This window comes from Desmodus rotundus, chromosome 7 (genome assembly GCF_022682495.2).
Source record: "Desmodus rotundus isolate HL8 chromosome 7, HLdesRot8A.1, whole genome shotgun sequence".
In the NCBI taxonomy this organism is placed as follows: Eukaryota; Metazoa; Chordata; class Mammalia; order Chiroptera; family Phyllostomidae; genus Desmodus; species Desmodus rotundus.
Genome location: NC_071393.1, coordinates 19,759,911 through 20,023,692, shown reverse-complemented (window position 1 = coordinate 20,023,692; position 263,782 = coordinate 19,759,911). Strand labels below are relative to the sequence as shown.

General features: G+C 54.5%; 15 protein-coding genes, 1 long non-coding RNA gene and 1 other non-coding gene across 34 annotated transcripts; 8 read left to right on the top strand and 9 right to left on the bottom strand.

The window, feature by feature from the left end:
- Positions 1 to 377: 377 nt before the first annotated feature.
- Positions 378 to 2,152, bottom strand: LOC123479438 (protein FAM246C). The gene has a single exon (XM_045192850.3). The coding sequence runs from the start codon at positions 2,006 to 2,008 to the stop codon at positions 1,301 to 1,303; it is 708 nt and encodes a 235-aa protein (XP_045048785.2). The 5' UTR covers positions 2,009 to 2,152; the 3' UTR covers positions 378 to 1,300.
- A 2,471-nt stretch (positions 2,153 to 4,623) lies between these two features.
- LOC123479447 (uncharacterized) lies at positions 4,624 to 6,255 on the top strand. The gene is made up of 3 exons (XR_006655062.2): positions 4,624 to 4,808; positions 5,428 to 5,502; positions 5,647 to 6,255. It is a non-coding gene; the product is annotated as an uncharacterized lncRNA (long non-coding RNA).
- Positions 6,256 to 7,459: 1,204 nt separating this feature from the next.
- Positions 7,460 to 23,286, top strand: ZNF74 (zinc finger protein 74). 2 transcript variants are annotated; one of them, XM_053928791.1, is made up of 5 exons: positions 7,460 to 7,976; positions 8,376 to 8,461; positions 16,246 to 16,372; positions 16,840 to 16,938; positions 18,122 to 23,286. In XM_053928791.1, exons 1-5 carry the CDS (start codon positions 7,943 to 7,945, stop codon positions 19,795 to 19,797), a joined length of 2,022 nt encoding a protein of 673 aa, XP_053784766.1. In that variant the 5' UTR covers positions 7,460 to 7,942; the 3' UTR covers positions 19,798 to 23,286. The 2 variants fall into 2 exon arrangements, with proteins under 2 accessions (XP_053784766.1, XP_024413131.2); XM_024557363.4 differs by having other exon boundaries at positions 16,843 to 16,938; positions 18,122 to 23,285.
- A 9,732-nt stretch (positions 23,287 to 33,018) lies between these two features.
- On the bottom strand, positions 33,019 to 44,295 carry SCARF2 (scavenger receptor class F member 2). The gene is made up of 11 exons (XM_053928855.2): positions 44,032 to 44,295; positions 39,784 to 39,842; positions 39,578 to 39,679; positions 38,824 to 39,343; positions 38,496 to 38,714; positions 38,229 to 38,357; positions 37,634 to 37,737; positions 37,437 to 37,554; positions 37,057 to 37,172; positions 35,648 to 35,800; positions 33,019 to 34,711 (listed from the first exon to the last, which is right to left on the bottom strand). Exons 1-11 carry the CDS (start codon positions 44,199 to 44,201, stop codon positions 33,813 to 33,815), a joined length of 2,589 nt encoding a protein of 862 aa, XP_053784830.1. The 5' UTR covers positions 44,202 to 44,295; the 3' UTR covers positions 33,019 to 33,812.
- A 3,789-nt stretch (positions 44,296 to 48,084) lies between these two features.
- KLHL22 (kelch like family member 22) lies at positions 48,085 to 75,025 on the bottom strand. Of its 2 annotated transcripts, none has more exons than XM_053928746.1 (7): positions 74,959 to 75,025; positions 70,237 to 70,502; positions 66,864 to 67,029; positions 62,990 to 63,708; positions 57,245 to 57,437; positions 51,583 to 51,816; positions 48,085 to 49,058 (listed from the first exon to the last, which is right to left on the bottom strand). In XM_053928746.1, the coding sequence occupies exons 2-7, from the start codon at positions 70,461 to 70,463 to the stop codon at positions 48,696 to 48,698; spliced, it is 1,902 nt and encodes a 633-aa protein (XP_053784721.1). In that variant the 5' UTR covers positions 70,464 to 70,502; positions 74,959 to 75,025; the 3' UTR covers positions 48,085 to 48,695. The 2 variants fall into 2 exon arrangements, with proteins under 2 accessions (XP_053784721.1, XP_053784722.1); XM_053928747.1 differs by lacking the exon at positions 74,959 to 75,025 and adding an exon at positions 74,891 to 74,926.
- A 9,934-nt stretch (positions 75,026 to 84,959) lies between these two features.
- Positions 84,960 to 137,266, top strand: MED15 (mediator complex subunit 15). Of its 3 annotated transcripts, XM_024557235.3 has the most exons (18): positions 84,960 to 85,120; positions 105,029 to 105,116; positions 111,507 to 111,558; positions 113,272 to 113,301; positions 114,801 to 115,013; positions 118,951 to 119,195; positions 120,244 to 120,570; positions 121,745 to 121,852; positions 127,128 to 127,247; positions 132,484 to 132,620; positions 132,719 to 132,846; positions 133,073 to 133,207; positions 133,289 to 133,352; positions 134,203 to 134,269; positions 134,755 to 134,915; positions 135,014 to 135,180; positions 135,596 to 135,694; positions 136,249 to 137,266. In XM_024557235.3, the coding sequence occupies exons 1-18, from the start codon at positions 85,053 to 85,055 to the stop codon at positions 136,383 to 136,385; spliced, it is 2,346 nt and encodes a 781-aa protein (XP_024413003.1). In that variant the 5' UTR covers positions 84,960 to 85,052; the 3' UTR covers positions 136,386 to 137,266. The 3 variants fall into 3 exon arrangements, with proteins under 3 accessions (XP_024413003.1, XP_024413004.1, XP_045048660.1); XM_024557236.3 differs by lacking the exon at positions 127,128 to 127,247; XM_045192725.3 differs by lacking the exons at positions 84,960 to 85,120; positions 105,029 to 105,116 and adding an exon at positions 111,115 to 111,290.
- A 632-nt stretch (positions 137,267 to 137,898) lies between these two features.
- Positions 137,899 to 143,300, bottom strand: CCDC74B (coiled-coil domain containing 74B). 2 transcript variants are annotated; one of them, XM_045192728.3, is made up of 8 exons: positions 142,986 to 143,300; positions 141,770 to 141,814; positions 140,659 to 140,718; positions 139,582 to 139,741; positions 138,784 to 138,925; positions 138,588 to 138,667; positions 138,450 to 138,506; positions 137,899 to 138,331 (listed from the first exon to the last, which is right to left on the bottom strand). In XM_045192728.3, the coding sequence occupies exons 1-8, from the start codon at positions 143,242 to 143,244 to the stop codon at positions 138,193 to 138,195; spliced, it is 942 nt and encodes a 313-aa protein (XP_045048663.2). In that variant the 5' UTR covers positions 143,245 to 143,300; the 3' UTR covers positions 137,899 to 138,192. The 2 variants fall into 2 exon arrangements, with proteins under 2 accessions (XP_045048663.2, XP_045048662.2); XM_045192727.3 differs by having other exon boundaries at positions 137,901 to 138,331; positions 138,736 to 138,925.
- A 5,066-nt stretch (positions 143,301 to 148,366) lies between these two features.
- On the bottom strand, positions 148,367 to 170,663 carry SMPD4 (sphingomyelin phosphodiesterase 4). 5 transcript variants are annotated; one of them, XM_045192822.3, is made up of 20 exons: positions 170,464 to 170,550; positions 168,124 to 168,207; positions 166,673 to 166,759; positions 165,649 to 165,791; positions 165,424 to 165,499; positions 165,026 to 165,134; positions 164,867 to 164,919; positions 164,209 to 164,360; positions 161,338 to 161,470; positions 159,294 to 159,365; positions 156,193 to 156,279; positions 153,292 to 153,437; positions 152,778 to 152,868; positions 152,399 to 152,499; positions 151,742 to 151,905; positions 151,043 to 151,248; positions 150,449 to 150,682; positions 150,073 to 150,204; positions 149,747 to 149,875; positions 148,369 to 149,616 (listed from the first exon to the last, which is right to left on the bottom strand). In XM_045192822.3, exons 2-20 carry the CDS (start codon positions 168,160 to 168,162, stop codon positions 149,287 to 149,289), a joined length of 2,484 nt encoding a protein of 827 aa, XP_045048757.2. In that variant the 5' UTR covers positions 168,163 to 168,207; positions 170,464 to 170,550; the 3' UTR covers positions 148,369 to 149,286. The 5 variants fall into 5 exon arrangements, with proteins under 5 accessions (XP_053784448.1, XP_071078009.1, XP_053784449.1 ...); XM_053928472.2 differs by lacking the exon at positions 156,193 to 156,279; XM_053928473.2 differs by lacking the exons at positions 164,867 to 164,919; positions 165,026 to 165,134 and having other exon boundaries at positions 148,367 to 149,616; positions 170,464 to 170,663.
- LOC112301967 (U6 spliceosomal RNA) lies at positions 162,884 to 162,990 on the top strand. The gene has a single exon (XR_002974521.2). It is a non-coding gene; the product is annotated as a U6 spliceosomal RNA (small nuclear RNA).
- Positions 170,664 to 170,730: 67 nt separating the features above from the next.
- On the top strand, positions 170,731 to 177,036 carry LOC112301937 (mitotic-spindle organizing protein 2B). Of its 2 annotated transcripts, XM_024557514.4 has the most exons (4): positions 170,731 to 171,347; positions 171,604 to 171,752; positions 172,598 to 172,777; positions 176,777 to 177,036. In XM_024557514.4, exons 1-4 carry the CDS (start codon positions 171,190 to 171,192, stop codon positions 176,929 to 176,931), a joined length of 642 nt encoding a protein of 213 aa, XP_024413282.2. In that variant the 5' UTR covers positions 170,731 to 171,189; the 3' UTR covers positions 176,932 to 177,036. The 2 variants fall into 2 exon arrangements, with proteins under 2 accessions (XP_024413282.2, XP_024413281.2); XM_024557513.4 differs by lacking the exon at positions 172,598 to 172,777 and having other exon boundaries at positions 171,072 to 171,347.
- Positions 177,037 to 177,848: 812 nt separating this feature from the next.
- On the bottom strand, positions 177,849 to 182,540 carry LOC112301806 (tubulin alpha-3 chain). The gene is given in 5 exon segments (XM_024557322.4): positions 177,849 to 178,243; positions 180,083 to 180,763; positions 181,036 to 181,184; positions 182,244 to 182,483; positions 182,486 to 182,540. Coding segments are annotated over 5 exon segments (1,422 nt in total). The 3' UTR covers positions 177,849 to 177,946.
- Positions 182,541 to 188,227: 5,687 nt separating this feature from the next.
- P2RX6 (purinergic receptor P2X 6) lies at positions 188,228 to 198,137 on the bottom strand. Its single transcript, XM_045192658.3, is given in 13 exon segments — positions 188,228 to 189,750; positions 189,752 to 189,805; positions 189,892 to 189,969; positions 190,138 to 190,203; positions 190,291 to 190,384; positions 191,713 to 191,822; positions 191,904 to 192,045; positions 192,129 to 192,209; positions 192,283 to 192,430; positions 192,555 to 192,630; positions 195,727 to 195,798; positions 197,136 to 197,286; positions 197,953 to 198,137. Coding segments are annotated over 13 exon segments (1,344 nt in total). The 5' UTR covers positions 198,087 to 198,137; the 3' UTR covers positions 188,228 to 189,612.
- An 894-nt stretch (positions 198,138 to 199,031) lies between these two features.
- LRRC74B (leucine rich repeat containing 74B) lies at positions 199,032 to 211,536 on the top strand. Of its 3 annotated transcripts, none has more exons than XM_045192682.2 (9): positions 199,032 to 199,223; positions 199,516 to 199,658; positions 200,097 to 200,220; positions 201,119 to 201,325; positions 204,332 to 204,441; positions 205,409 to 205,524; positions 206,597 to 206,675; positions 208,353 to 208,448; positions 209,908 to 211,536. In XM_045192682.2, the coding sequence occupies exons 1-9, from the start codon at positions 199,070 to 199,072 to the stop codon at positions 210,052 to 210,054; spliced, it is 1,176 nt and encodes a 391-aa protein (XP_045048617.1). In that variant the 5' UTR covers positions 199,032 to 199,069; the 3' UTR covers positions 210,055 to 211,536. The 3 variants fall into 3 exon arrangements, with proteins under 3 accessions (XP_045048617.1, XP_045048618.1, XP_045048616.1); XM_045192683.3 differs by having other exon boundaries at positions 200,136 to 200,220; positions 209,908 to 211,535; XM_045192681.2 differs by having other exon boundaries at positions 200,088 to 200,220; positions 209,908 to 211,535.
- A 990-nt stretch (positions 211,537 to 212,526) lies between these two features.
- On the top strand, positions 212,527 to 221,033 carry LOC112301743 (tubulin alpha-3 chain). 2 transcript variants are annotated; one of them, XM_053927683.1, is made up of 5 exons: positions 212,527 to 212,622; positions 214,703 to 214,925; positions 215,771 to 215,919; positions 216,192 to 216,872; positions 220,687 to 221,033. In XM_053927683.1, the coding sequence occupies exons 2-5, from the start codon at positions 214,805 to 214,807 to the stop codon at positions 220,981 to 220,983; spliced, it is 1,248 nt and encodes a 415-aa protein (XP_053783658.1). In that variant the 5' UTR covers positions 212,527 to 212,622; positions 214,703 to 214,804; the 3' UTR covers positions 220,984 to 221,033. The 2 variants fall into 2 exon arrangements, with proteins under 2 accessions (XP_053783658.1, XP_053783657.1); XM_053927682.1 differs by lacking the exon at positions 212,527 to 212,622 and having other exon boundaries at positions 214,640 to 214,925.
- A 1,091-nt stretch (positions 221,034 to 222,124) lies between these two features.
- On the top strand, positions 222,125 to 225,262 carry THAP7 (THAP domain containing 7). Of its 2 annotated transcripts, none has more exons than XM_024557221.3 (5): positions 222,125 to 222,199; positions 222,371 to 222,450; positions 222,851 to 223,006; positions 223,499 to 223,639; positions 223,830 to 225,262. In XM_024557221.3, the coding sequence occupies exons 2-5, from the start codon at positions 222,371 to 222,373 to the stop codon at positions 224,407 to 224,409; spliced, it is 957 nt and encodes a 318-aa protein (XP_024412989.1). In that variant the 5' UTR covers positions 222,125 to 222,199; the 3' UTR covers positions 224,410 to 225,262. The 2 variants fall into 2 exon arrangements, with proteins under 2 accessions (XP_024412989.1, XP_045048623.1); XM_045192688.3 differs by having other exon boundaries at positions 222,178 to 222,248.
- A 142-nt stretch (positions 225,263 to 225,404) lies between these two features.
- LZTR1 (leucine zipper like post translational regulator 1) lies at positions 225,405 to 241,657 on the bottom strand. 2 transcript variants are annotated; one of them, XM_053927678.2, is made up of 21 exons: positions 241,347 to 241,657; positions 240,641 to 240,703; positions 237,458 to 237,514; positions 236,030 to 236,109; positions 235,553 to 235,661; positions 235,011 to 235,094; positions 234,121 to 234,178; positions 233,372 to 233,511; positions 231,873 to 232,074; positions 231,311 to 231,466; positions 230,780 to 230,890; positions 230,263 to 230,355; positions 230,022 to 230,117; positions 229,760 to 229,922; positions 229,457 to 229,626; positions 229,193 to 229,349; positions 228,239 to 228,365; positions 228,001 to 228,150; positions 227,250 to 227,355; positions 227,082 to 227,162; positions 225,405 to 226,840 (listed from the first exon to the last, which is right to left on the bottom strand). In XM_053927678.2, the coding sequence occupies exons 1-21, from the start codon at positions 241,544 to 241,546 to the stop codon at positions 226,724 to 226,726; spliced, it is 2,520 nt and encodes an 839-aa protein (XP_053783653.1). In that variant the 5' UTR covers positions 241,547 to 241,657; the 3' UTR covers positions 225,405 to 226,723. The 2 variants fall into 2 exon arrangements, with proteins under 2 accessions (XP_053783653.1, XP_024412988.1); XM_024557220.4 differs by having other exon boundaries at positions 229,760 to 229,925; positions 241,347 to 241,652.
- Positions 241,658 to 242,445: 788 nt separating this feature from the next.
- Positions 242,446 to 257,080, bottom strand: AIFM3 (AIF family member 3). 3 transcript variants are annotated; one of them, XM_053927679.1, is made up of 21 exons: positions 257,030 to 257,080; positions 254,328 to 254,498; positions 249,828 to 250,041; positions 249,482 to 249,591; positions 249,124 to 249,233; positions 248,984 to 249,028; positions 248,667 to 248,763; positions 248,479 to 248,591; positions 248,159 to 248,245; positions 247,625 to 247,716; positions 247,385 to 247,515; positions 247,168 to 247,283; positions 247,007 to 247,078; positions 246,850 to 246,913; positions 246,206 to 246,282; positions 245,987 to 246,104; positions 244,671 to 244,769; positions 244,317 to 244,392; positions 243,682 to 243,786; positions 243,036 to 243,056; positions 242,446 to 242,813 (listed from the first exon to the last, which is right to left on the bottom strand). In XM_053927679.1, exons 2-21 carry the CDS (start codon positions 254,356 to 254,358, stop codon positions 242,774 to 242,776), a joined length of 1,818 nt encoding a protein of 605 aa, XP_053783654.1. In that variant the 5' UTR covers positions 254,359 to 254,498; positions 257,030 to 257,080; the 3' UTR covers positions 242,446 to 242,773. The 3 variants fall into 3 exon arrangements, with proteins under 3 accessions (XP_053783654.1, XP_024413078.1, XP_053783656.1); XM_024557310.3 differs by lacking the exon at positions 257,030 to 257,080 and adding an exon at positions 254,995 to 255,042; XM_053927681.1 differs by lacking the exon at positions 243,036 to 243,056.
- Positions 257,081 to 263,782: the final 6,702 nt, after the last annotated feature.

Below are 263,782 nucleotides of genomic sequence, written 5' to 3'. Positions count from 1 at the left end.
GCTCTCCTGGGCCTGGGACTCCACCCGTGGCTCTGGCAGGGACCCTAGAATTCAGACTGGACCTTGTTCCTGCAATAAACAATACACATAGTGACCTTGGCTTCGTGTGGCTGGAGACAGGAGTGTGGGGGTGGGGGTGAGAACACACTGCCTCTCCCACAGAACTGGGGTTCTTCAACCCACTGAGGCCTTAGTGTGCCTATTCGTACAAGGGGGAGACCCCTGAGTGACCCTCCACCGCTACCCCGCCACAGCCGGTCTCAGAGCCCCCAGATCTGTCTCAGAGGAAGAAGTTGCCCCCACTCCCAACCTTCACGTTCTGTCTGAATCCTCTGGGCAGATGAAGGAAAAAAGTACCACCTGCTAAAGCCTAAGGTCACACATTTTATTTCAAAAACGAGCTGGCGCCCACCTGAGGTCACTGTGAGTGGTTAAATGAAGACTCCGGGTAGTTTCCCGAAGGCCAGGAAGTCGGAAGCGGTGGCTCCAGGACCCACTGCAGGCTGCCCTGAGGGGTGGGCCCTGGGACAGACACAGCTGGTGAGACGTACCCGGTGACGCCCTGGGAGGTTAGGCTGTGGAGTCTTGAGTGTACATGACACTTTCTGAAGAGACACTGGTGCCCAGGCGACTCTGTGGCGAAACTAAGTGAAGGGCTGAGTGTCCTAGGTGTCACTGTCCAAAGCACAGCCAAGGGTGAAAGTGGAGCTGCCGGCCAGATGTGGCCATGCCAGGCCGCGCTGTCCTGTGGGAGGCTGGGTCTGGCCAGAGTCGGGCTGCTGTGCAGCTGGCCTGTGGACTGTGGCTGTACAGGGTGACACTGATCTGAGTGTACTGTGTTCTGGTGACAATGTCCCAGAAGCCCGCCTGTCCCAGGTGTCTGCTGCTTGCTGTGTGGGTCATTACTTTTTATCTCAGTGCATGGAGGGTCCCCAAGACTCTGAAAGAAAAATAAACCTGCAACCCCTCCTCCTAGCCCAGGAGTCCCACCTGCTACAAGGCCTCGGCTCTCCGCGGAAGCCGACATACTCGTGTTGACCAGATCTCGGGAAGACCAGATCTTCCCCACGCTCTAAGGCCGAAAGCGGCTCCACGTCCCCTCCAGGCCGAACTCTGTCTCCACAGGTGATCGCTGCGCTGAGCCATCCACACTCCCCCGGCGCCGTCCGACCGCCACACCCGGTTCCGGAGCGCCGGCACGCAGCGTCGGAGGACCCTTCCTCTCCGAGCTAGTTCCGCGAGGGGGCAGATCGGTGCATTCGCCCCTCTGGCCAGTGGCGCCTCCTCCGGGCGGCCGCCCTCAATCGCCGCCGCCCTGCGAGGCCCCGGGGGGCACCGGCGTCTTCTTGAGGTTCTTGCGGGCCGGGGCCCGGTTCGCGCCACCATTGGCGGGGCCGTCCGAGGGGTCGTCAGTGGGCCTGGTGACCGCAGCCAGGGCGTTCACGGTGCCGAGCGCCCGCAGCAGGCTCAGGCCGCGGGGCGCGGCGCGGGGCTCGCGGCGCGCAGGCGGCGGCTGGGGCGGGGCGGGCAGCAGCGCGCGCAGGGCCTCCAGCTCAGCCCGCAGCTCCCTGCGCAGCGCTTCTAGCCCCGCGCCCAGCTCTGCGCGCACCGCCGCCAGGCCCTCCTGCAGCCGCCGCTCGCTCACCTCCAAGACGCCCGCAGGGTAGGTGGCCCCGATGCGTGGCTCCCCGCACACTGAGCACACAGAGCCTCGGCTGCGCGTGTCCTCCTGCTCCCCGGGGCCCGCCTCTCTGGCCCCTGCCCCAGCCGCCGCTCCCGCGCGCTCCACCAGCCGCAGCAGCCGGGGAGCGTCGGCCCGCGCCTCTGCCTCAGCCCGGAGCTGGCCCCGCAGGCGAGCCAGGCGGCCCGGGGCGCGGGCTTCTTCAGGGACCGGCCCATTGGGCTGAGGCCCCGGGTCCCGTCGGCGGCCCACGCCGCGCCGCATTGCCGTGCTCGCGCCGTACGCGCTGCGAGCCTGGGCCCACGAGCGCCCGGGCTCCGCCGCCATGCATGCGTGCTGCTGCCGCCGCCACTGGCTCCACCAGAGCCCGGCTTGGCCGGGAGCCCCAGTCCGCAGCCTAGCGACCGCTGGGGCCCAGGCAACACGCGGTGGAGAGGACCCTCGGGAAGGCTGTGGGAACAACCGAGGCCTCGAGGGATCCTGCCTGGGGCCGGGAGAACCCCGGCAAGGCCCAGACGCCAGGGGACACGGGGAGGGGCAGCAGCGCAGGCGACAGTGTGTTGAACTTGCCCGCGGGGACGACCTGCCGGTGGGTCCCAACAAAGGGCCTGGACCAGCTTCTGGGCAGAGGTGACAGGAACCGGGCTCACACCCTCTACATCACAGTCGGGGGAAAGCAAGTGTGGTCATGCACCCAGCAGCCCTCCTTACTGGCTAGAGCCACCTCCTTCCATATCATAGTCCAGGCCACCGTTACCTCCCTGCTCCGTCCCCCACAGATCCACACAGCGCAGGAATCCTCCTTGTCAGGGCACTTCCACTCAACTCAAGCTGGTGGGGTGGGGTGGGGGGGCTCTCCGTTGCTCTCCGTGGTGCCTCGTGCTCAGGAGGCGCTGGAGGCCGCAGCCCATCCCCCACTGTGGGGCCCCACCTGCTTTAACCTCCTCCAACCCAACAACCTTCCCCGCCCCTCTGGGTCTTTGCTGAGGCTGGCTCTCCTGCCTGGAACGTCCCCCGACCCCCACTCGCCTGGCCAACCTCATTCATCCCACTTCTGCATGCCAGCCTTCCTTCTTAGACCACCCCACGCCGGCCAGGTAATCAGGCCCCTTGCCCCAGCACCCATCACAGTGGGTTTAAGTGGTTTTCTGTTCTCTGTCCACCTGGATCCACGGAAGAGCCCCTGAGCACGGGGCTGGACCACGTGATACTCCGTGGCGCTAATCATGCTGAATGTTGGATGAAGGGGTAGATGGGTGAAGGAGTCTAGGGTGAGGGTCCTCTGTGGGGCGGGCCTCCTCACCCCCTTTCCCACCCACCCAGGCCAGCCTGTGTACCTGCTCCACCTGGCCTTTGAGGCCCTTGTAGCTACCCGTGCTGCCTTTTCTGTCCCTGCCACCTTCTATGGGAGCCCCTCCCCGCTGCGCCCTGTCCTTTCTCACCCCTGCGCCTGGCGCCTTCCCGCGGGCAGTGCCGTCCGTCGCAGAACCGGGGCAGTGCGCCCGTGGGCGCCTCTGGAGGGCCGTATTCCCACCCAGCATGTTGTTCTAACTGCGCCCGAGAGGCTCGTTAAGGCTCTGGGTGCTGTGAGGCCTCCCCAGCAATTGTGGAGAGGGAGGGCCTGGCACAGCTCCAGGCTGGGCTGGGATCCCAGGGCCCACAGGGGCCTAGCCTTATTCAGCTCTGGCCCCGGTAGGGGGTGGGGGGTGTGGCGCAGAGGGATGTTGGGACCCAGTTCTCCGGCAGACCTGGCCCCAGCCCCCGTGAAGAGGCCTATGCCCCCTCTTTTTGTTAGTTGACTCACTCACTCATTTGTTTGCTGCAGCCTGTCTCTCTGGGAGGTGCAGGGGAGGTGAGAACTTGGCCCTCGGTCAACCCCTCAGACAGCCCCTTACTGCTGAGTCACCTGACCTGCTGAGACTTCCAGCGTCTGGTTCCTTGGATCCCTGGAGCCTCATTAACGATCCCCTACTCCTCCCCCAGTAATTAAAATACTGCTGGCAAAAGAGCCCTAGACTGCTCCCCAGACTGTGGAGCCAGGCTGTGTGACCTGTGCGCTCTGCCCTCTCTGAGCTCAAATGGAGTCCTCATCCGGGAAATGAAGGAGTCCCCTAAGATTCCCAGGAGGGGTCGACCAGGAAGCTGGGAGTGTGGGACAGGACCCAGGTTGGGGGGGAGACTCCAGATGTGCTGACCAGCAGATGTGGCTGTGGGAGACCAGCAAATGCAGCTGAGAGTCGGCTGGGGAGGCTCTGACGGGTCTGGACCATGACTCGCTAACCTGCCCCAGACGGGCACCAGGCCTTCCAGCCTCCGTGTGTGCCCTCAGGGCCCGGATTCGGCTTCCGGGGGACAGCCCTGAGTTCTGACTGTCTCCCTGCAGCTGGGAGCTAGCCCTCTGACCAGTCTCTGCCTCACACTCTCACTCACAGAGGGGGCAAAGGAGCGTCTGTGTGGGGAGGGCTGCCTTAGAGGGACATCCCCAACCCACACAGGGGTCCCCGGGGCTCCCCTTCTCCAGCCATCTGGACTGGTCTCATGTCAAGGCCGTCCTCGTGACCACTGGCGCCTGGGTTGACCGCATCCCCAGAGCCCGGGCCAGGTAACTCAGGTGGTTAAGCATCACCCTGATGCGCCAGGATTGTGAGTTTGATTCCCAGTTAGGGCACATATAAGAATCAACTAATGAATTCATAAATAAGTCGAACAACAAAGTCGTGTCTCTCTCTCTCTCTCCCCCTCCCTCCCTTCTTCTTCTTCTCTCTCTCTGAAAAGCTGACAACGCTTATTAAACTTACATTACAATTACTTTATACTTCAGTTTCCCCCACTGAAATTTCTTTCATTACAGAGATTTAGAATCTTTATTTCAGCCTAAGAAATAAGAAATGGAACCAAAGACTCAAATCTGAAGCAAATTATTTCTGCAGAATTTTCCCACAGAACAGTAGAAGAAGTCAAATCAGATGACATTTTGTGTCGCCCAGCTGACGTCTCAGATGTTAACGACGACAGGGAATCGTTGGCGAGTCCACCAGTTCAAGTGGAATCACGTGCCGTGTGGTCTCTTGTGACTGGCTGCCTCCACTCAGCATAATGTTTCCAAGGTCCATTCATGTAGTAGCAGGTGCCAGTACTTTATTTCTCTTTATTGGTGGATAACATTCCGTTTCATATTCCACGTTTTATTTACACATTAAGCATCTGATGGACGTTTGGGTCGTTTCCACTTTTTGGCTGTTGTGAATGATGCGGCTGTGAACGTTCGTGTACAAGTTTCTGGGGGGGGGGGGCACGTATTTCCATTTATCTAAGATATTTTCCTAGGAGTGGAACGAGGGTCATATGATAACTATTTTTAACCTTTTGAGGGACTGCCAGACTGTTTTCCAAAGCATTTGAATTATTTTATATTCCCACCAGCGGTGGATGAGGATATTTCCACGTCCTCGCCAACACTTGCTGTTATCTCTCTTTTTGATTGCAGGCATTTTACAGGATGTGAGGTGGTATCTCACTGTAGTTTTGTGCATTCCCCTGATAGCTAATGATGTTGAATTTCTTTTCATGCAAATTCATCTTCGCACCATTTTTCCTGACTGTGCCCTAGGTTTAATCCTTGCCTACAGGTCATTTCTTCATTTTAGCATCCTTTGGTATCTGGGAAGGCTGGGGATTTTCAAACCTAGCAGTTCCTGGCTTGTTTTTATTTAAAAGCAGAGTTATCTCCTCTCCTATTTTACTAGGAACAGCAAGAAGCCAGGAGGCACCTTTCACGCTATGGCAGGAACTTTTCTCAGCTACATCACCTACTTCTTTAGGTACATTTTTTACTTTCCATGTTACTGTGGGCGGCCATGTTGCTAAACCTTCTGCCACAATTTACAAGGATTTCCTTTTCTTTTGTTTCTTAAAACATCTTTCTCCCTTTCCTTTATATATTTTTAGATTTTGTTTATTTTTAGAGAGAGGGGAAGGAAGAAAGAGAGAGAGAGAGGGAGAGAAACACCAATTCGAGAGAGAAACATCAATCGGTTGCCTCTTGTACACTCCCCAACCAGAGATGGAACCCAAAACCCAGGAATCGAAATGGTGACCCTTCGCTTTGTGGGATGACACCCAACCAACTGAGTGACATCTGTCAGGGCTCCCTTTCCTTTGAGCTCTTATTCAAAGCCTCCTCAAAGACCATTAAACTTCTAACAGATCCTTCAAAGGGATTTATGCTTTCACTACCACTTTTCTCTATCTCTCTTTTTTAAAGGTTTTATTTATTTTTAGAGAGAGGGGAAGGGAGGGAGAAAGAAAGGGAGCGAAACATCAGTGTGTGGTTGCCCCTCACATGCCCCCTACTGGGGACCTGGCCCACAACCCAGGCATGTGCCCTGATTGGAACTGAACCAGCAACCCTTTGGTTTGAAGGCCGGCACTCAATCCACTGAGCCACACCAGCCAGGGCTTGCTACCACTTTTCTCAAAGTCCTTCTTGCTTCTGATCTTTTCTAGTTCCAAAGCTTCTCCCACATTTGACTTTTCATTTTCATAGCATCTTATTTCCAAGGACTGGAATTAGTTATCTGCATTAATTATATATACTACTTTTATCTGTATTTGTTCTCTATTGCTGTACAACAAATCACCACTAAATTAGGGACTTAGAACAATAAACTTCGTTATTGTACACCACGTCCGAGTATCCTGTGTTGTTCTGGCTCAACGTACCTCATAAGGTTGCAGTCGAGATGTCACTGGGGACTGAAGTATCCACTTCCAAGATCATTGTGGGTGGCAAATCATTGCAGTTTCTTGCCAGGTGGACCTCTCCCCAGACTGCTGGAGTGTCCTTAGGGTGTGGTGTTGGCTTCCCCAAGAGTAAGTGATCCGAGAGAGCAAGGCTGAAGCTGCAATCAATGTCTTTATGACCTAGCTTCATGATTCACATACCAGCATTTCCACAGTATTCTCTTTGTTACACAAGTCAGTCATATTCATTGTGGGAGATGCGACACATGGGTGTCCTATACGGGAAGACGAGATTTACAGGGGTTAGTACTGGAGGCCATACACCACAGCAGGGGGAGCCTGGGCACAGCTGTGGAGTGCTGACGCTGGCTGCGCAGAGCTTGTGGCCGAAACTGAGCCTGGGGTCCTGGTGGCAGTGTTAGAGCACTGTGTCAGGTTGGGCCACTACCCAGACCCTGAGGGTGGACGGAGATCAGGGTCACACCTGGTCTGAGAGCAGAGCTGGAGCTTTACCTTCTCCTCCCCCTACCCTCACCGGGGTCCCCAAGTGCCTCTCGCCAGAAGAGGCAGGGTCCCTGGGCAGGCCTCTGGAAAACCCTCTGACTGCCTACCCACCACTTCTAGCATCCCTAGAGGCGGGGACCTCTGCCTTTCTGCAAAAATGGAAGTGGGCCAGAGCCAACCTCACACCCACACACTGATAGGATAATTCCACGTTCTTGGGCACACTCCTCTGGACCCCTCCAATTAGACAAGCAGCGGCCAAGCACACACTCACAGACTGACAACCCCTACCCTAGCCCCCAAGATACTGCCACAGAGCCTGGAGGGGGATCGGCAGGTGGGGCGGGGCCAGAGTGCACGGTTTCTGGCCCCCGGAACTACATTTCCCAGAAGGGTGTGCCACACGCTCATCGGCGTCGGGACCTCAGAGCAGCCCTGGTGCCCTGATGCTCTCTGGGAAATGGAGTACGCTGCCTGCGCGGCGCAAAGGCTCACGGGAGTAGTAGTTTGCGTCTGGCCAGCGCAGGCGCACTTTCCCCATGGTGGCCGCTGGGCTGCTCCTTTGTTGTGGCCGTTGTCCTTTTGTGGGAGGCCGGTCGGCTCGCTAGCGTATCCGTCCGTCCGTCTTTCGGTCTGTCTGTCCGCCCCGGAGCCTGTCTGCTGGCCGCGCTCCGCGCCCACTGGCTGCGGGTGCTTTGGGTGGCCGAGCCCCAGGCCTGCCTGGCCCCGCGAGCGGTCCCCGGGAGGAGTGTGACAGGCTGCGTGGGGCGCGGCGATGGGGCGTGCGCGCAGCCTGGGGTGCAGAGCTCCTGCTGGGCTTGCCTGGCCCCGACCTCGGCGGGGCGCAGGACCACTGTGACCGTGCAGCCGGGAGTGCACGCGCAACCCCACGGGGCTCCCCTACTGGCCGTTGTCCCTGAGCCCCAGGAGCAGGACCCGCTTTCTGGGCCTGGCCTGGGGCCCAGGAGGCTGCAGAGCTGCCCACGCCTCCGAGGGACGCTGCCAAGGGCCGCCATGGAGACCCCTGCCCCGAAGCCCCAGGAGACAGGTACAGACTTTTAGTCGGTGGGTCAGTGGGTTTGTAATTGAGATTGAGCCTCAAGAGCGTTCGGGCTAGTTTCCCAGAGGCACCAGCAGAATCAGGCCTCCTGCCTCTTCGCTGCACAACCATTTATTTGTTCCCACTGTCTTGAACATGCTTTGAGAGGACGGGAATGGCAGTGTTTTTCCTTATTAATTGGAGGTCTGACACTGAGTGGCAGAATTAGCCCCTGATGCTGTGTAAGATTGTGCCAGGTATTGGGGCTCGCTCCCCACTCCATACGAGGGGGCAGTTCCTGACCCCTCTGATTCTCCCGGGTGCCAGGGGTGGGGTGGTTTTCAGCTCCATCAATGCGCCTGAAGGTTATAGCTGAACAGCCCGCCCTTACTCATGTCTCCTTCCCAGCTCTGTCCTCGCAGGACCCTGCTGCTCCTCTCAGAGGGAATCCAGAGAATACATTGGGCCAGGGTCTCCTGGATGCCAAATCTGAGGTGAGTGGTGTCTTTTCTTCCTTCTAAATATCTTGTTCTTTATGAAGAGTGTTGGCAGCTTCCTTCCCCTGCCCAGGATCTTCAGTCATTGAAGCCACCCCCCCATGCCCCCGAAACTAATCTGGGAGCCTGCTCTCCTGCTCTCAGAAAGCCCAGTTGAAGAGGGTCCAGGTGATGCCCCAGGGGTGGCCTGAAGATAACTGTCCCTTCCAGCCCCCTTCACTTCAATGGGTGGGTCAGGTGTCCAGCACTGCGCTGTGCCAGGAGCTCCAAAGAGTGATTTTAGTGGAACTCCTGCAAGTAGGTCTCCCAAGATTACTTCGTTTGTCTCTACTTAAAGACCCAGGCGCTGTTTGTGGCAGCTGGTGCTGGTTTGGGGGAGGTTTCTGGCATGGAAGCCGGTATGGAACAGCTAAAGGAGGGGCTGTGTTGCAGCACTGGGGTAAGAGTGGCGGTAGGGGTCGCCCCTTTGTGCTGTTCCTCTGTACTGGGCCCCTGGCCTGGGGCCTGCACAGAAAGCCTGGAGTTGTAGAGGATGGGGGCTCAGCAAGGAATTGACCCTGGGGCCACGTCTTCAGCGAAGCAGGGCCCGGGTCCCTCCTTTCGCAGACAGGGTTTGTTCTACTGAGAGACTGCCCCTGCCCATCACGGTGTTTAGGGGGGGCACGGCTGGTAAGGGGAGTGTGGGGTAGCCCCCTCAGCTTTCTTTTGATTAGTGTTTATAGGGCATGTATTTCCCCACTCTTTCACTTTCTAAATCTCTGTCTGTGTATTTGAAGTGGGTTTCTGTAGCTGGCATCTAGTTGGGTCTTACTTTTTAAATTCAATTGGACCATCTCTAATTTTTAATTGGAGTTTGAACATTCATATTTCATTTTATTATGGGTATGGCTGGATTGATTCACATCTACCATTTTGCTGTTTGTTTTCTATATGTTTTGTAAGTCTTTTTAATTACTGAGTTTTTTTATTTTCTTAAATGTTTTCTCAAAAATTTTTTTTCAGCTACAGTTGACACTCAGTATTATTGTCTATGAGGTTCAGAGGTACAGCATAGTGATTTGACATTCATATAATTTAGGAAGTGTGCCCCCCAAAGGTCCAGTACCCACCTGGCACCATACCTAGTTATTATAATATTATTGGCTTTATTCCTTATGCTGTGGTTGACATTCTGTGACTGTTTTGTAACTACCAATTGTATTTCTCACTCCCTTTTCCACCCAGCCCTCCCACCTCTCCCATCTGGCAAACCTCAGTCTGTTCCCTGTTCCCATGAGGCTGCATCTGAAACTAATACAGAAGAATATTGAATGTAAAAATATTGTTTAAGTGAAATCGTGGTATTTATCTTTCTCTGACTTATTTCACTTAGCATAATACCCTCTAGGTCCACGCAGTTTGGTGCGGATGGTAAGATTTCATTTGTTCTTGCGGCCGAGTGACATCCCCTTGCAGACACGCACCGCTTCCTTTATCCACTTGTCTGCCGATGGGCACTTGGGCTGCTTCCATAGCTTGGCCGTTGTAAATAGCGCCGCAGTGAACATAGGGTGCATGTATCCTTTCAAATTAGTGTTTTGGATTTCTTCAGATAAATACCCAAAAGTAGAATTGCTGGGTCATAAGGTAGTTCTAGTTTTAATTTATTGAGGAACCTCCATACTGATTTCCCCAGTGGCTGCACCAATCTATAACCCCACCAACAATGCATGAGAGCTCCCTTTTCTCATACCCTCATCAACACTTTTTGTTGATTTATTGGTGACAGCCATTCTGACAGGTGTGAGGTGGTATCTTGTTTCAGTTTTAATTTGCATTTCCCTGAAGATGAGTCATGCTCAGCATCTTTTCGTGTGTCTGTTGGCCAACTGTACGTCCTCTTTGGAGAAATGTCCGTTCAGGTCCTCTGCCCATTTTTTAATTGGATTGTTTGGGGGGTTTTTTGGTGTTAAGTTCTGTATAAGTTTTGGATATTAACCCCTTATTGGCTGTATCACTGACAAGTATCTTCTCCCAAAAGCTTTGCTGTGCAAAAGCTTTTTAGTTTGATGTAGTCCCATCTGTTTATGTTCCCCTGCCCGAGGAGATATATTCAAAAAATATACATTACTAAGAGCAGTTTCGGAGAGTTTACAGCCTATATTTTCTTCTAGGAGTTTTATGGCTTCAGGTGTTACAGTTCAGTCTGTACTCCATTTTGACTTAGTCCTGTATATGGTGTAAGAAGGTTGTCTAGCTTGATTTTTTTGCATGTATCTTTCCAGTTTTCCCAAACCCATTTATTGAATAGACTGTCTGTACCCCATCGTATGTCCTTGCCTCCTCTGTCACAGACTAATTACCGTACAGGCGTGGGCTTGTTTCCAGCCTCTCTATTGCGTCCCGTTGGTCTGTGTGTTGGTTTTTGTGCCAGTGCCGTGCTGTTTTGATTACTATAGCTTTGTAGTGTAGACTGATGTCAGGTAGTGTGATACCTCCAAGTTTCTTCTTTTTTTTTTAAGGATAGGGCATTTTGCATATTATCTTATTTATTTGTTTGTTTGTTTAGAGGGGAAGGGTGGGAGAAAGACAGGGAAAGGAACATCCATGGGGAGATAAACATTGATTGCTTGCCTCTCACACCCTGACCGGGGACCGAACCTGCAACCCAGGCTGTGCCCTGATGGGACCAGTGATCTTTTGCTTTTCAGGACAACGTCCAACTGAGTCACACCAGTTAGGGCCAAAGTTATTCTTTCTCAAGATTGCTGTGGCTATTTGGGGGTTGTTTTGTGTCTGTTTTTATTGTTTCTCCCTTAATGCCGCCTTTTGGGGGTAAACAAATACTCTTTTAATAGACTCTTACTTCATCTGACTTTATTAACTTGTTTTTCCTGTTAGTTACTTGATTGGATGCTAGACATTGTGAATTTTACTTTGTTGAGTGTTGGGTTTTTTTGGATTTCCTTTCTTTCTTTTTAAGAGTGAGGGGAAGGGAGGAGGGGGTGGAGAAACATGGATGTGAAAGAGAAACACGCATCGGCTGCCTCTCCTATGCACTCCAGCCGGGGACCGAACCTGCAGCCCAGGCAGGTGCCCTGACCGGGAGTCGAACTGACGACCTTTCTTTTTGCTTTGTGGGATCATACCCAACCACACCAGTGAGGGCTTGGAGTTTCTTAAATATTTCTGGGATTTGTCTTGGGATGCAATGTAATTACTTAGGATCAGTTTGATCCTTTAAGGCCTGCTTTTAGGGTTTGTGAAGGTGGGTGCGGAGAAGCGTAGTCTCCGGCCCATCTGGCCTTACCTCTGAGGCAGCGCCCGCCCTTCCTGTGCCTGTGCAACCGGAGGGTGTTGCACACTGGCTGCCTGGCACGTAGCTATTCCCAGCCCCGCGTGAGTGCAGATAATTGTTCTGCCTGCTTCCTTTGGTGTCTCTTTCCCGTTTGGGTGGTTTGCTGAAGGCACAGGCCCACCAGCCCTGTCAGTCTCAAGCGCAGCCGCAGTTCCGAGTCTATAGGCTCCCTCCGCGCTGGCATTTCGCCTGCAGGATTCAGTCTCCCGGTCTCTGCAAACTCTGTGCTCCGTCTCCTCACCTCCAAAGGCCACAGGCTCTGGGCTCCCACCCTGGACACTGCTGCCTGGAAGCGGGGTGCAGGCAGGAAGGCAGGGCGGTTGGGGGCTCACTTTGTGTCCCCTCTCTCAGGAGTCTGTTCTGAGCTGCCCCTTGTTCAGGGTCTGGAAGCCACCCACTGTTTCGTCTGTTTTGCCCAGTTTATTGTGTGTTTGAAGGAAGGGGGCACATCTGGTTTCTGTTAGCCCTCTGCGACTGAAGCAGAACACGAAACCCAGTTTTTACCGAGCTGTTGCTCCACTCGTCCTGCCTTTCTCGTCCTGCCTCTTGCAGAATACAAATACTGTCAACTGGGGCTAGATGTCTTCTTACTCTGGTCACAGCGCCGCCTCCCACTGCCCTGATGCCCCTCGTGCACTGTGCGGGAGCTCCCCTCCCCTCCCACTCCTCTCCAAACTCAGTTCACTTCACGGCCGAGGCCCTGTGGGCCCCACCTCTTTGCCCCCATCCCACCTCCCACTGCCGTCTGTCCCTCTTCTAATGCCTGAGACAGCAGGCGTCCCTGTCACTACTCTGGAGGCAGCACAAACTGCTGTTTCTTCTCTTCTTGTAGCGGCAGGAGCAGGGTCCCCAACCTCCTGGCGTGCCCTGCCAGGGGGGTGCGAGGTGGCCGCCTGGGGGCGCTCAAGACTCGCATGCTCTTACCTGGTTTCACTATTCATCCTCAACCACTGGAGGCCGCTCCATTCCCTAGTTGAGAAACTGACGCTCAAGGACGCTGCTTGGCCAGACCAGCATGGCGACATCGGTTCCTGCTCTGCTCTGATTTACCTTCTTCATTGGAAAATAATTTAATTTACAGAAACAGTGTTTGCTGTGTAATGAGTTAGCAATCTGTCGATAACCTTTCCCCTGCACACAGGCGCGTTTTCCTGAGACAGCTGGTGTCCTCAGCTTTGGCGCTGGCTCTTCCAATCTCCTTGTTCACATAAACAAGCCCAGCCACACACAGACACAGAATTAAACGTGTCGTTTCAAAAGTGCAATCGTATTGGACACGTTCCAGTGCCTCTCTTTGTCTTTACTGAGATATAATTCACACTCCAGTAAATCCACACTTTCCAAGTACACAATTCAGTGGTTTTTAGTATATTCACAAAGTAGTCCAGCCATTATCACCACCAATTTTAGAACATTTTCATCACCCCCCAAAGACTCTTAATACCCATTAGCAGTCACTCCCCATCCCCGCCCCGCCCAGACGTACTTGGCGTCTCTATTTGCTTATGCTGGGCATTTCCTACCAGCCGGGCACACAGCCTGTGCCTTCCTGGTCTGGCTTCCTCCACTCCGCACGCGGTGAGCCGCACTCCTTCGGATGGCTGCGCTAGTTATTTCCTGTGTTCTGCCCGCGTGCCCGCACCCGGACTCAGTAGGCCGTCCCAATGCCCGTGGCTGGTTGGTTTGGTAAGCGGGGCAGTGCGACGGCCACCCTTGCATTTGCCTCCCTCTGGGCAGGAACTCTTGTTCTGTGGTGCAAACGCCCACAAGGGTGCAAGTTCCCACTCCTGCCGAAAGTGCGTTGTGTTGCCAGTCACCAGGTTATTAGTGCTGCTGTGAAAGGTGAAAAGCGCTATCTTATTTTTGTTTGGATTTGCATTTTCCTGACAGAAATCACTAATCTTTTTATAAGTCCGTTGGAAATTTACATCTCTTCCTTGAATGGCTTTTTTTTGTTTTTAAATTTTTGAAACATTTAGGACAGAGAAATAATATCTTATGTATCTACTTTGCAAATTGAACAAATGTCTAAATTTTGTCATATTTGCTTCCGGTCACTTAAAAAATAAACTATTGCCCCTAAAGACAAAGTGCTTTCACGCCCTCCCTGGTCCCCTTGCCTCCGGCTTTTGCCTGCCCAGGACAGTGTCGGGGGGTGATGACCAACAACAGACACCAGAGGGCGCCCTGACGGGAGCCTCACCACAGTGCAAGGACTTAGGCACTGTCAGCGTCTCGTCCTACCAGCAGGCGGCTGAGGCGTCCCTCCACTCACATAGCTAGTAAGAGCAAGAGTGGGGAGCCGGCGCCCTTATCTGCCGGGTGGTGGAGCTAGATGCACACCTGGGCATTTGTATACGCCGGGCGGTACTGTGTGCAGTTCTAGATGGTTCTGCGAGGGCCATCACACTGGTGTGTTTCCCTCAGGCTGCTTTTGTGCCCAGTGCTGCGCTCTTAAGAGACCCCCACCGGGTCGGGTCTGTCCGTCTATCCCGTCCTTTCCACTGCTGCCCGGTGTTCTTTCTGCCCCTCCGCGCCCACCAGTGGGCAATCAGTTTGTCTCCTGGGTCTTCCCGGGCACTCTAGGCTGGGTAGGAGTTTCAAAGTGGACTTTCGAGGCCCAGGTAACACACCCTCTCAGCCTTACTAGGAACAGTTAAATGGAATGTTTCTCCACCACACACCAGCCCAAAGGTGTCTCTTGTTTTTATTTTTCTTAATGATTTGTCAGCATTCCATACAGAAAATGTAAATTTTCATGGAGCAAATAGAAATGTCTTCATGGCATCTGGGTTTCCCATTGCACCACCCAGGGACTCACAGAACTGCCCCCAGATGTCTCATGTTTAGGTCCTTGCTCCACCTGGAGCTGCACCGTGTGTGGTGTGAAGAGTGGTTTAATCTTTCTTACTTTTTGTGTTGACATTTGTCTTAGCTTGGGCTGCCGTAACAAAATGCCACAGACTGGGTGGCTGACGCAGCAGAAACTTCTCACGGTTCGGGGAGGCTGGAAGTCCGATGGGGGGGCCTCATCCCCAGGTCCTCGCATGGCCTTCCCTCCCTGCACGTGTGTGGAGGGGTCGCTGTGGCCCTGTTCTCACAGGGCACGTCCCATTGGATTAGGGCCCATGTAACCTCAGTTCCCTCCTAAGGACCCGTCTTCTGGGGGTTAGGACAAATTTACAGGTACAAAGTTCAGGGAGACGGCTCAGTCCACAGCGATATTGGTAACTATCTGAAAGTATAAGCCACCTTTAGACCTAAAGGTCAAAACTCCTGTGGCCCAGGGTCCCCACTTGCGCTGACTGCCCAGTAAGCCTCCGGTAGGCATGTGGCGTCTTCTCAAGGCTTGCCAGCCTGTGTCCCTCACCTAACTGGGCGCTTGTGTGGATCCAGAGCTCCTCAGGGAATCTGGTGGCCCTGGGAGCTTGGCCCCACACCAGACCCTTCCCAGCAAATACTTACAAGGTGGGAACCAGGCCTCCCTCCCTTGGTTTCTTCTTTGTCTTTATGTCCAGCGTAACTACACCCTCACTACTCAGTTCAGCCAGGCTTCAGAGCACCGCGTCTTTGAGGAGAGAGCAGTTAGTCGGTGGCTGCTTAGGAAGCAGCCCACTGCCCATGCTGCTTGGGGCAGAGCCCTGGCAGGCCCTGAGAGCTTACTCGCCGACTGGGTGGGATCCAGAGCAGGCTTGCAGCGTGCTGGGTATGGAGACAGTCGAGGCGACAGCCTGGAGGCTCCGGAGTGGGTGAGGCACCCCAGGCAGCAGAAGAGCCTAGGAATCGAGGGCAGAAGTACAAAGGTCGTCATTTGGGGCATTTGTGATGCTTGGATCCAGAGTGACCACATGGGAGGAGGGGTCACCCTGCAATCAGTGGCCAGCACTGGAGGAAGGTGGGATGGGCTGGGACTCAGGCCTGGGGAGGGCGGAGGAGCGGGAGCTCTGGTGAGAAGGAGGGGCGGGCAGGCAGGAAGGATGCGGAGTGGCTCCACTGGTCTCTTAGGCACAGAACTTGCTGGTGAGTACAGGGTTTCCCTCCTTAGGGTTGGTAATGGCTTTCTGTCTAGGGTCAAGTCCTTCTGCAGTGGTGAGATTCGAACAGGGTTTCTGGGTTCTTTCAGGTTCTCTAAGTCTGACGTCCTTGACCCTGGTAAGCACAGCATCTCACCCAGAACTTACCACAGCAGCTTTCCATCCCCCACGGCCTGTGCACACGGGCTGCTCAGTTATCCGGGCCCTCCCGGTTCAGAAGGCCAGGTCCAAATGGTGGTTCCTGGCCCAGCCGTGGTGTGTACATCAGGGCTGTATGACAGATGGCCTCTCCCACCACCTTCCATGCTTGGGAGAAGGTCACCAGGGTCAACCCTTAACTCCCTTGGAAGCATGAACGCCATCGGAGTCACTGCAGTCCCGGGTGACTGAGGACATGCATGTCATCCCAGGAGTCGGTGACTTTCAAGGATGTGGCCGTAGACTTCACCCAGGAGGAGTGGGGCCAGCTGGACTCTCCGCAGAGGGCCCTGTACCGCGACGTGATGCTGGAGAACTACCAGAACATTCTCGCCCTGGGTAAGATGGCTCCCTGAGGCTTGGAGTCTACGGTCGGGCACCCCGCCACACGTAGGTATTACTGAGTCTCCCTTCAGCACCCGCACTGACCGGTGCCGGGCTCTGCAGGGTGTGGGGGCGCGGTCTCTGTGCCCCAGGCCCTCTGGCAGGGCTCTGCGGTGCCACTGGCATCCTTGCCTGAAGGTGTGGCTGGTCACAAGGCAAACCAGAACGGGAGGGTGGATGGGGTCCTGGAAGCCCAGCTCCCCTGGAGCTTTCCAAGGGAGAGGAAGGCGGGGGTGTGTCCATATCTGTGGGTTCCTCAGAGGGCCTGCCTCAGTTTGGGTCCCCATTCTGAGACCCGCATCCTCGGGGATGGCACACACCTCTCAGTGCCAGCCCGCACTGTTCCCGGGGCTGTCTGTCTGTCCTATCTGCTGGTTCTGGAGAGCCTCGGCCACAGAGCCATGCCACCTCCTCCCCGCAAGCAGGGCCTCCGGTCTGCAAGCCGGACGTGATCTCCCATCTGGAACGAGGCGAAGAGCCGTGGCAGGTGCCCAGGGAAGTGCCCGGAGGGGCTCATCCAGGTGAGAGGGGGTGCAGTGGAAGTGCACGGAGCCCCCACCCCAGCGCCCCTTTCACAACCCCATGTGGGCCTCCCACCACAGCCTGTTTTCATTTCACAGCCCCTGCCCCAGCTCCGTCTGCGCCTGTTCAGTGCCCCTCTAGACACCCCCCTCCTGCCTCCCTCCTTCAGCACACCATGGAGCACTGGCCATGTGCCAGAGCTGTGCTGGGAACGCAGCTGGAGAACAGGCAAAGACATCTGCCTTCTGTTGGCGGAGACAGAAGTAACTTCTACGTGTATAGGGATGTTTAGCAAGCGGCGGCTTCCAGATGGCACCAAGGAAAATGAAGCAGGACAGGGGCAGGCGTGAGTGTGGTACTGGGGTCAGTTTGCTCATCGAGGAAAGGGCAGAGGCAGCCTGAGGGTGGGGAGAGACGGGGAGACAGTTCACAGAGGTGGCTCCAAAGAAGACGTCCCTTCCAGGATGCGAAGCTGGCAGAGGCTTATTTAGATTTCAAAGAGAGGTGTGTACATCTCAAGGGCAGAGAATGCATTTACAGTGTCAAGTGTTCTAAAGGAAATGTTGCAGAGAGGTGGGCTGGGGGAGTTCCTTTTCCCCTTCGAACAGGGACACTTTAAATGTAATTATCGTTTTGGACTTCTGTTTATCTGGGCCAGCACTGACCCGGCTTTGACACACAACAGGCTCTTGGTTGGTGTTTCAGCGAGTGCATCATATCCACGAGCGCTTCTCATTTCCTACCCCCTGCTCTTTTCAGAATTCCCTTCAGGGGTTCCTTTCCCTGTTTTTCTCGTCTTCCCTTATTGCTAGCTTGTTTGCCTGTTTCTCTGCTTCCCAGCTCCCTTGCTCTGTTAGTCACTGCTCTCTCTCTTTTTTAAAGAGTTTATTTTTTTAGAGTGGAAAGGAGGGAGAAAGAGAGGGCAAGAAACATCAGTGTGTGGTCGCCTCTTGTGTGCCCTCTATTGGGGACCTGGCCCACAACCTAGGCATATGCCCTGACTGGGAATCGAACCAGCGGCCCTTTGGTTCACAGGCTGGCACTCAATCCACTGAGCCACTCCAGCCATGGTTGCCGCGCTCTTTTCTATGCTTATCTACCCCTCCGAGTCAGATCTCAAGTCTGCGTTCCAGGGCCTCGCCTCCACCTGCTCACAGAAAGTTGTATTTCCACTTCTTACAGAATGGGAGCCCAGGCCTGCGGTGAAGGGGGAGCTGTGTCAGCAGCAGAGCCTCTACAAAGAAGAGCCATCCCAGGAGTCGGTTGCGGAGGGGCTGGCGAGGTCCAGTCTCCACATCCCCGGCCCAGGCTCCAGGTGGGCCTGGGAGGGCCCTGTGGCTGCTCTGTCACGAGGCGAAGCTGTGCTCTGGAGGTGCACGCCCAGCCGCTGCGGGGAGGTTCCTGCGCAGGAGCGCTGGCAGGGGCATGAGGCTTCGGAGGAGGCTTTCCCCCTCAGGTGCACCCACTTGGCCCAGCAGAGCAAAGGAGCTCTCATTCCTGCGGACGGGGAGCTGCCTGACAGACACGCCGAGAATTTCCAGGGCAGCGAGGCTGTGACCCAGCACCAGAGAACGTGCTCAGAGAGAAACGATCGCAAGTCCAGTGAACAGGGAGAACCCCCGCCCGTGGACAGGCGTCAGGGTGCCCGCCCCACGGAGGGCCTGTTTGCGTGCGGCCAGTGTGGCAAAGCCTTCCACCAGAGCTCGTCCCTCACCCTGCACCAGCGGTGGCACGCCCGGGAGAAGGCCTACCGGTGCAACGAGTGCGGCAAGGCCTTCACCTGGAGGACCAACCTCATCGAGCACCAGAGGATCCATACAGGGGAGAAGCCCTTCCTCTGCGGCGAGTGCGGGAAGGCCTTCAGCTGTCACTCGTCCCTGAACGTGCATCACAGGATTCACACAGGCGAGCGGCCCTACAAGTGTAACGCCTGCGAGAAGGCCTTCAGCTGCAGCTCGCTGCTAAACATGCACCTCCGGGTCCACACCGGGGAGAAGCCCTACAAGTGCAGCGAGTGTGGGAAGGCCTTCAACCAGAGGACGCACCTGACGCGGCACCACAGGATCCACACCGGGGAGAAGCCATATAAGTGTGACGAGTGCGGGAAGGCCTTCACCTGCCACTCGTCCCTGACCGTGCATGAGAAGATCCACAATGGAGACAAGCCATTCAAATGCAACGACTGTGCAAAGGCCTTCAATAACCGCTCACGCCTCACCCTCCACCAGAGGATTCACACCGGAGAGAAGCCCTTCAAGTGCGGCGACTGTGGGAAGGGCTTCAGCTGCCACTCCTACCTGGTCGTGCACCAGCGGATCCACAGCGGGGAGAAGCCCTTCAAGTGCAATGAGTGTGGGAAAGCCTTCAGCTCCCACTCCTACCTCATCGTGCACCAGAGGATCCACACGGGGGAGAAGCCCTTCGACTGCAGTCGGTGCTGGAAGGCCTTCAGCTGCCACTCATCCCTGATCGTGCACCAGCGGATCCACACCGGAGAGAAGCCCTATAAATGCAGCCAGTGCGGCAAAGCGTTCAGCCAGAATCACTGTCTCATCAAACATCAGAAAATCCACTCCGGGGAGAAGTCATTTAAATGTAACGAATGTGGCGAAATGTTCAGCTGGAGTGCCCACCTCACCGAACACCAGAGGATACACAGAGAGGAGAAGCCCTTTGCCATCCAGTTCAACAAGCATTTGCTGGGCACGTACTATGTTCCCAGCAGCCTGCTGGACGCGAGTGGCATGGGCGTGAGCGGCATGGACCCCATAAACTCGCTGGACGTGGCTGAGCTCCTCTGTGTGGTTCAGCCCTCGGCCAGCAAGAACTTCCCCCTGGGCAGCAAACCTGGAGATTAACCCAGTGTGCTTGTCATCTGGCTTCTCCAGGGTGACCCGGGAAAGCCCGCTGGCTCATGGGTACATGCTGCGACAGACACCCTCTTAGTAGTGGTCGTCCTCTCCCCGGGAGGGGCCACACTGCAGGGGAGCAGAGTCGAGGGCTGGCTGAGGACGTCCCGTGGTCCTGTTTCCATTGATGGGTTGAAGTCACTGGCCAGGGGGCTAGATCTGTCCTGCAGGTAAAGAGGTGTGTCAGTCATCGCGTCCTCAGACAGGTTCCTGACATGACCTCGGCCAGGAATTCCATCTGGGAACTGGTATGTTGAGAATAATACGAAGAAGTATTAAAAACCAGAGTTCTGAACGGCATTACCTCCAAATGAACGTTACTGCATTCCTGGAGGGGAGGATAACCTTGGGTGACTGGAGTTTGGGAAAGAGTGGATTTCCTGGACTCACCCCACTTAAGTGGCTCTACTACAGGGTCCTTTGTTAGAGGTGGCACCGATGTCACAGAAGCACAGACTGGCATCCGAGTAGCCAGGCCCTGATACGCAGGCATCACGCCTGGCCACCAGGTCCGTGGTGGAAGGTTGTGATTGCAGAGGCAGGGCCTGGCACGCGCGGGGAAGGTGGGCGCAGTGTCGGGAGAGGTGTGTCTAGAAGCATAGCTTCACCCCAAGCTGAGGCTGCCTGGAGGGTCTCCCCATGTACCATGTAGCTCAGCTCATCTGTGCCCCCCGAAGGGCGAAGTGCCTCCACAGAGACCTGTGGGGCAGGAGGATGGCGTTCCTCTGGAATTCTTGTTATTTCTACTCAGTTTTAAGCAAGTACAAGATGCCTTCTCAGTAATAATACTTTGCATTTGTATAGAGCACTATAGTTTATGAAATGCTTTTTAGTATACTTTTTAAATTATGGAGGCAAAATAACCACATTTCAGAAAATGTGGAATAAAGGAGAGAAAACATCCAATATTCTTAATAAAACTGCATTTTGCACTTTGATACTTTACTTCTGCTTTTTTTCATGTTGCATTTTTACTTCACTTTAAACATAGTAGATAATACCACTTTAATCTTTTTTCTCCCACTTAGCAGCATAGAAGGACTTTTCCCCACGTGACTGCCTTTGGAGGTGTGACTCTACGTGGGAGCAAAGTCTTCTATCAGTAGATACTCCTGTTGGATGTTGAGGTTATTTCCATGTTTTCTACTAGTATAAACCATTCTTCATGGAGCGTCTTTTGCATTATACTTTGTTAGCATTTTCTTAGAGTCGGTTCCTAGAAGTGGAAATTTTGCGATAAAGAAATGAATCGTGTAAGGAATCGTCTCAGGACGTTTTGGCTGCATGTTTGCAGAGTGATGCCGTTCCATTGTGAGGACACTGATCCGCGGCACTGGCGAGGTGGGGCCCCTGCTCATTCCCCACACGCCGGCACAGGAGCTGGTCAAAGCTGGGTGTCCAGGTGGCCTTTGCTCAGGGCGTGCTGACAACACAGCAGTGATCCTGGGCCTCTGCCGCTCTGTCACCTTCCAGAGTGTGAGCTGGCCTGGTGTCATGCGGTCCCCGGGGCCACATCGCGTCAGTCATGGGCCCTCCCACACACGTGTCTGGGCGTGGCACGCACATTTTCTATCTTTGTGACTGCATTTTTTTTATGTACAAAGGTCTTCAAACTCTGTTTAATAAGACCAATTTGATTTTTTTCCCTTATATTTTTCTTCGGCTCTTAGAAAGCCTCTTCCTTAAGTCCTTTTTCGTTTCCAAATTTTATATTTAACTCTTAAACCCTCCATCTATTTGGCGTGTGAAATTGAAGGTCCCGCATCATTCCTGAATTACTTCCCTCACCATTTACAGACCTGTCTTTTCTGTTACTGAAGCTCCGCTATTCACTGTCATGTACGGTAGGCCCAGGGCCACTTTCTTAGTAGATTTTTAAAAGCTGTTTTACCTATTCTTCCAGGTGAACCAGGAGTCACTTTCTCAGAACGTCTTCATTCCCCGTACATCTCACTGGGATTTTGATTAGAATTGACTAGTTCGTGAAAACTTAGGTTCCTTATAATCTTGTCTTCACATCAAAAAATGTGGTAGATAGCTGTTCATTCACATCTACCTCTAACCATCAGAGAAAAATTGTACAGCTTTCTTCATAAATGTTCTTACATTCATTCTTGAGTTCATTCTTATTTTGTGGGGTTTGAAAGTTGGGTCTTTCTGTTATAAGATATATAGGACCACTGTTAATTGTATGTCTTCTTGCATTTTTATTTTGTACCTAGTAACTTCACTGAGTTATTCTAACATCTCTAACAGCTTCTCAGTTTATTGGGTTTTCTAGGTAAACAGTCATATCAGCTGGAAATAAAAAACCTCTCCTTTCCATACAGATACCTTTTATTTCATTTTTTGTGGGGTGGGTCAAACCATTTTATTGGGGGCCTTCAGGGGAGGGTCGAAGGCCTGGGAGGACGGATCTGATGTCCTCTGCCCAGCTGGGATCTCACCTCCCCAGTTTCAAAGCCGCTGAAAAAGCTATTTCATTTGATTTTTTTTTAAGATTTTATTTTATTTATTTTTAGACAGAGGGGGAGGGAGGGAGAGAGAGAGGGAAAGAAACATCAATGTGTGGTTGCCTTTCATGCTCCCCCAGCTGAGGACCTGGCCTGCAACCCAGTCACATGCCCTGACTGGGAATCGAACCAGTGACCCTTTGGTTCTCAGGCCAGCACTCAATCCACTGAGCCACACCAGCCAGGGCCGCTATTTCATTTCTTGTCAAAACCCACATTGGTCAGCACTTACAGAGCACCACTCACTGTTGGTGGCAGTGTCATCTGTGGCAGACATGTGTCCATCTCAAAACACTTTGGCCTCTAAGGCTCAGTTGTAGCTGGGCGGCCACACGGTCCAGTTCTGACCCGTGAAGCTCCAGTGGAGACCCGTCATAAATTTGAAAAAGTCTTTGCTTTCCTGATGTGAAAATTGTTCCTCTTCCCCTTCTGCCTGGAACTTGGATGCAATGCCTGGAGGTGTAGTAGCCATCTTGCAACCATGAGACAACTGAGGACAAAAGCCACACATAGTGAAATGGAAAAACAAGGATCCTAAGTCTTGGGTGAAATTTTTGAGCAGCTGTAATAGACACCAGCATTCAACTCCCAGAGTTCCTGCTGTGTGAGGAAAATAAACAGCCTACATCCATTCGGCACTCAGAGTTGTTGTACTCCTCACAGCTCCAGCCTCGGGGACTTCATTCCGACTGCAAGGGAGACGGAGCTAGTGATTTGCTATTAGGAAAATGCCGGCCGTCACCATAACTGATTGTTTATCACATTAATAAACTATCTTTAGAGGCCTAGTTTGCTAAGGCTTTAAAAAGTCAGGATTTGATGCTGAATTTGACCAAACACCTTCCTGGCATAGCTCAGAAATGATTATGTGGGCTTCCTTCCTTGGTATGGAAACAGTTGATTGTGTAAAGGGATTTTCTAACGTATCATCTTTGTGTTATTGGAATAAACCCCATTTAGCAACAGTGCACTAATGTTTACTACATGTTGACTGGCTTTCCTAGAGCCAGGGTGTCACAGCAGAATTGCCCGACAGAGGGAGCCCGAGATTTCACTCTGGTTCAGCCTGGAAATAAACCACCTGTGACTGTACCCAGGAAGAAGGGTATGCCCCCCACCCTCCGCCCCTTCAGTGGCTGGGCTTCATCGATAGGATTGTCCTTCCCATTTGCTCCCGTTTACTAAATAAACAAAAAACAGGTGGGGGTAGGGGCCTCCCCCTGAGCATGGCACAGGGGGCTGGAAGATCCCCTCACATCCGGGGCACAGAGATGCGCCAGAGGCAGCCACTTCCTGGACGACGGGTCAGGATGGGCTTTTATCCGAATCCCTGTATCTGACAGACATGTTACTTTGCAGTCAGGCAATTAGTCCATCACTCTTCCTATGCTGCTGCTCCGGAATGGCGCTGTCGTTCCTGTCCTGACTGGGGCTGTGACTGGCAGAAGCAGGAGGGAGAAGCCAGGCCCACTACCAGGGTTCTGGGGTGCAGCAGCAAACCCCATTTCTTGCCAGTTTGCCTCCAGGAAGGTCGTGCCAGAGGGAGCCACAGGCAGAGACTAGAAGGTGTGAGGGGGGCAGCGAGCCTGCCTCTCGCTCCCCTTCGCCCTGAGCAGCAGAGGGCACAATTGGGCTTCCTGGAATCAGCGGCACTTTGCCTCGTCCAGAGGTCGAAGCGTCTGTGCTGGTTAGGGGTGAGGGGTGAGGTTTGGGTTAGGTTGGGGAGGTTAGGAAAGATGGCGAGGGCTGGGATTAGGGTGGGCTATTTTTCGAGCCGTGAGCACCTGCTGGCGTGAGAAAATGCAGTGGCCGTCATGCCTGTGAGTGCTGGGCGGGTGGAAACGGCGTGTCCCCCTCCGCAGCCCAGTGGGCTCTGGACTGCTGATTTGAGGACCACACAGCAGCAGGCTAGTCGGTACTTCTCAGCAGAAAGGTAACTCAGAGCTTGGGTCATTCAGGCACCAAGCCACCTGGCGCCATTTCATATTCTAATTACATCGGCCTTCCAATAAAACTTTGCATTTCCAGTTGAGTCCAGTGGGAGATGTCTGTTTCTGGTTCAGTTTCCTCCCCTTGTAGAATGGTTCCGGGGGTGAGTGTGTCGGGGGTCCTCTCCCACTGCTCAGGGTAGGCGCCTCTTCCTGCGGGGAGTCCAGTCAGTGGGGTCAGGGTGAGGTCATGCACGCCTCATGGCCATTACTTCTGACGGCGGGAGCAGAGACTCCCTGGAGCATGTGTATGCGCAGCAGCACCAAGAGGACCCATAGTCACTGTCCGTCCATTTCGCTGTGATCCCCAGCAGCTTTCAGCGTATCGGGGTCCCCAAACCATCTCAGGCTTGATGATTCACTGGAAGGATTCACAGGACTCAGAAACAGTTACAGCTGATTACCATCCAAGGATACAGATTCCCGTGTGCAAAGGACGAAGGAACAGCAGGCCACATCCAGGAGAGACCAGGCAGGCGCTCTCAGGTGTCCCCTCCCTGTGGAGGTGCATGGGGTCACGTTAACTCCCCGTGTGTGATGCGAGCACCGAGCCGGGACCAGAGGAGCTCACCACCCTCAGTGGCCAGGGTTTTCACTGGGGGCTCACCCCAGTGGTTGCAGCCCCCCTGTGATGGGCCCCAGCCTCGCAGACTCCAGCCCTCACTCCCCCTCCCACCCCAGAGCAAAAAGAGGTGTTGACAATAAACGAGGCTCAGCTGGTCAAACTGGTCCACGGAGCCCTAGGCCTCAGGCACTCTTACCCGAAGAACAGCCCAGAGGCTCAGAGGCGAGCGGAAACGGGCCTGTCTTCGAATGTGTGTGGTTTGAGTACCCAGGCCTGAGGAGCCCATCACTTCCTGCCCCTGTGACCTCTGCCCTTGAGGTGGGCCCAAAGCAAACATTTGGGGCCATTTTTCCTAAGTGTTGGTGCCCCTGAACATCTTGCTCATTTTCACTTACTCTGTGAATCAGAATCTCAATACAGCAGAGATCGGGGCGGTGGCGGCGGCAGTGGCTGTGAAGGCATTTAGGCCAGGGAGGGTCCACATGAGCCATCTGTTCTTGAGTATGGACCTCATGTCGCCTGGTTCCTGGTGGTCTTCACACAACCACCACCCAAGGGTTCCGTGTCGCGTAGGGTACCTGTTTTCCCCTGAATGTCCTATGCAATGGGGGTCACTTCTGGTTGAAACACGCAACCAACATGCAGAGTAGAAGACCTTCCTCTCACCCCTTATGCTGATAAGGAGGACCCCAATCTTGTACTCTTCTCCCCAAAGTGACTCAGGTTATAAATCCATAACAAAGGCTCAGTAGGGATCAGTGAGGGGAACAGAGCTCAGCACCGCTCACAGGCAAAGCTGTCCGGGAAGTGGGAACTGATTCACTCACCACAGGCCGAAGCTTGTACTCTGTGACTGTTAGTGAGCAAGAGAAGGATCTCAGAAGATGACAGTCCCTCCCTGGCTAGGTAGCTTAGTTGGTTGGAGCATCGTCCCAATATGCCAAGGTTGAGGGTTCGATCCCCTGTAAGGGCACACTCAAGAATCAACCAATGAATGCATGAATAAGTGGAACAATATAAGTCAATGTTTCCTTCTCTCTCTCTCTCTCTCTCTCTCTCTCTATATATATATATATATATATAAATCAATATATATTTATATATATATAAATCAATAAATAAAAATAAAAAAACTTTCCCCGTTATTATTGGCATGGCCAAATTGGATGCTGAGGACTTGCGCAAGTCATTAAAAATATTCATATGGCTCAATCAATGTGTGTTAAAACAGGGATTTGGAGGGTGGGACCCATTACTCACACGGCATTAAGAGAAGGGTGCTTATCCCCACTCTGTCTCCACTTAACAGCTCAGTTTGGCCTGTTTTTCAGTCCAGAAAGGACAAGTGGCACCTCATGGTGAATTCCTGCAACTTTAACCAGTGGTCCACGAAGGCCCCACCCCTAACAAACTGAAATGATGAAGGCCATTCAATCTCCCACGGGCCAATATTCTGTTGTTATAACTTGGCTAATATATGCAGCCCTCATTGCAACAGTCTCTCAGTCTCTACTCACATTCACTTTTCTTTTTCAGTTTTTTTTTTTTTAAGATTTTATTTATTTATGTTTAGACAGAGGGGAAGGGAGGGAGAGAGGGAGAGAAGCATCAATGTGTGGTTGCCTCTTGCATGCCCCCTACTGGGGACTGGCCATAACGCAGACATGTGCCCTGACTGGGAATTGAACCAGCACCCATTTGTTTCACAGGTCAGTGCTCAATCCACTGAGCCACACCAGCCAGGGCTCAGGGTTTTTTTTTTTTTCTTTAGCTCATATTATGTATTTTCATTGTGATAAAATATGGATAACATAAAATTTATATTTTAACCATTTAAAAATATACATCTGGTCAGAATTAAATACGTTCACATTGTTATGCAGCCATCAGCACTATGGTTCTGAGACTTTCTCATCTTGCAAAACGGAAGCTCTGTGCCCAGGAAGCACTCACTCCCCATTTCGCCCACTCCCGGCCCTTCCGTCTCCATTCTACTTCCTATGTCTAGGAATTTGTGCCCGGCTTCTTTCACTCAGCATAATGCTCTTTCGGTTCATCCATGTTGTAGCCTGTGTCAGAATTCCCTTCCTCCCTGTGGCCTGTCACATTCGCTCTTTAAACATTTTTTTCCAATCCTCAACTGAGATGTGTTTATTGGTTTGAGAGAGAGAAAAAGGGAGAGGCAGAGAGAGAGAAACATTGACGTGAGAAACATCAATTGGTCGCCTTCCGTACACACTCTAACCAGGGATCGAACTCGCAGCCTAGGTGTGTGCTCTGACCAGGAATTGAGTTCACAGTCTTTGGTGTACGGGTTGGCTCTCCATCCAGCTGAGCCACCCAGCCATGGCCGCATTCACTCCTGAAGGAGCACTGTACTCCATTACTTGATTGCCCATGGGTAGCACACCCCTGTGCCCACAGAATCTTGAGGGGAGATTCAGCGGTCACTTCTGCCCAGAGCACAGAGAGGGGATGGGCTGTGGTCCCACACAAGGTGGAAAGCTCTGTGCCTCAGTGAAGTTCCCACACAGCAACTGGTCCACATACACCTGTGTGGACCAGGGTCCACCTGGTGTCTCAGGTTGTATAGCACCCACATCGGGCAGATGTTATCAATCAGCCTTCTGGCTTTTCTCACCTGCGTATGTCTGCTTTGGGAAATAATCTAGGTCTTGGGCATCGCATCCCCCGGAGTGGGGGTGGGGGCCCATATGGCAACAGGAGTGCGGTATCAGCTGTGCTGTCGCCCACGCTTACTCAGGCTCTTCACTATGCTGCCACATCCAGCCACTAGATGGCACCATTGTTCCATTCCTACCCGGTTGGCTACCTGTTTTGTGTGTTGAAGGCAGTACTATTTGGCTCTTGTTCTAAATACACCGAGTTCACCACAGGAGGCGCACGTGCACTCACAATGCCCACTGTTAGGTCTCTTGACTTTATGCTAACATCTCGCTTCTCAACGTGCCTGTCAGACCATTGATAAAAAGCCACTGGAAGCAACCAAATTGCCCTTCAGTAGGTGAATGGACAGTAAACTGTGGCACATCAAGACAAGAAAATGATGCCCTGGCTGGTGTGGCTCAGTGGATTGTGTACAGGCCTGTGAAGCAAGGAGTCCCCGGTTCAATTCCCTGTCATGGCACATGTGTGAGTTCCGGGCCTGGCCCCTGGTGGGGGGGCACATGAGAGGCAACCACACACTGATGTTTCTCTCCCTCTCTTCCTCCCCACTTCCCCTCTGTCTAAAAATAAATAAGTAAAATCTTCTTTAAAAAAGAGTGGGCCCTAATGTAAACTACGGACTTTAAGTGATCATCATGTGTCACTGTAGGTTCCTGGGCTGTAACAAACGTCCCACTTGCTGGGGGACGTCAATAGTGGGGGAGGCTGGCGGGCAGGGAGTATATGGGGGCTCTGTACCTTCTGCTCAATTTTGCTATGAACCTAAAACTGTTCTATAAAAATAAAGTTGATTTTTCTAAAATAAAGTAAACCAAGGTGGGAAGGAAAAGACTCTGAAAAAAATTGACCAGGAAAATATGAACTTTGGTCGCCTATGGTATAATGAAAACTGAAGGGCTAAAGTTCGTGCTTCGTCTTCCTATTAAACCACATTCTACCACTTAGCTTTGGCCTTGGTCTCGGAAGGCCAAAAAGCTGAACACCTAATTCAACATAATTGCAGGTGTCCTTGCCTTCCTGACCAAAAGTTCCATATTGCAAGAGAGTGCCATTGACTTGATTGGGTGAGCCTATCGATGACACTCTCAGACGTATCAATGGGCGTTTTTATTAATATTGAATATTCCCTTTCACAAATAAGTGAACATTACAATTTAATTTGAAGTGGAAAAACAAGCCACTGGAAGGTCTCACGTGAAGATGTATACAACGGCCAACTTCAGGACCATCGAAGCCCCAACAGCAGCCTCCTCCATTGCCCCCTGCGCCCCCCACTGTCGCTACACAACTACACACGTACATTTCCGTGACTTGGATGGACAGCTGCCTCCAGGTCCAGAGGTCGGCCCAAGGTCATCACAGACCTAATGTGGCTATTGATCTCCCTCTAACCAACTTCTTTTTGTCATTGTGGTTGTGTTAAAATACACACAACAGTCCTGGCAGGGTAGGTCAGTGGGTTAGAGCATCATCCCAATTTGCCAAGGTTGCGGGTTCGATCCTTGGTCAGGGCACATACAGGACTCGACCCATGGTCCTGGCTGGGTGACTCAGTTGGTTGGAGCATTGTCCATACATCTAAAGGCTACATGCTCAGCCCTGGCTGGTGTGGCTCAGTGGATTGAACGCTGGCCTGAAAATCAAAAAGTTGCCGGTTCAATTCCCATTCAGGGCACATGCCTCAGTTGCAGGCCAGGTCCCCTGTTAGGGGCGTGTGAGAGGCAACCAGTCCATGTATTTCTCACACATTGATGTTTCTTGTCCTCCCTTCCCCTCTCTCTAAAAGTAAATTTTTTAAAAAGGTTGCAGGTTCAATTTTTAGGGCACATACATAGGTTGTGGGTTCACGTATGGGAGGCAACCGATCGATATTTCTCTCTCACATCAACTTTATCTCTCTCTCTTCCTCTCTCTCAAATCAATAAAAATATATCCTCAGGTGATGATAAAGAAAAAAAGAATCAACCAACGAATGTATAAGTAAGTGGAACAACAGATTGATGTTTCTCTCTCTCCCTCTCTCTAAAACCAATAAGTAAAATACGTTAAAAATACACATAACATAAAATTCACCACCTCAAAGAGCATCAAAATCACGTGTTTACCATGTAACTAACTGTGGACAAGAGCCCAGTGCACAGGACAGAGCGGGGCTGCCTGCGGGGCCCAGGATGGGAAGCCCACTGCCTGGAGGGAAGGGCCGAGGACCCAGAGGCACAGCCCAATCCATGCCCAGTTGGGGCCCCAGAACCGCGGGGCAAATGCAGCAGACCCTTACAGAGATGATTTTATCCAGGGCAGAGTAAGGGGAAGAAACTTGACTGATGAGGAATGTCTGCAAGGAAAGGAGGGGCTTGGGTTATTCTAGCGTCAGGCAAGCAAGGGAGCCCTGGGAGGGTGAGGACGAAGGGATCCCTCAGGATCAGCCATTTCTCAGAGCACAGAGGGCCAGGGGCACCTCTCGCCCATCGCTGCTTTCCCGGAGCACAGGGCTCCGGAAAAATCTCAGTGTCGTCAGCTTCTACGCGCATAGTGGGCCGCGTGCGTTTCCACTGCGTGTGCTCTGCGTGTCTGGAGGTGGGCTTGCACATGCACAGGGTGCGTGCAGAACTCGTGTCTGGGTTTCTAGTGGAGAGAGAGAGAGTGTGTGTGTGTGTGTGTGTGTGCGCGCGTTTCAAGGCACAGACCCATCTCAGCACTCAGCTGGGCCGGCTGGGCTGTACGAGGCTGTTGCGGGCTGGCTATTTGTCCCCGTGTTTCCGTGTGTTGTTGGATGTGTGTGTTGTCCAGTGTGTCTGTCTCTGTCTGTCTGTGTCTGGTGACATGTGTGTTATGTATACATGTCTCAGTGTTTCTATGGACCTGGTGGAGTGTGTGTGTGTCGCACCGAGTTGCTGTTTGTCTGGTGGGATGTGGTTGTGTCTCAGCGTATGTCTGTCGAGGTGTCTCTGCCGGGCAGGGGACGGGGTGCTGTGATTGCAGAGTGAGACCCCTGAGACCGTGTGTGCGTGTGCATGTGTGCGTGTGTGTGTTGCAGGTTGTGTCCGAACTGTGTGCCCCTGTGGCCCCTGCTGTGTGTGTGCGCTGCAGCCAGCACGGCTCGGTGTTTCTGTTTCTGTGGTACCTAGTGTTCCTGGCGGAGTGAGCCCTCCCTTCTGTTCTCTGCGTCGTCTGGATCGTGTGGGTGTCGCAGAGCAAGAGTGCCTCTTGTGTTCCTGGGGGCTGACTGTGCGTTTAGGTTCGGGGCAGGGCTCTCCTGGTGTTCAGTTCTTTTGGTGCATGTGTGCGGAGTCACAGGATGTGTTTCTGCCTGTGTTTCTGTGTGGTGGATGGTGTTTGTGTTGGAGAGGGGGTGTTCCTTTGGGTCTGGTTGTGTGTGGGGGTTATGTAGCCGTGGGCGTGCCGGTCTTGGTGTTTTGTGTTGTGGGTTAGCATCTCTCAGTGTGTCTGTGAGTCTGGCCATGCGTGTGTGGCTGTGTCTGTGTGTGTGAGTTGCGTTCCTGTTTGCAGCCTGGCCGGGCTCAGCCCTTCTCCGGTCCCACATTCCTCCCGCTCCTTTGTGCTCTGTGCTACAAAAAATATTTGCGTTTTCCACGACTCATAATTTTTCCTCCTCAATCGCTACCAGATGTGGGTCCTGTGGTCCCCGTCCCCATGGCAACAGAGGTTCCAGCAGCCGCGGTTCCTTTTTGTGGCGCCTGCCCCGGGAGCTGGCACTGCTGCAGGCCGGAGGGGGTGGGGAGAGAATGCGTGCCAGATAGGGGGGTTGTGAGGGGTCCCAGCAGCTCCCTCCCCAAACAGCTACCCACATCATCCTTGGAGGGGGGTGTGCTTCTCTGTCCAGCCCCCAGGCCACAGCCTCTGACCCACAAGGAGTGGCGGGGATTGGCAGCCAAAAATCCAGGAGGTGCCCCTCCTCTTGTGGGAGGTACCCACACAGAGTGGTTCCTGGAGGTTGGGATCTGGGAAACCCGGTAGCCTCCCAGGGCAGGGGGAAGAGAGACCCCTGGAAAGGCCTGGTTAATGTGACCACTGCTGGTCCAGGCTGGGGGAGAAGGAGACATGGAGCTACTAGGGGTGAGGGGTCAGGAGCCAGTGTGACGAGTGGTGGTGCAGGAGGAGAAGGGGTACAGCAAGAGTGTGGCCTGAGCTGCTGCCCTGCCCCGCAGTCACTGCCCTGCGCTTGCTTCGCCTGCCTGGGCACCTGGCCCTCCGGAAGGACTCTGAGCCTGTGTTCTCAACTCCAGCAGCCGGCATGGCCTGGTGCCTGAAAGGATCAGAGGCCAGCCAGCCGCAGGGCCACAGCTGGGAGGGTGGCCAGCTGGCCCGAGGGAAGCGGCGTGTCCTGGAGATGTGGAGCCCGTGTGCTGCCTCATCAGACCAGATGCAGGGACTGTGCTCATGCAAGCCCGGCCAGATGTCCCATCCCTGGCGTAAGGCCATCCCCATTCAGGTGGCTGAGTCCCGGTATGGGTCACTGAAGTTGACCTCAATGTGGCATCCAGCCAGAGGAACAGAGCATTGCCAGGTGAGATCCTGGAGGTGCCAACATTGGTCAGACTTGTGTGGTACCACGGTCTGTAGAGCGGGATGGGAGGTGATTGGTGGATCCTGGCAGAAACTCCTGATCAAAACTGCTGGGCATCAAAAGATGGGGAAGAGGCCCAATAGGCAGAGGCAGGAAGACAGGAGGAGACCAGATGGATGGAGGATGGTGGGAGCCACAGAAAAATAAGGCTCTATAGCTCAGGAAAGTCACCTGGGAGGCCTGCCCGAGCCAGAAGCAGTGGAGACTCTGAGAGACAAATGGTGGGATAGAAGGCTGGGCCAGAGTAGGGGGCTGTCTTTGAGGCCAACAAGGGCTCTGGGCCAGGCCAGCTGCCCTCCCTCTCCCTCCACCACCCGTGGACCAGCGGGGTAGGTGTTTCCGGCTGAGGACAAGGAGCCTATTGAATCGGGCAGCAGGGCTGTATGCAGTGCCAGACCGTCTTGTTTGTGCCAGATGAGGCCCAGCTGGAGGTTGTGCCCGTGGCCCACTGCCCCCTGGCCCCAGCCTCTGACCTGACCTAGCCACACCAAACAGCTCGGAGCCCCTGAGTGTAACAACAGTGTGCAGTGGGTAAAGTACAGGTCAGATGCAGCCCCACACACCCGCTCCTCATAGTCAAGGGGCTCCACCTGATTCATTCTGACCCAGAGACGTGGTGGGCCAAGGTGGGAGGGATATTAACTTGATAAATAATGGGCAGGTGGACACAACCCTCTTCCAAAGTGGCCCCAGGAGACCCACATCTGGACTCCTGGGCTCCTTGGGTTGAGGGATCCTGGGAGTGTGAGTCCTGCCTGGCAGAGGTCACATGCAATTTGAGAGGGACGTCCTTGTCCGAGGCTCCGCAGACAGGAAGTAGTCAGAGCACAGAGGGAAAAGGCACTTTATTAAGAAAGCTTTGGCCAAGCCCCTGCCAGGAGGAGCCCATCCTGGGGCACCCAGATGAGGTGGGAGCAGCCCTGCCGGGGGCCTATAAATATGTCTGTCTCCTCAGGATACTGGAGTGCCCCTGGGATTCCCACCAGTGTGTGGCATGGTGGGAGGCCATCAAAACCAGCTGACAGCTGAGGGGCCAGGGCTGGGAAGGCTGGGGCAGGGGTGGCAGGGAGGGGGAGGGGGCAAAGACTGAACCCAGGGTGCTGAGATCTCTGAGGAGCAGAGACCAGCCCTCCTCCCCCTGCTCAGGTAAACCAGATGCCCCGAAGCCCCACCAGTGGAAGTAGCCTGGGGATGAGGTCAAGGAAAGGGGACTCCAGCCATAGGCACCAGGCCCTGGCAATGAGCGGCAGACGGGACAGAAGTGCTTCTGGCCTCAGCCAATGAGAAGGCAGGCCCAGACAAGTGCACGCTTGTAAGAGGTGGTCTCTAGGTAGAACCGCCTAGTCCTGGCCTTTGAGACCCAGGCTGGCCGGAGCCCTAGAGAACTTGGCCAATGCAAAGGGAGTCGCCAGCTAAGCGCCAGTCAGGCCTTGACCAATGGGAGCCGCCGCTGGGGCCCGAGCTAATGAGATGCAGCCTCCCTCCGTACCCGTCTGGCCTCGGCTCCTGCGAGGCCGTCGCGCCCAGGCCTCCGCGGGGACGCCGGGAGGGCGCGGAACGAGAGGTGGCAAGCAGCGCAGCGAAGCCGGGTGAGGCCGTGGGCGTGGCCGGGCCGCCGCCTGCTACAGGGTGGGCGCGCCCGCCCTGCCCAGCTCGCCCGCCGCTTCCCGGCTCTTCTTGCGCGGTGGCTTCTGGATGGGGGTCTTCTTCCGGGGGGTGTCCAGCACGGGTGCGCCGTCTGCCGCCTTTTCGGGCCCTGGGGCCTCAGGCGCGGGGCCCGGCGAGGCGGACAGCACAGAGCGCTTGGCCTTCTGCGGCGGCGCCGGCTTCTCCCGGGGGCCCTGTGCGCCCAGGATTCCCTCCGCGCGGCCCAGGCTGCGAGTCTTGTCGCGCAGCTCCGCGGCCAGCATGGAGGCGGCCTCGGGCGCGCTGCGCGGGGGACCGTTAACGTCCATGGGCTCCGAGAGGCCAGAGCCGCGGCCCCGAGCCCGAGCCCGGGGTGGCGAGGGCACGACGAGGGCTGGATCCTCTTCGGCCAGCCCTGGGGGCCGTAGAGTCGGGTTGCGGGTCCGAGGGCTGCCGGGCTCGTCTGGCCGTGCAGATGTGTCGCTGGGTGTCCGTTTCCTCTTGCTGGGGCTGGGCGCCACCTCGAGGCCCAGAGGTGGTGGTGAAGGCGCACGGACAGCGCCAGCGGCGCCGTGCTTGCCGTGTATCCAAGACACCTTGGGCTTGGTGGCGGGGTCCGGTGGTGGTGGTTTCCTGCGCTCGGGAGACGGCGAGAGCGACAGGCCGCCAGCCTCTCCCCGGACCCGGGCCGGCCGGGCCTCGCGCCGGGCCACGCGTGCGTACAGAGCCCCACCAGGCCCCTCCACACTCGATGCCGACCTCTCGCTGTCAGAGGACGCAGGGAGGGGCGTCGCCTCCTCGGAGGAAGCTGGCGTGGCCATCGGCGCAGGGGACAGCCCTTGCGCCTCGGCAGGGGGGCTGGCGACATCCCGGTCTCGGCTCTCCGTTGCCGCTTCTGACAAAGGAAGATTGGAGGTGGTCACCGCCACCAGAAAGAGCCTGAGGCGTCCAGCCTCCAGGCGCAAATCTCCTTCCCTCCTCCTCCCTCTCCACCCTCACTGGTGCTTAGTCGCCCTGGCATCCAAACATGCCTGGCGCATTCATAGCACTAACCACAAATCTGGTTCTTAGCCCTAGAGCTGTGGCTGAGCGCTGGGGGGTGAAAGCAGTTCCCAGCTAAAGCTGCAACTTCAGCCTGGTCTCGAACCCCTCCCCCACCACACTCCCAGCCTGGAGGCCACTATCATCAAATGCAACCCTTCAACACCTGCAAGGGGTTCATTATCTATCCTTCTGGGGATCAGTTCCCACTCAGGGCATGTGCCTGGGTTGTGGGCCGGTCTCCCTTTGGTGGTGTGTGGGAGGCAACCCACTGATGTTTCTCTCCCTGTCTATCTCCCTTCCCCTTTTTCTCTAAAATAAATAAATAAAATCTTTTTTTTTTTAAAGGCTCCCAAGATCACCCAGGCGGATGGTCAAGGGAGGAAAGAAGCCAGAATCTAAGCCGATCAGGCTCCCTTCCTGCTGCTGGTGAGCTAGGGCTTCAGGCAAAGATGTTTGCCCATATCCTGTAGCCCTCGTCTTCTGCCAGCTCTGCCAACCTCTGCTACCTCCTCCTCAGACTCAGAACCTCCTCCCTGCCTGGTCTCCCCCAGAAATGAACCTGGGCTGTGGTTAGAGAAAGGAGAGTCCATCCATCTCCCCAGACCCCACCTCAGTCCAGCGCTGCGCAGCACAGAGCCCTGCTCTGCAGCCTCAGCTGTGAGTCCAACCCCCCAGTTAAGAGCATCACCACCACACCCTTCCTCTCCATGCTGCCTCCACCCCAGAGATCTTTCAAGCTGGAACATTTCACTGGCCTGGAGCAAGGCTTAAGCAGAGTGGTACTCACCTTCGTGGGGTACGCAGTACACTGGACCTTCATCGGTGGTGTCGAAGGAGGAGAAGGAGGCCCGGGAGGACCATGATGGTGATGGCTGCTCCAGCCCTGATGGGGGCTCCAGGAAGCTGCAGTTGAGTGTGTTATCCAGGTCGTGATGAGCCACTGGGGAAGAGGGGAGGCCCAGTTGCCAGGGGCCCTGCTCTGCCCCGGGCTGTGCCCTCCACAGTCCTTCTGCCACAAATGATGGAGCACCAGCCCTACCCTAAGACTGTGCCAGGCACAGGCAATTCAACAGGCAGAGTGACACCAGGCCAGGATCGGAGAATGGGTAGCGATGACCCAGGGAAAGTGAACACACTCAAAGGTGCAAAACTAGTGTGTGCAGCTGGGGAGATGAAAAGGGCTGGGCTGAAGTGCTGGGAAGAGACGAGGCTGGAGAGAACAGCTGACTGACACAGGCTGCCAGAGGCTCCAAGCCATGCTTCGGCCCGTGCCTCAGTGGGCCCAGGGAGCTCGGGAGCATTTCTGAGCGCGAACACGCAAGGCCAGCTTTGGCTCAGCCCATCTCAGTAGGCTGTACCCCCAGGCTTGGCCCCCAGAGTCTGCACAGACGCAGACCCCACCATGGGGAAATCCCACAGGCTGGGTGACCTTTTTCCTATTTTACAGATGGGATGTGGAGTCCAGCCCCTACACCTGTGGCCAAAGATCCCTCTCTGCTGGGTGGGCCACCAGGCTTCTCATTGTCTCCATCTTTACCTTCCAGAAGACTAAGTCTCCCTCTTCCCCTCATCTTTAAAAACGATGGGATGAACAATTAAAAAAAAAAAGTGGGGGGAAAAGGCAGAAAGCTACTTGAACAACAATTTTTAAAAAATGGGAGAGTGTCTACCCTGGTGTGTGTCAGTGCAGATGGCGAGAAGCAGCACCTCCACCCGCCCCCAGGGTCCTTGGATAGGGTGAGGGCTCCAGGGGCCCACCTGCCCACTTTCCAGGAAGGACCCAGGGCACTGCAGGGGGTCCAGGCTGGGGGGCGGATCTTCTCCTGGTGCCAACAGTTCACCTGCTACTCCAGGCGAAGGCACTAGGCCTCAGCCTATACACCTACAGACTATCCGGGGCCTGCCCGACCCAGATGTCTACACCCCCTGCACTGCACCCCAGATGCAATCACTCACACTCACAGAATCAGGGCCCAAGGCCTCCCACACACGCCCCCACATCTAGGCCTCCTACCTTCTTCCCCGGGTTCTCGCGAGTCAGCATCCCCTTTTTCCTTCTCTCCCCATGCTCCCCCCACCCTACATCAACATCCATTAAAGGGCCCCGCATTTCCTCACACGGGCACCTTCACACCCGCTTCCCAGCAGCCTCATGCTTGAGGTGTTCTCCCAGAGAACCTGTGTGGGCATCTTTACCTACGACCTTGGGTAGCTTCTGCCTGCGGAGCGGGATCCGGGGCAACTTCATGCTGATGCGGCTGAAGCGCCCGCAGAGTCGCTGCGGAGCCTTCTTCCTCCCAAGAGAGAGCTCCCTGGAGGGGGGCGGAGCCTGAGTAAAGGGGCGGGTCTGGGGCGGGGCCTGGAGTAGTAGTTTCGATCTCTCGGTGGGAGCCGAAACAGAGAGGAGACTGAGCTAAAGAGAGGGCAGACTTACGCTCCAAGGGCGGGGCCGGGGAGGGAGGGAGGTGGGGATCAGGGCCCCAGCCAGAGGGTGGGGCGGGTGGAGAAAGGTTCCCCAGCACCAGTACAGGGTGTGTCCTGAGCCCAGGAGACAGCCGGATCGCGTCGAGCCTCACCTGCGCGCGGGGTCCTTGCCGCGGCAGGCGCAGCAACAGCCGAGCAGCGAGAGCAGCAGACCCAGGAGCAGGGCGAGCAGCGCGCCCGCGCCCATCACGCCCTTACGCTGATTGGTCTCTGTAGGGTATTCGGATCAGCAAGGGTGCCAGCACCCTGCCCCGCCCCCTCACAACCAGAGCCCCGCTCACCAACTCACCCAGGCGGCAGGCACCGGTGACCGGGTCACACGAGTCCTCGTGGCAGCTGCAGGCCTGGGCGCAGTCCACGCCATGAAGCCCTGGCGGGCACGTCAGGTTACAGCTGCAGAGACATAGTTTCAGGGAGGGCCACAGCGACCCTCCGTGATGCCTCCTGCCCTTGCCCCGGTGGCCAGCCAACCTGGGTCCTGGAGCCCATTCTCGAGGAATTGATAGCCACCACCACCTCCGGGCACTCACTCGGCCACCGGTATTTTATAAATGAATGTGCGCGCACGCCAGTGGGAGGGGGCCTGGGGTGGCCAGTGGTCACCTGGCTGTAGCGCCCATTTGTGGGGCTGACTCGTGTGGGCACGAAGAGGGGCTGCCAGATCAGACTCTTGGCTGTAAGTAGAGGTCCCTGCTCGATCTACAGTAGCTCGGGGTCACCGACTGCTCCACACCAGGAGCCTGTGGTCACCCCCTAGCTAAGGTAAGGGAACCAAAACTGATGGGTCAGGCCTCGGTCCAAACAACACAGAAGCACCTGGGCTCTGGCTGGAGCCCTGTGTCGGGCTCATACCCCTCAACACCCCTTAGGTCCCAAGCACTCACTGAGGCCCGTGGACGCCAGGGCTGCACAGGCAACGCCCCGACTGGAAGTCACAGTGGCCGCTGCCGCAGTCGGCGCACACGAAGGCGCAGTCCTCTCCGTAAGTGCCATTGCTGCACTTGGTCTCACACCTCGAATCGCGGGGAGGAGGCGTCAGTGGAAATGGAGGCGAACCAGCCCAAGCCCACAGTGCCCTCCGAAGAGGGCATCGGGGGAGGCGGGGCCGTGGGGCTGAGGGACTGGGACGGATTCCGGCAGAGGCTGCTCACCTGTCGCCGATCCAGCCCGCGTTGCAGCGCGTGCACTTGCCAGTGACGTGGTTGCAGGCGTGCCCGTCGCGACATGGCGGGCAGCGGTGGCTGCAGCCTTCGCCGTAGAAACCGGTGGTGCACAGCTGGTCGCACTTGGTGCCATTCCAGCCAGGTTCACAGGTCACGCAGCGGCCATCCGCCACTTTGCATGGCTGCAGGCCCTTGCACTGACCGCACCTACAGAAAGGGCGGGAGGCTAGGCGGAGCCCGGAGCCACCTAACCCCCTTCCGCTTTGGCGGCCCGCCCTTCCTCCTCCCACCTCCCGGGCCGGGGGTCTGCACTTACCGGCGGCGACAGCCCAGGCCGTAGAAGCCGGCAGGGCACGGCTCCCGGCAGTACTTGCCGCGGAAGCCCGGCTCGCAGGCGCACGTGCCGTCCACGGGGTGGCAGCGGCCGTGTAAGCACTGACAGTAGCGCTCGCAGCGCGCGCCGAACGTTGGCTCGCGGCACTGGCAGCGGCCGCTCTGCTGCTCGCACGGCGACCCGTTGCAGGCACACTGATTGTTGCAACTACGGCCCCACCAGCCCGAGTGGCACAGGCACGCGCCAGTCTGCGGGTCGCAGCGGGACGTGGCGCTGCAGTAGCACGCGCTGGAGCACTGAGCGCCCCACCAGCCAGGCTCGCAGCGACACGCGCCGCTCCGCGGGTGGCATATTCCGTGCTGGCACTGGCACGCATGCTCGCAGCGTGCTCCCCAGCGCCGCGCGTGACACGTACACTGGCCGGTCACGTCCTCGCACTGCCCGTGTGGGTGGCAGACACACAGCTCCTTGCAGTCGGGTCCCCAGAACTGGCGCGGGCACTCTACGGGGGGGGTGGGGGGGGCGGGGAACCATTCTGAACCCGTCCGCGCCCTCCCTCCACACCCGCCCCCAACCGCCCATTCTCCCACGCTCCGCACCGCTCTGCAGCTTCTGGGAACCCCCTCTTAAGCTGGATAGTGTTCCCGGATCAGGCCCCGCCCCACTCACAGGCCCCGCCCATCTCCCCAGTATCCAGCCCCACTGCCCAGCGCCCGCCGCTGAGATCAGCGCTCACTGGTGTCGCAGTTGGCCCCGAAGTAGCCATGGCGGCAGCGGCACTCGCCAGGCCTCACGCACACCTCGTTCTCCGAGCACGTGGAGTTGCCTTCGCACACCGCTGCGGACAAGAGGGGCCCGAGCTGCCGCGCGTCCAGCCCCCACACTACCCCCGCTTCTCCGTACCCCCACCCACTGCCCAGGTCCCCAGAATGTCCCACTCACCGATCCCACACTCATCCCCCTTCTGCCTCCAGCCCGTGCAGCACGTGAGTTCCTGGGAGCTGCAGGCAGAGAGAGGAGACTAAGCCCCAACCCTTGTCCTCCATGGGGCGTCCCGGCAACCTCCATTCTGCTGTGGGGAGGTGGTTATCGGGGCCCTGCGGTGTATGGGAGCCAGGTACTGTTGTAGGTTTGGGAGAATCCCAGCGAATAACATACAAATTCCAGCCCTCCACCACCTACCACTGGAAGGTGACAGAGGGCATACCACCAAAAGACCTAAAAAGAACTTCCCAGTCCTCTCTACAAGGAGCCTCCCCATTCTCCCCATCTCGTCTAACTCTGTACCTCCTTCCCCGTCCACCAGGCCTGAGAAAAAGGGAACCCAGGTGTCTCAGGAGGGGCAGCAGTGAGGTAGGGGCTGCGGAGAGCTCCCTGAGTGTCTGGGACCTGCTCGAGCATGGCTTCCTGGCCAAGCAGCTGAGGTTAAGTGCCAAGGCAGATGGGTGCAGCCTTTGGGTGAGGTGGGTGTAGACACAGGGAGGTGTCCTCTCAGGGGAGGGGACTTCTAGAGGGACAGGGCACACCTGGGAGTCCTCCACAAGAGTAAGGAAGGTAAAACGGAGGTCTCCAGAGCACCAGGGCAAGACTTGACCTGAAGGAAGGAGATATTAAAGCATCTACTTAATATGTTTTTTAAAAATCTTAATTTTATTTGGCTTTACAAGGTACATATCACCTCAGTAGGGGGAAAATAACTTGTAACTGTCACACTTGGGGGTAGCACAGCATCCCAAACCCTGGGCTCATGGGGTGTGTGGGCACAGAGGTTTGGAGGCCCTGCGCAGTGAAGCCTGACGCTGGAGAGGGTGCACAAGGGCTCCGATGGGGCGTGCCCACATTTGGGGGCAAAGGAGGCTGAGAAGGAAGAGACGCTGAAGCACAGTTCGTAGGGTCCCATCAAACTTGGAAGAACTTCAGCCAAACCCTAAAAGCACATAGCAGCCGCTCACATTTTAGAGAAGGAGTGTGCTGCTTCCAAAGGATCTGAACCTGGATGTGGTGGTGGGAGGGCGATGGGAGGAGCCTAAAGACCCTGTGGGAGGGGCCAGGCTGGGCAGGAAAGGCTGCAGCTGTTCCACATCATGCCCCTCAGAAGGTGCCCCCAGCCATTGCCCAGCTTGAGGACTTCAGCACACCCCACCAAACAGGCTCGATTCTCCCTCAGGCCAAAGATGTGGGAACTCGCGAACAGGACCCATAAAAATCTCAAAGTGGAGGAACGAGGCCCGGCTTATTTTCCACAAATAGAACTAGAAACCTGCCACAGGGAACACGAAGAGGGCCGGGCCCTTCCCGCCCTTCTGTAGCCCGCCCTGGCTCCCCCTTGCCCGCCCTGCCCCTTCCCACCCCTGCCTGCCCCAGGGATCCTGGTGCCCATCTGAAGGTAGATCCAGGTTTGGAGGCCCATCACCCTCCGCCTCTTCTGCCAGTTCTGAACCCACCACTCCGGGAGGAGAGCCTCTGCAGGCATCCTCTTGCAGGCAGCCTTTCCAGAGAGCTTGCTGGGATGGTCACTGACCACCTTCTGCCTGGCCACGTGATCCCGTGGTTAGGAGCCTGGTTTAGGGCCCCAGTAAGGTGGATCTGATGCCTGCATCTGCCACTTGCTGTGACCTTGGGCGCACAACTTCATCTTTCCGAGCTCTGGGCTCCTTATCTGTAGAATGGAGCCCCTGAGTTTGGCAGGAGATAAACCAGGCTGTCTCAAGCATTTGGCACAAACTAAGAGCTCAGCCAAGACTATAGTCCACTCTCCAGCCCATACAGAGCAGGCTCCAGGCTCCCACACCGGCCAACTCTCTCCTGCCCCACTGGACATCCCTTCTCCAGTTTCTGCCCGGCCCCCTCCCAGGCTCTCTCCTCTCCTGGTGGATCAAGATGCTGACAATGCCTCCCAGCCCTCCAGGGGTCCCTCCTCCCAACACCGGACTCTTAGCCTCCCCCCATCTCAGGGAAGCCCAGTCATTCCAGGCTGGGGGGCTGAGTCCCCAGAGGTGTCCCTGACTCTGCACTCTCACAGCACCTGACTCTCCCAGATTTCTCCTGACTCCCTAACTGATCCCACCTCCTGCCCTTCTGCCCCCAGTTCCCATGCCATGGGATAGCCAACCCTTGTCAGTCCCCACCCCTCCTCTGTGCAAAGCCCCTTTGAGTTCCCATGGCCCTCAGACAAAAAGCCCAAGTCCTCAGAGCATTGGGCAGACCTCCCTGTGGTCAGCCCTTCTCACTCTGGCCTCTCCTCCACCATCACCGCACCCCCACCCCGGCTCCGCCCAGCCCCCATGGTCCTTAGAGAAGGCCTCTGCCCACTCATCACTTCTCAGGGGATCTTCCAGATCATCCTAAGGGAAAAAGCGTTCCCCAGCTGAACACCTCCTCCCTAGCACTTTCGAGGTGTCAAATGACTTGCTGTAACCCTCTCCACCACTGGGAAGGATGTGTTCATCGTCCCGTTGTACCCCTGCACCAACTATAGGCCTGACACAAAGATGCACGGGATTTTACTGGCTGAGTGTTTGCTCGCCTCCCCTGGTGCTCCTGCCTCTGGGAAAAGGGAACTGCTGGTGGGAGTCTTGGGAGGATAATAAAAGAGAGAACCCAGGCCCCCGGTGGGCAGTGGCCAAAGTGGCTGTCATTCCCATTAACCAGCTCCACATATCATCAGTCACCCCCCTCCACTCCATGAGGTGGGGACCATCACCAATCCCGTTTGACAGAGATGGAGATGGGCCCAGAGAGGTTAAGCGATTTGATCAGGGCCACACAGGTAAAGAGAGGTACTAACTGCTTCTGAAACCCAGACCCGGGCTCTTGGCTTCTAGAGAAGGCCGCCTCTCGGGGAGGTCTCGGGCAACGGGGAGTGGGATCGAAAGGCTCAAGCTTCCAACTCCAGCCTGCCACCGGACCCCCCAGCACCGACCCCAAGGGGGAGAACGGCTGAGGCGGATAGGCAGGGCCCACGGCGATCGCGCCCTCCCCCTCTTCAGGCAGGGCCCCGCCCGCCACCGCCGCTACATTCCTGGGGCCGGGGAGGCCCGGGAGGCTGTGTCGGCGTCGATGCGAAGCAGATGGCGGGCCAGGCCGGCCCCCGCCCCGGAGGCGGGGCTCGCAGCGGGGAGGGGTCTCCGCGCCTCGGGATCCAAGCTCGGAAACCCCGCGCGGCCCCCTCACAGCCCCTTGTCTGGGGCGATGGCCGAGCCCCCGGACGCGGCCTCCCAGGGCCCTGCAGCCGAGGGCGCCGGGACGCGACCCAGCCCCGAGCCCCGCGGCCGCCGCTCCAGCTTCTCGCCCTCTCGGCGCCTCCCAACACGCGTCAAGGCACCCACACATGCCAGCTCCTCGCCCCAGCGCGGAGATGTCCTTGACCTCGCCGTGGCCTCTGACTGGCGGACCAGGTCCTGCGACCCCAGCGCCGAATCCTAGCATCCTGTCCTTTGATCTTCGCCTCCGTGCACGGTCCTGGACCTGCCGCCCTCCGGCGGGCCTGTCCCCTGCCGGTCCCACACTGGCTTCGCCAGCCGGCTCCTTGTGACATCCCAGTATCCCTGCCCGGGGGTTCCACATCCTCCCGACCCCAGTGCTCGTCGTTGTCCTTTCAATTCCCGCTTCTAGTCCACTCTGAGCGCAGGCTCCTCGGTGCCCACTTTTATCGCCACCCTTCTCAAAACCTCGCCCGCTCTTTCTAAGAAACAAATCTGTGCTTCTGTCTCGACTGCCCTAAGTCCTCTCCGGCTCCCACCTCTCCACAGCGCAGCTCCATCTCTCCCCAACCCTCATCCTTCCTCTTAACTGGAGTCACACTCTTGCCCCGGGCCTTTGCACATACCATTCCATCCGCGTGGAATGCCTTCCCCAACTTCTCCCTACGCCCTTCACAGCCCGCCCTAAGGGTCTCTTTTTCTAGGCCCGAAATCTCAGACACTGTGTGTGATCCCTCCCGGCGCCCACTGCACTCCGTGCTTTTCTCTGAACTTCTGGTCCGGGGTATCCTCGGATGCTCCGTCGTGGCCCGGCGCCCAGTCTCGGCCTGGAGCGGAGCCGGCGTCGGCGACGGTGGCTGAAGGGGCCTGCGCTTTTGGCACAGGGAGGTCCCGGGTGTCCACCCCCCCTCCCAAGGCGGGGCAGTCCCTCTCCCCTGGCCCCGAGCGTCCTCTTCGGCCCCCTCCCCCAGCCAGGCCGGGCTCCTACCCAGGCGCACGGCACACGTTGCGGCCGCGCGGGTTCAGCTCCTCAGGCGCCGCTGGGTCGGGCAGCAGCCAGAGCAGCAGCAGCAGCGGCGACAGCAGCAGCGGCGGCGGCAGTCCCCTGGCTCCCCGGCGCCGCGCCGGCCCGGCCCCCCGGGGCCCTGCGCCCTCCATGCGGGCGCGGGCGCGGGTGCGGCCGCAGCGAGAGCGGCCGGAAGCGGAGTGCGCGGCCGGGCGGGGGGCGGCAGGAGGGGCGCCGGGCCGGGCAGGAAATTCCACATCGGCTCCCTGATCCGGGGCCAGCCGCGGCCGGCCAGGCGGCAGCGCCCGCCCCGCGCGCCAGACCCCACCCTCCGGCCGCGCCGCCGCCCCTCTGCGCGGCCCCCGCCCCCACGCGGCCGCTCTCAAACTTGGGGAGAACTTGGAGAGGACCCGCAGAGCGTCGGGGAAGGGCGGGGCCGCGGGGGCTTTCCGGAGGAACCCCAGTCCCAGTGTATTTTCCTTCCCTCCCCAGACGCCCATCTGCTGGAGAAGCCGCCCGTGGGGACTCTGTGCGGCCAGGGCCCCGGGCAGGAAGGCGGCTGGGGGAACAAGGGCGCGACGCACCAAAGCCCCCTCTTTACCCCCAGGGCCTCGGAAGCGGCCAGGGGAGGGCGTCCCGTAGACTATCCTAGTCAAGGCCGCAATCCTGCCTCTGCTACACTCCATCCCCCGCCCCCGCTCCCTGAACCCCTGTAGTGCCGAGCTGGGTGGTCAGCTGCTTCTGAGCACTCAGTGCAAAGCCTTCAGTGAACGGAACAGGAACAGGATGCTCGATGCCTGTGGGCACACTCGGTCCAGCCCAGAGGCCTGGGCAGATCTTCTAGGTAGGGATGGATTGGAGAGATGCCAGGGAGGTAGAATGGCTCAGCCATGAGCTCCCATAGAATGTGGGGGTAAAAGCAAAGGAGGCGGGTGGGAGAGCTCCAGTCCAGAGACCCTCCAATTCTTGTCGGGTTGAAAACATTCTGGGGAGCCTGGGAGAGTGATTCTGCTTGAGAAGGCTGCTGGGTTACCAAAAGGAAAAGTCCAGAGTGTGATCTCAGGACTGGAGACTTGAGAACGCCTGCATCAAGAGGGCAGGGGGTGACAGCAGAGCAGATTAGGGGCAGCAGGGAAGGAGGAACAGGGGCCCAGGGGGACCAGGAGGAAGAGTAGCTCTGGGACTGGAAAGTAGAGGGGTGCCTGGTGACTCAGGGGACAGCAGATTCAACCCCAGGGCCCATGGGGCAGGGTAGGTGGGCAGGCCTGCGGATGGAATAAGGGAAGCGGCAGCAGCTAGGTCTCTGTAAAGACCAGCACGTGTTTTGAGGATTTTAAGACCTGGCAAGAGGCCCTGAGCAAGGAGAGGGGTACCTGTCTTCTCTTGGGAAGCAGGCTGCAAGCAGATACTGAGGAGGGAGGAAGTGGTGTCTTTCTTTAGTTACGTGCAGGCCTATCAGCAAGGAAGGTGGGACTGGAGGAGGCTTGGAACGAGGGCCACCAAAAGGCCCAAGGCTAAGGACATCGCCAGGCTGACTGAGCCAGAGGCCTGTCCAGGACAGGCTGACGGAGGGTGGAATGGGGAGAAGGGTAGGGGGCTTCTGAAGTTAGGGTCCCTCACGGAGTCATGCTAGTGCAGGAGGGAGGCCCAGAGGCAGGTAACAGTTGGGTAGACTGGAAGAATTCACACCCATGGGATCCAAATGCAAACACTTCTTGGAGACAAGTAAACAGGCCAAACCACTTCTGGGAAGTTCCTCCTGGGCATGGCCCTGACCTCAGCAGTGCCCTCCCAATGCCAGAGAGTAGGGGGGTGGGGGGTGGGGGGAGTGGGGCAGGGCCCTGCCAAGGAGGCCCCACCATTGGCTACCACCAACAGAGGCCAGCAGTGGCTCATGTGGCTGCAGTGACTACCCAGCAGTTTGTGGCAGCCCCGCTCCGGGCCTTTAGAGGCACAGATCCCAAGGCTGGAAGCACTTACCCTAGCTGGATGGAGTTCATGAACAGGCACCTTAAGCTCTTATCACCTTCTTTCCCCTCCCTTCACAACTGCTCCTGGCCCCCAAATTCCTGTGAAGACCACCACTGGACAATGCCTCCACTCCTGAATGATTCAGATCTCTACCCACCCCCATCTGTATACCACCCAAAATAGTCTGATTTCATATATCACTGTCCCCGTGCCGGCAGGACAAGGACTGTCCCAGCCTCATGTCACTCAGAACCAGTCCCCAGCACGTGCACCAAAGCAGCCATCTCACCGTTGACGGCAAGACCTGGTATCAAAGGCAGGACTCATACCTGTTCCAGACACCACCACACTGCAATCTGGGGACTGTGAAGTATGGGTGGAGTGAATGTCCACATGCCTCGCCTGGTGCCAGGTGAATACCAGGGTAAGGAAGCTGCAGGTTCCCCGACACCCACAGACCACCCCACAGGCAAACTGTGGGAGCCTAGAACCCAAGCTGATCAGTTCCGGCCAGGATGGCTTCCCAGTGGTCAACTTCAAAGGGTGAGGGTTTTGCAGGCAGAAAGGGACGAGCAACAAGCCAAATGAAAGCATGGATGCAGGGCCTGCCAGCCTGGGCTGCCAAGGCCCAGGAGGAGGAGGTGGTGGGAAGTGTGGCCACAAATGCCAGGCTGGGCCCCAAGGCTGCAGTGGCAGGGCCAGGTAGCTACTCAGCTTTCAGGACCCCTTCCATGGCTAGCATCTACCCCACCCCGTGCTCTGCAGAGCACCAGACTTCCCTCCTCCCCTGTGGACCAGAGGCCTCCTGTACGGCTACGGCTCTGGGTGGGGAGATAGCACCAGCAAGCTTGGGACATACTGAAGATGTAGGGCCGGGTGAGCATTTCTGGTGCTCTCTCCCCCAGAAACATCTAGCCTGCAGGAACTGCTAGACTGGTCTGAAAAGTAGTGGCAGAGAAGGAAGTGACGGGCCCAGAGTGTTCTCACACCTGGCTCTCAGGAGCAGGGAAGAAGACATCGGAGGACTGTAGTCACCCTGTCCCACTGGAAGTGACCCACGAGGGTCAACAATGGGCTTTGCAACCCTGCAGTGCAAGTGCATGATGTCGCATTGGGGTTAGGGAGTGGGGGCATTTTCTCAGGAGTACCCAGGCCCCAAGAGACAGTGAGGAAGGTCACACGCATGGCCCTGAGGAGCAGGCAGCAACTCCCACTGGTCTCACCCCACATCCCAAAGTCCTAAAGGTATCAGGATGGAGAACCCAAAGCAACTGATTTCCTGCCCCTCTCCCCACCCCTTCCTCCCATCCATGACAGGGTGCCAGTCACAGCAGGCTCTGGGCAAGGCACCGAGGAACAGAGAGAAGACCCAGTTGTCTCCATGATCTGCCCAGCGGGCTGGGGGAGGACAGAACCAGAGGAAGTCGCAGATGGGCTGCAGGGCAGTGCTGCCAGGGAGGCCTGTGGCAGGAGTTTGCTGGTGTAGAACCTGCGGCAGGCAGGAGAGGAGCGTGTTCAGGTGGAAGCTGTGATGTGTGGAGGAAAAGCTGGTGGCCTGGAGAGGTCCTATCCACCACACCAGGGTGCTGATGCGCTGAGAACTGAACTCATCTGGCAAACCTGTAGGAAGTGCAGCTTCCTCCTGCCACACACGTAGACCCAGGAGATGGGGAAGAGCCCATCCTGACAGGGCCTCCCTCTCCAGGCGCTGGGGCCAACTTCCTGAACCTCACAATGAGCTTTACTTGGGGCTGAAGTACTGCCAACTGTTCAAAAAGGAGCTCCTCACCAGAGAAGGTACTCTAGCAGGCCGGTGACCACCTGTCACCAGGTTGGGGTGTGTTTCCAGGTGATATCCCTCTAGCCTGGGGAGTGTACTGTGTGCTCTTGCCCCTGAGACAGGCTTTTGGCCTTCTACTTTCACTCAGCAGCTCTGACCTTGGCTCCCACACCAGAGCTGCGCCCCCAGCAACTCTCTCCCCGGAAGGGACCCAGTACTTCCCGGTGCTGCAGCCTTGGACAGGCTGTGAAAGGAATTGAGGCCATGGCCACAGGAACAATGCACACCTTTTGTAAGAGGATTTATTTCATTTGCCAAGAACATGGGGTCAGAAAAGCCCAGCCATAGGGAATCTTATCACTAGAACCAATCTCACAAAACCTTATGCCTCTGCTCCCTCTCCAGCCCTTGGGAGCCCTCAATTACTCAAGCCCCTGCCTGCTGGGTAGGCGAGGGCCTCACCCTATCCCCTCCCTGCCCACAGAAGGGGGCTTGATATGCTTCAGCCCCCTCACCCAGGTGCCAGTCCCCAGGACCCTTTGGGAAAGGACACCTTCTCAGCCCAGCAAGGGCCAAAAGCAGGGAGGTCAAGACAGCTGGTGACAGTGTACCCTGTCTGAGCTGAGAAGGAGCGGGCCTGGTAACCCTTTCAGAGGACCAGAGCCTTCCCAAGCACGTCCCCCTGCATGGTGATCCATGGCCAAGATCTACAGAGCCCCGCAAATACCTGCTGCAAGCTGGCAGACAGGCTGGTGTGAAGGAAGGGTGGCAGAAGCCAGCCAGCAGGGGGTGCCAGAAGGAAGAGTCTCAAGGCCCCAGGGTAAAGTGCTCTGGCCTGGGCTGCCCCTGGAGCTCCCACCACGGTTCCCTTCCTGCTCACACCAGCCCCAGAGCCCTAGTCTTCACTGGAGTTGTCGAACTCCTCCCAGTCAGACACACTCATCACCTCAGAGGCAAAGTCCGGGTCGGCCTGGCGGTCAGGGGTCCCACGGGGCGGCTCGAGGAGCAGGGAACGGGGCAGGGTGAGCACACAGGCCGCCAGGCCCGAGATGGAATTGTCCAGCTGGGGCCCCTCCTCCCAGCAGTCCTTCTCCACGTCATAGATGTGCACGTAGCCTGTACGGCTGCCACGGTTGTGAGAACGGCCACCCAGCACATAGATCCTGTTGTCCAGCACAGCAATGCCGGGCTCACCATGCCCCGCTGGGAGCGGGCAGACAGATGACCACTGCCCAGATGCGCAGCTGTAGCAGGCCACCTGCAAAGTCAAGGCTGGAGTATAGCCAGGCACCTACTGGGATGGGACTGCCATCCTGGCCCAGGCCATCTGGGCAGGGCAGCAATCTTGGCCAGGCCCTGGGTTCACACCAAGGCTGAGGGGCATATGGGCTGTGGACACACCCTGCTCCCCCGGGGGGAAGGGTTTGGGGCCAGTGTCGAAACACTCTGTCCCATCTCCAGGGCCCGCAGTCAGCCTGTGGCCCCAGGAACGTGGGCGTTTTCCAGCTGGCATGCTGTCATTTTCCACGGCCTGGTGGTACTGGTTCTCCTCCCTCCATAAGACTGAAGCTGACTGAGGTCACAGATCCCATGTAATATCTTTGCCCACCCCCCACAGTACCCCATACCAGGGGGAAATGCAAATAAAATGCAAATAAAATGTGGAAATAGCCGCTTGCTAATAACCATCAATGTTCTCTTGTTTTCAAAATTATCTCAAACAGTAAACAAATACATGGAAAAATGTTTAACCTAATAGTAATTTAAGAAATGCAAAATAAATAGTCAGAGACAAATTGTCTGACCAGAAACCGTAACCACAGACTGTAACACCCAATGCTGGTGGTGGTGTAGTGAAGCTGTTCTGTGGGGCCCTTGTCTACAAGGCAGGAGAAAAGCAGGTTGGCAATATGCACTGGAAGCCACGTGAATCTTACCTTTTGACTTAATAATCAGTTTGGTTTTCCAGCTGTGGTAGGCAGAGAACTGGCCTCCCAAAGAAGGCCATGTCCTGATTTCTAGAACTTGTGGTACTGGACATGGCAAAAGGGACTTTGCAGACATGGTTAAAGGCTATGGACATTGAGATGGGGAGGTTATCCTGGATTTTCCAGGTGGAACCACGTAGTTGCACCAGCCCTTGAAAGCAGAAAGGAAGGTATGACAGGAGAGATGAGAAGAGGGACAACCTGCCGTTGTTGGCTTTGAAGGTGAACGGGCCCTGTGCCAAGGAATGCAGAGATCTCTAGAAGCTGAGAAGGGCCTTCAGCTGACGGCCAGTAAGGAAACAGAGACCTCGGTCCCAGAGTCACAAGGAACTGAATCTGCCAACCCCGAGTGAACAAGGACATGGGCTCTCCCCGGGGGCCTCTACAGAGGAGACACCCTGACAACACCTGGATTTGACCCAGGTGTGACTCACGTAGCACTTACAACTTACAGAACTGTCGGAATACACTTGCGTTGTTGTAAACCGCTAAGCTTGTGGTGAACTGTCATGGCAGCAGTAAGAAACTAATACACTGCAGCCCAGTAGGTCTCGCCACTGGGGGGCCGGGGGGAATACTGTTAAAATAGATAGCTGAGCCCCACCCCCAGAGCTTCCTCACTGCATCTGCGGTGGGGCCTAAGAATCTGCATTTCTAATGCATTCTAACGTGATGTGAATGCTGCTGGTCTGGGGACCATACTTTGGAAACCACTGTTCTAGCCTAAGGAAATAATCCAAAATACCCGACAAGCTGTCTAAAGCAAATATTACTTATGATGTTACTTGCAACAGTTAAAACTTAGACCAAGCCAAATGACACGCCAGTCTGACAGCATTTCACACAGCCGCAGAGGTGGGGGGTGAGGGGCGGCTGGGAGGGTCAAACATTAACTGGAAAACACCCACGATGAACTTCAGCCAGAAGCAGCAGGTGAGGTTCTTTAACTATAATTGGGTGGAAATCATGAATAGGTAGAAGGACTAAAAAACAGAGGCACAGGATTGGATTAGGAGTGTTTTTCTTTGCCCTTTTCCAATATTTAAAGGTTTTGAAATGTGGTTATATTAACTTTACAATTACAGTTTTTAATAATAAAAACAAGTGAAACTATTCTGTATCATACGGTATTGTTATATATTTGTCTAAACCCACAGGAGGTGCAGCACCAAGAGTGAGCCCTAACGGAGGCCATGGACTCTGGGTGATGAGTGTGTCACGGTGGGCTCACCGACGCATGTCCCACTCTGGTGGGGGGTGTTGACAGTGAGTGTTTATGGGAATGGGGGTATATAGATCTCTGTACTTTCTGTTCAATTTTTAAAGTAATTTTTTAGGGAATTTTAGGTTTGTAACAAAATTGAGAAGGCACAGAGCTTCCTGTATATTCCCTGTCCCCACACATGCGTGGCCTCCCCCAACAGCAACAGCTCTCACATGGGACACATTCGTTACAACCGATGAACTCACACTGACATGTGGTCACTCCAAACCCACACTCTACCTGAGGGCTCATTCTCGGTGCTGTACATTCTGTGGGTCTGGACAAATGTATGACATGCATCCATCATACAAAGTATTTTCACTGACCCCCAAATCCTCTGCTCTATCTACTTTCTGTTCAATTTTGCTCTGAAAAATAAAACTGTTTAAAATTTTCTTGCTGTGAACCTAAAACTGCTTTAAAAAATGAAAATTTTTAAAAAGGGGCACATGTTGCAAATAATTTTCTATCTAGAATGACTGGAAGGGACAGACCACCACCACATGTACAGGCAGCCCAGCCCCACTTACCTGGTGCACGTCTCTCCTGTAGCCAGCATCATTGTTGCTGCCCCCAATCACATACAGCTTGTCCAGGAGTGTGGCCATGCCATGCCAGGCACGTCGCACGGGCCCGTCGGCCAGAGCGTGCCAGGTGTTGCTGCCTGGGTCATAGCAGTGTGTCTCTTTTAGGTAGTCCTCGCCTCTGCGGCCACAGGTAATGTACATCTTTCCCTCCAGTGTGGCGCCAGCATGGGCATACACCTGCATGGGCCACCAAGAGAACAGGGGCAGGCAGGGAGGGGGCAAGAGGCCAGTGAGGGAGGGCAGCCAGCAGCCCTTGCCAAGGCCACTCAATCCCACAACTGCCTGACACCTCTTGGCTTCACCAATTTCCTCTTCATATTCTGATAAGAATGCTCCCTGGATTTTTGCCAGATGTACTGCCAGTCACCCACCCCCGAACTCTTCCTGATGGGGAATGATTCTATAGACCCAGAGGTGACTGGGAGCTTCCACAGGGGAGAACGGGATCTCTGTCTTTCCCTTTCCCCTAAAGGAGAAATCTGCATGGGGGATCTCAAAGAAAGCTAGGCATCATTTTCAGAGTCAAAAGAGAAAAAACTACTTCTGGGAACCCTTGACCCACCCTTAGTTGCTTCCACCTCTCCCCCACTTCCAATGGCTAGCCAGTCCTCCAGGCCTGCTGACCCCACTTTCAAAATATTTGTTTGCAAATGATATCTGATATGGTGAGGAAAAAGGCAAGATGCAAAAGTCAAAAAAGTCAAACACCAAGAGTAATCTTTAGTGATGGGTTTGTGTGGCAGAAGAGAATATACTACCCTACTCTTTTGGTCTGCAACCTTTCACGTGCTCTCCACAGTGCCCTGGTACCCAGCCAGCCCCCACCACAGGCACCCCTCATGCTGGTCCCTACTGCCCCAAGGACCTCCTATCTCATACCTACCCCAGGGAAGGCCCTCCTGCTGTACCATGGGCGCCAAGGCAGGGCACTTTTTTGGGGGGAGAGGAGCCCCATGGGGTATGCAGGCGCCAGGGTTTGGTCCTGGGACAGCCACTAGCACTCGGGCTGTATGGTGGCACAGCAAGCAGAGGGGGAGGTGGACAGAGTGGACAGCAAGGGTCAGAGCAGTGGGTGGGATACACGCCAAAGGCTCAGATCTTCGCCCATCAATGGTGGGCTTCTAGAGAGGTGGTTTTTAAAAAAATTCAACTCCATTTTGGTGTAAGTGTAGTTATAAGAAATAATACGGGCGCCATGTACCCTTCAGTCCAGACTCCCCAGTAGTTAAGAGTCTGTATAACCGCAGTAAAACGTCGCACCACGGTGTCAGGTCCTGACACCGACACTGCTAAGACACGGGACATTTCCGTCTCCACTAGGACCCCTCCTATTGCTGTGTAGAGCCACACCCACTGCCTTCCTGCCCCGAAACCCCTCCTTAACCCCCGGCAACCACTAATCTGTTCTCCATTTTGCCATTTCAGAAGTGTTATATGAATGGAGTCATGTAGTATATAACCTTTGGAGATTGGCTTTGTATGCCAAACCAGGTTCTCTCCTGTTGCCGCTCGTATCCACAGCTCACTCCTTTTTATCGCAGAGTAGCATTCCATGCTGAGTAGCAGCCACAGCCTGGCCACCCACCAGCTGAAGGACATCTGATTTGTTTCCAGTTACTGGCTGTTACCAATAAAGCTGCTATACATTTACCTAAAGAAATGTTTGTTTCTCTGGGGTAAATGCCCAGGACGGCAACTGCTGGATCTCATGGCAGGTGGAGGTTAACTTTTAAAAGACACCGTCAAACTCTTTCCCAGCACAGCTGTACCATTAGTCCCACCAGCAATGTATGCAGCGAACTAGTTTTTCTGCATCTTCACCAGCATTTGTTGTCACTATTTTTAATTTTAGTAATCTTGAGACATGGTTTTAATTTACATTTCCCTAATAATTAATGATGTGTTTTACCATCTCTACGTCCAAAATAAAAGTTGAGCATATGTATATGGTCTATTTCTGGATTTTCCATTCCGTCCCATTGACCTGTGTCTCTCCATCCTACATTACCACAGTGGTGATTACTACAGCTACGTAATAAGTCTTGAAATTGGGTAGATTGATTCTTCCCACTTTATTCTTTCAAAATTATTGGAGCTATTCTAAGACAATTTGCCCTTCTATATAATTTCAGGATAATCATTATATCCACAAAAACACTTGCTGGGATGTTGTTAAATTACTATGTCACTTTGGAAAGACCTGGTATTTTTTATTATTCGAGTCTTCCCATTCGTGAAAATGGTATGTCTCTCCACTTACTTGTATCTTCCTTCACTGGCATCTTACACTTTTCAGCATGTAAATCCTGCAAATGTTTTGTTAAGATTTCTACCTAAGCACTTCATTTTTTGAGCAAGTGTAAATGGCATTTCATTTTTAATTTCAGTGTCCATGTGTTTACTGCCGGCATACAGAAATAGTTATTGATTTTTGTACATTTACCTTACATCCACCCTGCAATCTTGCTGAACTCATTTGTGGCAGGATTTTGGGGGGGGGGGGGGAGGATAGATTGCTTCAGATTTTTGGCAATTTGTCACTTGTAGAGTCAGTTATGTTTCTTACTTTTCAATTTGCGTGCCTTTTCTTTTCTCGCCGTACTGCACTGACTCGAACTCCAGGGCTACGGTGAATTACGAGTGGTGAGAGCAGGCCTCCTTACCCTGCCCCCAACTTGGGGGAAAGCGCTCAAACCAGTCTTGGGCCATGAAGTCTAATGTTAGTGGTAGGATTATCGTAGATGCTCTTCACTGAGGAAATTTATCTCCATTCTTATTTTTTGAGTTTGATTATGAAAGGATGATGACTATTGTCAAATGTTTCTTTCTTCATTCTTCGTTGACAATATGACTTTAATATGGTAAATTACAATAACTGAATTTCAAACACGAAACCAGCCTCTCATCCCTATATAATCAACCCATTTGGTAATGATGCAGTGGTCTGTTTTGTTTTTTAATTCTATTTGCTAATATCTTGTTAAGGATATTCATGTGTATATTTCTAAGAGATTTGTCCCCCTTTTTTTAGTACTGTCTTTGTATGGTTTTCATATCAGGGTAGTATTAACTTCATAAGATAAACTGAGAAGCATTCTCTCTTTGACTATTTTCTAGGGGGAAAATCATGCAGAATTGGTGCTAACTTTTCTTTAAATGTTCGAGAGAATTCTCTAGTGAAATCTGGGCCTGGACATTCCTCAACAAGTATGGAGTTATTCAAATTATTTGCTTTGTATTGAGTGAGTTGTGGCGATTGTAGTTTTTTGAGAAATTAATCCATTTCATCTAAGCTGTCAAATTTACATGTGTAGAATTGTTCACAGTATCGCCTTACTATCCTTTTGATGTCTGCAGGGTTTGCAGCAATGCTCAATTTCATTCTTGATATTTTTGTGTCTTCTCTTTCTTTCTGGGCACATTTGTATGGGTGGATTTGAGGTATAGTTTGGAGGTAAGTCTTGCTAGAAGTTTGTCAATTTTATCGCTTGCGAAAAAGTTTTTAAATTTTCTCTACTTGTTTATCTGCTTTCATTAATTCCTACTCTTCTCTTTATTATTTCATTTCTTCTGCCTGATTTGGGTATATTTTGCCCTTCTGTTTCCATGTTTTTGAGGTAGCAGCCTAGATTACTGATTTGAGATTCCACCCCCCCCCCCCCCACTGCTAATGCAAGCTCTCAGTGCTACAAGATTTCCTGGCAGACCAACTTTAGCTAGGTGCAACAAACCTTGACATGTTGTCTTTTCATTTCATTCAGTTCAAGATATTTTTATTACTTCCCTTTGACCTCTGGATTATTTGGAAGTGTGTTGCTTATTACTTTTCAATGGTCTGGCTGGTTTACTTCCAAACTATACCTCAAATCCATCCATCTCCTTCCTTCTCCAACAGCCTCCACCCTCTTCTCTTCATAAGCATTCCCCATGCTTCCCCCTCTCAGAATGAACTGTGAAGTCCCCTCCTGGCCTAGAAAGTACCCTCTTCCCTCAGTCTGCCATCTCTTCAAATGGACCTTCCCCAAACAGTCTACCTAGATTTGTCCTGCCAGATTCCCCTCCCTGGGCACTGTTTAGCTCAACTCCTTCTTAATTCCCTCATTGCACTGACCACAATTGGCAATTATTTTATAGATTTGTTTAGTGGTTAAGAGTGGTCTCTCCTGCTGGGCTGTAAACACCATGGAGGAGCCACTGTCATTTCTTATCACCACTGCATCCCTAGGTCTTGGTATAGGGTAAGTTAATAAATAGTTGCTGAATGAATGAATGTGTAAAGGAAGGAAGGAAGGAAGACTGGCAGTCAGGGAGAAGCTGATCGAAGGCCACCGCTGCCACTCTGTGGCCACAACGGAAAACTGCGGCTTCCCACATAAAGACCCCCATGGGCCTCTGCCCCACACACCCAGAACAGACCCTCTCCCTCCCATCTCATACCCTTCCAGAACCGAATTCAGGAGTTCATTCTCATCCACCATGTCTCAAGAAGCCCTGGTATTTCCTGTGCAAAATCTGCTCCTTTCTCCAAGATGGACGTAGGGAGTATCTCTCTAGATGGGCTTCCTTCCCCGAAGATGAGGAGGAGCAAGGAGCATGCCAACTTTCCCTGCCTGAAAGGAACCATGGTGAGAGACCCTGACTTTGGAGAGAGGCTGGACCCATCAAAGAGGTCCCTAGCCCCCAAGGGTCAAAGTCTAAGGCCCTGGGGGACTGGGGAAGGGTGAGAGATAAAGAGGGGAGGTATGGAAAGAGGTTCAGAAAGGCAGGAGCTCTTGCCAAGGTCCCAGAGCTAGTTCAGTGGAGTCCTCAGCAGAGGCCCACACATCCTCTGTGCCACCCTCTCCTTCCGAGGTGCTCAGGGATCCCCAAAGGTGTGTAACAGGTGCTCTTAAAATGACAATGCCTGTACCAACAGGGTGCACACTATGCTCTCAGAGGCCGGGACCTGGAACGTGAGGGATTAGCAAGTCCTTCCTCTGGGCTCTCATGTCTGATTTTAGGGCAAGGGTCCAAGTACCCCAAAGCCACAGGACAAAAGAGAGGGATCTTCCTAAAGCACTGCCTTTGCACAATGAACCTAAGTTTAGACATCTCCCAATTGGAACAAACCAAGGTACTGTGCAGGAGGCACATGATTAAAAAATAATAAAAATTTAAAAAATACAAATTCTTAACTGTTTGGCATTTTAAAGGCCCACCCTCTAGAGGGCCTAGAGGGGAAAAGTGTGACACTTCTGAGATTTCATCTCTCCTGTTTAACATCTTTGGACACGAGCTGGCTCATCTCAGCTTATGCTAAAGGACAGATGAGGGGAAGGTTTCTGTCTACATTTGAACTTCAGAGTTAAAGCACTCCCTGGGGCCATGATGGGAAGACCAAGAAATGGTGAGATTCTAGGGAACGAGGTCTGGAAGCTTGATGAGGCTCTCCCAGGCAGCTGGCCGAGTCGCATGGGTCCCCCATCCTGCTCTCAGTGCAGGGTCTTTGGAGGGATGTGGACTCTACTCGCTGGGACTGATTGCCTGGCCTGGCCTTTGGCTCACTCGATACACCCCAGAAAGGAAAGCAGGTGGGAAAAGGCCCCTTTTGGAGGGGCTTATTTACCTCCCTCTTGAGCGGGGCCACATAGGACCAGGAGTTGGTGGCAGGGTCATAGCGCTCCACAGCATTCAGGTCATTGTGGTAGTCACGGCCCGCCACCGCGTAGATGTACCCGCCCACGACACACACACACAGGTCGGCGTGCTCCTGCTGCAGAGACTGGGTCTGGAACCAGCGGTTGTGCCGCGGGTCGTACCTTGAGAGGACACGAGGACAGCACATCACTGACAGGTGAGACAGCACCTCCTGCTCCGCCCATGTTCCCTGAACCCTCCCTTGGCTGCCTCCACACACCAGCACACACCCACTCACAGCCATGGCAGCCGGCAGCTATACACCTGGGAGGTGTGGCCAGAGCGTCTTGGGTTTCTGCCCACGAAGCCAGTCCCTTTCCAGGTGTAACCTCTCCTGTGGTTTCTAGCCCACCCTACTATCCACCCCAGGCTGCCCAAGGGCTGTTCTTACAGCCCTCTCTACCTCACCTGTTTCACCTCATGGTCCCCATGCCCCGCCCCCATTCATTCAGGACAGCCATGAACCATGAACAGGTACAACAGCCTCCCGGCCTCCAGCCAACACTAACACACCCTCATGTGTGGTCTGCTCAAACCTGCCATGTGCACAGTGCCCATACCTGCTCACCTTCATCACAGCCCACCCCTTTATCCTCTCGTGCAATTCAAGCTTGGACAACCTCTCCAGCTGGGTTATCCTTTCCACTTCTCAAGGTCTCCCTCTCTGCAAGAGTCGGGGTGCTATCTCCCACACTGGACTGTGGGCACCATGAGAGCAGGCCTCTCTGGGATTCCAGGCTGGAGGAGTTAGCCTGGACTGGAGGAGCACTGCTGGGCCAACCAGGACAGCAGGCACAAGGAGAGAAAAGCTGACCTCTTCTGAGCTACTGCTGAGCCCCAGCACCATATAAGCACTGTTACCTGTTACCACCAACCTTCGTAAAAAAAAAAAAAAGTCTAGCCCCCAAGCAGCAGTTTCATCCTGCACTTTGCACAGAGTCCATCCCACTCCATCTTCTGCCTTTAAAGGGCTTCAAATTCTCAACCTAGGTGATCTCAGCCACTCCAGAACAACTAACTATAACCCTTACTTTCTCCTGAACTTTGGACCTACAACTGTCTCTATCCATCTCCACCTGGCTATTCACCTGTCCACTGATCCCACCCTCACCAGCAAAGTTCCTGCTCACGCTCCAAAACCCTATCATTGTAGCCCAGGCCCCTCCTAGCCCAAGTCCACACCCACCTTTCCAGCACTCATAGCCTGTCCCAGGCTTGTCCCACTTTCCAGGGGTCTCCTACTGCCTCTACCCCTTCTACAGGCCCCATGCGGGGCACCCAAGCAGGGGTGCTGTTTGGGTGAATAGAGATAATCACAGAGCCTCAAGTGGCCAGGGCCCCGTGAGCCTGAGGCCCAAAGCCCACTCTTCCCCTGACCAGCATCTGGCCCTTTTCCCTGGGCATGTATCTACCTAGGCACCTGCATTTCAGCTCCTGCTCCTGGAGCTTCCTTGCTCAATGGCCCATGCACAGATATAGCCTCTTTCACGTGAGTTTTTATTTCTCCACAGGAAGACCAACTCCAAAGAGGTAAGTCAAACTTCAAGTGGTTCAGAAGAAAGTGAATAAAGTTTTCTTTGGCCTGTGCCATGTACTGGTCAGTGAAGAGATAAGATACATCCTTTACCCCAAAGCACAAGTTAGACACATTCTGCAGCCATTTCTTCCTACCCACGTCATTTGGCCAGCCCCTCCCTGCTCGCCAGGAATTCCAGGAACTAAGGTGTCTCACTAGTCAGGGCCAACAGGAGAGACAGACAGGCACCTGGGTCACACACAGATGCAGGCTCGAATCCCAGCTCTGTCCCTGTAGCTGGGTGCATCCCAGCTTTTACTCTTGGCATTTACTCTTTTACTCTTCACTTAGTTTCCATACCTGTCCAACGAGGTGATGTCATCTGCCTAGAAAAGCTATCATGAAGGATCATAAAGGACAACATGCAAAAAAAGGATCCTTGTTAACCTGAGAGGAGTTTATAAACAACTAAGGTTCACATCTGTATTCCTAGACCTCAGCATTAGCACCTGATCAGGGTGGCCATACACTGTCTGCTGAATAAATTAACCAAGGGGTAAGATTACCAGCAGTGAAATAATTTCTTCACTCTACAAATATGTACTACCCAGCCAACAGGTACCAGGCACGGTACTTAGTGCTGGGGATCCAGAGGGAAACTCAGGACGAGGGCCTTGCTTTCCATTCGAATGGGAAACAAGCTGAAGAGAACAGAGTGAACTAAGTACTCAATGTAATTCAGGTAACACGCACACACAAATAATAATAAGGTAAGAAGAGAGAGCGATCCATCTGCAGCAGGAGCTGGGGAGAGAAAATCTCTCTTATGGAGATAAAGAAGGGCCTCCTGAGAGGGTGGCATTTGAGACATGAAGAACCAGGGGCATAGCTAGGTGCAGGTCAGGCCGGGAACAGGCAGCCAAGCCAGTCCAAGGTGTCCCACTCAGAAGCCCTGTCAGCTGGCTGGGATGGTACCTTCTACTGCCTTTCCTATGCACGCTACCATTCATGTACACATCTCTTCTTCCCGATTTTTTTAATTCCTCTTCTTTGACTGAGTGCACAGCTTCAAGAGGGATGCATATGGAGCAGCGAGGGAGGAAGGGGACATGTGCCTAGCCAGCCAGATCAGCCGAATCAACCCTGGCGACCAATGGGGTGACAGACGTTGCAGCCTGATCGCCCTCACATCCTCTACTTCCCTATTTTGAGGCAAGCACAGGTAGCATCTTCCACTAGAGTGAGACAAGAGCTTCCAGAGGCTATGCTTACTTCCTTCTGGTCTCCTGCATACACAGCTTCCCAGGCAGAGTTCACTTGGATTTGTGGTTTCAGATTTAAGGAAACACACACACATATACACATACAGACACATGCCATACATCAATAATTTAAAGGTAACCACAGTTTTGCCGATTTCTTACCTTCCCACTGTGTTCTACATCCCACATTTCCTTCTTTATTGGATTAATTTTCCACTGTGTCAGAATAAATCCCCAAGTAATATTCTTTTTCTAATAAAAATAAACTTATTATTGCATATAAGGATGTAATCAGTTTTAATCACTTTAATGCAGATTTTGGATCATCCAACTGCACACTCAAAAGTGAAATCTGGAGTTGGTACAATTATGTTCTGGGGTCCTTGTTAAATTCAGTAGACTTTTTCTTCAGTATTTCCATGACTTAAGCATTCCCATGACTATTAATGAAGTCCATTACAATTAACACATTTTTTTTGAAATATACTTTAAAAGATTAAGAGTCATGGGAATGCCCAAGGCAAAAAACAAGCTATTATTCTAGGTAGGGTCAGGGCATGTGGCAACAACATGAGACCAGCTCCTACAAGATAAGGTGCGCAGTCAGTGTTCAGAAGCCCAGAGAGCAGCTATGAAAAGGCGCAAACACAGACGGTGGACAACATAGAAGCAATCAAGGAAAGAAAAGAGAAACAGTGGTATCTTGGAGGCAAAGACAATTTGCTCCAAATGAGGTAAATTTTTATATAGTTTCTGTACCAATGCTTTCAGATATAACCTGCTAAGTCCTTAGTACCTTAAAATGTAAACCCGAATTTACTGAAAAATCGTGTTTCCTTATATTCTGAGAGCCTAACTAAGGGTTATAAGGCTGGTGAAGTATGGAAGGGAAGAGGGAAGAGAACCAAACTCTTAGATCACTCAAATTAAGATCCATCTTCCATCTGGCAGCTTCAAGATTAAGGAAACATTTGCTCTGTAGAGATGACAGACCCCAGGGCCCTCCTTGCCACCTCGCCAGATGCTCTGAACCCGAGCCCCTCAGTGACGCTGTTCCCTCCAGGAAGGTCTCCCAACCCCACCTGCCACCGTGATCCAACTTCCTGACTGGAACTTGAGGCTGTGATTATCAATCACTGAGCCTGATACTAGCATTTTCCAGAGTCTGACTTGGGTCTCATAGCACCTATTCAAGAGGGGAAATTTAGCCCTGGCCGGGTAGCTCAGTTGATTAGAGCACCCTTCTGCTACACCAAGGATGTGGGTTCAATCCCCAATGAGGGCACATACAATAACCAACAACCAATGGATGCATAAATAAGTGAACAAAAATCAACATTCTCTCTCTAAAATCAATAAATTTAAAAAAAATTTTTAAGAAACGGAAAGGAAAATTTAGACCAGCCTTGTGTGAAACTGCATGTAATAGGACAGACTACGGGCCATCCTGTCGCCCTGAAGCCTCCCAGCAAGCAAACAACCATCCTATCATGTGCCGAGGGCCAGAGACCACAGCACTTGGGAGACATCTGCTTCACAGGTCTGTGGGTCGCTCAGCAGGGAGATCTGGCCTTGCTTCTCCAACTGGGAAGCTGAGCTCCCTAAAATAGAAACTTCGAGGCTTAGCTGGACGGAGGCTTGAACCAGGTGCTGCCACACCCACTGAGGATGGCATCTGGTGAAGGCATTGTTTCCTTCTTTTGGAATCCGCTGTGCTCCTGTTTGACCACAACACGCTGCCAGGCGTTGGGTCTGATCAGTTTAACAAAGGTTATCACTTCCTGGAGCTCGGAAAGAGATCAGAGCTGGCTGAGGAATGGTTAACTCTTCCTCAGTCCTGGTCACCATGCTTCTGAGAGGCATAGCCAGGCCAGACCCCACCCCCACCCCAGAAGATAAAATCATGGACATGAACTTGGTCTGCACCTAGCTCACAGATGCCAGAACAGTTGGCAATCTCTCTCTCTCTCTGCAGTGCCATCTTTCAGCTTGTGCAGGGCAAAAACTTCCCACAGGCACCAAATCCCAAGAAATCAAACCAAACTACAGTGGAGAGGGCTCTGGAAACGTAACGGTAGCTGAGACAGTGGCGATTTACCCTACTCCCCTTGCTCTGCCCAAAGAAATGGGTTTGTGGGATCAGTCTTAGAGACTGACAGAACTGAAGACCCCTATAGACCATAGCAGTTCACAAAACCCCCTCCCAGAAAATTGCCTCCTCCAGGGACCTCATGCCTAACACGTGGCTGATGATGGGGTAGAGGGTCGGGGTAGGGGTGGCGAGTTGATATAAGACTCAGCAATGCCTGTCAGCCTCTCCTGTTCCCCTGGGGGAGGACACACTTGGGGGAGCAGCAGCAACAGGATGCCATGCTCCACCACTGGCTAGTGGTCAGAAGAGCAAAGCAGACAGGGAAAGGGAAGCTGGGATGAGACATGTCAAAGTTCCAGAATGCACAAGATGAAAGTAGCAGCTGCCTGTCCAGTGCCCCCTGCTCCTAGGTCCCCTCCTTCTGAGGCCCAACTATCCTTTCTGCCACGGGCTCCCCTCCTCTGTGCTCAGCAAGTGCAGAGTCGCAACCCAGCCCCTCACTGACAAGAGAGCAGGGTATGTATGATCCAGGTTAAGTGTACTTTTGAGAAGGGGACAAGAGCGAAAGAAAGCATTCCAAGTCCCCTTTTATGTCACTGCCATCTGCACTCTCCAAAATTAACCTGGAAATCTATTCCACAAACAGGGCTACCCCAACAAGCCAAGATTAATATAAATGGCTGACTGCCTTCGACAACGGTGATGTGCCCGTGCAGAACCCATTCCCTAGCCAGCCCTGAGCCCACAACTCCTTCACTAGAGCATAACCCGCAGACAGAGGTACTGCCAGGGGCCCTTTCTTACCTCCAGCATCGGGATTCAGCACGGAATCCCTGGACGTTGTTGTCCCCCCCAATCAGGTACACGAAGTTGTTGAGCACCGCGATGCCCTGGTTAGACATGCGGGGGGCAAGCGAGGCAGTGAAGTGCTTCCACTCTCCCAGCAGGGGGTTCAGGTACTTGGCCTGGTCACTGAGGACAGTGGATGGTGTGGAGTGAATGCCCCCGAAGCCCACAACACACTGGAAGTCCGACCGCAGCTCCGTGTGTGGGCCCTGCAGGCTAGGCTGCAGGCTCTCGTTCTGGTGGTACATGAGAGCATTGGCTACCGTGTCTCTCAATGGGCTGGGGTCCAGCTTGTCGTGTAGCCGCTGGAGGACCTCGGCCTCCATTAGGGGAAACCGCACAGTCTCAAGAAGCTTGGGGGGCTCATGCAGTGAGATCTGGTCCGCCTGCACTTGCTCCGGGGTGTAATGGTAGAGAAGGGCGCCCTCATATACCTCAGTCTCACAGGAGACCTCCAGGCGGTTGCTGCTGAGGAGGGAGTAGACCTTCTCCAGGGGAAGCTGGCGGTACTTATCAGTCCTCGAGAAGGCCACAAAGTTTTTGAGGATGTAGGTGTCCAGCTGCTTGGTCAGGCGGCTTAAGTCAAATAGCTCTGCCAGCCGGTAGACATCAAGGATGTTCTCCTCATCTACCCAGGACATGAGGAAATCACAGCAGAAATGGATGATTTCTGGGATCTGTGAAGAAAACAAGACCCACTCATGCCCGAGAAATGGTGTCTGGGCACAGAAGAGAGCCACGGCAGTTACATGGCTTACGAGGCTGTCATCTGAAGCAGGGCCCCCCTCAACCGTCCCCAAACTTCCTTGTAGCAGAGGCTGGTGCAGCCTTTTTCCCCAACACCAGAGACAACTGGGGCTCACTGCAGGAGGACTGGGGTTTAAATCCTGACTCAGAAGTGATCTGTAAAATGCTCTTAAGCTGAGACTGAGTTTCCTCATCTACAAAACAAAGATAAAGTGGAGAGGAATAATTACAAATGACACCACGCACAGGAACTCCCTGGCACAGAGTGAACCCCTAATATGAGACAGTTACCTTTTAGATCGAAAGTACTAGATCTCCAGAGAGGGTGGAAGCTGTGCAATGGCCACCATGTCAGCTGTCCCTGGTTTGGAATGCACCCGAGACCCCCACCCTGACCCCCAGCTCTCTAGAAGACATTCAGCTCCTTTCTCCTGCCACAACCCCCTCAAATGAAGGCCCAGCCAGAGCTTCAGGCTCAGGGAACCCATCTCCTGCCCCAGGAGAAAGGCCCAAGTTACCCCCACACTAACCACCACCAGCAGGGCATTCCCAAACACCCGCCCAGCACCCACCCTGGGAACTGACTCAGAGTTCTTGAAAAGCTGAAAGCCATCCTGCCCAGGCAGAGGCCTGCTTGACTCAATATCAAGGGGGCTCCCAGGAGGCCTACGACTTACCTTTCCCAACTATGCAGAAGACCCAGGGGGTTGGAAGGAAGGCAGGAGAGAGGACAGCACTCAGGTGGGAGCTTAGAATTGGACTAACAGGGTTAGAGGGAACACTGTGACTACATCGCCAAAGCAGAGCAGGATAACGGAGACAGAGGGCAGAGCTCTAGGGGAAGCTGCCAGGGTACTGCTAAATTCTTTAGAAGTGTCCCCAGAGTGCTTTGCTAGGTCCCAAAAGTCTTCCCTCAACCATTTGTTTTCTCCCTTAGCCTGCACACTTCTGTTTTGCTTCTTCTTCCTAAAATACCACTTCTTTTTTAAAAAATATTTTTTAAATATTTTTTAAATTTATTTTTAGCGGGGAAGGGAAGGAGAAAGAGGGAGAAACATCAACGTGTGGTTGCCTCTTGCGCAGCCCCCACTGGGGACCTGGCCCACAACTCAGGCACGTGCCCTGACTGGGAATCAAACCAGTGACCCTTTGGCTCACAGGCCAGCACTCAATTCATTGAGCCACACCAGCCAAGTCTAAAATACCACTTCCGATTTGTCATGGGCAGGACGCCGAGGACCAGGTTCAGGGTGGAAGGTGAGAGCAAACTGCCCTCAGTGGGCCTGGAGAAGCAGCTCCCGAAGAACCAAAGCCTCTTCACAAGGACTGTGTTGCCTTCTCCTTCCTGTCCTCGTTGGAGCAGTGGACCCTCTGCCAGGTGGAATCTCACAAAGGAATCACCTCAAGCCCACCCACGAGAGGCTCAGCGGACAGAACTCATTTGCTGGGGATGACTCGGTGGGGGCAGTCTCGCTGAGATTCACACCCAGGTTCCTGGAGACACCGTCAAGAATCAAGCACAGGGCATAGCATACGGGGGTGGGGGAAGCCACCAAGAGCTAGTGACTACGTGAACAAACACGATCTGGTGAGCCTATGGACTTGGAACTGTTATGCCAAGTAAAACCTGCTTTAAAAACCATCACTGCATAAAAGCCCATAATATTAAAAATAAAACAAACAGAGCTGGGCTGCTCAGTGTGAAGTGGGAGCTCCTTCTCCTGTGCTGTCCCCCAGAATGGCCTTGGAGGTGCTAAGGAGCACTGGCCAAACCTCTGCCACAAGTGATCTGGGGAGACAGCAGGTCTCTGAGCTGATGGGTGGAAAAGGGAAAGTGGTCTTTTGAAAGATGGTTTGGTATTGGTGTGCATGATGGATTCCGAGGAGAGGAGGCAGGGGCCAGCTGGAAGGTATGAATGGAAGGCGAAGATGAGGACATGGAAACAGAGAACAGTAATATTTGTTAGGATGACCTGTGCAAACTTGGACACGGGGAACGAAGACAAAAGGGCTCAAGGAGAGATGGAGGCTCTGGCAGATGGTCGTGGAACACAGAGCAGGGAAGCAGGGACGGGAGCGTGCAGTGGAGAGGAGACAATGCTGGCAGTGCGTCCCTGGGTGGAGAGCCGAACCCGGGACTTAGGTGTTGCAAGAACCTGGTGAGGGTTTCCAAAGCAAAAACAACAAGGATGTGAGGACAGAAGAAATTTCTGAATAAAAGAAGACAGGGAAATTTTTCTGTCATAAAGGCCACCTGGCTCATGTCCACCTACCTATCATGTCCAGCCAGACAAGCCTTACTCAAACCCACCAACAGGCAGGAATTGAGCACCTCCCACCCACCACTCTGAGGGTAATGGCACGGGGAGCACACGGTGGGCCTCCGGATGCCCTGAACAGGTTGGCTTGTCTGTGACTTGACTTTCTTCTGACTGCCCCAAATGTGCTCTGATGTGAAAGAAGTCAGGATTCTGAATGCAGGGTAGCTGTCTGACAGACAGCTCTTAGAGCAAAGCGTGTGCAGGCCCAGCCTGTGTAACTTCACCAACATCGTCAAGCGTCAATTCAGTCTTTTAAAATTTAAACCACACTTGTCAAAGCCTCAGAAAACTTTTTGAATTCTGTAGGAAAATAAGTATTTAAAGTTCAATAACAAAGGGAAAAGCAGTTTCAGAGGTCAATGAGACCAAGGGAGAGGACAGGCAGAAAGGGCGTAAGTGGCAACACTGGGGGAAGTTCAGCTACGCCCAACGCAAGCACCCACAGGATGTCACAGGCTTGGCTTCGGCCACTCGTTTACATGCAGGACCCTTTTAGTAGCAGGGAGACCCAGAAAGAGGGACAGGAACCAGCAGAAAAGCAGAGGGCAGAGGCAGAGGAGGAACCTGGATCTGAAGACCTTCAGAACAGCCCTGCTTCAGTGTCCAGAGCTGGTCCAGCCAAGCACTCCCTAGGAGTCTCCACCCCACTCCATAGTCTCTCTTATCCTCCCTGCCTGACCCACCCTCATGCCACTGCCCAGCAGGCACTCAGGGAAACCACACCTAGGAATGGGTCTGCCTTGCTGCAATGAAGTAAGCCTCACCTGAAGCTGGCAGGCGGCAACCAGCGTCTCCTGGACATTGCTCAGGCTGAGCTCCAGCTCGGAAGTGTATATGAAGTGTAGAATTTGGCACATGGCATTATAGGATACGCCGTGGATTAGGACTTCTTCCTGCTCCATTTCCTTCAATCCCCCAGCAAACATACCTCTGCAAAATGAAGACACGAGACTGGAGTTATACTAATTGAGACACCAGCCCAGGCTACAAAGAGCATGAGCATCTGGAGCACGGAGCTGGCTGACCCAGCATCAGTGTGTGACAGGATACTGGCTCAATCTGGGCACTGAGTCATCCCACAAGAGGCACCCACAAACTCCTGCCAAGTCTAGGTAGCCATCCTAGAAACTGCCCTGTCTCCTGTTTCCTGTGCCCCAGGGAGTTACACGTGAGCCTCCTGGGGGCAGAGGTCACGTCTGGCTTGCTTTCTGCTGCATCCTAGTACGCTTCCTGGATCACAGCAGCAGCCCAGAGCATGTTATGAAAGAATGAATGAATGGGAAACAATAAGTCATTCCAGTCACTATATACTTACTGCCCCCTACTAAATGCCAGGTACCAAGCAAGAACAGAAAAGAAGTAATAAATAATGTGCAAGATTCCTAGTGTAATGCTAGGGAGGAAGACAAACAACAAAGAAACAAGGTATTTCAGATTGTGGAAATGATGCAAAGAACTCAACAGGGCAACGGATCGAGGAGCGCATGGCTGGGTGGAGAGCAATGGGGGCAGGGAGGGCTCACTCTGAGGAACTGAGATGGGACTGAGGGCGCCTCACCAGGCAGGGGAGAATGTTCCATGTGGAGATGAACACCCAAGTCCCGGGCAAGAACAAGCTTGGCACACAACCAGCCCGGGCAAAGAGGAAGTGAGCTAAAGGTATGACACAGGGCCAGGTCCTGCTACCCCCCAGGGCAGGGTAGAGTCTGGATTGAAATCCAAGCATAATGAGATGCTATCGGGGAATTTTACTGGAAGGTGATATGAGCTGACTGACTCTTCAAATTCGAGTGCTACTGGTCAGAATGGAGGGGCTAAGGAGAGGCGAGAAGGTTCCTCCGAGCCTGGCAAGAGCCACATGGCTGGAAAGCTATAGTTGAAACTACCCTGAGAGGAACTGGAGAGAACATGCCAACAGACTGAATCTAGCAGAACAGAGAAAGAATCAGGCTCCTGACCGGGGACATGGTGCAGCCAGCCGGGCAGATAGGGACTCGAGAGGAGCAGGGTCGGAGAGGGCAGTGATACACCCCTGAGGCATTCTGGTGGAGAGTTAGTTGTTCAGAATGAAGAAGCTGCTGGTCAGGGTAGGAATCAGGGCTAAAATATGGCAGTCAGGAACATAGAAATGATAGAGTAGCTATTTTTACACTGTTTATTTTTCCACTAGGTTAATACACATACGTAGTAGGAGACTTAAAATACATGAAAGGGGAAAAGTGTCTCTCCCTCCTTTGTGCCAGGCCCTCAGTTCCCCTGCCCAGGGCGGCACTGTCACCAGAGGCAGTCCACATATTTGCACTGTTCCGACTTAATACACCTTGAAAATGGATCCTTATCAGTATACAGAGTGCTGCTCCTCTCCCTGTAAAGGTTATCATAATTGATTGAACCCACTCTTGCTGGGGTGCACTTGGGTTACTTCTAATCCACCACTTTTTCACCCAATGGGTGGTCCTATCCCCACAACATTTTGCTTATGTGACTGCAAGGATGAATTCCTACAAAAGCAATTGCTGGGACCAAGGCTTTATATACACTTACACTTGGAGAGTACTGCCCACACGCTATTAACCTTGTATGGGAGAAACCTTATAACCAACGGGACATATAATCTCATCAAATGTTTCAGAGCCGTTTCTGCATTCTTTTCTGAACAGTCCAGATTCTTTGCCCATTTTCTATTAGACTCTGTCTTGTTAATTCGCAGCAATCATTTTTGGATGAGTTGAATTTCTTTTTTCTACTTGAAATTTTTTTTTAAAGATTTTATTTATTTATTTTCAGAGAGAGGAGAAGGAAGGGAAAAGAGAGGAAGAGAAACATCAATGTGTGGTTGCCTCTCACGCACCCTGCCACAGGGGACCTGGCCCGCAACCCAGGCATGTGCCCTGATGGGAATCAAACCGGCGACCCTTTGGTTCGCAGGCTGGCACTCAAACCACTGAGCCACACCAGCCAGGGCAAACTTTCTGATTTTATAATATGTATTAATATAGGCAGGGCCAGTCTCGTTTCATTACCTTTGTTTTCCACAATTTACTGGTCACTGCTTGTTTTAAATTTGAACTTTAGAATCAGCTTGTGCAATTCCCCCTAATAAACCCTCTTGGTGTTTTTATTGGAAACATGTTAAATATCTAGGTTGACACAGACAGAGCTGGCATCTCTGTAATGGACATAGAAGGCCTGTCTCTATCAAGCCAGCCTCTGACTGTCTTCGGAGGTCTTGCATGGCCCCTCCCCACAGACCTGGCATACATGTGTCACGTTTATTCCTAGACATTTTATTCCCCATGCAGCCACCCAGGGCGCTTTCCCATACGCCAAGGTACTCCCAAGGAGACCATGGGAAACCCCAGAGGGTCAAAGGCTGAAACCCAAGGGGTGAGAGGGTGCGAGCCGGGAGGTATGTGGCCAGGCAAGGGCACAGGAGGGGTGACTCCACACATCACACAGCTCTGTGGACCATGTGTATACAATACAAATTGCCTGGCCTCGGCTGCAGCACCCCCAGGGACCATATGTCCTGAGCAGCGACCAGGGCTCTCGTGTGTGAGCTTCCAGCCAGCACTGCAAGAACACAAAGAGGAAGGGGGGCGGGGAGAGATGTAGCACTAAAAGACTAAGATTTAAAGCGTCAAAATATCTGTTAAAAAATGTATGTGTGTGTAGAGAGAAGATAAATATGGCAAAATGTTAACAATTGGTATTTAGGTGTTTAGAATAATATTCTTTCACCTTTCCCACAAATTTGGTATTTTTCAAAATGAAATGTTGTGAAGCCAGAGTAAAGTTGAAAGAAAATCTGTTTTGTACCAAGATATTATACTTATAGCAGAAAATTCATTTTATAAAGTACAATATTACAAGTAAAGCCAAGTATATCATCTTAAAAGAAAAGAGAACATGACCTAGAGATGAACAGCTAAAAGAAAAACAAACCCTAAGACCCCTTCTTCCCTCTTGCTGATGACCAAGTCGCCAAACAAGCAGTGGAAGCAGCTAAGGGTGCAGGGGCACCTGGCAGCTTCTGGCTGGTTCCTCCGGCCCAGTCATGTCAGCACCAACCCATCTGCCCAGTGGAGCGAGGATCACCTATTATTTTCCTTATGAGAACAGGTGTCTGGAACTCACCTGAAGTAATCACAGGATGCAGCCAGCAGGATGCGATGGGCTTCAATGTGTCTCCCCTCCACCACCAGGACTACATCGAAGAGGATGCCGCTGTCCCGAAGAGCCAGCAGCCCCCGGAGCAGGGCCTGGGAATGCTGTGTACTTCGGTAGGTGTTGTTGACACAGTGTGGGGGAGAGGGCTGCGTGGGCAACTTGCACAGCTGGGTGAACTCCTGCTCCTCTGCCATTCTGACCACCGTACCACACCTCACCACCTTGGCCGTCAGCTGGCAAGACAGAGGGGATGGGGAATGAGCCAGGGAGGAAACACACCACGTACAACTGACCAGCTCTGCTCCCAGCAGCACCTTCTGCTCACTGAGCTCCTGGTTCCTCCATCCAGCTGACCTGTGCTTTCTGTGTTCTTAATTCCCTCTCTCCTCCCACCACCTGTCCAGACTTGGGACCTTCTTTCTGATGACCTGTGTCCCTTCACTGCCAAGAGTCTTCATTCCACTTATCTCCTTCAGCACTGCTGTGAAACAGAAGGGTTCTGGAGACCGACCAACCTACACGGAAGCTCCCGCCATCTCCCCATGGACGCACCAAATGATCAACCTGAGCCTCAAGTTCCTCAACTGAAAAAAGGGAAATAGTAAAAGATGAACATAAAGCATCTGCACAGCCCAGGTTCTCAAGAGCTCTTCCTATCTCCCATTGAGAAAGAACAAAACTGAGTTTCTCCATGCAGAAATGAATGCATAAAAATGACAACAGGCATTTGGTTCTCTACTGAGGCACTCTCCCCAAAGTTGTCCTAGGACCATGAAAGTGGCTAATATCACCTTGAAGGAGGTGGGATCTTTGCCAAAAATAGCTAATGTGACCAACTGCTCTGTTTTCGCTCATAATCCCAGGAACATAAACGTAGTTACTGTAACATCAATCTCTCCCCCAATCTTCTTACTAAGTGAATGGCTTCAAATAAGTGACTTCTTTTTGAGCCTGTTTTCTCTTCTGCAAAATGGGGATAATCATAGCATCTACCTCATTGAGATGTTATGTGTAGGTGAATTAGATACTGAATACAACACATATGTACAAGGCCTTAGAGCAAAGTGCCTGGCATATAGTAAGTGCTCAGTAAAGGTAGTGGGTATTTTTAAAAATTACAACAGGCTTGAATGGTGGTCAGGAGTCCCAGGGAAGAGTCCAGGACCTGCCTTCTTTACCAAGGTCCTGAGATTCAAGATCACCTGCATCCCGTTTTAAATTCAGGGTTACCATCTAACATTTGAATCAGCATGTTTAAAAACACTGATTTGACTAGGAGGCTCAGAAACTAGTCAGTAAAACAAACCTATTTCAAACACTCTGGCCACACACTCCAAACCAACCAGAAGTGACCATGGACAGCTTGCTGCTCCAGATCAGGGAGCCGCCAGTCTTACACCACATGATGTAGCCACGCTTCGCACTCTCCAGACCACAGCCAGGGCCTGGGACATCTGCCTTCCACATATCCAGCTACACCACTATCCCCTCTGCTAAATGTTTCTTCTCAATACAAAATTTGCCAAAAAGAAGAGGCCTTTGCTTACTACTGGGGCTCAGGAGCACACTCCCCCATTGCTTCCTCCTCTTCTCCCAGAACCTGCTTCCCATACATACAACATGCTCTATGCTCCTCTGTGCTGGCCTCTCAGTAGGCCTCTGGCCACCCACTCCACCTTCCTTTTCACCCTTGCTGACCAACCTCTCTTGCCTGGAAATTCTGCCCTATAGCAACTCCTTCCCTCTTTTCTGACCTCTTCCCTTCAGCCAACACACCCTGCCAAGCCCACCCCTCTCTCCTAAGAGCCTGCCCTGCATTCCCAATCACACCTCCAACTCGTTCCTAATCCAGCAAGCTGCCCTCCCAGTTGGTCTAGTTTTGTTACTGGTATAGCCACCAGTTCCACGTGGAAAACTCATGGTCTCAATGACCTCTTTTCCTGTCCAGGACACACAAAGACAGCCCTATCAGACCCTTTAATGCCACGCCTCCATCTCAGCCCTTTATTCCTCCACAGCCACCACTTTGGGTCAGACCACAACAATGACACCCAACTGGTTTCCTACCAACTGCCATATCCTCCCCAGCTCCTCAAAAAGCCCCATAAGTGTGTCACCTGATTTCTCAAATGCTGGCTCCTAACCACCTCCTACTTGGGGCTCCCCGTGACATGGCTCAAAACACCCCTTCCCTGTAACCTGTCACTAGCAGTGATTCCACGGGACACTAGACAACAGAGCAAATGAGCAAATTAGAACACAAACTACAGTCAACGTGGAGGAATCGCAAAGCCACACAGAAAAAGAACAGTATGTTGCAGAGTATGTGTAGTACAATTTCCTTTACCAATAGTTTGAAAACACTACTATCCAATACTTCTTATAGATGCGTGTTATGGTATAAAACAGTACAGACGCTTTATGAGAATTCAGGGTCATGATTATTTCCAGGAAAGAAAAGGGGAATGTTTTTCTTTTTTCTTTTTTTTTTTTTAAAGACAAAATATTAGGTTATGATAGGGAGAGGCGGTATGTTACTATCTGGACTTTTTCTGTCACCATGAAATATTTTACCATTGAATTCTCAAACTTATTTTTGCATATGTAATATTCACGTGATTCAAATTCAAAAGGCACAAAATGGTACAGTATATTCTGAAATTTATAAATTTCCTTCCCGCCTAAGGCCCTACCAGATCCTCTCCCAGAGGAAACTACAATTCTTTCTCCAATGCCCCTCCAGATGGTACCTATGGAGTCACAGAATCTGTCATTCTACACCCCCCCCTTAATAGCTTTTGTATATAACTTCATATACCTCCCCCAGTCCACTGTATGGGTAAACGTATTTTACTGAACATCTGGGTTTCCCCTGTTTACTACTGCAAACAATTTGCATTGAAAATCACTGAGCTGTGCCACATACGCAGCAGTTACCTGAGGAAAATTTCCTAGATACAGAAATGCTGAATCATTTTAATTTTAGTATATGTCATTTTAATGGATATTGACAAAATGCCCTCCGCAGACAAGGTACCAATTTATTTCCCACCAGCAAAAGTATGAGAACCTGATTCCAATCACTGTTTATCTCACCAGTCGTGTTTCTTTTCTTTTGAATCCTCACCCAAAGACACTTTTTTCATTGCTTTTAGAGACGAACACTGATGAGAGAGAGAAGCACTGACAGGATGCCTGCCATACAGGGATCACACTCACCTAGACTGAGGATGAACCCACAGCCTAGGCACGGCCCGGACCAGGAATGAACCTGCAACCTCGGGACTGCACTCCACCCACACCAGCCAGGGCCAATAGTGTTTCCTTTTAATCTCTGTTGACTTCAAAGTTGAAAAACAGCATCCCACAGTGTAACTACATTTTGGTAATTGTGTAGGTTTTGGTGATGTCAATTCAAGTCATAAAAACTTAAGTCGAGGGCAGTACCTTTGTGATTCCTTCCCCACGCCTGTTTTTCTGAAATAAAGGTTCTGAAGATCTCACTCAGTGGCACCCTCCCTTCTCCTGCTGATTTTCCAGGAGTTACTCTATCACAAAGCCTTCCTTCCCGAGATTAAGTTCCTCCCGCCCCACAACATTCTAGTCGTCAGGAGCAAGCCTCCCCACTCCGTGCTGTTCAGAGCTGCAGAGGGGAGCAGAAAGCTTTATGTCCCAGGTTGGTACAAACTGAAGGACATAAAACAAATTTTATAAACTCATAAACGACAGAGTCAAAAGCATTTTTGATAGATTTTCAACTCGAACCATCTACTATTGAATAGGCACCTACTCCTCTGTAGAGCCCCCCAAACAGTTCCTGCCCTCAAAGAACCTCATCCCTTCGCAGCATGAAGCCAGGTCTGCAACAAAGGGAGAGGGGCACCTCAGGAAGAGGAGAGGGGAGAGAGGGTCCTAATTTTGCAGACGAGGAAGCCTTCCTACGGGTGCCGACTCCGCGGCGCTCTGGAATGTGACTCCCAGAAAGCAAAGTTGGAGCATCCCGACGCGCCAAACCTGCGGCCCTGGCCCGGCGCGAGGGAGGCCCCGGGGAGGAGCCCAAGAAGGTGGCGGCGGCCCCGAAGCTCCAGCCCGCCCAGGATTGGAAATAGTCAGCACTGGCAGCCGCAGTTTCAGCCCTGACAGCGCGATCTCCGGCTTCTCCCTAGAATAAGCGCGAGCCGGGGAGGCTGGGCTCCCTTGGCTACAGACCCCCGGAATCTCTCCCCTCCGCCCCGGCGCGCGGCTGAGGAAACTGAGGCTCGCAAGCGGAAGTCCAAGGTCACACCAGGTGGCGGTAGTCCAGACGGGCCCCGCCTGCCTGTTGCAGGACCCGCCCGCGCTGCGCCGAGGGTCGCCGCCGTGAAGGCCGCGTCCGGACCCACTGCGGGCAACAGGGCCGACCAGGGGCCAGGAGGCCCGAGGGCCCTGCTGCCACGAGGAGGACCCGGACCTCAGCGAGCGCCTGCCCCAGGCCCCGCCGCACCCGGGGGTCCAGCTCGCGGCGCCCCGGCCACGTCAGGCCCCGGGCTTTCCTCAGGCCGCCGCCCCCGCGCCTCCCGTCCGCGCCCGCCCCCTCGTCGCCGGGACCCCCGCGCTGCTCGCCGGGGCCCCGCGCCCTCACCCGACGCCAGCCCCCACGGCCCGCGCTTTCCCTCTCCCTTCCCGTTCGGCCCGCGCCTCGCAGCTCACCTGGAGCCGCTGTAAGCCGAGGCCACACTCGCGGGAGGCGGGGGCGGGCGGGCGGCTGCGGGGCGGGGCTTCGACTGCGTCACGTGGTCTCGCCGCGCAGGCGCGGGGCTGGTGAGGACTGAGGCTGGGGGCTCACAGCGGCGAGTCCTGGGTGTGGCCCGGGACGAGGGGAGGGGCGCAACCCTTTCGCGAGGGCGGCTCAGGGCTCAGCTCAGCAGAGGCGGGTCCCGCCCCTGGGTGGCCGACCTTGCGTCTCCTCACCTGGCCCAGCTCGAGGCACTCGGCGGGGCTGAAGAATGAATAAGAGAGGGAATGCCTTTACGTGAGGGTCGCACCCTGTAAACCCACTTCCTCTTTCCTTCCCCGGTCTCTCCCTCGTTTCCTCCCTCCTTAGTTCCCTGCCTCCTTCCTTCTCTCTCTCGTTTCCCACTTATTTCCTCCTTATTCATTCCCTCCCTCATTTATTCTCTTCATCCCTTCCTCATTCCCTTCTCTCATTCATTCATTCTCCCTCTCCCCCTTATTCCCTCCTTTATTCCCTTCCTACTCCCCTCTCTCACTCATTCGCTCCCTCCTTCCCTGAGTCCGGGGTGTTGACTGTGACTGCTGGTCTCCTGCCCCCTGCTGGATGTTGAGAGCCGATAAACAAAGACAGTGTGAACAGGTGTTTTCCTGTTTACTGGGATTCTGGTGTAAATCCTATTCGCCGCCCAAAGCCTTGGTCCCAGCAGGCGCTAGGCATTCATTTTTCTCTCCTTGTCTCCAAGAGGATCCTTTCCTTCGAGGCTCCTCCGTAATGGGCGTGTCCAGAGGCTAGAGCCTGGAGAGACCTGTGATACAGATAGGGCCAGAGTGTCCTGTTCTGCCAGGTGGCCCGTTGTTAAAAAAGAAAAGTCGAGGGGGATGTAGAAGAGGAAGACAATAAATGAAAGAGAAGGACTGTTTTGGCCGAGTCCAGAGAGCTGCGTGAGGGTCCAGACAAGGGACAGAAGGGAGGATCAGCCTCTGGGAACAGAGGTTCCCAATGAGAGTGGGCTTCAGCAAAGGCTTTCTGCAAAAGGTGACCCCCCCCACTCCAGCTGTGTAACAGATGAGGACTTTTTTTTTTAGGAGGGGCAATCTTCTTCCCTTACAAACACCAACCAGTAGCCTCTTGTGCTGTCTGAAGGGACATGAGTGGTGGGGAGCAGGGAAAAGACTGCGCCTCACACACACACTCCAGATTTGGTTTCTGCTTCACTTCGTTGCCTGCAGAAGATTGAGGTTTTATTTTATTTAGTGAAACATTCATTTGTAAATGAATCTTCCGTGAAGACGTCCTGAGTGTGTGGGGGGAAAGGAAGGCTAGCAAACGGGCCAGATCAGGACCTTTGGGGAGTGGGAAAAGCATTCCAGGAATGGGACTGCCAGCAAGGCCGCGGAGGTGAGATCCAGGGCAGCAGTCAAGTGGCTGCCAGGAGTTCCTGAGTCTGAAGGGAAAGTTGAGGACCAGACCCTGCCTTCTGGAGGTGCATGTGTCACCAAGGGCAGCCTTCAGCCAGGGCAGGCAGGTGCCAGTACAGGTTGCAGAGCCTAGGCTAGAGAGTGGGAGGAAGTGGAGCAAGGGGACAGCAGGGAACTTGTTGCTTCTGGTTGGCAGGGAGTGAGGACAGAGGGCAATGCTGATTGGAGATCTGGAAAGGAGGCAGGTTCCCCAGTACACATGAGCGATGGGTGAGGAGTGATGGGTGAGGAGCAGTGAGCCCAAGTGACGGAGGGAGACAGTAGGACTACCCCAGTCACAAGGAGGCTGGAGCAGGAAGAGGTTTAGGGGAAGACAAGGCCCACCTTTGCCCTAGGGTGGGTAGGAGTCTTCAGGTGTCCAACTTAGGGCCTTTCTGGGGGAGTCAGGTTAGAGGTGAGGTCATGGGCATATCATGCACTTTAGCTGGAGGTGATGCACCAAGTCAGAACAAGTATAGGGGAAAGGGGAGTGGATTGAGGGCAGAGTGAGAGGCACGCTGATTTTCCAGGGGGCACTCGGAGAGCAGGAAACCACATAGGGAACAGGATGAGCAATCTCAAAGGTCCAGTGGGACCAGGTGTGAGGGTAGCCCCAGAGGATAGAGGAGGCAACGTCCTTAGATCTGTAACAGGGAGGGGTTTGATGTGTTCACAGGAGCCCTTTCCTTGAAGTAGCAGAAGCCAGCCTACTCTGAGTGTATGAAAGGAGGTAAGGACAGGAAGACTGCAGAGATAGGCCTGGCCTCTGAGTTGAGGAAGATGGGACCACAGTTGGAGGGGAGGGACTGAAAGAGAGCACCTTCAGAGCAGGAGGGAGGAGCTAGTGGGTGGAGAGAGCAAGGAGGAGTGAGGGGGAGGAGGCCAAAAGAAGGTGGGGTGCTGGTCTGGCCAGGACTGAGGGGAGGGGACATTCTTTGGTCTCTGAACTAGAGGGACTGTCACCTCAAAATATACCCTGATCAAGTAAGTCACTGGTTCCTCCTCTGGAATGTTCCAGAGGAGGGGAGTAGCAGCAAGATGGCCTGAGGCCTCAGAAGCTGTAGTTTGCAAGATGATCTGGCATCCTCCCGAGGATGTGTTCCCACAGGGTACACACTTTATCGGCTGCTTCGTGGCTGTCTTCCCACATCTAGAACAGGGCTGGCACTCAGTAAGGTGCTAAGTAAAAAGAGGTCAAGGGAATTGGAATAGAGAGAAATAAAAAGCAGAGAGATTGGCTAAAGGACTGGTATAGATGGTAAAGGCTGTTTACTGGAAACTCCAAAAGAGGAAGTCCCAGTAGATGAAAACAAAGGAAGTTGAGTTCAAAGTCAGTAACAATCAGGAAATGCATATGATATATCACATTTTCACATATTATTAGAAAAAAATTATTTTGACACTTGTTAATACAGTAAGGAAGACTATTCAGAAAGACTGTTGTAATAGGGTTATGTCCGTGGGGGAGAGAGGGTTTGACTCTGAATATAGCAAAGACAGCTGGGGATTTATCACCAGGGGTCAGACTGAAGGAGTCAGTGAATGCAAAATTACTAAGATAAGACATCAAGGGTAGGGAGATTTTCCCTAAACTAACTTAGAAGAATTCTTTGCTAAAACTGGCCTAGGCAGGGCAGAGACAGGGCAGGGGCCAAGGCTGAGGCCTCGTCAAGAAGAGCGCTCAGTTCAGTTGGTTAGAGCATTGTCTGAATACACCAAGGTTGCAGGTTCTATCCCCAGTCAGGGCACATATAAGAGTCAACCAATGAATGCATAAATAAGGGGAACAACAAATCGATGATCTCTCTCTTTCTCTCAAATCAATCAATAAAAGAAGAGGGTTCAGAGGAGACTGACTGAAGTTTGGTTAAGGAGAGAGTCTTTGTCAACATCAGCATGGCAAAATATAAAATAGGATGAGATGAAATGTTGGTTGGGGAGGGTGGGAATGTATATACATTGCTGATGGAAATATAAATTAGAACACCTCTGGCTGGTGTGGCTCAGTGGATTGAGTGCTGGCCTGTGAATCAAAGGGTCGCTGGTTCGATTCCCAGTCAGGGCACAGGCCTGAGTTGCAGACCAGCTCCCCAGTGGGGGCTTGTGGGAGGCAACCACACATCAATGTTTCTCTCCCTCTCTTTCTCCCTCCCTTCTCCTCTCTCTAAAAATAAATAAATAAAATCTTTTAAAAATAAATAAATAGAACAGCCAACTTAGAGCATATAGTGATTTTAAAATATGTCTGTGCCCTGACTGGCGTGTCTCAGTTGGTTGAGTGTCCTCCCGCAAAGCAAAAGGTCGCCGGTTCAATTCCTGATCAGGGCACATGGCTTGGTCCCTGACTGGGGAGCGAGAGGCAAGTGATTCAATCAGCGTTTCTCTCCCTTTCTTTCCCTTTCCCTTCCCCTCTCTCTAAAAGGAAAGAAATAAATTCTTTAAAAGAAAATACATCTGCACGTTCTTTGACTCACTTCCCTTCAAAAAGTCAAGCCCCATCTTCCTCCCCATGAATGTGGGCTTCACTTAGTGACTGGCTTCTAAGGAGTAGAATGAGGCAGAATGATCTTCAAGGCCAGGTCATTAAAGTCATTGGAGCTTCTGTGTTGCTCAGTGTGCAGGAAGTGATCCACCAGGTCCGGAAGACACTACAGCAGCCCTGAGGAGAGGAGTACGTGGAACTGAGGTCAAAAGCAGCACCAACTTGTCAGCCAGGCGGGAGATGTCTTGGGAGCAGATCCTCCAGCCTCAGTCAGGCCTTCAGGGGAATCTCAAGAGAGTCTGAGCCAGAACCTGGCTAAACCTCTCCTAAATTCTTGACCCACAGGAACTATGAGAGATAATAGATGTTTCTCATTGTTTTCAACTTCTTGGCTGTGGTATTTTGTTTTCTGTGGTTTCAGTTACCTATGGTCAAACGTCGTCCAAACGTAATAAATGGAAAATTCTAGAAATAATTCATAGGTTTTAAATTGTGCACCATTTTGAGTCGCAGAATGAAACCTTGCACCTTCTGGCATCATCCCCCCCGAGGAGGAGAATCATTCCTTTGTCTAGTATCCCCACACCGTGCGCACTACCCGTCCATTAGTCACTCAGCAAACCATCTGGGATATCAGATCGACTGGTCGTATCACAGTGCTCGTGTTCAATATCCCTTATCTCATTTGATGATGGCTTCAAAGCCATTCATATAACTTGTTATATAATGTATTGTTATAACTGTTCTATTTTATTGTTAGTGTGTTAATCTCTTACTATGCCTCATTTAGAAGTTAAACCTTATTATGTATATATAGAAAAAAACATAGTAATCAACCACACTTTAATTAAAACAAAAAAACAATCATAGTGTTACCAGGCCAAAATCTGTGCACCTGACACTTCCAAAGGCCGAAACTCAAAACATCAGAATTTGCAGTAAGGAAATATTTACTGACTGAGAAGGCACACGGAGGAGTTGGAAAACCCAGTGGTGACTCAAATCCATCTTAACATAGTACAGAGTTCGGGTAAGAGGTGATTTTCGACCTTGCGGACGTCTGGGCGCCAGCAGAGGTGTAAGGAAGAGGAAGACTATGATTGGTTGTTGACCCTCATTGATGTGAGTCTGGTCAAGAGGTTCCTGAAAATCTTTTTTTTTTTTTTTTTAAAAGATTGCTTTATACCCCTGGCCGGTGTAACTCAGCGGATTGAGCACAGGCTGCGAACCAAAGGGTCACCAGTTTGATTTCCAGTGGCAGGCCGGGTCCCAAGTGGAGGCCACGGGAGAGGCAACCACATATTGATGTTTCTCTCCCTCTCTTTCTCCCTCCCTTCCCCTTCTCTACAAGTAAATAAACAAAAACCTTTTAAAAAAAGATTGCTTTTTAATAAAAGGATTGTTTGATAAACAGTCATTATTTTTGTACATTCTTCCCTAATCTCCTCTGGAGAGGCACCTTCTGATAAGGGGCTGGTTTTGTAAGACTCAAGCCTGAAGCAGAATTCCTCTAATGATTAGCATGTCTGTACGCAAGACAAAGTAGAAGCTATTCGCCTGAAGGCCGTGGGAACAAAACAGGCTTGAACATGACAGAGTGAGAGAGGCCAAGCATTTTACCCTGTTACAATATATATATATAGGGTTCAGAACCGTCCTTGGTTTAGTTTCAAGTAGCCACTGATAAGGGGGACTACTGTAATTTGTGATGCAACAGCATTAGACAACTTAATACCTCCAACAATTGGCAGTAGCTAGTACCATTTAAATAAAAGGCGAAGTGGCTCTCTGCAAACCAACAATTCTACTCTGGGTATCTGTATTGAAGAAATACCTCCAGATGGAATCAAGACAGCACAGCGGCCCTAGCTAGTAGCTCATTTAGTTAGAGCTTCATCTCAATATGCCACAGTTGTGGGTTTGGTTCCTGGTCAGGTACATACAAGAATCAACCGATGAATACATGAATGAGTGGAAAAACAAATCAGTGCTTCTCTCTCTCTCTCTCTCTCTCCTGTCCTCTCTCTTTAAAATCAATTTCAAAAGAGTGAAGACAAAAAAGAAAGAAAGAAGGAAAGAAAAGCCCTGACTGGTGTGCTCAGTGGATTGAGTGCCGACCTGCAAACAGAAAGGTGGCAAGTTCGATTCCCAGTCAGGGCACATGCTTGCGTTTTGGGCCAGGTTCCCAGTTGAGGGTGTGTGAGAGATACTGATTGATGTATCTCTCACACATCAGTGTTTCCCTCCCTCTCTTTCTCCTTCCCTTCCTCTCTCTAAAACAACAAACAAACAAACAAACAAAAACTTTTTAAAAAGACAGTACAGCAGAGGATATAAATTACAGCATATTTTCAGTTGTGAAAAAGTGAGTGTCCATGAACGATGGTGCATCGGTACGGTGGAATGACCTGAGGCGGGTGATCCAGGGGCTTGATGTAGCAATAGCTCTTATTAAGTGACAAGGACAAATTGTGAAAAGATACATAGTATAATGTTTATTCAAGAAACAACCAAAGCTTTGAGGACTGAAGCCATCCACAACCTTCAGCTCACTGTTTCCATTAAGATGATTTCTTAGGATGCCAGGATGTTCCAACAGGATTGTATTTGGGAGGATAAAGTTGCAAATAACTGTACTGTTTCTTTCAGGAACTTCCTGAGAATCTATTTATCTGAACAATAGGCTACTCAACTAGTGACCATCAGAGGATATAGCCCCATCTCAGAACAACAGAGAGCTCTATTGAGTACGTTCAAGGCCTGTTTACTCTTCAGGGCTGCTTCCAACCCCTCGGCTAGAGGCGTCCATCAGTCCTGAAGTATTCCGTCGGGAGCTGTGCCCAATTATAATCAGGCTCTGATATTGAAGGACCCACCGCCAAAGCCTTATAAATGCAGGGTGGAGCAAAAGTAGGTTTACAGTTATTCACATGGAAAATAATATAATAATTAATAAATAATAATGTAAGGATGAACTCTGTGTTTCATGTACTCAAAATTATAAATCTACTTTTGCCCCACCCTGTATAAACATCCCGCCTCCCACACAATTCCATTTTCGCCCACACAAAATCAATAATCATTTCCTTTTTTTAAAAGATTTTATTTATTTATTTTTAGAGAGAGGGGAAGGAAAGGAGAAAGAGAGGGAGAGAAACATCGATGAGCGAAAGAAACATCGACCGGTTGGTTGCCTCTTGCACATCGCCAACCGGTGACCTGGCCTGCAACCCAGGCACGCTGCCTTACTGGGAATCTAACTGGCGATCTATAGGTTTCTGGGATGGTGCCCAACCCACTGAGCCACACTAGTTAGGGCAATAATAATTTCTTAATATCATCAGATAGTCAAGTGATCACATTTCCCAGTTATCCTCTATACGTCCTTCCTTGTTGCTTTTGAAGTTTATTTGCATCAAGATCTAAACAAGGACCTCATATTGCAGACAGTGGAGATGCCTCTAAAGTCTCTTTTAATCTTTGGATTCTCTTCTGTCTTGTATTCTTCTTCTTGCTGAGGAAACTGGGTCCTTTGTCCTGTAGCCTCTCCCAGGCTAAATTTCACAGTTTATAATGTGACATCCACTGGTGGGTATGCAAAATGCTTTCTCTGAATGATGGGATTTCATCATTCTCTGAATGATGTTCAGTTCTTTGTAAGGTTTCTACCATGTATTGCTTTTAGAAGCATTAACTGCCCCCCACCTCCATACACATATTTGATTGAAGGCTCCAGGCCAAACACAATAAAGGGGTTACATCCAGCAGGTGCTAGCATGGAAGGAGGGGTAGGTCAGCACTTTCCACAGACAGAGCACCAAAGCAAGGAGGGAGATTAGAGGGGGTCCCCGCATGAGGCTGAAGGGAGAGGGCCAGAGGCTCAAAGAGCATGAGCAGGGCTCTCTAGAGGGACACTTTATCTGCCTGGATGCTTCCACCTTCCACCTCCTGCAGGGCCCAGGATGGTATCCACAAAATGTGTGCCCACGGTAGCCTGCAGGAACCAGCAAAGTGGAGACAACCTCAAATGGTGTGGGATACAGGTCAGGCTTCAGCTTCCTCCATCATTCCTTCTCAGGGTCTAAACCGCCTTCTCAGGGTTTAAGACTGGAGATACCAGGAGGGGCTGCAGGGGTCAAGAGAGTACAGGTTCCTTTCAGGACTGACCTTCCCATGGCCACCCTCTCTTTTGGAGGCCAGGAGGTCTGTAGCTGTCTCTGCCTCTTCTTCTGTGGACACTCTTACCAAGGACCACTGCCTGGGGCATCATTACCTCTGGGACCCAAATGAAGTGACAAGCAGAAATAGAGCTCTGGAGTAAACACCAAAGGGAGAAGCACTTCTTTTTATCCTGATGACAGAGGCTCCAGGCCTCTGTCTGTCTGGAAATCTGTGTGTCTGTTTCTCTATGGACCTTCCTAGAACCAGAACGCAGAAAGGGCAGAGTCATACCGGTGACTTTCTTAACATGCGCAGTTGGTCTGGACGTCAGGCCCACCCTTTCTGCCTGGAAGCCCCAGGGAGTCTAATTTTCCAGAGAGTTTGACAGAGTTCAGTGGCTTTGCCAATGAGATTATATGAGGCCAATAGTTCCCATAAATTAATGAACGGAATCTGCAGAGCCAAGGATCTAAATAACAAAACGCATCTGAAGTCACATGCAATATAGGGTACTCTGCAGTTATACCTTTCCAATGATTCACAGGGAAATATTTAGATGTCAAATTAAAAATGTGCAAGAAAAAAAACAATTTTAAAAGGATAGAAAAAAATGCAGGAGAGTGGTAATGGTGGTACAAACTTATGAATATGTGAAAATACTAAAATTACACTGAACTGTACACTTTAAAAGGGTGAATTATACTTCAATTTTTATAAGTGTGCTAGAGGGATAGAGATAAGGTGATGAACCATTCAGGTCGGCCTGGGACTGAGGAGGGTGCAGGGATGCAGGACTTTCAGAGCTAAAATTGGGAGAGTCCTGGGCAAACCAGGACAACTTGGTCACAAAGATACAGAGTTTCATAAAAATTATCTTTAGGAGAATGAGAGCAAAAACGTTTGAAGATGCGAACAGCTCTCCTATCAACACAAGATCTGAAACCTTGTAGGCCAGGGAGCCCCTTTGGGGAAGTTGCTCACTTCCTCCTCTCCCAGCTCTTCCAGTCCACATTTTCCGCCCCAAGCTCCTGCCTGGGGGACAGGGACATTGTGTGTACACAGCCCATCCTGGGCCTGCCTGCCGCTCACTTGACATCAATAGGTGCTAGTTCACACTCTTTGAGACTCATATTGGTGACTGCCCCCTTAGCATTTGTGAACCACTGAGGCTCCGGACAAGGGCCCATGGGTTTAATATGGCAGAACTCTTATCCTTCTAAAAGGCTCCTCCAGCCCCCTCCACCCAGCCTCCGTCTGGCACGCCTCCTCCCAGCAAGTCTGAATGCATCCAGGCACCAGCCAGGATCTGGGCTGTGTTCTCCATGAACAGGACATGGCTATTGGGCCAAACAGGTAAACTCATGTCTAAAAATTAGTAAATGTGGATTTGGTTCCTTACATCCCCAACCTCTACGGCCATTGGTGAGATATGAGATTTCAAGAGTAATCTTGAGTTGCTAACGGATGTAAGAAGCAACGATGAAAGTCTACCTGGTCACTCTTATGCGGTGCTGGAAGGCAGTGGCAGGAAGGCAGGGTCCAGATCGTGAGGGCATAGTACCTGGCACACAGTAGGTGCTGATAAGTATTTGATAAACAATCTCTCCACTGCATCAGCTATAGATACTTGGCAGCTTCGTGCGGCACCCTCGACGGGTGCGGATCTCCTGCACCTGCTGAGACAGCATCAGTAGCATCACGCAGTCCGCTGTCATCAGCTCGCAGTGACAGTCGCGCTGGGAGAGCTGCGCGTGGCTCGAGGGACCCTGGGGACTCCGAGGACATCCCCGCGCGACCGGAACTCCATTTCCCACAGGCCCGCACGGGCAACTCCATTTCCCACAATCCCCGCCCCTCTTCCGGCGTGGCCGAGGTGCCGTGGACGGCTTCCGGGTTTGGGCCTGGCGCTCCGGTTGTGTCGGTGGTGGCCGCCGAGTGGGACGCGGGAGGTGGGCGCTGGGGGACCGGCATGGACGTTTCGGGGCAGGAGGCAGACTGGCGGAGCGCCGCCTTCCGGCAGAAGTTGGTCAGTCAAATGTGAGTAGGGGCGGGAGCGGAGGGCGCGATCGCCGGACCTTTCCCCCCAGCCCCCCCTCTCCCGGCTGGCGAGGCCCTGGCGGGACCCGCGGGAGACTTAGGGCGCCGGGACCCGCGGGGGCTCGAGGGCGCCCGGAGGCCGAAAGCGTCGGGGACCCGCGTGTGTCCCACGGCGCCGCCCTCCTCCTTCGGTTCTCTCCGTTCTCGGCGGACAGGGACTGCTTGTTAGCGTTCCTGGGGCCGAACTGTGAAAACCTTCGAGCCTTGGCTTATGAGTCATCGTCTTGAGCTTTCTTACTCGTCCTGTGTGTGCTTGGGTGCAGACTTTCCCCTGTCTGCATCACGCTGAATAAGAAAAAGGAATAAGACAGCTCATAGTGGCTTTAGCAGGTCGGGTTGCTTTGTGATTTCTCTTCCAGAAAAGCGTATCAGGGTAAGAGAAAGATTGGAGGAGGTGGATGGAAGATGAGGTTGCGAGGCTAGCTACTTGGGCCGTGGGCGGTGGGGACTGAGGATCTACGGGTGTCACCCGCGGGGTCCCCCGCCCCACGCCGCCTCCGCCCCTCCCCCTCGCCCCCCACAGTGGACTTTTCCGAAGTGCGACCGGAAGAAGCTGTCAGGAAGCCAACGTCGATTGGGAGGAGGGAGTGAAGAGCGAGGGTCGGTGTCTCACCCTCGCAGTCTCCGTTGTTGAGCCCCTCAGTGCAGGGGCTGCCCGTGCACCTAGGCTTCACCCTAACGGAACTGCAGCTTCTCACCCCGCACTGCTTGTTTCATTCAGTCTTTCACTGAGCTCACTGGCATGTCGCGCTAGCCACAGATTTGCCTGAGACAGCTCCTGCCTTCAGGGAACGTATGACCATAAAGGGACAGTTACAATGCAGTCTTTCTCCCAGAGGAAGGATTGACAGTTTGCTTGAGCAGGCCAGGAGCAGTCCTGTGAAGCGGATGAATACACTAAGTCCTAAAGAGACAAGCGGGAGTATGATGGGCCATCATTCCAAGCGAAGGAGTGGGGAAGTGGGAGCACTGGCTGCAGGGAAGATATTGCTGTAGGCTGAAAGTTCCGGGGCTTGAGGATTAGGAGGTTCAGGAGATGATCGTGGAATGAAGGTGAGCAGGTGCTGACACGTCGGTGCGGTGCTGAGGAGCTGAGCCTGCGTTGGCATGTGGCCTGCTTTGAAGTAGCGAAATGCCGGAGTTAGGAAGATCCCTTGAGTCCCAGGAGATGGATGAAGAACAGAGGAGAGAGGCCAGTTAGGCCATTGTGAGAGTTTTGAGCTCTTGAGGTTTGCAGACCTGTCGTTTTTCAGGCCTGTATTTCCACTGTTAGATCCCTGTCTGTCACATGGCCCCATAGAATGGTTGTGTGATGACCTAAGCAGGCGGGAGATTATAAAGGCCTGCATTATACGGTGTTAGAAACTGAAAGAGGAGGGCGATTCCAGAGAAAGGGGAGAGTGAGCGTTGACAGTCATCCTCGATGACTAACTGGACGGAGGGGGCGGGGCGCAGCCGTGTGGAAGGAAGGAAGTGGGGCGGAATACTGGGGAACCTCGAACTGCACTGCGGTGGGAGGAGTGGGGCCTGTGGAAGCAGTGGCTCTGGGCACTGCTCTGGAATAGTCTGGAGACAAATCTGCAGATGCTGCAGAAACAGTGAACATTGTTTTGGGTTTGGTTTGGTTTGGTTTGGTGTTGCTGGACTGGAATTGTTTGTAGAGGGATGGCCCACTTCAGGGCCCTAGCAAGAAATGCCCCCAGGCAAAAGAGCCCCTTTTGGAGAAGCCCAGACTTTAAGAACAGGAAGAGTGAGTTGCAGTCAAAGAAAATGGGGAGGGTGGGAGAGTGTCAGAGGGCTGGGAGGGTGATTGAAGAGTTTCTGGGTGTCAGGGACTGGCTGGATACCTCATAATTCAGGTTCCTTTTGCTTCCAGGGAAACTAAGTTTTCCCCCGCCCTCCACCCCCTTGCTGCTTATGTATTTGTTTTCTATTGCTGCCATAACAAGTTACCACAAATAGAGCTTCTGAAAACAACATAAACTTATATTATCTTACAGTTTCTGAAGGTTAGAGGTCTCGATAGGTTCAGCTGAGTCTTCTGCCTAGGGTCTCACTGAAATCAAGGTGTTGGCAGGGGTGCTTTTCTTCCTGGAAGGTCTGGGGTAGACTTTGCTTTCAGGCTTATTGGGGTTGTTGGCCAGGTTCAGTTCCATGCAGTTGTAGGACTGAGGTGTCCTCATTCCCTACTGTTTGTTAGCCAGGGGTCAGTCTTTGTTCCCAGAGGCTGCCTGTGTTCCTCACAGTTTCTGTGTGGTGCCCTCCAGCAAGGGCGGGTTCTTCCGCCATAGCTCTCTGACTTCAGCAGAGAAAATTCTCTACAAAAGGCTCAGATTGGCTTGGGCCCGCTGTGATAATCCAGGATGATGTCCCTGTTTTGATATCTGAAACCTTAATTACATCTGGAAAAGTCCCTTCTGCCATGGAATGTAGCATAGTCACAGGTTCCTGGGACGAGGGCATGGACATTTGGGGGAGTTCTTCTGCCTCCCCCTGGCACGGGCAGTTTCAGAGGCTGTCTTCCCAGCATGACGTGGGTGTGCTCAGTTCTCGGATTTGGGTTCTCTCTGGGGTTCCCTTTGAAAGTTGTGGTTCTTGGTGCCTTGCGTTATTGTGTTCCCGGGGTTAAATAAGAGGACTCGGGTTAGGATACTTGACATGTTGTTCTGATTTTTTTTTTCACTGTTTATGCTGTTGTTTAAGAGTTGGCCGTCTCGGGAAATGTTTTGAACCCAAGTAATTTATAGTTGAGTGAGGTTAAAAAGAAAGCATAGCGAAGAACTGAGAAGCTTCAAGGAAGGGAAAGCATCTGATTGCTGGCTCCCTGGCTCTGCCTCGCTCTTGAATAGCTACCAAGAGAATAATGCTTCCGAGCCCAGGCCCAATAAACTAGTCTCCCAGCTCCCACTGAGGAAAAGCAGTTTTGAGTTGGAGCTGGTTAGGGGAGCCTCTCAGGTGCTCCCTAGTGCAGCCTCTTCTCAGCCCTCCACTGCCTCTACCTCCTCCGGGCTCATCCTGGACTGCTGTCCGCCTCCCTCCCTCCCTCCCTCTCCTCCGCGCTGCTGAAACCCTAGCAGTGAGTTTTCATGGTTTTAGGACAAAGCTCTAGATGACCCACTCTCCCAGCCCCTCGCTATGGCCCGGCCTAGCCACCTCTTCTTATACCCCCCACCCTGTTCCAGGCCCCTCTGGTCTTTCGCTTCTTGAACATTCCAAGTTTCTTCTTTGTTCTCTCTTTAAACAATGTGTTATCAAGTATTTAAGACAATATCTGACAGTGGATAGACTTCCCCACATTATATTTATGTCCAGTTCCTTTTCTTCATTTAGGTGTCTGCTTAAATAACAAATTCTCAGGGCCCTTGCCTGCCCACTTTGCCTAAAGTGGGTCTCATATGTTGTATCTCAGCACCTTTTAGTTTTGCGTGGGGCACCAGTCCCAGGAAGCGTGGCACCTGGCGTATAAAACACTTGCCGAGGAGTGCAAGAGTATTTTCCTGGGGCTGCACACCCCCCTCTCATGTGACAGTGGCCTTCTTTACCTGTGCCATTGTGCATTGTGAAGCTCTGGAAACCCACTTGTTAGCCCAGTGACCTTGGGCAACACACTTGACCCTTCTGGATCATCTCCCTCATCTATGAAATGAGAGGAGTCCAATGTGTCACGGTGCGGGGGTGAGGGGTGGGAATGAAGAGACCTCTGCTGGAGCCCTAGCAGAGGCCTTGGGATTCAGTGTCACGTTCTCGATGCTTCTTCCCTGGGCCCTTACAGGAGTCAGAGCATTGGATGATGAAGGTGAAACTCCTGAGCCTGGTTAGGGAAATGGGTGACCCTTCAAGGAGCCTGGGGGGAAGGTAGCTGTGAAACTGTCCTTGGGTTAAGCCCGGCTCTTTGCTGGGGGCATCGGGTCTTCCTTGTGGGGTTTTTGGGTCAGTGTTGAGCACGTGTCTGGTCTGTAGGGTCCTGGGGAACAAGCGTGTGCGAGTCGTGACCAACATGTGCCCGACAGAGAGTAGGTAAGCCATTAGTGCATGAAAGGACTTCATTAATCATCTCTTCCCAATTCTTTAAAATTTTTCTACCATCTTCTTCTTGAAACTTTTACGCCTCCCACCCTTCAATACAACAGATTCCACATATAGGCCTGCAATACATAAATATCTGTTGGGCCGAACAGATTGCAGAGGGGAGGAGACCCTGAGGGGAGGGCAGCCCTGTCTCAGGGTGCTCGTCGAGTGCTAGGAGGGGCTCAGGGAACACAGAATAGAGTCAAAGCAGACAGGTCAGCCACCTCTTCCGGCGAAGAGCCCAAAAGAGATGTGAGCTCCAGGCTGAGGGTTTCGGAGATGCAGAGATTTTAGCCTAGGCTGTGAGGACAAAGTCAAGTACTATATAACCAGAAACAAAAACAAAGCAAAAGACACACAAAAAAACAAAAAAACCCCAAACCAAACAAAAACTCCTCCCAGAGGAAATAAAGAACAAACTGCCCAGCAACGTGCAAGTGCCTGGAGAGGCCTTCAGAGGATGGGAGGTGCCCCAAGCCTTGCACATCCAGACCCTGCCCGAGAGCTGTGGTCCCCGCCCTGGGCAGAAGCTAGTGTCTTGGCCCTGCCTTTTCTGTGGCTTACCCCACTCAGGCCTCCCTGCAGCCCGGTGCCTTCCTGGTGCCGTTCTGACCCTCATTTTCCTGCTGTGCCCCGCTGCTTTTTTCATGGCCTGGGTGAAGTCTAAATAACTGGGCTGATTTCTGTGTATGACCCACTGCTAGAATGTCTACTCCCTGAGGCCAGCGGCCCTGTGTGGTCACCTTCAAGCCTCAGTGCCCCTGCTGGCGACCAGGAAGTGATTGTGGAGACACTGACTTCAGAGTCCTGACCCTTGGCTCTCTATTGCCTCTAGACCGGGAGTGAGAGACCTGAGGGGACGAAGTCCTCAGTTACATAGCTGCTCTGGAGTCTGGGGCTTTCTCAACAGCAGCAGTGACAGCATCTGGCATGTAATGGGCGTGCTGTGCCAAGCCCTGTTGCAGGAATTGACATGTTAGTTCATTGATTCTTCATGCTTGCCATGCCAGTGGATGCATGTATTACTCCCATTTTTAAGATGAGGAAACAGGCATAGAAAAGAGGCCACGGCTGCATGTAAAAGTCATACTCTGCACTGAAAGTCATACATTGTACGTGAATGCTTGGTGAGCTGGAGCAGGACAGGAGAGGCAAGCCACTGTTTAATCTTTGAAAGAGAGTTCACATCTTTTGGGGGGTAGAGGGGTGATGGCAACTGGAAGTTAACCCAAGCCCGTGGCATTGGAAGAGCGGGCTAGAGGGGTCTGCTGCCGGTGGGCATCCTCTTGGCAATTTGAGCAACTCCCCGTGGGTCCTTGGGCCCCAAATAGTGACTGGCCCTCCAGTGACTGCAGGTAGAAAGCAGTGCTGTCTTCTGTTGGCTCAGCACAGCAAGTCCCCGAAGGTCTTCGGCCTCCACACGGGCTGTAGCCAGCCCCCAAACTCCACCAGCTCCTTGTCGTAGGTGCCCCACCCACCTACCACAGCTGCAGCCCATGTGTCTGTTCCTGACCAGAGTCTTTCAACTGCTTATGTCATTCCTGATGAGGTGGCTGTGGCCAGTCCAGGGCCCATGTTATGCGGTGGGAAGGACCATGGCCACATGATTATCTGTCACAAAGGACAAGGGGGTACTTGCCCCCTTTAAAGCATTCCTTAGAGTAATAATGTTGGTTACATACCCAGAAGGTACATTTTTTAAAAGAAGGTACATTTTTAAAGGAATTCCAATGAATTTTTAAAAATCCAAACTGGAAAGTTTGAATCATAAACCCAAGTAGTATGAAGACCCCTTGCGCGTGTACCTACCACTCAGCTCTGAATGAGCAACTCTTGCTTCATGGATTCTACCCCCACCCCAATTATTTTGATACTCGGAGTGTTTGAGTGGCTGCCCAGTGCCCATGGGTCCAACTCTGAGCCTGGCCCCCTTCTCCCGGGTCTGCGCCTGCCTGCCCACCTACCATACTGTGTCGCCCAGGGACCCTCACAGGAGCCCAGCTCTTTGCCACCCTAGCTGCTCTGCATCCTGTTTGTTCCCCTGCCTAGAGACCCTTCTTCCTGGAGCTGAGCGCTGCAGTCCCATCCCACTCACTTTCCAAGGACACTGGACCTCCAGCTGCCCCCTGCTTTTTAGTCGGAATGCCTCAGGCCGGGAGGGTCTGTGAATCAGAGTTGGTCCCTGCCTCACGGGCAGCGCCGCGGCCCTGCTCAGGCTCTCAATAGTGGGTTAAACCAAATAGCGTTCACTTCAGAGTTGAAAGCTGTAGCACTTCACAAGTGAAGACACGGGCATCCTCACAACTGCTGCTGGAGCACATAAATTAGGTCATTTTTCTGGAAGGCTGTTTGGCAATCTGTTTATCCCAGTAACCTTAAAGTGTTCCTTTCCTTTGGCATTTCCTCCAAGGCTCTTCTTAGCAGGAGGGTTCAAAGTCTGGTGGCGCTGGTCCTCATCCCGTCCAGAGTGGGGTGGGGGAGACAAGCCAGCCCTGGGAGCTGGGTCAGGCAGGTTGTTGCACCTGCAGAAGGTAGGCTTGGAGCTGCTGTTAGAAAGGACGTGAGCGATCCCCCATAACACGTTGCTATCGAGAAGAACACGTTAGCAAGCAGGACACCATGGTGCAGGCCGAGTTTTGTTAAATAGATGTCTTCAGCTGGTTATCTGATTTTCGTTTTCTTTGTAATTTGTAGTACATATAGGTATGCATGTATGTTTGTTAACAGTAAACACATATCCTTTTGTGACCAGAAATCTCGTGAAGATGAAATGAGGTGGCTGTGGCCACAGACGGCTTCCACAGGTGGGAAGTAACCATGTGCTCTGGCAGCAGGGAGGTCCTCTCTCACCTGGGTCCCGAGAGCCAGCACAACCTTCTTAAGACAATTCTATCTTTTCCACGCCTGCTAAGAAGCATTCTCCTTTCGATCTGAAATTGTCCCTCCAGCTGGCACTCCCTCAGTGCTAGCGTGAGAGCCCCAGAATGCTCCCCGCTCCATGCCCCACCCTTTGGTCACCATCACAGCTGGCTGTCCCTCTGTCATTCTTTCCCTTCCCTGTTGGGGGTTTGGCCATGGCCTCATCCCTTCCTCCTGGGATGACGGCTCAGCCCACTGCAGTTCCTACTTCCTCTTGAGTTTGTAGAGCCTTCATTGGCTGCATCCTGGCATGGAATGAAGAGATAAACTCTTTTTTGCTATTTTTACACTCATTATTATTATTATTTTGCTCTGCCCACAGCATTATAAAGTCCTTGAGTGTAGGAGCTGGTCTTGCACCCCCACATCTCACTTAGCTCCTAGCATGGTGCCTTGGCTTAGACGAGAGGTGCGCACAGTAGTTGCAGGCAGGGTTGTAGGAAGCAGTGCTGCCTTCCGTTCTTGCAGCCTGCCAGGGCCTTCTCCATCAGTGCTGCCTGACACTCGCCTGCCTCTTCTTCTGAGCCTTTTTCTTTTTTAATTGAAACATTTGTTTAAAGACAAAGGGCTGTTCTAGACGGTTCTGTTTAGCAGATGAGCAGATGAGTGCCCCGTCTCAGAGAACAAAGGGGGATATACTAGGTGGAGTCTTCTTGAAACCCACCATGAGGGTTTCCCTCCACTTTAATAATGAATCTTCCTTCTAACCCAGGCGGGGACCTGTTAATAAAGGTCTCGATTGAGTGAGTTACGTATCTCAGGGTGCGTTTAGGGCACTGAGTTTTCAGAAAAGACATTCGACCTCTCTAAGTCCCAGTTCTCCTTACTTTGAGCTTTGTATTTCAAGAATGTTTTAAACACAACAGAGTTGCAAGGACAGTAGAGAAGGCTCGGGCACACTCTTCCCTCCGCTTCACTGACTGTCTCACAAATGCCTTCCTGGTGCTCCTGTTTGATGAATGGCAGCCGATGATTGTTCTTCCTCCTTCTGGACCCCTTGTCCCCACAGGGTCTCTGTGTGGGAATCTGCTTAGAGGGATGGGGGCCAGTGGGAACAAGTGAGGTGTGACCCAGTTGCTGGTCAGCCTGTGAGCTGAGCCACTTCTTGCAGTCCATGAGAGGGACAGCAAAGCACGGGAGTGGCATCCAGGCCAAAGCTCCCGGACTAGAAAGGCTCCAGCCTTTGGGGCTCCTGTTCTTCCCAGCCTCTGTCCTTCCTGTCCAGGCTCTGGTGGGCGTTGGGAGGCAGTGCTTCTTGGTTATGAGCTGGCTTATCCCCACCCCACTGTCCTTCTGTTCTGCTCTTCTCTCTCCAACTTCCTTTCAGTCCTCATCAGAGGTGACACTTGAGGAAGTGATCTGGCTGCTGTGTATGGGATGGGGGTCCTGATGGATCAGCCTGGGCCCTTCAATCACCGTAGGTCTGCTTCGATTCATATTAGGGAAGACTCACGCCTGTGCAAGCGCTGCCTGTGGAAGTACTGCCGAATCCCTGCCAGGTGCTCTGTGATAGGAACTCAGGCTTGAGGCCATTCAAGTCCAAACCCAAGGATGGGGCCCAGGCAGGATCTTGCAGCCAGGGCTCAAGAGCTCTTGCTTATTTTACAAAATATTTCTTTCCATTAAGTATAACAGACCTACTACAGCAAATGACTTAAGGACATGAATCTTGGGCATGACAGTACAAGAGGAATGTTCACGCATGTCAGTGCCCCCATAGCCACCAGCAAGACCTGCATCTTAAACAGGCCCAGCACCCAGCAGGCTCCTCCCTGTGCTTCAGCGGGCGCAGACCCTGCCCCACGCTCTGACTTCCCCAACCATGGAGACATTTGTTCTTGAACTTCCTGTCATTGGAGTCACACTCTATGCAATCTTGCATCTGACTTCTTTCGTTCAGCATTATGTCTGCGGAATTTGTTTTTGTAGGCAGCAATTTTTATTTATGCCTCGTGTCGTTACATTGCGTGACTCTACCCCAGCTTACTTTCTGTCCTACCCTTGATGGACGTTGGGGTTAGTTCCAATAGTAGGCTCTGCAGACTGTACTCTCGGGGATCGTTTCTACTGTTTGCTACCAGTAGTAGGCTCTGCAGGTACAGGGCTAGGGGTGTTTTGGTTCCTGTTTCCTCATGAGTACACTCTGGGCTGTGGACCCAGGGCTGGGTCCAGGGGCATGGCCTCAGCTGCAGCACGGGCTACCAGTTTTTCTAGGTGGTACCAATTTACATTCCCACCGGCCATGTGGGGGAGTTCTGCTTTAGACATCCTTGCGAACACCTCGCATTGTCACTGCCTTTATAACAAGCACCCTTGTCGATCTTAGTGCACACTCAACGTTGGGACCCACTGGGTGCAGTGGCAACAGGAATGGAAAGAATGATTTGGGAGGGAGAGAAACTGTAAGGAAAGAAACGGAAGAATTTGGTGACTGGGCTCCTATGTGTTGTGTGTACATACATGTGTTGGGGGGAGAGGAGAAAGACACCAGAAGGAGAAGAGCCCTGATTCTGAGAGGTGGGGTGCGGAGGGTGATGTGCAGTGTGGGGGTGCCAACCCTTCCAAGGGAGAAAAGTCCATCAGCCAGTGGGAGATGCACGGAGCCAATCTGGGGGAGCAGTCAGCTGCAGGAGTGACATGGGTGGGATGTCCTCGTCCTCGGGTTGGGGCGGCAGGGGAGGCCGAGCAGCTGGCCTGGGAGGAGGGCTGTGGGAGCAGAGCAGATGTGGCAAGAGGCTGGAGTGAGAGGGTATGTATGGGCACAGGGAAGCCAGTCCCCCCAGCTCAGGCCGGGCTCCGCCTCCTGTTTTGGGTCCGTGTGTTCAGGCCTTGTGGCTGCAGTGCTTCACCCCTTCCAGGTAACGCTGCAGAGGGTTTCAGAACAGGAAAGTGTTTTCCAAGATCTCCCTGCCCAGAGATGCCTGTTACTGACTTTCTAATCTATTTCCTCCAGTCCTGTTTTTGTGTGCATGTAACTTTATTTGTATGTATTTTGAATATGTAAATACATTTGTATTTCTAAGTGGAATTAAGCTCTGAGTTTCGACTGAGTTGCGACTTTCTCACGGCTTAGGTTGTGTTCATCTCCTGGGTGGCATCTGCCTGGGACCTGTGTGCCCGCCTCCCAGGCTCATGCGAGGCGTGGAGCACACATGCACAGCAAGTTGCCTGGCCCGAGGGGCTCTTTCCCACAGTCGGGCTCTGTCTGGATAGCTAAGGACTAGACTGACTTCTAGCTGAGGGAACAGAGTTTTCAAAACTTCTTAAAAGAAATTATTTCTCTCTTTTTTAAAATAAAAACAATTTTTTAAAGTTTATTGATTTTAAGGCCAGAGAGGGAAAAAGAGAAAGAGAGAGACACATCAACATCGATTTGTTTTTCCTTTTTGGTTCATTCATTGGTTAATTCTTGTATGTGCCCTGCCCAGGGACTGAACCTGCAACAACCTTGGTGTATTGGGGCTACTTTCTAACCCATGGAGCTACCCACCCAGGTAGATCACTGATTTTAGAGAGAGGGAGAGAAACATCGATCAGTTGCCTCTCGCACACACCCGGACTGGGGACTGAACCCACAACCCAGGCTTGTGCCCTGACTGAGAATCAAACCCACGACCTTTCCGTGTATGGGACGACATTCCAACCAACTGAGCCACACTGGCCAGAGCCCAGGGCTGATTTTTAAAAAGACTTTTATTGGTTACTGCCCTCCAGAGGCCCAGGCTCCTTCAGGCTGAAGGGGGACTTGCAGTTGTGGTGACTCAGAGTGCACGGGCACTCACTCCTTGAGTGACAGCCCAGACAGCCTCCCTGGGGAGCAGCACTCTCGGAGATAATCCTCTTCTAGGCTCCTCTGCACAGTCATCCTGCTTGCTCGACATGAGCATTTTACTTACTACTTTGTTAAATCTTCATTGTAGACTTTCCCAAACATTCACAGAAGTAGAGCTAATAGAAACATCTCTCCTAGTTACTTCCAGAGGTGACAGCATTTGGCCACTGTTTCATCTGTCACTCCTCACCTCTTCCTTAAATCACATCCCAGACACCTTATGATTTCAAGTGCCCGTACTCGAGTGCAGATCTCTGAAAGATAGAACTTACCTCCTGTGCCCAAACACCACAAAATCATGTGAGATAAGCATTTTATTAAATTATTGGGTTGGCAGAGAACATCCTTCCCATGTGGCTGCATGGTGGTGAGTGGGACGTGATTGGGGCTGGATCTGGGGGAAGCCAGAGTGGTTCCAGGACTGGAGACCAGCGGCCAGTGCCTGGACAGGGTCCACAGGCCTCTCCAGCCCTGGCTGGGTAGTTCAGTTGGTCAGAGCGGTGTCCCCGTACACCAAAAGGTTGCAGGTTCGATCCCTAGTGGGAGCACATATAGGCGGCTTTTCTCTCATATCACTGTTTCTCCTTTTCTTTCTTTCTCCTCCTTCTTCTTTCTCTAAAATAAACAAACCTATCCTTGGGTGAGGATTAAAAAAAAAACAGAAAAGAGGCCTCTCCGGCTTCCCTGGTTCTGTTGAGGCCACACTTCAGAGAAGCTCGCTCAGTCTTCTGCACTAGCTCAAAGAAGCGCATGCCCTTTCAGGGATAGTGGCGTTTTCCGTAGGTGTGGCTCTTCCATTGGTCCAGTGTATTGGGAATGGAGAGATCTTGAGAGCAGAAATTGGAGCACCAAATCAAACAAAATGAGAGTAATTGTGAGGAGAAAGCATTTAAGTTTCTTGTGTTTGTATGCTTAAAAAGTTTATTTCTGCAAGACTAAAATACCTCTTCCTACATGTAGGTGGATGGTTAACTTCTGAAATACATATTTTTATCTTGTTAGCAAACACTTTTATGTTTGTTCAGAAAGTCAGAGACCCAGAATGCAGAAGCGTGCTCACAGAGAAGAGGAAGACGTTGCAGTCTGGGATGAAGTTGGGCCTGCAGGCTTCTCACTCCCTGTGGGGTCGAGAAGGCTCCCTCCGTGTCTGGGCCAGATGTTTGCTTTGGTTACTTTTGGTGACTGTGCCATCTGTGTCTCGTCTTTTCCTGCCTCCGAGATGAAAGCACCTGGGGCACCGGTGCAGTAAACCACTGCCTGTTGCAGAGTGCCGGGAGGCCAGAGGAGGTGCAGGAGGCCGCTCTATGGCCATCTGCGGACCTGGTGAAGGTCGCCTGACTAGCGAATAGCCCTGCGCTGACGGAGGACGGGGGAGGGGTTTTTCCGGCTGTGGCAGTGGTGAGGCACCTCTCACGTGTGTGTGGGGGCGGTGGGGAGACGGCTCTGACTGTGCTCAGACTGAGCGGTCCCCTGGGGAAACCGGAAGGAATGTGTGGTCGCGGTTCAGGCCACTCCTGGAGGTCAGAACTGCTGATGAAAGGGGAGCTTCCTGTCTGTCTCTCCGTGGGCAGAGTAAGGGAGTTCGGATAGGTGAGCAAGACTCTTCTTCATAGCTGGCCTTCGTGGAGTATTTCTCTGTGGCAGAGTCTGGGGCACACTTTTCAGGTGAATTTTGTCATTTAACTTTTAATTACTTTTTATCTTAACAAAATGCTATACGCACATGAATTTTTGAAGTCAAGGAACAATAGAAGACTTACGAGAAGCTATGGTGGCTCCCTCCTCACCAAGTCCCCCCCGTGGCTCTCAGCTCTTTCTTCTGGCCCCTGCCTGTGACTCGAAGTGGTGTGCACGGGTGTTCTCTTGAGTCATCCCGTTTGTAGGTTTCGTGAGTTACCTGCTGCTTTTCTGTGCAGCTCCCATTACACAGCTGTTACCTCTGCTTCTGCCTCGGCCCACCCGTGTTTTGCCTTCTGGGTCAATCAGTGGGTGAGGAGAGCTGGTGTTTTATGCCTGCACGAATGAGAGTCACAGTGGAGCGCAGTGGCATTCTGTGGTCGTTCGTTTCTTCCTCCTAGAAAAAAATTGCCTTCTTAAAATGTGCCTCGTTTTCTGTGTACCTGTGGCTACCTCTTCCCATACCTTCTGGTAGCCTCCGGGCACAGTTACCCTGTGCTCAGTGTGGCCAGGCCGTTCATTCTGGCTTTTCCCCTAGACTCCCCTTCCCGGGCACTGGCCAGCACTGTGGGGAGGCCAGGCCTCGGCGTGCTTGTCCCTCAGTTGCGTGGCCACATGGCTCTGTTGTCGAGGCTCCTCCCCTGGATCCAGTTGGGACAACGAGCTAACCAGCCGAGCTACCCGTCCAGGGCTGGAGATTTCCTCAATTTTGTCTCTGACTTTTCACAGTAACATGCTTTTATTTGTAAGAATACTTTGTTTTTGTCATCTGACTTCTCCTGTTTTATAGCATCCTGTTCTTGTTAAGTAGATGCAATGTCTTATCTCTATGGAAAATAAAGACAGTTTCTGGGTATTTTCTTCTTCCTGCTGAGTTTCTGATAGCTCCAAATAATATTTCTCATGGGGGGGGGTCTTTTTCAAAAAGATTTTATTTATTTATTTACTTATTTTTAGAGAGAGGGGAAATGAGGGAGAAAAGAGAGGGAGATAAATATCAATGTGCAAGAGAAACATTGATCGGTCGCCTCTTGTACACCCTCAAATGGGGACCTGGCCCACAACGCAGGCATGTGCCCTGACCAGGAATCGAAGCTGTGATGTTTTGGTTCACAAGCCAGTGCCTGATCCACTGAGCCACACCAGTCAGGGCACAGGAGTCTTTATCTGCCACATTGGAGTGTCTAGGAGCCCTTGGCTGGCTTCTCACTCTAAGAAGGGGGAGCTGCGTAGGTGAGTGGACACTCTGCACACCTGGGCTTGTCCACTGGGAGGTTCACTGGCGGCCCCTGCAGCTGCAGGTTCTCTGTCTGTCTTCTGGAACGCGGTCTTTCAAATGCTGGGCTGAGGGGGACGGCCTGGGTGCCCGCCTGCTGGGCACTGTGCTGGAGGGGGCTGCAGGTGCGTGGGTGGGTCTCGGCAGTTCGTGTGGATCTAGTCACTCAGGTGGGCATGCAGCCCACCTGTTCCATTACCCTCCCCGTGCCTTTTTAGCAGGGTGGGTTGACCCTCTAGTCCTGTGACTCTCCGTTCCGTGCTTTTCCAGAGAATACAGTCCTCTAGTGGTTTCCCAATGTGGGGACGGTTACACAACAGTGCAAGTTGGGGAGGGATACAGGGGTGGCTTTCACCCAGGAATCCTCCCATTCACCTGTGGTCCCAAGCGTCTGGCGCTCCCCGTCGTCCTGAGCCATGCAGATACCCGGGCTGTCACCTGGCTGTCTCTCAGCCGTGCTTTCTGGGCTGGCTTGCTGTGTCCTTCCCCACTCACTTGTCCTCCAGCTCTCCAGCCTCCAGAAGTGTCGGCGCCAGCCCTCCCATTCTTCCCATCTTTGTGAGTTTCTGTTAGAGAAAAACAGAATCCTTTTTTTTTTTTTCTGTGAATTTAGTGTTGTTTTGGGGTAGAAGAAAATTAGATGTGTGGGTTCAGTTCCTCATTCAAACCTGGAGGTTATATCTCATCTAATTTTATTTTTAAAATGAAATTGTTGTAGGGAATGTGTTTATTTGGATGGTGACTTAAGCAAGCTTCATTTAAGTCAAGCACCTCACCGCACGTACGGCTGTGTCCCTTCACAGATAGGGGTCCCTGTTCTCAGCCGGCCAGAGCATCACATTTGGAACTGCGTTCTTCATTCTGACTGATGATCCCTTATCTTTCTGCTCTCCAAATAATTCCTGATTTTAAAAGATTGGGCCGTGTTTTCCTGCCAGCGCCTGCGTGGTGGTTTGCTTTCCTCCAGTCTGTCTGCACCCCCGGCCCTATCCCTGAAGGCGGGTCAGGGGGCTCCTTGGTGCTACAGTGGGGCGGAAGTCTTGGGGCTGTCCTCATCCTTGTGCCCAACTGGCATTTAGGGAGGGGACAGTTCTTTTTCACGCTGGCCTGCGCTGTGCCTCACCAGCCACGGAGCGCCCCGGGGCTGCACCACAGATGCTGGGAGCACGCCCCCAAACATTCAGGCCACACTGCCCAGGCCCAGGGTGCGGGCGGGATGGGCACTCCCCGAGCACCCCGACAGGGAAGTGTGGCTGCCGGAGACTTACCCCTCAAACATCGGGGCTGGGTTCGAGTCGCCGAGGGTTTGGATCATCGGGGCACCTGTTTCTCTGGTAGGTGGCTGGTGAAAGTGTGGTAGACATCTTTTTCCCTTCGTGGGGTCTGTTTTCTGTGATGTGCTCAGGAAAGCCTTCCTCATCCCTCTGTTGTGTAACTGTTTTCTTGTTGTCATCTGCTACTTTAGGATTGGGGTTTTCACACACTCGGGGTCTCACGAATGAGCTCCCGGCTCCTGTCCCACTGGCAGGGAGGTGGCAGTTCACCAGAGGCTTCTCCTGGAGTGCGGGTGGGGCTGGCGAACGTCCCCGCCCCACTAGGGCTTAATGAGTTGAGAGTACTGTGGCTCTCAAATCGGGAGAGGTTTCCTCAGGGCAGAGTGAAAGCCTTCCACACAGATGCGGGGGCAGATGGGGTCCTGTGCACCTGCGGTCAGAGGGTGAGGAACAGTGAAGCAGAGCAGGCTGTGCTGAGGCCCCTTCTGTATGCTTCCCCCCCCCATCTGGGCCACAGCCGTTTCAGAGCACTTCTTAATGAAGAGGACGCACCTGGGGCGCAGAGTGCCTCTCCCAAGACTAGAGTGGGTGAGCGGCCGGGCTGGAATTCGCACAGCAGTCTGCACGGTTCCAGAGCCCAGGCCCACCCTCCTGTCTACTCCCTGCCAGGCCCAGCTGCCCAGCACTTTCGCCCGCCCGCCACATGCCTTTCCCCAGTCTGGCCTCTGCAGCCTGGACGTGCTTGTTCAAAGCCTGGGTTCCCCCGTGCCTGCCACCCTGATTCTCAGCTTGTGCACCTCATGTTTCATTAAAATACATGGTGTTAACCACTTCTTGTGTCTAAGATTGCAGGGTGTTTTCTTGATGTGTCACTGCCTTCTGCTCCAGCAGGATCTGGACAGTGAGGGCCTCCTCTGGTCCCTGGAGGGAGAGCTCACAGGCCTGTGTGATGGGTCAGGTTCTCCCTCAGCAGGCTCTGGTTTAAGCCAGACACCATGGAGCCCTGCCTGGGCAGGCAGGTGCAGCTGCGGTAACCAGGAGGAAGCAGGCTGAGGGAGGTGGCGGAGCCCAGGTCGCGCCAAGAGCTGCGTGCTCTGAGCTGGTGTCAGTCCATTCATTTTCTCAGGGGCTGGTCCAGCCGGGCAGACATAGCCCTTCTGTTATGGTGCTAACACCTCCCTGGCGGCTTTGGGTTTGGTGGTGGCTGCTTGGTGTTGGAAGTGTGGCAGGATGGCCTATTAGGGTCTGTCCCTGTGGGTCGACACCGGTTTTGCTCCCTGACCCACCCCAGCTAGGCGGCACAGAGCTGGGGCCTGCTCGTGTTGGGCAGAGCGCACCTTGACACGTTGGCTCTTCTCAATTGTGCCTCTGGGGCTGTAACCTCCGCTCCGCTCTGTATTTGGGGCCCTCTCCTTGTTGTATGGTAAGATGCCTTCGTTTAGGGATGGTGGCTGGAAGGGGTTGGTTTTCTGGAGGTGGAGGCCAAGGAGTGGCCATTCAGGTCCAGCTGCTCTGGCAGGCCTTCAGGGACAGCAGCAAAGCCCACCCTGGGGAGAATGGAGGAGCTTTGGCAAGCAGCTGATTCTGCCCCTGTGCGGGGTACTCCCAGCGTGGACCTGGGTCCTGACGACAGCCTCACACAGTGGACGTATCAGGTCCTGCATGCAAAGGAGGGACACCATATACCCAGGCACAAGGCTGAGATGCAGCGTGACGTCAGTCGGAGCCTGGATGTGAACGGATGCCTCCGCCACAATGCTGGGATGGCTGGATAGGAAAGGGCAGGCCCTCCTCTCGGGGGGAATGTAAGATGCTAACAGAGAGCATAACTGCCTGGTTCCTTTTTTGCCTTATCTTCTGTGTTATGGAATGTGATCTGCAGACTAGAAACAGGAGCAAAAACATTGTTAAAAATGTGGTTTGCAGACCTGAAAACATTGCTCAGAGCACCTGTTTATTCTTCAGCCAACCAACATGCAGAGCCTGTTTGGGCAGGCTCTGCATGCAGCAGGGGAAGGGACAAGTGGGTGACACGGGCATGGCGCTGCCTCGCAGGGCCAGGGTGCCTGGCCAAGGAGCGGCCTTCCTCCTTGGCTCTGTACTGGTGCAACTGCTCTCATGGCTCACGGGAGAACTGGACGTTCGTCCCAGTTCCATTTCCTGTTAAGGTGTGTGTTCCAGCTTGTCCAGGTATGCCTGTTTCTGCCCTGGCCGGTGCCTCAGTTGGTGGAAGCATTGTCCCATACACAAAAAGGTTGTGGGTTCAATTCCCAGTCAGGGCACATCCTAGGTAGCAGGTTCAGTTCCTGGTCAGGGCACACACCTGGGTTGTGTGTTTGATCCCTGGTTGGGGTGCATACAGGAGGCAATCAGTCGATGTTTCTCTCTCTTTTTCTCTCTCTCCCCGTCTCAATCTCCCCTCTCCCTCCCCTCCTTCCTCTCTCTAAGCATACCCTCAGGTGAGGATTAAAAATTAAAAACAAGGAAGATATGCCTGTTTCTGGCCTCCAATGTTGTCGATGCTCCTCAGGCTGAGTCACTAACAGCTGGTGCCTGTGCCATCCATGTCGTCTTTGACGTTGCCCTGACCGGGCTGGGATAGGGCTCCTCCCCCGGCGCCCCTGGTATCTGGTGCCTTTGGGCCTGCTGCAGTCCCACCTAAACAGACACCTAAAGGCTATTACAGCAAACCAGGCTCTGTGTGTGATCTTCCTGAATGTGCCAGGTGTCATTACTATGGTCAAGACGCACAGTGTCTGGCCCTGGCTGGTGTGGCTCAGTGGGTCGGGCGTCATCCCTCGAACTGAAGGGTCGGCAGTTTGGTTCTCTGTCAGGGCACGTGCTTGGGTTGCAGGCCAGGTCCCCGGTTGGAGGCGTGCAAGAGGCAACCAGTTGATGTTTCTCTCCTCTATCTCCCTCTCTTCCCCTCTGTCTAAAAATAAATAAAGTCTTTTAAAAAATGCACTGTGTCTGTGGGGCCTAAGAGTCTGCCACCCCTATAAACGATGGGCAGCCAGTAGCTCGGGGGAACAGCTTTCAGCCAGCCAGGAGCCTGGTCAAGCCCTTGGGGATAGCTGCTTTTGGGCAAAGAGCCCATCTGTGTAACCACACCTCACTTTCAGAGATCTCAGCACCCCTCTCTTCCTCTCTGTGCTTCACATGGTGGCTCCTGGCTCCACCTTTTACCCACAGCCTCCCCACTCCCCAGCCACTCAGCGTCCAGGCTCTCCTGCTGACCAGCAAGTGCCCTCTTGCCGCGTCCACTGCTCTGCTCTGGGTCACCCTGTAGGTCCCTGGCTCTGTGGCAGGGTTTGCCTCACACTGCTGTCGGAAGGTAGCCAGGGGAACAGGTCCTCTCCTGGGGGGGCACAGGTGAGGCACCCTTCTGAAGACAGGTCTGCTCAGTCACTTCTCTTGTCAGAAATGTTCAGTGACTTAGAGCCTTTCAGGTGCCATTTCTCGGTGCCATGTGAGGAGTACTTGCCTCATGTGGGTGCCGAGTCCTCCTGGCCTGCCAGCCTCACTTCCCTGTGTGTCGGACCTTGACTTTTCTCCCTGCATCATTCCTCTAGCTGCTCTCTTGTGGTCCCTGGCATACACCCCCTTGTGCATGCTCTGCTCCACCTTAGGGGCTTTGCCAGCAGGAACCCGGTGCTGCCTCCTGTGCAGGCTTGAGGAAGTGGCCAGAGGGCAGGGACCCTAAACTCACCTGTGTTGGCTGAGTGATCCAGCAGTGTGGCGGGTCAGTGTCATTTTATTATTTTCCTTCATACATTAATGCAGATTTGTCCATCTCTTAGCATTTGGCCTCCTTCCTGCGATTTCTTGAAGAATCACAAATCTGATCCTGCAGCCCCACGTGCACACTCTGTCAGCGCCTGGGGTTTCTTTGTTTGGAACAGTCGGAAGGCTTTCTAGCGGCAGCTGGACTGGGCTTGTTTGATTCATGTGGGGGAGGCAGCAGAGCCCTGACCCGTTTGTTCATGTGTTTTTCCACAGTCCCAGGGCTGGGGAGATGGGCAGGGAGACCCGTTCTGTAGGGAAGAAAACAGTCTGTGAGCAGCGGGGCCAGGCCTGAGATGCCCCTTCCTGTCTAACAAACGCACGTGTGTTCTCATCCGTGTGTGGGCGCACAGATGTGGGTGCTGCCGATCCAGGGGAGCTCAAGCCCAGCTATGCTGTACCAGCTATGCTATGGGCGTGGCTGTACCGCGGTGGAGCGTTGACGTGGTTTAAGTGTGTGACCGGGCTTCATCTTCCGTTGTGCATGTATCGGCAGGCGTGCTTCTCAGATGTTTTCCTCGTGTGCGGTCGGTCTCCTGGCTCCCATCTGGAGAACCTGCATACACCCCCCTTGGCCTTGAGGGGACTGAGAGATGACTTGTCAGAGAAGGAGAGTGGAGCTGGGATCCCATTGCTTTTAATACCAGAGTCGGGTGGGGACCAAGACCATTCAGAGAGCAGGAAATAGAGGCCGGCCGGCCCCTCAGCCTTCCAATGTGCCCTTGATTTTGTGCTGGTGGTGAGTTATCCCTAGGCCCTGGCCCCTCTGCCCCCTTGGGCTGGTGGTGGCTGTTTGTTTCGTGGAGACCACCTTTCCTTCTGTGACCCTGCCCTCTCATTACCGTGCACAGCCACCTTTCATCACTTTGCTGAGCGCCCTCCCGTGTTGCCTCTCCGGGCTCTCAGTGAGGCCGGGGTGCTGGGGGCCAGGCCCCTTCCACTCAGGAGCCCTCTGGCCCGGAGCCCTGCCGGCGCAGACTCATAGGTGTGTCAGCATCTCCTCTTTTTCTGTCTTTCAGCGAGGACGCCATGAGAAAAGCTGGTGTGGCCCATAGTAAATCCAGCAAGGAAATGGAGAGCCATGTATTCCTGAAGGCCAAGACCCGGGTAAGACCCCGCTGGGCACGGAGCCTGTGGCAGCGAGACTCCAGAGAGGCAGGGTGTGATGCAGACCTGGAAGCCCCTCTGCCTTGGGAGTGGGGATAGGGTGGCTGCCCACTGATTGGCCATAAGCACTACCAGCTTTGCCTGCAGCACTCCGTGGGTCTTCCCCTGGGTCCACGGAGTAGGTGCAGGGAGGTTGCTGGGTGGACTCCCGGGGTGCAGGCCCCCCGTCTGACCCCAGACTGCACTACATGTGTCCTCCATTCGTGGTTGGCACCCACAAATCCTGCAGGGTGTTCACTAAGGCCCCCGCTGCTCCTGAAGAGGGAATGAGCGCTTTGGCTCTTGCCTCAGTGTCAGCCCTACCAGGGGGTCTTCACCTAAGCCCCACAGGGCCCTGACATGTGGACCCAGAAGAATTCCTGTCCCCTTTTGTTCAGGGATGAAGGTGGTGCTAGTGGAGATTGAGGCCTTGATCAAGGAACCAGGCAGAGGAATATCACTGGTGGAGTAGCTGGGGAGGATTTCCGATCTGTGAGCACCCTCCTGGGCTGACCACCTCCCCCCATATGTGCACTTTCCCGGGCAGAGCTGTGTTAGTAGAAATGAAGCAGAACGGGCACAAAGAAGCCAGGCTGCTTATCTAAGGTTACCCAGCTTGTGCGAGGTGGGGCTGATGCCTGGGGCTTTTGTTCTGCACCATCCTGCCCTGTCCTCCTTGTACTGGGTTGGCTAAAAAGTTCGTTATGTTTTTTCCATAAAGTGAAAGACACATTCTTCATTTTCACCAACAAGTTTACTGACTTGGGTATTTTGAGCATGTCCGCTATCTCCCGCTATTGGCCTCTAGTGGGTAGAGGCCGGGGCGCTGCTAACCATCTGCCAGTGTGTGAGACAGCCCCACAGCAAAGAATCATTTGGCTACAATGTCAATAGTACCTAGATACTTTGTAAACTTTTAACACATTCAATCAGTCACAGCACCTTCTTCATATACTGCACAAATCATTTTTTGCATCTCAGTTCTATTTTTACCTTTCTTGAAATAATAAAGCATAATATGCCAAAAATGTTGCTTATTTTCTTCCATCTTCAGTATTAAACTGGCTACATGAAAATTTACCAATTTTGGTATTTAAAAAAAAATGCATGCTGATATGACAGCTGTCACAATACAGTCTAACAAAATTGTGTTGAAGTTAAAGACAACTAAGCACTATGAGAACCATCACACAGAAAACACTAAATGAATTTTTTGGCCACCCAATAGCTCCCAACCTCCAGTCCCCCGCCCCGATGCTCTGACTGGGTATACTCTGAGACCTGGTGCCTGAGCCGCGGGGTTGGAACTCTGAGACACGCTTGTGCATCACAAATTCACAAATTCAAAGCAGGCGGTATTTATGGCGCTTGATTGGATACTGGTTGGACAAACCAACTGGCAAGTCACCTACAGGTCAGGTGGGGAAACCTGAGCACGGTCCGTGTGCTGAGATGCGGTGAACGGTTCGTGAAGTGGAAAGGTAGAAATGACTGGCTAGAAAAGGCAGGTTCCAGAACAGAAACCATCTATCTGTACAGTTTGGTGTTAAAGGTCAGAGAACATTAGTGTGTATTTGTGAGCACATGTACGTGCAAGGGAGGGCTCTGTGCCCTGGGCATATATAATACGCATTTTCTTGTTCATTTATTTTTTCCTATAACAACTTTATTGAGATCTACTTCATATACTATACAACTCACCCATTTAAAGTGTGCAGTTCAGTGGTCTTTAGGATACTCACAGAGTTGTTCCCCCAGCACCACAATCTAAATTTTAGAACGTTTACTAAGAGAAACTCCATATCCAGCCCTGGCTGGTGTGGCTCAGTGGATTGAGTGCCAGCCTGCGAACCAAACGATTGCAGGTTCGATTCCCAGTCACGGAGGGCACATGCCTGGGTTGCGGCCAGGTCCTCAGCGGGGTGTGTGGGAGAGGCAAGTTGATGTTTCTCTCCCTCTCTTTCTCCCTCCCTTCTTCTCTCTAAAAATAAATAAATAAAACTTTTTGTTTAAAAAAAAGAGAAACTCTGTATCCATTCTGTTACTCTCCCTTTTCCCTTGACCCTTAGCCCTAAGCAACCACTTACTTGCCTCTTGTTGCTATGAATTTGACTGTTTTGACTTTTCATGTAAATGCAACCATACATTGTATGTTTTTGTGACTGATTTCTTTCACTCAGCATATTATTTTCAAGGCTCATTCTTAAATCGTGTTGTAGCATGTACTTTATTCCTTGCAATTGCCGACTAATATTCCGTCATATGGACATGCCATATTCTATGTACTCAGTTGATGGGCATTTGGGTCGTCTCCGAGTTGTGGCTGTTGTGAGTAATGCTGCTGTCGTCATTTGCGTACAGGTTTTTTATTTTATTTCCCTTGGATATGTACCTAGGAGTGGAACTGCTGGACCACAGGGTAACTATGTTTAACCTTTTGAGAAACCGTCAGACAGTTTTCCAAAGCAGCTGCATCATTTTACATTCCCATCAGCAGTGCACGAGGCCCCAGTTTTTCCGCTCTTCGCAGGTGCTTGTTGCTTGTCTTTTCATTACAGCTATTGTAATGGGTGTGAAGGAGTGTCTCATTGTGGTTTTGATTTGCATTTCTCTGGTGACTAGTGATACCAGCATCTTTTCATGTGCTGTAGGCCATTTGCATAGCTTCTTTGGAGACGTGTTTATTCAAATCCTTTGCCCATTGTAATATTGGGTTCTTGGTCTTTTTATTGTTAGACTGTTAGAGTTCTTTATGTATTTGGGATACGAGTCTCTTATTAGATATATCATTTGCAAATATTTGGGGGATGGGATGATGTTTCTATTGTTTTTGTTAATTTGTATTATAATTAAAAGAACTTTGATGAGGGCTCATGGAGCTATGTCAACTTATGAAATGCTGAACTTGTCGGTTCAGTACTGTTTGTTATATATTGCTTCATATGGAACTACCCCAAAACTTAGTAGTCTAAAGCAGTGAGTCAATTCTTCTGATTCCGTGCGTCAGGAATTGGGGCAGTTGGAGTTGCCTGTCTGGCATTCCACTGGTATCACTTGTGACCTCTCATGTAGCTGCATCTGGCTGGCAGCTGTGTGGGCCAGATGGTCCAGAAGGCTTCACTCCCGTGTCTGCATGTTGGTTTTCCCTCCACGTCGTGTCTCCAGCAGCATAGGCTGGGCTTCTTACTGCACGGCAACTGGCTTCCAGGGAGTAGGAAGTGGAGGTTGCCTGTCCTCGGAAGTCCTAGAACATTGCATGGGTACAGCAGGCCCGAAGGCCGGTGCAGTTTCAGGGGAGTGGGAATTGCCTCCACCTTTTGATGCGAGCAGCAGCAGGAGGGTACAGAGGCCAGTGATTGTCAGCAGCCGTCTCAGAGACTGGCTGCCATGGAGACTCATGGCAGTGGGGCAGTGAGCCAGCCTAATATCCCGAAGTGAGCATCCAGCAGGCAGCACTTCCCCCACCATCTTAGCCTTTGCCTCTCTGCAGCCCACACACTGGACCTCAGCAATTTCAGTCCCACGTCCTGTGTTTGAGCTGCTTCTGTTGTGAATCCCTAACTCCAAGATGAGGCCCTGTTTGGGAGAGATATTATAAGAGGTGTTGGAACCTTTTTTACGGTGACAGACACACCGCTTAGGCACTGTGGTCTGGTGCCCAGCTTTTCACCCCTGTTCAAGTGCCTCAGGGAGCCGCACACCAGTCGGTGCGGCCCTTCACAGGTGGGAATTGGGAGGGCAGTGGTGTCTGGCGTGCTTGTTACCCTCATGCAACCCCATTAGAGTGACTATAGAAGAATTTAAAAGGGGAGACCCCACGGCAGGGAAAAGGATGGGGAAGAGTGATTTCTCTGTTTTTCTGGACTTCAGTAGGGGCTGGGAAGTGGAGGAGGCCATAGAAAAGGGGCTGACCTAACCTTGGAACTCTGGCAGGCTGGCGGGTCCAGAGTGTCCAGTTCTGAAGGAAAATGATGTGCTAATGGGCTGCCCAGGGCAAGGAGAACCTAGAATACACTTGTCTGAAAGAATTCGCCAAATTGCCTGGTGTGGGCTCATCCTTCCAGTGTGAGTGTTACCAACCCGAGGTAAAGTCCTCCCCACTTGTCATTGGCTGGCTCCCCGCCCAATGGCCAGACCCCACTTGTTCCCTCTAAAGTGATGTCCCCTCGCAGGGCCCTTTTCTGTGTGCTTCGCCTGTGTGAGCGCACTTGGCCTCACGTCAGCCCTGTGAAGCAGGTACAGCAAATCTCTGGAGAGGTGCGGTTTCAGATCCCGGGGTGCCTGCGGAAGGGAGTGCTTGCAGCAGCCCTGCAGCGCTCCACCCCCAATGGCTTCCGAGTGACCCAGCCTTTGCGAGAGTTTCGGAGATGTGTTCAACCCGTAAGAAAGCCCCTTGGCCGCAGTATGACTTAATTGTGTCCTGTACCCATTTCTCTGTCAGGTGGTCACATCCCCCCTTCCCTCCCATCCCCTCAGGCCTCCTCACACGGGTCTGGTCCCGAGAGCCTCCACTGGTGGAGTAGCCTCAGCCGGGAGCAGATCATGCTGGCGTCCCTGCCCTGGGCCAGGGAGTGGCGCTGGGACTGCTGCATGGTGGCATCTGCCGACCTGGCTCTGAGCCCTCGCTCCTGGTTCTATGTGAAGGGCTTTGGGGACATGCTCCTGAGCCCCATATACTGTATCTTGTGCTTCCGTAAAAGTATCTGGTTGCCTTTTAAACCTGCTTGCTCTTGTTTTACCTTTTATGGAAGTGAAGAAAACTTCACAAATTCTTTTAAGGTATCACCCATCTAGAAGGTGGTCCAAGGCCCTAACAAGACATCAGATACAGATTTTGACCTGGCAGCTCCCAGTCCCTTTCACCTCATACCTGGCCACCTACCTTGTTTCCTGAGCTTCCTTTAGACACCACCCCCCCACCCTCCCCACCTTGCTGCTCACTCACCAGACTGCTGTCCTTCAAGAAGCAGCCTCCGCAGGTGGTCCAAACACAGGAGCCCTGGCACCCGTGGCCTCTTCACTTCTATTACATCATCTTTCCTGCTGGAAATCGGTGGGGGCAGTGGGAAATTGGTGGTGTTGACAACCTCATACGTGTCCCTTCACTCCAGCAGAGCCTCACTCTCCCTCTTTCTGTACTGGCCTCCGTGGGTGTGCTTATCACCCCAGCTCTGCCTTCCCCCTGGGCCTTGCCCCCTCATGGTTTCCCCTGTTGGTTCACCTGGTGGAAAAAAGTGATGGGGTGAAGTCTGGAGATAGACAAGGGAGAGTGAAGACTTAGAAAGTGCACTTACAGCTTCACATTCACATGGGACCACGTTCATTTGGTTTCCCTCCCTGGAGGCGTTCTTACAACAGAGGCTCACGGTGTGCCCCTGGGCTCCCAGGCATGGGGCCCCGGGCAGTTCTACCACAGGGGCTGGGGCCGGGTCCTGGGCGTTGTCTCTCCAGTCTGCGGCCCAGTGGGCTCTCACTGTCAGTGACGCAGGAGGAGGGTCACATGAGCGGGGCAGAGCGTGCAGGCTTTGCACCTTTGGGGCTGCCTTGGGGGAAGGATGGGCATTTTGAGGAGGGGAAGGGGTTCAGCTCTTGCGAAATAAGATTGAACTCAGACACCCCTTTGTTGACTACAGGACAAACCTGCAGTAGCGATTTCCCCGGAACGCCCGGGAGTGAGTGTCCTTGGTTGCAAGGAGTACAATTGGTGGAAGGCAGGCCCTGCTGGGCAGTTCCAGAAACACAGCAGCTGGGACAAAGAGGGTCCTCGGCAGTGGCCTTCACCTGCCACCCTTGAGTGACCCTGTGTCCTCTCCCTTGCCTGTGCAGTAAATTCAGATGAGCACAGATCTCCAAAAAGCACAGCCAGGGGCACACATCCAGATTTGCATGTAAGTGTGACGTCAGCAGTGAAAAAGCAACAGGCTGGGTATTAAAAGCGAAAGCACTTCGATACAAATAGTGCAAAGACAAAAGCGACCCGCCCATGACCACTTCTGATAATGCCGTGTGACCTTAGAACAGCCCCTCGTCCCCACAGGACCTGCTTGTGAAAAGGGGGGCGCCTGAGCTCATGCTCGGCCCCCTTGGCTCAGCGTTTGCAGCGGGGAGGAAGGAGCCGCAGTTTGAAGTCTCTTGGTACCCTTCTTGTTTTTGTTTCTCTGCGCCTTTTTCTGGCCTCCGGTAGCTGAGCCCTGACAGCTTCTCTCGGAGAGAGAGATTCCAGAGGAGGCCCAGCCCAGCGGCTGTTCAGGAAGAGCCCTCAGTCTGGTAGCAGGGGGGTGGGAAGGGGCGGCTAGGCAGCGGCTTCGTTTCTTCATCTTGGATTAAACTGCTTCCTGTTTTTACTTTTAGGACGAATACCTGTCTCTCGTGGCCAGGCTCATTATCCATTTTCGAGACATTCGTAAGTAAAATTTTACATTTCTGGTTGGGATTGCTGCTAGAAGTGGCCCTGTAGTGCGGTAGAGACTTACTTGGCCACAGTGCCTGATTCAGAATGTCTGTGTAGAAACGCCTGCTTTCTGGAAACTTCTTCGTTGCTTTGCATCTGATTCCATATTTCCCATTCCCCCCTCCCCCGCCCCAGAGCCTCAGCCTCAAAAATGCTGAGTTTGGCATAATGCAAATGTTAGCCGAAAGTGGTTTAAACTGGACTGCTGTTTTTGTTCGTCCATTTAATCTCCTTCTTAAAAAGGACTGTTGCTTTTCTTTCTAGGCAGTCCTTAAGCAGTTTACCCCAGAATAGAAACTTCTTTCCCTGATAGGTGGTTTTATTGACCCACAGAGGCCTGACCTAAGAGTGTGTTCCTGCCAGGCTGGAAGCTTCCGAGGCTGGCGTCTTCAGTCCTGCCTCCAGCTCCTTGCTGTGGTGAGGGATGCCCAGGTCCTGCCACATTCCTCCTCCTCTGATTCCCTGGGTCCTGCTGTGGCCCTGTCAGCCAGGCCTAGCAGTAGCCATGGCTCTTCAGAAGTGAATGTCATGGCATCCCAAGGTCAGGGTCCTGGTGGTCTTCAGTGGAGACAGTGAGGGGTCCTGGGTGGCTGCAGCCTTGAAAGGAAACGGGCTGGTGGGGCACGCTGTGGTTTCAGCCAGCAGCGCCTCCTGCCTGCCTGCAGCTGTGTTGCTGCGGGAGATGGGCCCCTGGCGAGACCTGTCCTGGGAGTGTGCACTTGGTAGGTCCGGTGGCTGTTCCCCCGGTTGTAGAGGCAGCTGCAGATTCGCTGTCAGTGATCCTGGGCCAAGCGAGAACCCCAGAACCCCTGTGTGGCCAGCAGGGTTTGCTTCTTTCCACACTGACTTTTTACCAGGACTGCCAGCCGGGTGAACCTCACTTGATTTCATGTTCTTGCTGGCTTTGGGAAGGTCCTACGGAGTATAGAACAAGAGGAGATGGAAGGAGGAGCCTAGGGAATTAGCAGCCTGGATGAACCACCCTGGTTTGTCCTGGCAGAGTCTCTGCCAGTGGGGGCCGAGCTGGCCTGTTCAGGAGGGGGCCCTGGCACGTTGGCACACACAACCCTGTGGACAAGGGCATCCACAGCCGTCTTGCCAGTTCCTCACGAGAGGGTGGAACTGGTGTCGCAGTTTCCCACCTCAGCTAGATTTGGCATCACGCCTGCCCTGCCCAGCCTCAGTTTCCTCTGGAAAGTGGAGATGCTGCCTCACCAGCGTAGGCTGACGAGGGAGGTGTCATGTTCTCAGCACCATTCTGGGCCCATCCTGGATCCCGATGGCTTTCCTGTTTGTCACTCAGGGCACGAGCTGAGACCACGGACCTGGGACCACGGACCTGGGAAGGAAGGAGAGCTAGCGCAGTCCCAGGGTTCATGAGCCTCCGCCTGGGGACTGTTCTCTGAGGCCCAGGTTGACATGGGCAGTTCTGCACCCTCTTCCCTGAAGCCTCCTTGTGCATCAGTGCTGCGAGGAGTGGGACATATGTGTACACACACACACACACACACACAGGCAGAAGCCCTGGGGTCTGTTTTATCTAGTTTCTAGGCAGGGTCAGCTCAGTTTTAGCAAATGACCTCTGGGCAAATGCCTGTGAAACTGACTTACTATGGAAATATGTGGTTATGTAAAACTTTGTTTACTTTTTCTCTTTTAATATAGATAACAAGAAATCTCAAGCTTCTGTCAGTGGTAAGAATTTTTCCTTTTTGAATCCAAATTTTCCCAACGTTGGCCCTGGGGCAGCAGGAATGAGATTGTCGAAGTCACGGATGTGGGGGTTAAGCTGCTATTAGAGGACAAAGTTCACAGAGAGAAGACCTCTGGCTGGCTGTGAGAATCGTGGTGCTGTGCGCCACACTCCCCGTCTTCCTCTTCCTGTGCCCGTGAGATGATGCTGCCCCGTTGCATTTCATTTAAATACGGTTTTTGCCCAGCAAAAAGATTATAAAAACTCACATAGTCATTGAGACATAAGCTAAAATTTTGAGCTCTCTGGGAGAGAACTACTATGGTATATTCAGTATAACCGCATATAGTAGTTAAGAAAGAATTATCTTTCTGAAGTTATGAAGTTTCTTTGTTAGTTAAAAATTATTATTCTTTATTTTTTAATTTCAAGACTTTATCACACATAAGGAAAATGCTGTTTGATGATTCAGCCTTGGTTTCACTGACTGAGCTGCCAGTGAAGGAATTTAGGTCTGAAATGGCCAAATAAACCCCAACCTGTCAGGAAGGGAGCCAGCCTGCCGTAGGGATACATGCCAAACGCCCATGCTGGCCTCAGCTGAGCTAATTGCACCCGACCGTGTATGCCCTCTCTCCCCTCAGGGTCTCTTTGCATGTGTAGTGGTTCTCAGCCAACTGGGGGCCTGGTGGGGTCAGAGTGCATGACCAGGAGGACGTCTGGGCTCTCGGCATTGGAGCTAGGCTCCTTGGGCACCCAGTTCTTTAGCAAGGTGCCCAGGCCAGGCCATGCCTCCCTGCAGTGAGCCGTTTGTCACGAGCCCACACCGAGGAGAGCATCAGAGTCCATGTCCCAGTTCAGCATTCATCACAGAGCTGAGCCTGCAGACCTGGGGGGCTTGGCAAGTGCCATGGTGCTCCCGGGTGCTGTGTGGGCCTCTCCCTCGCACCTTTGCTTGCGCTGGGATGGTGCCCTGGATGGAGGAGTGTGCCTGAGAACTGTTCCTCAGTGGGGTTCCGCAGATTAGCAGAGGTGGCCTCCTGGTGTGCAAGTAGACTGTGACCTCCCTGGAAAACATCTGCCTGCCCCTCCTCCCCGCCCCCAACCCCATGTTCTTGTTTACTTGGAGAAGGGCCTTTGTGTGCTCACCCAGTGGGAATGGTTGTACAGCCAGAAGGGGTGGGGGCCGCCACCTTCCCTGGAGGGCAAGTTTGTCCTTCAACATTAGGACCCTGGCATGGGCCAGACTAGGAGTGTGGGACATGCTTCCTGCCCAGGAGGGCTCTAGAAGCAGTAAAAAACACACAAGGTGTCCTGCCCTGTAGGGTGTGACAGCAGTTGGTGAGGCTTCCAGGACTCTGGCCTCTCACCAGTTGGGACTTTGAGGGAGCCGAGCCTGGAGGCCGCTAGGAAGCGTGTGCTCCGGGAGGCCTCACAACTTTCCGAGCCTCGCCGGTCCAGTGGGCGCTTCCCCGAGACGTTGTGCCCGCTGTTCCCACAGACCCCATGAATGCACTGCAGAGCCTGACTGGCGGACCCGCTGCAGGAGCGGCAGGAATCGGCATGCCTTCTCGGGGCCCAGGACAGTCGCTGGGCGGGATGGGAGGCCTTGGCGCCATGGGTCAGCCGATGCCCCTGTCTGGGCAGCCGCCCCCCGGCACCTCAGGGATGGCCCCCCACGGCATGGCTGTTGTGTCTACGGCAACTCCACAGAGTGAGTACCGCGCCTCTCAGAGAACCTGCCGCTTTCTTTGGAGGCCACACATATTTTACTCCTTTGCTTAAGATGGTACCCTGAAAGTCATGGAGAAGCTTCCAGAAGCTCTGTCTTTTTATCTTCGTTGGTATGGAGAGGAAAGTCTCCAAGCCTTCTGTCAGCTACCAGAAGAGTTAAGTGACACTGAGGCCCTCTCTCTACCCCTGGGCGGGAGTGGAGCACTTGGAGGAGGTGAGGTGGCCTGGGGCTCCATCCAAGGGGTTGTATTTTGTAGCCGTAACGGAAACAGTTATATCTCACATTGTTCTTGGCCATGAAGTGCTGTTAGCAACCCACAACCCCGGGACTGCTCCGGTCTCAGGAGCCTCTTTGCACTTCCCTGTAGGACACGGCCCCTTGTCTTCTGCTCTCAGCTGCCCCTTCTAGAAGCTGGACTACAGCACAGGTGTCCCTCTTCCTTCCAGGGCCTGTTTTGATGGACCTTTGATTCTCATAAATATTTATTCAGTACTTTGAATGTACTTCAGGACTGCAAAGCCTTCAGCACTTTTTTCCCCCTTGTAGAACATTTTATTTTTGAAATACTTTGAGTCACAGGAAGTTGCAGAATAGCACAGAGTTCCCACGTGCCCTTCACCCAGTTTCCCCAACGATAATAATCTTAGTACATCATCAAAACTGAGAAGTGAACATGGGGACACTTTGTCAACTCAGGTGGACTATTGAGATGGCACCGGCTTTTATATGCATTCTCCTGCGTGCACTGACGCGTGTGCGGTTCCGCGAGATCTTACCGTGTGGACTTGAGTAGCCGTCCCCACAGTCAATGTGCAGAGCTGTTACATCACCACCACCAAGCATCGTGTGCCTCCTGCCAATCACACTTGCCCTCCAGCCCTACAATGTCTGACGTTTTTGACACTGGTGTTTTCCTCTCAGCTTAATGCCCTTGAGATCCTCCAAGTTGTATCACTGACTTGTTCCTGTGGGTTGCGGAGCGGTGTCCGTGGGCTGAGTGTGCCAAGTTTACTTACGCATTCACCCTTGAAGGGCATTGGGGTTGTTTCCAGTTTGGGGCTGTTAGAGATAGAGAGCTGTTGGGAACACTCGTGTACAGGTGGTGGTGTTGCCATGTACTTTTGTCGTGTAGTCCTTAAAGTAACCCTGTGAAGAGGGCAGTGTCACTGCCTCTGCTTTGCCCATACGGCTTAGAGCTGGGGTCACACCCAAGCTGCTTGACCCTGAGTGCTGGGTTAGCGTTGCCTTGCTCTTCTCAGATGCCACATGTGCCCCCCTTCCTGCCCACTCGTACACTGGAGCCTTCCGTCCCCGGCCTTCCCCTTCCTCTTTGGGTCTTCCTTCTCTTCTCCTTACTGATGTCCTGTGGTCAGACTCAGCCCTTCACTCAGATCTTCATCTCGAGCTCCTTTGTCCCCTTTTGTCTTATCAGCACACCTGATACACATACAGGGTAGCTTATGGAAGAACGTGCAGGAGAGGTGCTGGCCCTGGCTCTTTACATTATACTCTGGCATACTGGTTGAACTTCTTTTATCACAAACTGATATTTTATAACAAAAAATAGTTTTAAAATATATGAGTTTAGAATGTTCGCATGATTTGTCTCGCAGGCTCACACCTCAGACTTTATTTGTCAGTTCAGTGGCAAAAGCTTTGGTATCCTGCCCGCACCCTCCCCAGTCTGACCTTGACCCACATCCTGTTTTCAGGTTCTGAGGGACCTGGTCTCCTGTGTGGCACCAGAGGAAGGTTGAAGTGGGTTCTCTACTTTCTTGCCCTGCTGCTGCCTCTCTCACAGACCCTCCTTCCCTGCCTTTGACCTCTTGCCGGCCTGATCTACCTAAAACAGTTGTCATGGTCCCCTGGGCCTTTGCTATCCCTTTCTGACATTTTTTCCAAATCCCACTTCAGGCCTTAATCCAGTGTCCCCAGAGGGAAGGGCCTAGTCAGAGGTTTAGCCAGGGCTGTCAAAGGGCAGGGCGGGGCGGGGCGTACTGTGCTGGTCTCTCAGTGGCCCAGGTTAGTCACAGGAAATACTCTGACTGTAGACGAGGCTGTGGAGGATTTGGGTAAACGGTTGGAGTGAGACTCACCTGTCACTCTGTACATTTTTGTTCCTCAATGAATTTTACACCATGTGTGTGCAAACCTGACTTTGAAAGAAGAAGTGCTGTTTCTGGCTGGTTGACAGACTGGGTGCTGAGGAACCCTCCTCCTTCTGGCTAACTAGATCCTGGGTAGGCTCCATTCTGGATTGCTGAGCTCGCAGAAGGTAGGGGGCACTCTTTGCCTTGCGGCACGTTGGCCCACTGCAAGATGGGGGAAAGCAAGCCTGGGGTCCCTTCATCCAGCAGGATGCGTGCTGAGGCCCTTGGCACCCCTAGCTCCCCGGGAAGCAAGGGCAGATTGGAGAATACTTCCAAGATTAGGACTGTGGGAGTTGCCGTTAAGGTCAAGCGCACAATCAAAGATCAGCAGCATGAAAGGAAGCAAAGACACCCTGCAGAGGAGCAGAAACAATAAGCAGATGTGGAAACGCCCAGGGACCGCACACATAGCAGCTGTGAGATGTGGGCTGGGCGTGCTTAACGAAATAAAGGACAGACTTGGAAATGAACAAGCACTGGGATACACTATCAGGAGTGCCCAGCCAGGTCTGAAAAGGAACCAAACAGGAGTCGTAGAAATTGAGAAGAAAAATTATTGAAAGAAGAAAGTATGGGTGAATGAGCAGTGCGTTAGATATAGCTGAAGAAACGCCATGGCTGGTGTGGCTCAGTTGGTTGGAGTGTTGTCCCGTGAACCAAAAGGTCGCAGGTGCAATTCCCGGTCAGGGCACGTGTCTAGGTTGCGGGTTTGGGCCCCAATCCCTTGTCGGAGAGCATACAGGAGGCACCGGATCGATGTTTCTCTCTCTCCCCCTCCTCTCTCTGGAACTAAAAAAAAAAAGTAAAAAAGATACAGATGAAGAAAGAATTTGTGAACCAGAAGCTACATTTAAAGAAATTATGTAGAATGTAGCACAGAGAAGAGGACATGAAAAATAGGAGTTTCCTTAGGTGGAAATTGGTCAAAGTGTAGAAAGGATCTCTCTGCATTCTTTTTTTATAACAGCTTTATTGAGGTGTAGTATGCGTACCATATAGTTTACCCATTTAAAGTGAAACTTCTGGTAGTGTCGAGTATATTCACAGAGTTGTGCAACCATCACCACAATCAACTTTAGAACCTTTTCACCGCTCCAAAAGAAACTGCTCCAGCCCTGGCTGGTGTGTCTCAGTGGATGGAGCACCAGCCTGCAAACCAAAGGGTCGCAGGTTCGATTCCCAGTCAGGGCACATGCCTGGGTTGTGGGCTGGGTCCCCAGTAGGGGCCACTTGAGAGGCAACCAGACATTGATGTTTCTCTCTTTCTGTTTCTCCCTCCCTTGCCCTCTCTCTAAAAATACATAAATAAAATCTTTAAAAAATAAGAAAAGAAAATATCAGGAAGGTTTTTAGAAAAAGAACAAATGAAATATTGATGCATCTAGAGCATGGGCAAACCTTGTAAGTACGCCAAGGAAAAGAAGCCAGTCACAAAGACCACATATTGTGAGGTTCCATTAATTCGAAATGCCCAGAATAGACGAATCCATACAGACAGAAAGTAGATGATCGGTCAGAAGAGGCTGGGCCTTTCGGCCGTCCAAGACTTAGCCCTTTTCTTTTTTCCTTATTATTATAGAGCAGTTCGTAATAGTACGTTCCATAATCAACATGAATACTGCTCCCATCACATCTGTTCAATCCCGGCAGAGGGCAGGGCCGCAGGTGGTCTCACCACCCTACCTGAGTGCACAGTGCTGGGAAATGGGCCTTTGCCTTGTGCTTGCCTCGTACCAGTGGCCCTGATTCCTAGGTCTTGTGTCCAGCCCAGCTGCAGCTTCAGCAGGTGGCATTGCAGCAGCAGCAGCAGCAGCAACAGTTCCAGCAGCAGCAGGTGGCGTTACAGCAGCAGCAGCAACAGCAGCAGCAGCAGCAGCAGCAGCAGTTCCAGGCTCAGCAGAATGCTATGCAGCAGCAGTTCCAGGCAGTGGTGCAGCAGCAGCAGCAGCTTCAACAGCAGCAGCAGCAGCAGCAGCACCTGATTAAATTGCAACATCAAAACCAGCAACAGGTACCAGGTGCTCTCCCTCCTGTGACATTTGAGCCCTGGACACATACCAGCCACTATGCTGGGTGCGGGGGCCCAGAGCCAGCCGCAGGTCCTCCTGACCCCTGGTGCCTCAGCTTCCTTCTTCATGGGCTCTCCACAGAGCCTGGGACATGGAGGAGAAATAGGCCCTGACTTGGTATGAGAGGGCTGTGATTGCACAAGGAGAGCCTCTCTGCCAGGCTTGGGTGTCTAGCTGCAGGCCTACTGTGTGCTGGGGGCTGACTCAGTGGAGGCTCCAGGTTCAAGTGATTCATGTAGGAGTTAAGTGAGTCAAGAAGTGAGAAGAACACGCCAAGATGCAGGAAGGCTTGAGCCATCTCTGGGATTGTTTGCTGTCCGGATGCGGCACTGATCGGCCTCCCTCTGGTGGCCTGCAGGGTCGTGGCAATCAATGTCAACGAGAAGCCTGCTTCTAGGAAAACACTTTCTCCTCCCGTGGCTTGCAGTCAGCATCCAGATGTGTTAAGCACCTATTGTTATGTCCGCTCTTGGTTGAGGGAGAGAGTCTCTGAGGGGACTTCTCCCCTTTTCCACCTCCTCCAGGCCCTGGCTCGCTGACTCCTTTTCCCAGTGGCCACCCTCCTGGATCTTGGAGGCTTCTCTCCCAGAGCCACCAGGGAATCTTCAGTCCCACTTTTCATCCTCATCCTGAAAAGCAGACATTGGCCATCTTTGTGAGGCTTGTACTGTTGACCACTGTAGGGGACCAAGCAGCATCACCGGGGTGCCTTCAGAGATCTGCAGCACCTGAGCATTTATCCCAGTTTCCATGGAGTTGCACCCATATGTTAACCCCTTATGAAACCCTCCTGAGACTTCCCTTGAATCTTCTTTCATCCTCCCAGGCCTAGGGGTGGACCAGCATCTGATGTCCAGGGTGTGTGTCCTCCATGTCCTTCTGTGGGAAGTGCTCCCTCTGCCCCATGTGAGGGCAGGCTTCCCGGGGGCAAGGCTGGCACAGGGCCCAGAGGCTGATGTGGTGACGGAGTGCTGCTTGTTCTGCCCCTAGATACAGCAGCAGCAGCAGCAGCTACAGAGGATGGCACAGTTGCAGCTGCAGCAGCAGCAGCAGCAGCAGCAGGCTTTGCAGGCCCAGCCGCCAATACAGCAGCCACCAATGCAGCAGCCACAGCCTCCCCTCTCCCAGGCCCTGCCTCAGCAGCTACAGCAGATGCATCACCCACAGCACCATCAGCCCCAGCCGCAGCCCCAGCAACCACCAGTCGCTCAGAACCAACCATCGCAGCTCCCGCCACAGTCACAGACCCAGCCTTTGGTGTCGCAGGCTCCAGCCCTCCCTGGGCAGATGCTGTACTCCCAGCCACAGCTGAAACTCGTGAGTACCCGTGACTCATGGTGGGTCATAGCTCTTCTCTCGTATCGCATACAGCTGGTGGTCGTGAGCAGTTTCCGGGGATCCTTAGCTGTAAACGGCACGTCTTCTCTTCAAGTACCAGGACTCGGGTGGCTGTTGCCCGTGCTGGCCTCCCCTTCTCTCTCAGGAGGGAGTGTGCATTCCAAGAGCTCCTGTGTGCTGCACGGAGGGTGCCCTGCCCCTGGGGAAGCGATTTGTCTTCCAAGCAGCATGGCCCCTTTCAGTGGTGGCCGTGGCCATTTTAGCGTCATGGATGGCTATGCAGACAGAGCGCGTGCACTCGCACTGTGGGGAGGACATGTCGCCTCCACTGAGCGTCCCCGGTGATTTGCTTAGCTGCTCAGAGCTCCTGATCAAAGATTCCTGTCATTACCATATTTCTTAGCGGGATATTAATCTAAAATGTTACTTTCTCATTAGGTATCTCTTTCAAAGCAGATTCAATCAGTGACATTTACACAGATGACAGCATATTGTCACCAATTTAGGAGTAGCTGCATCAAGGGGCCATTTTCACGTTTTTGCCGGGGGTGGGGTTATTTATTTTTTTGGCTCACTTCCTTGGTTTTCGTGGCCTTTTCTATTTGTGATTCATTGAATGGAGTAGGGACAGACCAGGCTTGAACCGAGTGGTAGGTGAATAGGAGTCCCGCAGGGACAGGCTGAAAAGCTAGCGATTGTTGTGAGGAGCAGGTGTGAGCACACCTGTCACCTGGGAGCCACCCTGCTGCTGGCTGGCCAGCCACCCTGGCTTCCTCTGAGGCATCAGGGCTCCAAGTGGGACTCTTGTAGACTGTTAGTGTGCTTGGCCCAGAGGTTGAGCAGACTGGGCTGTGCAGTTGGGGCCACCGATTTGCTTGCAGTGGTAGCTGACGATGACATCTCAGTGGGAAGGCTGCACTTCTCACCAGAGTTAGAAGAGGCGGCTCAGCTGTGCCAACTCAGAGCCAGGCTGATATGGGACATTCCTGATGGGCTAGGGCATAAAGAACGGCCAGTAAGGTGACATACCCAGCAAAGTCATAATGATCCCATCCTCCTTCTCACGAAAAGCTTCGAGATTCAAAGCTCCCCCAGAGATAGTGGGTGCTCTGCTCTCTGTGGCTCCAAACTGCATTCTCCCTTCTTCCTTCAGGTCCGTCCTCCGATGGTGGTGCAGCAGCCACAGGCGCAGCCCCAGGTGCAGCAGCAGACAGCGGTGCCGGCAGCTCAGGCCCCCCAGATAGTGGGTTCCGGAGTCCAGGTGAGGGCCGTCAGAGCCGAGAGCTGTAGTTGCTAGCAGGTGCATGTCCACTTGGGAATGGAGCTGGATTTCCGTGCAATGTGGCCAGGGTCCTGGTTGGATCGGGGGCCAGGTTGGTAAAGCATGGGGCTCCTCTTCCCCTGGCACTTTGTGCGACAACGGCTTTCCTGAAGCTGGTCCCTGTGGTCATGGGGTAGCCAGCTCTGCTTGATCATATCTCGGTCCCCCAGCTGCACATGTCATTCCCAGCTCTCCTCCGATGTCCTTTATTACCTCTTTCCTTCTGAGACCACTCATTGGAGAGGGGAGCATTGCAGTCCCGTGCTTGCCTCAGCCCTGAGTACGGGGCTGGCAGGGAGTGGACAGTAGCTCTCTAGAAACTGGGAAAAGCATGAGAATGGCAATGGCAGTGTCTGGCTCCAGCTGACAGCGCGGGCTTCTGCTGTGGTCCCCTGCCTGGCCGACCTCTGGTACTCACCCCCTGTGCTGGGAAGTGTAGCTGAGGCCCCCCACGTCTGCCCTCTGTGTGTTATGTGTCAGTGGGGTGGGGGAGGCCTCGTGCCACCTTTCCTAGTAGAGGGAGATTTGTGTTGGTCCCTGGGGTTGGAGATTGGCCCTATGACTTCTCCCTAGATACACCCCCTTGCCCTGTGCTGGAGCTTAGACATGCAGTCTGGGGCCTGGGTTCTCCTGTCTCCGCCCCGCGGGAGGGGCGCTGATCGGGCCCTGAAGGGAGTGTTGGCTTTAGATGGAGCAGACATGCTGGTAGGTGTGCTGAGACTACAGCCACCCAGTGCCATGCTGCCTTCCGGTCCCACTTGTTATCTGTGAGTGCGTGCGCCGAGCTCCCTGCTGGTGCACGGGGCCACGTGTCGAGCACTCTGGGATTGGTGTGTTCCTTCAGTGTGGGGCGACATTTCCCTGTGGGTATTGGCTCAGAAGCAGTCTTTCCTGGTCCTGGCTGCACTGCTGGAGTCGCGGGAAGTTGCCCGAGGAGAAACTTGCTGGCGGACGGGCCTGAGGTGTTTGGATACAGTTGAGCCAGCTAGCGGCCTCCAGGATCACTGCACAAATGACCTGGGCCCAGAGTTCCCTATGTCACCGGCTTGCCCAGACATGGTCTTGTGCCAAACACAGCCTGGACTTCACATCTGGAGCTGGGTGGGGTGGGCCGGCTCCCCTTGTGACCAGGTTGGAGTTCATTTCTGCGGCTTCCACGTGTGTCCTGGGCTTGTCCTCAGGTTTCCTAGGACTCCCCCCTCTCAGTGTCTCATGCAGAGAAGGAGGTGGCACCTGTCTAGAACCATGACCCACCAGCCCACAGAAGCCACTTCCCTGGCCACTTTGTGACCCTCCCTCCTCTGTCCAGGACCATTCTTAATGGAAACTTCTGGTTCTCAGGTCTGGTCTCGTAGGAAAGTGAGAAGCTTGACACTTTTTACTTTGTAGTGGGCTGTTCTGAAGCAGAACTTCCCTCTTCATTCCATTTCCTTGGTGTTTGGGAACGAGCCGCCATGGAACAGCTGATGACTTCCGATGGTCTGGGCCCATCCTGCTGGCTTATTCCCAGGCTTCCAGCTGAAGGAAGTGTACTCCCTGTAACGTCCCGGGTGTCTCACCACCTTCCAAAAGCAAACGCAGTTGTGTGCGCCCAGTGCCCTGTGGTGAGCCCGTGCTCGGCACTGCTTTTCCCAGCAGTTGCTCTGCCCCCTGCTTCTGCTGGAGGTGTCAGTCCAGGGAGCTTGACTGTGGGCTCAGCCATGGGCTCAGTCCCTTCTAGAGTAACCTTGATTCATAGGAACCTTCCTTCCCTGTGGGTGGAGCACACAGGGCTGCTGGCAGGCAGTGCTCAGGGGGAGCTGCGCCTCTTTTCAGGTGGGACTCTGGTAGCTGGGGGGTGAAGGAGAACACCACTTGAGTACTTGTGGGTGGGTTTGGTTTTGCGAAGAATGTGCCTCCAGTGTTTTTTTAGGAGCGATGTCCACCTCATTCCAAGGTGTCACAGACCGGCGTCGGGCAGAGTGGGTGGGGGCCCCGCCCTGCACTGTGTGGCCTGCGGTAGGGCTCCTAGGTGCTGGCCGTGGCGGCAGAGGGAGTGTTCTTGAAGCCCGGGTGTGGGAGTGCGTGTTCGTGTGTTCGTGCTCTGCCTCTCAGCCCAGATGCAGGCCTCGGCAGTCCCTGGCCCCTGGTCTGCTGGTTCATCTCTGGGCCTGTGACAGGCTGCATCCTTTCATGGTGGCCAGTCGGCCGGCATCCCTGCTTTCTGTTAGCAGTGGGGTCCCCAAGGGGGGGGGTCCAGCTCTCCGGCGGGTGGGGCATCACTGGACTCACAGCCTTCCTTTGCATCCGGGTTGGCACAGTAGACAAGACAAGGCAAGAGATACTCTGACCCAAAAACTTGTAAAAATATGTGGTGACTAAAAATAGAAAGTAGTTGAGAGAGCCATAAAAAGGGAAGTATTTCAGGGCAGAGCGGTACGGCATCCTTAGTTTTCACGTAGTTGCGGCCATAGGGTATGCGCAGGGCTCTGTGGAGCTTATTTCCTAGTCACGTTAAATAGAAGTAAAATGTTCTGTAATTAAAATCCCTCAGTCAACATTATTGTATGGATAGTGTTCCTCTTACGAATGTATCCTTCTGACCTTAATTACTGTCCTGTTTTTGGATGCTGAAATTATTTTTAGTGTTTTGCTGTTACCAGCGACGTGTGTCCTGATGCCTGGCTACGTTGTGGGTTGTTTCCTGACGCTTCCCAGAAGTGAGTCACTGAGTCACTTTGATGTCCTTGAATTATATCAGTCAATCATACACCAGAAGTCAAAGACACAAGCCAGGACTCCTGTGAGGTGGCCACACATCAGGACGCATCAGGACACAGTGGCCACGCGCGGCAGTTTTGCGCACCTAAGCGGCTGCACGCAGGGGCGATCGCTGGCTCCGTGAAAGGAGTGCAGAGACTGGGCCTGAGCCGGCTGCCTCCGGGGCTTGTCCCTCGAGTCTGCCCCCCAGAGAAGGAAAGGGGGGCCTTGCTGGATGCTCCATGGGGCTCAGCCAGGGACTGAGTTCAGGGTTTGGGTGTTCTAGGAAAATTGGTGGACATAGGGTGTGTATGCCTGGCTCTCGCATCCTCCTGTAAATGAGGAAGCTGGCGCCACCTTCCCTGCAGTGGGATTTACTGGGGTGCACAGGGTAGCTGCACTAATTTCTGTTTCTTTCCCAAATATTATCTGTGACTACAGATAAAACCAGAACAGAATGTGTCTCCATTTCCAAACAGTCCCTGTTTTTATCTTTTAACATTCTATTCTTTTGGCTTATGGAAACTTAACTATAATTCTCCAGTTATAAAAGTCACCATCAAAGGTACTTCCCTGACGTGGTGCCTTGCATGGATCCCCTCCTTCTGGGCCCTCCTGCCCAGTGACCACGGGGGAGCCAGGCCCACAGCCTTCGGGATGGAGGCTGAACCCCTTTCTGGGTGGATATTGGGAGGCAGGGAAAGGCAATCATGTGAGAGACTGGGAGAGTGAGTTGCTGGGCGTTCGCTGCCTGGCCCATCTGATCCAGTAAACACTACTGTTGTATTTTCATTAGAACCTGTGGTTAAAAAAAGATGTGCTTTTCCTCCAGGAGTTCTCAGGAGAAAACCAGTCAGCAGCAAATTTGAGTTAAGCTTTCATTCCTAATTACTTTTTTTTTTTCTCGGAAAAAACTTGCAAGTCTCTTGCACCACCTGACTTACTTCCAGGCCTTTCTCTCTCTGGAGGGAGCCTTGTTTAGTGGCCCTTGGGCTCAGTAGGGCCCCTCCAAATGCAGTGCGCCGCCACTTGTAAACAGACACTGTTTGCTGTTACCCCCTCTGACCATGGGCTGAGCCGCAACCAGGAGAGAGGGGCTTTCGGCCCCACCCCGGGTTTGGGGAGAGCCACATTTCTCCCGAGGCTTCCCGCCCTCACGCGCTCACCGACGTGCCACTTTGTGTCTGATTGGCTGGTGAGTGATGGGCTCCTCAGGACTGTGCTTGTGTTTGGCAGACACCAGAATGGCTTCTTCATCCCCCACCACCAGGTAGTCCTTTTGTTGGGGTGGCTGCAGGAATGTCTGCTTCCAGCCCTGTGTGCGGGTGGCCCCATTCCCGCAGCTGTTGGGAGGTTCAGGTTGGAATCTCCTACTGCGTGTCACCCCCAGCTTGCAGTGCCTGCGGCATGCGACCCGTGGATGTGAGTGTGGGGCACACTTGTGATGCCAGAGGTCGGCCCTCAGGCCTTCCCACTGCTTCGGAGCTCTGTCCTGGCACACCTCGCCGCACGGACTGAATGGCCGTCACGCTGCTTCAGTCTCTCGGACTGGCTCCCAGCCTCCTGGGACAGCCGTTTTGTTTTTCCGTGGACCCTCCCACTTCCTTTCTGAGGGCCTGCGTTGTTTCAGTTTTATTTCATCTGAAGAGCTGTGAGTGCACGCAGGCCTGTTCTCCACCCCCAGCTCAGAGCCCGGAGTGAGTGACCAGGCCTCAGGAGACCGCCGACTCCCGTCAGTGCAAGCCAGGCTGGGACTCACAGCAGTGCCGCCTGGATGCTATCAAAGTACGAGCTGAGGAGGGGAACAGTCCCAGTGTGTGCTGGGATTCGGGGGTCTGGAGTCGTCTTGTTTATTTAGGGACACAGCTGGCCCACGTTGTTGGGGGAGGTGCACCTTCTCATGAACTCATGGCTTCAGGCAGAGTCCCAGGCATCCCTTGCTGACCTCCCCCTGTGTTTGGTTATAAACTAGTTCCCCGGAAGAGACTCAGACTCCTGGAGGAGAGGACGGTTTGAGCTGAGGCCCTCGGCGGTGTTCTCATCAGGCAGTGCATATTGGGGAGGGAAGGTGCCGTGGGCCAGCTGACCAGGGCACTGTCTCCAGTTCAATGACAACCGACTCCCCCTAACCCGCTTTGGTGGAGTGTACTTTTCCCCGAGTCTGTCCCAGGAGCCTGGTCTCCCAGAAACACCACCCCTGACCCCTGAGGTCTGGCCTGGAAGGCTCTGCGGGCACATCAGCGGATCAGAAGCTTATTGAAGGAGGGTAACCCCCAGAATAGGAAGGTCTGCGGGCCGCACTCTTGGCAGTGTCTCGATGGGTCTCGATGCTGTGCGCTTGAACATGTACACCAGGCTGCCTCTAGCCCCGGAAGGCCCCTCACCCTCGTCACGGGTCTGCACACCCCTCTCTGCCTGCCCCCGCACTGCGTCTCTGTGTTGTGATCACCTTGTCTGTTGTCCCTCTGTCCTCAAGATGATCGCCGCGGCCTTGGCTCAAGGCGGGATGCAAGTAACAGCCCGGTTCCCGCCCACCACCTCCGTGTCTGCCATCCAGGCCAGCTCCATCCCTTTGGGCGGACAGCCCTCAGCACAGGTATTTACGGGGCAGCGCCCAGGGCCCCTGGGAAGCTCGGGGTCCTCTGAGCGCCTTCGTGAGGCCCTTTGCAGGGGCTCTCAGAGTGCCCGGCCAAGCTTCCGTGAGGCCAGACCCAGCTCATTTCTTGAGGGGATGTGAGTAAATATCTGGGCTTATTTTTGTTTTCATGTTTTGGATAGTTCTGATGTTTTCATTTTCTGGAGAATGTGGGAACAAAATATTTTTTTTTAATATTAGCATTTCAGATAGTTATGCTGTTGTCATTTTTGTGGTCAAACAAAGCAGAAGCTAAGCAAATAGTTTTGCTTTCTAGGGCTGTGCCGTCTAATACTGTAGCCACTAGCCCTACGTGGCTGTTTACATTTAAATTAATTAAGTTAAGTAAGACTAAAAATTCACTTCCTCAAGTTACAGTCAGTTCAGCTGCACTTCAAGCGCTCGGCAGGCCCACGGGGGAGTTAGTGGCAGCACAGATTGCCAGGCTAGTCAGTCCGAGGACGCGGAAAGTTGGCGGGCCGTGCTGTCGCGCTGCCGTGCTGTCACGCTGCTGTCGCGGCGTTTCCCGTGTTAAGCGTAGAATTCACCGCACACGCCCTCCTTCCAGGTAGAGGAAGGCCTCTGTGCACCTCACACTTTTTCAGGGATGTGAATTTCTGGTTCTTCGTGATGAGGAAATTTGGAATTCTTCCGTGGTATCTTTGTGTAACACCTAGTCACGTGCATTCCACGGGCCAGGCGCCATTCTAAGAGTCTGAGAATAAAATGGAGATAAGGTTTCCTTATCTTATGGACTTTCTTTTCATTTTAGTGGGTTTGCTGCGAAAGCCTCAGATTTGCCAAATCTTTAGCATTCCTTTTCCGTTGTAAGGGAGATGCATCTACAATCCTGGCAGATAGTAGCCCTTCCCTGCCCCCTGCCCCACACACGGGGCCAGGCACACCCTGGGCATTCAGCTGGCCCTAGAGCTGGTTCCAGAATCGGTGTGCAGCGATTTTGTGCTGGTGTATTTTTAATCCTGTCCCTTCTGAGAAAAGAGAGCTTATTCCAAGAATGTCTTATTGAAATGTAGCTAGGAGCCTCCCCTGCTGTCCCAGTAGGGGTCCCACCTGAGCTCTCAGCAGCCGGCACCCCAAGACCTTGACACGTGCATACGGCCTGTCGTGTGTCTGCCATCTGCCCCCGGCCCCCGCAGCACATAGCCCCCAGCGGGCTGTGCTCAGCACCTGCTGTGCCTACCTGGGACCTTCGGCAACAAATTGGGTTCAAGAAAACAGACAGAACAGAATGCCAGCTCTTCTGCCATCAGCCCTCCTAATGACAGGGCTCCCTCATCTCCGCCTCTCTCCCAGCCCCGGCCCCTGCTGCCTCTGCACGCTGGGGCACGGGTGCTTCACAGGTGGAAATGGCTGCAACCAGGCACGATTCTGTGCCAGACACACGCGGACCACAGTTCCCCCAGTGCGGGGGTGCAGCGGTGACATGGCTTCCTGTCCCAACACTCCCTTAGTGGGTGTAAGCAGGCAGCTCCACAGAGGGACCCACATTGCTCTGGAGAGTGACTCTGGGGACACAGTGCGTGCAGGAGGCCAGGAGCATGGGGCAGTCCCGGGGACATCCGACAGGTGCGGACAGTCCCAGGAGGGCGGCAGCGCGAGGTGCCGTCAGCCTCCCCTGAGGCTTCCGTGCAGCCTCACCGCCCACCTGTTCGCTTCCCCCTTGTGTGCTCTCTGCATCCACCCTGCCTTCCATCTGCTTTCTGAGGCCCCCTTTCCACTTGTCCTTGCTTCCCCTGGGACGCAGGTGGCACTGAGGTGCCTGGCTGCCCCACCCTTCCCGTTAGCCCTGTGACCTAAAGTCAGCCAGTTCCCTGAGCTTTCACTTCCTGTGTGTGATGTACAGGTGGTGGGGTGGCACTCAAGCTCCCTCCCCTGGAAGGGGCAGCATTCTGTGGCTTCTCCAGTAGCTGGGATAGACACGCCCATGCCTGTGGCAGAATGTGCCAGAGGTGAAAGATGCAGAGCTGGAGCGCAGCTCTCCCCAGTGGGCTCGTCACGGAACGGAGGGAGCACGGCTGTCTTGTTCTCCTCTGTCCCAGAGGCCAGCTGGACCCGGTGCGAACCTGAAGACCAGGGTGACTCTTGTTCGCTGCCTTACTAGGCCAGTTTTTTCTTGACTTGGGCCTTTGGGTGACTGCGTCCCATTCCAGCCTGGGGCCTCCCAGCACTGGTGCCCGGTGAGGTGTCCTGAAGACCTGTGAGGAGTAATGTTTGCTGCCAACTGGAATTGTGCATTTTTCCAGAGGACCTGTCAGGTGCAAAGAGATCCGAATTGGATGTCGGAGGTCAGGGGGCTTCCCTTAGCAGGCTTGAGAGTGATGGTCACAGTGGCCAGAACGGCGGAGCCCAGGGCTGGACACGAGAGGTAGGCTTGGGGAAGCGGCAGAGCCGCTGAGCTTGCGCCCGCAGCCTGGGCAGGTTGACCTCACCGTGTCTCAGATCCTCCGACTCGTGCCTCGGGAGCCGCGCATGTCGGGAGCCGTGCGTGTCGGGAGCCATGCGTGTCGGGAGCCGTGCGTGTCGGTGGCTCCGGGGAAACCCAAAAGCAGAGGCTGTGGGCGAACTGTGCCTTGTTTCCCATGGTCTGAGTGCTGAGAGAGTGTCTAAAAATACACGGTGGGGCAAAAGTAGGTTTGCACGCCCTGGCTGCTGTGGCTCAGTGGTTTGAGTGCCTGTTGACCAAAGGTCGCCGGTGTGAGTCACGGCCAGGGCACGTGCCCGGATTGCGGGCCAGGTCCCTGGTTGGGGGCGCGCGAGATCAGCGTTTCTCTCTCACATCAGTGTTTCTCTCCCTCTTTTTCTCCCTCCGTTCCCCTCTCTCTAAAAAATAAAATCTTTTTTTAAAAAGTAGGTTTGCAGTTGTTCGTAGGGAAAATAATACAGTAATTCATAAATAATAACATAAGAATGAACTCTGTGTTTTGTGTACTCACAACTGTAAACCTACTTTTGCCCGCCCCGTACGGTTTCAGACGTTTCGGTGGAAAGTGAGCTGTCCGGCGGCCTCCCCGCTGCAGTGGCCTCACGCCAGCAGGTGCCTCGTTCCGCTTCAGAGAAGCACCAGCCTTAAGCTACAGACAAGAGCTGAACACCTTCTAGAAGGGACAGCTGCTTGAGCAGAGGCAGAAGCACTTCTCTTGGGCAGGTGGGGAGCTGGTGCGGCCCAGGTGGTCAGGGTGAGGCCAGATGAAGGGGTTTGGCCTGTGGGCAGGAGGAGGGTGAGGCAAGAGGTGGCTTCAGGGACTCTAGGGCAGCAGAGAGTGGCAGTGGCTTGGAGTCTGGGAAAGGTTGGGGCTGGGGGCAGTTGAGGAGCAGGGCCTTCCTTACAAGGAGGGTGTCCGTGCCTGGCAGGCCAGGCCTGGGTTGGGGCCCTGGGGCCTTCGCTTCCCCTCCTTGGCGCTATACGTGGTTGTCTGAATGGACTTTTCTGAGGCAGCCTGTTCATCTCCTAGTCCCGGGGCTTTCTTGGCCCCTGAGGAGATTCTAGAGTGTGTTTTCCAGTGCAGAGGCCACGAGGCCCCAGGACGCTGTGCATCCAGACGCCGTGAGGGCAAGTCCTGCCCGGAGGGAAAGCTGCTGCTGCGCTCGGGTGCCAGCTAAGCCCTTCCAGGCCCCGTGTGAGCCCCTACTGGTGTCAACATGAAGCGCCTGCAACCGTGTCGCTCCCCTCAAGCTCCCTCAGTGCGGCCCCTCCACTCCCAGCTGGGGGTCTGGTCACAGGCTGTGGGAACAGCCCATTCTGGCTCGGGTTTGTGCCTTTCTGACCCAACCGTGTTGGAAGTGTCGTGGTGTGGCCTCTGCACCCACTGCAGCTCCATCCTGCACACTCAGTGGGGTGGGATAGGAAGCCAGAGAACAGGAGGGGCAGTCTGTTTCCTTCCTACAGCTCGGCTCAGGCAGTACGAGAGAAAGGGCAGGGCCCCGGGCCCACCCACCCAGCCAGTGGGGTAGGCGGTGAGGAGGGTGGCATCCTGTTTCCTCGGTGGGATCTGGGCCCCACCAAACGTTCCCTCCTGCTCCCTGATGAGAGAACTGGGATGCAGCAACCCCCTCCAAGCTATCCTAACCCAGTACTCCCAGCACCATGGTGCAGGAGCTTGTTTGTGGGGGAGAGGCGTGAAGCTGAGGCCCCAGACCACCTTGGTGTCCAGGGTGCCCTGGCAGAGGGCAGAGTAAGCCTGTAGAACTGGGTGGTGCAGGAGGTGGGATGCGGGCAGAGCTGTATCCTCTGAGGAGGGGCTTGCAGGAGGTTGACTAGGTTGTGGGTGAAGCCACTGCCAACCGTTGGGAGCGCTGAGGCTGGCAGGGCCTTCGGAGTGATCCCGATGTGTTGAGGGGCCAGGCCTTTATGCCACCATCACCGAGCACCGGGAGAGGCAGCTCTCGGCGGGGCTTGTTCCAGGAGATGCTGGTTATCCTGGGCTGGCCGTCAGGCATCGTCCTCACCCCCTGGAACTGCCGTTTCCAGCTTCTCGATAAATCGATGGTTTCACACATCCTTGTCCCTGATTCTGGGGTGGAGCGGTTCCACCCCGTGGAGTTCATAGGCCAATAGGGCGTCTATCCTAGTGACGACACTGGCGCAGCTGGCTCTTGTGTCCTCCTCAGTGAGGGCTGCAGGGAGTGGGGTGAGCCCTGGCTCTGCAGGTAAGGAAATGTCTTCTGAGAATGACACCGAGCCACTCACGTCTCTCAGTGGGACCCACTAAGTGTGAGACCAGTTTCCCCTGTGACTGGGGATGGGGGAGCTCATGGAAACACAGGAAGACAGTCTCACCTGTCAGAGCGGGGCCCACAGAGGCGAGCGCACACTGAGGCCGTAAGCCTTCCCCGGCCTTGTGCTCCACAGCCTCCCACACCCATGAGGCAGGGACATGGGAACATCCTGTCCCAACACAGAAGGCCCAGTTCTTCGTGGGTCTCCCACTGTGGAGCCAGGGCTACCCAGCCTGGCCTTGGTCGCCATGTGCTTGTGTGTGTGTGTGTGCGCACGTGCGCACCTGTATTAGTGCTTGAGAAGCAGGGCCTCAGAGAGACAAGGATGTGTGGTGAGGCTGTGAGGGAGAGGAGGGGCTGTGCATGCAGGTGGGGCCCTTGAGCCTGGGCGGACAGGAACAAGGGGACAGTGGGAGTGGGAGCGGGTGGCAGATGAGCAGGCCAAGCCCCCCACTTCTAGGTCGGCCAGAGCAGCCTCACTATGCTGTCATCGCCGTCGCCGGGACAGCAGGTGCAGACCCCGCAGTCGATGCCCCCTCCGCCCCAGCCATCCCCGCAGCCTGGCCAGCCCAGCTCGCAGCCCAACTCCAACGTCAGGTAGGCCTGGCCGGGGAACCCCACCCGCCTGGCTCACAGGGAGGAGCCCTGCCCCGTGCCCACAGCCCACAGACACAATCCCTTTGACTCCTCTGCAGCTCTGGCCCTGCCCCGTCCCCAAGCAGCTTCTTGCCCAGCCCTTCACCACAGCCTTCCCAGAGTCCAGTGACGGCGCGCACCCCGCAGAACTTCAGTGTACCCTCCCCGGGACCTTTAAACACCCCTGGTAAGTGGGGCTCAGTGTGGGGGCATGTAGCCTGGGGCCCACTCAGGTCACCTACACACCGCTCTGGGAGTGGAGGTGCCGAGGGCCACCCCTCATCTTCATGAGGCCCCACTTGTAAGGGGGTGAGCAAACTCACACCCCCGGGAGCCCGAGCGCCCCGCCTGGAGGGTTTGCAGAGAGCCGGGCCTCTGTGGGTGGGCGGCACTCACAGGGCTGTGTGCTGCAGTGAACCCCAGCTCAGTCATGAGCCCCGCGGGCTCCAGCCAGGCCGAGGAGCAGCAGTACCTGGACAAGCTGAAGCAGCTCTCCAAGTACATCGAGCCGCTGCGCCGCATGATCAACAAGATCGACAAGAACGAAGGTGAAGGTGGGGCCCGCCGGGGACTGGGGCAGCACCTGCAGATCCCCAGGCTGTGCCTTAGCGTCCCTGCTTCTGCTCCAGACAGGAAAAAGGACCTGAGTAAGATGAAGAGCCTTTTGGACATCCTGACGGACCCCTCCAAGCGGTGAGCTTTGTCCTCGGGCCCCCAGGGGCAGGGCGGCGCTGCGGCTAGGGCAGTGCAGCGTTTAGAGTAGGGGCCTGGGGCCCTCACCCTTCTACCCTGTGGCCATCACAGCTGTGTCTCATAGGGCCATTGGGCAGCTCTGGGCTTGGGGTTGCCCTCACTAATCCAGCTGCATGACACAGGCCCCAGTCTGACTTTCAGCCCTGCCCCTGACTCACCAGTAGCCTTGGACAAGCCTGTGTCTCAGTTTCCCCATCTCCGCAAGGGACAGCCGGGGCCCTCATGCATTAGCTGTGAAAGTGAAATGAGACAGTGTCTTCAGAAGCACTTGGGTGGCAGTGGAGAGCCAGGCTTGCGACATAGCACCGTGCCCCGCTCTAGCGCCAAGCTTGGACAGTGCCACGTAACTGCGCGTGTGGACTGGCCTTCAGGCCACTTCCCTTGGCTCAGTTGTTTTCTCCTGCTGAGAGGTCGTTCTGCTTTGCTTTCCTGGACAGAGTGCTGGACACTGCAGGGCGGGCCTGTTAGAGCTTGATGGCCCGCCGGGCCTTCTTGGCTTGACCCCTCACTGGGGCTACAGGCCCTTGGTCCCACCCCATGGCCCATCGTGCCTATGCCTTGTTCTGCCGACCAGGACTGAGCAGCTCCTGGGGGTGGGATCACCACTCCTTAGACTCCGGGTCTGGGAACAGCTGGTCAGCTGGCTGGGGTTCCTGCAACGGGTTCCAGCAGCCAAGGTTCCTGGGCCGGCTCTGTCCGGGGAGGATGGGTGAGGTTGCAGTTAGCACGTAAGAGCTGCCAGCTCCCCCATCCTACAGCACAGAGGGTCAGCACGTGCCCTCCCCTGTAGGTGCCCCCTGAAGACTCTGCAGAAGTGTGAGATCGCCCTGGAGAAACTCAAGAATGACATGGCGGTGGTGAGTGAAGCACCGTGGCCTGGTGGAGTTCAGAGGGCTGCAGGCATCCCTGGGAATGTCAGGGCTCAGCTGACAGCAACTCAGAACCACGGGCTGGGAGGAGCCTTCACAGTCCAGGGTGGGCAAAGGGGGCTTACCGCTCAGCCTGGGCACCCTGCCTGGAGTCTTCGTCCAGGTAGGTCTGCTGTGGGTGGTGGGGATGTGGGAGAAATTGCCCTCCCACTGTGGGTGCTGCCTCCATCCCCCAGGCTTGTGTGTTTTCCTGTAAGCTGCCTCCACCGCCCTGCCTCCACTTGCCGAGCACTAGGCCTGGCCCCTGTGGGAGGGGACTTAGGGAGAGTGTGTCCAGGATTGGCCATCTTTGTCTATAGGGGTGGGAGGTGGTGGGGAAGCCTTGGGAAGTCTGGCTGTTAGTAAGGATGAGGGCCTTGGGTTCTGGAGAGCCTTCCCAAGAGTGGGCTCTCACCCCACCCATCCTGTTCCAGCCCACGCCCCCACCACCCCCAGTACCGCCAACCAAACAGCAGTACCTGTGCCAGCCGCTCCTGGATGCAGTCCTGGCCAACATCCGCTCCCCCGTCTTCAACCATTCTCTGTACCGCACGTTCATGCCAGCCATGACGGCCATCCACGGCCCACCCACCACGTATGTACAGCCCAGGGCTTAGCTCTGAGGTGGGCGGAGGGTGGCGAGCTGCAGGCCACAGCCCAGCCCAGTGTGGTCACCATGGTCGCCTCTCCCAGGGTGCCGGTGGTGTGTGCCCGGAAGCGTAAGTTTGAGGAGGATGAGCGGCAGAGCATCCCCAACGTGCTCCAGGGGGAGGTGGCCAGATTAGACCCCAAGTTCCTGGTGAACTTGGACCCTTCTCACTGCAGTAACAATGGCACCGTCCACCTGATATGCAACCTTCGTGAGTACCCAGGGAGGGCGGAGCTGGTGAGGGCAGAGCCCCAGGCCCTGGGGCTCCGGGGACACAGACTTCCAGGCCTTGCCTCAGAACTGGCCTAGCCAGGACTGTGCTGCTACCATGCTCGGCCGCCCACAGACACATAGGGTCACACCCCAGCCCCAGGCCCACGGTCCTTCTGTCCCTCTCAGGAGCCTGCCTGCATTGTCCTTGACCCTGACACACCTGGCCCCAGGACACCTACTGAGGGCTGGACCACATGCCCACGCACTCTCACCTGCCCCCGCTGCCAGGGCAGCCCCGTCCTGTCCAGATGTGGAGACCTGAGAGTCAGTGACCGCCGGGCTTTGCAGCCTCACCAGAGCAGGGCTGTGAGGCAGGCCGTGCAGGGTCACAGGCACAGCCTCTTGTATTACAGATGACAAGGACCTCCCAAACGTGCCACCGCTGGAGCTCAGTGTGCCCGCCGACTACCCCGCCCAGAGCCCGCTGTGGATCGACCGGCAGTGGCAGTACGGTGAGTGCGCCCAGAGGACGGCTGCGGGGAAGCCTCTTGGCTGCTCCTGGGGGCACAGGGCAGGTGGGGGTCAGCTTTGGGCAACCCGGGTTTTCTGCATGTACACCACCCCCCCAGCGTGGCCCTTCCCTCTCTTCCTGTGGCTCCCCCTTTGTGGACAAGAGTAGGTTGTCCATCAGTCACTGGAGAAACAAGTGTCCCTCTGCCTGTCTGGGGCATCCATGTCCAATAAGTGAGGGGTGAGCAGGCCAGCTGTTTCAGTGGCTCCTGTGGGCCTCTACCAGGCTGACATGGGGGAGCAGGCAGGAGCTTGGGCTCATGGGGTCCCATCTGGGTGACATGGCTCTATGGCAGAGACCCAGAGAGTTTCAGTGATAGGGACAGTCCCCTGAGGCTCAGGCCTGGCACATAGGGGACTGTGGCCGTGGCTGTGTGACGTGCCCCAGATGCCAGCCCTGTATCTGCGAGAGCAGGTTCTCCCCAGCACCACACAGGAGCTACTCGTGTGGGCCATGGTTTGGGCCTGGTGCTCAAGGCCCGCTGCTCTGTTGCAGATGCCAACCCCTTCCTGCAGTCGGTGCACCGATTCATGACCTCGAGGCTGCTGCAGCTCCCCGACAAGCACTCGGTTACAGCCCTGCTCAACACCTGGGCGCAGAGCATCCACCAGGCCTGCCTCTCGGCTGCCTAGCCATGGCCACTGCTGCATCTCGGGCTGCCAGCCCACCAGGACCACGGGGTCAGCCGGCAGCCTTGTTGGGGCCACAGAGGACACACACCTCGTGTCAGACCTTTCTAGGTGTTGGCTCTCTTAGAGAGCCTGGGCTTAGGTTAGCTTTCCTGCTTTTATCTTCTGCCTTGGGGACCTACCACACATTTTCCCACACTTGTACAGGACTGGGACAGGTGACTGTGGAGCTGGCTGCATTGGTGGCAGCGGTGAGAATTTCTCCAGGGAGGTAGACGCCCCTGCGGGCCTGTGCTCCTAGGCTGCTGTCCCTTCGGCTTCTGCAGGGCCCGCGTCCTTCCTCCGCATCATGGGGGAGAAGACAGGGCCTTGTTAGAGCCCCCTGTGTGTGTGCCAGGAAACACTCTGCCCATTTCTGTAGGGGAACACGGCGAACGTAGGAAACCGTCGGACACACAGAACTCCCTGACCACAGTGCCGGCTTCAGAGTGCGCCACTGTCGGCACACGGGGCATGCCACCAGGGGGCTCCTGCATCCGGGGCGCCGGCTGCGACTCAGAGGGAAGTCTGGCCTGTGGGTGGTGACAAGTCCCCACTACCAGCTGGACCTCATACCTCATGGCTTTTCCCGTCAAGCCCTGGGGGCCTGCTGAGCACTGTGGGGGTGCTGGGGGCAGAGGCATCTGGGGGGATCCTGTCCCTGGCACCGTGCACACCAGTGGGCCCACTTTGGGTCCGGGAGCCATCCTCTGGACCTGGCATCCTCAGAGCCACTCCAGAGAGTGAGGACTCCCTGATGGGACATCAGCCGGTCCTCTTTTTTTATGTGCACTACCATGTCATCTGTGGTTCTTATAATAAATGTATTATTCCTGTGTCTCTCATGAATTTGTCACTGTGTCCTCCTCCCATGATTGTCTTCAGTGAGGGACTCTGTCTGGCTGAGCCAGTTCCCCCACCTTGGAGATGGCCATGGATGCCCAGACCTCAGTTCGCCCTCTTCCGACTGTTGCTGTCTCACCCTGGTTCACTGCTGGCTTCCTGGCAAAGCCCCTACTCCCTGAAGCTGGAGGAGGCAGAGATGAGCACTGGGGAGACGGCCAGCGGGGCCAGGGCGACTGTCCTGTCCAGGGAGGTTCGGCACAACATTGGCCCCCCCCAGGAGATAGAAGATGAAGCTGCTGTTCTGGCAATTGAGGGGTTGATGTCGGGCCCTCACGGGGTAGGGACATCACAGGGTGGGGCCCCAGCCCCCGACAGAGGACTGGGCTCGGAGGAGTGGCTTGTCAGCTGTTTGTCAGTGTGGATGCAAGTGTCTCTGAGGCTGGAGGACGACGTCTTGACCCGAGGAGCATCTGGTCAGGCAGGAGACCCTCGATGCATGTGTGCTGGGGAAGGCTGCCCCTCCTCCAGCCGCCCTGCGCTCCCACCCAGGTGCCTGATGTGCCTGAGCTCGTTTCCATGGCAGCCGCCAGCCAGACCCTTCTATAGGGCACAGAGCTGGGGCCCTCCCAGGGCAGCAGCGCCTGACAGCCAGTGAGGGACCAGACTCGGGACTGGGAGAAACAAGCTTTATTTTGTCTTCTACAGGTAGGGTAATACTTCTAACACGTGTTTGTGTAAATGCAGAATAGCAAAATATCGAGCAAGAAAATAAAGTTTCTCAGTCCTGCGACCAAGGACCTTGTCTGCTGTCAGTCTGGTTTATGTGGCACTAGAACGCTTTGGAAATGCTACCTGGAGAGGGTCGGTGCCTCCAGCTGTGGTCCAGGCCCGGCTGCGGCCCGCCCTGAGGACCTCACTAGGGCACTCAGAGCATGGAGCGATGCAGCCGTCGGTTCTGCACCACCTGCAGCCTTTTCTGCCGTTCGGCAAAGTTGTTCTTCAGGGTTTGCTTCAGTGCGGGCAGGATGGCGCGCTCCGTCACGGGCATCGGGCTCAGGATCAGGCTGGCAGGGGCAGAGGGCAGTGGACTTGCCTGGGAGTGGCTGCCAGGGCTGCTCTCTGCTGTGCTCGGCCCTCCTCTCCTTGCAGGGGCCCCACCCACCCCGTGCCCCTGGGACTCACCATTTCTTAGAGACACCCTTGGTGGGGACCTTGGGGAGCTGTGAGGCTTCCTGGTCCCTGACGAAGGAAAAGCAAGCAGTGAGCCCTGCACAGTCGGGGACCCCACTGTGCGGGGGAAGAGCCACACCGGGCGCTTACGTGGATTTTGGGCCAGGCTCGTCAGGTGTCACCCGGGACGACCTCTGGGTCCCTTCCAGGAGAGACTTGAGATGCTGCAGCTGAAGAAGAGGCATGATGGCCAAGGCTGCGGAGACTCCAGGGCCGCCCCCCACCGCCCAAGCCTCACCTCTTGGGCCTGCAGGAGATTGGCATTCCACAGCTGGCGGATGATTACCTCACACTGCTGAATCGAGGTGGGTTTGCGCAAATGGGGGGGCAGGCTCATCAGGGGGTGCGCCCCCATCACCTGCTTGCCCTTGTGCTGGCTGCCTGCTGCAACGGTGGCCTCTGGATTGAAGGTCTTCGCTTCTTCATCTCTGAAACAGTCATGCAGCAGCCCAGAGGCGGCCTGCCAGGCTTGGCCTCACCACCCACCAACTCTCGGGGCAGCGCCCCCACCAGCATGAGGCCAGCGTGGGGAAGAGGGGCATCAACACAGCCTCCTCGGGCCTGGATGCCTTCTGCTGGCCAGGGCGCTCCAGGCCTCAGGTGGGGGTCTGAGGCCTGTCTCTTCCCTCTCGAGGTACACTAAGGGTCAGATGTGGTTCAAGCTGTCCTGACCCCAAACCTGGTAGAGCTGGTCAAGAGGGAATCTAAGGACTGTGCAGAGAAGCAGGAGCCTGTCCTGTTGGCTATACTACCTGGGGGACAACGGGGCTTCCTTTTCCAGTGCAAAGCCCAGACTCCTGCTGCTTTCCAGGGAAGTTTCCAAAACTGGGGCGTCAGGCCTTCCAATGACCAAGGGAGTAACTAGGGTGGAGCCTGGGAACCTGACACACTATTCTTGGTGCAAAGCACGCTCGTTTGGAGGTCAGATTCTTCCAGAAAATGGTTTAGGGGCTGATGCTGGCCCCTCTTGTGGGCTGTCAGCACAGGTACCCTGAAGGTCCCCAGCTTGGTTCATGCTGGAGGCCGGCCCAGATAGAAGGCAAAGCCATGGGCTGGTTCTTGGTGAACCTACTAAATGCCTTACTTGGCCAGCCCGTGTGTGCTGGAGGCTTTGTCCACCTTGCTGCTGTGAAGCAGGGCAGCACCCGACGTCTTCTCCTCCAGATCCAACTTCTGGGGAACCTCAGCTTTCGAGTCTTGCTTTTTTGAGCTGGGCTGCTGCCTGGCCTTGCCTTGAGGGTTGGCTACAAGTCAGACCCAGACAGGGCCAGTCACTGCGGGCCTCAAGCGCTGGTGCCCAAGTCCTCCAGGGTCAGCTGTGTGCACCCAAGGAGCCCCGCCCCCGCCTCAGTTTCCTCCTGGTGAAGAGGAGATGATAACAGAGCCCCCTGCTGGAAAACATGAAGGAGGGTCTGAGGACGAAGCCCGTGGGTGGTGCCTGCTGAATGCTCCGACACCGGAAACAGGGCCAGTCTCTTCCCAGGGTTGGGAAAATGCTGGGGGCAGGGTAGCCCCGCAAGCTGTCCTAACTTTGAAGCAGCATCCCACTTGGGGCATAATGAAACCGAATGAGAGATCTTGACCCAGTACTTTCCAAGGACAAGGTCCACAGGCTGCCTGGGTCCTACTGAGAGCATGGGCTGCTCCTCCTCGGGATGCCTGGCCTCCTGGGGTAGCCAATGGGGAGCAGAGTCTCTGAACTGCCCTCAGGCTGCAGAGGACAGTCCAGGGCTCTACAGGCAGGGCCAGTGCACCTGCGTCTTGCCTGCTTTGTGGGCACACTACACGCAGGGTTTCTGCAGGCAGCCAGCTCACCACCCCTCCCTGGAGGACCACTCAGAGAGGCTGTCAGTGACTCTGCCCGCCCACCCCCAGCTCCAGGGTGGGCCTGCTTTGGGACCTTGTGCCCCACATTGAAATGATGTGTTTTTGCAGCCAAGCCCACAGAGCCTTTGCAGCCTCCCTCTGGCCGGCCCCCAGTCCCGTCCCACCCCACTTCAGCCCCCTGCTGGTGGTTTCAGCTCACCACACCCTCTTTGGCTCCCTTCCATTGCCCCTTAACCCTCAAGTCCTTGGGACCTAGCAAAGGCACCGCTGCCCCAGGGGCTGCCCAGCAGTGGGGCACTTGCTGCCCACCCTTGAGCACAGTGAGCATGCTCACCCGACACCGCTGAATTTGAGATGGGCTTGCTGGACTGAACGCTGGAATTGGAGATGCTACCTGTGGGCAAACGTGCAGGGGTCAATCCAAGATGGCAACAGTGATGCTCCCGTCCTGGCCTCCCCAGCAGCTTCTGCACAGCAAGGGGCTGGCGCATCCATGCCTGCCTCCTGGCCTTGCAGCTCCTGGGCCCGGGCATTCATGCAGAGCCCTCCCCAACGCCCTGGTGAGGCAGCCCCAGACCCAGCCAGTGCCTGAGGGAGCCGAGAACGTGGGAAAAGTGGTTTCCTGAAAGGCCCTCCACAAAGCAGGGGGCTTGGGGTCCTAGAAGTTGCAGGTCTCGAAGGAGTATGACCTCTCCTGATGTCCCATCAGAGATCCCCTGACTGCTGAACAGGCATCACTGTGTGCCTAGGGCAGCTCACCGGAGCTGCTTGCGCCACTGGAGAAGGGCTCCCACCATCCCATTCTCCGTGCATCCCTCAGGAAGAGGGATCCCGGGTGCCCCTCAGACTGGGGCGTTCCAGGCTGGCACCATCACCATTCGGGCCACCTCTCAGGCTCGGGCGTGGCCCCAAAGGTTAGTGGGGAGAACAAGCCTAAGAGAGCCTGGGCTAGGCTGGGGGAAGGGCCTCAGACAAGTGGCTGCAGGTCTGTGCTTCCTTCTCCCAGCCCCCATAGTTGCTTCAGTGATGGCAGGCAGGATCCACCCCCACCAACCTGTCCCAGCGAGTGAGGGACCAGAGTCACAGGGCTGTGCTGGGCTCCCCAGCATTTCAGAGGGAATCTGGAGCGGGCCAGAGCAGTGGGCCAAGAGGTAGTGAGGTTGGGGAGGGCAGGGGGAGGGCCCAGGCAGCACCCTACCCGCAGTCGTTCTGCCCACCGACCCTACTGTTCAGACTCCCAGCCTTGGGCTCCCTGAAAGTGGCGCCTTCGTGCTCGTCACCCAGACCATGTCTGGGGGCAGTGGTGCCTGTTCATCCAGATCCTCCAGGGCCCCCACCATGAGGACAGTGCCTGGGCCAGTGCTGTGGGGTGCGCACAGGCAGTCTGGAGGGGCTGCCCTTGAGAGTGGTGACTTCCCATCAAGCACTGAGGGCTTCAGGCTTACCTTTCTTCTGTTGCTTCTGATTCATTATCAGCTTGTAATGGAGCTCTGAAAGCAAGCACATGTTCTCATTGTTTTCCAAGTCACAGCCATTTTGAGGGGACGCTTGGCTTGCCCTGACCACTCCCTCTTGGCTGAGTCCCTAAGAGGCCTCGGGGACCCTGCACGGTGGGTCAAGCCTTTACCTTGGGCACCCTAGGGCCAGGAATGCCTCTGGCTATTCCCTGAGCCAAAGCCCCTGCAGGAGAGGCTCCCCCGAAATCCCACTCTTCATCCATGAGGCCTACAGGGCAACCTTCTGCCAGGTGGGGGCTGGTCCCAGCGGTAAAGGGGTGAGTCATGATGACCCAGCTTTCCAGGAGCCCCTGGCCATGGGTGAGCCAGTATAGTCAGTGCACCAGCCAAGTGATGTCCAACCCACTGGCTGGTCACATCCAGCCTGTGTCGGAAAGGGACTAGGATGAGACTCACGAAGACAAGGGGAGGGGAGGGTCCTCTGACATGATGGAGACCCCGTGTTGGTGTGCCTGGCAGTCCAGGTAGAGGCAGCAGGAGAAAGGAGGGGAGTGCGAAGCCCAGGTAGGCCTGGATGTATGAGCGGAGAGCCAGACCATGAGGAAGGCCAGAGAGAGGGGCAGAGTCCCATGGTTCTGCTTCAGGCCTGGCTCAGGGGGCTGAGGAACCTCAAGGGGTGTAGTTAGTTAGGAAGGGGGGTCTGCCGAGGAGACACAGGGCACAGGGCCAGAGGCGTCTGGGGAGGACCTGGATGGGGCCCCAGAACCCTTCTGGGGAAGCATGCCTGCCTTTGATCTGAGTGGTTTAGTGTGTGAAAATTCACTGAGCCGTATCCTGGTATGTTTTACTCCCCTAAAAAGTTCTTAAAACGAGGGGGAGGCCCTGCCTACAGAGAAGGCTGGCTGGGTGACTGTGGGAAATGATGCCGCCAGACCCGCCCCGCCAGATGGGCAGCTGACCAGGAGGGCACCTCCCACCCTGACCAAGGCCGGGTTTTTTGGCCTGGAGCAGGGAGTGGGAACCCCGCTTGGTAGGACTCAGGGGCGGAGCTTGCTGCCCTGTGTACTCCCTGAACCCTGCGTAGAGTCCATGTACTGTTTCGATGCTGAAAGCCGTGGGAGGTTGCCCGGGAGGCAGGTCTTCAGGTATCTCGGGGCCCCACAGAGAGGGGGCGCACCGCCCCTGCCCCGCCCCCCGGACTCACCCTTGTTTTCCCGCTTCAAGTGCTCAATCTCCTCGTGAAGTTTGACCAGAGTCTCTGAGTGCTGCTGCTGCAGAAACTGCAGGCTCTTCTCCAGGTCAAGTACCCGCTTCTGCGCCTCGCCAAGCCCGATCTGCGCGTTGTGCTGCCCCGGGTGCTGGAGGGCCGGAGCCGGGCGCTGGCGCTGACGCGATGCCCCCCAGGAGCCCGGGATCCCTGAGCTGGGGGGCCGCTGCCCGGCCACCACCCCTGCCAAACTCATATTCCGTAGCTGCTGCAGCTGCGCGTCGACTGGGTGGCCAGGCAGGCCCGGCCTAGTGCCGCGTCGCCATGGAAACGGGCGCGACCTAGAATGGGGTGGTTCTGGGTGGCGGGGGCGTGGTGTGAGGGTGGAGCCCAGGTGAGTGCGATGTCACTTAAAAGGAATCCTCTGGATTAATTAACCGTCAAAGAATCGGCTCCTTTACACTAAGCCTTAATATTTAATTTTATCCGCTTGTTGTGTTTTAATGGTTTACTTTTTGAACAAGTGATTCGATTATAGGTTCAAAAGTCAACAAAAGGTACTGTTTCCACTTCCAATAACTGCAGAACCCCCGTACATTATGAAATGTGGACAAAATATATGAGACAGCTAGGTCTGAGGCACTGGAGAAGGACAAAACGCAGGTGGAAACTGAACGGGAGGCAGCTCTTAAAAATCCCCTGAGGGCCCTGGCTGGTATGGCTAAGTGGATTGAGAGCCGCCCTGAGAAGCTAGAGGTCATGGGCTCGAATCCCAGTCGGGCACATGCCTGGGTTTCGGGCTGATTCCCCAGTTGGGGGGATGCAAGAGGCAACTGATCGATGTATTTGTTTCACATTGATGTCTCTCTCCCTCTCTTCCCCATCTCTAAGAATGAATAAATAAAATCCCCTGAGGGTTCTGTTCTACTCAGCCAGACCTAAAGAAGCTGTTACAGTCTTAATGGCTCCAGGAGGCAGAGAATGAGTTTGCTGCAGCTGATAATGGAGGGGGTGATGCGTGTAGTTTGGATCCTCTGCGGTGAGCAGTGGGAAGCTGTAATTCCCTTCCAATAGATGGCTGGCATGAACTGCACATGTGTGGGTAAAATCCCAGGATCCCAGGAAAAGACAGAGCTGAAAGGGCATAGAAATGAGAAGCTTCATTTCTCTGGCAACTCCGGGAAAGGTTTGGTAAGCACCTAGTTTTTCACTTAACCCTAGACGGGCCTTACCTTGGGAAAGAAGACTATGTTCTAGAAACAAGGGGTTTGCACCAAGACTGAGGCAAATCAAAGTATATGTGCCTGGATAAAATTTAAAGCCCAGCCTCCACACGGTCACGGCGACCCTCCGGTAACGCAACCCCACCGAGGGGAAGACAACGGCAACACAGCACTTTCCGGAGAGTTAGGCCAGAGTTTCTACGGCGCATTATCCACGATGTCTGAAATCCAATAAAAATGCCGGGCACGCAGAGGGACAGATAAGTGTAACTGAGTCGAGAAAAAAATCATATCCAGTCAACAGAAACAGATCTACAAATAATTCTAGGTGACAGAATTAACAGAAAAGTGCTTTATAATACATATATTTAAAAAGCTGCCCTGGCTAGTGTGGCTCAGTGGATTGAGTGCAGGCCGCAACCCAAAGGATAGTTGGTTCAATTCCCGGTCAGGGCACATGCCTGGGTTGCAGGCCAGGTCCCCAGTGGGGGGTGCTTGAGAGTCAACCACTCATTAACGTTTCTCTCCCTCTCTCCCCCTCTAAAAATAAATAAATAAAATCTTTTAAAAAATCCTAAAAAGCTACAGGAAAAAAAATGGCTATAGTGATTGAAACCATCAGGAATTTTCCAAAATAATAGGGAGAGTATATGTATGCATATATATTTTTAAAGATTTTATTTATTTATTTATTCACTTATTTACTTATTTATAGAGAGAGGGGAAGGAGAGAGAGAGGGAGAGAAACATCAATTAGTTGATTCTCAGGGACTGAACCTGCAACCCAGGCATGTGCCCTAACCAGGAATCGAACCAGTGACCTTTTGATTTGCAGGACAATGACCAACCAACTGAGCCTCAATAGTCAGGTGTTTTTTTTTTTTTTTAAAGGATCTCCTAAAACTAAAACCATATCTGGACTCTGGTTTCTTGGTCTGGCATGTAAGGAGCTTTGAAGTTGTCGCTCCCATCAACACAGAAAGAAAAAAGCTGAACAAACTGAAAATCAGTAACTCTCAGACCCATCAGAGGACCGAAGTCACAGGGCAAGCGACTGCCCCTTTAACTGGAGACAGGCAGATACAGAGCGCACAGCTCGCTGCAGCCGAGGCCACCCCAGGAACCGGTGGGAAAGTCTGGACTCTCGCGGAGGAATTGCTGGTGTGCCTCGCTGTGGCTCACTTATGGAGTGAAAAAGTCCAAGGGGAGGCTCCAGTCCTACCAGGCCCTCACACTTCTGAGTTTAGCCTCCAGGAGCTCTACCCCGTTCTCAGGGAAGAAGGGAGAGGAGTCTCCTTGTGGTCCCGGCACAAGGGGAGGGAGGTAGCCATTTTGAAATATGCTCACAACATTCTGCTCTTTACCAGGCCTTCCTCACCGCCCCCCCCCCCAAATAAAACACCCTAAGAGCTAAACTGACAGGGAATTTAGCAGAGCCCAACTCACCCGGAGGAAGGGAAATACCCAAATCTAGCCCCACCCCACCTTCCCTCTCTCCCCACGTCAGCAGGGGTTCTGTGTAAAAACAGGGAGACCCAGTGAAAGAACCGCTCCTCTCGGCCTTAATTTAAAAATACGCCTACAGGCAAACCCAGAGACGCCAGGGAAGACAGAAACAAAGGCAGAACAGAACTCGGTGCCTCTGACACCCACGACTTCAGCAGCCAGTGAGCGTGAACTGAGCCTACTCCGATAGACACAGAACCTCACACCGAAGGCCGACTCACCTCACTTCCTTCTGTCCAGTACATCGTGTCCCACTTTCTTTCATGTTTAAAAAAGATTTTATTTCTTTATTTTTAGAGAGAGGGGAAGGGAGGGAGAAAGAGAGGGAGAGAAACATTGATCAGTTGCCTCTCGTGTGCCCCCAACCGGAGACCCGGCCAGCAGCCGAGGCATGTGACCTTTTGGTTCACAGGCCAGCGCTCAGCCCACTGAGCCACACCACCCAGGGCAAGATGTCCAACTTTCAGCAAAGGTGTACAGAACATAGTAAAAGACAAGAAACACAGTTTGACTAGACAGAGCAGGCGTCAGAGCAAGACTCGGATGTGGCAGAGATGAAAACTGACTGATACGCTAATGGCTGTAAGGGGGAAAGCGGACAGCGAGTTAACAGATGGGTGCGTAAGCAGAGACGTGGGCACTGTAAGAACGAAAAGGAAACGTGAGACAGACTGCCTCTCGTACACCTCCAGCTGGGGCCTGCAACCCAGGCGTGCACCGACTGGGAATCAAACTGGCGACCTTTTGGCTCATAGGTGGGCATTCAATCCACTCAGCCACACCAGTCAGGGCACAAAAAAAAAAAATGTTCTTAATGGGTTCATCAGGAGACTGGACACGGCCAAGGACAGAATCAGTGAGCTTGAAGATAGGTAAATAGAAACTTCCAAAACAGAAACACAAAGAGAAAAATGAATGCACCTATCCACCTAAATTATCCACCTAAATTTTCTTTCAAAAGTGAAAGACAAATAATGTTTTCTTAAACAAAAATCGAGGGACTTTGTCACAAGTAGTTGTCCCAGGTGTGTAACATTTCCTGCTTTGAAAGAAATGTTAGGTTGGAACTTGTTTCTACATGAAGAACACCGGAGAAGATAGAAACAAAAGTAAAGTATTTTCTTTCTTGTATTAATTAAACAGATCAGTTTGTTCAAAATAATAATAGCAACAAAGCATTTTAGAGTTAGTAATTATAGCCCATCGATAAGTGAAATGAGTGACAGCAAAGTTAAAAGGTGTAAGGGAAGAATTGGGAATATTCTGTGACAGGTTACTGGCACCACCGTGAAGCGGCATAGTAATATTTGAAAGAGGACTTGGATGTGTGGCAACTGCAAACTCAGTTTAAGGCAACCAATAAAAATATGTATGTACATAAATGTATAATAAAATTTATAATCTGTTTATATATTCTATGTGTAATATAAATGTAATATACATTGTAGTAATGTTTATTATTTGTTTACCCCTGTCCTTCTTGTGTGCCATCTGCTTCCTCCATGCCACCTCCCAGGCCCCTGACCACCAGAACCCAGTCCCTCCCTTCCTTGACCTTACCACTCCTCCTGGTTCTGTACCAGGAGGTTCCACAGCAGTGGGTGGCCCTGCCTGTTCTGTGTCCCCAGCACAGCTGAAGGTGCACACAGTAGGTGGCTATTCATTGCTGATGGATGTGTATGTGGAACAGAGTAGGCTGTTGGTGAATGTTTGCAAAAGGAGAGTCCTGGCTGGAGCATCATCCCATATATTAAAAGGCTGTGGGTTCGATCCCTGGTTGGGGCACATGAGGAGGCAACCAATCGATAATTCTCTACAATCAATATGAAAACATTTCCTCGGGTGAGGATTGAAAGAAAAAGATAGAGAAATGTGGGCAGGGATGGACTTGTCAGGGGAAGCTGGGAACGTGTGGTGGGGAAATGGCACCATTGCTCTCTCCACAGGCCACCATCTGGCAGTGTGTTAATCTCTCGTCTCTTGACCTAATGAGTCTGGTAACCGAAGCCAGTCACGCCAGTCACCTGTCAGTGCTGGTCTCGTGACATTAAACACCCCAGCCAGGCCAGGGCACTGCTGGGGAGAAGCTCGTGTGGGGCTGCCTGGTGTACAGTTCGGTTCCCAGTGGCAATGTGACCCTCTGAGCTTCCAGAAGCTGCAGAAAGTGCAGCACATGTTCCAGGATCCCTTGTTTCCCCCCACATCAAAGCCGACTCTGACCCACTGAGAACAGAAGACAAGGTCCTCAGAGCTCAGACGGACCTCGGGGGTTGAGCTGGCGGAGGCCCAGTCGGCCTGCATCCCCAAACTTCTGGGGCCCACCATCTCCATCATGGCCACTTGCCTGCACCCGCCTGTCTGCCGCTGCTTCCAGTGAACCCCCTGACCCTGGGGGGAGGCATGGCAGGACACCCAGCGGCCTGAGCCCAGGCCCTGACTCAGGGTTGAGCACGGGTTTCTTTGGCCATCACATCAGTTACAAGACTGACTGGGTTTTCAGTCACAGGCCACCCAATGGCAGTTTACACCAGAACACACAGCCCAACTGCTAGTGTGAAAACTCAGACAACCGCCAGCAGCACGCACACCAGACACGGCTGGGTCTGAGCCGCTGTTTGCGCAGTGGCTCTCCGGTGCGCTGTCTGTGCGAAGAAAGGCGTGAGCCCCGTGGGGGTTTCTGGCAGCAAGCATGTCATTGCTGTGTAATTTGAATACTAAAGTGGTACCCACAGGTTCTACCTTTGTGCACTTGATTTTATTAAAGGTACAAACAATGCTTTTGATCGTCTTTGGTTGTAGACCAGGGGCCGGCGGAATGAACCTGGAGGTCCCATCGCATCCCCTATGCCCGCAGGGGAAAAGCCCTGCCAGCAAGGTGGGGACACGGCCACCACGGAGCAAAGTGCTCGCTGACGTGGGGCCTGCAGAAGCTGGGCGAAGTGCTGTCCCACCGAGCACCTGTTCTCCGAAACAATCCCTTCTCAGAAGCTGAACTGTGTGGCCCAGGCTTCAAACTGCTAGAACACAGACTAACCCCTGCTTTGCCAAGTGTGGTGGCAAAACTTAGTTTTAAAGTTAGGAATCAAAGAACCATCATTTAAGTTCCCCAGCAATCTCTTTTAGGGTCTCTGATTCCTCTCTGGAGCCAGAGGCTGAGCTTCTGTCTGGTGTCACCCAGGGAGAGGGGACTCATGTCACACTGCCCGCCTCAAGGGCCCTCAGGGGAAGCACTAACTCGTTGGCTTCACATGGCTAAATCCTGACACAGTTAAAAAAGAGAAAGGCCTCGAAAGCCATCTCTCTGCGGGGCCTCTGACTGCGGGGAGGAGGAAGGCCCAGCGGCCGGGCCCTGGACTGCTCCTGTCCCGTGCAGCTCAGGGGCCCCTGGACACTGCTCCCTTCCGGGCTGAGCCTGGCTTGCACACCCTTCTCTTTCAGGATCTCTTCCCAATGCTTCGGAGGCTACGGGATGGTGCCCCCTAGAAATGTGAAGATGACTGCGCTCAGGCTCGGAGGTGGCCTCCCGGAAACACAGGAAGGGCCACGTGGGGACAGTGGCTGGCTCGCGGTCAGAGCTGGTGTGGCTTGCCCTGCTCTGTCAGTAGTGTCATGGCCGAGGCGTAGAGGAAGTAGCCCAGCACGAGGAGCAGGGTGCAGGGCAGGGGCCCGATGCAGAACAGAGAGGCCACAAAGAAGGCCAACAGCAGCGACAGCAGCGTTCTGTAGCTGCCCAGGAAGCGCAGGCTGAGCCTGGGGCCCCGAGCACGATTGGCAGTGCGCCCCTGCCCCACGGGGCTCAGGAGGTGCCTGCTAGCCAGCCCAGGCTCCATGAGGTGGTATCTACAGAAGCTGCCGAGGAAGTCTGCCCGGGAGCACAGGGCTGCCATCTGGCCTGCAAACTAGAGCACAGGCAGAGGCACAGGGGAGTGGGCAGCAGGCAGGGGCCACACTTTCCACCCAGCCCCTCCCCAAGGCTCTAGGACGGAAGGGGCACCAAGGCAAGGACGCGGCCCTCCCACCCACACTCACCCTGTGGTTGATGGTGGAGGACAGACGGAAGAGGAAGCGGACCAGGCTGGCAATCTCATAGCTCCGGATGGGCTGTAGCTCTGAGTCCCCCTGGTACTCGATGTCAAACTTTCGCAGCCCGTTGATGATCTAGAAGTGGCAGGAGAGGTGAGCCCCAGGTGAAACCTGGGCCACAGGAGCAGTCCAGGAAAAGAAGTGCAAACACACCTTTGCAAACGACTCAGCAGAGTCACCTCTGAGCACCGGAGATGGGGACAGGTCGGGGAGACCACCAGCTATGCTGCCTGGAGTGGCCCGGAAGCAGGCCCCCGGGACACGGGCCTTACCTGGTACCGACCCAGGGGCGTGAGGATGAGTCCATCCTCACCCACGATGCAGTCTGGGAGCTGCTTCTTGCCATTCTCATCCTGAGTCGTCCCCAAGGCGAGTGTGAGCTGGGCGAGCTGGGCCTCACTGAGCTGTCAGAGAGAAGCCTGCTCTCAGCTTCCAGGTGGAGGGAGGAAACTGGTCTTCAACCCACTGGGCCCCTCACAGTTCCAACAATGGGACCCAGACAGAACACTGCAGGCATAGGCCAGCGTCTCCCACACAGGCCCCGGAACCCTTATGGCAGAACCCATGCTGGGCCCTGGGCCCTGGCTGAGCAGTGGGACGACGGCCACAGGACCCAATCCGGGGCGGGCACAGCCCCACGGCTCATACCCGGAACACCTGGCACAGGCACTCCAGGGCCTTCTCCAGGTACTCGTCTGTCTTGCGGACACTGTCCTGCCCCATGTCGTCCAGGTCGTTGGCTGGGTAGGAGCTGTTTGTGTCCGAGAGGCAGAAGCCCAGCCATGACAGAAAGGGGCGACCAGCTGTGTTCTCCCCACACTGGTCGGAGATGGACTTGGCTGTCTGCTTGGCCTGCGTGATGAGCTGGGCCAGGCGCAAGACCTGCGGGGCAGAGGGGAGGTCAGCCGGGTCTGATGGGGTCGCTTCATGACATCCGGCCACTAACAGACCAGCAGGCCATCCTGGGGGAGCCTGCCAAGGACCAGGAGAGGTGCCTCCACATAATGAAGAGTTTGAAAAACTAAGATGCATATTCTAAATGTGGAAAATTTCCAACAAACACTGCCTCTATTATCAGAGATAAAGTAGACTTCACTGAACCAAAAAGGGGAGGGGAGAGGAACAGTGTGTACTCAACACCTAACCTTCCTCCTTCCCCCCGCAAATGTGTGCGCTCTTCCTCGCTCACTGTCCCAGAGGGTGGGGACGGCCCTGGGGCTGGCAGAGCCCAGGTGCACTCACCAGTGTCCGGACCTCTGGCCCGAACATCGGGGTGTACTTGCAGTCCTGGCCTTCCAGGCTATAGACGTGGCTCTTCACCTTGAAGGAGGTGTCGGTGACGGCCGGTGGCCAAGAGGACAGGAAGCTGCCAGAGAACGTGGGAGCTGTGAAGAGTCGGTGCTGGCGGTGGGGGATGACGAGCTCGGGCTCCAGGAACAGCTGCTCACCTGGAAGGCAGGACACAGGTCTGGCTTTGGATTCATCCCAAGGACACAAAATATCCGGTTACCACTGGCCAGCTCCCTAAGTGCCTCCTGAGGTTTCTGAACAGCAGCGACCACACAGCGAAAGGGTGCAGGTCCCAACGCTCCCAGAGCCCCTGCTGGTCCCAACGGGAAGGCCAACACTTGCCAAGAGATAGCACAGGGAGGTAATGCCAGACAAAGCTGCTTAGATGAAAGCAGGACCGGGACTGAAATTGCCACACGTCACCAGTGAGACAGCTCAGAGATCTGCTCCCCTCCTGCCAGGCACACCAGAGTCTAGCCCAGCGTGCTGAGCTACGGGGAAGACAGGGTTCAGCCAGGCTCAGACCTCCACCCTGCTGCTGGGCACCAGGGTTCCCCACGCTACTCCTTGCCAGGCCCCTACAAGCCGTGAGACACATCCAGGGACTGGGAGTCCCTCTCTAAGTGCTGCTTCCAAAGGCTAAGGGCTTACCTTTCTGGATCATCTCAGCCAGGTTGGGCTGGGCAAAGACCTTGGCCACTCGGAACACCATAAGTGCGTTCTTGGGGCTGACCAGGTCAGTGCGCAACGCACGGCTCAGGAAGCCCACGAAGAGCTTGGTGTACATCAGCAGATTTTCCTGCACAAAGGGTGCCCTGGGGACCGGGCAGCTAGTCAGGGGCCAGATCTCCCACAGGAGGCAAGGCCACATGGTCCTTGTCCCCTCTCCCCAGTCATGACCTCATGGAGGTATTAAGAATGGAGGCTGGGGGAGTCTGGGGGTGGCAGAGGAAGAAGCAGGACAGAGACTGGCAAGACCTAGGCCCCCTGAGGACAAAGGACCCTCCCTAGAGTGAGGTCCTTTCCAAGAGGACCAAGGCCGCCAAGGCAGCCGAGGGACGCACAGGAGGCGGCGATTGGAGGCCGACAGGAGCCTGGGGGCCAGCTGGGAGGTGTCGGGGAGGTGTGCTGGCTGTTGTAAGAGCTGCTGAGGGAGGTTTGGGGATGAGCGTGAACATCAGAGTGAGACAATAATGGCAAGGCAACAGAGGGGAAGTGGGTGGCCTGCTATTTCCATGGAAACCAACCCTAGGGCCCAGGAGGCCCCCCGGAGCAGCTCCCCTGGGGAGGGCAGGGTGCCAGGCTCACCATCTGTCCGACACGCAGCGGGCCTGGCCATCACTGCTCTGAGACTGCTTGTCAGGCGCGTACCTCCAGGGCTGCAGGTAGCTTAACCACATCTCCAGGACCTGTGGGACGTGTGTGCACACAAGTGGGCTGTGGGGGCCAGGCTTGGGGCCAGATCCTGGCCCAGGAGGCAGCTCACAGGAGCAGAAGCACGTTTCCAGCTGCGGGGCTTCGGTCTGCTGGGGTCGGCAGGGGGGCCACCAGGCTCTGGCTTCTTCCCACCCTCCCCCCAGAGGGCACTGGAGGACTCAGTGCACCCCTCGCACGTGTAACCCTCTCAATATCCCTTCAGAAGTGGGGCCACCCACAGCTCAGTGAGGCACAACAGGACCACACTCACAGCCCTGAACGACGCATCCAGGGGCCAGTGGCCGAAGCAGTGCTGCAGGAAAAGGTAGAGCTTCTGCTGGACAAACCTCGGGATGGCGGCCCTGCAGGAGAGGAATTGGGGCGCCTCAGTGGCTCAGCACCCCCTGGGGGCAAGACTTTGTATTTTTAGCCCCATCTTCTGAGGAGGAAACCCAGGGTCAGAGAGGTTAGGGCATGTCCCAGGGCCACACAGCACGGGCTCGCAGGGCTCTTTCCGCCAAAGATGGCTGGCCTGGAGGGACAGGCCACGAAAGCCAGAGAAGGAGCTGGGTGCCCCCACCTACCTCTGGGGCCGGGGTGGGGGTGAGGAGACAGAGCCAGGAGGGGACACAGTGATTGTCCACATGACCCACCCTGCAAGGCCTCACACGCCTCTGCTCACCCAGCCCAAACACCCTGGGGAGAGGTCACTGTGGGCAACCCATGTGTGGAGGACACGGAGGCGGGCAGAAGCACAGCAGCCTGGCACACAGCCCCATACTTACCGTTTGAACTCCTCCAGGGGGCTGGTCGCATGGGAGTGGGCGGAGGGAGAGACCTGCTCAGGCTTCAGGCTGTTGGAGAAGGCGTGCAGGTGCTTGATCAGCAGGCGCACCACCAGCACATGCTCCTCGGTGGGCGTGAATGACTCCTAAGGTGCAGAGGGGCATGGTGTCAGAATCCAGATCCTTCTGAGTGAGAACCCCCAGGACTGACCACGTCCCACCAGGGCCCATCTCTCTGCTCTCCCCACAGTATTTGTGGGCCAGGCTGGGAGCAGGACCGTCTGGGGCCCACCCAGCCTGCCGCCTGCTGATGACCCTGGCACCGCAGGGTCTGAGACTGGCTAAGAGGGGCAAAGCCTGCAGTGCGCCCTAGGATAGCTGCTGACGCAGACAAGCTGGCCAAGTGCTTCCCTGCACACTTTGAACCCCTGATCTGAGCCCTCCGTGGGCGCCTGGTCGTGGCTGTCCATCCAGGCTGTCAGGGGTCCTCACCTCCTAGTCAGTCAGAGGATGAGGGGCAGGGGGCGGGCAGGCCAGCATCCCACCTGGGATCTGGACTCTAGTCCCCTGACTCCCAGGTATGTGCAGACAGCTCGCTGTGGCCCATGGCTTCCCCTTTCCAGGTGAAGCACTCTCCGGTTCTTCCTCATGCTCCCCCTCCAGGACACAGCCTTCCCCATGCTAATGAACCTGGAGTTGGCACAACCCCGAAGGCCAGAGCACCGCCATCTTGTGAGCCAAACGCTTGATTCATAGAGTCCTTGTAGGATCTTTGAGAGCCAGACCCGAGAGGAAAGCCTGTCTGCCAGACATTCAGGGGCAGGGTGGAGCCCCCTGAGTGGCAGAGGACACATGGGGCAGGACCTGCTGCCCCCACCCCCACGCTCTGGCTGTCCAGCCTGACATGCTCCTGTCCCCACTCTCTAGGCCCTCTAGGGCCTCAGCCCCAGCCCTCTAGGGCCTCAACGACCTTGTTGGAAGAGGTCTGGCAGCCTAATCCCCACGCAGAGCGGTGCTGAGGCTGGTGCAGGCCCCACCTCCTGGCACATCCAGCAACCCAGACGCCCATGGGCTGAGGAAGCCAGCCTGCTGGGCTCTGCTCCCAGCACTGCCTATGCAGCTCTCCCTGTCATGGAAATGCCGCCACAGGCCAAGGGGACACACCCTGCAGGTCCCTACGTCTGGGGATAATATTATGGAGCAGAAGGTAATTTTCTTCTGATTATCTGCATCTTTAAGTCTTTTTGCAATGAATTGGCACTATTCTGAAGAGAAAAGCACAGGCTGTTTCAACAATAATAGAAGACTGGGCCCTGGCCAGGTGGCTCAGTTGGTTGGAGCGTTGCCCCACATACCAAAGGGTTGCAGGGTCCATTCCCGGTCGTGGACTCGACCCCTGCCGTTGAGGCGCACATGGGAGGTGGCCGATCAATGTTTCTCTGTCTCTCAAATCAACACACATATACTCAGTGAGGATTAAGATGAGAAGGGCGTCAATGCCAGGCTGTAACTCCCTGCTGAGAGCCCTGCCCTTTCTCATTCCTGGCCACTCATCCTTCCGTGGCCATGCAGAGGGGAACCGGGACCCCCTGCTCCATCTCTACCCGTCCTTCCTCCTATTTCTGGAGAGCCAGGCTCCCCGCCACAGGCCCCCAGCAATCACACTGTAACCCCCTCAGCCACCTTCCCTCTAGGCTTGTCAAGTCAGTCTTCTTTTCCTCCAACTCCACGCCCTCCTGAACCAAAGCCCCACGGGGCTGTCTGGCTATGGCTGCAGGTGGGCTCTTCCACCTTTTAAAGATGCTTTTCCCAAGCCCATTCCAGGGCTCTTGGCCCTCCTGCTGTGGAGCGAATGCAGTCCGTTATTTCTCCAGGGATCTTTCCCTTAGCTGAGTGAGATCCTCCCAACAGAGGCTGGAGCAGCACCCATTCCTGTGTCCAGCTGGCCCATGCTAAACCTTCTGGAACATTCTCTTCCCTTCTCACTGCAGCTGCTGCTGCTTCTGAGCAGAAACCCCGATATGTGCTGCACGCTGACCATTCTGTTGCAGTAAAACAAGATCTCTTTACCTTGAGTTCAAATTCTGTGTTGTGTGAGACAGACAGGCCCCTGGCTGTGAGCATGGCTCCAAATACATCATTCGGCCGTTTCTGCCCAGACTTCCAGGCTCACCTCATACATCAGTGAACTATGAGAAAACACCCTACAGGGCTGACCGCAAAGCTGTCACACTGTTCATGTTTGCCTGAGCAGACCACAATGTCCATGAGGTCACAGCTCACTCTTGTCCACCTGTGGAGGACTCTATGGACTGGGTTTGTGGAAGGCCAGGCCTACTTGTCTAGGGACCGACTGCATCTCCAGGCGAGAGGGCCAAGCCCACAGTTTTCCTGCGCCTCTGCCTCACACAGAGGCTCACATCAGCAGGACTGCACCGCCCACAGCCCCTGGGCCCCTGCGTGCTCAGTCACTTCCTCAGTACCAGGCCTGCACTGCACACGACCTGGTAGTGCCACGACACACGCAGAGATATTTGCTCCCTTGAATCAGGGCCAGGTACGGAGCCCCCACAACACCCGAGAACTTGTGACACCTCAGCTGCCTTGAGGCTTGGCCAGATGACCAAGCCTCAGATCTTGATGACCCCACAGGCAGCAGGGATCGTGTGCCTCAATCCCTGCCACATGGCTACGCATCCCAAACCCTGGCTACTCTGCAAACCTGGAGGCCGGGCCAGGCTCCCCCCGAGCCCCAGGACCCTGCTCTGCGTGACACAGGTCTCTGTATCGGCCCCAGCAGGCTCCCAGCCATGCCCTCGCTTTACCACTGCACTGACATGGGCTCTGTGGCTTACACCACAGGGCAGGGGCCAAACGGAACAGATCGAGAGCAGCCAGTACTTGGTAGGCGTGGAGGGCCTGGAGGCTGGGTTGGGCAGGGCTGTGAAGGGCGCTGGAGACACTGAGTCGGTAGTGCAGAACCTCCAGCTGAGACAATAAAACACAGAAGCCAGACAGGGTGGAAGAAGGGGAGGGAAAGGGGAGAGTGGGGAAAGAAAGAAAAAGTGAGAGCCCAGAAGTAAGGAGAAAAAAACAAAAAAACAAAAGCATGTCAGTGACAATGCTAATAATCACGGCCCACCAACCTCAGGCCAGTGAGACCACCCTCTCAGCATCCCAGACCAAGCCCCTCCCAGCGGCACCTGCTGGCAGAGGGATGGATAGACCCTCTAGGTCACTGGGAGGCCCGATGGCCTCCATGCCACTGGGGCCTGAGGGCCCTTCCAGCTCCCTGAAGCCAGCCTGACTCAGTTTCCTTCCCGAGGCTCCCGCCCTCTCCTGGCCATGCCGGCACTGCATAGCACGCTCCAGCTCACAAGGGGCCCAGGCACCTCGTTGGGACACACTGCCAACCACCAAGGCCCTGAAGGCCCAAGGCACAGGAAAGAGACTTTTTTAGGAGCCAGTTCTAGATGGAGGCCTTCCTGCCAAGAACACAAAAATATGTGATTTACTGGACTTCCCTGGGTTGCCCTGAGGAGAAATCTACCAGCACACTTCCTATGTGTTTAAGGCCCAATCAGGGTTCTGTCCTGATGGGGGCTGCTTCCGAAAGGCGACACGGAGGTGAGCACAGGCTTGGCCCCCCAGGCCTTGCCAAACGCCCTCCACACTGAACGTTCTGGATATGGTTACAGGAGGCGCAAATGCTCCTTGGCTCTAATTCTGGGAAGACCGGCCTCTCCCTCACCAGGAGCCCCCAGCCTCCAGATACACGCAGACTTTCATCAGTCCCAATGGCAAAAATTTGGCCAGTCACATTCCCAGAGGCAGCTGGAGCCCTGGGCTGGGGACACAAGGATGACAGCTGAGCAAGCATGCTGTCTGGTCCCACCCTGGGACCTTCCGCCCTACCTCCCTGCTATAAAGCAGCCCGCCACCAGCCACCAGCCAAGCATAGTCCAGAGGCAGTCTCAGCACACACCCTGCCCTGCAAGGGCCGTGCCTGAGCAGCATGCGTCACACCGGAGAGGTCAGAATGAATGTGCCGGACTCCAAAGAGACAGGCACAGCCAGAGACACGCGGAGCAAGGGTGGAAAGGAGCACAGCAAGGGGGTGTTGGCCATTCATAGCCTTCCTCTGGGCCAGACCTTGGGCTCAGCTGCAGCTCTCAGTGAGGATTCAGGGCACAGTTTTCCTACTGGGTCCCTGTCCTGGCCTGTGGGGACACAGGGCACCCCACACCAGCCTGCAGAGCTGTAGCCATCCTTACTGCCCTTTCAGAAGCGCCACTCAGAAAGCTGGGAGGGGTGGAGGCCAGGGAGCGAGCATGAATCTCTGCACCCAGCCCAGCCACAGACACACTGGGGGACCTCCAGGAGCTACGCTTCCTGCCTCCCTAAAACCAGGATTCGCCATGATTTCCATATGGTGCAGTGCGGTGTGGGCCTGGATGAATGACAAGAGGCCTCAGATGGAGCAGACCTCCACAGGAGTCTTTCCCGGCTTCTGACGCACCCTGTTTTTTGAGGTTTTGTTTTTCTACCTCAATAGGAGGCAAAGGGCTGAACCTCCCTGGGTGCCTGGTGGGAATGACTGTTGCCCTCCCTCCACCCCCCGCCTGCTCCCAGCCATTCTGAGCAGCTCTCACCCACCCCATGGTCTGGCCAAGAGGAAGGAAAGGTGGGGAGGAGGGGAAGGCCCCCCCCGTCCCAGCAGGGACAGGCTACTGCCCCTTCCCCATGTGGACTCAGAATCCTCACAGGTGACAGACAGCCCGGAAAGGCCTTTCTGCCTCACACATTTGCTAAAATTAAAGCAGGCGTGTTTCCACTGGCTCAGAAGACCCAAGAATGAGCAGATCAGGAAGGCAACACAGTGAAGTGGCCTCTGCCTCTGCAAGACCAAGCCACATGCACAGGGTAAGCAAGCCTCCCAGGATCCCACCAGGAAGCCAGGAACATGCAGAGTCCACTCTGGAAGCAGGAAGGGCAGCGCAATAGTTTTGTGACGTGAGGGGCCCAGCCCGGAATGGAGCCCCCTGTTCTCCTCCTCCTCCTGTGTGACACTAAGGAAGGAGATTCGGGGCACCCTGCACTTTAAAAGAGCAGTGACGGAAGGGATGCACCCCAACCCTCCACACAGAGAGCCCTGGGGCCACGGAACTGGCTGCTGAGACCCCACAGCAGGAACAGAACCACCTCTTCTTCCCAGAATCACAGAGGGAAAGTTACAGACAGCCATTTTCCATTTTTAAAAAAAGCCATTCGTCCTAATTCTTAAGGAAGCTTGTGAGGATTTTGTCTGGTGGTGATGAAAAAGAAAAGTCCAAGGAGCCACGTACCACAGTCTCTCTGAGCACGAACCCGAGTGCCCGCCTTACTGACTGAACAGACCTGTTCCATTCCCCATGGGTCAGTGGGCCCCAGGGACAGAGGGCGCCAGGGTTCGACCACCTCCACACCTCTGCACACAAGTATGCGACCCAGCCAAAGCAGCGGGAAAGGCGAGGAGAGGAGACAGGCCAGGCCACATGCAAGAGGGCATCAGACCCCACCCACCAAAAAAGCCCGAGGATGCTCTGGAGGAGGTGGAGAGCCAGGGTAGCAGGCGTCTGCTGGGAGCCCCCTCAGCAGGAAGGAGGTGCTGTGATGGTAGAGGGGGACCCAGATGTGACTCCCAGAAGCATCAGTGGCTCCCCTGACCCCACAGCATGAGCACCAGCACCTCATCTGCTTCTGCTACCAGGAAGGGGACTCTGGAAGTGGCTCGGAAGGACCCCAGAGAGGACAGGCCTCCAGCCCTCAGGTGCAAGCCCACCGCAAAACGAAATGCACCTGCTGTCCAGCATCTCAGTGAGGGGTGGCGGTAGGTTTGTTTCCCACTATCAAGGGTCACTTAGCCCTTGGAAACTAACCGCCATCGAGGACAAGAAGTAGCAGGTTGACCAGACACATCTGGACCAGAGCAGGAGATGGAAAGAGAAACTGTGGTGACGTACCTTGGCATGAGGGGACTGCATTTTTTGATACATCTCCAAGGAGTAATGATGAAGCCACATTTCAACAAAAACCTGCAAAAGAGCATCAGCTGGTCAAACGAATTAGCAAGAGTGTCAAGATCAGTGGGGGAAAGGACAGTCTTTTCCACAAATGCTGCTGAGAAAACGGGATGTACTCATGCAAATGAATGCAGTCGGATCCTTTCCTAACACTGTGACAAAAAATAACTCAAAATGGATCCAAGACCGAAATGTAAGAGCTAAAACTATGGAACTCTCAGAAGAAAGCATGGGAGAAACCTTCACGACATTGAATTTGGCAATGGTTTCTTAGACATGACTTCAAAAGCACAGGCAACAAAGGAAAAATAGACAAACTGGATTTCACGAAAATGAAAATCTTTTGTGCATCAAAAGATATTATTGACAGTGTCAAAAAGTAGCCAACAGAGTGGGGGAAAATATTTGTAATGCATGTATCTGATGAGGGATTAATGCCCAGAATATAGAGAGAATGCCTAAAATTCAATAACAAAAAAACAAACAACCCAATTCAAAAATGGGCAAAGGACTTAAATAGACATTTCTCCAAAGATAGACAAATAGACATAAGGACATGAAAAGATGCTCAACACCACTAATTATTAGGGCGACACAAATCAAAATTGCGATGAGACACCACCTTGTATCCCCTAGGGTGGTTGTAATAAAAAACCAGAAAGTAACGAGCGCTGGAGGGGACTAATTGGAACCCTTGTGCGCTGCTGGTGGAATGTAAAGTGGTGCAGCCCCTGGAAGGGATTTCAGTCCATAGACAAGATTTAGGAAAATACGACAGGGCAGCTGACAGCGATTCCAACAAAGGATTTTGCAGTGTTTTGAACAGCGGAAGAGATGCCAGGAGAACTGTGCGAGGCCCAAGGCGCCTACTTTGAAGGGAACTGAGGTGTCATTGTCCTATGTACCGTGCTTCTTGTATTTTTTAATCTTCTTCAATAAACGTCTCTATTTTTCACATTACATGGCTGGACACTTTCTGGACACCCCTACACTAGACCCTTAACAATGGTTAAGATGATAAATTTCGTGCTATGTGTATTTTGCTGTAACTTAGAAAAAAGCTTTTTTAAAAAAGCACTAGCATTTCAGTCCAGGGCAGACCCCTCCCGCGCTGTCCTGTAAGCCCGTGCCTTGGTCCCCTGCCATCCCCCGGGGCTGGCGGAGCCCAGAGCCCACACTGATGGGGAACTATCTGAAGCACCAGGCTCCTCAGTGAACAGGAAAGATGGATTCCAGCCGTCCCATCTGCCAGTGCGGCTCTGACAAGAACACAGAAGCCTCTAAAAACACAGCAACCCACATGCCAAGAGTTACACACAAAGTGGGAGGGACAGAATCCCATCTTATCCACATTCGACGTTGCCAACAATGTTTGTCGTTACCAACTCAGCCCCAGAACCCTGCATCAGAACCAGCTCCAAGGTGAGACAGCCAGGCCTGGGAGGTGGCCGCACTGTGCTGTGGGAGCAAGCCAACCCAAGCCTGCAGGAGAAGCTGGAGCCACACGAGGGCAGACTAGGGGCAGTGCCACCTCCCACATGGACCCGTGACACAGAAGGGCCGGGGGCTGCCTGCTGACCAAGGGGAAGGCTTCGAAGGATCTCTCTATTCAGCATCACAAAGATGTTGCCAGGGCAACATTTAATACCCACAGGACAGTGACTGCAGAAAACGCCTCCAAGCACATGGGAATGGGCCAGAGCGGTGGGGTAGGGGCTGGGGAGAGCGTTCACACAGATCGACTGGCAACTACAAGACTGGCAGTGATTACATCACCATGGGAAAACCCAAACAAATCTGGGTGGACAGGGCATCCTGGGATGTCAAACACAGCCACTGAGATACGGGTTAGACAGGTGGGTAAGTTCCTCCCGTCTGTGTTCCAAACGTCACAGAGGTCTTCAGGCCTCTGCCCCCCAGGACGGAAGGTGGCTGAGCAGTTTATTTTGAAACGAAAGCAGAGATGAGCTACCTCGGTTCTCACCTGCAACAGAGTTTCTGACCTCCAGATCTCATGGGAGGCGGGGTCTGCGTTCACAGACGTCTGATGGGAGATGTGTCGCTTCAGGAGACTGGTGTGGTGGAGGCCATAGGAAGCGAAAGGCATGGCTGGTGTCCTGAGGGAGACACAGAGACAGGACTTTGCGGGGGCTCCCGCTAGTGCAACCAGGGGCAGCCTGGACATCGGCATCCACGACTAGTAACAACTACAACCTGCTCAGTCATACAACCCCCCGTCCATGTTGACATATACGAATAAATAACGGGGAGAAGAGAGGCCCTAATAAACATAGAAAATGAAAAAACCACAACTTGGCAACCATCCTATTAATGACTGACCTGGCCAAGGGTCATCGAGGGCTGCTAACGCTAGTGATAACTGCAGAGTCTTGTGTATCTTTCCACTGAATCCCCCCTCTTAATGAATTTAGGCACAAAGTACTCAACTTGCAGCAGCAAAACATGGACAACACCTTATTAGCCCAGCGGTCAAGCTGATGTTGCCGATAATGGGGCCCATGGCCGCCAGGGGCCCCTGCTGCAGTGCTCCTACCAAACGACACCCGGCCTGGGAAAATAACTGAGAAGCCAGGTCAAGGGCAGTACACACACACCTAGACTTCACGCTTCAAAGGTGTGAAGGTCGGGAAAGATCAAGAGTCAGTTCCAGACTGAAGAGGACTAGAGAGACAACTATATGCAGTAAGTGACCCTGTGCTGCATCCTGGCCAGGTGACAGCCATTAGTGGGGCAGCTGGTGAAATCCGAGTGGGGTCTGAGGACCAGACAGTGGCCTTGCAGTAATACTTACTCCCTGATTTGGACAGAAGTGCTGGGGCTATGAAGGACAGTGAACTCGCTATTAGGAAGTACAGTCTGAAATATCAAGAGATAACAGGCATCATATCTATAAGTTACTTAAAAGGCCCAGAAAAAACACACACAGATAGAGGATAAAACCAACTCAGAGATCTGGGGCGGGTCTACAGTGGTTCGCTATGTTATGCATAGCCACTACTTTTCTAAGTCTGAACTATGTAACAACAAGGAAACAAAATCAAGGGCCAGAAAACCACTTGGCAGCTGCAGTCTGCCTCTGAGAGGGCGTGAATCTGGCCCACCCCAAGTCCCCCCTCTCCCCTTTCAATCCCCCTTTCCTTGAGTGCATCTGTCCATACACGTGAGCTTGGGGTATGGCACGTGCCAGATGTGGGGTAGGCCAGCGAGAAAGAGCCTGTCTGCAGCTTCCCAGGGGAGGAGTGGGCCAGCAAGGTGGGGGAGGGTCAGAGGAGCGCTGGCAGTGGCTGTTAGGGCAGGAAGGTCTCCTGGGGAGGGTCAGCTCAAAGGCCCTGGTTCATCTGGACTGAGACCAGCCACACACACTCCTTCGGCACAGTCCAGTCTGCTCAGACCGGCGTGAAAGGCTCTTCACCCCAGGACCTCTGGCTCAAGCCAAGACCTGGGTCTGGAGCTCTCAGATTCCTACTACAGTCGTGCCTTACATAACGTGTTGGTCAACAATGAAGCGCATGCTTACTTCAGCGGCGTGTCTACTAAAAGTGGAACGGCACAGAGAACATCGGCATGGCCCCTGTGCGAGGGTGACTCGCCTATTTGTGAGGCTTTAAAAAAAAAGGAAACCACTGACAGAGCACATACACAACAGCAGCCTCTGCGGGGTTATAACGGAGGTCTCTTAGTGCGACACTATACTATTTTTTGGTCTCTTTTTGTTTATTTTACTAGGCTGATTTTAAAAGACTAATTTAGTGTTGCCTAAGTGTACGGAGTTTATAAAGCCTACGATAGTGTACGGTAGTGTTCCAGACCTTCACACTCACTCACTACTCACCCAGAGGAACTTCCGGTCCTGAAGCCCCAAGCAGGTTAAGTGCCCTATGCCAGTGTATCACTTTTTATACCGCATTTTTACTTTTCTATGTTTATCTTTTAAATTCTTTTCTTTATCGATTGATTTTTAGACAGAGGAAGGGAGACAGAACGAGGAAGAGAAACATGGCTTGTCGCTCCACTTACTGACGCTTTCACTGCTTGCCTCTCGTGTGCGCCCTGACCAGAGGTGGAACCCGCCACCCTGGTGCATCGGGATGAGGTTCTAACCGCCTGAGCTGCCAGCAGGGCCCCTTTTCTATGGTAGACACACGAATCTCTTCTGTTACAACTGCCTACAGTATTCAGTAATGCGCTGTGCAGGTTTGTAGTCTAGGAGCACACCGCCTTGGCGTGCAGTAGGTTACACCATGTAGGCTTGTGCGAGTGCGCTCTATGTTTGCACAATGATGCAGTCACTAATGACACCTTTCTCAGGACGTATCTCCATCATTAAGTGATGCATGACTGCGGTCCCACTCATCCACAGGCCCACCCTTCCGTGGCTGCCTACAAGGCCTTTCTCTCCAGAACTACCCGCCCAGCACCTTCAACCAGCTTGCAGTTTCCAGTCACCTACCACCCTCTCACCGCCTCAGTGCAGGGCTTGGCTGCTGCACATGGGGCTGGGCGGGGGGTGCTGCTACGGGCAGAACGTAGCCTGTTTGCACAGCAGGGCCCTGCAGCCACAGGGCCTGACCACTGACCAGGATGGCCACCGAAAGCCAAAACACAGACCCCCTCCTCACCCTTGCCCTTGGGTCCATGCTGTGGCAGCTGGGGTTAGGGAATCGCAAGCATAAGAAAAACCAGGGAGCCCTGGACAAAGAGTGGCACCATTGTCCCATGAGCAATGCCTACTGACCATGTCACTCCCTTGCAGAAGGGCCAGGTCTTAATAGCTAGTGGCAGGCATGGGCCACCTGAGGCAATGGCCAAGGGCCAGGGTAGCCAGAGAGCCTACCTGGGAGCTGGGGAGGGGCTGGGCCCCCCTGGGCTGGAGGAGAGTGGGGGGAGCACGCTGCCTTCTGTGGGCAGGAACCACGACAGGTACCTGTCCACCAGGATGAAATAGGCGCAGTCTGAAGTACGGACGTGGAGGGCCCCAGGGAGTGGCTGGAAAACAGAACTCGGGTTAGTGTGTGGCTCTGGGCAGCGGCCCAGGCTGCTGATCCCAGCAATCACAGGAAGGCCCTGGGATGTGGGCTGTGCCCAAGGCCAGCCCGTGAGAACCGAGGGTGGTGCTAGGAGAAAAGCTCCCACCAGACAGCCTGACTAAACCCACAGTCCCACCCCGCCCCAGTGGGCACCTCCTATGGAAAGCTCAGACCACCACCCATGGTGCCTAGGTCACCACACATCACCTGTCAAGTCCGCCCACCCGACTGCTGCCCTAAGTGAGAATGGCCGGAAGGACAAGGGCTAGAGGAGGAAGGAAAGGAGGACACAGAGAAAGGAGGCAGGGAGGGAGAAGGAGAAAGGGAAGGCGAAGAAAGGCCAGCTGCTGGCTCCCAGGCGAGTCCCCAGCTCCCCCTGCTATGGAAACAAAAGCCCAGGGCCACGTCCCCACCCATCACAGGGCCTCCAGTAAAGCACTCTGCTGAGAGGAATGCTTCCTGTACCTTTTGAGTGATGAGGCTCAAAGCAAAAAAGAACATGTAATACTCGAACGGATCTGAAGGCAGTGTCAGGGGGCAAACGGCACAGTTGCTGGGCCACCCCCATCCCTGCACTGTGCTGGCCTCCCCAGACTCCCTACCCACGGGGCCAGCAAAGGATACTGAGGGCCAGGTTCAGGCCAAGGCCCCCGGCGGGGGGGAACTGGACCTTATTGTGGTACAGAGGGCTGTCAGGGAGCACACGCTCCTGGATGGACGCTTTCACAGGGCCCTGTGGGGAGACGGGGGCAGGCTCGAGGGCAGGCTCCAGCTCGGCACCTCCCATGCGGCGCAGCCCTTTGGGAAAGCTGCTGAGGCGGCGGCCAGCGCACAGACCCTGGCCGTGGGAACAGCACTATCTTCTGCATAGCACTTGAGCAAAAAGTCTTTACTTAGACTCTCTCACATCATCCTCACAAAGACCTGCAAGCGTCGAGGGCCCCTGCCCACTCACCACCCCTGCAGCCACTGGTTCAGGCTCTCTGCCCCAAGCACAGCGCTCACCCCCATGGCTTACTTACGGGCAGGTAGGAGACAGGAAAGTCAAACTTATAGTCTTCAGCTTGAAGTTTATAAACCAGCTTCATCATGGGGCCACTGAACATGAAATCAAACCAACAAGAACAGGGCAGATGAACCACAAACCACTTTGCTTCGATTGGTTCCTTAACTTTGAAAAATACAGTGATTTAAAAATGGGACCACCAGAGGACACATCCAGTTCCTCAGGTGACAAACCTACCTACCCAGGGTCTAGAAATTCCATCACAATGCTGTACTCTACAGGGCTCACACGTCCCTGTAAGCAGCGGAGGTTCCAGCCAAGGAGAACACCATCCAGGCTGCCGAAAATGCTCTCCACCAGCCACGGGAAGATGGCATGCAGCTCCTGAAACAGTGAGCAAGTTAGGCTTCAGGCAGGCCTGCTGGGGACAGTGCCCACTAGCCCACTGCTGGGCTATGCGCCAGCTCCAGTCCTGCACCAAGCGCCACCCACTTCCCTAGCTGGATCTGACCTCTGGGGATGCCACTCCCTGATGCAAAGGCCCACGGACAGCCCGGCACCCTCAGGAACCCTGGCACGGCAGCACAACAGGAGCAGCAGCCGTGGGTTCCTTCACTGTGGCCCCATGAGACTCCAAGCAGTGCTGCTTTCTATCTGGGCCAGCTGCACAAGTCAGCGTCTTTAAAGTTTCTTAAAAATGTCAAAAACTTCTGATCTGAAGAGAGCTTTGTTATAAAAGGTGGCAACGTTCTTTCTCAAAGTGAGCCCCTGAGACCGAGACTGACCGTCGGGTCACTTGGCAGTAACCCCTTTCCAGGTCAGCTCCTTGAACTTATCCAACTTACTACTGGACAATTCCGGGTGATGCAAATACACACTTTCAGTGTTCACATCAGGGTTTATCAACTGTGGCACTGTTGACATTTTCAGCTGAAAATTTCTTTGATGTGGGGCTGTCCTGTGCATTATAGGATGCTTTACCAGCACGCCTGGCCTCTACCCCTTAATGCCAGTAGCCCCACCCGCGTGTGACAACTAGAAATGTCCCCGACTGTTGCCAAGCCCCTGTGTGGGACAGAAGCCTCCACAATTGAAAACCATTGGTCTACATGGTCACACGTTTCAGTGTGCCCATAGGCGTAACGGTCACGGCGCCAGGTCAGGCTCTGTGCAGGGCGGTGCTCAGGGGAAGGAACCAGGGTCTGTGACAACATTTTCAGGGACAGTGAGAGACATGCCCCGAAGAGACACTAGCAGAGCTGTACCTTTGCTGGAAAATCCTCGATGACTTTAACCAGGTCTTGGCACCGCTGTGCAAAGGACTTATTTATAGAGTCAGCTTTCAGGCTAGCCTAGGAGAAGAAACCGAAAAAAATCAAGCATGTTCACGAGGCGGCTCTTGATGATATTCTGGCCGGAGCCAAAACAGAAGCCCAGGTGGCAGGCTGGAGTGGGACACACACCACTGGCCTGATCATACCTTTAGATCACGCACGTGTCAGTGACCCAAAGGATGCTACTAGAAGGGGGGCTGAGGTCCCATGCTCTCTAGACCAGCCACGCTCAGCACCCTCTGTTAGGCATCGCCAGTTACCTCGAAAGCTGCACATTATCAAAATAAAAACACTTTTGCCTGATCCATAAGCAGGGGGTCAGCCCCACACCCAGGAGAGGCCCCTGGGAGCAGGATTTCCCTCACAGACCACAGCGTCCACCAGGTACATGTGCACAAACTGGGATTCCCTGCGTGTGTGACTGCCCACGGTTCACACCACCGTGATCATCGGTAAGAATGTCCAATGAAATGAGGGTGTCCTTCATTGCCATTTAAGCCCTTAACCAAACTATCCTTTATGCAGTAGCTAATGAACCTTCTGAACCTTCACAACCTGAAGAAACAGACGGCTCCAGCCAGGAGCTGGCACTAATCACGAAGGCATTCAGGAACAGCATGAAGGAATCTTCCTGAGGTCGTGGGGTGTGTGTATCCTGACTACACCAAGATAAGAAGCCACTGCACAAATGAAGACCACGAGGAAGTGTCTGAGTCTGAAGGAAGAGGGCTTTGCCCAGGGTTATCGGAGGCCCTGCCCACCTCCAGACGAGGGTGGAGTCCATGGGGCCTCAGTCAGAGCTGAAGCCCTGGGCTGTGGAGGCCATGGGTGGATCTGTCGGCCCTAGAGAGTTCACCGGGGAAGAATGTCCTTCCAAAGAAATGTTTACGTGAAGTATCTTCTGCGAACTGAAATCTGAAACTCTTACCACTGACATTTGCCTCACGCTGCAGGCCCGGTCGCCCTCAGCACAGCAGTGTCCCGCTTTTTTTCACTAGTGACAGTTACAATTATTACTCTTTTGTGGAAGAATTTACAATACTTAAAAAGTCAAATGTATATCCTTTTGAGTCACTGCCCCTCCTCATACCCCAAGAAGCAGGGAAAAATGGCATTTGAATCAACTCGCCTTGTAGATGAGAAAACCATCTCATCTTCAGGGCTCAGAAGGTGAGTAACCCAAGGCCCGGCAGAGGCAGAGGCAGAGGCAGCCTAAGGATTTCAACCCCGAGTCCAGTGCTATTTCCATCACACGTCCCCCAAACAACCACTGGGGGGTTTAAGTCAGTGGAAAGAACTCCCAAGTCCCCCAGCCACCACTCCACGGAGCCACCACTCCACGGAGATTCACAGGGGCACTCCCACAGGCACCTGATACTCACCAGCAGGAAGCTGGGCTGTTGCAGGTGAGGGAACGCCATGGTAGCCGCCCGTGGAGAGTTGAAAATGGCCGTCTTAGGCAACCGCTGTGGAAAAGCAAAGATGAAATCTCAACACCTGCCAAACGACAGAACACTGTATCGTTCATAATGCCCAGGAGAACATGTGTGACTCAGCACACGCTGCGCTGCCACGTCCCAGGTGTTATAGACATGCCGTTCTCACGCGGTCCACAGCGGCCAGCTTCAGAGCCGGATGCGTGGAGGTGAATCCTTGGGAATGTGTGGTCACGCTTATACAGCACGTGTCAGGCCTGGTTCTAGGGGCTGTCCATATACTTCTCACTTAATTCTCGGTGCTTGGCAGAATTCTAAAGGTAGCCCTTCAAGTGCGCGTCCCTGGTTATTCAATCAAACGTTCATCCAGGTATTGCTGCGAAGGGACCTCGTAGATACAATTAAAGGGTCAGGTCAGTGGACCACAAAATATGATGCAGAGCAGTTCTGGCTGACAGCCAGCAAGGAGACCGGGACCTGAGTTCTACAACTCCAAAGAACTCCATTCTGACAGCAACCTGAATGCGTTTGGAAGGAGATACTTCTCCAGAGCATCCACATAAGAGCAAAGCCAGCCAATACCTTGATTTCGGCCTTGTGAGACTCTAAGCCGAGAATCCCAAGCCTGCTTATAAAATTTTGAGATAACAAAGGGGTGAAGTTTTAAGCTGCTAAGTTCGTTAAGCAAAAAAAATCCCAAAAACCATCCACACAACAACCCTACAAGGTCAGTACAGATGAGGAAACAGAGGCAGAGAGAAGGCAAGTCCCTTGTCCTCACCAAGCTGGTACAGGGCAGAACCGGCATTCAAATACACAGACCTCCCCACCGATCTCTCCCAGAGACAGGCGGACGAATCTCCGCTGTATTACATGTGCTCTATGAGAATGAAGGGAGGAGATGAACAGGCCCTGCCAAGGGAGCCTTCAGTCTGGCCACCAGAAAATCAGGAGTAGCTCTCCAGATTCCTACTTCTCTGCCCACTCAGGTCAGGAAATGAAATAATCCGGACTTGGACTGAGTAGAGAGGAAGCCTGCCTCGTTCCAATGATGGGCTAATTGATGGCTTTCCTGGCCCACGGCCGGAGTAAGGGCACTGAGGGGGCAATCACAGCTTAACGTGGGTGGAGAGTGGTTGCGTGCAAGGGGGCTGTGTAGGCAGGCAGTTGAGGGGTTGACAGATGTGCCTATCTGCCACTTGGCATTACAAAGACTTCCAAAGCTTTTCTCAACTCTCTTTTTGTTTATTTACTTTTAGAGAGATGGGAAGGGAGGGAGAAAGAAAGGGAGAAAAACACCGACGTGTGAGAGATACATCAGCCAGTTGCCTCTCGAAGGCCCCCAGCTGGGGACCTGGCCCACAACCCAGGCATGTGTCCTGACTGGGAATCGATCCCAAGACCATTCGGTTCTCAGGTCGGCAAGCAATCCACTGGGCCACACCAGCCAGGACTCAACTCTTAAACTAGCTCTCGGTTTCAGTTTTAAAGAAGACTTAAAACAAATAAAACACCTCAATCCTAAATCAAATGGCCAAGAGAACTATTCCAAATTGACCAAAACGGCATAAAATCCTGAACTGTTTGCAAAGGGCAGAGCTTTAGAGATGAGGTGAACGCACCTCCTTGCTCAAGGAAGCTTGCAGAGGCAAGGCCTGAAGGAATGAGGCCAGAGGCACCAAACCAGGGGTCTTTCCAAGATCCCTGGTAGTGTCTCTAACACTGTTCGCTGGCCCTGCCACGGGCAGGCGCCCCCCATGACCCCCTTCTGCACTGTGCACTCAGCGTTTGCTTCATCCCACCACTTCAACGACACTTTCTGCACGAGCTGCTTCGGACCTTGTTGGGGGGTTTCTTCCGGGGGCCGCAGCCCTCGGTTGCCGATCATGTCAAGCAAATGACGCTACTGCCAAGGACTCCCCCTAGCTGCTCTAAGCTACCACGGGTGAGGAAACTGGGGCTCGAAAAAATCGAGCCTCCCAGTGAGGAAGGCTCGGGCTGGGACTCACACCCAGCTCTTCCTCCTACACGGTTTGTTGAGCCCAAGGCTCAACTTTAACTCGAAGCTCCCCTTCCTCCCAACTCGTTCAACGAACGTTAACCGAGCACCCACCGGGACGGCATGGGCGAGCCGCGCGGGACGGTGGCAGGAGGGCGCAGCCCGCAGCCCCTGCTCCCCCGCCGGCCCGAACCCGGGGCTCGCGGAGGAACCGAGACATCTTCGGCGGACGTTCGGAGAGGCTGCCGGGGCGCGGGACCATCCTGCGCGCGGCTCCCGCCACTCACCTGTAGAGTCCATAGTTTCGTTCATCTCACGGACTGTGGCTCCCATTCGCCTACCCGGCGCCGTCGTGTCGTCATCAAGCTGCGCGCGGCGTCACGCCCCCTGGCCTGGCGGGAAACGCGCCGCCACCTCTCCGCGCGGCTACCTCAAAAGGCGCGTGCGTACAGCGAAGGCGGGGCAGGTTGGTGGGTTCACTTCTGTGTGTGGTGCGCGGTAGGTGCGGTGCGTCTGCGCACCTCATGCCTGAGCTCGTGCACTGTGTGTCCGCGGCGCGCAGCGCGCGTGCGCATCAGGAGGGGCTGTTCGTTAGGGCCCTGGGAGCGCGCCGCCGGGGGGCATCCTGGAGCGGAACAATTACACTTTGTGCATCGACTGCCCTTCGTCCCACAAGCATTTATTGAGCGGTCACTATATTCCAGGCACTGCACTGGATATTTCTACTTCGGCGACAACGACCAGTACAGCCTAGCAGGGAAGTCCTCATCACCAAAGACCAGGTCTCTTGGCCCGCCACCTTATTCCCCACGCCTAACTCACTGCCAGCACGTAACTGTGGATCGAATGGCGGAGGGGAGACGGACCAATCCCCGCTCTCCGGGGCTGGGTTGTCTCGGAGGCCAGGCGGTGGCGCTGTTGGGAGAGAAACCGCCCTCTGGGCCAGCCGAGGGCTCTGTAGGGGCCCCCGGCCGGGCGGGAGCGGGTCGCCTGTCTTCCCGCAGGCCGAGCAGATGGCGGCGACGGGCTCCGGGCCCGGGCCACCCCCGGGGCTGGAGGCAGCTCTGCAGAAGCTCGCGCTGCGGCGGAAGAAGGTGCTGAGTGCGGAGGAGATGGAGCTGTACGAGCTGGCGCAGGCGGCTGGCGGCGCCATGGACCCCGACGTGTTCAAGTGAGCGGGTGGGGGCTGCGCGCTCCTCCAACCCCCAGACATTTCTGCTCTCAGCTCCCCGCCGGGCCACTGATCTATATACGAGTCCCCTGTCCTTGTCGGAACCCCCTGGGGATGTAGAGTAGAGTCGGGCCTTGAGGGAGGTGGCTCTTCTGGGCCTAACCCCGGTCTGGTAGCTGTGTCTGGCCCGTTCTCGTCGGAGCCCACGGGCCGGTGACCAAGAGGGCTCATTCCGCACCGCGTCTGTTCTCACCAGGATCCTGGTGGACCTGCTGAAGCTGAACGTCGCGCCCCTCGCAGTCTTCCAGATGCTCAAGTCCATGTGTGCCGGGCAGAGGCTGGCGAGCGAGCCCCAGGACTCTGCGGCTGTGTCCCCGCCCACATCGAGCATGCCGGAGACCCGAGGTCAGAGTTGGGGTGCTCTCTTGCCCCTGTGTCCCGGGAGGTGGGGTTTCCGGGGCCAGGAGGTGGGCAGTGCCCGGCACAGCAGGGCTAGACCCTCAGTGGCCAGGCCTTTCTGTAGGTCTTCTCCCAGGACCCACTGGGCCCATCCAAGGGCTCTCCCCTTTGGCGCAGTCCCCAGCTTTGGCTTCAATGCTAGCCTTGAGAGAGTCCGTCTAGATCAGGTGGAGGCAGAATGGGTGCCCCAGCGTGGCCCAAGCAGGTTAGGGCTCATCTGGGACTTTTGCTGCCCCAGCTTCTTCTCACCTTATCACTCATGCCTTCAAGCCACAAATACAGGGACGAGACTTGCCTTGGTTCCTATTCTCCTGGCAAATGCAGTCTCCACGGAAATGCTCCGGGAGTGGGCAGGCAGAGGCCTTCCTACAGCCCCCTACTTTATACGTACCTCGTCAGCATGGCAGTCCTTGCTGTCCCCAGAGAGTCCGGGGACAGAGGCCTGAGTGGCAGAGCACTGGGCTCAGGCTTGAGGGGCCGTCTCACCCACGAGGGTCATGACTAGGGCATGAACAGGTGCTGGTGAGGGGGGTGTTATGACGGAGCACCGCATCGCCTATGCTCCTGAGGGCTGCCAGAAACCCTCCCAGATGCAGCAGAACCTTCTTGGCCAGAGAACTCAGGTACTTACACTCTGAGAAGCAGCTGACATTGGAGTAGAGAGCAGGCTGGCCCCTTTGGGTGGGAGTGCCAGGGTCCTAGGCACTCGCTCCCTCTCTCCTGAGAGGCCCTGAGCCTCCTCACTGACCCATGCTCCATCTCCTCTCTTTGTGTCTCTCTCTGACCTGCAGAGGCCTCCTTTCTCTCTGCCAAGAACTGTAGCCCCTCTGCAAGGCCCTCCTTTTCCTCGGCCCCACGGCCTGCGGCCTCTCCGGTTCTGCATCACAGCCCAGCTGCCACGTACTCGCCTCTCTCTCCGGGGCCCCCCGGTTCCCTCCGGTTCTCTTGCTGCCTGTTCTCTCCTTTTGCAGGTTGCATTTATTGGTTTATCTCTGGGGGATGGTGTGCTCTCATGTTTCCATGGAAACTGCTATGCCCCAAGAAAGCCAGGGCAGCTTTTAGCTGCAAGGGCAGGGTCCTGCTGGCCATCTCTGCCGCACAGCTTAGAGAGTGAGAACATGTTTCATGGTTTACTAAGATATAACCCCAGTACTTCTAGAATGGGATCAACACCCCTTACCCCACAGAGACTAACTCTGCTGGTGAGACTTACGCTCTATAGAGGTGCCCATGCCCCAGAGGAAGACAAGAGGTCGAGGGGCAGGGAAGAGGCATGTGGCATGGTGTGGACAGCAAAGCCTTAGGTGTGAGAAACACCTTGGTTTCTTAGATGCTGTTACGTACCTGGATGGGCAGCCCGGAGGTTAAAACCATAATTCCCCTTTCCTGCCTGGTTCCAGAGCTGGGGATACCTTGTAGGCATTGCCAGGTGTGATGAGGCTGGGGGCCCAGTGTCAGCCGGGGGCCTGAGATCCCACAGGTGCTCTGGCTTTGACCTCCTACACACCCCACCTCGCTGTCCCAGGTGTCTCTTGGTACTCGGGCCAGGGAGGTGTAGGGAAGGGCTAAGAGGCAGTTCAGAGTAGGGGAGGGTGGACCACAGGCTGAGCTGAGGAACTGATGGGTGAGTTCCCAGAGGGAGGGAGAAACTGGGAACAGAGCCCTCCTCACTCGAGAGGGTGGCACCTCTCACTCAGTGACTGGGTGCCAGACCACCTTTCAGTGCTGAGGGCGCAGTGAGGCTGCAAGATGGACACGCTCTCAGTCTAGTGAGGGAGATGGCTGGATGAGTGGCAGAGATGGGAACTGAAGCTGCAGGAGTTAAGCAGGCTTGGGGCGGGGGGCAGGTAGGGGACAGGGCCCCCTCTGCCAGCTGCAGAGCTCTAGAAGGTGGGGAGGCCAAGAGAGGAAAGGTGGGCTGAGATGCATGGTTTGTGTCCAGGCCCTGGGGGGAGCTGGGCTTGTGCTGGAGGGTGGGGGGAAGAGGAGAGTGGAGAGTCAGGAGGTGCGCCATGGGTGTGGCTCTGGGGGCATTGGCCTAGAGGGGCTGGGAAGATCAGAGGGAGGTGGGGACAGAGTGAAGAACTGGGGTCATTTTCTCTTTGATGCTCAGGCCTTGGGTCCTACTAGGCTGGTGGCCAGAAGCCAGGCTAGGAGAACACAGGGGCCCTGGGGAGATGCGTGGTGTGCGTAGAAGGCAGCCTGGGAGGTTGTTGATGGGGAGAACTTGGAGGGGAGCAGGGCAGTTACAGGGCCATGCCAGGAGTGTGCTACAGCCAAGAGGCAGAGGCCACCAGACAAGACAGGTCTCTGAGGCCACTAATCGCAGCATCCGTTCATGCAGACCTTCTAGCCACCTCATTAACAGCAGGGTCGGGGTGGGGAAATGAGTTGTCAGCGTGATCCAGCTGTGGGGACTGTGGTGGCCTAGGATGACGATAGGGCTTTGGGGCTGTTGGGGCTGACTGGCCTTAGGCTTCTCACAGAAGTGGGGTGTAGAGTTGCTCCAGGCCATGGTCTTGATTCTGTCTGGGTTTCTACCCCCCTGCCATCAAGGTGGCCTGCAGGGACTCCACCAGCAGGCTGACTCCTTTCTGCCTGTTCCTGCAGAAAAGGAGGAGACAAGACCCGAAAGCACAGAAGAGTAATTCTTGTCATGGGGAGGGTGGGGAGTCACTGAGGAAAAACGTAATTCAGTTGAGTGCTGTCGTTGAAGTTTAGAGAAACTATAAGTTTTAAAAAGATGTCACTCCAGAACATGTTAGGCGAAGTTTGGTGTGCAGAGGCCAGAGCTGCGCTGTCCAGCACGGGAGCCACAGCCCCGGGGTGTGCTGAAGAGGCACTGTGAGTGGGAGTCCGCACCATGGGCCCAGAGGCCGAAGAATGGGCCCAGAAAGGGAACATGACTCCTCACGAATAATTTCTATATTGAGTACATGTTGAAAAGGGGCTTTTTAGTTAATTAAAATATATTATGTAAATTAATTTCCTGGGGGCCTTTGTTGTTTTTGTTTTTTGTTTTTTTACTTTTTAATGTGGCTGCTAGGAAGTTTAAAATGCCATATGCGGCTCGCACTGTATTTCTGTCGGACCGCTGTGCTGCAGAGCGTGGCAGGAACGCTGTTCCTGAAACACCGTCAGCGCCGTGTGCATTTGGGGAGAGCACGGCCCACGAAGCACGGGCTAAGGGTTAAAAGTGTGTGTGCACATCCCTGTGGCATGCCAATCTTTGTTATTGTCTGCATGTGTTCTGGAAGCACTGATTAAGCCCCTGCTGTGTGCCCAGCCAGAGAGGGCAGCAGAACTTGCGGAGGCTCTCCGGGAATGGCCAGAGGCCTTGAAGACACTGGGTTCCCTGTGCTGCCTCACCCAGCTGTAGCCTGTAGCACTTTCTTTCTGCCTCCTCATTTCTCACTCACCTGTCCTCCTTGCCCACCCTATTTTTTTCCTTCCTCATACAAAATGCATTCAACTGCAGGCTCTGGGCCACTTATGTTTTGTCTTGGCTGCATCACTGGCCCATACCACCATGAGGGGGCGCTCCCACCGCAAAGGAGAAAGGCCTCTTGGGGACCAGCAGCTCTTGCTGGGACTTCTTATAAGGCCTTGTTCCCAAACAGCTCTGCCCACAGAGCTTGCAGGGGATGGTGAGTGGGACTCATGTGGGCCACATCAAAGGTAAATGACAGTGTCCCTCTGTGTCTGGCCATCTCCCCACCTTCAGGGGCTCCCCAAATCACCGGGGAATGACAGGCTGGTGTGCTTTGGGAGTTTACTTCATTAGGGCATCACAAAACCCTGAGTGGACACAGGCTGGTTTTGGGGTAGAGGAACACTGACTTCTGAAGATGGTAAGTCAGACCACCACTTTTACTGTCCAGTCATTGTGCCCTCGGGAACCGGGCATGTCCCCGCCTCTCTCCAGCCCCTGGTCATCCTCGGCTCAGCCTGGCCCTCCATTCCACCTGCTCCAAAAAGCCCCATGCTGGGTTCCCCAGGGCGTGGCAGAGCCTGAGCCCAAACACAGTAGGTCTTTCCATTGCAGACCCTGGAGACCATTCTCCACCCTCCACCTCCTTGAAGAGGCCTGAGCGGATCTCCCCAGTAACCCCAAGAGCACGGGATTCCTGAGGGTTTCATGAATCACACAGAGTGCACTAAATGGTCTGCTTTCATTGTTAGATGGCTTTCTTAATGTCCTCTGTGGCTCAAAGCCACTTTGGTGTCTTATTTCCAGAGTTTAGGGCCTTGTCAGATTTATGGAGAAACATTACTTGCCATTTTCTACTTTTCCCTCACCCTTGAGTTTCCAGCAGGACCCTTGTCATTACATTGAGGGGGCGGGGAACTCATGTGTGACAGGCTAAAGAAAAGCTGGCTTCAGAGTCAGGCCCACCTGAGACCCACCCTGCCACTTGCTCGGGGTGAGCTGTGCCTCAGCTGTACTTCTGAGTCCTTCGGCAAACGCCCTGTTGAGAGTTTGTGGGGTGCCCAGGGGCCCAGGATTGAAGTCCCTAACCCAGATGCTATAGAAGACCCAGATGACTCCTGTGCTCCCTTGTTATCAGCCTGATGTATGCAGACATGGACCATCCAGGGAGGAGGAGAGGGCCCAGGCGGCAGTGAGCTAGCGGCCCTGCTGATAGCGAGCCTCCCGTGTACTGGCAGTTGCAGCTATAACTACATACGCTTCCTTGGGCAGGAGTCAGCATGCTGAGCTTCCCCTAAATTGACCGTCGACACTTTCCCCCTCCTTCTGTGCATGACCTCTGTCCTAGTACACCCTCAAGGCCTCCTGCGCTCTGCCAAGGACTACTTAGAACTCTGGGCTGATGTAGGGTCCCCCGCTGAAAGGACTGTGACCCCAGAAACATACTAGATGTCAGTGTTGCTCAAGGAACATAAGTACAGAGGGTACTGTGACTGGAGTTTGCCCTGGTTCCTAACGATTGTTTTCTGTGTCTGCTCAGGGAGAAACAAAGGCAGCACTGCTCTTGGCGGAGGCCCAGCCCTGGCAGAACGAAGCGGCCGGGAAGGATCCAGCCAGAGGATGCCCCGACAGCCCAGTGCTACCAGGCTGCCCAAGGGGGGCGGGCCAGGGAAGAGCCCCACCCGCAGCACCTGAGCCATGCAGACTTGTCACACCCACCTGCTGTGGACTCCACCGACCTCCTGGCCAAGGTTATGTATTATTTTCTCCAGTTGGTAATAAACCTTTTTGAAAAACTGAGGGTCCATTCAAGATGTTTGCTACCATCTTTTGAATATATTAAGGCACAAATATCTAGAATTAGTTCTGTGTGCTGATCCTGATTATGCTGCAGCTGAACTGACCCAGTGACTTAAACCAGTGACATCACCCTCCTGGAGCTCATTTTCAGGTCTCAGAGAATATATCCGTATCACTGGGTCTTTTATTAGTAGATTTCAACACGTTCTGCTTGATGTGAAGGAGTGACTCATTGAGACCATTCCCAGGTGCTCAGCTGCAGTGGGGGCAGGGGCTTGAGCACGGAGCTGGGGACACTGTCAGGTCACCACCGGACACAGATGAATTGTGCAGAGCTTCTAACCTGTGGGCCAAGCATGCCACTGGAGACTCCAAAACCCCTTCCCCCCAAAATGTCCTGACCTTACACATGTGACCCAGAGTTAGGGGTTCAGTAGACACCCCCGGCCATCTATGGATCTCAGATTTTAAAATTCTACTTCTAAGCATTTATACTTTAGCCCACATGTCCCATCAGTAGAAAAGCCTTAAAAATGGCAGATTCAGTTGAAAATCCTGTTCACTCAATATTCCTAGAATTTAGTAAATCTTTACACTTTGAAATCTTGGATCGGAAATACTGTTTCCCCTGGGTCATGTCATGTTAGCAGTAGTTCCTTACAGGTGTGGTCAGTGCTGCACCCCCCCGCTCCCCCCAGCACTGCACCATGTAACCCAGACCAGCCTTCCATGCCGGCCCAGCCAGCGCTGGGCCCTACCACTCCAGTGGGCAGATGAGTGTGTCCCAGCCAGGCATTGCATCAGACAGGTGTGACAGAAACTTTAATGGCAAACAACTTGAAACCACGTGAGCTGAGGGGAGGCAGGAAAGGGTGGAAGAGAGGTACACCCGCCAGCCCCACTCTCCCACTCAGTATTCTTCCCCTTCTTCAGCCTCTGCTTCCACGGAATCCACACCCACCTCTTCGTAATCTTTCTCCAGAGCTGCCAGGTCCTCCCGGGCCTCGGAGAACTCCCCTTCCTCCATGCCCTCCCCCACGTACCAGTGCACAAAGGCTCGCTTTGCGTACATGAGATCGAACTTATGGTCCAGGCGGGCCCAGGCCTCGGCGATGGCGGTGGTGTTGCTCAGCATGCACAAAGCCCTCTGCACCTTGGCCAGGTCTCCCCCTGGGACAACGGTCGGGGGCTGGTAGTTGATGCCCACCTGCCAGAGAAGGGGGATAAAGCACTGTGTGAAGCCTCTGTCGAACCCAGAAACGGTAGCTGCTTTCCCAGAAATGTACAACATATGGGTGCCCTGCCCTCTGGTGACCTGGCAGAGGCTTGGTTCACCCCATAGTCTCTGAGCCCTTCTTTGCGCCAGGCAAGATGCCAGGAAAGCAGGGTGCTGGTTTCCAGATAAGGAAGTGGCTACAGCCAGCCACTCTGGCTCAGTCCCAAGCTGCCCAAAGGGCTGTGTCCCAGCAACTGTGACATGTGATAGGCATCTGGCGATAGAACTGCCTTCCTTCTGAGGGAGGACACTGCCCTGGATTCCTACGGGTTACTTTCTCCATAGGTTTCAACAACAAGGGAGTTGATCTCCACAGCAGAAGCCCTTTCACCCAGCACACAACTGTGGTGGTGCTGCACGGGAGAACCTAGCCCGGCTTTCCCACCAAACAATCGGTGTGTGTACAGCGGAGCGAAAGGCACACGGCCAGAGGACCTAGGGCCACTGCTGCAACTGCAAAGCAGGTGGTCTGTGCGTGTGCAAAGTAGGAGGGAGGGGGTGACATTCCAGGCTTCAGAACCAGAGGAGACAGGACCAGAGCTTTGGGCCGAATACAGACAGGGTTAGCTAGAGTCAGGATCAGCGAACTTCGTCCACAAAGGGTGAGACAGTACACAAGCTCTGCGGGGTGGGCCGGACAGTCTGTTACAGCCACTCAGTTATGTCTTTGTAGCCCAAAAGCAGCCACAACAATAGGCCACTATATGGTGGAGGCTGTGTTCACGTTAAACTTTACATAATCAGGCGCTGGTCCACCACCCACGCTGACCCCTGAACTAGAGGAAGAGACCCAGTGTAGGAAGGCCCAGTTAGGAACCCAGCACAGCAGGCCCACCAGAAGCGGTGAGGGTCAGAGCCAGACGAGGCGGCATGAAAAGCGAGGCTCAGGGAAGCACAGCTCCCAGAGGGAAAGAATAGGCAGCCTGCAGGAGTCAAGTACAGGCAAAGCTGAAACTCGACAGCAGGCTGCTTCTCTGCTTCCAGTGGAGGGCGGGTACGAAATGGAGGCTGGGGCACACTTGGGCCAGAATTTCTCGGCTTACCAAGAGAGAGAAAGATGTCATCATTTTTTTCCCATAGAGATTCATCATGACTTTTACTTAAACACTTCATAGGACATTTAAATGGGGCTTAATTTCTATATGCGTACGGAATTAAGTGGGATTTAGTGACACCAATAGTAATGTCCCAATTTCAAATATCCACACAAAATTACCCATAATGCCCAGAAAATTCCTATTATAAGAAAAAAAGGTCTTATTGTGAAGGCTAACCACCATTTCCCACACTAACTCCACCCCCAAATGGGAACAGAGATACTGCAGAAAATTTCCTGTTCTGTTAAAAAAAAATTTCTCAGGACACATAAACAATGTGATGATTCAGGAAGTTCAAAGGACACCAGTGAGCCCTGGCTGGGTGGCTCAGTTGGTTGAAGCATCATTCCGTAACATAAAGTTTGCAGGTTCAATTCCGGGTCAGGACACATAGCTAGTTTGCAGATTCGATCCTTAGTGAGGGCATGTGAGGGAGGCAATCTGTTGATGTTCCTCTCGCTTTATCAAATCAATTTTAAAACACCGCATCATCGGGTGAAGATAAAAAAGGAAAGACACCACTGAATAAGTGGTCGCTCTGGTTCACTAACTGATGACCAGAGCTGAGCTGCCAGGGAACAGGGTTCCCCCCAGGGGCAGCATTCAATCCCAGGGCCTGCTGCACGCTCAAAGGCAAAACCACTTGTTATCTGCCCCCCCCCCCCCATCCTACCTTAAATCCCGTTGGGCACCAATCCACAAACTGGATGGTGCGCTTGGTCTTGATGGTGGCGATGGCCGCATTGACGTCTTTCGGGACCACGTCCCCGCGGTACAACATGCAGCAGGCCATGTACTTGCCGTGCCGAGGGTCACACTTGACCATCTGGTTGGCCGGCTCGAAGCAGGCGTTGGTGATCTCGGCCACGGACAGCTGCTCGTGGTAGGCCTTCTCGGCAGAGATGACAGGGGCGTAGGTGGCCAGGGGGAAGTGGATGCGGGGGTAGGGCACCAGGTTGGTCTGGAATTCCGTCAAGTCCACATTCAGGGCCCCGTCAAAGCGCAGGGAGGCCGTGATGGAGGACACGATCTGCCCGATCAGACGATTGAGGTTGGTGTACGTGGGCCGCTCGATGTCCAGGTTGCGCCGACATATGTCGTAGATGGCTTCGTTGTCCACCATGAAGGCACAGTCGGAATGTTCCAGGGTCGTGTGGGTGGTCAGGATGGAGTTGTAGGGCTCCACCACGGCCGTGGACACCTGGGGGGCTGGGTAAATGGCGAATTCCAGCTTGGACTTCTTGCCGTAGTCCACCGACAGCCGTTCCATCAGCAGAGACGCAAAGCCAGAGCCAGTGCCGCCCCCAAAGCTGTGGAAGATGAGGAAGCCCTGCAGCCCCGTGCACAGATCCGCCTGAGACAAAGCAGAGACCGTGAGCAGTGCCTGTCCAAGCCACACCGCCAACCTCCAACAAGCCTAGGTCGCTTCTCTTGGCCTCCACAAGAGTGAATGGATTCCAGTGATCCCCAGGGAACACGCATCACACTCAGGGCCGAGGCAGAGCAGACATGAAGAGGTATGGATGCACTGCGGCCACCCCAGAAAGGAAGATGACCCACGGGTCCACTACCCTGGCCTGGGTTCTGCCAAAGGGACCCTGGAGGGCCTCCCGGCGCTGCTCTTACCAGTTTACGGATCCGGTCCAGGACCAGGTCGACAATCTCCTTGCCGATGGTGTAATGGCCTCTGGCGTAATTGTTGGCTGCATCTTCCTTCCCGGTGATCAGCTGCTCTGGGTGGAAGAGCTGCCTGTAGGTCCCCGTGCGCACTTCGTCTACAGAGAGGACACACGTGCCGTGGCTCTTTAAGGATAATTGTTAACTCGCCAGCACAGACAGACTTGGGGGCCATTCGATTCTACCAAGCACACGCTGTTCCTTGCATCTCCACAGCATCGGTGTATCAGAGGGACTCCCTCTGTAATACACAGAGCACATCTGCATTCTGTGGCTCCAGGGAGGTAAACTCAACTCATGGCACAGATGCCAGCCTGACCGGTTCCCAAAGGAGGAACAGAGCTCGCAGTCCTGCACACAGGCAATTCTACGTGTGCCTATTTCTTTCACACCAAGAGGTATAATTAAACAAACCCTTCAGGCCTTGGGCAGGTAGCTCAGTCGGTTAGAGCGTTGTCCTGCTACACCAAGGGTGCAGGTCCAATGTGGTCAGACCACGTACAAGAAACAACCAACAAATACATAAATAAGTCAAAAAACAAATCCATGTGTCTCTGCCTCTCTTCCTTCCTCTTTCTCTCGAAAACTCAATAAATAAAAAATACTAAAAACTTTCATACTGGACATCAGCAGGTCAGTGTGGTTTCTGCCAGGCAGTCGTACCATGGCACCTATGAAGGATATGGGGTCATGTTCTGTCGTCTCCTAGATGGCCCCTGACAGGTGCTCTCTTTGCAGCTCTCCTTGGAAACTATGCTTCAGGCATCTAATCTGGAGGAAGCCAACAAATGTTCTCTATTTTCTATGTCTGAGATGCACCAAAACTCTTGTGCGCCAGCCTGAAAGACTGTACAGCATTAAGGAGATACGAGCCCCCAGGCAGGGTCTACAGCTGCCTTGGGCTTGGGCAGTCACGAATGAATTTGTCACAATCCCAGGTTACTCCTGGGAAATCAGCTTTTTCCCTGTATGTTAGGTTTCCCTAAATCAGCAGCCCCATTTCGTATTAACTTTCAGTTTCTTGCCCAACATGGTCACAGATACACCCGGGTGTCCGCCCATCCTTTCTGCAGTGGGATTCCAAGGAGCACCTGTAGGGATTTAGGGAGGCTCTCCCAGCCTCCCTGGAAAGCCACCCTACTTGCCCGAGTACCTACCCACCACGGTGGGCTCCAGGTCCACAAACACTGCCCTGGGCACATGCTTGCCAGCCCCAGTCTCGCTGAAGAACGTGTTGAACGAGTCGTCCCCACCACCAATGGTTTTGTCACTTGGCATTTGCCCATCAGGCTGAATTCCATGTTCAAGGCAGTACAGTTCCCAGCAGGCATTGCCGATCTGGACACCTGCCTGTCCCACGTGGATAGAAATGCATTCGCGCTAGGAAACAGAACATAATGTGAGACTCCACTCCCTGCCCCCTCATCTTCAAGGCAATCCTCACTATATGGCATGAAAATAAAACCTGATACCAGAAATTCATACAGTCATGCAACACTTAATGACAGGAATACATTCTGGGAAATGCAGTATTAGACAACTTGTGTAAACATCACTTATACAAACCTAGATGTTATAACCTACTACACACCGAGGCTTTATGGTCCAGCCTGTTGCTCCTAGGCTACAAGCCTGTACAGCATGTTTCTATACTAAACAGTATAGGTAATTATAACACAGTGGTAAGTATTGGTGTATTCAAACATAGACAAAGTACAATACAGTAAAAATACAGTATAAATTTTTTTTTTAAGTACACCTGTATAAGGCACTTATCTGGGACCTTGCAGGACTGGTTTAAGTACTATGAAATTATAAAATCATGTTTAGGCATTTCAACTTGAGAAGACTGTATCATACCAACAAGCAATGGCTGAATAGTTCTTCTGAAAGTACTAATCATGGTATTTTTCTCATTAACACAAAAGTCTTTGCTAAAAATAACGACTCCTAAAAATGATGAAAAGCACACATTTTTTTCTAGTCCTGAAGCTTCTTTTAGCTGTCATGTAACAGAAGTTACCTTCCCTTTACACTTGAAATAACTCAGCCCTAAAAAAAAATTTTTGAGCTTGATTTCATGCTGTACAATCACCAACAACAGAAGCTTCAAAACCAACTTTTACAAAGGGAGAAATCTGAGGCTAGTGTGGGTTATTATGTAGGCACACTTTTGACAAAGTTTGGAAGCCGCCACAGGGATTAGGAGGGGAAACTGAGGCTGAAATAAGCAGCCGTCAGCCTCCATTAACTGAGAACAAGTGACATGTGAACTGGGTCATGTGAAGTCCTGTGAGAGGGTCATTCTGGCCTGTCTCCACAGAAGGCTGTCTCTTGGGCGCCACTCGTTTTAGAAGTGCACAGTGACACAGGTGTTGGTTGGTTTCCATCAATATTTAAACTATTCATGTCTTAATTCACCAATACCTAGTACATACCTATGCACTGAGGATGTAAAAATGAGCAACATGAAGGTGCAAGCCTACCATGCTGTGGAAAAACAGAAATTCTCATATATTGCTGATGATAAGGAAACTGACAGTATCTGCAAAATCACAGCCATCCATTTTTGGCATCCCATACACACCTGCACCAGTAGGAAACGGCTGGTACACAGATTACTTATTGTACTTTTCATGTGTAAAACACCAGAAACATCCAGGCATCCAGTGATACAAAACAGGCTGAATAACCTACAGCCACTCACTGGAATACTATGCAGCAGTGAACAGCAATGCAATTTTTTCTTGTTGTTGGTAAGGAGGGAGCTGGATTTTTTTGCACAACAAAAAACCAAGGAGCAAGAGCATATACTATGTGCTACCTTTGGTGCAAGAAAGGGAAAGGTATTATCATATCTATTCCTGTTCGTTTGGTTTTGTGTTTAAGGAATTATGAGTATAAACAACCAAAAATTTAAAATCCTACCTGATGGAACAAGCAAGGTTTTCAGAATATACCATTTTCTATCATTCTTAGTTCAAGACCTTGTAAATACTGCCTCTTTGTGTAAGTGCCCTCAGAAGCTCACACACAGTATCGCAAAGGCAAATAGGAGTTCAAGGTCAACACGATGTTGCTTTGGAAAGTAAGTGTGAGAGCAGAGGGTGACTGCACCTGCGGAGTGTGTCCGGTGTCCACTTTTGACCCACACGCTCTGGACACAGCTCCGGACAGACCCCGGAAAGCGCCCGGGTCCCAGCGGTACCGGGTCAGGGATGACACCCTCCTGCCCTACTGCCCCCTGGGCCTAATCCCCCACTATGTAGCCCACCGTACCATGGTGGTCACCTCCTAGCCTCAGGTTGCGCAGCCACCTCCACTCCGTCCAGCTCCACGAGCCCAATGGCCCGCCCTCCACGCTGCGCACAGAGTCCTGATTGACACGCTGCGTGTACAACTTCAGTTGGCTCGGACTGCTCCAGGGGGCGGGCCTTAGACTGGAACCCCAATTGCAATTGGCCATTTTCTATCTAAAACTACAAAATCTCTTTTGATTGGTCCTCACTTTGGGCGGGAAGTGGCGACTCCCCCGCAGCCAAGTGCAGCAGACGCCTGCTGAGTAGCTGTGATGTGTGGCGGCAGGGCAAAGAAGGAGCCCGTGCTTGAGTGGAGACCACTCTACAGCAGCTGACACCTCCTGGGCTCCATGTGTTTGTGGACAAAATATAATCTTACTGCAGAGCTGTCCAGGGGTGTTGGAAGTTACGAGGGCTGGTAACTGTGACAGGCCTTTGCAGACCTAAGCTAGAGCAAATACCTGTAATGGATATTCAGTTAGCATCCTTTTATTGGTGCTGGTGTTAGTATCCTAGGTTGGTAAGAATTTTAAAGTCTAGAGTGTGCCAGGGGGCCATAAACCTATGCATTGGAGCTCTTGCAAGAGTATGAGATGAGGACCACCGGGAGAAGTTCCCAGAAGGAAGTGCCTGGGAAACTCTAGGAGGGAGGGAGGTGTTAATTCTACCTTCACGGAGATTTAGAACATCTCAGCAAAGAGGGATGGATGGTGTGTGTGGGGCAGGCAGGGGAACAAGGAGGTCAGAGAGCTGGAAGGTTTGCGTGGGCACATGGCCTGGCTTGGGTGGGCGGAAGCCAGCCAGCAACACTTGCAGGTTGAACTGGCCGTTTGGGGGAGAGCACATGGCAACAGGAGGAGATAGGGCAGGGGGACCCCACAAATGGTCATTGCAGGAGGCCAAAGGATTATCCACACATGCACACACCTTGGTGAAAGCACACACAGAATTCCCAAGGTTCCTGGAAGGGTGACTGAGCCCTGAGTTCACCTCTGGCTCCCATTCCCTCCATGCCTGTTGCTGGTCCATGGCAGTGTCTGTGTTTACCCCACAGACGAAACAGCCCCTTTTCTTGGCCTTCTAAGCATAACCTAAATGAGCTAGAATTTTCATAGAGGAATGAAAAGGAGTTAAATATAGGTAACATAAGAAATAGCTACAGTAAATTTTTTAAAAATGCAAAATGCAGATTTCTTACCCTGCCTACCATTGCTAGGTCAAGGGAGGCAAGGGGTCACGTTCACAGTGGCCCCTCAAATGGTCTGGGTTTAAGCAACACCCTCCCCCACCCCCTGTGGATTCTCTTCAGCTGCCTACCATCCTTTGCTCTGGCAGATTTCACAGAGTGTGCCCTGGGGGTTAGAGAGTTAGGTAGCTAGCTGGGGCTTCCAGGGATTGGTGTTTGGAAAATCAGATATGGGACTCTTACCAAGGAGCGTTACAGTGAGTGCGAGGAACCAGGGTCAGCCTTGGGCAGAGAGGCTGATAGGAAATGGCCACTGATGGGCTCTTCTTCCAGGCGTTTGCCAACATGCACTCCCGGACGTAGGTGCCCGTGGTGAGCATATTGGTGTTTGGGGTCCTCATGGCTTTCATGGCGGTGCTGCCGGACCTTGAAGCACTGGTCCAGTTCCTGCTCATTGGCATGCTGCTGGCCTACAGTTTTGTGGCCACCACCATAATCGTGCTATGCTTCCAGAAGTTCCCTCCTTTTAGTTCCCCAGGCCTAGCCAGCTCTGGCCTGGTGGCCAAGGAATACAAGTCCTTCCAAAACCACCACCGGCTAGTGGGCACTGAGCAGGCCTCAGCCCCTGAGCTCAGGCAGCTACAGCCAGCGCTAACACCCCACCTGGGTTTCTTGGATGGGTGCAGCCTTGGAGCCCCCTGTGGCTTGGGACTAGGTGTCATGGTGGCCTTGGCCATCACCCTGGGCTGTGTGCTGGTCTTTGGGGACTCAGCTGTGCACCTCCCACGCTGCGGCTACATCTGGTTGCTCCTACTCAGCACTACCATGCTTGTGCTTAGTCTCCTCATCCTGGGGGCCACCAGCAACCGCACCAGCAGGACACCTTGCAGGTACGTCCCCCGGCCAACACCCACTCACTGTCAGCCGAGCCAGCTCCCTCTGTCCCTTCCTCCTCTACCACGGCAGGGTGAACCAGGGTGTCACAAGGCTGGAGAGGCCAGCATGTCCATCCACCACTCTCTGTATGGGGAGTGGGCAGCTGTCTCCGGAATCTGGAGAAGTGAAGAAAGGCTCTGTGGATTCCTGAGAAATCAGGTCCTGGGCCTGCAGACCTTCCTGGTGCCCCTGCCTGCAGCCCTGAGCATCCTCCTCAACACCTGCCTCATGCTGAGGCTGAGCTACCTGACCTGGCTGCGCTTGTCCATCTGGCTGCTGATGGGTGAGTGAGGGCCAGGCTGGGGCCCTGGTGGGCTGCAGGAGAGCAGGGAGGGCAAGGAGGGTAAAGGGCTGGGACCTGCCCCTCAGGATTGTGCAATCCTGCAGGACCCGTGGTATTTTCAGCTCTGGTAATCTGGTACAGCATGGAAAACCAGCAGCAGTTGTAGCAGCCAGCTGCCCCATACTGCGTGGTGTCCCCCTATGGCAGCCTGGAGGAGACAGCGCAGGTCATGCAGCCCCAAAGGTACCGGCCAAGGAGCCCTGCTTCATGGAGCAGCCCACCGGACCATGAGGACAGCTGGAGGCCTGCCCACCCTCCCCCACCTCCTCAGGAGGCCGGAGGGCCTGGGAGCCCTCTGTCTGGGACAGCTCATGTTTGCAGGCCTGCTCATGCGGAGTGTTCCTCAGGACCTTAGAGCTCAGCACAGGTTCTGAGTTTTCAGCCTTTGGGAGTGGGCCATGGCCAGGGCTGGTGTGATGGACAGTTTGCTTAGCATCTTCTAGTTTATGACCAACTCCAGCCACCTGGGCAGCTGGGGTGGGGTGCGCAGGTAAGAGGCCCAATAGCCCCAAGGGTCTACAATAATAACTATTCGAGCAACCATCTGCCTCCTTGTCCACTGTTGTGTTCTTTGTGGCACTGAGTCTTCGCCTGCCCCCAGGAACCGGGTGATTGTCCTCAATCCGCAGCAAAGGCACCTAGGTTCCACACAGGGAAGCACCAGCCCTGGGACAGCCCTGAGTCAGGAACACAGCCAGGCCTAGGTCCCAGGGTCCTGCCGTCAGGCCAGTGCCTTCTGCTGACCTCAGAGGGGAGCCACACGCCCCAAGAAGCACCAGGTGAGGAGGGGTCTGTGACAGGTAGGATCAGGATTTCCCCCCAGGCTCTCCACATGTCCTTCAGGGGTGCATCCAGAGAGCAGAGCCGCCTGGAAAGGGCAGTGGAGTTCCAAGTTGCCTTCGTTTCCCTGGGCTCCGAGAGACCATGGTGTGTGCCTGCAGCCTTCCCGGGGATGCAGAGGCACGTCTGCATGGGCACAGGTTCCTCTCAGGCAAGAGCCCACGTGGTCTGCACTGGTGCCCTGGGGAGCACAGATGTGTGCAGACAGAGGCAACACCTGTTTCTAATTTCAGGCCCAGCTGGCCCTCATATTCATTCTCTCTCTCTCCATCTCCATCTCTCTTTTTCTCCCTCTACCTCGTCAAGGGCTTTGTGATAAGGGCTCAGGATGGTATGTGTGTATGGTACACATGCTTATGTGTGGGTGCTCAAGCACCTGCGCCTGCTCCATGTACCTTCCAGCCCACCGAGTGGCTGTGAGACCCCAGTCCTTTGGGGGATCCCCAGGCCCACTCTGCCCCTCCCACACTGTGCTCTGTCAAATGTAGAAATGTCCAACTCCCTGTTCCTGCCTGTAAGGACCACACAGGAGGCTGCTGGCTTTGGCAGGCTTTACTCCTCAACTTCCTGCAGCTGTTACCAGCTTTGTCTGGGCCCTGAGGACAACCAGGTGCGTGAGGCCCTGCTCCAACAAACAGGCCCCATGGCCATGTTCTCTTCCCTGGCCCCTCCGAACCTGCCTCCTCACACACCCTGCTCCAGGGACTGAGAGGCAGCAGGGGCCCACAGCTCTGCTCAGGCTCCAGGTGCCAATGATTCCAGATGCTCACCTGCCTGAGCCCCATCCCAGCCTTACCCAAATGACCCACATCACTCCACTGGCAAGTTGCTAGCGTGTGCCTGGACCAGGGACCCATGAGGAAGCAGCCCTCGCCTTCCTGGGTGAGTACTCCTACATCCCTGCCCAGGACTAAGAGAGGGTTTGACTCCTTTAGTCCCTGTCCCTCCCCTCCTGACCATGGGTCTCCCAGACCTGGGGAAATTCTCCAGCAGGCACGACGCAGAGCCCAGAAGGATTCCAGACACAAAACTGGGCCAGCCTGCTGGGGGCTCTGTGTCCTTAGTTAGGGACACTCCTTCAGCCACTGGGTTTCACCTGCGGTCACAGACAAGGCCTCCTGCCTCCAGCTGTCCAGACAGGTTTTTAGGCGTGGCAGTGGACAGGACTGGGTTTCAGATATACATTCTGCCCACCCCCACGGCTCCCAGGAAGCCCAGAAAGCAGGTTCCAGGGGGCTGGTCTTGGGACGGTTACCAAGGAGGCATATAGAAGGTCACAAAGACCCTGATGACCATAAGCTGAGCAGGTGTGGGCCCAAGAGGTACCTGTGCCCTTGCCTGGGGTGCCTGGTGGGATCACCTGCCCACCCCGCTCCCTTGCCATGGAAGAGGCTCAAGTCTAGGGGTACTTGTCCCCTGCAACCCTTCACCAGAGCAGCTGAGGCAGCGCCTCTTCTCAGGCTTCCTTTTGCCTTGCTGTGGACTCCGGCCGCATGGCCTCCAGGGCAGCACAGCTGAGACAGTGAGGGCTCTTCCTATGAGGGGGCGCTGGCATTGGGGGGAGGGCTGGAAGCCAGGCAGGAATGGGGTTAGCTACAGTCAGTGAGAGGGTCAGTGCTGACAGCTGGTGAGCAGGCCACTGCTAGGAGCACAGGGGGTGGAGTTTGGGAGAGAGTTCTCCAACCATAGGCCCAGGGCTCTCCCCTTCTTTATAGCTTCTGTCCCACTGCAAATCTCTGCAGAACTGGCTTCTGTCGCTCCCCAGCAGCGCTCCAAGGCTGCAGCCAAGGATGCACAGTCGGCCTGGGAGTTGAAGGTAGAATTCTCCCCACCTCCCAACAGTGGTTCTACTGGGGCTTCATCCTTGAGGTCCCCCAAGGTTGGGCCTGACCCTTCCCAACTACAGGGAATGGTTACAGGCCTCAAGAATGGGCAAGCAAGTGGGGGCGGGAGCCTGGGCATGGCCACCCCGACTTCAGTGTCTGGCTCCCAGCAGCGGCAGTAGCCATGGGGGCAGGTGCTTGGCCTCCTCTAAGACACCTGGGCAGCCGGGTTCGGGGGTGTGGAGGCCAGGTCTGTCTGCTCAGGATTGGCAGTCACCTTCGGGGCCTCTGCCTGCAGATGAGGACATTTGGTTAGGGCTCTGGCCAACACCCTCCAAGTGGAGCAGCACCTGGTGGAGGAGCAGGCCTGTAGCTCACCTCCTCATACTTGGTCATCCAGTAGAAATTGGCTTCTCCATCCACATACAGCAGCAGCAGGTCACAGATGAAGGTGATCTGGGAGACGCAGGATAGACCTATGTCTGGGCCCCAGCCTACCCTCCTGCCTCCTCCCCAACCCTCACCCCGAGACTCAACAGCAGACAGAGGGGGCTCATGTGCATGCAGGCTGGGCTGGGCGCACCCTGTCTGCAGCCAGAGGGAGCCCGCATTGGCCACGCTCACCATGCCCAGCCAAGCTGCTCCGGTGCCCAAAGTGATGGCGGTGGGGATGAGCCCAAACTTCCCTGCCTGAGAGATACCTGGGCTGAGCCTCTCTGTTTATGGTTGTCGCCTCCTCCCACCCCCACCCTGCCCACCCCACCTGGCCCCTCCTACCCGTCCAGCAACTAGGATGTCGAAGCGAATCCCATAGAGCTTAAGCAGGCTCCGGGCCTCCACACCTGAGGCTTCCCACCAGTGAGAGGCTGTCCTGCAGGCAAGAGAAAGTCTGGTGGCCTGTTCCGCCCACTCCCAGGCCTCCTTCTGCTTGTCTGTTGACTCCATCAACCCCCAGCCCCAGCCCAGACCCCTGGGCTCAGCTCTGTGTCCTTGCTGAGGGCACATGGGAAAAGCAAACCAGCATCTGCCTCGCAGAAGCTTCCCACTTCCTGAGGGGACGAGGGCAGAAGAGTCTCTGAATGGACACCAACAGCAGGGGGTAGAAGGATGTGGGGTTAGGCCAGGGTTGTGAGGGTCTGGAGTGGGGAACTCACATTCCTGCAGGAACCGGGCAGGCTTCCTGCAGGGTAGTTTCAGTGGGTTCCGGAAGGATTCCAGGCTGAGAAAGTAGGACCAGTGAGAGCCCAGAAGTGGAGGAGCAGGGTGTGGGCAGGGAGCCAAGGGCTGGGGAGGCAGTGAGGCCAGGCCCAGCAGTGAGTCGGGAGCACCATGTCCAGGCCTGGTGGCTGTGTGCGCGTGTGTGCATGAGCAACAGTGAGGAGATGACCTGAGGTGGCAGAATCATTCTGGGCAGGGAAGGGGAGGTCTGCTTGACTCAAGGCATGACAGTAAATGCCATGCAAGATTCTTGAGTGCATCCTGGGCTGGAAAATAAAAAGATTTAGGAGCATCATTGCCACAGTTGGGGAAATTGAAATATGAGATTTAGTCTGCCAATGTCACATTTCTCGAGTGTGATAGTAGGACAGTGGTCCCATGGGGAGGTCCTCAGGCTCAGCAGTGTGGAGAGGGGCGAGTATCTGGATGCCTGCCACTTACTTTTAAATGTTTGCACTTGAAATCTATCTAAATACATCTGGCTCAGTCTAGAGATGTGGGGAGATGCAAGGGTGGCAAAATGGTAAAAAAAAAAAAAAAAACCCGCCACCACCAAAACCCTGGTGAACCCAGATAAAGAGTATATGGGTACTCATGGTACTAATCTTTGAACTTTTCTGTAGATTTAAAAAATAAAACCTTAAGGGAAAAGTAAAAAAGAGCTCTCTCTGCTGTGGCAGGGAGATGCTAGAGGCAGGATGGGGTGGAGGAGAGGCTGGAAGTGAGGGGTCCCAGCAATAACACGGTGTGTGGGGGCATATCGGGTAAAGGGGGGAGAGCTCAGGAAAGAGGCTGGACAGAATCTGTGCTGGGGGACCTGGAGCTGAGAATCCTCCCTTCTGCTCCTGGGACCCCCTCTTACATAGAGCAGAGCATCCAGGGGGCTGGGCTAGGGTCTGTCCTGGCCTCCACAGGAGGACAGGTGGAGGTGGACCTGGCCAAGGAGCAGCATGCGGGCACTGGGGGTTGTGGGGGTGGCACCTGAAGTTGTAGCTCCTCTCCTGCAGCTGGAAGGAGTAGTCGGGTCGGCAGTCAGAGCCCCTGATGTCCAGGTCGCAGTCCCAGAGGACACGGATGCCTATAGCACCGCCCTGCACACAGCACACCACTGTTCCATGGGCTCCTGGGCTCAGACCCTCCCCGAGTCCTCCCAGAACCCTCCACACACCCACCAGCAATGCCAGGTCCTCAAAGTCCCCTCCAGCAGCAGCCACGAGGTCCCCAATGCGGAACACCGGGCAGTAGGGGCTGGAGAGGGGATCATATCGGCAGTGCTTGAAATAGGTGTTGTCCCAGGTCTCCAAGGCATTGGACCTGAGAGGGACCAGGGGAGGAAAGGTCAGGACAGGCTGGTGATAAGGAGGGCCTGGGGCCTGTGAAGACCCACCCATGCTTACTTGGAGAAGTTGAACTTGCTGAAAGTGACAGTGTTTTTGATGAACAGTGTGAAGTTCTCTGCCTGGACCAGCAGGGGCTGCCTGTGGGCAGGGGGAGTCAGGGGCAGGCTCTGCTGGTCCTGGGGCCCTGCCTTGGGAGTTGGGGGAGACTTACACAGGCACAGTGCCGCTCTCCACAGGGCACCAGCCCTGGATCTCGCAGGTCCTGTGGGTCTCGTTGAACACCACACACTGGCCTGTTTTTATGCCTTGAAAACACAAGACAATCTCTGGGCCTGAAGTGGGGCTGGATGGACAAGGGGCTATTGACAAAAAGGAGAGACGCAGAGGCACCACCAGGCCCACATTCAGGAGCCACCCAGGGTCCCAACCTGCCCCCGAACCTCACTTCCAGTCATAGCACTGGAAGGCAGGGCCCACTGTTACCATGGCTGTGTGTCCCCGTCTCCCCTTCGGGACAGTCTTCATGGGCCCAGCAGCTGGCCAGTGGGACGGACGGGTGCTGAGATGGGTGAGAGCACAGTTGTCAATGGCCCAGTGGGTGACCAGCGCTGCTGTCCACAGGGACATGTCCCTCCCACCTTAGCCCCCTAGGGATCCCTGAGTTTGGGGGCACATGGAAAAGCTGGAGGGCGAAAATAAGTGGAGGTGGTTAGAGCAGGGAGTACAAGCAGCCCCTGACCAGATGGGGTGCAGGTGCTGTGCTGTAGGGCATGGTAAGACTTTTCCTCCTAGAGGTTCTCTCCCTGGTGGGGACAGAAGTGATTCATCCAGGCCCAGCTCCTCTGATCCTAATTCACTTTTATTTTTAAGATTTTATTTATTTATTTTTAGAGAGAGGGGAAAAGAGGTAGAGAGAGGGAGAGAAATATCCATGTGAGCGAGGAACATCCATCAGTTGCCTCTCATATGTACCCTGACCCTAACCCTAACCCTAACCCTGACCTGGGGACTGAACACAGAGTTCTGGGGATTAGCCAGGGGGGAAGGTGGTGAGCTTTCTTGGGGTCCCAGACCCTTGAGCATCAGGCACTTGCACAGACATGGCTCCGCCTGGAGCAGAGGACAGACACCACTGTCCAGGGAGCCCAGCTCAGAGGCAGTGGGAGGAACAGGGAAGGGCTCAGGGACTCTGAAAAGCCAAATGAGACCATGGGACCTTGTGGGTGGTGGGACTGTGATGAGTAGGCTGGAGACAGTGTGGGGCCACCTGTTCTGCCCAGTGTCTTGACCTGAGTACTGAGTCTGCCCCTCTTCTCCACACTGGCTGGGCCACCATATCCCCCAGCTGGACCCCCTGGTGACCACCACAGGGCCCTGCTTCTGCCCTCATCTGCCTCCACCAGCAACCGGCATGGCCCATGTACAGAAGATGGAGTACCCTTCCCCTGAGCCCATCCGTGGCTGCCTGCTGCTCCTGTGACCAAATTCAGCTCCTTAGTGGGGCTCACAGGGCCCCTGAGATCTCGGGTCACCGCCTTCCCACCCCAGTCCAAGTCTAGGCTCCAGACCCACTCAGCGGTAACTGACTCTGGAGCTGGCTCACCTCCCATACATAGCTCAGGCTCCTTGCCCACACAGCCTCCTCTGCCTGCACATATTTAAGACCCTACTTGAGCCTCCAGTCCTACAGGAAACTTTCTCTGAGGCCCCAGGCTGGCAGAAGCACCTCTCTGGGTCTTCCGGCTGCAGCCTCTGCCCCTATCGTGGGACCATCCCTTTGGCTGGGCTGCCTGGGCAGGAGTTCCTTGAAGTACAGGGAACAGGGTTTTGTAAGACCAGCACTGGCCTGGGGGAGGCTCGGCAGGTGTTTGCTGCAGGAACACAGTGCACGTGCTAGGAGGGGCCAGACGATCAGGGCCCCTGAGAGGAGTTGGCAGGAACTCTGGCTACTCTCAGACAGCTGAGTTTTCAGATCAAATGAATGATTTCCCAGCCCCAGCAGTCTCTTGGGAAGGGCCAAAAGTCAGGACATGGGCAAAGAGGAATCAGGTGGAGTCAGAAAACATAGAACCATGGCCCCAGCAAAACTCAGAATAGCTGACAAACTGAGTGTGAAACAGATGTCTTCTGAGCATTAGAGGGGGAAGGATAAGCATAAGCTTTGTGCACATGAGTCCCTTCTTTTGAGAACAGGGCCAACCAGGGACATGTGGCACCCTCCACAACTGTGGCAGGACCAACCACCAGGGTTCAGGGGACAGGTGATCACACAGTCCAGCATTTAATCCAGCCCAGCAAGCAATTAAATGTCGGACTCAATTAAAGAAAGGTGTCACCAGGGAGGTAGGTTCCGGGGCTATGTCCTGGTCTCAACTGTTCAAATGAAATTACAGCTGGGAAACTGTACACCTAAAAATGGTTAAGATGATAAATCTTACATTTTGTGTATTTTATTGCAATAAAAAAATTGGGGAAAAACCCCAATTTGGGGGGGGAGAACAGCGAGTGTGCTCTGTGACACACCCAGATCCCAGGGGCGTGCCTGTAACTGCGGGACGACCTAAAACTGGTTCTGCTTCTAACAAGACCCAGAGCCAAAGTTTCCACCTTGGAACACCATGTACAATCTAACCCTTGTGAACCTTCAACTGCCCCCCCACTACCATGGGACCAAAGGACCAGGACAGGACCAGAACCTGAACACAGGGGAACTTTCAGGAGTAAAGGGTCTGCTGTCCAGGAAGAACCGGAGCTGAGGCCTCTTATAATCCCCTGTCCACACCAACCCTGGATTAAGGGTGACAGATCTGAGCCTTACCTATCTCTTTGCTGGCCAAACTCGCAAATAAAACTCTTTCTTTTCCCAAGAGCTGGTACCATAGAATTTGCCCCAATGTGCATTGGGGAGTGAGCCCTTGCTTGGTAAGGTGACAGTTTTGGTACCAGTGTGGGCTTCTGCATATGCACATTGGGCTGTGAGCTCTTGCTTGGTCACAGGTCTAGGTGAGGGAAAAGGTAAGATTTCAGGGGGAGAATCTGCATTTCTGCTTGAGAAATGAACAGAGGGTGGGGCTCTTGCTCGGTCACAGTCACAGCAAAAAGTACCCAGAGATCATAAGTACACCTGAACTCGTATGCAGGGGTGTGCCATGTTTGCCATCCAAAACGAAAACTGCCTGGGGACACATCAATAGAGGCTGGGCATGGAGAAGGGGAGGGGACCTCCCAGCCTGGCTCTTGCTATGAGACCCCTGGGCATTGTGCCCAGTTCTGGGGGTCACACTGTCACCCTGACAGCCTTGAGAGTGCCGAGGGGCAGAACCAGAATTGGGAGGGACCTGGATACCCCACAGGGAATGACAGTGGAAGGCTCTGGAAGCCTCCCTCTCAGAGGTCAGAGTCCTGTCACCCACAGGCTGGGAGGCCTTGGGTAAGCAACTCAACTCACTGAGCCTCAGTCTTCTCATCTTAAATGGGAATTGCAGCAATTCCCACCGGGCAGGGTGCTCATGAAGACTGAATGAACGATTCACATAAAGGCTGTGTCCCAGTGCCTGGGACACAGTAGCACATAATGAGCCATTTGTCACCCTGGGAAGGAGAAAGGAGGACACGGCTGGTGACCCAAGGCTGCAAGGCTCCTGGGCATCCTTACCTCTGGGCACCTGCCCTGAACCTGTTGTGGTGTCACAAGGAAGTTGGTCACCAAGAAGAACACATTTTCTCCCTGGAAGACAAGGGTCGGGGTTTGCGCCTGCAAGGCTCCCTCCACGGGAGAGGACGGCAGCTGGCAGCTCTGTGTGGGAGGGAAGGAGCCCTGGCCTCATCGAGTCATCACCCCGGGCCCCAGGACAATACCTCCATGGGGCAAATGCAAGGAGAGGTGATGGGGGGCTGGCTGAGTTTCTGGCCATTTCTGAGCCTGTGTCTGCCTCTCTGAGACAAGTTTATTTCTCATATCCACTTTCACTCACTCAGAATTTTCTAAGAGCGTTTCTAGGCACTAAAGATCCAGCACTGAGTTAGGCTGAGCACCCTCCCAGGCTGGTGGGAAGGTGGATCCCTCCTTGCACGCATGGCCAAGAGCCAGGGGAGCAGGTGGTGAGTTCTGCCTGGGCAAAAAGGTGGCCAGGAACAGGAAGGGTGGCTGGCACCCATGTGCTGAGCACGAGAGCTCTGTGAATTTGGGGCAATGTACACCCAGGAAGGGGAGGCAAGGGCTGGGCAGAGGGCAGAGGTGTATGGCAGTGGCCAGGACCTAGAGGGACTTGGTGGCCACCATCATGGACAGGAAACCTTCCGAGGGTGAAAGCAAGGGCTGGCAGGCTCGGATGACGTCACATGTGAAAGCTCCGCCTGGCTGCTGCATGGGTGCACCTGGGGACTCACTAGAAGACCACAGCCTCAGCCAGGCAGGGCAAGTGCCACAGTGGAAACTGTTAGGAGATGGATAGGATGGGGGAGGGACAGGAAGATGTCCACCTGAGTCCAGCTCTGGCACTGATGGATGAACACAGGACACATTGGGAAAGGGAAGAGATTTTTCTTTGGACACGGTGGGTGTGCTTGGGGCCAGTGCTCACCAGGTCACAATTTGGGCACCAGCAGGACAGAGGAGAAACAGGCCGTGGACAATCTGGGTAGAAGGAGAAGCGGCCCGAAGTGTAGTGTGGGAGGGCAGAGGAGGAGGGTCTGACAGCAGCACCCTGGGGCAGGGAGGTGAGCATGCAGGAAGTTCCAGGCCCTGGACCTCCAGTCCTCTCCCACTTCACCCTCAAGCTCAAGCTCAGTGTCAAGTTTCTAAACATTCCATTATTTTTCAGATGCAACCTTTGTAAATGTAGCTCTCCTGGCCTGGCCTCCTGACCCCTCCTCTCACTCACCTGGGCACTTCTTACACATTCCCGATATCCCTGTCCGGGTGCCATTCCTCTGTGAGGCTCTTCCTAAGCCCAGCCCTGTGACGGTGCCAGCACCCTCCTCTGGCATCGCATGCCTCTCTTGCACACACTCGCTGCAATGGTGGTGTCAGAGGCATCAGCGCCTAGCAGCTGACACACCCACCTGTGCCGGCTTCACGAAGTCAGCCACATCCCACAGCCGATTCCCCAGCTCCTTGATCTGGGTCACAGAAACCCCTTTGAGTTTGGTGATAATGGAAATCTGGGGGTCCACGTCCTGTACCTGGTAGCCTTTGTTGGCGAGGAGGGCCCACCTGGGGAGGAGGTGATGGGCAGTACAGTGTGTCCCTGGCACACTGTGAGAAGTGGCAGAGCTAGGCCCTGCTTGCTCAGTCTCTCTTCCTCACTCACTATAGGTTACCAGTACACCACTCAGGTCCCCTGCCCCCTCTTCACCCTCGTGTCCCCACCCCCCAACCCGGAATACCCTGAACAGGCCACAAGCACAGGCCATCATTGGAGAGTCAGTGCCCACGTGGATGTCTCCTAGTAGGCAGCCATGGGCTTGGAAATGCCCACTACCTCCTTCACAAGCCAACACCCTCCCTCTTCCCCAGCCAGAACTGGTGGTCTCTGTCAGGGGCCTTAGGTTCCAGCTCTCCCTGGTGTCAGAGACCACTTCCTGCACTGCCCCAGGCAGGGGTGGAGCCCTTCCTGCTCTGTGCCCAGAGCCCAACAAGGGGCTAGGGGCAAGGCCAAGAAGAGGCACACAGGAAGACACAGACACACAGCTTGCTCTTGTGCCCACAGGCCCCTACATGGACAGAGACCCTTCCTTCCCCCTACCCACTACCCTGTCGCAACCTGCCCTGCCTCCACTACCACTAGCCCGGCCCCTAAAGAGTCAAACCTTCAACCCTCAGCCCAGCAGGACCGGTCACAGTCCCTCCGGCCAGTGTGGCCAAAAGCTGTTCTCTTACCCTACCACGTAGACCACGACCCCAAGCTGCAGCAGCCTCTGCAGGACGCCCACCCGCCAGTTCCTGGTCATCACATACTTCTCAGTCTTGTAATCCAGAAGCCCCCAGCCAGTCAAGGCCCCTAGGGAGCCCATGCTCCCAGCTCCTGCTGGCTGCTGGGGCACATGAGTCAGCACAGCAGCTGCAGTCACAGCTGAACAGGAGATAAAGCAGGAGCCCAAGAAGGACCAGGCTAACAGCTATTAAAGGGACAGAATCTATTTGGGACAGAATCCAGCCTCCACCCCCCATCCCCCACCCCCCCGCCCTGGGCTCAGTCCCATCCCCCAGCTGCCCCGGACCTTTCACTGTCTCCAGTCTTTCTCTGGGGGACCCTGGGCCCACAGAGAGAAGCCCCTTCCCGCTGTCCTCTGGCCTCACTTCCTTGGGTGACGAGGGGGTGACAGGTGTTATAGGTGCTGTGAGAGGACGGCCTGGGGGCTGCAGGAGTCCCCAGGAAGGGTCAAGGAAATCTTCAGAAAGAAGCGACCTCTGAACTCAAACGTGAAAATTCTGAAGTTCAACCAAGTTGGGGAGGAATGGATATTCCTGGTGAAGGAAGCTGCATACAGACGCTAGAGCATGAGTGAGAACTGAGACCCACAGAGAGCCTGACTCTGTCCCCAGAGGAGGGTGGCCAGGCTCCACAAGATGCCCCAAGCCCTCCCGTGTGATGCCCTCACATAGCTAGCTGTCCCTACCGCAGAAGCTCAGGGAGTAAAAGCCTGGAGTCAGGCATCTTCCCCAGTTCGTGGGAAGGTGGGCGATGCTCGAACTGTGTGAGACATTAGGGAGAACAAGCGCCTGCAAAGCGCCCAACATTGCGCCTGCCGGGGGCTCGTGTTCTTGTCTGCCTAACTGGGATCCTACTCAAGGTCAAGCAGACCAGCGGCCGTTTCTGCGGCAACCATCAACACCAAGTTGTTAAGGCTACCGCGTCTCTTTTTGCAGCAGCGGGCGCCTGTTCGCTGCACACCACACGCGATTGGTGGAAGAAGCCGGAGGCTCCGCCCAAATTCCCTGGCTGGGTTCAGGGGCGGTGGAACGCAGTCCCAGCCTTGGAGCCCGCAATCGCAGAATGAGTGTAACCACGACGGGTGCCTGCGGGAAGTCAGAGGAGAATGAAGAGCAGGAGAAAGAGGCAGTGGCAGCTGCCGCTGGGAGTCTTACAGGGGCCCTGGAGGCCGAGGAGGGTTCGGACACAGACTCAGACTTCTACCTGGAGACTGAAGGTGCCCCCGGGCAGGGGTTGCCAGGCCGGTCTCCGGCAGTGGTAGAGGGGACAGGCTAGGGCTGAGTGGACAGAGGCCTCTGTCCCCTCCGTGGGACACCTTCAGCGCAGCGGTGGCAGCTCTAGCCCTTGTCCCTCCCTGCAATGCTCCTGGGAGCATCAGACGTTCCACCATTGACATACTTCTAGAGTGATGTTAAAATGCTGGGTAGTGACAGAAGACAGGGAGCCCTTGGAAGGTGGCTGGCTGTGCCTGAATAGAGACCCACATTCTTCTCCCTGTCTCCTACCAGGCACCTATGGACTTGGAGAACTGGTCACAGACACGCTCTATCTGAGGTCATGCCAGGCCTACGGCGCCGTGCCCGCCTCCTGCTTTCTGCACCAAGGGAGAGCCCCAGAGCTGAACCTGCGGTACCGTGGTCTGGGGCCCCAGGTACCCCTGGAGGAACCCTGGGGCCGGGCTGGGAGGGAGAGGAACTGGGAGGAGGCAGCCATGGGTGTGGCCTTCCTCCTGAGTCCATCTTGCACACTCCCAGGCCTTGCTCTGTGCCAGGCCTATCCCACTCCCACATCTGGGTGACAGGTGGGATCGGGGCTATGACAGAGCTCAGTAAAGGGCTGGGGAGCCTGCAGGGGGCATCTAACATGCTACAGGGCCAGGAGAGGCTCCAGGAGGTGACAGCTGGGAGGATCCTAGAATGAGAAGCAGGTGACCCCTAGTCATGTAGGGAAAGGAGGGCCTTCCACCCAGAAGGCACCAAGCAGGCTTGGCTCTGGAAATGTGAGCCAGAGTAGTAGCTATCTGTGTCTGGGCCTTCGGCCCTGGGAATCACCAGGCCCTTCAGGACCCTCTCTGTTGCAGGGGGCCCAGGCTCTGGCTTCTGCACTAACCTCTAATCCTTATATCAAGCGTCTGGACCTTCGGGACAACGGGCTCTGTGGGGCTGGTGCGGCTGCCCTGGCATGTGCCCTGAGAAAAAGCAGCAGCATCTGTGGTAGGTGCTGAACCTAGGGCAGGTGGGCAGACGTGGGTCCTCTCTTTCCTAAGGGGTATACCCCCTCATACACACAGCCAGACCTTCTCACCTGGGGCTGGCTGGGGTTGCTGGAGTGTGACCTCATCCCAAGGGTGGAGTTAGGCCCTCTGTGGTGCATCCGACGCTGGATGCCACTCCTATCCTGACCAACCCACCCCACCCACTCACCTCCTCCCCTGGCCAGCCTACTCTTCACATGGTGGTCTCCGAATGACTGAATGCAAGTTGGAGGGTCCTTTGACACACAGGTGGGGGCTGGGCAGAGTGAGAGGAGGGAGGGCTGGGTGGATTTTTGGTGGGGCTGGATCCAAATGCCACCTCTGCCACCAAAGAGTGGAGTAATCCTGGGCAGGAACCAAACCTTGCTGGGTCTCAGTTGCCAATCTGGGAAATGGCCCAACAATACCACTTAGCCCTTGAGGATGTGATGAGTGAGCATCGGTGAAACTGCGTGTGGCCCACATAAGTGCCCTGAGCATGGCCACCTAGACTGTTGTTGCCAGTCCCGGAAATGTAGCAGTGAGGGCTTCTGTGGGTGGGCTGCCAGTCACCAACAATCGACAGGGTGGCTGCACCTCCACCACGAGCATTCTCCACAGCAACAGGAAGTAGGTGGTTTTAGCCCCTTGGCAAAAAAGTAACTGGATACACGGGGTGGGGATGGGCATCAGGGGAGCTGCCTGGGGCCTGAGGAAACCCCGCTGATAGGTGTCAGAATCACCATGTGCCCCAGGATGGTTTGGCTACAAAGCCCTTCTGCTGCCTCTGGCCTGGAGGTTTGGGGGGTAAAGAAGGGTGGAGGAGGATGGTGCCTGGCTTTGAATCCCACTGACTGAGGACTGGTGCTGACCCCCAGATGTGGACCTGTCAGAGAATCAGCTGGGAGCGGTGGGAGCCCAGGTCGTCTGTGCCGCCCTCATGGCAAACCCAGCCATACGGAAGGTCCAGCTGTCAGGGAACAGCCTGGAGGAGCAGGCAGCCCAGTACTTTGCTGAACTCCTGCTGGCCCACACAGGCCTGAAGTCCCTTGACCTGAGCTATAACCAGCTAAATGACCAAGCAGGTAGTATCTGGCCAGGGCCACCATGGGGTGCTTGAGCATGAGCTTCCTGGGGAGAGGTGGGTGGGGTTGGCAGGACCAATCTGAGCATCCATGCTCTGGCTGCTGCTCCCCAGGTCCCACTTCGACCTGCCCCTTTCCCACTCTTTCCACAGAGAGCCTCTTAATCCACTCCATGAATACCTCCATGCCTCCTGCTACTTCTGTTGGGAGCTGATTTGGCCACTAAGAATCTAGCCATGAACAAAACAAAGCCCCTGGCCTTAAGGAACACATATTAACAACATAATTTTCCATAATTCTTGATGCTTAAAAAAAAAACAGGGCATGATTCTAGAGAAGAATTGGGACCACTCACTAGAGGGGTGGCCAGGGTGGCCTCTGGACAGAGATGACATTTAAACTGAGATAGGCAGGGTGGGCAGGAATCAGCCATGGCAAGATCAGATGGAGAGCATTTCAAGCAGAAGGACAGAGAGCATGCAGGCCTATCTCCCAGACTGACAGATAACAGAGTGACTGGGCTAGTGAGTCAGGGGAGAGTGGCGAGGCCTTGGGGTGGAGAAGCAACAGGGGGCTGTAGAGCTACAAATCCTGGTGAAAGGCAGGCAGATTTATTCTAAGTGCTGTGGAAGACAGCAGTGGGATTCCTTGGTCTTACTACTCTCTCTCATGCCCAGGGCCTTTGCATGGGCTATCTGCTTTGCCTGCTCTCAACCACCCAATCAATGATAAAAATCACCTGGGACCCTGGGTTAGGAATACAGATCCCTGGACACCAGCTGAACCAGACTCTTGGGTGGTGGTGGTGGGACGGACGGGGTTATCCATGCATCTGAATTGTACCAGATGCCCAAGGAGATTTGTCTGATCCAGAAAGTCTGGAAATCGCTGCTCTGTCTCAAGCTGCTTAGAGTGAATGTTGTGGCACCATCCCTGGCCCGTGAGAATCAGCCCTAGAATTTAACTGCCAGAGAGCCAGTTTGCCTTCTAAGATAATTATCATGAGAAGTCAGTGAAATTAAAAGAGAAACTCATTTCAGACTTTCAACAAACTAAGTATAGGCGTCCCTCTGGGCCTACACCATCAGAGGGCAAGTGCCAGAGAGGCAGCCAGGATGGAGGGGGCTGGAAGCTAAGGCCCTGCGAAGGCTGCACAAATTATAGAGCTGGGGGTCCTCAGCCTGGAAAAGAACAGACATAGAGGGCCATTTTATTTCCCCAAGTGAGGATCCGTGGGTGGGCCTGACTCCCCCGAGGGGTGAAGGAGCTTGGGTCTCAGTCTCCCCACCTGACCCACCGTAACAGCAGCACCTACTTCATAGGTTGTCTGCAGGGGTCACAAAGACCGAGCATTAAAATTACGAGAGGTTAATTCACGCATGCATGTACAAGAAACTTCTTATACCCCAGCTGTTTAGCAAAGTAGGGCTTCCCTACAAAGTGAGGGACCACCACCATCTCCTCCCGGCCCTGGAAGTGTCTGAGGAAGAGGAAAGTACCGTAGCTGAGAACTTGTGGGAGTCAGACCCTGTGCAGGGCTCAGTCTGGAATCCTGTTCTCAGGGCAGCAGCACAGGGCTGCCTGACAGCTTTGCGGGAGCTCTCCAAGGTGCTAAAAGTGTCTGCTGGCCAGTGTTCTGGCTGCGCGCTGTGCTCAGTAAGTTCATCTGGTTTTCCTCTGTGCATTTCTTCAGACCAGCCTTGCTAGACCTATGCTAGGTGCTGGGACCAGGGGACCAGGCTGAGGGGGGGAGACACACCAGGCGGAGAGAGGTCTAATGGCCAGAGCCTGGAAGGATGAAAGGAGTGGACATGAGGCCCAAGGTAGCCCAGCTGAGCTGAGCAGGAAAGAGCCCAGATTAGACGGACGAGCCGTTAGCCAGGTGAAGAGGGGCATCAACAGTTCCACACAGGGCAACAGCCAGGAGGTGTGTTGGTGCTGGCACTTTGGACCTGGAAGAGGTCAGAATGGTAGAGTGATGACAGTGAAGAGCGGGGTGTGTGGGTGGCTGGGGCTTCTGCTCACTTTACATACTAAATATCTCTTAGCGTCTCTCACCCCACATGCCTCCCCTCACCATTTCCTTTCTCTACCACAACTGCCTCCTCTCCACAACAGCTGTGTCTGTCTCGTCACCTCCTGCCTAGACTGTGGCATAAGCCTTTCAACTAGTTCCCTAGCCTCTTATCTCTGCCCCCACCCACCCCAGTCCATCCCCTATACCCTCTGAGGAATCCAGCCTGCCACTTCTTTTTAAAAAAGATTTTACTTATTTTGAGAGAGAGGGGAAAGGAGGGACAAAGAGAGGGATAGAAACACAAATGTGAGGGAGAAACATGGATCGGTTGCCTCTTCTACATGCCCCAACCAGGGACTGAACCTGCAACCCGAGCATGTGCCCTGACAAAGAATGGAACTGGAGAACCCTCACTTTGCGGAACAATGCCCAACCAACTGAGCCAGACTTTTCACTTATTAAAGACCTCCCTGCTTCCTTGCCAATAATAGGGCAGTGCCCAAGACCCTTGGCCTGGCATTTAAGCCCTCTCACCGTCTCTCAGTGGCCCAACACTCCTCATTTCACAGGCTGCCCCTGCCCCTGCCCCCAGAGCCAGGCTGGCAGTATTCCTCCCAGTGCCCCATGCCCCCCGTGCCTCTGCACATTTGTCTTTCCTCGTCTGCTCTTTGCGTACAGGCATGCGTGGTGAGTCCCTTAGTCTTCAAGCTTATCTCCTCTGTCCCCACTTTCCTGACCATTCCCTCAATAGGGTTACCTCCACTCTGCTCCCATATCTCCAGTTTGTAGTTGTAATAGCTCACATCCCATTCATTTGTACTTATATCTCCCCCACTAAACATGAAATCCTTGGAAGCAGGGAAAGCCCACGGTGGGTTCAACTGTGACCCTCATGCCCAGCAGAGACCCTGTCACACCGTGGACATCAGAATTATTCTTTGAAAGAATGAACAGAGTGAATACGAATGTCTGTCTTGGTGTTTCGGAAGGGGAGATGCTTGGACCAGCCTTGGCAGAAAATACAGGACTCACAGAGCTTAACATAAGCTGGAATCATCTTCGAGGCCCAGGAGCTGTCTCTTTTGCCAGAGGACTGGGGGTATGAGGTTTGCAACCCCCATCCCACCCCACAGCCAGCCCCTCCAGCCTGCCCCTTGAAGCCAAGTCTCCCAAGGGCTAGCTCCCCATCGCTGCAGCTCTTCAGAAATGAGCCTTGGATCTTTTAAGCAGAGCTTAAGAAATATTTCATTAGGTGTCCTTAATTTTCTCAGCCCCATTTAATGACTTCAATACACTGTGCCCAATCTCAAGTCACTTACTGAGGGCTCTCCAGCTGAAGGTGGCACACCTTCCCCAGATATCACAGACACTCTGCTGGTAGGGGACAGTGCACAGACTGGTGACACATGCTCACTATGGGGCACGCACAAGTGCTTCCTTGAGAGACACCCTTGCGCCCTTGGATCCCAGCGCGCACCTGCTCCCACAGTTGTGGTTTGTGGGCCTCAACAATGGGTGGCTGCAGCCCCTGAAAAGGTGGCACCAAACACCTGCAATGTCCCCTGTGTCAGGTATCTTTTTCAGGTTCTCCTCAGGGGATGGCAGCCACTGCCTTGCCCTCCAACAGAGGCTGAGCTGGGGCCCTGGTCACAAGGTGTCAGGCCTGTCTTCCCAGCATACCCACAAGCTCCCGCCCTTCTCCCCATCACAGCCCCCTGGGCAGGTTTCACCCAACTCAGGGCCCCTGAGCTGCTCTGTGCTTTGGGGTACTTTTCCTTGAGAGGCCCCCAAGCAGCCGTGGGGTCTGCTTACTATGTCTCTGGGGCCTGCTGCCACAGGCAGACCCCTCAATCTCAGGGGAGTTCATACCCACACCCACCCTCTGTGCTGTGCTTCCAGTTGTTCAGCTCTACTGGTCACCATCATCCAAGCCATGAGACTCTGCCCTGACACCTCTGTCCTGCTCAGTCCCTGCTCTTTGCACCCTAGGTGCCCTGGGCTTAAAGGCTGTGGCCCTTTCCCTACTGTCACTTGTGGTCCCATGGCTTTGCTCTTTTGTATCCTAGGCAAACATCTTCCTGAGAGTCCTGGACATCTCGTACAATGGCTTTGGAGATCCTGGAGCCTCTGCAGTGGGGGAGGCACTTAAGACCAACAATGTGTTGGAGGAGCTCAACATGAGGTGAGGAGCACGGGGTGTCCCCCACGTCACAGTGCGTGGGCCTGAGGCCACATCAGGGACAAGGGGCTCCATGATCTTGTTACTGTTCGCCACTTTCATTCCCGAACTGGCCAGTCTGTGCTGGGGCTTGGACCACAGCCCGGGAGAACCCAGCTCTGTCCTCTCACTCGAGGTCATTTATATGCTGGGCTCATAATTCCTACCATACAGGCAGGAGCTAGCAATTACAAACGTATGTAAAAGCCTCTTCATCAGAGCCTGGTGTGGGCTGGGTGCTCTGTGAGTTTTCCTCCCTGTCAGAAGAGAAGCTGACTCCCACAAGTGGGCACATGTGCATGCTCTGCTCTGCACGTGGCTGCTGGGAGGCCTGCAGTGTGTTAGCTGCTCTTCCACACCCAGGCAAACTTAGCCCTCGGCAGGTAACCAGAGCAGGGGCCACAGATTCAGAGGGATGGAGAGAGGCAGAGGCCCGACAGGTCCTGCTTGGACTGCCATGGCTGAGCCCCTCCCAGGGGCTGCAGAGTAAGCAGGGCCTGCCTGCTATAGTTCTGCCCGTCTTTCCATCCCATAGCAGGAGCCAAGGCCAGGGGATTCCATGAAAAATGCTGAAATTTGAGAAGTCAGAGAGAAATAGGACTGGCTTCAGAGACAAAGTGGCCAAGTACTATGCTGAGGCCTAGAATTTGGGTCCAGCATGAGGAGGAGGAGAAGGTGTGGGAAGGGAGCTGGGTGGTTTTCCAAAACAGATGTTATCATGGTGATAGGTGCCAGGGGTCAGCTGGAGCAGATCATCTGCTGAGCTCTGAGGGCTGGGGGCAACAGCTGGGGTGGAGGGACATCTCCAGGCATCTCAGCCGGGTGATCTCCCTGAACATTGGGAGCCTCCAATGAAGGAGGGTCACCATCCAGCTTCTACACACTGACCTGCCCAGGATCCCTGGGGCATGTGCAGAGACTGGAATTGAAGCCCTACCTAGGGGATGCACCAGCAGTGCCAGCTGGGACGCTGGGATGATCTGGCTCTGCACAGCAACTCAGAAGGTAGCACAATGCACATGTCTTTCTGTTGCAGCAACAACCATATCTCCATGGTGGGAGCCCTGAGCCTGGGCCTGGGCCTCCGGGTCAACCAGACACTGAGGATTCTTGTCGTGAGTGCTAGACTGATGGGGGAGTCCTCAGCAGACCTGCGTGAGCCTGTCCATACAGATCCCTCCCCTGCCAACTGCCATCACCCCAGTGGCAACAGGAAACACAGGCCTCCTGGATTCCTCTCGTAACACTTCTTCCCCTTGTCCCTCGCTCACCCCTTTCTGGTCTGGCCCACTCCAGTGCTGACGCACTGCTTCAGACTCCTCCCTGCTCCATCCTCCCCTCTCAGTGGCATCGCCACGTCTCCCAGCTGTCCCTTCTCCTTCTGAGCCCACCAGAGTGCTGCTCTGCTGCTGCTGATTGAGCACCCTTGCTTCCCCTTCATCTTCTCCCATGCTCTTCCTCTAGCCTTGCTAGAACCCAGGATCAGCCCGAGTGTACTGCTGGTCACTTCTCAGACCTGCCTGAGGCCCTGTGCACATGGCAGGGGTTTCCCTCCTCCAGGGTGGCCAGTGCGGAGGGAGCAGCTGAGCAGAAGACAGAGAATTGAGGGTGCAATGAGGGTAGAGAAGCTCCCTGAGAACCACTGTGCCAACAGCATGTGCTCAGAGGACAGTGCCACAAGTTCCAAGGGGGACATCCAGCCCTGCCTGACCCTCACCTGGCAGAAGAACCCCATGCAGCACTCCGGTCCCGAGCCTGAGGCTCACTCCTCTCCCACCATCCACCCCCACCCCACCCGCCCACTTCCTGCACTAGAGGCCAGACCTCTTTCTTCAGCTCTGGCTCCAAATTTCCACCTGCTGGATGGTCCCTCAGATGTCCCATAAGCACATGGGATTCTGAGAGTCTGACCTGAATGTATCATCTCCCTCTAAAGGCTGCCTCTTGGTATGTGTGGATATAGAGGGAGGGCTCCTTCTCACCCAGTCAGAAGCTGGGGCCCAGTGCTTATCCCTCCCTCTCTTTCCCACATCTTCCCTCCTTCATGGCACCTGCTGCAGAGCGCTGGGGCTGCCTGCTCCGCCTCACTTTCCCTCAAGTTTTTTGACCAGCTAGTTTCTCACCTCTGGCTCTTCCTTCCCACTTGCTATCAGTTGATCTTTCTAAACCTGAAATATGCCTCTGTCCCTCCCTGCTTAAAACCCATCAGAGGCTCCCCACTGGATAAACTCAAGTTTAGTATTGTGCCACTGGCAGCATGTCTTCAGGATCTGGGCTCTGCTCACCTGCCTTTCCCTCCTGCCTTGAAAGTCATCTCTCACCCAAGCTCCTTGGAATTCTCCAGACATGGTGCAATTTCTCATCTCTCTTTGCTCCTGCTGCTTTTATTCCTGAAATATCCTGCTCTATCCACCTCACCTGTAAAGCTCAGCTCAGGTGTTTGATCACCCACCCAACCTGCCTCCCAGGTAGAGTTGGTTCACATTCACACTCTCTCATTGCACTTATCACACTTTGTGATGTTTCTTTACCCTCTTCTCCTCCAGTTGGTGAGCTCTTTAAGAGTAGGGGTGTATCTGGGTGTCTGTATCTTTGGCATGTCAGTGTCTACTTCCTCTCTCCCTCGGCCCTGCAGCCTCACTCAGGGCATTCTGCCTGATGGAGACATCTGTGAGCTGAGATGAGGAGGCCCATCACCAGAGATGAGGAGTCCCTAATCTCCCCTTCATGTTGCTCTCCCGGCCTCCCTGGGACCAGTTTGTCTCAGCTTCGTGTGCGTGTGTGTTTCGTAGGTATCCAGGAACCCTATGCGAAGTGAAGGCTGCTTGGGTGTCCTCAAGTCTGTCCAGGGTAATCCAGTGTCTGCCCTGGAACTGCTGGATTTCTCTGTAAGAACTTTTCATAAACCTCACCTGTGAACCTCCCCACAGCCCTGAGGTGCATTTAGAGGAAGAACGCGGGGCTTAGAGAAATAGAGCCCTGAGCATGTACATGGCACAGCTGAGTCTGAGTTCCACCCCAGGCCACTCTGGCTCCACTCCCACTCCTGACTGGGGGTACCACCGTGGTCTCCCCTTGGAGCCCTGCCTGGGCTCTTCATTGGCTGGGAGAGAATAAGTGATGCAGGGGGACAATGCGCACTGCTCGCTGATACCTGGATTGGCAGATTCAGCACTTGCAAGGTGCCCCCTTGGCCACCCAGCCTCTGCCTGCAAGTGAATCACGGTGCTGGAAGATGCACTTGTGTGGCTGTGAGGGAAACCAGGACCTCTCTTCATTCAATTTTGCCTCTTAAATGTAAAAACAAACGTCACCCTTTTCTAAGACGGTTAACATTAAGGAGAGAATCCCCAAATATGAATTATTCACAGAAAGCCTAGTTGTAAATCACTTACTCTGATTTATTTCAAACCAGACTCGAGCCAAAGCCTTTCCAGAGACATATGTTTACAGTTCCAGTCCTTCAGGCAACTGGACAACTGGTTTCAATTATTCTTTCCTTCTATCTTCCTGACCTCTACGGCTCCAAAGCCAAGCCATGACCATGTTCCCTCTGCTCTGAGAATCCCTCTTACAACTGGATTCTGTCACTCTAAAAAAATGGAATGATACATGAAACTGTCCTGACAAAACACATACATGCTTATTTGATACTATGTATGGTTATTATCAGAAGCTGTTAGTAGAACGGACATACCACAGGATTGGGAATCAGACGGGCCTGGAACCAAGGGCTGAGCCCATTATATGAGATCTTGGACTCTGTATTAGAGATCAACACTAATCCAGATGCAGTCTTCCATTTTCCTTTTCCTTAACTGTTACCATTGGCCTAATCTGACTCAGATTTTACCCTTGGCTTTAAAGGAAATATTTCTGAATCCTTATAGTTCTCATAAAACTCTTCCGAGAACTCAGTCTCATTTTTATGTGCAGTGGGGCTAACGCTTCCCACCCAGGGCCACTGTGAAGGCAGGGTGAGATGACAGACCCCATGGAAAGGGCCCGCGCAGAGAAGACTCAGCTGGTGCTCGTTCTCCTCTCCCCAGCTCCTTTGTTTCCCCCCCCCTTTTTTTTTAATTGAGAACATTTATGCTGAAAAGTGCACACAGATTAGGGGCAGAGCTCAGTGAATTTTCACGAGCAGGACATACATGAGCAGCCCCCAGCTCAGGAAATAGAGCAGGCCCCTAGAAGCCTCCCTGGAGCAGCTTCTGTTCTTAGTTTTATAGTTTAATGACATTGTCACCCATAGGAGAGAGGCTGTCCTAAGGAGCTTCTTCAAGAACTTGGGTGTATAAGTAAAAAGGTCAAGTTCTCAGAAAATGTTCATTGGTTTCTCCTCAGGATATCCAGGTGAACCAAGAGTTTGACGACCTCGCTAGCTCAGTGAAGGCAGTTCTTCCAGGGCTTTGCATAAAGACGGGTGCCGGCAGAGTACAGTACAGAAAAGAGTTGCTGGCAGTCTTCGGACCAGCATCTGCCCCTAAATGATAGTGGAGCGTGACCTCACGATGCCTTCTTACCCCCTGAGTTTACACTGAGTGCCCAGGTAAACCAGGTGGTGAGTCCTGTGGAACTGACCTTCACAATGACTCAGACACCTGTCCCCTCCTCTCCATCCCTGACCACTGAACTAAGCCGGGCCTTGCTTTGCACTCACTCCTTCATGTAACACCAAGTTGTGCTAGGTGCTGCATACTGAGCTGGGCATGGGGCCAAAGATGCCCAAGTTCCTGCTCTGATGACTAGTTCAGGAGACAAGTAAAATATAAGGTGGTGTGCCACTGGCATTCCCACACTCAGCTGGCCGTGATGCAAACTGTCACAACTTTTTTGGAAGGCAGCTAACCGTATGGCACCGAGAGCCTCACAACTGCCTGTGTCCTTTGATCCTACGATCGGACTAATCTGCTCTTCGGAAACAACGCTGTTGATAATGATGGAAATTGGGAATAATTTAAGTGGCAAATAAGAGGGGATCGGTTACTAAGATTTGGAATTCTGCAAACACTGAGAACCAAGTGTTCAAAGCACAGTGAGCAATTTGGGAAATGACACACAATGTTAGGTGAGAAAATCAGTATAAAAAAACCACATGGTTTGGCAATTCTGCCAAAGGTTAAACATGGAGTTACCCTATGACCCGGTGAATCCACTCCTAGAGAAATAAAAACATAGGTCCACACGAAAACTTGTATACAAGTGTTCATAGCAGCATTATTAATAATATCCACAAAGTGCGAATCCTCACCAACTGGTGAATGGGTAAACAAAACGTGGTATACCCATATGATGGTATATTATTTGGCAATAAGAAGGAGTGAAATTTGGAGTAATAAAAATGTTCTAAAATTGATTATGGTGAGAGTCGCACAATTATATGAACATACTAAAAGTAATTGAATTGTATACATTAAATATGTGAATTGTTTGATATGTGAATTGTATCTGAATAAAGGTGTTAAAATAAAAAAGCAATGAAGTACTGGTACTTGTTGCAACTTGAACAATTTGTGAAAGCACTATGTATGCAAAGTAAAAGAAGTCATTCACAAAAGACCACATATTGTATGGTTCAGGTTATGCAAAATGTTTAGAAGGAACAGACCTACAGGGATAGAAAGTAGAAGTTGCCTAGGGCTGGGGAAATAGGATGGATTGGGAGTTGACAGGTAGAGGGAATGGATTTCACTTTGGGGATGATCAAAATGTTCTAAAATTGATTGTGGGCATGGCTGCATAACTCTTAATATATAAAAACGATTTAATTGTGTACCACTTTAAATGGGTGAACTGTATGGCATATGAACTATATCTCAAGAAAGCTGTTACAAACAAAAATCATATTGTTTGATCCAAATTGTGTTTAAAAAAAAGGAAAAGAACCCCCCCCCCAAATGACCCTGTTTGTGAGTTTATGGATTTTAATTTTATTCATATTTTCCTGCATTTCCACATTGTCTACTCTAAGTATGTGTTACTTTCATGATCAGAAAAATAAATAGTACTCAAAAACGCAACATGGTACGATGCAGTAGTGCGCATGGCGCGGTTGGAGCCCCGAGTAACGAGGGTGCTACAGACTGAATTGTGCCCCCAATTCTCTCCAGAGCCTTAACTCCTAATGTGCCCGCATTTGGAGACAGGAAGTAATTAAAGTTAAATGAAGTCATGTGGGCGAGGCTGTGATCCAATAGGATTAGCGTCCTTAGAAGAAGAGGCCCCAGAAACCTTCTCTCCCCACCCTCTCATGTGAAGACACAGCAGGACGCTGCAAGTCAGAAAGTGAGCACTCACCGGAAACCAACCCTCCCCCCTCCCGGACCTCGGCTCTGGGATTTCGAGCCTCCAGAACTGCGAGAAAGTAATTTCTGTTTCTTAAGTCACTCTTTCTGTGGTATTTGGTTAGGGCAGCCCAAGCTGAGTAGCTCAGAAAGATTCACTTTGGTGGGGAGAATAGGCAGGGAGGGTTTCTCCTGGTTTCCTCAGATCTCTGATGAACCCCCCTTCTGTGATGAACCCCCCCATTCCTCTCCCTCCTGCCTATTACCAATACCATCTTTCCAAGGGCAGGCCTGACGGCACTGTTCAGAGGCTCCCCAAGTCCTGCAGGAAAGGTCCAACTCCTCTATCTGGCATGTGCCATGTCAGGGGGCGGGTCCCCACTCTCTTCTACGCAGAAGGTAAGGGTCTGGCTGTAACGCTGGAACAGAGCGCTCCGTCATGGTCGTGAGCTGGGGGTAGTAGGCCTGGATCCCTCCGCCCTCGCTTTTCCCAGAAGTAAACACACATTGGATCCTAAAGAAAATCCAGTCAATCTTTACGGAATGGAAGAAACAAAGCGATTGTTCCAAAGTCCTCCAAAATAGACACTGTGCCCCAACCCAGCTCTTGTGTACCCCGCCTCCTTTGTCCCAGGACACCAATTCCTCATTAAAGAAGTAATCAAATTCTGCCCGTTTCCAGGGTGTTGGCCGGGAAAGGCCTTTCTGCGCTGGAAAGCGGTGGAAAAGAGCTAGGGGACAGACTTCGGGTAGATGTTGGTCACACCTAGAGGAGGTAGGTGCCGTGTTTACAAAGACCTGAATAAGAAGCGGAAAGGCGAGGGCTTGGCGGGGCCTGGCGAGGGGATGCCAACAGGGTTGACATCAAGCCATTCGCATGCCGCTGGGGACTTACATTCATGATGACATTCTGTGACTCACCCACGGGGGCGCCAAAGCTGCTTCAATCTCAGTTTGGAGAATGACCCGGAACATCTGGATCTGGGGTCGGCCTTCCTTGATCCCACAGCCTTCCCGCCAAATGCACACCCAATCAGAAAGTGCCACACTCCATGAGTCGCGCACCAGCCAATCAGAAGCTGGATTCTAGTCCGGCCTGCCCCACGGCGCTCCGGACCAATGGCCGCCGGGGCATCGGTGGGCCTTAAGGGGCAGCGTGCGCATTGCGCCGGGGTCAGCAGTTGGGCGCGTGGAGGCAGCAGGTCGGTTGAGGTGTGGTAGCAGAGCCCAGCGGCGGCGGAGTTCACCATGGTAAGGCCCTGGGGCCGGGCGGTGGCGTGGTAGGCCCGGCGGGCATTGGAGAAACCCTACAAGCCACGGGCGCCCAGGCGGGAGGGAGCGTAGTTGAAGCTCCGCCACGTGAGGCGGCGGATGAAAAGATGCCAGGAGCCGCGGAAGCGAGCATTGGCGACTGGAGGGGGGAGGGGAGAGGAAGCGAAGCACAGTCCCGGCGCCACCACGAGGCCTGGAGGCCCTCCGGACTGGCACACGAGGACGCTGGCTTGTTCTGAGCTTGTGCGCCCCCAGGGCATTAGTGACACCCCCCCCCCAGCGTGGGGGTGGCAAGGGCAGGCAGCCCCCCGAAATTGTGCCATAGTGAGTCCCATCAGCAGCTCGGTTCTTGGAGAGCTTTGACTCTTGAGAGGACAAACTGTACGTAGTGTTGGATTCCTGAAGACTGCAGGGCGGGACTCAAACTTTTGGTCTCAGGACCTGCCTACACTTGTCCCTACATTAGAAAGTAACACTGAGAACTGTGAAAATACTTATTCACTTTAAAGCAACACGTTTACATAAATAACAAATATCCAAGTCTGAACAGCCCGTTTGTTGTTTCTTTTACGTACAAATAGCATTCCGTGGAAAAAGCAGCTGGTTCACAGTGGATAACTCAAATATACATGTGCTTTTTCTCAAGAGAGCTGTATTTCAGCCTGGTACTTTATGTGTACTTTCCCATTTTTTCACAGTACGCAGGGTAGAGGTTTAATAAAATTAATAAATTTTGCTTCATTGAGGACATTCTTTTATGAAAATGGCCTCCAACCCCCAACCCCGCTTTTACTTTGAGTGCATAAGGCTGAGGAATCCACTGGTACAGTTTGGTGCCAGTATCCTGATTTGTGTTCAGGGGCCAACAATTTTACCCATTTTCGTATTCTTACTGTATGATGTAGTTCCCTACTTATCCAGAATCTTCAACTTCCTGTCACCAAATACGCAAACATACCTTTCTGGTCTCCTCCTTCACGTTAAAATGAACTCTTCTTGCTCTTTGTCAGTGATCTGTTGTTGCATTACGTGAATCTTTGATGCCCTGGTGACTGAGATTTGATACTTGTATAACTGAAAAAAGGACTTCGAGTTCTTAGTATTGTACATTAGAATTTAGGGTGGGTGAGACACCTCAAATTTCATTTGATCTATGTACTTGATAATGTGTCTAAAATTCAGTAAGTGATTAGTGACTGTACAGTTAGGTTCCCAGCATGGAAGAGATGGTACATTCAAAATAGGTACTTTAAGGAGAATTTTTTAAAGAGGTGGTACATTTGCCCAGGCTGGTGTGACTCAGTGGATGGAGTGCCGACCTGCGAACCGAAAGGTCACCCGTTTGATTCTCAGTCAGTGCACATGCCTGGGTTGCGGGTCCCCGGTTGGAGGCCAGTTGAGGATGTGCTACAAACAACCTATCAATGTTTTTCCCTCCCTTTCCCCTCTCTCTAAAAAAAGTAAGAAAATAAAATCTTTGAGAAAGCCTTGGACACTGAAGTACGTGTATATATTAATTTTTCATGCCATATAGTGATAATTCTCTTGAAAACCAATGGGTCTCACGTTTTGTTGTTTCCCAGCGCGAATGCATTTCTATCCACGTGGGACAGGCAGGTGTCCAGATCGGCAATGCCTGCTGGGAACTGTACTGCCTTGAACATGGAATTCAGCCTGATGGGCAAATGCCAAGTGACAAAACCATTGGTGGTGGGGACGACTCGTTCAACACGTTCTTCAGCGAGACTGGGGCTGGCAAGCATGTGCCCAGGGCAGTGTTTGTGGACCTGGAGCCCACCGTGGTGGGTAGGTACTCGGGCAAGTAGGGTGGCTTTCCAGGGAGGCTGGGAGAGCCTCCCTAAATCCCCACAGGTGCTCCTTGGAATCCCACTGCAGAAAGGATGGGCGGACACCTGGGTATATCTGTGACCATGTTGGGTGAGAAACTGAAAGGTTAGTGCTTGAAATGTGGGGTTTAGGTTCCTGATTTAGAGCAACCTAACATACAGAGAAAGCTGTTTTGCCAGAAGTCAGATGGGCTGCAGACAGATACAATCATGGCTGCCTTAGCCTCACACAGCTATAGACCCTGCCTTTAGATGCCGGTGGGCTCATCCCTCCTTATGCTGTGCACTCTCTCAGGCTGGTGCACAAGAGTCTTGACCTGTTTCTCAGACAGAAAGGTAAGTAGGGAACATTCATTGGGTTCCTCCAGATTAGATGCATGTGGTAGTTTCTAAGGAGAGGTGCAAAAAGGACACCTGTCAGCGGCTATCCAGGAGATGACAGATGTCCCATATCGGGACAAGGCTCTAACCAACCCAAGGCCCGAAGGGTTTGTTTAATTATACCTCTTGGTGTGAAAGAAATAGGCACACGTAGAATTGCCTGTGTGCAGGACTGCGAGCTCTGTTCCTCCTTTGGGAACCGGTCAGGCTGGCATCTGTGCCATGAGTAGAGTTTACCTCCCTGGAGCCACAGAATGCAGATGTGCTCTGTGTATTACAGAGGGAGTCCCTCTGATACACCGATGCTGTGGAGATGCAAGGAACAGCGTGTGCTTGGTAGAACTGAATGGCCCCCAAGTGTGTCTGTGCTGGCAAGTTAACAATTATCCTTAAAGAGCCACGGCACGTGTGTCCTCTCTGTAGACGAAGTGCGCACGGGGACCTACAGGCAGCTCTTCCACCCAGAGCAGCTGATCACCGGGAAGGAAGATGCAGCCAACAATTACGCCAGAGGCCATTACACCATCGGCAAGGAGATTGTCGACCTGGTCCTGGACCGGATCCGTAAACTGGTAAGAGCAGCGCCGGGAGGCCCTCCAGGGTCCCTTCGGCAGAACCCAGGCCAGGGTAGTGGACCCGTGGGTCGTCTTCCTTTCTGGGGTGGCCGCAGTGCATCCATACCTCTTCATGTCTGCTCTGCCTCGGCCCTGAGTATGATGCGTGTTCCCTGGGGATCACTGGAATCCATTCACTCTTGTGGAGGCCAAGAGAAGCGACCTAGGCTTGTTGGAGGTTGGCGGTGTGGCTTGGACAGGCACTGCTCACGGTCTCTGCTTTGTCTCAGGCGGATCTGTGCACGGGGCTGCAGGGCTTCCTCATCTTCCACAGCTTTGGGGGCGGCACCGGCTCTGGCTTTGCGTCTCTGCTGATGGAACGGCTGTCGGTGGACTACGGCAAGAAGTCCAAGCTGGAATTCGCCATTTACCCAGCCCCCCAGGTGTCCACGGCCGTGGTGGAGCCCTACAACTCCATCCTGACCACCCACACGACCCTGGAACATTCCGACTGTGCCTTCATGGTGGACAACGAAGCCATCTACGACATATGTCGGCGCAACCTGGACATCGAGCGGCCCACGTACACCAACCTCAATCGTCTGATCGGGCAGATCGTGTCCTCCATCACGGCCTCCCTGCGCTTTGACGGGGCCCTGAATGTGGACTTGACGGAATTCCAGACCAACCTGGTGCCCTACCCCCGCATCCACTTCCCCCTGGCCACCTACGCCCCTGTCATCTCTGCCGAGAAGGCCTACCACGAGCAGCTGTCCGTGGCCGAGATCACCAACGCCTGCTTCGAGCCGGCCAACCAGATGGTCAAGTGCGACCCTCGGCACGGCAAGTACATGGCCTGCTGCATGTTGTACCGCGGGGACGTGGTCCCGAAAGACGTCAATGCGGCCATCGCCACCATCAAGACCAAGCGCACCATCCAGTTTGTGGATTGGTGCCCAACGGGATTTAAGGTAGGACGGGGGGGGGGGGGGGGGGGAGATAACGAGTGGTTTTGCCTTTGAGCGCGCAGCAGGCCCTGGGATCGAATGCTGCCCCTGGGGGGAACCCTGTTCCCTGGCAGCTCAGCTCTGGTCGTCAGTTAGTGAACCAGAGTGATCACTTATTCAGTGGTGTCTTTGGAACTTCTTTCCTGAGTCATGACACTCTTTATCTGTGATAAGAAAAAAATTTTTAACAAAAGGAAACTTTCTGAAGGATATCTGTTCCCGTGTGAGTGGTACAATTAGTGTGGAAAAAATAGGTTGGCCTTAGAAATATATATTTTTTCTATTAGAAATTTTCTGGGTATTTTGCTAGTTCATGTGGATATTTGAAATTGAGCCATTATTATAAACTGATTCCATCGTGTCCTTGGAAGTCAAATAACAGAACGGCAGGGTCTACGCCTAATGTGATTACCAAGCTAAGTGCTTCTTCATGCTTGGGCTCATTAACTCTGTGTTGTCTTCTTTAAGTCCTTGTTCACAATTGGTTTTCTGCACTAGATAAAACTGTAGACCCCAGATCTTTAAGCCCTCATGAGTCCTAAGGTGTTGGGGAGTCGCAAATCCCAGCATCATGCCAGACTGAAAATGACAAGTAGCAGAAATACATGTGTCACCTTGTTCCCATTTGGAGTGGTTGCACCTTGCCCAACCGACTACACACAAGTTGTTGAAACTATCTAGCCCTCTGTCAGGCCCACCCACTTTAAGACACTGTGACGCTGTCATCTTTGAAGAAATAAAATTGGTGACTTAAAGTGATTCATAAAAATGATAAAATTTAACAACAGGTTTCACTTACCTGTATATAATCTTTAAATCTTACATAGTGTTGCAGACCATAGAGGTTTTAGGTAGGAGTGGAAACCTTCCATTCCAAGTTCTTGAGTCAAGAAAAGCTTCTTTCAGTCACTGACCTTTGAAAAATAAGGACATCCCCTGGCTGGTGTAGCTCAGTGGATCGAGCGCAGGCTGCGAACCAAAGGGTCGCTGGTTTGATTCCCAGTCAGGACACATGCCCGGGTTGTGGACCAGGTCCCCAGTGGGGGCCATGTGAGAGGCAACCACACATTGATGGAACTTTCCCTCTCTTTCTCCCTCCCTTTCCCTCTTCCTAAAAATAAATAAATAAAATCTTTAAAATAAATAAATAAATAAGGACATCCCACACAGCCTCAGCTGGGAGGCACTGTGGAAGGTGCTGTGCCCTGTGCTCAGGTAACTCTCCTAGCTGAGTCTCTGCCTTCTGTGAGCCGGCAGGGAGGCTGGTTTTTTGGGAGGTGGGGGAAGTTAAAGCTTCTGTCCCCAAACAAAACAGTCCAACCTCAGATGGACCATGTTGAATGCTCATGCCTTTAAGTTCTTTTTGTCATTCTGAGTGCGATTTCACCATTTGTTCTTTAACAGCCATTTTGCTCAGGGTCATGGTATTTTCAAGGAAACGTCCATATTTAAATATGGTTAGGTTTTTATTATAAAAATGCACATTATGTGGCAAAATATTAAAACAGTGGCCTGGCTGGTATGGCTCAGTGGATTGAGTGCTGGTCTACAAACCAAAGGGTCATTGATTCAATTCCCAGTCAGGGCACATGCCTGGGTTGCAGGCCAGGTCCCCAGTTGGGGGCATGTCAGAGGCAACCACACATTGATTTCTCTCATCTCTTCCCCTCCCTCTAAAAATAAATAAATAAAGCCTTAAATAAAAACAATGAAGAAGAAAAACAAGGTTTTTTCTCCTCTCCAGAGCTTTGTCTGTCCCTAAAGTGATTTTCTATACATATTCAAGGTGTATTATGCCCCTTACTATGTGAGTGATAATGAAAGAGGCTGGCAACATGGCAAAGTGTGCAGTCTTTTCATGCAGGTGGCAGACTGAATCATTGCACACAGGTGGCCAGAGATAACGGGAAGCTGGCAGCACTCCCACTTGGTAGGGCCAGCTGGCCTGCCTTAGAGCCATGAGACCCCTTGATCAGGGTCAGAACTTTCTTTGCCCTTCTCCCTGTTCCTCCCAAGTCCTCTGGGGACTGACATTGCCTGGCTGCTGCTAACTGCTCTCTGCTCGCCAGAACATAGATAGCTGACCACTGCCAGGCATTTGTCTTCCTCCAGCATAATCTCTAAGCTGTCCAAGGCTCTAGGCTATTTGTTCCTCTCTATATATGTCTAAGCATAAATACATAGAACCCAACTTGCTTTTCTTTTTACCAAGTATACAGTATACCTTGGACATACTTACTGGGTTGGCCAAAAAGATGGCTCTAGTAGTGTTGTCTTTAACTTCATTTGAAACAATTCTGTTAGATTGTATTGTGACAGCTGTCATATCAGTGTGCATTTAAAAACTTGTCAAAATTGGTGAAGTTTTGTGTAGTTATTTTAATAATGAAGATGGAAAAACATAAGCAACGTTTTCAGCATATTATGCTTTATTATTTCAAGGATGGTAAAAATGCAACTGAAACGCAAAAAAAGATTTGTGTATTGTATGGAGAAGGTGCTGTGACTGATCGAAAGTGTGGAAAATGGTTTGCGAAATTTTGTGCTGGAGGTTTCTTCCTGGAAAATGCTCCACAGACAGGTAGACCAGTTGAAGTTGATAATGATCAAATCAAGACATCGAGAGCAGTCAACATTATACTATGCAGGAGACAGCTGACATACTCAAAATATCCAAATCAATTCAGTTACTGTTGAAAATGAAAAATGTGTCTTTTATTTCATGCAAAAAACTAAATAAACTTTTTGGCCAATCCAATATACAAGGTCTATCCAGAAAAGGTCCAGCCATTGTTAATATAACGAGAATGGTTTGCACGACTTCAACATAACCTGGCAGCCAAGGAGAGTGGACTGGAATGAGCATGGCTGAACAATGATGTCTTCACTATACTAGTCAGTGGGGACAGTAGTTGCCATTGTACTGTGAGCATGTGTACTGTGTGGCTGTCACATTCAAATGACTGAGCGAGTAGAGCAAGGAATCTGCATCAAATTTTGCGTTAAGCTTGAATGAACATCCCTGGAAACTACTTGGGTGAATCAGGCCGCAGTTCATGGGCAAAGGGGGATTGGCAGCTTCATCACACCACCACCACCCGTTCATGCATCATGTCTTGTGCAGTTTATTGGTGAAACATAATTCACCTAGGTGATTTAGCCCCTTTACAGCCCAGATTTGGCGCCCTGCAACTTCTGGCTTTTCCTGAAACAAAATCACCTCCAAAAGGAAAGAGATTTCAGACCATCAGTGAGATGCAGGAAAATATGACAGAGCAGCTGATGGCAATTGGGAGAACTGTGTGAGGTCCCAAGGTGCTTATTTGAAGGGGACTGAGGCATCAGTCCTGTGTATGTTTCTTGTATATTCTTCAATAAATGTCTCTTTCTCATATTACATGGCTGGATACCTTCTGGACAGGCCTAAGCCAGGACAGATTTCTCATTCTTTTTCATAATTGTATATAGTGTTTCACTATGTGAGTATATAATTTAACTAGTTTCCTACGATGGGCATGTATTTCCAGCTTTGCTTTTACTGTGCTTTAAATACAATACATAGAAATACTTGTACATATAGCTTTGTGTTCTTGTATGGGTGTAATCAAAAAGTGAAAGTACACGGTCAAAGGATATTAAATGTTGGTTGATAGTACCAAAAACTAATGAACCAATTTCTATAGGGCATCGTTTATGCTGGGTCCACAGGTCATTTTGAAAAACAAGCTGTCATTTCTGACACTGCAATATAAACTTCTAATTTCCCCTTCTCTGGCAGGTGGGCATCAACTACCAGCCCCCGACCGTTGTCCCGGGGGGAGACCTGGCCAAGGTGCAGAGGGCTGTGTGCATGCTGAGCAACACCACCGCCATCGCCGAGGCCTGGGCCCGCCTGGACCATAAGTTCGATCTCATGTACGCAAAGCGAGCCTTTGTGCACTGGTACGTGGGGGAGGGCATGGAGGAAGGGGAGTTCTCCGAGGCCCGGGAGGACCTGGCAGCTCTGGAGAAAGATTACGAAGAGGTGGGCGTGGATTCCGTGGAAGCGGAGGCTGAAGAAGGGGAAGAATACTGAGTGGGAGAGTTGCGCTGGCGCCCATCCCTTTGTGTTATCCCCCACTGTAACGTTGCAAGATATGCTTACCTATTAAAGTTTCTGTATTGAGGCATCATTTGTCCCTTTTTCTGCACTTTGACAAAATTCCATATCCAGATACCTGCCTTTTTCAAAGTGGGTTTTTAGGGGGAAAACGTTTCCATTTTAATTTGTTTTTTTTTGAAGATTTTCTCTTTCTTTTGAGAGAGGGGAGGGAGGGAGAAAGAGGCGAGAAACATCAATGTGGGAGGGAAACGTGATCTGGTTGCCTCCTGCGTGCCCCCATTCGGAGGCGACCTGCAACCCAGGCTTGTGCCCTGACAGGGAATCAAACCAGCAACCTTTTGTTTCACAGGTGGAAGATCAATCCACAGAGCTTCACCAGCCAGGGCAAACTCACTTCCTTTCAAAATAAAAAAATTAAGCATGTCTGTATTTAGTTACCACATTACTCCCAGAAAGAAAGCTTCAAAAGGCAAGGCTGAGAAGGAAAAAATGCTTCAATTATTTTAAATTTTTTCAATTACTTTAAATTCAAACGTTATTAAATACTATGTCCCGTACTTGATGTTCTTTGAAAAATGGAAGAGTAACACGTTTTTTTCTAAGCTGTGAAGTGTCTGTCTGCACCCTCAAGTCTTGTGGGAGTGGCCCAGAAGGCAGCTTCGCCCAGCACTAACCCAGTTTCCCGACCTCCGTTTTCAGAAAGGTCCTTAGCTTTTCCCTTTCAGGTTCCTGCCGGAAGTCGCTAGCACAAAACCTGCCTATCACATTTTCCCAAAACGTAATCAGTGGCCACTGTCCACCCAATTAAAAGCACCTTCCCAGAAGTGAGCCCTGTTTCTTGCCAAGTTTGATCTCGCGGCCCTGCCCCTTTATCTTGCCTTTGGAGTTTCTTTTCTTGCAACCGGAGCCTCCCGAGACGGCCTGTATGGGTCCCGTCCCAGAGCACTACCGTTTGACCACCAATAATTAGACCCGAAAGCACAAAGAAGAGGGGACGACTTATTTTCCGACGGTGCTTGGGTCTGGGGCTGGGCGACGCGACCCCTGCGGTGACCCCACGCTCTCTCAGCTTCCGGCGCCTGCCCCGCCCCCCCTGAGCGAGCGTCCCGTGCTTCCTAGTCTCTATGGTACCAACTTCCGCCGCTCTCCACACCTCGCGAGACTCCGGTGGCTTAGCAATGGCGATATCGTGAGTGCCGCTGATAGGAGTGAGGAGAAAGGGCTGGGACGGGGCTCAGGCAAGATTGGGCAGTGGGAGACTCGGCAAGACAGGGTCACCGGAACCGGAGCGGCGGCTGGGGGCTCGGGCCCCTATGGGCGCGGTTAGCCGCCCGCGACCAAGCTTCCGCCTCTTCCCCAGATGCCGCGTCACTGCTCCGCCGCCGGCTGCTGCACTCGGGATACGCGCGAGACGCGCAATCGCGGCATCTCCTTCCACAGGTCAGCGCGCGTGCGTGCTGGCTCACAAAGGTTGACGCTCCGGTGCCGGTTTGGCTAGCGTGAAGCCAGGAGTGCGCATGCGCCGCTCTGTGTTTGGGCCGAGACTTGAATTTAGGGGTGGCAGAGATTGAAGCGGGCGGTCCAAGTGGGACTGAGACCAGACGGGAGAGGAAGGATGCACGTCCATCACCCTTGGATCCTCTGCTCTGCGACTCTTACCTGCTAGGTGACGCTGAGCAAGTTGCGCCTCCTGTGAGGCCTCAATTTCTCCGTCTGTGCCTGGGTGGGTGGTGGTTAGCTGGCATGATTGAAGGGAGGTCTCCCGGCAGCATGTGCAGGGCCAGCCCTTCATCTGAGGAGCTTCAGGGAGCCTGGGGTTCACAGGTTTGTGGCTTTACAGACTTCCCAAAAAGGACAACCCAAGGCGAGGATTGTGGCTGGCCAACTGCCAGAGGCTGGACCCCAGCGGCCAGGGCCTGTGGGACCCAGCATCCGAGTACATCTACTTCTGCTCCAAACACTTCGAGGAGAACTGCTTTGAGCTGGTGGGAATCAGGTGAGCCTCCTTGCCAGCCAGCATTGGGGCATCTGTAGGGCCCGATGGGGAGATCCCTGGCACACCTCACAGGAGGACAGGCAGACCTGGTTTCAGGGGTGGCTGCCTCTTCCCAGCTCTACCTCAGTTTCCTCTTCTGACGGAAGGTCAGTAAGACCCACTCCTTCAGAATGACTGCCAGCGCCACAGGAGAAAAACATTAGCTCTTCCAGAGGGTGTCTCTTTCTACCCCATTCTTCCGACCAAGTCCACAAGTGAAATAATTCTTTTTGGCTGGGAACCCAGTTCTGGTGGAACCTTTCCGTGCACCTTAATTTTGAGGAGCCTTGCAGGGAAGAGGTTGGTGTAACTCCGGCTAATTTGGCATTCCCCAAACTAGCCGTTTGCTAGCACTGGAGAGTCTGCTCCGGGGTGCTGGAGGGCGTTCTCTGCAGGTCGGCTGGGGGTGGCAGTGCCTGTTCTCTCTCTCATCCAGGCTGCTTTCTCCCACAGTGGATATCACAGGCTGAAGGAGGGTGCAGTTCCCACGATATTTGAGTCTTTCTCCAAGTTGCGCCGGACAACCAAGACCAAGGGGCACAGTTACCCACCTGGTCCCCCCGACATCAGCCGGCTCCGGCGATGCAGGAAGCGGTAGGTACTATGGGTGGGGGTGTGCCCCACTCAACCCAGTTTTGAGGTATTGGGCTTTAGAGTGTCTCCCAGCAGCTGTGGTGGACAGGGTGCTGAGCCTGTGGAGTGGGCTGGCGCCCCTGGTCAGGGAAGCTGGTGAAGTGGGATCTGACAAGCCCTTTGCTTGACCTGTCCGTCTCTCGCCCTACAGCTGCTCTGAGGGCCGAGGGCCCACAACTCCTTTTTCTCCACCGCCACCTGCTGAGGTCACCTGCTTTCCTGTGGAAGAGGTCTCTGCACCTGCTGCTTTGCCTGCTTCCCCCACTGGGAGGCTGGAGCCTGGCCTCAGCAGCCCCTTCTCAGACCTCCTGGGGCCCCTGGGTGCCCAAGCAGATGAAGCGGGCTGCAGTACCCAGCCCTCACCGGAGCGGGAGCCAGAACGCCAGCCATCCCCTCTTGAGCCACGGCCTGTCTCACCTTCAGCCTACATGCTGCGCCTCCCACCCCCCGCTGGAGCCTACATCCAGAATGAGCACAGCTACCAGGTGGGCAGTGCCCTGCTCTGGAAGCGGCGGGCTGAGGCTGCACTCGACGCCCTGGACAAGGCTCAGCGCCAGCTGCAGGCCTGCAAGCGGCGGGAGCAGCGGCTGCGGCTGCGGCTAACCAAGCTACAGCAGGAGCGGGTGCGGGAGGAGCGGGCGCGGGAGAAGCGGGCTCAGGCGGATGCCCGCCAGACTCTGAAGGAGCATGTACAGGACTTTGCCATGCAGCTGAGCAGCAGCATGACCTAAGGTGAGGGGCCACTGGACCCAGGACTGACTGAGGGGCTGCCTGTCAGGGCTGCAAGCCTCTTCCTCAGAATCCACCTGGAAAGGGACCTCATGTGAGCTGCATCCACCGGAACTACCAGGTGCCCTAATAAAGTGGATTCTAGCGGGCCCCATATCTGGTTCAGCTGAGGGCTGGGGCCCCTTCCTCCATATCAGGCTTGTTCTGCCAAACAATGGTTACAGCCTCGAGAGAGCTCAGACCCCTGGAGTCCAAGCTCTGGGCTGCGGAGGGCAGAATCCTGCTCTTGCCCACTCCTCCCCGTACAGCTCCGTGCCCTACAGGGTTCTCAGGGACAGGGTGGTGTGCACAAAGGCCGGGGCAGCACTAAGCTTGGTATCTGAAATAGCCTTGGCTTGAGCAAACTGGTTTCTCTGAAGACATTCCCCAAACCCAAGCCAGACTTCCTGTGTCGGGATGCAACAGGCTCAGACCGCAGAGCCCGAGTTCTGGCCTGAAGGCCGGCCTCCCAGTCACTACTGGGCCCGTCTCTGAAAACGGCAAAAATGATTTCTGACCTGGGATGGCTATGCTTGGAAAGTAGTGAGCCCTGAAAAATGACATTTCTGGTCCCTGGAGGTCTGGACAAGTGGGGGAAGCACAAGGCAACAATGTTGATATCAACCTATTTCCCCATTTTTTTTCATGTAGGCCTCCCTGCATCTGTAATCATGACAAACAGCCTAGTGCATGGGGCAGTTTTAACTGCACGGGTGACCTCACCCTGCTGGGCCTTGCCCACAGCCACCCCAGAACCGCTGAATTATTTCTACTCCTGTGAACTGCCACACAGTGTTCTGAAATTTGCTTTTTAGAGCCCTGGGTGTGTGGCTTCATTTATTCATAGCATGTCTAGAAGATAATCCAGTGGCCAGTTACAAGGGTCCCAACTGGTCCACTGCACAGCAGGGCTTACAGAGTATTCCCCAGGGTGCCCGGGCTGGTTTTGCCCCAGGCCATTTTCTGGCTTGCCTAAGGGTGCCCACCTGCCACTGGGGCTCCTTATCCACCTTCATCCAGGCTCTTCTGACAAGGGCTGTGGAATGGCAGGTGCCACATTTGCATGGAACACAGGAAGGAAGTGAGCTCTAAGGCAGGAAAGAGATCACTCCCCACTAAGTGGATTCATGGCAGTTGGAGAAGGGTCCCTGGGATTCTTATTCTCAGAAAGGGGGCAGAATGGTGCCTTCCACATTGGGGTGAAATCACACAGGGCCTTCTGTCAGGGGACAGGGAAGGATGCATTTTCACCCCACGCAAGAACCTACAGTGCAGTATGTGGGGGTGGGGGAGGTTATCCCAGCTTACTCCCAGGAAGGGGGAAGCCAGCCTGGATTCCTCCACAGCCCCTTCCCCCATGTGTCTAGGCAGCCCCAGGTAGGAGTTGGAAGTTCACATGCATAGAGAGCCAGGCAACACACCAATCCCACAACTGGGCCAATGGCCAGTCCACAGTTTTGGGAGGGCTGAGGCCAGAGCCCACAGCAGGTGGGGGGACCACCCCAGCAAGGTGAGTAGTCAGCAAGGTGTGAGTAGTCGGGACTACTGCTGTGGCTTTAATGGAGGCATGTCTTTGATAGAATACTTAGGGACAGAGACCTGGGGGACATATTTGCTGACTTCTTGGTGCAGTCCAGGGCCCTGGTGCACACACAGCTGCGTGGGATCCGGAAGCCCCTCAGGAATCCAGACCCAGTCCAGAGTGGTTGACCCTGTGGGCTGGGAGCTGACCTCGGGGCCCTTCACACCCGAAAATTCATCTTGAATCAGACCACCTTCCCATCACTGTTGCCTACACACATGCTCCAGGTGACAGGAGCAGCCCTTACACCACCAACCTTAGCGAGGGTGCGGGTGCTACCTGGGCGCCGCATTGGAGAAACCTTCGCAGTGTGGCTGTAGCCAGATTCATACACCATGCTGGGTCCCTGCAGCCAGGTCAGGACCCCAAAGCCAGCTCCCTGGTAAGCTCTCCCCACTGCTGGGCCCTGGCCAGGACCCATGCCTCCTGCTATGTCAACACTGAACCCTAGCTTTCCATCCCAGGAGGAGGTGCCAGCCAGGGGGCCCGCTTCACCATCTGCTTCCTGTGGGACCTCTGTCGTTGGCAGTGAAATGGAGCATTTGGAGCCCCTCATGTCCTCTCAGCTCACTTCTGAGGCTCTGGGCACCCTGTGCCTCGGCTGGCAGGTCTGACCACTCCGTTGCAGGCAGTTTTTGCAGGGGACAGGGCAGGCACGGTCATTCTCCATTCATGGGCTGGCACCACCTGGGCCCTCATATGTCGGCACCCAGCTCTGCGCACTGCTTGTCGGAGATGTGGGAGGCCAGGGAGTCTATGATGTCGAGCAGCAGCTGCTGACTCAGGGAACGCAGCGTGGGCAACTTGGAGACCTGCAGGAGGTGACGAAGAGGCCAGAACAGGATGGAACTGGATTCATGTGAGGGTTGGGAGGGCTCCACAGATGGGGTGAGGAGTGGCCAGTGGGTGGGTGGCTCTGCTTGGTTATCCCCAGGGCCCACTGCTGCAGAAGACAGCCCGATTCTAGGCATCCTCCCCCCACCTGCTGTCATAGGCGAGTGGGCCCTGAGGATGAGGGGTGAGCAGCGAATGCGGAGCCAGGAGGGCCCTGACCTTAGTGAACTGGTGCACGATGATATGCAGGCAGTGCCGCTTCATGTCCAGCGCCTGCGTCTTGTCAGCAGCCTCCAGGATCTGGAACAGCAGATTCCTTGAGGTACCGCCCCACCTCTCACCCACCCGCCCAGGTGCCGGGAGACCAACAGGCACCAGGGGTACTACCTGCAGCACATTCTGCACCGTCACATTCATCTCCAGGTTCTGCTTGCAGTATGCCTGCAGCCGATTGTTGTAAAAGCCATAGTAGTAGGGGGCCGCAAACAGGTAGCTGGGGAGCTGGTTAAGGAGCTGCCGCCAAAGGAGCCATCCTCCCACGCACCACCCTCCTCCCCAGGGAGAGTGCATCTGGAGCCCTGGCCTGCCAGGGGCAGAGGACAGCTGAGACCACATCTGCTCAGAACCAGGGGACCTGCCCCACCAGGAGGGTCTGGCAAGAGCTCCAATCTGGGCAGAGCACTGACTTGATCTCTGCGCAGACTCTGAACCACTCAGAGGTCAAAGGCCCCGTCAAGATCCAAAGAATACCACAGCACTTTCTCTCCAGGAAAACACCTATATGCATCTTTGCAGAACTGTCTGCAGTCTCACGGAGCCTGAAAGTGCATCCTTGTGCCCCATGTTCAGACCCTCACTGACGTGACACAATCAGGGATCACTCTATGTCCACTTGCTCACCTGTCACACAGAGCAATGACAGATCCCTTACTCTGAGCATTCATGAGTCAGGAACCCGCCCATCCCTCCTGGTTACAAACCCCTTGGTGCTGGCCAACCGTTTCAGAGAACTCTGGGAGAACACAAGGCACCAGGAAATCCTCCGGAAATCACCCAGCCAAGATCGGTCAGCTGGGCCACCTAACATGGGTGCCGGTAGCCTGTGATGACCTGGGAGCACCCTTGGGGGTGAGGATGCAGCGAGTCCTCAGGAGGCATGTTGACCTCACCGTAGTAGATGTAGCGTAGCATGGACTCGAAGGCCTGCCTGCTGGGCACCATCTCCCCGATGGAGATGTTCACCTGCCCGTCCTCGGGCATGAAGGACCGGAACATGGCCTCAAAGTAGCTGCGGACAGAGGGTGGCAAAGGCCTGGTTCTCAGCAGATACAGCCAGCACCTGGCCCACAGTGCCCCACAGCTGCACCCTTGCCCACCTGGAGCGGGCAGCCAGAATGGCCTTGTGGGCCGGCCGAGGGTGCCCATCCAGCAGCAGCGTGATGTCACAGAACTCGGCGCCTGCCCCCTCCAGATATGCCTTCATGTCCTGGATCAGAGATGTGCCTGGAGGGGCATGGAGGGACCCTGAGCAGGTGCCTCCTGCCCCATACTAGACCCTGCTCCTGACTCAGGCCTCAGGGCTCCGGGGCACCGCCTCCTACACATCTGTCCCTTCTGTGACCCTAAATGAACCTCCCCCAGGCCAGAGGTCTCATTGTGGTCCTTGAGACACTGCCAGGCCCTGTACTCAGCTCCAACACAGGCCTCAGGCCTATCTGCCCCCAGAGTCTGATCTCTCAGACTCAGCCCACTGAGCCCTTCTGCGGGCCTTGTGTGCCCTGTGTGCCTGCTGCGTGTCACCTGGAGTCAGCTGCCAGGGGCAGCACAGGCCCCAGGGAGAGTTGGAGATGAAGGAGCCAGTGCCCTCCCTTCCCAAGTTAGGGGGACACAGGGAGGCACTGGTAGCAGCTGCGCTTACCCCTCAGTGGGCCCCAGACTTGGGTACCCCGAGAAGAGAAGTGTGATGACTAGTCACTGTGACCCTGAGCACATGGCTCACTTCAGAAGCTGTTAGACCTGATGTCATTCAGGGCAGGCACCCCTGCCAAGAGAGGTGCCCTGTGTCCCCTCCAGAAATGGGCTCAGGAGGTTCCCCACCCTCAGGCACACAGACCACTGTGGAAAACCCCGTGAATTGGGCGTTCTTCCTTCACCTGAGCCTGAACTGCCTCCCTCTTTGCCCCTACCCCTGTACTCGGGGAGCACTCTGGGGTCTTCCCCACACCCACCCCTGCCTGAGGGTCTGGCAAGTGGTTCCATGCCTCCCAAGTCTCGACCAAGATGAATGCCACCTGGCCAGCCACTGGCAGGGAAGGGACCAAGCTCCCTACCGATGTCCACGGGCTGGTCTGAGGGGGTACGTGGGGGTGGCTGCTGCTTCCGCCGAACAATCTCCACAATCAGTGGGGATGAGAGGTGCTCGAACTCCTTCATCATGATCACCTGGTTGAAGTGGGACTCCTTCACCACGAAGTTCAGGCAGTGTTCCTGGGACAGACAGGCCGGGTAGGCAGGCACGGTCAGGCCTTGGTCCCAATAGGGCACCAGACCGGGCAAGGGGCTTGCAGTGGTGGGCAGGGTGGGCTGCGATGCACCTTCAGCTGGCCCAGCTGCAGCCTGGCGGCACTCTCGCACACGACCAGCACGTTCTGCAGGTCCACAGAGGCCTCAATGTACTGCCGACATAGCTGCTCCAGGCGGCACAGCTGGAAGCTCAGTGCCAACTTGTACACGTCCATGATGAGCAGCACGTCCTCCACGTGGCCTGCACCCGAGAGCTCCCTGAGCCTTGCAGACCTTAGGCAGTGGGGAGGGGAGGACAGGGCCCAGGCTGCCCACCTGCAAGCAGGGCTGCCCCACCCCCACCCTGCTCCTGCCCTGCCCCAGCCCAGGCAGACCTTTCCTTGGGTATTTGATCTTGTCAGTGTAGAGGAATTGCATGAGCACCTCGAAGGGCTGGGCCTCAGCCTCTCGGATGGCCACACGCAGCAGGGGCGGCCGGGCCCCGCCCACGGCACCACCAGGGCCCTCCGTGGGAACCAGAGCTGCCTCCTCCTCCAGCTTCTGTGGGAAGAGAAAGGGAAGCTCAAGAACACCCCATGGATACTCTTGGGAGGATCCATGCTCATGGAGGCGGGGCCAGGCGGGGCAGCGCCTCACCTGGGCCAGTCGCTCCCTCGCCTGTACTATCTTCCTTCGGAGCCAGCGGCTTCGTGCTGTGACGATGGCCACGTGGCCCTGCACACACTCCTCCTTCTGCAGCAAGAATGACACCTTGGTGAAGGCCAGCCAGAGCCGGAGCCTGGGGACTCCAGGCACCAGTGGGCAGCCAGCGCGTCTCTGGGCACAAAGCCCCACCTCCTCCACAGTGGCCTGGGCTTGGCACAGAAAGGGCACCCACCTCGCCCAGCACGAACTCCACGTCGCAGAACTGGCGGCTCTCCCATAGCCTCCCATAGTCTTCATGGAGTGTGCACTTGGGGTAACAGGAGAACTGCAGAAGACCCAGTTGTCACCAAGTGAAGACACTGTCACCCCTGGCTTTTCCCCTCCAGGAATGGGTGTCCTTGAGACCCCAATGCCAAGCTCAGCTCAGCCAGGCTCCCTCCATGGATTCAGGTGGCTTTCCAGACCTCCACTGGCTCTGCTGTGAGCCCCTACTCTGCCCCACCAGCCGCACCCTGTACTGAGGGTCCTGACAGCCTCAGCCAAGAGCCTCCCTCCCTGCCCCAGCTTCCAGGCTCCTCAGAAAGCCTGCCATCCCACCTGGTGCAGCCCTAGCTCTGGATGCCCCTGGACAAGCGCCACCACTACCCACTGGGTCTCAGTTTCCACCATTAGGGCCCATTCACCCTGGCTGGCCCTGTGCAGAGTCAGCTCATGGGTATCCGCCTGCTCCGCAGGCCTGTGAGCCTCACCTGGAACCTGTACATCTCCCCGCTGCGGATGTTGTTGTCCACGGTGCCCCCGAAGATGTACATGGCATCTGAGATCACGGCAGCTGCGTGGAAGAGTCTTCCGCTGGGCAGCTGGTTGGACAGAGGACAAGTCAGCAAGGTGGGAAAGGGCAGGACTAGGTCTCCAGAAGGAAGCTGGCTGAGGCCAGGAGTGGGCCATGCTGTAGGCAAGGACGTGGCACCACTGGCCTTGAGGGAGGGATCGGAGCAGGCCCTGAGACCCAGCTGTAGGCACAGGGCAGGAGGCAGGGCCGGTGCAGGTAAGCAGGCAGGATGGGCCCCTGTGGCCCACACGGTGGACACAGCAGGTGCTCAGTCTCACGTGCTGCACCGACATGGCCCAGGCAGCAGGGCATGGGCTCCTGACCCTCAACTCACCATGTGACCCCAACAAGTACCTCTCTGAGCCTCAGTCTCCCCACCTTTGAGATGGGCGGATCACAGGCTTGGCTTCAGGGATGAGAGAGCGGTAAGGAGGGTATGGGCCCTCACCTCTGAGGCTGGCAGGGAAGGCTGCTTGGTGTTGGTGGTGCCAAAGTCCAGGCCAAAGACATCTCGGGACTTCTTGAAGCCACCCCGATCCTCAGAGGACAGGGCAGGCGCCTCCTCAGAAGTGGCCGCTCGCTCTGGCACCTCGGCCCCACCGACCTGGTAGGAGACATGTGGGTGCACGACCAATCAGCAAGAGCCAGGCAGGCACTAAAGACTGTTCGCCAAGGGGACAGGTGGAGGCATGGGGGGGAGAGCCACAGGATGTGGGCTGAGTCAGGGAGCAGGGAGAACACCCTCAGCACAATGCGAACATGGCGGGAAGTGCAATCTCGCAAGCCCACGGGCTGCACAACAGAGACTGGGCAGAGAGGCCCAGGGCCCAGGGTTAAGCCAGGGCGGGTGTCCGGGGCTGAGGGCATCCTGGCCTTGCTCCTGTCTGGAGCCCCGGGAGCACCCTGGGGCTGTGAGGAAGGAGCTGGGGAGGAGGTGGGAGCCAGTGGGTCAGGAACACACCCCAGGCCACAGGCCCTGGGTTCCCTCAGCAACACCTGGCAGCGCTCACCTCGCTGTCCGAACTGGGCTGGACAACCTCCCAGGTCTGAAAGTCCACGTCATAGCAGTGTAGCTCATTGGGTAGAGTGTTGTCAGCTGCACCCCCAAACACGTAGAGGTGGCGGTCAAAGGCCACCATGGTATGCCCGTAGCGTCTCTGAGGGGGCGGTGGGGAGCCCCGAAGCAGATGCTCGGTGGGGATGCGTGTCCACCTAGGGGCAAACAGCACGGAACCAGTGCCAGGCAGGGGCTCCTGCTCCTCTGTGGCCTCCACCTGGTCCCCAAGGTCCCCCCCCCGACAGGCCTTGTCTGCGAAGTGCCCCTGGGAGACTTTCCTAGGCCGAGGGGGGGCCTGTGGTGTATGCCTGGTGTCCCTCGCCCCATTGCACTCTGGCACCAGCTCTGCCCACCTCTTCCCGTGGGGGAACAAAGGGTGCAAGCATGAGGCTGGGTAGGAGGCTGCTTGGGGGCTGGCCTGTGAGGAAGGTGGCACCACACTGGCTCCACCCAATAGGGCCACCAGAGTCACCCAGTACCAATCCGGCTGCTGCCGGTGGCCAGGTCTCCTGGGTTTTCTTCCCATCCCATCCCCTTCACCCCAAACTACAACTCTGCCCCCAGCTCCGGTCGGGGCCCCTCACCTTGCTGCCCTCTGCTCTCTAGATACGCCTTCCTCAGCCCGCTCCACAAGTACCCCCAGACCCCCATGCGGCCCTCAGGCCCTGTTCTTCCCCCAGACTGCCACCTCCCTGAGGACCCCATTGCAGATCAGCCACCTGTCCACCTGGCCAGAGCCTGCATGTCTGCCCCAAACCCTCCCCATGTCAGGTTATGCCCGGCCTCTACCATGCCCCTCACTTCTCCAGGTCTTCCCCTTCCTGCTCTGAGCTCTCTGTGGCACCCACTGTCCTGATGGCCAAGGTCAGGGTGGAGTAGCGGGCATGTGTGCAGTGTGGCTCTTCTCCCGGCCTGATCATCCAGGACAAAAGAGTTGGCCGGGCATCAGCAGGGACTCCCCTGCCCAGGATGCCCAGACTGCCTCTTCCCCTGCTGACACCCTGGCATCCAGGGCAGCTCCAAGTCCCCTTCCGAGCTGCAGCTGAAACTCCATTCGGTCCCAGAGCCAACGCCTGGCACTGACCTTAGTCCCCATCACAGAGGTCAAGGGCTGGCCAGCAGTCAAGGCCAGCGAAGGCTGGGAGCTCTCAGGGCCCTTGCACCCCTCCAGTCGTCTGCCGCCATGTGAGATCTATGCCAGCCACGCTTGTTACTGGTGGCACTGACCATGCCATTCACTCAGAGGGGGAGGCTGCCCAGGCCCTATCTTGCTGAGCTGCAGCCACACCCAAGAGGCCTATAGGGGGCCTCTGGCCCAGTCTGTCCCAAGGAACCACACATCCCTGCTCCGGGAGGGAGGGCGGCTGGCCCTGCTTTATGGGGGAGCCCACGGGGATGGCTCCAGGGGCAGGCGTGGGGAGCCGGCTGAGGGCCCACCACTGGGGCACTCACATCTTGTCCTTAAATTCAAACTGGAAAAGGTTGTTGGTTATCTTGGCTCCACTCTGCCCTGAGAACACAAACATCTTGTCCCGGCACACGGCCACCGGGAAGTTGCAGCAGGACGGCGGGATCTCGCCACTCTGGGCCACCTGTGGGGGCGGGAGGCAGCTCAGCCCCGGACCTTCACAGGACCCAGCGCACCTGTGTGTTGCTGAGCTGGGACTGCTTTTATTCCCAAAGTCTTTTCTGTGAATGAGGGTTCATGTATCACTTTTTGCAGAACAACCTAAAGCCCCACCTCACCCCCCTAAATGGGGGCTAAAAACATCATTAAAGAGGAATGAAACCCCCCAGGAAAACAGCAGCCAGCAGGACAGCAGATGGGGTGCTGTCCTCGCTCTGTTCAGACAAGGGTGGGTTACACCTGAACTATGTCAGTCACCTGTGACAGGCTGCTGTCCAAAGCGCAGAGCCTTTAGTCACCAGGTAACTGCCACTGGAATCCGTTGTGAGGGCAGGCAGGTCAGCAGGAAGGGCGAGGGAGGACAAGGCCAGGCTTTGGCAGAGGGGAATATGGCAGCCTCTACCCCCACCCAGCCTGGCCCACCTGTCCTCGAACCTCGAACCTCCCGCCTCACCTCCCGCTCCAGCCCCCTATCCCCTGTACTCACCTCCCTTCCTCTCCTTACCCTGGACCCCCCCACACACCTCACCTCTCTGTCTCCCCACAACCTCAGCCCAGGCCCCCAGCCTCTTACCTCCTCCCAGCACGTGAGCTCTCTGTCCTGCAGGCCGATGGTCCACATGTCGTTCAGCCTGCATGAGGACAAAAGGGTCAGGGTGCCTGTCCTGGGGCTGGCTGGCAAGGCGGGCCTGGCCCTGGGCCTGGGCCTGGCCCTGGGCCTGGGCCTGGCCAGGAGGGATGGCTCCATCACTTGGGGACTGATCCGGGGACTCTGGCAGCCACGAAGCTTCAGCTGGGGGGTCATGGGGGCTGCGGTGAGTCCCTGCTGTGCCAGGCCCCTGCCCAGCCCAGACATGAAGAGAGGCCTCACTTGAAGAAAGGCCTCATTCTTGACATTTAGGACTGGGGACAGGGTCAGCCACTCAGCAGGTCCCTGGGGCTAAGAGAGGATTTCAGAAAGGCTATGCTCACAGAAATCGCATTGTTTAGAGTTTCTAAAATGCTGAAGTTTTGAGGAATGAGCACACGCTGAGTTTGTAATCAGAATAATACAGCAAAGCCAATTAGCTAAAATAGGAAGGAAAATGGCTATAGTATAGGCAAGAAGTCTATTGTCCTCTGTAGGGGAGGTGCCGAGTCTCAGCTCATTGCCCCTTAAGGTCATTCCTTGCCGTGGACCTGAGTACTCTCACCCCAGGGATCCCCCCCCCCCCCCCCGCCCCCAGCTCTCTGCTCTGCAGATCTGCACGAAGGCTGCACACACTTGGTGGGGGCAGGCGGGAGCTCTGTTCAGTGGCCATCACCCTCATCCTGCCCATCTTCCGCTTCCCCAGCACCCTGTCCACACACCCACCCTCCCGAGGAACCCCTGGCCTGAGCCCTCCAAGGCTAAGAAGGCCCACTCTGTGCACCAGCACCCTAGGCCGCTCAGAGGTGGAGTGCACGGGCCAGGCCACCACCTACCTGGCATTGCCATCGTAGCCAGCAAAGATCCATAACTTGTCACTGTACACCGTGGCACCATGGGCTGACCTAGCAACTGGCAACCTGGAGCAACAGGTGAGGGAGGAATGAGGCCACCCAGTGCAGACCCTGAGCCTCACAGCCCTGCAAGTCCCGTCAGGCCCCAGGACTGCCGCGTCCACGTCTGCTGACACTGGGGCCTCAGAGACTCTGGGCAGGGTATAATCAGCAACACCAAGGGCTGAGCTCGTGTGGCACCAGGTCACTGATGAGGCATGCAGACATCCACAGTGCACAGAGTCCTCTGCCAGCTGCTACGAAATATCAAAGGGGGTGCTCGCAAGGCAGGACCACAGAAGCTCCCATCACAGGACATTCCATCCCTTCTACTTTTGACAGGAGGCAATCTAAGAGCTGGGAGGAGGCTGCAAACAGGTTAACACCAGCTCCCAGGCCTCTCTGAGCTTCCGGTTCTTCACCTGTAATGCTACAGGGCCAGAGAGCCCGCAGCACAACCCCCAAAGGTTTCAGCAATTTCTCACCGTCCTTCAATTTTCCACTCCGTCCACTGGCCGGTTGCAAACTTATATTCAAAGAGGTCGTTTTTATTCTTCAAGTTAGAATTGGAATAAATGTCCCCAGTGTAACCCCCTGGGTAAAGAGAGAGAAACGGTCACACCCAAAGGCAGCATTGCAGAGTCCTCAAACCCTGGGAGGTGAGGGCACAATCTGGCCCCATGGACAATGCATTCCAGAACTCCCTCTGCACACCCCGGGAGCACCTACTGGGTACCTGCCTCTGTGCTGCACTCTGGAAACACAGAGATCAGCAGGACCTCATTCCCTGTCCCTCATGGGGAGGAAAAGCCACCTTCCGGCCCAGTCACAGAGGCAGACCATTCCCACACAGGCCAGGAAAACAGGCTGAGAGGCAGACAGACAGAGGCCAGCCCAGCACAGCACATGGGCCTGACGGGAGGGCAAGGGGTCCTTGGCCTGGGAGGTAAGTGGCAGCTCACCAAAGACGAACATGCTGCTCCCGTAGACCACGGCTGAGTGGTGGTAGCGGGGGGCTGGCGGGGTTCCAGTGGTGAAGGCCCTGGCAGGGGAACGAGAGGCAATGAGCATCAGCAGTATTTTGAAGGTTAATACCTGTATCATTATAGAAACTTTTAAGAGTTACTAGTATGGAAAAAAAGAAAAAAACTAGCACTGAAATGTATGTATTACCCCTTTGCCAGAAGCCGCTGCCCATAGCCAGAGGCCTACCCCATACCCTCCTGGGCATACTGTGCCTCTGAGTGATTTTTGAAAATGAAACCTCACAGTAGATATTTTGTAATATGTTTTTCAACTAAACAGACTGTGAATAGGTCTTCCAGCTACTCTAGAATCGTCACCACCCCCTTTCACAGCCGCACTGTATTCTGCAGGTGGAATTTTACCTGCCGAGTTAAAAACCCATTTATACTGCTTTCTGGGGGCTGCTCCTTTTCAGTCTTATACGTAAGCAATTTTTAACAAAGAACTGAAGTCTTCAGAGTGATTTTAAAACCGAATTTTGCACTAGTGGCTGTACTTTAAAACGAAGAGCGGGAGAAACGACATAGACATTTCTGTGGCGGTCCCAGTGCCACCCAGGTCTCCTGGGCAGGAGGCAGGCACGTGGAGTGATGCTGCTTCAGGGGCCAGGTTCAGCCTCTGTGGGTCCGGGGTCCTGACATCCTCCTCCGCTAGGGAGGCAGGCAGACCCCACCCCAGAGGGCTGCAGGGCTGCTGGGGCTGAGAGGGAGGCGTGGAGCGTGGCACACAAGGGGCCCGCGAACCCACGCCTCTGCACAAACAGATGGCAGAGCTCAAGAGGAAAGCCAGCTACCTCCTAATCCCAGAGCCTGTCTCTCCCCCCTAACTGTGAGCTGCCCTCCCCGTCAGGGGCTGCACTGGAGGGCACAGATACGCAATGCTCAGAAAGGGCAGGTGTCTTGTCCAAGGCCACAGGAGGGCCATCTGCAGGCGGGAGGCCAGGGCCACCTGATGCCCACTGCCTGTACGGGGTCTCCTGGCAGAGGATGCGCTCCACGTGGTAGGGAGGGGAGAGGAGCCCCTGCAGCAGGAGAAGCAACCCTAAAAGGACCCATCAACTGATGGCCCTCCATGTTGGCGCCAGCCCCTGGCCTGGGAGACAGGCTTGGTGACCGAAGGTCTCTCCTGGGGTAGAATTTGAGGACCCACAACTGGATCACACAGATCTCCTAGCAAACAGGGTTCAGAATAATAAATCTCAGTCACGGACTGGAAAAGAAACCGAGGGATAGAGGGACCACTGAGAGAGGCACTGGGCTTCTCTCTTCCTTTCCGGGAACACGACTCTGCCGGCAATCGGCCCAAAAGAGTGCCACCGAGCTCTAGGAGAAGAGCAGGGTCCTGGGACTCAGGAGGCCACCCACCTGCACCAGGAACAGTCCTTCACGTCAAACCTCAGGAGGTCGTTGAGCATCGTCTTCCTGAAAGACAGCCAGGGACAGGTGGGCTCAGTCCTGGCCTGCTCTGCAAGGCGTTGCCCAGCCAAGACCCAGAAGATGGACAGGGCAGGCCAGGGGCTGGGCGAGTTGTTTTGGGTGGACTTAGCCAGGGCCAGACAACCAGGGAAGGCCCGAGGGACCAGAGGGGTGACCACAAAGGAAGCTCTTGAGCTGGTGCAGGCACAGGGTCTGCCTGCCGGGAGTCAGAACCGAAGCGTGACCCGGACCACCCCGCCGCGGACTTGAGAACTCGCACTTCACTCCAGGCTCCGGAATCCCCACTTGCACGTCTGCGTGCCCCCTTCTTGGTGGCTGTGCTGCCACAGTGCAGATGCTCACCCACATCTCAGGAAACACCCTGCCCTTCTCTCCGATCTTCCCGCTACCTCTTTATCTCAAAGCCAGTGTAACAACTACATTAAAGACACAATAAATCAGAGTGGTGGACACGTAATACAATATACAGATGATGTATTTACAGAATTGTACACCTAAAACCTATGTAATTTTATTAACCAATGTCACCTCAATAAATTCAATAAAAATAAATAAATAAATGAACGACAACAACAACAAAAGATATAATAAAACAGAAAACAAGTCCACTGGCCATGGCACCCCCTAACACAACCTGCGAGGTACCACACAGCCCCTGGCACTAAGGAGGAAGAAGGGTGGCAGCCCAGAACCCCCTGCACGGTCTAGCTCAGTCTGCACCGGGCGGCTGAGCTCTCCACCTGCATTTACAGAGGAGGAAACAGCCTGGGAAATGAAAGGACCTGTCTGAGGCCATGCAACCAGGAAGCTTGGAGCTGGGAAGCAGAGGTGTGATGGTAATCCCTCCCCTCTCCCGTCTGCTCCCCCCCCCAACCCCCAGGGTACGCAATCTTTTTTTTTTAATTGACTTTGAGAGAGAGAGAAGGAGAGCGAGAGGGAGAGAGAGTTGTTCCACTTATTTATGCATTCATTGGTTGATTCTTGTGTGTGCCCTGACTGATGATAGAACCTGAAACCTTGGCTTATCGGGAGGATGCTCCAACCAACTGGCCTGCCCACCCACCCAATGCCAGGCCATCTTTCTTCCTATCCAGTCATTCTAAAAAGTTACAACCAGATTGACACAAGTCTGTACCCTGTTTCTTAGTGTCGCATTGCAGCAAACATATTTCTGCTTGTTGCTACAGTCCCTGACACAGAATATACCTCTGGGGACATTCCCAGCCACTGCCTGTGCTGGACACCACACCTTTTCTGGTCTGGGGGATTCCCACTGAGGTTCCAGGAAATGTCTTTATTTCACTCATTCATGTGACAAACATTTGTTCAGTTGTCTTGGTGCTGGGGTACAGGCCCTGCCCTGGAGGAGACAAGTAACCAACATCTGTGTGCTCTGGGATGAATGGAGCCAGAAAGAAGTGCAGAAGTGGAGGGGAGGGCCTCTGATTGATCGAGCTGGTCTGGGCGCGTGGGGAAGGCCTCACTCACAGGGGATTCAGAAGAAGGGTGGGAGGGAACAGCCAGTGCGAGGGCCTGAGCAGGATGCTCAGCACAATCTGAACACAGCAAGGCAGTGGTGCGGGGGGAAGGCAGAGGAGCAGTGGGGGCACACTGATGGCCAGTGGGCTGGGGCTTTTCGTCAGAGAGGTGGAGAGACGTCCGCGCGTTTTCCGCCAAGGAGGAACGCATTCTGACTTGCATTTTCAAATGGATCCCTCTGCTTATTCACGGGGAAGAGACGGTGGGGGGCATGGCTGGAAGCCAGGGGACCATGCCTGAGGAGGCTCTTCTGCCCATTCTACAGGCCCTCATGGGATCCTGCCTACCCCAACAGCCCCGAGTCAGCTCCTCCAGGGAGTCCTGCAGGACCAAGGCCAGCCCTTCCTGGCCTTTAAGCCAGGTCCTGTGGTCGAGAGGCGGTGACAGGACTTGGGAGCAGGATGGGTTGTATGCGAACGCTACACCCTCAACACAGGGAGACTTCTGTGCTGAGCTCCTCACAGCCTTGTGGTCACTCAACCCCACAAAGCACACACAGCCGCCCCATATATGGAGAAGGGGACCAGAGTGCAGTTAGTGCTGTTAAGCCACCTGCCCGAGCCCAAAGCCACAAAGCTCTAATTTGAACTGAGCCCTGCTTGTCCAAGAGACCAACCTTCGGCCCCATGCCCAACAGGCTCCTGGCCCTCCCAGATGCCTGGTGGGCATCTCTGGCCTTTTCCAAGCACATCCACAAACACATGAAGGCGGGAAACCCTGTTCAGACCCAGGCCCAGTGCTATGCTGCACTCTCCTACCTCCAGGCCATTGCCCACGCTGACCCCTCTGCTTGGCACATTCTTCCTCTTTTGCACGGCTCACTCTTACTCATCTCTCTGGTCATCAACCCTTCCACAAAGGCTTCCCTGACAGGACCAGACGCCCCCATCCTGGTCCTGCGTCTGCTGCGCCTGTGCCTGTGCCAGTACCTAACATGGCCCAGCCCACACTAAGACAGCTCTTTCCTTGGGCGGGGGGGGGGGGGGGGGGGGGGGTTCAACTCCTGGGGAATGGATCAGAGGGAAACATGCCAGGGGAAGGAAGCAGCTGCACAGCCTGAGGGTTCACCCTGACCATGATCTTCCAGCAAAGGAAACCAGCCACAGCTTCACTGGGAACAGTTCGGGGAATGGAGGTGTGCTCACCCACAGAATATCAGGTGATTGCCAGGAATTTATAGCAATGTGGGAAAAGGCTTCCAAAAAGTGGAAAATGTGGGAAGTAAATAAAACTCCCCTCCATGCCTTCTCAGCTGCCATGTGAGCATGTGGACGAGGCCCAGAGAGCAGTGCAGGGAAGAAGCGCCTGGCAGGGCGGCAGCCAGGGCAGAGGTGTTTCTTTCGAGACTGTGTCTGGTCAATCAGAACAAGAGGGAAATTTCTGTGACCTGAGCATGTGCCACCCACTAGATGCTGTGCTGAGGGCCTTGAGCGTGGGGAACCCCACAGAACGGGAAAATGAAGCTGAGTGCTTAGCTCGCATTTGTAAAGATAGTAGCAGAGCTGCAGAAGCCCAGTCCAAACCACCATGTTTCTCCCTCCCTGGTCCCAACACCTCGATGCTCAGACTCACCCATTGTCTCCACCAAATACATAGATGGCATCTTTATAGGCCACCACTGTGTGCTTGCTGCGCCTAGAAAGGAAGGAGAGGTGGGGAGCGGTGAGGCCAGGACCCTCCTGGGGGCACCCAGGGAATGAGACCAAGCATCCGGGATGCCACAGAAGTTGGATAACACCTCTCAACTACCCAGATGAACAGAAACCTGTAAATTCCACCAGTACACCAAAACACCCTGCATCTGGGGACCCCCGATACTTCCCTGGGACTCCCTGCAATCCTCGTCCCACTGCAGAGCACCTGGGACCCCCCACTGGAGACTCACAAACACATCATAACTCTAGTACCTTGCCCCTCTCTACCCTGTCCCTGGCTATGAGCCCCTCTCCCTCAAAACCCCTGCCACAGAGCAGAGCCAAGAGGTAAAAGAGGGATAAATGGTGATGGAAGGAGACTTGACTTGGAGTAGTGAACACACAATACATTACATAGATGATGTATTATAGGATTGTTCACCTGAAGCCCATATACCTTTATTGGCCAATATCACCCCCAATAAATTAAAAAAGAAAAAAAACACGCCACTGCCCTGGGCATCGTCCTGGACACCACCACTCCCCTCTCTTTTACCATATCCCGCCCCGGCCTCGACCCTGGAACCCGCCATGAAACCCTCTCAGACACCCCTCACCCCCCAATTCCCTGAACCACGCCGTACCGAGCCCCCACGAACTCGTCGCAGGGCGGGAGGCGCCGCCAGCGATGCACCGTCTCGAAGGGCCCGAAGTTGAGCGTCAGGTACTCGACACTGTCGGAGCAGCTGTGGTCAAAGTCCACGCTCGGGGCTACCTTGGACCGCGCGCCGCTCGCCAGAGCCCCGGCCCCGATCGGGCCCCCCGAGCCGCCCGTCCCAGCCATCCTGGGTCCACGTCCGAGCGGTCGCCTCGCTTGCGAGACTTGCGGCCACCGCCCTGGGTCGCCCAGAGGGACTGCATTTCCCGGCGAGCTCTGGGCCGAGGGCGCGGACTTCCGGCTCGCGCCGAGCTTCCCGACAGGCCTAGCGCTCCTCGTGGCTCTGCGGGCGGCGCGGCACCTGGGCTCCGGGGCTGCGGTTAGTGTCTAACCTTCTGGGAAAGATTTCCCGCGGAGTGCCGGCACCGGGTCCCGTCCCCGTCCGACTGCACTTCCCCGGAGATCCGCTACCGTTCCCGGCGTGCCGTGTCTAAGCGGGGCTCGGCCGTGAGCGTCCGCCGCTCCCGGGATCCCGGGTGCAGGGTTCCGAGCTCGCAGCGGCCTCCGCAGGCAGCGCATCCCCTTCCTGCTCGGGCCCCCAGCCCGAAGTCCTGGAGTCTGCCCTCGGTGTTATTATTTATTGATTGAGAGGCAACGCGGCGCAGTCGTTCTTATTCTCGTTTCTACTTAATAGCAGAGGCGCAGTTTCTCCACCTGCGGTATGTGGATTCGGGAAGCTCTGGCTGCCATGAGAGGCAGGAGAGCTGTCTTAGGACCCAGCTCCTACAGCTCTTAAGTGGGCAAATGCCCCCAAACCGCCAGACGTGTGCAGCCTCTGAGCTCTGAAGAAGCATATCCTGTCTCAAGCCCTTTGTACCTGCAGTCTCCTCTACCTCGAATGCCCTTCCTTCAAAATCCAGATCCAAGACTGGTTGGAGAAGCCCTTCCTAAACCCCCGGGGGTAGAAGCAGTTGCTCCCTCCTCTGGGCACTCGGTGTAGCACTGAGCAGTTTGTGGTTGTGCCTGTCTCCCTGTCATCTATGGTCTCCCTCATGAGTGCCCAATTACAATGGAAGTCACACAGATCTGCAAATGTGCATGTTTTAATTTTGAGATAATGTCTAGTATGTTGCAAGGTCCTACAGGGGACCAGTCCCAATAGAGGGAGAAGAGGCAGGGCCTGTCCCGCCTCTACTGCCAGCCATCGATGGCAGTCCAGGCCTTGGGTGGTGAGCATCACTTGGAAGCAGTGGAGGTGTCTTGAGGTGAGCCAGGCAGCTAATGACAAGCACTGGGAGGGTTCAGGTTCTGCCCTGGGGGATCCTGGGAAATTGGAGGTTGGCACCTGCCCCCAGGGCTCGGCCTCTGTCCCTGGTGCCCCAGCATGCCTGCCAAAGTCTGCTGCATGCAAGCTCAGGATCCTTTCCCTGTGAGCCAGGACATGTCGCCGGTCCTGCAGGAATGCAGGGAGGAAGAGTCAGCGGAAGGGAGCAGGCTCCCCGCTCAGCACCATGAGCAGCTGGCCCTCGAGGATAGCAGGGCCTGCTCTGTGCTGGGCCCTGGTCCCCAGCAGGGATGTGTACTTGGGCAAAGGGGCAAAGACCATCAGGTGCAGACTCTGGGTTGAGGTGGGAAAGGCTCAGAATAGACAACAGGAAGGACAGGACACACGTACTTGCTGTGCAGCAGAAACAGCCTTTGCGAGGGCAAGAGGGAGAGACAGAGAAGGCCAGGGAAGAGCATGTCATTTATGTCCCCTTTTGGTTCTCCATGGTTTCTAGCCTGAAGCCTACCCCCATCCAGTGGCCTCCAGGCTTTTCTCAGTCCCTGGGGGCTCTTCATAGGCAGGTAAAGCCCACAGGGGGACTCCCATTGACACCATGGTGGCATGAGGGGAATGACTGGTGTCCAGTGTCTCCCAGACTCCAAACAACCACCCCACATCTCTGTGCAGGGCACCCCCAGCTGCAGTTCCCCACCTGGCTTCTGCCAGGATCAACACTACCATGTCCAGTCCAATGTCCCAGGCTCAGTGATTGCCCAAGCAGTGTGCCTTGACCCCTCCCCCAGCACTGGCCCTGCCTTGGGACATGGCCCCTTTTCCTTCAGTCTCCCAAGAGCACGTACAACCAGCCCACTCCTAAATCACAACCTATGGCCCACATGGCCCCATGGCCCTGGGAGCCTCAGACTGATGGGGACCAAGAGTGGGGGGACTGGCCCTGGAGGGCTGTGAGGCAGCTGACTGCCTTGGAAACGTTGAGCCAGTCCTTCTGTAGGCTTCTAGCTCCCTGCCCCAGGCCTCCAATGCCCACACTCACTCCACTTCCCGCTTCCGGATGGCACGGCCCGAGGCCAGTACCTCGGCCACCTTGGACACGATAGGATCGTAGTTCATGCTGGCCACAGCGATCACCTCGTCGCCTCTGCAGGGAGAGGGCGGCTGAACCTGACCACTGCCCAGCAGTGGCCCCTCTTCTTGGAGACCCTAACATACACCTGTCCACCTGGGACCCAGGAAGGGATCTTACCCAGAACAAGAATGTCCTGAGCACCCAACCCTCCCAACTTTGCACTTTAGCCCAGCATGGGCTTTGGACTCCTGTGAGACCCCCGTGGAGGTTCCAGCCATACTCTTCAGTGGGGTTCATGCTTCCATCCTGGGATTACCGCTCTCTATCTGTGTGACTTTCCTCAGTGTAAATACGGGTGTCAACACCCCCCTCGAAGAGCTGTGCTGATAAAATGTCCTGCCTCAGTGCGTGGCAGCTGGAGTTATTACTGCCCCATCTCCTCACCTGTCCTCAGCTGCGCTTCCTGCTAGCTCTTCCCAGTGCCACTCAGTCCACCCTTCAAGTAAGACCCCTCGTCTAGAGCAAGGCTTCTTTGGGATGAGCTCCCCCTACCGACTGAGCTCCTGCCGTTTCGTGCCCCTTTTCTGCCCCGTTGCTCTCACTTGGTGTAAAAAGCCACGAACTTCAGCTCCTCCAGATCCCCTTGGATGATGACGTCGTCGAAGCCTTCTCCGTACCCTGTGGGCCAGGCAGGCGGGCGGTGCCCACGTGAGCTCAGCAAAGGGGATGGGACTCCACCGGGTCAGTGTCCCGTGTCCTCCTAACTGTCCCCTGTACCCCTCTCCAGGCCTAGCTCTCTGTCCCTTCATGTAGTCCCTGGCCCTGCCCCCGCCCCCAGCGAGTACTTTACTGCTTTCTATAGCTGTCGTGGCCCCGCCCCAGGATGCTCATAGCCCCGCCCCAACTCTGCACTCCGGGTAACACCTGAGCCCCGCCCCGTTCCGAGGTTCAGTTACCCGCGTAGCGCAGGCTTTTGCCGAACATGGCTGTCCATAGGTAGGGCACGGTGCTGATCTCTGCCTCCTGCGCCAGCATGTTCTGGGCCGCCACGCGCCCTGCGGGACCCAGAAGAGTGAAAGCTCCGACCCTAGCCCGGGCAACCCCCATACTGCCTGCCTCCGGCTCTCTGGGACCCCTCACATGTGGGGTTACTTCTTCTTGCCTCCCCAGAGGTCAAGAGGTACATCACTGTGCAGCCCACCGCCCAAGCTTGGTTGCAGCTGATGGGCACAGAGGGGGACACCTAGCTCAAAGCTGGCCCCTTAGATTGCGGCCCTGGAGAATTTGAATGAAGTGCCCTGGATCTGGAACGTGGGCTTCCCGGGGATGTGGGGCTGCGAGCCATCTCACGTGAACACACAGACAACTATTCAGACTCATCAGGTCCGAAGAGGGAGGCAGGAGAGCAGGCATAAATAACCTGGAAGCAGAGATGCCAGCCACACCAAGGGCCCCAGAGAGAATAGCTAGGTAGTAGCTTCCTAGTTCATGAGGCCCCACCCCCATCCACCCATTAAACCTTAATTGCACTGACGCTATCCTCTGCTCCTTAAAACCTAGCACCAACCTTGGATCTGAACAAAAATTGGTACAGGAGTGGGGTTTCAGGCAGCAGAAACCCAGATAACATGCAGGCAGAGGGGAAGGGGAGGTGGGTGCAGGGCGTCTGGGGTCCTCCCTCTAAGGCAGTGACTTGCTGGCACCTGCAGCTCAGGGGCCCAGACCAGGTGTGAATAGTGAGCACGTCTTCAGAGGCTTGGTGAGGGGGAATCTGTTCCTCGGAGAGCACGCAGTTCCCCACTGAGCCCCAGGTCTCCAGGCCCAGGTGGCCACCTCCCAGGGGTCTGCATGAGGCCTCTGGGTTCCGAATCAATCGAGTGGCCCAAGGGAGACAGAGGCACTGAGTGGGGAGCTGACCCACATCCCACTAAATCCCGTTTTCTCTCCCTGGTGAATGTGTGTCTTTGAGTATAAGAGAAAAGGCGAGGCTGCTGGAAAGACAAGTGGGGGTAGGGCCCTGTTGCTGGCTGATTGGGCTGTCCAGAGGCCAGAGGAGGGAGGTCTCTGGAGATGGGCCACACGCAAGGCTTGCGCTGAGACCCGGCTTGGTGATCACCTGGATGGGGCTGACCCAGACAGGCCACCCCAGAGCTTTGAATGGCTCTGCAACCAGCAGCCAGGACCCAAGGACAGCAACTGAGGGACGGGCCTGGGGGAGGCCAAAACTCCAAGACAGCCTCCCACTCTTGTCCTGCGCTGGGGCTGGTCATACCCTGGGCATGAGCCATCTGCCAGTGTGGGATATTCACTTTCCGATTGTTCCTCCAGGCCAGGGGGAAGGTGACTGCGTCGCCAGCAGCAAACACTCCTGGGACGTTGGTCTGCATCATCTGTGGGGACAGGGTCCAGGACTCTGTGGGTGGGAAGGGGGCCCTGGCCTGGACCTCCCATGGCCCCCAGCCGGGTACCCTCCCCACCCTGCCAAGCCCACCTTGTTGACAGGGATGAAGCCTCGGGAATCCAGGCTGATGCCGCTCTGCCTCAGGAAGCCCGTGGAGGGCACCGCGCCTGATAGGATGGTCCTGTGTGTCCGCTTCTCTCACCTCATTGCTCTTCGTGACCCACACCCTCCATGTGCCACAACCCAGCCCCAGACTGACCATCCAATGGGCCGCATACCCTACAGCCTGTGTGTGTCCTGCCACTCTGCCTGGACCCCCACGTACCTGTGTCTCCCATTAGGCCTCACGTATTGTCACCTCTGGGAAGTGGTCCAGGATGCCCCCTGATGGGGGTGGGCATACTATGCCACCCCAGCCCCTGTGCTGCCACCTCCTAGCTTTGTTCCTCCCCAAACGGGTACCTCAACCGGCACCCCTGGACCAGGGACCAGGTAGATGCATGTTTGTGCTCTGCAGCCCTCACAGGGCAGGCCACGGGGTCAAGTGTGAGTGGGCAGTGGTCACTGGGGGCATCTTCTGTGCGCAGCCTGGGCCAAGCCCAGTACACACATTATTCCCCAACAGCCCTTTGAGGTGGGTACGGTTGTGGTCCCCATCTGATAGGTGCAAAAACTGAGGCTCAGGGACTAGCCTCAGGCTCTGCTCGCTCACGTCCGCCTGCCCGCCCACTCACCAATGCCCACCACGCAGACGTCGGCCCGCACCACCTTGCTGCTCTTCAGCACGACCTCCTTCAGCTGTGGGGAGCAGGCAGGGGAGCAGTGGGGCCCAGCTCCTGGGCACAGGGGAGAGGGGACAGAACGTGGCAGGGGGTGGGGAGAAGGGCCCACCTTTCCCTCCTGGGCCCGCAGCTCTGACACCTCTGTCTGCATGTAGAACTTGACTCGGTTGTTCTCAAACATCTGTCAGGGCAGGTGGGTGGTGGGCAGTGGGTGAGAGCCCGGCCGGGGCCGGTCTGGTTCTGAGGGGCTGTGGACCGGTGTGGACTCACCTTCATGAGGGCACGACCCACACGCTCCCCCAGGAACCTCCTGAAGGGCGTCTCCTCCAGCTCCACCACGGACACCGAGTGGGCCTTCTCAGTCAGGTAGGCAGCCACCTCCATCCCTGGGCCAGGGTTGTGGGCAGTGGGCTGGCACCCTGTGCATCCCAGAGCCAGCACTGCCTTGGGATCAGCCACCTCCACCCCGCCACCAGCAGCTGCTCACCCAGGAAGCCGGCTCCCACGACCACTGTGTTGCGGCCCCGAGCCAGTCTCACCACGCGGTTGGCATCCTCAGGTGTCCGGATGGTGAACACATTCTCCACCTCTTTGCCTTTGCAGCTCAGGGTCTTCGGGCTGCAACACAGCCAGTGTCAGTGAGGGGCTCCTGGCACCCTGAGCCCTCCCATCCTGGCCAGTGGCCTGCCCGGTGCCCAACAGAGGGCAGCGGGAGAGATACTCCCACCTGCTCCCTGGTGCCAGCAGAAGCTTGCTGTATTCCAGCTTGAAGCCATCCTTGAACACAACCTTCTTGTTTCTCACATCCACTGTGACCACCTGCAACCCCCACCAGGCAGAGCATGGACCTGGGCCCGGCCACCTGCGCCCAGGTCCTGCAGTATGCCCAGAGCCCGGCCAGCCCCTCCAAGCAGCTCCACAGGGCTTCTCCTGACACCTGGTTGTCCTTCCTCTCTCACCTGGCAATTCCTCCACACTCATTAAGCTTCTCACATATCTTTCCCTCAAAGCCCTCCCTATACCCGCCAAGTCCCAGCCGAGTCCCAGTCTCCCATCCCAGCCCCAAACAAATCATCCATGTCCCCACACACTTGGGCTATGCATGTGTCCATGACCCTACCAAGAAGATCCAGTGCAGCCTCCCATGCCAGGAGCACCCCCAGATGCCTGGGCAACAAGGCCAGTAGGGCAGAGCACACCCACATCTTCAGGAGCCTACGCGTCCTCACGCCCTTCATGGTTCCCCAGCCTTGTCCTCTACCTGGGCCTCGGTGAGCACCTCGATGCCATAGGCTCGGAAGAACTCCTTGGGCCTCAGGGCCAGCTGCTCGGGCTGGGCGTCCAGGGACTGTGGGAAGAGCCAGCTTGAGACGGAGCCTTGCAACAGAGGACCTGGAGCCCAGGGAGGGTGGAGCCAGCCCCAGGTCACACAGGGGCTGTAGGATAGAACTCAACAAGCCCAGAGCTTCAAACTCCAGGCCCTGGCATGAGCAGAGCGGGCAGCTGACCGGACCCCCAACGGGCAGCAGCTTGACTGCTCCCAGAGGGACAGAGCCCTGTCTCCACTCACCCCACCCCCACCTTGCTGAGCTTGGGCCGGTCGTAGGGGAGGTGCCGGTCCAGCGTGCACAGGACGATCCTGTCTGAGAAGCCCTCTTGCCGCAGAGTCTCTGCACACACCAAGCCAGCTGCACCTGAGGGGAGGGGGCTGTGGGTCAAGGACCACCTCTCCCCCATCCCATCCTGCCTGTCAGTACCCCACCACCAACCTGCGCCCACAATGAGCACGTTGGTGCTGCCGCTGTGACCAGCACTTGGAGAGATGCACTTGGCCATCACCTTCGTCCTTCGCTGCAGCTGCAGGGCCTAGTAGTTGCCAGAGAGTGGGGGACAGCTGGGAGCTGGGGTCATGGCTAACCTCCTTATGCCATAAGCCCAGCAGTCCAGCTGCATGCCCACCATGCACCCTTCACTGTTCCCCAGCTACCCTCACCAGAACCCCTCCCACCTTTGCATTTACTGTTCCCTCGACCCAGATGTCCTCCTTGGCTTTCCCTTTTACCTGAGCCCCAAGCCATCCCCTTACCTGCTTGCTGGCCCGGACATACACCTTCTCCTTCTCAATCTTCACCTGCAAGTGCTGTGGTGCTCAGAACCAGGCTTTGGGGGCTCCAGTCCCTGACCATGTCGCCCCAGGCTCCCACTCCACCACACACCCGGCCCCACCTGGAACTTGTGCAGACTGTCCAGGCCAGGGAAGTCCTCCAGGTCCCCGGTGCTGATGTTGAAGCAGGCACCATGCCAAGGACAGCGCACCCGGCCACGGGACAGTACACCTGAGCGGGGGAAGTGCTGAGCTGGGGTCACCTGCAAGAGTCCCTCTCCAAGGATTCCTGTGTCCCAGAACCTGGTGGCCCTTCCACATAGCCCCGGAGAGCCTCCCCCGCAATAGACGAGGAACTGGGGGTCCGGGAAGGAGCCAAGCTGGGCTGGGGCCTGGAGGAGCTGGGGCTTGATGGTGCAGTGGCCAAGCCCACTTCAGGAGGCTACGCCCCCACCTCCTCTGTGCACTCGGACAACTCACCTTTCACCAGGGGTGCGCCGTAGTGCGGACACTTGTGGCCCAGGGCATGGAACTCCCCATTGTCCTTCACCAGCAACACTTTGCCCCAGCCCAGCTCCACTTCCCGCATCCTAGGGAAGAGCTGCACTCAGAAGTCAGGCCAGGTGTGAGGCACCACCTCCTGCCAGCACCTCCTCCCAGATTCCAGCCTTCTGCGGAGCAGGCCCCAACCAGCAGAAGCCACAAAGGCTGTGGCCAGGATGGCTACCCCTGGGTTCCATCCAGGCTTCCTGCCCACCTTATCTGTGGCTTATGCTTGCCCTCCCACCTTGGGCCCCCTGATCCCTGTGCCAGGCCCATCACCCACTGGCCATTCTCGAGGTCCTTGACATGACAGACGGCAGCCTCCACACAGTCCTGAGTGCCAGGGTAGGGGTGAGGGGTGGGCAGGCGCTCCTCCGAGTGGAAGTGACGGGCAGTGCCGTTGCCCTGGTAGGCCCGGGGGCTGCTCTTCCCACTGGCCGACAGCTCCTCCTTGCCCCGCTCCTTCTCCGGCAGCACCACCTCGATCTTGAGCTCCACTGTGGGCAGATGGGGGGCACTGTGAGCCCCTCGCTCACCCACCTCCTCACCCACAGCAAAGCTCTGGGCAGGGCCTGCTCTTCTCAGTGCAGCTTCTCCCCTGTACCTGGACCTTTCCAGAAAGCCGCCGGCACCACCAGCAGAGAGCCTTAAAGCAGACAAGAAGCAGGGCAGGGGCAGCAGGGACGGGCACCGGGTGGGCTTGAATTGATTTCTGCATGATTTTATTTCAGTAACAAAATTAGGAAGGGGAGCACCAACGAAGCTCCTTCAACCCTGAAACTGCCCTTTCTCCAGGAATGTGGGGCGGGGAAAGAGCCCCGGTGCCCTCTGAGTTTTGACCTGACTGCAGGGGCACAGTCCCCAATGGAAAACAATGACACCCCTGAGGGATCAGGGGCATGTTTAGGGTCTGACCCAAGTGAGAACAGGGCATCGCAAATGGATGTAGCTCAGATCCTGGCCCGGGAATCTGGGTGGTGGGAAATCCTAGGTTCATTGTTCTATGCTTGCAACTTTCCCATAGGTTTAAACTTTTTTCAAAATTAAAAAAAAAAAAAAAAAAAAAAAGCCCTGGCCAGATAGCTCAGTTGGTCAGAGCATCATCCCAAGGCACCAAGGCAGCAGTTTCCATCCCGAGTCAGGGCACGCACAAGAGTCAGCCAACGAACGAATAAATAAGTGGAACAACAAATCGATGTTTCTTTCTCTCCCTTCCTCTCTCTTTTCTAAAATCAATAGGAAAAAAAAAGTTTTTTAAGTGTACACAACTTAATTTCAACCTCTTAAAAGAGCTATTCTCACCAGTTCGAGAATCCTTCAGCATTTACCAAGCACTGGTTTTTCAGCATCTTCGCGAGGCCTTGGGGGTGACCCCCACCTGGGGGAGTGCATGTGGACAAAGCAGACAGGGTATAGCACCGCCCCCCACCCAACCAGCCTCCACACAGAAGACACGTTCCCGCCTGCCCATGGGGCAGTTCTAGGGGGGAAGTTAGCCGGACAGTGTCATTTTCTTCTTTATGCTTTCCCACATTTTCCAAATTCCCTACAATGTGCCTGGGGTATTTTTCTAATTAGAAGGGAACAATAAACAGAATTTTTAGCAGCGATAATCTGGCCTCCTGGGTTGGGGCTGCAGGGAGGAAGGCTGAGTGATGGAAACTAAGTCCCTGGCACAGCATGGGCCCAATGAGGGAGCAGGAGGTGCCTCTTCCGCCTCCCAAGGCACCAGAGGCTCCCAGCATTTCCCAGCTCACCTCTCAATCCCTCCACCTCAAACCTGACACTCCAGGAGCAAAAAACCCAGAGTCACACCTTCTGGTCTTTGCCTATCAATTCGCTTGGCCCAGGCTACCATCCCTCCTGGCCCTGGCTAGCTCCTGCCCATGCACCTAGACACAGCTCAGGTGTTGCCTCCCCCAGCTGCCCAGCTCCCGCATGTCCCTCATCTCACGCTGTGCTAATCCCCTATCCTAGCCTGGGAGCCTGGGGGGCAGCCCTCCCATCCTCAAGTTCCCCCCCATCTTAGGCCTGGCGCAGCAGGGGTGAAGACCCACTCCATGATTCCAGCTGGGCGGGAGGGGCACCTACGCCACATGCCGAAGCTGTTGTGTCAGGTGCAGGGTGGGGCGGGGCGGGGGGTCGGGGTGGAGTGGGTTTTTCCCTTCATTTTCCGCACTTTATGTAATAGTGTTAGAATGTTTTCAGAAGAATTAAAAAGAAAAATACTTTGGACTCAGCTGACACCAGCTATGTGAGCTTTAGAGAGGGAGCTCAAAAGAACAGCCTGGCAGGGGCCCAGATAACAGCCAAGCCAGGCTGTTCTCATCGTCTACCTCCTTCCAGAAGGCTCTGAGGTCCTGCCAGATGCAATCTAACTGGAAACCATTAAGTCAGGAGCAGTGGTGGGAAGGCAATTGGGGAGGAGAGTCTCTGCTCACTCACAGAACCAAAGCTACCCTGACTCCATGATTCCCAGCTGCCCATGGGACCACGGGCCCCTGCCTTAGCCCCTTTGCACAGATGCCCTTGTTATAAAACAGAGAGAACACCTGCCTCTCTGGTGACGGTGAATGCCGAAGGAGATAGATAATAATGTAACCCAGGCAGAAGTTCAACAGATGAAGTTGGGTAACAGTGTTTGATCGGTTAGTTCAGAGCTTCCTGGCAGCCATGGTAAGGAGGGAAAGCCTTTAGGTAGCACTTGTGGCCTAATAAAAGGCAGGTGACCGGATACCAAGAGAGGTGTACTTCCTCCTAGTTCTGTGCTTAGTAAGAGTCTGGCCTGGAGCACTTCCTTTAAGGAACACGGTGCCCTGAAGCACAGGGAGTGCAGAGAGAGCTCTGGAAGTGTATGCTGATGTGCTCTGAGCCACAGAACCGAGCAAGGTAGTAAGTGAGGAATTTATACAAAGATCTTCTCCTTGTTCTGGTTTCCCTGTGGTCCCTTCTGACCTCAGTTGAACCCTCATGGTCAAATGCTCTCAGTCTCACACCCTGAAATTCCCTGAGTCTCACCCCTGACCTGCCCAGGTTATGTACCTGGGGCCTGAGCTCCTGCCCTCCTGCCAAAGCCCCACAGGGGGGTCCTGGCTGCACACAGCGCAGCCCCAAAAGAGGACATAATACCGTATTTATCAGACTATAAGACGCACTTTTTCCTCCCAAATTTGAGAGGAAAAGGAGGGGTGCATCTTATAGTCTGAATATAGCTTACCTGGCTCGCGGTGGGGGGGAGGGGGGCAGCGGTGGAACGGGATTCCCCCCCCACCCCCATTTTCCTCCTCTAAAACCTAGGTACGTCTTATGGTCCTGTGCGTCTTATAGTCCAAAAAATACGGTAACATTTTGCAAGTGCCACCTATGTGCAGAGAACCCAGTGCTAAGCACAACAGCCCGCACAAGGGGCACAATTAGCTCCATTTTACAAGTGACAACTCAAAGACTCAGAAGGGTGAAGTCATCTGCCCAGTCACACACCCAGGAAGGGAGGATGGGTTTGGACTCAAGAGGCTAAGTTCTTAGCACTGCCTCTGGTGCGGTCTATACCAGGAGTCCTGGGGCCAGTGGTCCCAGGCAGGCCAGCCCTTTGCATTCCTTTAAAGGAAACTACAGGTGGCATCTTCTTCCCAGAGCCTCCTGCCAGCTGGGGCCGGCCGGCATCCTCCCACTAAGCGATGAGAAGTGAAGGCTGAGGTCAAGGCAGTGGACATCATTTGCCCGGGTCACACATGGGAGCAGGGAGGGTGGTGGGATCTGGCCCTGGGTGAGTGTCCGCAGCACAGGAGTGATGGGAGGGCAGGTGTGGGTGAGTCCCTCTGCCTGGCAGGGCATCACACATCTCCTCTTGCCCCCAAGTTCTCCCTCAGACCCAAGAAAAGGATAAAAGGCTCAGGCGTTCTAAGGTAATGGAGCCGATGGGTATCAGGTAAGGGGAGCTGGGGTGAGCCAAACTGGGCAGGGTGGCCTGGACAGGGTGGGCGGGGCACTGACTGGGCACTAGAGAGGCCTCTCTCTCGACCTCCTTGGTTTCTTCATCTGTGACATGGCTGCATACCTTGCTTTCCCGGGTATTATGCGGATGGAAGAGGGACCGTGGGGCTGGAGGGAGAGCTCAGCAGAGAAGTCTTCAGCCCAGAGCAAACCCAGGCCACCCCAGCGCCCTAAGACACCCCCACCCTGAGCTGGAACTTCTTAGGCCAAGGAGAGGGGGATTTTCTGTACAAATGGGAAAGTGTGCCCAGAGAGGCTGAGGAGGTGGCCCAAGGTCACACAGGGGTCAGAAGAGGTGAACAGGGCTGGGATCTGTCCACTCCGTTCTCACAGAAACTCTGAAAGGTCAGGCTCATTTTGTAGAGAGGGATCATGAGGCTCAGAGAGATATCTTGTGAACCCTGGGTCACAGAGGGGCTGAGGGTGTCTGTCTCCAGAGCTGCCCCTCTCTGTGCTGGGGGACACGGCTGCCGTCTGCAACCCTGTGCCAGGAGGAGCCCTCCCTTCCCCTTTCCAAGATTCAGCTGCTATTCCCACCACCAGCACCCAAAGCCCCAAATAAAGAGGAAGGGTCACTGGAGGGGGGCCAGGCCCCCAACCCCTTCCTGCCCACAGCACATTAACATTCGCAGCAGCAGTAGAAGCAGCAGAGGCTGCCACCCAGCCTGACCTACTTTGGAGGCAGTGGGGGAGGGGGAGGAGGAAGGTGGCAGAAGGAGGGAGGAGGGTGGAGAAAGGAGGGAAGGGGCGGAGAATGGAGGGAGCGGGGAAGCAAAAAGAGAAGAGATACCTGGCTTGGGCTTGGAGAAGCAGCCTCCCATGGCGAGCGGCCTCAGCTGGGCAGGAGGCAGGCACACAGATGGTTGGCTGTGGGAGGCTAGGATGCCCCTGGTGGGGCTGGATCCCCCAAGACCCTTAGAAATGCTGGTGTGGCCATCCCAGCAGGAGCTGCCTTCAGGACCTGTGGGGGTGGGGGAAAGGGGGCATCAGCAGGGATCAGGGCTTAGAGATAAAACCAGTGTGGGGAGGGCCTTCTGGAATAGGCCTCCACTGGAGCTGGGAACCCTTGCATAAAGGGGAGCCAGACCCCAGAGAAACAACGGGACCCTGGGGGCACCTCCCCTCCAGGCTCAGCACCCTCACTCCTCACTCCCACCATCGCCCAGGCTCTACCCACCACCAGGGGAGCCCCTTTGCCAGACTTTTAGGTCCAGCCCCAGGACTGCCTTGTCCAGGAAATGTGATCTGATTTCTGCTGCCCCTTCAAAATCCCGTAGCCTGGGAGTCCTGGGACCCTCCTTTCTCCTGGGAGGCCACCACAGCTGGGGTCAAACCCCAGATCCCCTTGGGCAGATCAGAGCCTTCCTGTCCTCCGGTTTCTCCTTCCTACAATGGGATGACATTTAGTTCTCTCTGGTCCCTGCACCCACCCTGGCTTTCAGCCCCTGGATACCCACCTCCTTCAAGGGCAGCCACTGCTTCTTGCTCCCAGCCCAGCAGGAGACCCAGCCTGCCAGGCCCTGCAAGGCAGGGCAAGGGGGCAGGGGTCCAGGCGGCAGCCCAGCCTCCACCCCCCCTCCCAGTGTGAGCTGCCGCCAGGAGGGCTGGGGAGTGGGGCTGGGCCAGTCCACTGGTCCCCAGGGAAACCCAGCTCCATGGTGAACAGAAGTGGGCAGCAAGCCCAAGCCTGGGCCTGATCAGGTCGGGGGAAAGGGAGGCCAGGCACACCGTCCACAGACCATGCCCAGCAAACATGAGCTCCCCCTGACCTTCACTCTTCACAAATGCCCACCAGGCCCATGGTGCTGAGGTCATGCCCAACAGCAGATGGAAAAACCGAGGGGCCAAGGACTTGCCAAGGTCAAGCAGTAGGTAAGGGCATCTTGGTGACCTTTCACCCTCTTCCCACCTTAGTTCCAAGAGAGGCAGGGACCCAAGAAGCCCACATATCTCTCTGCGGGAGGGCTCACCAAGTCAACAAAGAGATTCCTGCAGCCAAGGAGACCTCAAGGCCACAGGATGGGCTATCCAGAAGGTGCAGCTTACAGACTGGACTTTGGAAGACCCAGGACAAAAAGTCCAGCTGCTGTGTTTACAACTGACCTCCTCACAGTCTATCCCACAGTCATCCCATTTGTTTCCCCTGGAACTTCTCCCTGAAGTCTAACTTGAGGTGAGGCTGAGGCTCACTAGGGCTAGTCCAGATCCCAGCAAGGACCCTGGATGGGTACCTGAGGGCAAGGGGATAGGAGGAACAGGTTGGGGAAGGACCACCTACTACCTGGCACTTGATCTTACCTGCCCTATTGGTGCCCATTTTAGGCCACAGGCCATGGCACCCGAAGGCCACCTGGGCACACCCACGCTTTCTTCCCTACTGTCACCAAGGCAAGTCTGTAAAATGTGGCCACCACCTGCACTGCCTGCACCCTCCCTGGGCGCAACGAGTCCCTCCCCAGATCCTGGCTTCACCACTAGCTTAGCCCTGCCCACCTCCTTCCAGCCTGAACCACAGATCCCAAAAACGGTGGGACCTCAACTTGCCAAGTGTCTGTTTAGGCTGTTCCCTCCCATTCCAGGTGTCCAGGTGTTTAGACCCTTCAGAGCCGTGGGCCTAGAAACAGATTGCCGGGGACTGAAGCTTCTCCAGACCTACTGTGTGCTAAGCCAGCTTGGCGCCCTCCAGTCTCCTGCAGGCCCAGACACCTCCCTTCAAAGGCAGAAGTCTTTGTCAGGGGCACAACAGGAGAGGACCCCAAGTTTTTGCGGAGTGCTGTCCTTAGCCTACAAGCTGCCCAATGCCAAAAAACTGTAACAGTGCCTGAGTGCTAACTACCCACTAGGAGCCAGTGTCCTGTCCCAGACTCTCCTCCCATGGCCCCAGCTGGTGCATACTGGGGAGGAGCCTCTCCTTGCTTTACCGCACAGCCCCTTTCCTCCTGGTCCCACTCTTCACCAAGGGTCACGTGGATCCATCCATACCCACCGTGGGAGGCTCCTGCCCACCTCAGGCCCTCAGTGGCTTCCAGCCTAACTCCCGATGGCATCCAAGCTCCCCAGCCAGACGTTCGAGTTTGGGGTGCTAGCGGTCTTCACTTCCACCCCCTCGGAGCTCAAGCGCAAACCCTCTGTGAACTCTCCCTGCCTTTGCACGTGCAGTCCCTTTATCTGAGATGCCCTTTCAAGCAGCCCTCACGCAGCGTCGCCCAGGTCCCCCCGCCAGACCGCTTGGCCAGGAAGGGACAATGCCACACAGTAGGTCTGTGCGGCGAGCGGGGGAGTGCCAGCGGGAGAGAGGAGAAGGAAGACCGGCGCTCCCACCCCAGCTTGTTTCCCGTCCCCCCTACCCCCGCCCCGAACCGGCTGCTGGCCCCCTGCTCCCAGAGCGCTGGCCCCAGGTTCCAGACCCGAGAGCGCGCACACTAGCCCGGGGGTAGAGGCGGGGTCGTGCTGACCGGAACGGGGTCCCGGGAGCAGGAGGCGGGCGCTCACCTAGGCTAGGCGCGGGCGTCCGCTCTCGAGCCGCTCCGGACCGCGGCCGAGAGGGGGTGTGGGGGGGAGGAGGAGGAGCGGGCGGGGGCGGGGCAGGCGCTGCGGCGACACTGCGGCCCCGGAGCAAGCGCTCTTAGCCCCGCCCCACCGGGCGGTGCAGGTTGAGCTGTCCAGGGTCAGGGGTCGGCCGTTGGCCTTGGAGTTCGGATGAGGGTCGCAGGGTGTGGGGAGGCAGCCAGGGGCCCTTCTGGCCATGAACGCTTTGGCTGTTTCTGGGACCTTTGGGATCCTCGCGACCCCCAAGAGACGCCAAACTGGGGCGCGCACCGAGTCTGATTCTTCCCCCGCCCGATTGTCTTCGAACCATCCGTAGGCAGCATGGGGGAAGTTGAATCACCCGAAGAGCCTCTCCAAGGAAGAAAACCCAAATCAACTCCCACCTGCTCCCCAGACACCTTCCTTTACTGGCTCTGAGCGTTCAGTCTCCCAGGTCTCTAGCTCCATCCCTCCCCTCTCCACACACACGGGCTACATTCTATTTTAACTTATATTTTATTATTTTCTCTTTCCCACCTGTTTTACCAGCTATAACTTCCTGGGTCCCCATAAATCTTGGTGCACACTGGTGTCGTGACCCTTCCTCCAGGAAGCCCTCCCTGACCAACATCCCCAGACTCCATCAGGACCCGATATGACTCCCAGACCTCAGTGTTTTATTGTCCTGACTGTCCAGATCCTTGCGTTATGGTTTTGTCTCACCAGCAAACTGAAATTCAGTGACTCTGTGGGAAATGAATAAATGGCACATTCCAGGGAAGCGATATCACACCTATCACTAAACATAACAGGGCCCACCAACTCTGTTGTCCTATTACCACTCCTTTGGTGGCTTGAGTTGGGTCCTCATTTGTTCCTGTCTCTTCCCTTTCTTGGCCTTGCTCTCTCCCTGTAAGGATGACAACAAGACAGCAGTAATGGGCCTTTAATTATGCCACACATAACCTAGGGGGGCCAGCACACCAACCCCCCTCCCTCATTTTACTGGTGGGGAAGCTCAAAGGCTGAGTCTCCCCTAGGGGCAGGACCAGGGCCTTCATGGGGTCACACTCAGGCAGGTGGGTGTGGGGTGCTGTCCTGGCAAGGGACGTGCGACTCTGTTCAGGCCATCCCTTTGTGTCCATGTGTGATTTTTACAGTTTGATTGTTGCCACTGCCACAGGAGAGGCCCACCACTGGGCAGATGGCATTGCTTGGGCCTGGTGCCCTTGGCCTCCAGCCAGCCTGCCCCCATTCCTATGTGTGCTGACCTAGCCCACCTCTCATCCGGTTCCCCATCCAAGACCCAAGAAGACAGTATACCCCGTGGTCATGGCTGTGGCTTCACATGCATCTATTACTGTAATCTTCACAACATCCTGAAGAGCAAGTTTACAGGTGGGGAAACTGAGGTTCAGAGGGGTTAGGGGCTCCCCAAGGCCACATAGCTGGTGAGTGGCAGAATGCATACTTGAATCCTGGCAGGCTGGCTAGGCTGTGCTGGGCTTACAACATGGAAGGATGGGAGTTGGACAGGAGAGGCCTCCCAGACTCAGCCAAGACCTCAGGGTCTCCAGTGAAGAGTTCAAGTCCTGCTCTGTGAACCTTTCAATTAGTGAACCCCTCAGCCTTAGGTTCCCCAGGAGACATGGGCTGGGGCTGCCTCCAGGAAGCCATGATGGATGCAGAACCAGGCGCTCATGTTGAGGTGTAGAGGCTGCTGAGCTTGGGGTGCCAGAGATGAAATTTGGGGAGTATGTCAGTATGGGGGCTGAGGAGGCCAAGAACCTGGGGAGATGTCCTGACATGGGATGATTGCAGCCTTGAAATAGGGGACCCTGTCATGGTGCCCTTTGCCCTGGAGATTGGGCTCAAGGTTCTCTGACTGCCCCATGGTGGGGCAGAAATGGCAAGGTCCCCATGGAGCCAAAGTTAGAACTGGAGGTAGGCCAGGAGTGCTGCTTCCTGCAGAGACCCTAGGCTTTGGGGTGGTGCCCATGGACACTCGGTAGGCTTCTGAGCCTTGGGTAGGTCCTGGTCTAGTCCCAAAAATGATCCTGACACATAATAGCATCCATCCCAGCAGCCTTAACAATACCTAGTGGGACAACAGCAAAGAGGGAAATCAAGCTCTGGGTTCAGATGCAGTGAGGTGTCCTGAAGTGGCTGAGGTCCACCTAGACCAGCAGACACCCCAAAGGCAGGGTGGGGGTTGCTGAGGTCTGAGAAAAAGGTGGGTGATCCCTGCCCACCCCCCAGCCCTTGAGCACCTCCACCATGCAGCAAGCCTGTCTCTGACCTCCTTACATCTCCCCCTCCTGTTGGTTTCCTTGTTCCGCACTCCACTCAGCCTAGGGTCTCCCAGCCCCGTGTGCAGGTTGGCCCTTTTTTAGTTAAGAAAATGAGGTAGCTGCAATGTCTAACATTGGGATTGACAAGGGCGCCCCCTGGAGGCCAATCTGAGGGTCGGCAGCACCCTCCCTGAGATCTGGGCTTCTGAGGGAAGGGGTTCGGGGGCCGTGTCTCTTTCCTGCTGACCTATGTGGATTTCCAGATAGACAGATATCTCAGTTTGTCTAACATATCCCCAGGAAATGTTGGGCTGCTGATAAAGCACAGCCAACATCTGAGCTGAGGCCAACTGTGTTGAGGAGCAAGATGGGTGGAAGCAGTGACCAGAGCTGAACAGTGATTTATTCATACAGAAGCAGAGGTTGGGAGAATCCTCAGGTTGGGTCGAGCCCCAGGTCAAACCCCACCCCCAGCCTCATCCATGACTCCCTCGCTTGCTCTGGCTACTGCAGTCCAGCCTCTCCCCTGCTCAGGTTGGTTTACACTGTCTGATCACCATGTTCCCAGCACCCTCTGGGTTCTCTGGGGTCTGACTGCCAAAACCAGCTCCAGCTCCCCCAAACCTCTTTAGCCCAGCCTGGGGCCTCCCCAGGTTGCTGGCTTGCTGCCAGCACTGTCCTGTTCTCAGGCTCTGGGACTTCCAGTCCTCTAGGGGAGGGAAAGGTCAGGAGGTCTTTACTAGGAGGCGGCAGGAGTGAGGGCAGATGGGCCAGTTGGAGATCAGCAAAGAAGAGGAGAAGGGCATCCAGGCAGAAGTACTGTGTGGGCAAAGGCAAGGAGATAAGGTGTCAAGTTCTGGCAAGTTCAGAGTATGCCAATCCAGTCTGGCCTGAGTACTGGGTTCTGGGCAGGAGTGTAACATTGAAGTATGTCACGGGCCAGGGAGGAATTGGGTAAGGGGTTTTCATCACAGGTGTCTTTAGGAATAAAACATACCAGCAAGTAGGACTGACACTGGACTAAAAGCGAGAAGGGAGTCCGGGAGGTGAGGAGACACCTGGGGCAAGGACTGGGCCAGAATCAGGTCAAGGGCTAGAAGGTAGACCCTGCCCTAGTGGCCTTTACCTGAGGATTTTCCGTCATTGAAAGATTGACAACTTTCCCAAACCCCAGCAACAGATGGACTAATATAAGCTGCCTCATCCACAGAGTGGAAGAGCGCCATTTAGCGTTAAATAGGTACCTGGAGAGGTTCCGTAAAGACAGTACAGATATTTCCTTACGCAGTGCTGGGTGAAAGTGTAAACAGGCAATCCCTACAGAGGGCAATTAGGCAACAGCTTTCAGAGTTGCAAATGCCCAGAGCCCATGACCCAGCAATCCCACTCCAAGGAACTTTTTTTTAAAGGATCTGACCACCTGAGGTTGGAAAGGACCTACATGTCTATCAGTAGAGGGTTGTAAATGAATGACAATACATCCGTCTCATGGACTACCATACAGTGATGAAAAAAACCAAAGACTCGATGTGCTGATTCATAACAACCTCAAAGAGACTAAGGGAATAAAGCACTGTGCAGAAGAGTAAGTAATTTATGCAACCCATGTGCAGGGAAAACTTTAAGTATATTTATAGATATATTCTCTTGTATGCTATAGAGTAACTCTAAAAAGATATGTACAATAAACTGGAAGCAGGGAGCTTGTGGGGAGTAGAAAGGACAGGGAGGGAGAACTTTCATCAGATACCCGTCTTTTGAATGCTGCATCTATGGATGTTTCCCTCCAAAGCCCAATTTCTCAAACTCCTCGAACTGCCAATGAGCTCAGGTAGGCTGCAAACCTCCCTTCCTGGAGAGCTGGCACTGGGGCTTGGGTCCTCTCCTTTGGTAACTAGTCTGGCATAGCCCTGCCCAGGTCCCTTCTGCTCTTGGCACCTGCCCTCACCTGCCCTCTACGAAGCGGGCAGACCATCTACTCCCTATACCTCGGATTTGGCTGCTGGGCAGCTCTGAGTGCCAACTCAGAGGGCTTCCCCTTCCCCGACCCTCTTAGCCTTTACAATGGGTTCCATGGGGCTGTCTCAGGTGCGTGGGTGTTGGCTGTCCTCTCTGGGTGGCCGCCTAGCCACCTGATCCAGACCTCCCTCCTCCACCGGTGTCCGTACCCACTTTAGTGACCACCGGAGTCTAAAATGTACCTTAGGTTCCTTAGGACCAAAAGCCAAGGGAAGGGTGGGAGGGAGAAGGCAGTGCTGATGACCCCACCTCCCACTCCCTCCCAGCCCTCCGCTGGCCTCCAGGGAGCCCGGGCCAAACCCTGAAGTCCCAGGGCAAGGGGCCCCGCGAAAGGGACTCATTCCCCCGGACCCTCTGCGAGTAGCAGAAGCCCTGAGCTCTGGAGAATGTCGAGGTGGGTCAACTCTTTCTAGGGCCTGCAGGCGGGGAGCGAGCCTTGGGGACCCGAGAGCTGTTAAGTCCTCCACGCCCACGACGCAATGGGTCCACCCTCCCTGTAACTCCTACCCGAGCCGGCTGTGCATCAGGGACTCCCTAGGGTCCGACCCTTGCCCTCGGCGGGGTCCGGATGTAAGGGGTCTGGAGGACGCCCCACAGTGAGGTTTCAGCCGAGTTTACCACCTGCCTGACGGCGTCTGGCCGTCCAGCCCCCGGGTCCCCCCATAAAGGCAGACAGCAAGAGCGCCGCCCCCCGCCCCGCCCCCCCCCAGGGAGTCCCACTGTGGCGCTTGCGGGCCGGGGTCTCAGCTCTCTCGCTGGCTGGCTCCGGTCTGGACTCCAGCGCACCAGCTTCGCTCTCAATGGGCGGCAGGTGGACGACAGATCCTTGGCCCAGGACTTTGGGCAGCCGGATGTGCAGGAGTGAAGGGGTTCACTGGGACAATGCTTCTCAACCCCCCCGGAGAATTTAAAAAGGAAAAAAAAAAAAACCCCAGCACCCAGATCCTCGAAATCAGAACCTGAGGTGGGGTCCCAGGGTCTCCACCATGCAGTGGGGGTGAAGGGCCAGAAGAGTTGATGAGACCAGAGGAGTGGAGGGAGGGCACATCACTCAGGGTCTCCAGAGTCGTAGAGGGATCGCGGCCTAAGACAAAAGTGGTAGCACTCCAAGGCCAGACTACCTTTATTTTCCCTTCCCTAGGCAGCCTGGAAGCCTTCCAGAACAGGCTCTAGACTCCAACAGCAACGACCCCCAGTGCCGGGGCCATCATCACCATCAATACGTCTGCACCAGCTTTCCAAGGCAGGGGTAGGGATGCCTGCGCTCCAGCTGACTGTGTGCCATCCAGGGAACCGAGGTGTGCGTGCAAGGCTGCAAAGCCCTACTGCATGCCTCAACTAATGGGCACAAATCCCACTTTCTGCTAAACAGCCCTCAGCTACTGGAGCCTCCCAGAAACCCAGCAGTGTCACGGTTTCACTGCGGGGTGAGGTTTCAGGACCTGGGCCCTGGCTTCTGGGGACAAGCACTGTGTGTGGATCATCTAGCAGAGGGAGGGGCAGCCCCCACACCCAGCCCTATCTGTGAGGACCCAGGATTTCTGACCAAAAGAAACCTCTTCAAACTAAAAGTATTCTTCAAAGGTGTCTCTGGGGCACTTTTTTTTTCCAGAATGACTTGACAGTTTTGGTATTTCCACTCAAGACAAATTTTCTCTCAAATTCTGCAGAATCTTGACAGTAGGAGCCAGGAAGCACCATAGTTCTATATAAATACAGACTGTATCACTTCCCTAAACTTGTTTCGGATGTTTTACCACAAAATTTGGACCTCTCACTACACACACAAATAAGCATGGGAAGAGGGCTCTTGGCTGAGGGGGTGTCAGGGAAATCAGTGAGTCCCTAAAACCTCAAGCTGTCCACCTGAAAGTCCCTAGAATTCATCAGGAGGTCCCTACACAAACAGGAATACAAAAGGGTTTTAAAAAGCCAAATAGATGCCTTGCCTGGGTAGCTCAGTTGGTTAGAGCATCGTCCCGATACATCAAAGTTGTCGGTTCAATCCCTGGTCAGGCCACATACAAAAATCAACCAATGAACGTGTAAGTGAAACAACAAATTGATGTCTCCCTCTAAAATCAATCAATAAAAATAATAAAAGGAGGTTAAAAAAAGAATAGTCTCAGAGGTATCATGCCCTGATCTGGAACAGGGCTACCTGACTATTCATTTTCTGTGACTTCTGCTTGAAACCATTCGACTGGCTAGCTCATGCTTAACAAATACTTAACAGAAGCCTTCAGATATGGGTGTCTATGAAGAAAAACAGCCACATTTACCTTGGTGGTATAAAGCATGACAACTATTGCCTCATCCTCAGAAGGCCGAGGCTAAGCACCAGCTATTCCCTCTCTGGAGGGAGGACACAAGGCAGGGAAGGGCTGACGCGAGATCCCGTTCCTTT

Coding starts and splice junctions, on each gene's coding strand:
- LOC123479438 (XM_045192850.3), bottom strand. CDS start 2,008: ATGGCGGCGGAGCCCGGGCGCTCGTGGGCCCAGGCTCGCAGCGCGTAC.
- ZNF74 (XM_053928791.1), top strand. CDS start 7,943: ATGGAGACCCCTGCCCCGAAGCCCCAGGAGACAG. Junction 16,373..16,839: donor CCAGAACATTCTCGCCCTGG/GTAAGATGGCTC, acceptor CCTCCCCGCAAG/CAGGGCCTCCGGTCTGCAAG. Junction 16,939..18,121: donor GCCCGGAGGGGCTCATCCAG/GTGAGAGGGGGT, acceptor CACTTCTTACAG/AATGGGAGCCCAGGCCTGCG.
- SCARF2 (XM_053928855.2), bottom strand. CDS start 44,201: ATGGAGGGCGCAGGGCCCCGGGGGGCCGGGCCGGCGCGGCGCCGGGGA. Junction 38,715..38,823: donor GGCCTGGGCTGTCGCCGCCG/GTAAGTGCAGAC, acceptor CCCTTTCTGTAG/GTGCGGTCAGTGCAAGGGCC. Junction 37,738..38,228: donor CCTGGCGTCCACGGGCCTCA/GTGAGTGCTTGG, acceptor ATGTCTCTGCAG/CTGTAACCTGACGTGCCCGC.
- KLHL22 (XM_053928746.1), bottom strand. CDS start 70,463: ATGGCAGAGGAGCAGGAGTTCACCCAGCTGTGCAAGTTGCCCACGCAG. Junction 63,709..66,863: donor TTGCCGCCTGCCAGCTTCAG/GTGAGGCTTACT, acceptor TTTTCTTCACAG/ATCCCAGAAATCATCCATTT. Junction 51,817..57,244: donor TGGCCCCGCTCAAGAGGGAG/GTAAATAAGCCC, acceptor TGGCCCATGCAG/GTGTATGCCCATGCTGGCGC.
- MED15 (XM_024557235.3), top strand. CDS start 85,053: ATGGACGTTTCGGGGCAGGAGGCAGACTGGCGGAGCGCCGCCTTCCGG. Junction 133,208..133,288: donor CAAGATCGACAAGAACGAAG/GTGAAGGTGGGG, acceptor CTTCTGCTCCAG/ACAGGAAAAAGGACCTGAGT. Junction 133,353..134,202: donor CTGACGGACCCCTCCAAGCG/GTGAGCTTTGTC, acceptor CCTCCCCTGTAG/GTGCCCCCTGAAGACTCTGC.
- CCDC74B (XM_045192727.3), bottom strand. CDS start 143,244: ATGAGTTTGGCAGGGGTGGTGGCCGGGCAGCGGCCCCCCAGCTCAGGG. Junction 141,815..142,985: donor CTTGAAGCGGGAAAACAAGG/GTGAGTCCGGGG, acceptor GCTTGCTTTCAG/AGCTCCATTACAAGCTGATA. Junction 139,742..140,658: donor CTCAAATTCAGCGGTGTCGG/GTGAGCATGCTC, acceptor TCTGACTTGTAG/CCAACCCTCAAGGCAAGGCC.
- SMPD4 (XM_045192822.3), bottom strand. CDS start 168,162: ATGGCGTTCCCTCACCTGCAACAGCCCAGCTTCCTGCTG. Junction 166,760..168,123: donor AACAGCCCAGCTTCCTGCTG/GTGAGTATCAGG, acceptor TTCTTCTCCTAG/GCTAGCCTGAAAGCTGACTC. Junction 165,500..165,648: donor ATGGAATTTCTAGACCCTGG/GTAGGTAGGTTT, acceptor TTTCATGTTCAG/TGGCCCCATGATGAAGCTGG.
- LOC112301937 (XM_024557514.4), top strand. CDS start 171,190: ATGGCGGCGACGGGCTCCGGGCCCGGGCCACCCCCGGGGCTGGAGGCA. Junction 171,753..172,597: donor GAGCATGCCGGAGACCCGAG/GTCAGAGTTGGG, acceptor TCTGACCTGCAG/AGGCCTCCTTTCTCTCTGCC. Junction 172,778..176,776: donor CCTGTTCTCTCCTTTTGCAG/GTTGCATTTATT, acceptor GTGTCTGCTCAG/GGAGAAACAAAGGCAGCACT.
- LRRC74B (XM_045192681.2), top strand. CDS start 199,070: ATGAGTGTAACCACGACGGGTGCCTGCGGGAAGTCAGAGGAGAATGAA. Junction 199,224..199,515: donor CTTCTACCTGGAGACTGAAG/GTGCCCCCGGGC, acceptor GTCTCCTACCAG/GCACCTATGGACTTGGAGAA. Junction 208,449..209,907: donor TGGAACTGCTGGATTTCTCT/GTAAGAACTTTT, acceptor GTTTCTCCTCAG/GATATCCAGGTGAACCAAGA.
- LOC112301743 (XM_053927682.1), top strand. CDS start 214,643: ATGCCATATAGTGATAATTCTCTTGAAAACCAATGGGTCTCACGTTTT. Junction 214,926..215,770: donor CCTGGAGCCCACCGTGGTGG/GTAGGTACTCGG, acceptor TCCTCTCTGTAG/ACGAAGTGCGCACGGGGACC. Junction 216,873..220,686: donor GGTGCCCAACGGGATTTAAG/GTAGGACGGGGG, acceptor CTTCTCTGGCAG/GTGGGCATCAACTACCAGCC.
- THAP7 (XM_024557221.3), top strand. CDS start 222,371: ATGCCGCGTCACTGCTCCGCCGCCGGCTGCTGCACTCGGGATACGCGC. Junction 222,451..222,850: donor CGCGGCATCTCCTTCCACAG/GTCAGCGCGCGT, acceptor GTGGCTTTACAG/ACTTCCCAAAAAGGACAACC. Junction 223,007..223,498: donor TTTGAGCTGGTGGGAATCAG/GTGAGCCTCCTT, acceptor TTTCTCCCACAG/TGGATATCACAGGCTGAAGG.
- LZTR1 (XM_024557220.4), bottom strand. CDS start 241,546: ATGGCTGGGACGGGCGGCTCGGGGGGCCCGATCGGGGCCGGGGCTCTG. Junction 230,891..231,310: donor CTTCCCTGCCAGCCTCAGAG/GTGAGGGCCCAT, acceptor CTGTCCAACCAG/CTGCCCAGCGGAAGACTCTT. Junction 227,163..227,249: donor CGGTGCAGAATGTGCTGCAG/GTAGTACCCCTG, acceptor CTGCTGTTCCAG/ATCCTGGAGGCTGCTGACAA.
- AIFM3 (XM_053927679.1), bottom strand. CDS start 254,358: ATGGGAGGCTGCTTCTCCAAGCCCAAGCCAG. Junction 249,029..249,123: donor ACAGTCTGCACAAGTTCCAG/GTGGGGCCGGGT, acceptor CAGCACTTGCAG/GTGAAGATTGAGAAGGAGAA. Junction 248,764..248,983: donor ATGTCCGGGCCAGCAAGCAG/GTAAGGGGATGG, acceptor GGCAACTACTAG/GCCCTGCAGCTGCAGCGAAG.